Raw genomic sequence first — 262,406 nt, 5'->3', positions numbered from 1 at the left:
GGGACCGCGGGGCTCGGCTCTGGATGAGCCTCCTGTATGACCAACACAGACAGAGAACAGCAGCCTCGAGTTTGTGCAGCTGGTGGGAAGCAAGAACACTCAGCTCAGTGCAGCTGGTGCTGCTGCGCCCTCGGGCATCCTTCGCAACCCCAGCCTAGGGTGGGACCCTGGTTAGGTCCAGCTCTGAGGCTGGAGAGGAGGGGGCTGGCGGTGTTCTCCCACCGTGCGGCCCGAGGTAGTGCAGGCGATGTGTTCGCCTTTACGAAGATGCTCCTCCGCTTCAGGCTGGGGCTCCGTCCGCGCTGCCCGCGTCCTCCCTGCCCAAACGAAATAAAGTCGCTGATGATACTTGCCTAACTTCAAAGTTCTTCTTGGCATACGCCTTGAAAATACTTACTCCAAATGCTGTTTATTTAGCATATCATGTATCACCTGTGATGCTATCAGCTAGGAAGATCAAGTCCCACGTACATGATGGGTTTTTGCTGTTAAACGCAGCTAGCCAGTCTGTTACGTATTTCAATATTAGCATGCAGACTGCCCAGAAAAGACAAAGAACGCAGAGTTCATGCTGATACACTATTTTTGACTCCTGCCTTGAGACCAAAGAACTGCTGTACGGTGCAGATGGACTGTAAAGTCACTACACGGCTTGGAACATCCTCTCAGGAGACCATATGTGTTACAGCATTTAATGCGAGTTTGTTTTTCTCTCCATATGCTTATGTAACTGCCGCTAAGGTCACGAGAAACTTTGCATATGTGCAGGCAGCCAGAATACCTGATCATCTCACTTGAGAATTCTCTACCCTTTTGTTTTTGGTCATTTAAAACCACTTTTTCATGGTCGACCGTGGTAAGCGCCTTGGAAAGCACATGATCTAGCCGCTGCCCCTGAAAACTTTGCTTGCCATGCAAAAAACAAGTGTGCAGTTACGCAGTCCTATATTCCTGTAAAAGCAACCAATGTAAATGCATCTTCCTCTTCATCCCTGATAGTGCATTATTCCTGTGGTGAACACTGGCTGTTGTCTCAGCATTTGTGAGGGGTTTTAACCACTGTTCATTAACGTTGCAGCAATACTTCACATACAAAGAACAGATCACAGTAACCAAACATACTCTGTGATAATGAGATTTATCTTATAGCCTCTTGATTTGCTACTGCCGATTAGTGTGGCGTCCATGCAATATTTCAGAAACGAAAGGAAAATTAAATGCTGTGCATATTTAGCAGCGAGTTGTAGAGCAAGAGCTGCAGATTTGATGACTGCGAAGCGGCATAGAATACCTTTGGGAAGCCCTCTGTGTGCATTTACGATACGTCCCCACGCCAGGACGCCCGGCGTTTTGTTCATTCAGGCAGGGAAATTTTTGGTTGCCCCTCAGCCTGGGGACTGCACAGCAGCAATTAACAGGCAAGGCACAACTGAAACAGAGACCGTAGCTGCCTCGGCCTCAATAACGAGCTAGTTCCGTCGAGGATGCTTTATTTTACGCCTTGTCGTGAGCTGTATTTTGAGGCTTCCCAGGCCACAGGTAGGAGCTCATGGGCTGTGTTTGAGGGATCTATGTTGTGGTGGATAGGAGCACAAAGCTCCAGCTTTGCTTCCCAGCCCTGCCTGGAGACTTGCTGTGTGATGATTCCCCAGTCCCCATCTTTCTGCCTGGATTCTTCCATTTGTAAAATGAGGACAGTCCATGCTCCCTCACCCCGTGGCAATCTTCAGGGTATAGTCTGTTGATATTTTTAATCACTGTTTTTCATTCTGTATGAGTTCTCTGCCGAGCCACTGCTGGAGACTAAGCTCGGGAGGTGAGCTGCTGCCCTTGACCTGAAATGCTAAATTTGAAGTTGCCCTTGTCGCTACCTGAGGGCTAAAACACAGATCTGTGGAGCAATTATAGAGCGGGGATAGGGTTTGATTTCAGCAGTATTCACCATGATCATGTGGTAGTCTGAGAACTAGCCACTCAGGAGGTTTTGTATTAAAATGGCTGATTTTTAATTTGGATAATTTGAACACTTGTCTTCGTGCTTAAAGACCTGAATCAGTCAATTGAATAGTTTGTGCTGTATAGGTTATTGAAAACATGTTTTTTGGTTTGTTTGGGGGTATTTTTTGATTAAGATATCGGATTTGTCCTATTCCCACTGAAGTCCAGAGGAGTTTTACCAGTTGACTTCAATTAATTCTCAAAATCAGCATTTGTACTGATGGATGAAACTGAAGAAGCCAGCAGTATTTGCTTGCACACAACCGAACATTCAGGCATAAAAAGCCCATATTTCTAAAACGTGAACTGGTTTGGGGTACCAAACCTGAAATCCTTAAGACAATTAAAGCAACTGATATTTTAGCTACTCTGCAGCTCAAAAAGACAGTTTTATATCTCTCAAGCTGAGCTCCTTGAATGTGCAACATCCAGATTTTTTCACGCTTGCTGCATATGTTAGAATTTGTTAGCATTCATGAGACAGAGAGAATGTGGGCACATTGCTTAGAAATGTAATCAAATCGCATTTGATCAAATGACCAACATTTGACCCAGTGTCTGGAACTCCATCCTCGAGTGCAATTTGGGTCAACAGCGGGGCGTTTAATGCTCTAGGCTTTAACAGCCAAAGGATGTACTGCTCCTACCCAAGCCAACTGTGAACACCATCCCTAAAAACATAACAGTCAGGAATTAAATACAGAGCTATAACTCTTCGTAGAGGAAATTACGCTTTGCTTCTCTTTATGCATCTGATTGTGAAACCCTTCTGTTCCTCATTTGTCTTCCAAGTGTTTTAGTTTCCTTACTGGTGAAGATACAGAGAGCAGATTATTGTTATTATGAGAACAAAAGAAAGATGTGTGTGTGCATGTACACAGCACGTACACACAAACCCACAGATGAGAGCAAGGTAACGCCTGCCTTCCAGTGAACAGAATCCGCGCTGGGCAGTGTGGAGGCGACCTGCTGGCGTGGAGACCGCTCATTCGCACAGCTTTTACTATCATACATGGACAATAGAAAACAACATTTCGAGCTTTTGGAAAGATGCAAGAAGGACAGTTTTACACCACAGTCGAAACCGAAGGGGCATCTTCTCATTTAAGGTGATTTGTCACAGAGCACCGGGAGGTGCTGAGCAGCAGCTGGAGTCGCGCCGGCTGCGACAGGCCTACCCACGCATTTTGATGTTAAGGAAGCGTTTAATGCAAGAAACCCGAGGAGCCAGCCCCGTGCAGGCGATATCACGTGCTGTACTGAGAATACCGTCAGAGGATTCGATAAGCGGAAATCCTGCCGCCTCCAGACATGCTGGGGTGGCTTAGATGTGGAATGAAATGTACCGCTGTGGCACTGAGGCCCGCATTTCTCCTGGTGATGGAACTATGCGAGTCCCTCATATCCTTTAATCCTGTTGTGATGAAGCACCTCCTCTTGCTTCAGCAGCACCCTCCGGTGCGCATTCCTGGGCTCTGTGTCTTATGTCACAGCAAAGGTTTGTAGAAAATACCGGGGCAGCCCCGCAGATGGTGTAAATCAGCAGAGCTCAGCCGCAGCATACAAAATCCTGGATTCCCATACAGGTGGCAAGCTGCTAAATGCTGTTCCTGTCCTTCTTACGCTTGTTTTATACACAGGCAGGATGTAAATGTCACAGTTTTACAGGAGTCAGGTAACTCCCTCTCTTCTTTGGCTTTACTACTTGCTACCATAGAAATTCTAATGCAAGAGACCCGAAGAGACCATATGGACAGTAAACATTCCTTATGTGTTGCACACACAGAAAGAACGTATTTTCTTACCAGCTCACACAACAGCAGATCATGCAGAAATGATTTTTAAAAATTACTACTATTTTCCCTGCAGTAACAGCAATAGAACAATAAGTAACCACCCTCGAATGGGTTCTGTCTATTTTACAGCACATAGATCTTTTCCCCTTTTTGGTCACAAGCAAAATAATAAAGGCATTAAAATGTATGTTTCTTTTCAGAAAGCGTTGTATTGATTTTACGTAACATCTGAATGCTTTGTGTTGTAAATTACACAGAACCGTGTAATTTGTCAGTAACAAGAAACAGACCAAAAGACTTGCTCAGTGAATTGTACAAATGAGCCTTTTCTCATCAGTGATCCAAGGCATAATAAAATACCTCGCTTTTTTAGTTTCCTCTGAGAAGTGAAAAAGCTCACTTACCGAAGCAAGTATATTCCACTGAAAGAAAAGGTGATTAATTGTTGCTTGAGCCCATACTGATAAGGAAAAATCCAGTTTGGATCCGTGCCTTTGTCCCAGGATCATCCAGTCCCATCTCTAGTTTGGAGAGAATAATTTTTTTTTTATTAACAACCACAGAAATGTTACTTTTATGGAACAAAGCAAGCAGCAGCCAGTGCTGCCATTACTCCACCCGTATTGGTGGACAAGGAGCTAATAAACAGGTTGTTCAGATGTTTTCTAATAGCTGAAAATACAAGTCATAGCCAATAAAAGCGAGCTGTAACTTGAAAAATTCTTCCCCAATGTAATCAGGACTTGCAGCAAAAGAGAATAGATGCTGGCCTAGAAACAGAGAGATTGTAAATTTAGTATTTCTGAAACCTTTCTGACTGAGCAACGAGGTGCATAACATTGGCAGCTCTACCAAGCCCTCAGACGTGTGTTTCATCAAAGGCGTGTCTGGGGACCAAACAACATCTCAGGAAGGATGAAAGAGGAAGGAAAAAAGAAGTTACGTGAGTCCATGTGGATAACATGGCAAGCTCTCTTCTGGTGGGACAGGGACCATGGAAGTGCAGACCATGCATAGGGTAGGACACCTGGAGAATCCTGACCCAGTTGGCAGCTCTTGGGTAGTTATATCCCTCGCTTAACTGCCCCAGTACTAGCAGGGAGCTGGTAACCACACTGCTACTAGTTTCCAATCAAATTCAGTGTCTTCATGAAATATGCAAGGAACTACATTTTCTGCTAGGGAATAAGCAAATTTTCGGTTTATTTAGCAAAGTATGGCGTCTAAAGAAGGCCAAGGAGATCATGCTTCTCCCGCCACTGGTTTGGTGTTCTCTGGGCAAAGTTGAGAAGAAACCCGTGGGTCCCTTCCATTGGTGTCCACGCAAGCTCAGTGTCTGATGTGCTTCGGCCTCTTTGGCACTCCCACTGTCCGTATGTGCCTCTAGACCTTTGCAAATCCAGCTCTCAACAATTATTGACTTAATTCGTAGTATTAAACTCTTAAGTCTTAAAAGAAGGGCATTTTCAGACACTTAGAGTTATTTTGCCATAATCCAAAAGTCTCATATTCTGTATATCAGTTATGATTTATGGGTGAACCTGACACAGCTCAAGATGCTAAAACAGATGTGGCACTCGCTTACAAAGCAATGCAGCCACTTAGTAGTGAAAGCCAAGAAGTCACGGCGGCATTGGCAGTCCAAGGCTCAGGTGCAAACTCTAGGTGTTATACAGAATTTTTATTTTTGCAGAGTTTTCTAAGATCTTTTGGAAATTACCATAAACTGAGAGCTATATTTATTTGATATTTAATTCATGAGTGATAGTATCTGTTGCTGTAGGAGTTTGTGTGTTGAAAGTTGTTTCTAGCCCTGGGTCTACCCTGGCCTCCCCCTTGGCAGCTGCATTTTCAGTGGGGCCTGATGGGTGCCAGGGGTCGGCAGACTTGGCTGTTGCAGGAAGGAAGGAGCAAAGCTCCGGAGCAAAGGGAGTTTCCCCGGCAGTGACCCGCCAGAAGCCCTGAACAGGTCGTACCTGTGAAGTCACGGTCCGATCACCTCCCTCAGCCCCAATGACCAAGCAAGAGAGAGGTCAGATAAGGAGGTCTTGAACTAACTACAGCTAATACATGTCAAAATTAACAGCCTGAATTACACACAGAGATAACTGGGAGGTCACTGGAGATCACACAGCATTGCTATTTTTGGATGCCCTTGGGGCGTGCTACAGCAACCCAAGCTAAGCTGATCAGAGCCTGGTTCAGTGTACCAACATCTGGGTCAGGAGCAGAAGGAAATTCCCTCTGAGCAAGCATCAGCACTGAAAAAAACATCGCTGCTCCTGGTGCTTTCACTGTTTATCAGCTGCGGAGGATCCGGTGATGTTTCTAAACGCTGACCCTGTTTTATGCAACCCAGGCAATGGTCCGTGAAAGAGCCGTCATTTATCCCTTGACTGAGAATGGCTTCTCAGGGGCCCTCAGTTCTTTACTACTCCTAAATGCCTTGTTTGAAGAGCGAAGAAGGTGGCCTTGCAGGGTCACTCCAAGCCCAAGGCAGGCCTTGAGGTGCTCCAGGATGGGTTGTCTCCAGACCCCACTGGAGGTGATGGTTGACCTGTTGGGATAATGCAAATCTGGTAGCCATGCTGAGCTTTCATGCGTGAAGCTCTGCCAGGGTACAACTTCTGTCAGCAGATTCTCAGCCAGGTTGTGGAGATGCCCAGCAACACATTGCCTGTGACCGTACGGGTATTTTCTCTGTCTGATGTGGCAGAGCTAAAGGGGTGGATCTGGATCCAGTATTAGTGCCTTTTTTTCTGTTCTTTGTGCAACATGTGTACAGTGTTTTGGTCTCTGGTGGATCTAAATCCAGGTTTCACCTCAGAGTCTTTGCCTCAAATCTATTTTGGTAACACCTAAGAGCTGTTACCATACAAACAGCTACCATATAAGCTGTACCAAATGGTTTTTAGCTTGCTGCAGATGGGAAACTGGCTTGTCCACAGCCTTGTCCTCACAAGAGAGTGCTCACATTTAGTTTTGCCCCCCTCCATGCCTCTTCATCAAAGCATACAGCATTGCCAGCTTTCTGCTCTGGAAGATCTGAGGGAAGATTTCCTGAATATCTCAACTGAAGGTGCTGTCTAGGAGGCAAAGATGCATGTTGTCTGCATCTCTACTTCATGTTGCATGACTCCATCTCCTGGCAACCAGGGGTAAATAAAGCCAGCTGCTATTTGGGAGTCTCAGGGTAATTTTTTATGCTTTTCCTGTTACATGGAGCACGTGTGTCCCCTGGCTGTGCCGGTGACATCTTGGGGACATAAATGGGAGCTTACCATGGGGCTTGGATGCCTCCAGCATGAGACCCTCCCGTGGTCAGGCTAGCCTGACACGGCCAAACCTCTCTCTTTTACAACCAATGCACACAAATTAGGGGTGTTTACTCCATACCTGCATGGATCTCACTTTTGTTGCTTTAAGGAAGGTTGAGTCCAGCCAGTGGTGAAGGGGTAGCCTGAACACTGAAGATTTGGATTCAATTCCCTCGTAATGAGACCATCAGGTATGAAAGGCGCTTGTGACTTGCAAAGCAGGAGCTTGGGGTATGTAGTCTAATTTCAGCATTTAGTCTCTCCTTGCCCCTGTTTCCATCAGTAAAAAGGGGAGACAGTCCTTCCCTACTTCACAGCACTCTAATATTGTACCAATGCAAGCCACAAAAACACCCAGATGTTCTCTTTCCATCTTCTCAAATAAAGATTTTATTCATTTTGGACAAGAACATCTTATAAGGCTTTAAAATGCAAGTAATAGAAACAAATATTGATAATAATGAAAAGAGAGAAGCTGTAGAGAAGTGGTAACTTATGCAGCAGCTCACCGCAATGATGTGAAAGGCTTCTAGAAATGGAAAAATTCCTCCTTCACTGTGATGACTCTTGCCCTTTAAAAAACAGCCAGATGAGACTCTTTCTGCCCACAGGGCTCTCCTGCAGTGACAGCTACATTAACCTTTGCTGACAAGCACTTCTCTTTGCTTGTAAAATCAGCTTAGTGAGTGCAAAATTCTTCCAGACTTCAGAACGGTTACTATCAAATGGAGATACGCTCCATGCAAAACAAAACAACCTCGTGCCTTACAATTACTTGTGTGTTGTTAGTGCTGCTCTGAGATCACTGGATGGGCTGACACAGGACGATGTCTGGGCATCTGTCTGCTTTGGCTAATACTGCAGAATAGACGTGAACGCAGGAAAGGACACTGGGGTTTTTGCTGCATTTCTCTCCCTGGGCATTTTCCTGTGCTCATCACCACGTTGTCTGTGCAATGAGCAACACAGCAGAGGAGCAGTAATATATGCTTGGATTATTTGTCTGTTGCTATTAGAACAATGCTTCAAAACTGTAGATAAAGCCAGTATGCTCCCTCCTGCGTGCAGGCACGCATGCACATGAACTCATGCTCCCCTCCTGTCATCCTATTTCCCCCTATTAATTTCACATCCTTCTTGCTTATCTGTCCGAGCTGTCCTTTACATGCAAGAAACTCCTCCTGTGCAAAGGGAATTCTGCTGGGCTTGGGCGAAAGGAGGCTCCGCCAGTCTCCTCCCGCCCTGTCACAGCATCAAGCCTTTGAAACTGGGTCACACGAGCTCTGCCACCGTGGCAGAGTCAAGCTTTTAGATCACCTAGGGCCATTTCAAAGACTTCATAGCCCCGTGGATTGAATGTAAACCAAGCAGCGGATAAAATTTTGATGCAGTCAGTAATTCCGTAATATTTCTACGACATTTATAGTTGCTGACCAGAAATCTCCCGGCCTAGGACCTTGGCATACAATGCAAGTCAGGCTCCCGATTTGTTCCACCCCAGTCAAAAATCTGTCATATGTAGAAGATTAGATCTCAGCAAGGTACCTGATTCCTGTCCATCGCTGAAAAGATAAAAAATGCTTAGGGTATAGAAAAAAATAAAAAATGCATTAAAAATGCTGGAAATTACCTTTTTGGGTAGTTGGCTAATTTTGCAATGTAAACACAATACATTCTTATACTGTCTTTCTTTTAAGGCTCCACTGCCGATCCATGACATTTATTACAAAACTCCTACTGAGCTCGAAGATGCAAGCCTGGCTCTCCAACCTGCCTTTTCTCTGTATTTGGTGGGACTGGAATTGCCTGAGTCAAATAATTGACTGTTAAAACCTTAAAGTAAAATACTAAATTGAGTGTGAGAAGGGAGCAACCTTCTGCTGCAAAAGCAATGGGAAATGACTTTGCTGCAAGCACAGGTTCAAATCAATGGAAGTTACTTTGCTAATAGCTTCCAAATTAATTTGTTCTTATTATTTGCATTAGTCTAAGATGCCGGACTCGTAGTCATCTTTGTAGAGATGCGAGGTTAACTGGCAAATCAGGAAAAGAATGCTGAATTTCTGAGAAGCTCATTGTGTGTGCTTAGCATTATCAGGCGAAATTTTGGAACTGACCTTGTCTTCTACGTGATAAAACTTAATTGCATAGCACAATTCATTAGGGAAGAGGTGCATGAACTCTTGCTGAAACTGAATTGAGTGCCTTACGAAATATATTTATGAAAATTTGTTTCAGGGCACTTAGAGGAAAAATGGTTTTCTGTCTCTTATACACCTACATGAAGGACTGCCAACATCTTGTTTAATACAGATGTAATTCCATTATTTTGACACAGAACAAGAAAAGAAATCCAAAATAAATACAACTGTGAGAATTCAGACCTGTTTTCTATTGATCACAGAGGCACAGTCTTCACCCATGGAAGTCAATGGCAACACAGCCCCTGACTCCTTTAGGGCCAGGATCTCAGCCAGGATATTTTGTCCTCTGAGCTTGCAGGTGAGAAAATTTGAAATAACCCACTAAGAAAGGAAAAGACCATGGGTAGTGCAGACAGGGTGCATCACTCAAATGGAGTTCACAGCTATACACTACAGACAATTAGTAAGCCAAAGCTCATATCTCCAAAACACAGTGCAGTCGTTTGGGTGGTGAGCCCCTTGGGACAGAAAGCAATTTGTCAGGTGCTTGTTCAGCACCCAGCACAACTGGCCCCAGTGCTCAGGGATGGATCCCAGGGGCTATTGCAATGCCTCCAAAAATTCAACCTAACTGTTGTGTATGGGAAGAAGGTTATGAAAGAGAAGATTAAACGAAGTATAAACTATGGTTTAGGAAAAGTTTTTACAATGTATGTGCAGTGATGAGCAGCACACAAAGTGAATGACAGGGCTGAGGTACCCCTAGAAGGCATTACAGCAACACCAGCCGTTCCCACAGGTGGCGGGCCCATAGGCTGAGAAGGAAATGCGGGAGGTGCTGCGGGCTGGTGGTGCAAGCCAGCCCAGAGCTGCCTCCCCAGCCTGACCGGCACCTCTGCTGATTAAGCTGTCAGAGATGGGATTCAGAAGCAACCTTGCTTGTCCCTGGGTCAGCAGACACTAGGAGGAGCAGCAAATAAGCCTTCCCAGAGTTTTCAAGGTGGAATTTGCAGCAGGGAGCACTGAGCAAGATAAAGGTGTTTTAAAAGTAATCAGTAGGAACAGAGAAAAAATTTGACAAACCGGGTCAAGATGCAGGTACTGCTTAACTGCATGACACATCACTCCTCAGCTGCCACCGTGCAGCCTCTCCGGCTGCCATCAGCCCGTGGGTGACGAAGGGGCAGCGGGCTCAGCCTGCAGCCCCAGGCTCCTCCACGCACTGGTTCTGCCAGCTGGGGTGCAGGTGGGCCCTTGCACCTTGCCGGGACAGTGGTGTTGCAGACTTTGGGTGTCTTGGTACAACCCAGCTCAGGCCTGGCTAGCATTAGAACCATAGAATCATTAAGGTTGGAAAGACCTCTAAGTTCATCTAGTCCAACCGTCAACCCAACACCACCATGTCTGCTAAACCATGTACTGAAGTGCCACATCTACACACACCTCCAGGGATGGTGACTCCACCATTTCCCTGGGCAGCCTGTTTCAATACTTCACAACTCTTTCAGTAAAGAAATCTTTCCTAATATCCAATCTAAATGATCACTGATGCAACTTGCGGCCATTTCTTCTCATCCTGTCTGGGGTATTGCCAGCTCCAGCTGGCCATTAGTCAGGCCAGAGCCAGGCTTGCTCCAACAGAGACTCACGGATCTCCACTGTGCTCGGCAGCTCTGTGTTAACCATCTTTTTCCCTTTCCTGTGGTATTCCATCCCCACACGAGCCCAAACACTGACAATGTGGCTGCAGAGGACATGGAGCAAAGCACTGATGTGCTGCTGGTGCCAGCAGACACCTTGACCTCTCCTTCATGAATTTGCAGACCAAAGATGCTGGAAGGGACAATGTCACTGACAAGATCATAGACCCCCAGTTTGGGACACTGAGATGCTTCTTTCGTTAACGGACTATTTACGGATGGGAATCCAAATGATTCCAGTTAATGGAGTTAATGAGACCTTTAACTTGCGCAAGTCTTTTTTTTCCTGGTATCCCTGCCCATTTAGCAACCTAGCGTTAAAAACATGGCTAGTGGCGATCAGCCACAGGCTCTAAGACTTCTCCCTAAACAGTACATCCCTTTACTAGGAAAAGAGATCATTTAAAAGGCATATACCACTCATGTTCCTCCTGGATACCTGTCCGCTCCCCTCAACCTTAAGGTAAATATCAGTTATTCTACTGCCAGAGGTTCCCAAGCCTCTCGGTTGCTCTGTGCCCTTCTTGCTCAGACTCAAACACCTTCTGGCTGCAGCCTGGTTTTATTTCATACCTTTCAAATTCTGAGCTGTTGTTTTTGTTCAGCACCAATAAGTAAATCTGATAATTGGCTCAGACAGCAATTACTTTGGGATGTTTTTTATTTGATTTTGGTTGGTTTGCACCTAGGTTGCTATGAATAATGAAACACTGGTTCAATTTCTCAGCGTTAACAGATGCATCTGGCTGCTGAGTTTACTTCACAGTTTCAGCTATGAATAAAACTAATCAAAGCATGTAAAGAAACTGTCATGTCAGAACAGTTCAGAAAAGGGTCACTAATAATCTAAAACTGTGGTCAGATGTGTCTGGATTTTAAAGCCTGAAAGAGCCACGGAACAGGGAGACTATTCTTTTCTACACTTAAACAATTAAATGCACTTGTAGGAATGTTCCCAGTTTAATTTCTGCAACTCTTGTGACTTAGACTATGCACAGTTTCTGGAAACAAACTAACAAAACCTCAGATGGGTATTTGGGAGGCAGTGTGATTATTATTCCAATCTGATCCAAGATCTAAAAGAATTTCTAATTTATCATATCAAGGTTTTCTGATGGGTAGTCATGAGGGAGATTTCAAAGGTCAGGAGAAATGGAATGCAGATTTAAATTCAGATTAATCAGAGGCAAACTCTAGACTGGCTTACTCTTACACGGGTAAATATTCACCGTGGGCTATATATCACTCTAAAACATGGAAGTATAGCCTCGAACTGAATTTCACAGCAGCCAGCCAAATGCCAAAACATAGAAAAAAAAGCTGTTATGGAAGGTGAAAACCAGACAGCGGCTACTGGGGAGCAATAGAGCAGGGAAAACGGGCAGACGTGAACTCTGGGTGTACCTGGCCACTCCGTCTTACACACTGGGGCAATATGCAAGCTGCTCTAATTGCCGCCATCGTTCGCCTCAAGACAGGTTTCCACCGTCTGACCTCTGACTCGCTCCTTTTCTGAGATTTGTCCCTCTTGCAGGGTGGGAAGGGATTCCTAAGGTCCTGTTGCCACAACTTTAGGGATGGCTGTGCCACAGAGACCATACTGCAGCCCAGGCCTGAGGCTTAGGGATGTTATATGTGAGCTGTATAAAGTTTGGAAAGTTGAAAGTTTGTCCAGTATATATAAAATCTGGTAGATATGTTTGCTTTATTTAATCCATATGTTTGCCCATTAAATAATTCAGAAGATGTAATATTAAACAGACTTCAGAGAAAACTGATGGAAGTGCATTTGCTGAAGCAAAAGCTCGTGTAATGAGACATTCCATAAAAGAAGCTGGACTTTTAAAGTCAGAATGGATTAAGGGCATGAATTCATGTGTCCCATGAGAACTTATTACTTGAAAACTGGAAGGACATTCAGAGACCTTCAGAAAGGAGCAGCTCTCATGCTTGAGTTTAATTTTAATTTCAATTTCATTGCAGTTGTAAATAAATTGTTTTGATAGTTGTTTCTGTGTAACTGAGTAAGAATTTTATCTCATCACGCAATTAGCAGTATGGGTTTGTTGTAAAGAATGAGGAATTTATTAGGGATTATTTGACACATTACAGAAGACAAAAAAACCCTGTAGCTATAAAAATCATGCCTTTCCTTTAAGACTACAAAAAAGAGAATTTAAATAATACCAAGTAAATCACTTTGAAAAAAGCCAAATATATTTTTCCCTACATGTGCAGTTGTTATAACATAATCAGCTAGGACACTGATAACAGCCTCATCAGATTCATGGCTGATTTCATGCTCTCATAGAGTAATAATCGTATTACGATCACTCTAACTACAGTGCTGCCAAGGCTGCAGGAACATGGTAATCTGCCTCAAAGTAATTCCTTCAGTAGTGCGTAAAAGAAAGAAACCCAAACGGGAAACTTTCTCATTAGTTCCCAGTTGCAGTGAAGGTCTCGTTCACCAAACCTGGCTGCAGGTGCAGCCAGGGTGGGGGGGACGAGGATGAGGATGAGGAGGGCAGTGATACAGGGGCCTCGTGCTGCCAGCACCGCATCCTGGCTGTCCTTCAGGATTGTTTTTTTCAGAGCCTGTTTTGCGAAGTGAGCTGAAGTGTGCCCCGTCTCCTGATGCCTCGGATGCCCAGGGAGGTTGTGGAGTCTCTTTCTCTGGAGATATTCAAGACCTGCCTGGACAAGGTCCTCTGCAGCCTGCTGTAGGTGACCCTGCTTTGGCAGGAGGGTTGGACTAGATGACCCACAGAAGTCCCTTCCAAATCCTAAAGTTCTGTGATTCTGTAACATGCACCGGATCCTCTCGTCCTGCTCTAGTTCCCTTCCCCTCCCTCATTTTCACAGAGAATTCAGCTTTCCCTTGGCCATCCCGGTTACGGGGAATTTGCCCTCCTAAGTGGCAATTAACCATAGTCAGCGACTTAAATCCAAGAGTCCTGCTCTCAGTTCCTGCTAACGGGACAAAAAAATAAGGGCTGTATAAATGGTGTATAAATGATCACTCTACTTTCGCTCCTCTGTAGCAGAAACCATAGGTCATCCCTGGATTTCTAGAAGAAATTTATTTGAAAAGTGCTTTGGAGCAGTTCAACATTACTCCTGCGCTGGACATCAGCCACCTCGATACAGGTGTGTGCGAAATGTGATGGACGTCCCTGTGTCATGGACTGCCTTTGCCCAGCTCAGGGCCAGCAGGCTTTTGAAGATCACCCATCAACCACGCCTGCTGCCGGGTCCCTGCAGCTCTTCAGCAAGGTGCGACCACTCGTACGTAGTAGGTGAAAGTTCATGACTGATCCGAGGCTTGGGTCTCATTTATGAATTCTGCTAATGAAGTAGCGTGTGGACAGGCAACAGCTTTCATTAGTTGTCCATTTTTTCCTGCACTAACTGCTATGTGATAGGTTCACAGCCAAAATCACGCAAGATTGTAAGACAGGGTCTGAGAAGAAAAATATTAAGCTCTCTGAGGCATGAAGTTGCCATAATTTTAGTATTAAATAATGATGTAATCAGTTAATGTAATGTTTTTCATTAAAAAGGTCTGATCTAATTTTTCAACTGCAAACTAATTTCACCTTTTCCCACATATACATTTAAGCTTTATTTAAGACTGACCATGCTGTGAGTAAAAGCAAGCCCTCTTCTTACTTAGCCAAAGGAATGTTTGCAGTGCGCTTAAGCCTAAGCTGCATTTCTTGCTGTACCAAGCCTTTTGCATTTCAGTTGTCAAACATAAATGTAGAAAAGTTGCAGTTCTGAGATTTTTAAGCCTCTAGGTTTTTTTGTAATAAAACTATTAGCCTAATATTTAAAGCACTTTCATGATGCTGTGGGTAGCCACATTGTGATTAAAAAAATTCTCCCTAATTTGTGTTCTCTTTGCCTAGCAGCTGTAGACACAGATCTGCCAACTCTTGCCTTATACAGAGGACTGTCAGTGGGCAGGGACAACTCCTCTAGAATTAAAGCAGTAGACCCAGAGTATTTTAGCACTATCACATTAAAGAATGGAAGCAATAAGGAGTGTGTGAAGTTGTTGAAAACCGTAGGCTTGTTACCTCCAAAGGCTTAACCCTTCTGTTTATCCCAGGGGTAGTGAAGGGGAAGCTTAACACAAAACATTTTTCCTCCATCAGCAGTACCCCACTGCTGGTGTGGCCCATGCTTCCAAGCCCATCCTGGCAACTAAGTAATTTATCTCTCCTCTTATCTACTAAATCACTGTCAGGGATGAGGCTGATAATTGGGTTCTCTTTGTGGTGTTGAGATGCGGACACCTGTTAATGAGAAAGTTGACCAAGGCCACCGACCCAATCGACACCACCTATTTAGCAGCTGTCAGGCGGTAATGACTCCCCAGCACTGCCTATCTCGCCTGGGTTTGAACAAGTAACTTGGAGACAAAGGGCTCGTATCTCATTATTGCCGGTCCCTCGAGCCACCCTGTTCCCTCACAGCAGATGTCCCTTGCATTAGTGGCAAAAAGAGGTAACTGTGTGTCTAAAAACCTGCACTGGAAGAAGTTTGTAGAGGCACAACTGTCCAGCACCTAAAAGCACCATCCTGCACCCAAAAAGTGCTGGGGCAGGCTGCTGGGTGATGAGGACGTGCTGCAGGCTGTATCCCCTGTGTGGGCTCCGACAGTCCCGCATCCCTTTGCATCCCAGTGCCCAGTGTACTTCCAAATGGGAAAGGGGCTTCAAGTCTTTATTATACTCTTTTCAAGACCACTATGTGTGGCCTTTTAACATAGCGGGGGGACAGAGGTAGGGGCACCAAATTATAGACAGGTACAAAATCCACTCCAGTTAGCGGAACTGCTCCCACTTACCCCAAGAGAGGACTCAGCTCATCCAGTGAAACTAAAATGACTAGGCTTACCTGTCTAACAATTCTGATAAGTACAAGGGCTGCAAAATAATCTGCCTCGAAGATGATACACAAAAATATCAGCAGCCAAATGCACCTTTGTTTTGGCTTCAGTTTATCGGGAGGCTGATCCAGCTAGTGCTCAGCAGCGAGCACGAGCCAGGCTGTGTTTACAAGCCCTGAAACAGCCTGCTCCTGGTGTAGAAATGGCAAAGAACCATTACTTGAAGAAACTACATGTAAAAATAGCCCTTGCAGCTTCCTCTCTCCCTTCCCTCAGCTTTCAACCTGGCGATGCTGAGCTCTTCCCGTGGAAAGGAACGGCTCCTGCCCGGGCAGGGATGCTGCTTCCAGCGGGGCTGATGCTTGTGATGGGCAGGGTCCCCTCCCAGGCCACCGCGGCTCTTCCAGCCTGCCAGGTAAGGGGGGCGAAGAACCAGAGCGGGACTGCGTGTGGGAAGGGGAAGGGGTGGCAGCAGTGACGTGCGGCTCCCACAGCCCACCTTGCCTTTGCCCCCCAACAGCAAGGACAGACCTTTCCTCAGGGGACAAAGGCAAGGAAATGCCACCAATGTCAGTGATGAGGTGTAAGCCAGGAGCTGTCATGTCTCTCAGAGCTTCTCTATACTATCACTATTATTATTAATAGTAATAACAACAGCAACAACAATGTTTGTCTGACAGTCGCTCCTGTGCTCCCCAGCTGCAGACTCCAGCCCACGCAGGGTGACAGTGCTGGCTGCAGAAAGGCTTCCTCCCCTGATCGGCGAGTCTCTCAAGGACACCAGACTTGCATCTAGGAACTATTTGCTCTTGATTATCTGTGCAAGAGCAGCAACAGCAACCCTTCCAGACAGTAAACTGTGCAAGACATGGATGTGCTCGGCCACTGAGGGGGTAGGAAAGGGATTTGCAGCTCTTGTGCCGCCACAGATATCGCACAGACAGGGTTCGAGGAGCGGCCGGCAGCAGACAGGCTCCAGGGGATGAGCAAACACCAAGTGCTCGAAGGGGCTGTCCCATGCACAGGAGGGTCAGGAGAGGCTCTGATCGCTGGTCTCTGCTCCCCAGGCACCGGGCTGGCTCCTAGGGGATATTTTCCTGGCTCCCTGTGATGGAGTTGGACCTAACCTAGACCCCTGCCCTTGACCGCCTTCTGCGGGAACTTCAGCCTCTCTTTTTTTCACCCCTCTGTCTCTTTTCCTTACTTACACAGGGTTTGCAGGTAGATGTGCCTTCCAGTTCAGGCAGTCTGAGAACCCCTTTCCCACAGGCTCCCTCCTGCACTGTCCTCTGCAGGTCTCCCAGCTGCAGACAAAGCAGAAGTGCCGTGTACAGCAGTAACTACTGTTTTTCTTGACACAGAGAAATTCAATGCTTGGGACTGTTTCTGCAATCAAATATCCAAAGCCAGACTTGTTAAAATCAGCACTGTTAAGATAAAGCTTTGGAAACTTAACGGACAGGCTGGATCGACTCTTTGATGGTAGCAATGCGTGCTACTCCTTCATAGGTGCTACACTATTTGGCACCACCCCATGGTATTTTCTACTCTTGAGCCATGGGCTGAAGGCCAGCCTGGGTCAGCAGCAGACCAGTTACACCAGTCAGCAGAGAGCAGAAGTCCACAGGGACCAGATGGAAGCACCAGGAGGGCTGTTCAAGCCACCGCACATTTCAACGGGCAGGTTACCAGACCAGAGAGCAACATCACCCGTAGGGCTGGTCCTCATGGTGATCCCAACAATAAGGTCAACCTAAAGGCCATGGGGTTAAGCTGCAGGGAGCATACGGGCATAGAAAATCTGCTTTGATTCGCTCTGTTCAGCCGGAACTTTGGTTTCCGGAGTTGTCAATTCTGGAAACTTTCCTGAGCGTTACATTCACTTCTAATGAAGGCAAAGCAGGGAGTATAGCAAATAAGCTCAAATTTGTGAGCAGGACTGATCAATTAAGCCTAGTATATCCTGCATGCTATCAAAACCAATGTACATCATGGTTTAAAGTAGTATTTGCAGAGCAGAACTAAAGTTGTACCCAAAATGTGAAGCCTCAACTTTACCTGCTCTGGAAACAAAGGGGAGAGACTAAAAATAAGCTCAAAAAGATGGGGAACTTTGCTGCTCTGACTGCTCGGCACTATCATGGTTCCTGGGTCTGACAGATTATCTCCGCACCATTAAAAATGATCAGAGCCCTAAGGCAATTAATTCCTCACTTTCAGAGTTTCACTTCTGTGGCAACGAGGATTGCCAGGGACAATAATGTGGGTCGGCAAGAGGGGAGGTTTCAGAGCAGTAAACAACTGCCTGGCAGAGAATGAGCGGGGAATACAAAGGCATGGCAACCTGCTAGCTGGAGGGAAGAACCCAAGCCAGAGCGGCGCTGCCGCAACCCCTCGAGCTGGGGGGGGAAGGCAGTGCCAAGCGGCATCGCGCTGGTGACAGGGGTGCGGGAGATTTGATGATGGGGAAGGTGCCAAGCCTGGCCGTGGCAGTCCGATTGCCCCACCAACACCAGGGCTTCCCCCGGGCTCGGTGGGACAGCGTGGCGTCTGCCTCTGCTTTGTACTCCGATGGTGTCCCCGTGGGTGATGGTGTCCCTGTCCGGCGGTGGACGTGGGCAGGATGCAGAGGCAGCAGAATCACTTGCCAACAGGACCCAACCATGAAGGGGATCTTGGCCGAGCCAGCCGGTGTGTTGACCGGGAGAAGCGTTGGTTAGGAGGTCTAAAATGGCACCGCCTTCCCGCTCGGTTCACGTCTGCAGAGGCACACCACGCCGTCCCCACCCCGCACCAGGCAGCTGGCAAGGTGTCAGCGTTCGTCAGGCGTCCCCTCCCCAGCACCCAGCCTGAAACGTCAGAGCCAGGAAGGGTCACGGGTCCAAACTAACGGGCGTGAAGCGTTGAGCAGAAAACAAATCTGAAAACTCCAGGAGATTTATTTTCACATGCGCAAGCAGAGACGAGCTGGAAGCGCTACATTTCTATCCGAAGGGCAAGCGTGATTTCCCGAAGGGCTTTCCCTCATTCAGTTTGGTGTGATGAGCAGGGCCCTTTGGAAAAACGTTAGTCTGGTTTCAATCCAAAACATCCTCAGAATTCAGGGGTCTCTGACTTGCCGACGCCATGAACAGCTTATCTCCAGCCTTTGCTTTGCACTTCATTGTTCTAAAAGGCAGTTGTTATCAGGAACAGAAAGTGAGCCATAGCCCGAAGACCTGCGACAGCAGCCCGGGGTCTTCTGCAATGTTTGTGCGTCAGAATGAGCATGGAGGAAGGACACTTTGTCCCTTTTTCCAATCTGGGTCCAATTTTACTTCATTTCAAATACCACACAAAGCAAAGGTAAAGGGTCATGTGTCTGATTGCAGGGAAATCCCTGTCTGGTGTATCACCTTACATCTTGTAACACCGTTGTAGTTCTTCCTTGGAAAGACTGATGGTGGTTTTTATGTAAGAAAGAAATTGTGGAGTTTTTATTTTTGGGTAGGATGTACTAAAACTGGATGTTGCCACTTGTGACACTGTTCCTTTAACTTGTGCTGCTTGACACTATGAATTATTCAGATATCTCTATGATAAATAGGAGTGGTGTCAGCATTTTACAGCATGACTCTCCTTTCTCATCTACTACAAAATCCCACTGGCTTCAGTGAGGTGTAAAAGGCAAAATTAGGTCCTCAGCAGCGTTGTTGTCTTGCAAGCAGAAAATACACTTTACCACTAAGCGAAGGGTACCAACAGGGATAGCTTATAATATAAAATTGGGTATTTGTAAGTCCCTGGTCTGCCAATATACCTAAGAGGTCATTTATTCATTCAGAAATAAGAAAGAAGAGTGTAAAGAAGACAGGGGATAGTGTAACATCGTCTGTTTTCTCTATGGCAGAAGGGCTCAGGTTTCACCGACCTCCTGCCGCTGATACCGATGGCCTCATCTGCTTGAATAGCGCGGTGCCTGTTCTGTAGCCACCAGTGCCAAGCTCTGCGCCTGGCCCAAGCACGGAGCCATGCCAGGGAAAAGAAGGATGCACGGTGACAGCGGGGGAGCCCAGCGGAGCCCGGGGGGCTGCTGCATCCCCCAGGACACGGGCTGCTGGGGGGCTGCCTGCCAAGCGCAGAGGCTGATCCGGCTACAGCCACCTGCCATGAAACCGAGCGCTCCCAGGGAACGGCGCTGATATTGCTCCAGCCTTCTGTTGGTTTGTCTCCTGTTTTTACATCAACGATGACAAAGATCGTTCACTTGAAACTGGTCTAAATCCATTGCCACACATGGAACAGCACTCTGCCTCACCCAGAACATCTGCAAATGGTTGCTGGAGCTGTAAGGAAAGTACGGTGACAGCGAGAGAGGAAAAAAAAAACGTGTCATATGAATATACTCTCGGCCAAGCCAGTGTTTAAATCACCAGTGGCTTAAATGACGCAAGTCTAAATCCCAGGAGCTTCCTGGGCCTTGTGCAGCGGGTGGGTGCTTCGCATTGGGGAAAGACATCACTGAAACCTGGGAGTGGTGCTTTGTCTTACAAGCACCTCCAGGCTGCAGGGACCAAGCTGTGCCCCCGGATACAGAGAGCCCCCTCCTCTGAGCTCTGCACGTAGCTCAGGGCTGAATGTGGCGCTCACCACGTCCCCTGATGCCACGGTAGCTGAGGGGTGCAGTTTAGTGACACCGAGATGGATGTAAAACCTTACCTTCCGTTTCTCCCACCTCTGTGTTGCATCATCTGTGTTTATAAAGGAGTATTTACAAAAGGCAGAGAGGTATCAAGCTATCTCTGGCCTTCTTCCCGTGTTAGATAGGATGGTAAATATTTTTGGAAGGGATGTAAACCTTAGCGCTTCTGGGAAGAAGCCAAGTGGTACCAGATGGTGGAGAGGAGGAAACTCACCCTATGGGCAGGTTTTTCACAGTATTCTCATAAGCATCTGGTATTTGCCACTGGCAGAGACAATACGGGAGCCAGTGCTCTCTGATCCTGTCTGCCTGCCTCCCTGTTCCCACTACCGGCTGATATCTTGCCTATTCAGGAGATGTTTAGTCAAATATTTATCTCGACGCACGCTTGGATTCAAGGTCTCAGTGGCACTCCTCCTTGGGCAGCAGAGGTGACTCAGCTCACCAGCACATGGCCTCAGCTCACAGGCACGTGGCCATCCTGGTGATCCAAAAGTTTTAAGAGGAGTTTGGGGATTTTTCTTAACACTTGGCAAAAATCGCTTTGCTACTGTACGCAGTCTTCTGACTGCACAATGAAGTTGGATCCCCACCACACGCTTAACTAGCAGTGAAATTTTTGCTTTAGCTATTATGTACAAGTTTGGGAAGCGTCAATCACCTGCAGCTCCCAGCTAGGAGCAGCATATGCCTATTGCTTCTCAGGATTTAGCTTCCAGTCCTTTACCAACATACAGATTAGGGGCGAGGGAAAAAAAAAACTCCATTGCGTTGCAAGAAATGGTTAGAAACTTCAGTGGAAATGAAATTTCAGTGAACGCTTTGGATGAGGGGATTTTTCTGGGATTTTTGTGCTTTACTCAAACATACCACATGTGCCTACTCCGTAGCTGCCAGTCGGCAAAAGATCTGACTTGGTATTGTTCTGACAGCCCCGCAAGTGTGCCTGCATGGAGCAGATCTCAAGCCAACACTTGAATGAGGACCTCTTGGGTGAACGCAGGACACTTTGCAATGGGACTGGCAAATAGCTACAGTTTCAGGCACACCTTCAGCACACAGCCCTCCCGTGCCTTGCTTCAAGGACCAGCTCTCCACCTCCCCTGGGCTCCAGTTTGGATGCTGTTCTTTGCAGCAGTGTTTAGAGGCTACTGTTTATGTCTTTTGGAGGACCTGTTTTTCCAGCATGGCGAAGAGTTTGCTGGCCACAACCATAATTCTTCTCTGAATATCCCGAAGGCTTTCAAACAAGTTGGTGCATTTTAGAATTTTACTAGCAGTTTCAGTGCACAAAATAAAAAGGCTTTGTGGACAGAAGATGAAACCTTCCACTAATACATACTACTTTCATGAGAAGAGTGAATGAACTGGACGGCCCAGTTATACTGCCAGAAGCCAGCATTGTGGGGTGCTGCATAATCTTCTGAGAGACTCCTTTTTCCTCATGGCTCACCCAAATGGGCAAAGGGAGGGATGAAGGCTTTTCACAGGAAGGTTCTGGGAAAAGAAGGAAGAACGGTGCACGACAGTTCTTCAGGCAGCTGCTGCTTGGCAAAATGCTCTAGCTGAAAACAGTGCTTCATCAGGCCAGAAGTGAAGCACCTATCATAACAGCACAGATCATGAGCGTTGCACATTTTCCGTTATCGCACAGCTTTGTTGCACAAAACCGAGCTCCTGCTGTCGCAATCTGGATGGTGTGTTTCAAAACATGAATCAAGGATTAGTCCTTGGCGCTGATTTATGAGAAAATACCAACGCCACAGAGGACTCATAACCCGTGTAAATGATCCATGGAGCACGTGTTTTACGAGACGGGTCCTCAGCGCGTGTAAACTGGAGCATGGCCTTGATGCACACGCTGCGGTGAGGGCTTCCTGGGCTGCCTTGGAAGGTCCTGGGAGAGTCCCACGGGGCTTGCTCCTGCCCCTGCGCCCACTCCCACACCTGATGAGTGGGCTTTGGGAGAGCCACCCCCCTCGGGGGGGGGAAGCGGTAGCACAGACCGGAGCTGTGGTGCTGTCTGCGGTAATACTGATGGAGCCCTGTAGAGGGAACGCTTCGGTAAGACTTCAGCAGGGCTGCGTATCGCCGTGATGCATCAGGGACCAAACCCGTCCTTTGTGTCACCTGCTGAGCTCAGGAGTTAACATCAAGAGCAATTTTACCCAGTAGGTTGCTTTTTTTTTTTCTAAAATTCTTATCACACTATAATTCTCTTTCAAATTTCATCCCTGACTGAAGAGGGTGGAAGTGTCCGTTTGATTCAGAGCAAGGGACAGGCTTTGATGCTGTCTTACATGGGCATCAAAAGCCGGAGATGACACGCATGTTAAGAGTGCTTTTCGCTGGCAGCTTGCAGAAGGCCCCGTGGCCAGATGCAACAATTGTGAATCCGTAGCGTGCTGTTTACCAAGGTCTCCTACGCTTCATCTCAAACCGGCACAGGGAAATCGTGATGCCTTCTGAACAACACCGAGAAATTGGGTTTGTTCACTAAAGCTAAAAACCACAAACCCACCAAAAACACCCTGATACTATGGATCGCGCTGATCAAAAATCTGCCTGCAACACCGGGTTTGCTATTGGTCATAAAACTGCACGCTGACCTAGCCTTGCCCTCTAAGGTATCACAGAACTTCAAACACCTGCCTCATCCCAGCCCTTGGATCCACTGTGTCCACAGATCACCTGGGCCACAGACACCTTCTGATACCACCCAGCTTCACGCCTCTGCTCTGGCACTGCTGCCTTGCCTTTCCAAGCTAAACGGATTTCCCTCTCCTGCAACGCAACGACCGCCTTGAAAGGAAGAAGAGGGAGCAAAACAGGCAACGACACATGGTGTCCACCCGATTTGGGTCTCACTCGCTCCAACCTGCTGACCCCATCCCTCTCTCTTCATTGCTAACGGAGGAGTGTTCCCCCGGGTGTTCGCCAGGACCAGACGCCATCTGGGCACTCGGCAGCTTCACTGCCACCTCCAGAGCATACAGGACTCTGGACGCCCAAGCACACCAGGTCACCATGCTTCAATGGCCACCTGGGCACCAGTACCACAGCAAACCTCTTGTGGCTGGCGGCAGGGTGGATCTGCACCTAACTTTTCCGAGAGCACAGACGTACCCACCGAGTGCTGAGAGCAAGTCTTAATCATCACGCTGACTTCCTCTGTGGATGTTAATAAGCTCCTCGCTTCCTCTGAGGAGCCCCCCTGTCTGCTGGGCTCAGTTTCTGCACAGGCATCAATAAACCGCAAACTTCACCAGGTTTCATTTAGAAAAAAACCAGCCTTTCTTGGAAAAAAGATGAAGCAAGTATCAGGCAGGCCGGGCAATACACTGCCTGGGCCAGGCACCACCACCACGGTGTAGCTGCGCCTCCGCCTGCAGTGCAGCCACCGGAGGCTTCTCCTCTGCTATTGACTTCGGCCAGCGAGGAACATCCGCTCTGCAGGGTCCCCCCACTCTGCTCCTCCTTCCTCAGCCACCAGCCGGGGATCTGCTAGTCAGATCACCGCTTGGGAGGGTCTGGGAGAAGCACTTTCCGCTTCCTGTGGGGAAGGATGTGATTAGAGCCTTGTAAATAAAAGGCTTGGCTCGGCAGACGCCTGGGTGCCTTCGAGACACGACGCAGCCATGAGCAGCGGCAGCGTGCCCCATTGCAGAAGGTCCTACCTTCTGGTGGCCTGGCTCAGGGTGGTGAGAAGCAGGAGATGAGGCATAGCCTGGCTATGTGCTGTGCTGGCCGTGACCCGTCTGGGACATCTCAGAGGGGTCCCAGCCCCCGGGAGCAGTGGCCCCCCGGCACAGGCACCTGCTGGTTTTGGAAACATCCCAAGGGTTGACTCAGGAGGGGCTGACCGGCCACGGCCAGGACTGCACCTTCTGGAGAGCTGCCACCAAGGTGGGCACCCAGGTCAGAGCATAGCTCTGGTGCTGCTCCTGGTCCCTGGTGGCCGCTGCTTGGCCTGCTTGGAGCGATCCCCCTGGAAGGGAGCTAGGGGAGAATCGTCCTCTTCACATCTCCGCATCTGGGCGGCGTGTCACCAGGGATCCACCACCCACACATCCCGCGTCAGGGAACTCGCGTCCACGCTCTGTCTTCAGCTCCTCTGACCCTTTTGATAACAAAGAGGTAAAAGCTGCTCTGGGAGAGGAGCAGGACCAGCAGCGGCCATGGAGGGGTTGAGGAACCGCAGGGAAGTCCTGCGGTTCTGCTCCAGCAGGGAACAGGCGGTTGTCTCAGTTTGCCAGGGTACGTCTGGGCTCAGGAACCAAGAAGCACAGAGCCGTGCAGAAAAACATCCGAGAAACTGCAGCTTTACTGAGACTCGGCAAGACAACACCAAAAGGCAGAAGTTGCAATCCTCCATCCTTCTCCATTCTGATGTTCCCTCCACGCGCGGGCCATCTGCTCCGCATCCCACGCTCTGGCATCGGATTTGATGTTTCCGTATAGCGAGAGGCCCCGGCCACCTTCCCAGCACGGTCAGCAATCTGAGGTTGCACCGGGCTAACCCTGGTGACAAACCATTCGCCGAGGTTCCCCAGAACACGAAGCTGGCAGCTCCCTGGGGCTTTTTCAGGACACCAGTGCAGGAAATAGCTGGCAGCACCGCTCCGTCCGGGTGCACCTTCCATTTTTACAACGTGGCCACCGGCCAAAAGCAGCCCAGAGAGCGATGGCCAGGCCCAAGGAAACGTGCGGTAGCCGAAATGTGAGGGAAGGTGGTGCGGGGACGTAGGAAATCTGCCTGGGAAATCCGCTTCACCGACTTTCTGCGCCCCTTGCCGGGCCCTGCCCGCTGACGCCGGCACCCCCGCCCCCGGCCCCCGGGACCGGGGCGGATTTCACCGAGGATTGCGCGGTGCCTGCGGCTCCTCCCGCACGGCCGAGCCCCGCGGGGCTGCACCGGCCCCGGGAGCGGCGAGGGGCGGCGGGGGGCGGCTGCCCCCACCCGCAGGCTCTGCCCGAGGCGGGGAGGCCCGGGGGGGGGCGGGCGGCGCCGGGCCCGGTCCGGTCCGGGGACACAGCCCGCGGCGGGGGGGGTGGGGGGCCGCTCCGCTGCCGGCGGCTCCGGTCCCTCCCCGCGCCTGGCAGAGCGGGGCCGGGGCCGCTCCGGCGCCGCTTCCCCGGGCCGCCCGGCGGGCGCGTTTTCCTGCCGGCCCGACCCCGCCCTTCCCCGGGCCGCTGCTCCCTCCGGGAGCTTCTCGTTAAGAAAAAAAAACCCGGAAAAACCAACAACACAAAAAAAAAAGGCAAGAAGGGGGTGGCAGCCCCGGGGGGGGCGGCGGTGAGCCGGGCACGGCGGCGCAGGGCGGGCGTGAGCGGCCCCGTCCCTTTGTACCTGCCGTTTGAAGGCGCCAGGCGGCCCCGCATTGGCTGCGGCGGCCGCGGCTCCGGTAACCCGAGCCGGCGGCGGGGCGCGGCGCACCGGGGCCCGGCCAGCGCCCAGCCCGGCAGCCAACGGCGCGGCGGGGGCGGGAGGCGCTCGGCCCGGCTCGGCCCGGCTCGGCTCGGCTCGGCTCGGCCCGGCCCGGCCGCGCCCCCCTGCCCGGCAGGAGGTGGGACCAGCCCCGGTGCTGCCGCCCGCCCCCTCCGTCCCTCCCTGCCGAGGGCTGAGCCGTTCCGGGAAGGCGCCGGCTCCCCCGCCGCTCCTAGCAGCGCCGCACCGGCATCGGCCGCCGCGCCTGGCTCGGCCCCGCGTCGCCGGCGGGCTGCGGGCGAGCCGCGGCGGAGCGGGGCAGCGGCCGCGGGGTGCCCGGTGTGCCGCGGCGGGGAGCGAGGAGCGGCGGGGCCGGGAGGACGAGCGGGCGGAGCGCCCGGGAGCCGGGGCGGGGGGGACCGGCCGGCCGCCGCGTAGTTGTGTTGCCCGGGGTAAGTTGGCCGATCCCCGGCGGAGGCTTCGCTTGAGGGGGGGGGGGGGGGCATCGCTCGGCTCCCGGCTCCCGCCGCCCCCAGCCCCCTTCGGGGGGGCGCCTTATTTTTCCTTTTTTTTTTTTTTTTTAATTTTATTATGGGGTCTGCGGGGGAGCAGAGCTTCCAGTCCGGCGTTGCTCGTCTTCCTCGTCCCACGCTTCGCGGAGAGCGGTAATATTTCTTCCCCGAGATGCTGCACTGAATTCCGGTCCCAGGAAACCAGGCGAGCGGAATCCCCCGAGTCACCCGCACCGTTGGTTACCGCACACGCTGCCCGGGCGCAGACGATGGCAAAGAATCCCCTGGAAGGGTCTAAGGAGGACCTGAGCAAAATTTCGGAAGAGGAGATGCTGCGGTGGAGCAAGGAGGAGCTGGTGAAGAGGCTGAGGAAAGTGGAGAACGAGAAGATGAACTTAATGGTGGAACACGGCAACTTGATGAAGGACGTGAACCGGCGGCTGCAGCTCCACCTGCATGAGATCCGCGGGCTGAAGGAGGTGAACCAGAAGTTGCAGGACGACAACCAGGAGCTGAGGGAGCTCTGCTGCTTCTTGGACGACGACCGGCAGAAAGGCAAGAAGCTGTCGAGGGAATGGCAGCGCTTCGGGAGGCACACGGCCAGCGTGATGTGGAAGGAGGTGGGCATGTACCAGCAGAAGCTGAAGGACCTGGAGGCGAGGCAGGAGACCCTCCTGCGGGAGAACGTGGAGCTGAAGGAGATGGTGCTGATGCTGGACGAGGAGCGGAGTGGGGCCGGCTCGCGGAGCTCCATCGACAGCCAGGCCAGCCTGACCAACCTCAACGGCGGCTCGGCCACCAGGGACGTGGGGGACGGGAGCAGCACCTCCAGCACGGGCAGCGCGGGCAGCCCCGACCACCACCACCACCACCACCTCCACCACCACAAGGCCGGCGACAGCAAGGCCGGGGCCATGCGGAGGTCCATGGATGACCTGTCCGCGCCCCTCCACCACCGGAGCATCCCCAACGGCCTCAACGGTGAGCCCCCGCCCCGCCCCGCCGCATCCCACTCTCCAGAGCCCGGCTGGCCCCTCGGCGGGTCCGGACCGCTCGGCAGGGGGGGAGCGATGCCAGGGAGGGGGGATCCTCGCCATCGCCACCCCCTGCCCGCCCTTGGTGACCTCTGGAAGAGCGGCCCCGGGGAGGGGGACCCGTCTGCGGGACGGGGTGTTTGGGGGGGGGGTGCTCTCCCTGACTGCGTTACCGATGTCTGGGGCTGCGGGTTGGAGCCTCTTTTATCTGGAGGGTTGGTGGTTTGTTTCGTTTGTTTGTTTTGGGGTTTGGTGTTGACAACAAACAGCCAGAGTTTTCAGGGTTAAACAAACACTGATTTTTTTTTTCCCATCTCTTCCTCCTCTCTCTCCACCTTTACATATTTTGGTTGGCGTTTGGCTTGTTTGTTTGCTGGTTTGGTAAGATTGACAAAGAGCCTGGGTGAGATGTGGGAAGCGTCTGACGAAGGGGCAGCTCTGCCCCACAGAGCGTCCTCACCTGCCAGCTCCGCGGGTGCTCGGGCCGGCGGGCTCCGGCGGGCTCAGCGGGTTAGGAGAGGCGCAGCTCGGCTGCCCCCCGTTCGCCTGCTCTGCTTCAGGCACAGGAGGTTTGTCTGGAGAGGGGAGATTGCTCTCCAAGGGATGCTGTGCTTGCAGTTTTGTTCAGCCTAGTCGTTAAAGTTAGAACCGAGCTCCACTGTGGAATTGTGCCAAGCCTCCTCTGACAGTTTGTATTCGAGCAAAGTTTCTCCTGTTGTGGTGATCAGGCATTAAAATAACAATATTGGAATGTCTTTAAAATGAAGATTTGATTTTTTCTCTTTTGAAACCAGTAAGGCTGAATACTTGACTTCTAGAAGGAGCAGTTTGGCCAAGAGGGTTCAACAGGAATCGAGCCAGGCACCAATCTAATTGATTGTTGTGTATAAGGCTCCTTTTAATGTTCTTCATCCTCTTTTACAGCCAGAGACATCGGTTTTCTGGCTGGGGTACGCTTTGCCCTCCTCCGAGCACAGGGATGGGGCTGGAGCCCCAGAGCTTGGCTCCGACTGGTGCCAGCAGTGGATGTGTTTACCGGATAACCATGCCTTCAGCTCCCAGAGCTCCCAGAGGTGGTCCTGGTGGGACCGGGGAGTGCTGGTCCTCTTTTTTGGTGATTTATGGTGAGTCCTTGTGCCCCGAGAGATCTGAAGGCATGCAGCACCGATCAACCCAGTTCTCAAATACTGTGTTCATCCATGAATTTGCCACGTGCGGTCCTGTTGTCGCAGCTGTGTGGCTCCGCTCACAGCTGGAGGTGTTCCGGCCACCTCACCCAGTAGACAGGAATTGCTGGTTTCAAGGGTGATCCAGTCACCAGATGTTGCAGGGTACAGCAAGCATCTTTGAACTTTTGTTGCTTTTTCTCTCTCTCTCTCCTAGTGCTGTGTAAATCAGGAGTATCTGGTTTGTAAATCTGCAGATAGTTTGTGCTTCTGATGTGACTTGACTTTATTTTCAGAAAACATTGCTTGCTGTGCGCAGAGACCCAGAGAGCACTTGGCAGATAATGAATGTGCCGTTACTGTTTTGGGACTGAAGGGCTTCGCAGGCCTGGTTTGTGAACCTTAGACCCCATCCCTTTTTAGGTGTTGACTGCTGACTAGGACAAAGCCAGTTAAATTAATTCCTGTTAATCCAGGGCTCTTGTGCGCGTGGGACACCACCACGGCCTCATCACGTCCCTTAAACCCAGTGCGAGGCACCGTGGGATGCTTCGCCTGGGATTCCAGGCATCCCCACCTGCACAAAGAGGAAAGTCTCTGCTTGCAGAGCTCCATCCTCACTGCCATCCTCAAATGCTGTGTGCAGGACGGTGCCCAGCAGCATCTTTCCAAGGAGTCTCATGTCCTACCCTACGTGGGATAAGCATAGCGGTGGTAATCTGCACACGTATATGCTTCCATGCGTGCCTTTGCATCCTTTCTCGTGCTCCTGGGTGGAAGGGAGGAGTGTGGCCTCAAGCGTTTCAGACGTGACCGCAGGTTTTAGTGACTTCTGATTTTGGGATGCCTGTGGAAGGTATTCGCTGTGGGAAGCACTGAAGCTCACTCTTTGCTGCCAACCTGTAGCTTCATTTCTGAGGATGGGACAGATACGATTATCACTTTTAAAGCTAACAGTCCCTGTAAAGATGCAAACCAGCCTGATCTCTCCACTTAGGTAGTGAAGCTGTAAAATGACTCGAATAGTTGTCATTCTCAGATAGCATCGGCATTCAGCAAGGCCATTTCCCTGACTGTGCCTTTGGAAATGCCTCCCAATACATATGCAAATGCAAACTTATCAGGCCTCTTTTTTGACTGACAGCAAGAAGTTTGGGGGGCGGGGAGCTTGCCTGGGACCAAGTGGCAGTGCTGTTAAGCCTGTGACAATGTGGAAGAGCCGGGCAGGTGAGGGTGAAGAACCATCCCGGTGAGTCAGGTGGGTAGTGGAGCTGTCAAGGAGCAGCCCCTCAGCGAGCATCCTTCCAGGTCTCCTGGTGCCGTCTCTGCCTTCCCTGCACGCAGCTTAGATCTCAGCCTTTTAATACTCTTTTCCTGAGGATTTCCTACTCCCTGCTCCCTCCCCCAAGGATAAAATGGAAGGGAAGAAAAGGAAAAAGTATGGTCTTTCATGCTTAGGTTGCAAACTTCAGTCTGGTTTGCTGTTGTCTCATCTTTAAAACACTGGATAAAGCAGAAACTGCCCGGTCAACTCAATTAATGCAGCAATGAACAGCCCTCATGTACTCTCTTGTAGAGGGTGGAGGGCATCTCGGATGGATGCAGGGCAGAATTTAACATCTGTAGTAAGAACACAGCAGAAACCTTGGACAGCTGGTGGGGGCAAGGCATGGTGAGCTGTTTGCTAGAGCACTTTTGCATATGGAAAAGCTGAAAAGTCCTGAAATGTGCTGCCTCTGGTAGCAGCATCAGTGGGGCTTGGTGTGGTGCTCTGCTTTTCTAGGTAATGAGCAGGACTACTTCACTTGGTTAGTGCTTTTCTGAAGGAATCAAGAGTATGGTGGTTCTTAAACGCTCCTAGGGAGGTAACTTTTCAGTTAAATCTTAGCCAGGAAAGGTACATGAAGTGTTTCTCATTTTCTCTTCAGCAATCCTTTGGAAGTGAGTTGGTAAACCAGGGCTTGATTTATTGGCCCCAGTGACCCACCCCAATGTGAGGTGATGAACTCTAGTTTTGTAACATGAATTCAGTATAAATGGTACAAGTTTAAAAAATAAAAAACCGAACCAACCTGCGATCCACGTTCCCTTCACTTGTCTGAAGTCTGTTTACTTTTATAAACTGCCTTTTGGAAGCTGATACCTGGAACATGATGATTAATTATCCGCTCATGGAAGATAAGGTAGTAAGCATAACTGATAGTGTGAAAACGGCTAATGTTAGATCACACGTGTAATCTTACTCAGTTCTGGATGTTCAGCTGAGAGGCAAGAGGAAGTCTTCTCGGTCTGAAAGTAAATGGTGTTTCCATTCTCTGTGTGTAAGCTGGGACCTGGGCTGTGGGACAGGGGCATCTCCAAACTACGTCATGGCAACCGGCCAGTTGCATCCGTGTTGAGTGATGTGCCACAGTTCCCATAAATCTGCTCACAGATCCGGGAGAGAAATCGAGGCACAGTTGCTGTGCTGTGCTTCTGAGTGCTTTGGCTTTCCTTTGCATGCATGGTGGGAGTCTCTCTGTGCATAAGTAGTCTTTTTTGCCTGTCCACCTTCGGGCAGCTCCGTTGGAGTGATGGCCGTTGCGACTGCCTAGTTCCTGCCAGAATAAGGTTTCTGAAAAAAAACTGAAAGAAAAAAGGAAAGAAAGAGCCACATTGGGTGATATTATTAACATGACCTGGGGGAAGGAAAAATCCTTCAGGTACCATAGGATATGTCCCTGGACTGTGAGGTATGTGGGAACGTTGGGAGGAGTGACCTGAAGCTCCCTGGGGCCAGGGCAACAGCTTCCACTGGTTTTAGCCTTATCTAGATCTGACTGGGACAACTGTTGATCCATCTGCAAGCCTGGAGGCATACAGACTGGCTAGCTGGTGATGCGCCTGGGACAAAATCCTATGCACGCAGGCAAAACTTTTGGGCTTTATTCTTTTTTTCTGTCCATCAATTGAATGTTGTGGTTAGAACTTCTTCACCTTCCACTGAAGGAAGTGGAAGCTTTTGCTCTGGGTTCCCAAAATGGACACTTGCTTTATTCCAGTTGGGTAAAATGTTAATGCATTTCTTTGTCAATGTGAACAGGTGGGTTGTGGTTTTTTTTAATTATTAAAAGCATCAACACTTAAAAAGTGGTCAGAGGGGCCCAGAAGAAAGCCATGGATATGGCAAGTAGCTTGTAGTAGCAGACACATTTATCTGTGGCCTCCTGCTGTTGTCTCCTCCAACGGAAGAAGAATGGTCTCTCCGGGTGAGGGGGTGGGAAAATCTCTGCTTGTATTGATTCCCACTTGTAAATGCCCACATATTTACCTAAAGGGTAAGATATATTACAGTTAAAATGGTGGCAAAGAGAAATGGCTGTTCCCTGTGGGTTGGTATTGATTGGACGTGCAGCTACCCTGTGCTTATTCCTCCTCTTCTTCACACGGCCTTTAGGCCAAAGTCCTTTGTTTTTATTAGCGTATTTTATGATCAATATACATATTATTTACTATGACGTATTAATGAGGCCTTTGAGATGAGGCGGTGCAGGGGCAGAAGCAACGGGTGAGGTTCATCCCATTTAATTTGAGATCTCTCCAATATAGACTTTAGCATCTATGTCCCCTTGGGCTTCCTTTGTCGGCCACGTAGAGAAAGGCACTTTAGTGTCATGATTTATGTCAGCTATGTCTTCTTTAGAGGGAGAAGAGCTGCACGCTCACTGTGCTCTTTCTCTCTGCTGATGGGAAGGCAGCCTGGGTGGCTACTTCCTATGCAACCATCTCAAGTCAGGTGAGGTCAGTCTGGTTCGAGGTAGTGTGGTGACCATTGCCCATTCTTCCAGTGCAGCTGTGCTAGCCCCGGTGAAAGAGAGGAAACCGCCTTTCTCGGTGGCAGTCAGATGTCAGCCCTGGCAGTCCCCAAGCCCCTGGGCACAGCCGCCCAGCTCAGAGAAAGCCCCGTTCTCTGTGATGGAGACCTCTCGGAGCTCAGTGGCCCCTGCCGTGCTTAAGCAGAGGTCTGGCTATCTGAACAATTTAATATCTTGCTTATATCAAGAACACTCTTCATCCTCTCAACATTGCTTTAACTTTTTGTTTTTTTGATACTGCCTTATTTAGCCTGTTGGTATTTTTGGTGTTGAAGGCTGCTGCGTACAGGTTCCTTGTGATTAAGCCAGGAAATGTGCCCTGGGCTGGTACACTAGATGCAAGACCTTTGTAGAAACACCTGTTTCCATCTCTGCTGTAAGTTCATTGAGTCCCCCTGATGGATTTGTCGATGTTGAGGTCTCGAACACTGAGGGTACAGCTGGAGTTTCTTATAGCCAGCAGTCATAGGTCACTCATCCAAGGGGCTGCGGTGGAGGGCTCCACTTGGAAGCATCTTTGTCATTGCCTGCGTCTGCCTCCTTGCTGGGATGCTGCCTGTGTGCCAGCCCGCTTGGCTCCCAAGCTGCAGGGTAGCTGCTGTCCCTGAAAACAAGGCTCAGGACACTTAAACTAGTTACTAAAGGTGGGTCATATCTGGAAATATGTTCTCCACAGTAGTGCGTTCAAATTTGTTTTCTTCTTTCGAATTTCTATAGAGATATCTTGTTCTCAGCTGTCCTATTGAAGGAAAAGACTTGTACTGGTTAAAATGCAATTTTCTATGGGCCTTTGATGGAATTATCCTCTTAGACTTGTCAAAAGCAATCAGAATATGGGGAATAAACTGTGTAGGTTACGTGTAAATGATGTGGTCCTCTGGAGGCATTTCATCAAATAAAGCTGAGGTTCGAATTAAATGGTGATCTAATTAAGTGGCAGGCATGGGAACCCAAAATGCAGCCTTGGCAGGTGTTACACTCAGTGTGTGTGCGAAGATGAGGGACATGAACATTGACAGTAACAGAAGCATTGTATCTGAAAGCTCAGGGGTTAAAGCTTTTGTGCGGACAAGGCTGACTCCATCCATGCAACCTGGGTGATACTGGAGTCCTACCCTGGGAGGCGTTGGGCTTTTTATCTGCCCCAGCATGGCTGTGGCCTTGCTTGCATCTCACACAGACATATCCATGGCAGGGTCTGCTGATGTTGTCCCCTCAGTGTGGCCCTGCTGCATCCTGCTGTGTTGGGGCTGCCCTTTGGAGATGCTCTGGGAGCAGAAGGATGGAGAGTGGCTGATCTCACTGGTGGGTGAGGTGGAGATGAGGTGCTTAAACATTCAAAAATGTCTGGTATGCATCACAAGGTGTGGAGTGAGGCAAATGAAAAAATTATAAGCCCATTAAAATACACTTAAAACACTTGAACCCAGGAAGGCTGAAGTCCTCTCCACACTTGCAATCAGGCCTTAATGCATCCCGCTGCAGAACACACAACACTGCTCGCATGGAAGAGGGAAGGTTTGGGGGCTGTGCATCCAGTTTTCCTGTGAATTAGCAGTGACTGGATGGGTTTGCTTCTGCATTCTGTATTTTTAACCTGACTTTTTGTCTGCCAGCCAGATTTCATCCTGCCCTGTCGCCAAATGTCATCATCCCCTTGTGGTTAACTTGCTGCAATTCATGAAGCACTTGGCTGCCATAAATAGTTATGTGCAGAGGTTCCTCCACGCGCGGAGCAGGCAGGAATTCGCAGGCAGCGCTGCTAGGCACTCGCACACTAACATGTCCACCAAGAGAAAGTTGACCCACTTCTGCAAATAGATAACTCCTGGCAGAAAAAGTAACACTGTCTCAGAGAATCTGTCTTTCCCTTGCCTACTGAATTGTGAAGTAAAAAGCAAGCCAGCTCCATCTTCTGAATTAACAGCGGTGTGAGCACAGTACTCTCCATTGAAATGAGAGCGTAAATCAGCCCTTGATCTGAGGAGGGCTTAAAATGGCCACAATACGTGTTTGATTTTTTTTTTTTTTAATATAATGAGCGCTTTTGTTAGTGAATGAGGTGTGTGGAGTTCAGGACTCAGCTGCTCTTAGACATTAGGAAACATTTATCACCATGGCAATTGAAGGCTGCTATACAGGTTATTTTCAACACTTTTTCTAGTGACTCGTGTCTGGGCCGAGACCGTTTATGCTAGGTTACTTCAGTCCCCATGCATACAGGTATATGTATGCTCTTCCTTCTCTTAAATTGCCTCTTGCCTTGGTATTTGCCCCTCTCGAGAAGCTCATTGTTTGTGCTGACTTCTTATGTCTCTGAGCAGTGGTGGTGGAAAATGTTCACCTTGCTCCGGGGGCCTCCTGCAAAGGGTCTTAATGACAGACAGTCTTTATGAAGTAGATTACAGGTTATTTATTGGTTAGATTTGAGACTGGGGCACTCCAAAGCACCATGCTAAGTGCTGTCAGTATTGCAGCCGTGTTGCCTGGCTTAGAAAGTGGCTGTAGACCCTCCACTTCAGGGATCTTGCGGCGAGATGGAAGCGATCCTAAATCTGGTGTGAGTTATCTCATCATCTGCATGGGTTTCTCCTACAGGCTTGTAGGACGGGATGTCTCCTGTGTGCCTGGGGCGGCCGTGATGAAGAGGGCTGGGGTGGCCATAGCAGAGGGAGCACTGGCGACTAGTGCCAGGCTAAGAGCATCAGGGCTCTGGCCAGCTGTAAACTCCAGTCACAGGGGTGACCCACTAGCTGTCTTGTGTGGTTGTGTCAACCCCAGCTTGCTGGCAGAATTAGTTCAATCAAAGCTGGAGTGCTCTGAAAAGCTCTTCAGATGTGGTTCCGTCCCCTAGCTCTGTGCAATGATGTTCAGGACTACGTGCTGCTACCTTTCCCCCATTTCATCCTCAAACTCCTCTGCTGCTGGGGTTTTGTTTGTGTGCAGGAGAGCCAGTGGCATTTGAATGTTGGTGGGAGACGGAGGATGTAGGATGTATTATGGAATCATAGAATAGTCTGGGTTGGAAGGGACCTTTAAAGGTCACCTAGTCCAACACGCCTGCAACGAGCAGGGGCATCTTCAACTCGATCAGGTTGCTTAGAGTCCCATCCAGCCTTACCTTGAATGTTGCCAGGGATGGGGCATCTACCACCTCTCTGGGCAACTTGTTCATGTTTCACCACCCTCATTGTAAAAAATTTCTTCCTTATATTCAGTCTGAATCTACCCTCTTTTAGTTTGAAGCCATTACCCCTTGTCCTATTGCTACAGGCCCTGCTAACAAGTTGGTCCCCATCTTTCTTCCAAGTCCCCTTTAAGTACTGAAAGGCTGCTATAAGGTCTCCCCGCAGCCTTCTCTTCTCCAGGCTGAACAGCCCCAACTCTCTCAGCCTTTCCTCATAGGAGAGGGGTTTCATCCCTTGGGTCATCTTTGTGGCCTCCTCTGGCCCCGCTCCAACAGGCCCATGTCTTTGCTGTGCTGAGGGCTCCAGAACTGGACGTAGTACTTTAAGTGGTGTCTCAGCAGAGTGGAGCAGAGGGACAGAATCCCTTCACTTGTCCTGCTGGCCACGCTGCTTGTGATGCAGCCCAGGATATGATTGGCTTTCTTGTCTGCGGACACGCATTGCTGGCTCATGTCCAGCTTTTCATATGCCAGTACCCCCAAGTCCTACTTGCCAGGGCTGCTCTCAAGCCCTTCATCCCCCAGCCTCTACTGATAGTGGGGGTTGCCCCAATGTAGATGCAGGACACTGCACTTGGCCTTGTTGAACTTCAGGAGGTTCACACGGGCCAATTCTTGAGCTTGTCCAGGTCCCTCTGGGTGACATCCCATCCTTCTGGTGTGTCAACTACACCACTCAGCTTGGTGACATCTGCAAACTTGCTGAGGGTGCACTCGATCCCGCTGTCGGTGTCATTGATGAAGATATTAAACAGAGTGTAGAGCAAATGGATGGAGCAGGGGCTCAGGCTGGGATGCAAGCGGAGATACTTTGCTGCTGGTTCAAACCATCCCCAGGGCAGTAGGATGCTCCAGGGCTGCCTGTTTTTGGGGGTTGGCAGCCCTGTCTGACCTGCCCCTGCCTTTCCGGGACAACGAAGCGAGGTGACGTGGTGCTGAGAGCCCCGCTGCGGTGCGGTGGGGAGAGGTGCGGGGCGGGCGCTGCTCCGTCCTCTCGCTGCAGAGACCTGTGGTGCGGAGAGGAAAAGAGGAGGCAAAAAGGACCACTCGAAGCAGAACAGTAAAACCAAACGATTATTTCAGAAAAGAAGAAAAAGTAAGCCTTACAGCATTTCCAGTCCCCAAAGCTTAATATTTCTATGGAAACCAATGCAGCGGGAGGCTTGCTGTCAGTCTCTGATCTAGTGGTGTTGACTGGATTTAAAAAATGTTTGTCCTTCCCCACATCTTCCGTCCTGGATCATCTGAAGATGGGTTGCTGTGTGTCACAAATGCAAGGTTAAAACCTGCATTCCTGGCTTCCCACTCTCCATTAAGTGCTAAGCAGCCTCTGGAGGGTTGACACTCATCTTTCATCGTTTTTTACTTGCTAAGGTACATTTTATTCACTCTGTGACACTTATTGATAATGCCTTGTCCTGTAAATGCCACTCCTGTGACACTGTGCTCCTGGAAGGATGGCTGTGACTTTGTATCAGGCCATGGACTGTTTAGTGGTGTCGTACGTCTCGGCGCCCAGTGAAGTTACTGCGGGGACACTGTTCGGCTTGAATGGAGTTAAGACTTGGGCTCTTTACACTTGCTGTTGTCTTTTATTTAAAGGAGATCCATAATGTCTTCAATCTCCAACAAAGGACATAATGTGGGATATTTAGGGAATAGTCCGCTTGATTTTTGTGTAGCCAGAGGACTACCCCTCGTTTCACATGTGAAGCTGTTTACCGTTATCATGTTGGTGTTTTCACTGGATTCCCCCCATTTTTGTTTTCAGTAGGATCTACTAGAAATGGCTCCAGGACAACCTACAAAAAGTCCACTATTTTATGCTGGAGTAGCATCATCAGATGCTAGCAGAGTATCAGTAGTAAAAAATAACTCATTTTGGTTGATGCTGAATCTTTTTCAGCTCCTAACAAAGCTGTTAAGAAAATCTTATTTTTATGTACAATCTTAAAGCACTTTTGTGATGCACAGCATTCTTTTGTCTTCCTGATTTCCTTTTCTTATCTCCCTTACTGGGGTTTGCAGTCTCATATTTATATATTTCCTAGCAGCTGAATATAACTTTGATCTATGCTTTGGATCTGCGGAGCTTTTAATCCCTTTCCACTGAGTTAAAAGCTTGTTTGCTGTTGAATGTGATACATGGTTATAGGTTATATGATCTTCACCAGTGGCTCACGCATCGCACAAAGATGGCATATTGTGAAAAACTCTGATAAAATGTCCCCTTGTTCGTTTTCCTGATGGCAACGCAGACCCAGCACAGGAGTGAGTCAATTCTGTGCAGACTGCTGATACACCTGTCCTTTGCTGTCACATATACCTATGTACTCACTTGCTTTATTAATTATTCATTCATTTCTTTGTGATGCTTATTTTTGAGGCTACAAACCAGTTGAGTATTTCAGCCAGTGCAGCAGGCTTTCTGTCTTCCGATTCTGATAACGTTTGCGGTGTTTTCCCTTTTCATGCTCTTAACCGTTTGTTACACCTCTTACAAGATGGGGATCAGTTTTTAAAGCCTTCACATTTATTCCTCTTTGATGTCTTGAAACACGATAATGTATGCCTTGTTTGTGGAGATCTTCTCTTCTGGAGTGGCTGCAGGTTCCACCTCAGGAAAAATAATGATTTCTGCAGCTCGCAGTCCTCCAGGCCATGTGGATGTAGCTGCATGTGTGTGACTGCACTCAACAGTCTGCTGAAAGTTGTTCTTTTTCAGCTTTTGGTGTAGCTGTTTGCTTTCTGGATTCTGAGCAGTTTATTTGGACACCTCCCATGGTCATCTCTTGGCCTCTTGTAAAAAAATGCGGTCCTCTTTTTACGAGGTCGGTTAAGACTGTATGGTCTCAGGTGTAAGCTTTAAAATAACAAAAGGATGGATGGTTTTGCACTTTACAGCGTGGAATTGGGACTCAGATTTGGTGTGCTTTCTCATTGTAATGTGGCTTTCTGATGTAGTCTTAGGTAAATGACGTCATGTGTGGTTCTCCTTTTATACAAGCAGTATAATATTTTTCCTTTGTCTTCTCCAAGTTTCATGGGGTTCATTGGGTCATTTATAACATGCTCATACAGTGTTCAACAGAATTAGCCCCTTACCTCAAATGGGGCCTCTAACCATTGCTATGATACCAGTGATAACAAATAACTCAGGTTTTGAGTTGTAATGAGCTAGCAAGGAAGTAGCAGCCTTTATTGTAACTGAAACTCCAGACATTTCTAATTCCCAGCTTTGGAGTTGCTTCAACTTTTCTGGGAGAACAGCACTTTGTGTGTTAGGATGCTTCTTTCTGTGTTGTGTATACTTCTTGGGACTGCAGGATGATCAAGTGTGGACAATCTCCAGCCAACTGTCAAAAGTAGAAACTTGACAAACAATAATTCTTCTCCCATGAGAAGACAAGGAGCAAAGCAAGACCAAGAGCAGTGTTTGCCTCTCCACAGCCAGAGACAAGTGCAGAAAGATACTGCTGCTGTCACAGCAACAGGTTACCTCGATATCTTTCAGAGACTGGGGACAGCATTTGTTGCTCCTTCAGCTCATCCCATCTGCGTTGCCCAGTGGAGTATCATATTATATATGTGTATTTAAAATGCTGGTTATCTGGCAGCCTTGTGCAATTTTGGCTGAGGTAAAGGACCACAACTGTGAAGCAGACGGGTCCTTGTTGTCATGTTGCTCCCTGTGTCACTGCAAAGCAGCGGTGTCTTTGCCGTAATTGCTGAAGACACCTTTCCTCTTTCTAGTTAAATTCTTATTGGATCCCTGAAGACACCTTTCCTCTTTCCAGTTAAATTCTTACCGGATCCCTTTATTGCTCTATTTCTGACGGTGGTAATTTGGTAACTCCTAACAAGCCCTGACTACAAAGTCATCAAAGTCACTCTTGGGTGTGAACCCAATGTTTCTTAACCACCTTGGGCTTTTATTCCCGTTTGCGTAGTAGAATTTGTAGGGAGGATCTATTTGTCAGCGTATCACCGAAGCATTAGGAGGGTGACAAGACTGCAGTAACTCTTCCTAGGCAATTATGTATGAAAGGTTGTCAGTATGAGTAGTATGGGAAGTTAAAAGCCTTAATTTTCATTTGGAATTGAAACCCTAATGACTTTCCACTCCCACAGCTCATAAAGACCTTGTTTCAGTCTCAAGTTGACCAAGAAAAAGGGGGGAGCTCTTTTATTGCAGCCTTTTTTGTGCAGGATTTTTATGAAAAAGCAGATTTATGAGTCACTGTTCTTTGTAGAAAAGATAATTACTGGAGTACGAACCTCAGAAAAGTGACATTTTATGGCTTCGCCGCTAGCCACACAGTGCGAGCTTTTGCTTTCTCTCTTTTCAATTAGTTAAGTTAAACAACATCTCGATTCGAAAGGACTAATTATATTCCCGTTTGTTGTTTGCCTTGTACACTAAATGTTTTCTATATGTAAAGCTAAGCAGTGGGAAGGGGAAGAGAAAGGATCACCCCAAATGAATGCTGTTTAGTTATTTAAAATGATGGGTGTAGATGCTGTGGGGTTAAGTGGGTTGTTGTATTCGGTCACATCCATCACTGGAAGTGTTGTAAGGAAAAGAAACGGGATCATGCAAATCCTTTTGTTAACCCTAGGAGCATAATTATGTTCCTCTGGAAATTTGTTCTTTAAAAGAACATTCCTCCAAACAGCAATGTTGTTTGATCCGTGCTTAGATGCAAAGCTATGTGTTTATCTGCTTCTGTGTGTTTTGTTGTGCGTTTTTTTCCAAGTGAAGGGAGCATTTTGTAACGCAGTGGCAGCAGCATCTGGTGCCTAACACAAGTGAGAGCTGAGGGTGGGTGCATAGGCAGAGGTGGCACGGACAGGTCACAGCCCTGCTCGGGCTCGGCAGCAGCAGGGCGAGAGTTTGCATGGCGGTGAGCGATCTGGAGCAGCTCCGGTTTTGTTTCTGGGGATCTACCTGGGACACCCGAAGGGCATCTTCTGTTCAAAGGACAGGTGCTCAGCGTTTTTGGAGTATTAGGTATTCCGAACATGGTTCAGACTTTGCTCTTGGAAGTAGCTGCGGTGACCAGCTAATTTTTTTGGCCATGGGGCTGTGTACTTGAGAAAGTGTCACTGCAGAGCTGTAAATGCCCTCCATCTGTGACAGCTTAGTTCCAACGAGCTTCTGGTCTCACAGCTGTTGAGACAAGTTTGCTCGGAGTCCTGCGAGATGAGGAGTGGACCACGTAAACAGCAGCTGATGCAGTTGTTGGAGAGGTCTCTATTTTTCCTTTGAGCCTGTTATAGCATCTTGGCCAGGTTGGCCAGGGGCAGTTTCTGATGGAAAATCTGCTGTCATGTCCTTTCATTCTGCCTTATTTGGATAAAAATTAGAGGGCTATCTTTTTTTTATTTTTTTATTTGGCAAAGTGAAGCAAATACAATATTTTTGGGAAAGGCTTGGAATTGGCCCTGTAAAAGGAATATTATCTAAAGGATGAAACTCCCTGACTGTGTTATGTTTAAGGATGGCGATATTTGAATTTGACCTTTTCTTTTTAAATGAGAGATTTCATATCTGGATTTAAACCAAAACCGTATCAAACGCAGAGGGACAGGGTTGTTCTGTCAAAAACAGCATCTGTAGAGCTGGAGTGAAGGGCTGAGCAGCATGGAGTGCATGGCCTTGCATGGGGAGTGATGGAGGTGCCGACCACCTGGACCTGCTGCTGGAGGGTAGAGAGCAAGAGGGCAGTTGAGGGGAGAACTTCTGTCAAGCTCAGATGAAGCTCTCAGGCAGCCCTTGTGCTGAGCCGGGGGGGAGATGTGCTCATGATGAGTGAGGAGTGGGCAGCAAGAGTTGCCTGCCTGCCTCAGGGTCGAGCTGGAGACCACTGCAAAGGAGTGCAGCAGCAGCCCAAAGTGGGAGATGGAGTAAATGAGTCCAAAAATGTAGTTTGTGAGCTAGCTGTTATTTTTAACAGCCAATTTCATTGAACTGGATTGAACTCCCTCCAGCACAGCATTGACGATGGTGCCTGGAGCTATAAAGATTGTGTTTTGATCAGCAAGTCAAAAGCAAGTCTACCGCTAGTTATGAATACATTTTCAGAATTGCAAGCAAAGGAGATCCCAGAATAACGATGGGCAGAAAAAGTTGCCCGAAGGAACCAGTTTCCTCAGTAAATGCCGGAGGAGGTGTAGACCTGAACTTTGCGATCCTTCCCATCTCATCAGCTTTTTAAAAATGTGCAAACAGATCTAGTACCTGAGTTTTGAACCTGTTGAAATCCTGAGTAGACGTAATACAAGATGGCAGGACAACCAATAATGATGGAGCTTTGAAAATACAAATGGTTCAATTGTGGATGTGGGGGATCAATCAGGGGAAAAAAGTGCATGTGTGTCCTGTGCTGTGTATCGTTGACCCAGTTGGTTATTCAATGATGAAGTCTGATCCGTGTGTTTCGAATGACAGATCTGGGTTCTGAAGTGCTTATGATTAGATTAAGACAGTGTAGTAAACCTTAATGGTGCATGCAAAGCTACTGCTGGATTTGCAGTAATACATACTTTTCTGCCTTGGAACAGCATGAATAATACTTTATGGTTGTATAACTCCTTCCAGACAATGAGTCTAGGAGTGCTTTGTAAACGCTAATGAGTTTGGCCTCATAGCATATTTATAAGCCTGAGAAGTAGCATTATTCCCCTTTTTTATGGTTTGTGTGTTGACTAACCTAAGTATGAAAAGAGCAGGCAACAGAGCTTTCATCTTCCCACCATCCGTCCTGGGCCTTATCTGCAAGACTTGGTAGACTTTCTAACTGTGTCTGAGGACGCTCAGAAATTTACTGCAGATTCAATCCAGCAAAAGGGTTGTTTTTGTAAACCTCTGGGCATCCTTTGTAAAGCGAAAAGCATTGTAATTATTTGACGGCAATTTCTTGCTCGCCTTTTCGTTCTACAGCAACAGAGATTGAAGCTAATCCTCTGCTGGAATGAAATCAGTTTGGGCATTACGAATATCGTTTCCTTGCCCAGAACAAAGAGGCTAAGCTAATGTGAATGAAACTCCTGTTATCTTTATATGGGAGTTGCAGGTGGGTAAGGAATGTGAGGTCAGCCGGGATTGGGAGCAGATAATTGCCTGTGTCAAAGGGCAGTGAGAGTGATGCCTGTGAAAAACGTCTGGCAAAGTAGGTGGGATCAGGCACTGCGATGAGCACACTCAGATTTTTCTCTAGCAGCTTCTTCAGATGTTCATCCCAGAATGTCTTCATTATTTGTACAGATTTATGTAGTGGGATGTTCTGCAACGTGAACATTGTGTGGATTGTAGATAAATTTTATAAATATTTTGTGTGTGAATTCAATGTTTGGTAACAACTGCCAGAAAGACAGTTCTAGAGGGAGAAGTCCCTCTTTAGCTGTAGGAAAAGCATGTGCAAGCAGACATTTCACATACTGCTTTCACACTCCTAACCTGAAAAGCTGCTTCCAGATCTCAGTGCTTTTTCATGAACTGGAGACCAGTGAGGATCCCAGCAAGGAGTCTGTAGAGTTCTAGATGTGGAGGTGGTGATCTTCATGATGTGGCCATGCATCTGATAGCAGAGTTGATTGTTAGAATGAGCAGCATTTGTGGTCTCAGGTCACAGAATAGTTTGTGTCCTGACCCCCCTGCAGTGAGCAGGGGCATCTTCAACATCTTTCTTGTAATCCCCCTTTAAGTACTGAAAGGCTGCAATAAGGTCTCCCTGCCGCCTTCTCTTCTCCAGGCTGAACAGCCCCAACTCTCTCAGCCTTTCCTCACAGGAGAGGTGCTCCAGCCCCCTGGACATTTTTGTGGCCTCCTCTGGCCCCGCTCCAACAGGTCCATGTCTTTGCTGTGCTGAGGGCTCCAGAACTGGATGCAGTGCTTTAAGTGGGGTCTCAGCAGAGCGGAGCAGAGGGGCAGAATCCCTTCACTTGTCCTGCTGGCCACGCTGCTTGTGTTGCAGCCCAGGATACGATTGGCTTTCTCATCTGCAAGCGCACATTGCTGGCTCATGTCCAGTTTTTCATCCACTAATACTCGTTTTTGGTCCAAGGTGGTCAAGCCAGGAGACTGAGGGGCTCCTGAAGCTGTTTTTCGCACTGCAAGTTGGGTGGGATGGTGACTGTAGTGGAAGTTCAGTGGTGAGGGTTGGAAACAGAACATACCTGTATTTTCTATGGTAGTTTTATTAGAAAAGACTTGGGGAGTTTCCTAGGAAGATTTACATGTGGTTGATTATTATTTTGTTGGCACGATGGAAACTGCAATAATAAGCTAGCTGGCGCTTGAAAAAAGGCTCAGAATTTTTTTTTTTTCAGGGGCAACTGCTTTGTTTACTCTCTGTCTTTCCACAAGTAGATCAGACTCGTCTCAGATTTTGAGGTGTTACTGCACCAGACAAGGCCATTTTTTGAGGCTTTTCACATCCAGGTAACTGAGTTATACCAAGGGTGAATTTGGCTTGCGGTCTTCTGCTGTGCGGGTTATGACCATGTGAACATGAACATTGATGCTAAACATATGAATGACAGCTGGGGTCATAAGCAGAAGGAAGGAAAGATTTGAAGTGTGCAGTAATGTACGTCATGCGAATGATTTTGGGAAAGCAGTCTCTGGGACATCGGTATTTGCTTCTACCGTGACGTCCACAGACCCTGAGGTATGAGAGCTGTACGGCACCGTGTGTTCTGGCACTGAAATAGTGTTCAGTGCATTGCTGCACGTCAGAGGTGTGTCTCACTGAATTAAATGGCATTAAAGCAGTTGGCTACTTCATATGATTGGCCTGTGGTTTTAGTCCGATTCTGGTATATTAAATGCTGTGTTGACATATGACCTTTTCCTTATCTGGCTACTTCTGGAATGCAACCTGTACTGAGCTCTTCAGCACAGAACAAAAGCTTTTCCGGAATGCTGTTTGCTCATGGCTACAAATAACAAACTTCAGGTGATTAGCAAGAGTTTTGGCACGTCCTGCAGATGCGCAGGGCATTTCAGTGTGTGACATGGCATCCTTGCAGAGCCAGGAGCTGGAGCATCCTGTAGAGATGCTCTTAGTTGACTGTGCAGTGCTTAATCTATCTGATACAGCCCATAACATGAAGTGAAAGGTCTAGATAATGCAAGAAAACAGTTATTTATCTGGGATTAGCCTACAAAAAAAATTCACACTGAGCAGAAACTAGGCCAGAATGTCATTCTTTTGTAAATGGTTATGATGCATTGTGACCCGATCCAAAGTCTTTTGAAGTCCAAAGAGTCTTTGTAGTTCCTTCAGTGAATGGTCTTTGGACCCCTGGACTTTGGCCAAGTACTACAGTCTATGCCAATCAGTGTTCTTGTTGCAAAGAGGAAAGTTTCAGTGTTGGTTTTTTGTTTTTTTTTAATCAATTTCAGCCACCCAAGTGCCCAAGCAAGCATACCAAATAAGCAGAGTGCAATTAATATCATATTTGTAACAAACTCTCAGGTTGGCTAGTTATCCCTGCCTCCTTGTGAAGAATAACCTGCCTGCTTTTCTGAATTCCTGCTCTGTTAGCGGTTCACAAGGCATTTTCCTGATGATTTATTATGGTAGGAGCTACAGAGTAATCCTTGGTAAATAGATTTATACATGTGACACTCTGCTGAATGGGAGATTTATACTTGGCTATTCCGTTGCTGCTTATTACCATATGATGTTTCATTGAATGCAATTATATGTCTGCCTCTACTCTTTAAAGTCTAGAAAGGTTTCACAAGATTACTATCTTCTTCTACTCAGCAGAGCCTCACAAAGAGGCACTTTCCAACGTGATGGATGGGGTCTGCAGGTGGCTTTGTCCCTGGTATGCCTCGTTGTGTGAAGGAAGCTGGAGTTTGGCCGTTAGCAAGACTCGTAGTACTGTTATGCTGAAGGTGTTTTAGCAGTGGAGCTTAACTTTGCCAGCTGCCTGAGCTCTCACAAAGTCTGTCACTGCAGAACTGACCCGGTCTTATAGGCTGTTAGTTGGGAAGATCCTTGTAACCCCTACAAGTCTTGGAGGACGTGTAGGTCTTTCCTGTTGATGAATTTAGTGTAACGTATTGATTACACCAGCTGAAGATCAGAACAGAGTTTTTTCACTGACATTAGGAGAATGATTTAGATTATTATTAGCTGGTATTTGTGACCTAGTTTCTTGGGCACAGATTCTACTATTTACTGCCACTATCTGCTACATTTTTAAACAGAAAACATTCTCATTAAACTAAAATATTTTCTTTCCCCCTCTGGAAATCAGTACGATGTAGAATCTTTACAAAAGTGTGGCTTAAAGCAATGGGATCTGCTAGGTATTTTACTTAGTATACATATTTTAGGAGGCACCCTGGCTGCACTGAGGCCTGTGGCAAAACTTCCCTTGGCTTTGGAAGGACTAGGATTTCACTGCTTATTTTCTCTTTGCCCGTAACTTTTCGTTCCCGGCGAGTGCATATTACATCTTCAATGATTTCATTTCGACACGGCTTTTAGAAACCGTGACCTGCTTTTGTCCACGGTCAAGCCCTGTGTTGCTGCACCCCTGTGCTCTGAGACCTCATTCATAAACATCTCTCCGAGCACGGCTCTTTATCCCGTGTCCAGGGATGCGAGAGAATCCCAAACAATAGCGCGGCTGCGACAAAAGCAGCCATTGTGGAGGGGGCTCCGGGGCGGGGGCATGGAGGGGCCCAGGAGCCTCTGTCGGATGGGACCATTGTGCCCGTAATTGGATTTCTGCTGGCGGTGGCCAGGCGGTGGGAGCGGGAGTGGGACCTGCCGGGGCAGGCATGCCCGCCGCAGTAAACGTGGCAGTGATTGGAGGAAGCAAATGACTTTTAAAGCCCGTGTTGTTGAACGAGACCTAATACAGTCCAAATGCACCAGGTTGCAACTTTATTAGTGATTAGACACAGAGATAAGCCTCAGCACATTGCCTAATCTGCAGAGCCTAATTCCAGGCATTAAAGGCAGCGATGCTGGTGCAGACCAAGTGCCCGTTCGGTCTGAGTGAGCCAGGGCGACTGCGGACAATATGATAGGGAGTGTTTGGATATCCTGGGTCTAGGGCAGATCCTGATCGGCCTCTGCTGTGGGGGTGCTGGGACAGGGAGGCAGGCCCTGCAAGTGTGGAACTGGGGAGAGAGTCATGCAATTGTTGTCTTCAAACCCAGCATAACTTGTGTGATGGCAGATCAGAAGAGTATTCGCAGTGAGCAAGGATTGGTCCTTCTTGATGAAAATAAGGTGAAGGCTACAGCCCAAAGCAACTTGTCAAGTGGAATATTTAAGGGGGAAACAAACTCTTCCATATTTCCATTTTTCAATTAGAGGCTGTTCTTGGGTGCTCTGGTGGTATTGAGTTCTTCTTGTCTTCTTGCGGACAGGGTTCCCTTTCCTGCGGCCAAGGGTAAAGGCCCATGGTGATTGATCCATGCTGGATGTTTTAGACTGTGACTGAATCCTTCTAATGTGTCTGCATGAATGGTGGCGGAAAATGTTAGAGGTTGCAAGCAAAGATGAATCACCGTAGGCCAAGGGTTAAGACAGCACAGCAAGTAGGATGCTGTGGTATGCTCTGTTATTGGATTTCCTCCAAGGATTGCTCTTTGAGGAGCTTTGGCCTCACGGCGTGCTGCAGAGACGTGCTGCTTAGTGCCATCCTTTAAACATGATGTGGGACCCTCCAGCTGGTTTGCATACAGATCTTGGTCTGTTACAAATATATGCATTGAAATGTTTGGCAGATTCACTCTGCAAATCCAGACAAGCCCATGCAACCCTAACTTTTAAATCCATGGCTTGGAAATCTGCCTTCGAGAGCCACTGCAAAATTCCTTATCCTGGACTCTCTTGGGTGACGTCTGACTTGTCTTCAAACCCACCTAGACAGCTACACAAATACAATCTAAGAAACCAGCTTGCTAGTAGCCGTACCCTCTTAACTCTGTCGATCAGAGGAGCTCTTTTTGACCTTTGTTTGGGCAATCTCTGTAGTGACAGGGTGACCTTTTTTTTTTCCTTTGATCTTGTACAAAGATTTTGTTAAAGTTACTGCACCTCACTGTCTTTGCCCCTTGCCTCCAGGCAAAACCCATTTGGGATTCCCGCTTCTCTGGTTCTCTCTTAGCCCTTCCTAACTGAGTTTTGACTTGTATTTTGGAACACCTGGCTCTGTATTTAGGGGTGAAAAGGGGTGAGAAGCTTCATTTGCTGTAAGAGAAGAAGTATCACTGGGATAACATTTACCCTGAAGAGGTGGCAGGCCACAGGTATTTCCTAGGAGAAACCAAAACCTTGTCCTCGTGGTGTTAAATTCTCCAGTTTGTTAAGAGGGAATTTGGAGTTGTTACATTCTCCGATGGTCCATTCAGAACTGGGGAGTGACCTGGTGAAGGCCAAGCTATAGGTGAGACCTCGGTAGGTCCCAGGTCAGGGCCCCCGTCCCTGGGAGAGCCCCTTGCTGGGCTTCTCTATCAACTTCCCTGCAGCTTTGCTTTGTTTTCCCTTTTATCACCCAGCCAGGGCTTGTTGTCTGTCTGTCTTTTGCCTCCAGAGTTTTGGAGAGGAGCCACTGGATTCTCTGTCTGTTCTTTCTTTGCATTAACTAGTCCTCTCCTCTGGCTAAAGAGGTGTGAATCTGAAGAGGAAGTTTCTGTTGCTTTGAGCAAATCTGGGACTGGGCCTGATTTTGTGATGCCAAACTCTGTGAACGGCAAACAAAAACGCAAACTGTGTGTCTGGTGCCAGGTGGCATGTCCAGCGCCGTCTGGGCATCTTCCCTGCAGGAGTAACATCAGTATTATTCCGCCAACCTTGTGTTTCGTGCATCACCTTCCCTCAGGGCAGGATTAAACTTGGCTCTGGGGTTGTTTGGAGGAGGCGAAGCAGGAGCTGCGAGTGGGAAGAGGTTGTTCTGCCCACACCTCCGCTGCTTGTCTGCGGTGGGCAGTACGAGTGGAGGTTTCCAGGGCTGACCCAAGTTTTGGCTTTGCACATCTGCTGGTTTCATTTTCCGCTTGCACCTGGTGCAGCTGGAGCATGCTTTGCTCCACAGCAATGTTACTGCTGAAGAAGATGCCTCCTATGGCATACACTTCTGCGGGAGCTGGTTAGAGTAGGATTGGACCTAAAGCCTTAAGATAAGCCTAAAGCCTTCTGCAGCAGAAGAGGAGAACTCCTTGTTTGCTCTGTTGTCTTGGAAGGCGGTGGTGTGACTTCTTGCCACCTGCTTGCTTGGTGGTAGGACAGCACAAACAATAGGTCCGTGAGGTAACTTGTATTCGCCTTGTGAGAGAGCGTGCGTGTCTCGGGAGGAGGCTTACCGAGCAGCGTGCTCTTCGCCGTCTGCTGGCATCCCCTTCCTCGGAGTGGGCAGCGTTGCCGTCCTCTGCTGTGCAGCCCCGTACCCACCCGCGGCGGTGGGGGCTCCCGGGGCACGCTGAGGGGCCGGGGGGAAACTTTGTTCGTTAATCTCTAGACAGCGTGGCCTTAGTTAAATAAATCCATGCCTATAGGCAGCTTTCTGGGGCTCATTATAATACTAATTCAGTTGAATTCCTAATTAGAGACCAGTGGTTTTGTGTGGGTATTAGAAGTTGGTGTAACTTTCTTAGGGCGGAGGAATTGTCCACTGAAAGCTGCTTTGGGGACAGAGGCTGAAATGAGATCAGAATCTAAAAAAAGATGCTTGTAAAACAAAACAACTATTTTAAATGTGCATATAAAGCTGGTGTATTATTTCAGATCAGTCAGGGTGTGGAATTATTCTGTTTTTTTTTAGCTGACATTTTTGTGCACCATCAGCAAGAGAACTGTGTAGACACGTTCATAGATGAAGAGAGGTTTCCGCCTTGAAGTACAAGGAAGGATCATTTTCAAGCCCAAGTCCGGTGTTATTTCTTTGGGTTAGGTGAGAGGGCTGCTTCAGATAATTTGAATTAAGAGATAAATAAAGACAGTTTTCAAGAGAGAGACAGAATCCAAAGCAAGCCCCGCCTGATCCCTTGATATCTGTGAGGAAATCCCAGCAATATCCCTCTGTGACCATTCAAGGTTAGATGTATCCAGAAGAAGCAGAACCATGATTACAGCCTATGTATTTTAATTTTGTAAACTGGAAGGTGTAGGCTCTCCACACTCTGCACCACGTCCTGGTTTGGGCTGGTGATCTCTTCTGTTTATATTGCCTCTTCCGTTCAAAAGGGCTACGTTGCAAGGGTTTAGCTCAGGGAGTGTTTGTGCGTGTGTTATTGTGTCGATGTTGCACTCTGTCATTGCTCTAACGGACCTCTGGAGGAACGTGATACAACAGTTAATGCCGGCTATGCTGTTAAATAATAGCTCTTGCTGGAAGGAAGTGAAGAATAATTTATGTACAGGAAAACAGAGCAGGTATATGGAGAACAATCAAGACAGATGAGCTGTGATTTCATTAAAACAGTTGAGACAGCTCCTATAGCAAAAGGTTGCTTGGGCTCTGAGATGCCTGCCGGTGCCCTCCAGCATGCCACCGGCAGTGACGGCTCCGTCAGGATGGGTGGCCAGGGCCTGGGAGCTTGGCCACTTAGGAGGACACGATGGGGAACCAGCCAGACCCCGGGGGCTGTTCAGCCAGCGCTGAGCACCGGCAGACGCACGCGTCCGGCAGGCCAAATGCGATGGCCTTGCAGAGGCACTGCAAAAGTCCCACACTTGTCAGGGTTTCTCGAGGGAGAGGCTGTTCTCCCCTAAGTACGATTTTGGCGTGAGGGGCACTGCTGGAGCTTGTTTATCCCGGGAACGGACAATAGACTGTCACCCCCCTTTTGATTGTACTGATACACTCGTTCTCGTCTAAATAGATTTCTGCATTAGCGTACTTAATTACCTGCGGGACACTCTCAACTTCTGTTTGCATAGCCTTGCTTTCCTATCTAAATGTAAATAAATACTGATCGAGTAGATCAGGCTCCATCTGTGTTATGGGGCTGAGCAGGAGGCTGTGCCGTGGCTGTCCTCCTGTGAGCTCCTCAAATAAACAGAAACCTTCTCAACGGCTACCGGGAGAACTCCCCCACCGCTAATTCTGAAAGTAACCCATAAATCAAAGCCAAAATGTCAGCTTCTGGTTAATCCTTGCCTTTAGTCATAGACATGTGTTATTTAAGTGTAAATACGTTCACATGAGAAGTGGTATCCTATGTCTAAGCTGTTAGGAAGCGATCACTGTTTATCTTGTCAAAGAAACTTCTTGCACCTTCTGAGGGCTTCACCTGAAAATCCCCTGAGCCCCAGCCCCTGTCTCTGCATTTCATGCCTGCGGTGGGACCCCCCCAAAGCCTCTCGAGCAAGGACGACATGAAAGCAAAGAAATCCCAGTCGCATTCTTGTAGAGAAGCAGACCACCTGCGTGATGGGGCACCTGGGCACGTAGGTCAGCGGTGTATTTTGAGAAGGTGGATTACCTGTGGTGGGGCCGCAGTTTGTGTTCCCGTGCAGTGGGGGACCAGGTAATGCTATATCTGGTACCTCTGGCTATGGCCCCGCTATCGCTTTTCTACTAAAGTTCACATGGTATTTTTAAACCATGGGAAAACATTTTTTTCCCTTTGAAGAGCGTTGTTACTCACTTAAAGTCTCTCTCCTCCCTTGTTCCTTCGCTGAGTTCATCAGCCCTGGATCAGACTGTGGGGAGCCCACGGTTCCCCGGGCGGCATGGGCAGGGGTTGCCCACGGCCGGGGTGGGTGCGTGGGGCAGGGGGGGCTGGCATCGTGTCTCTGCTGGGTTGGACTCACATGGGTGTGCTGCTGGTCTATGTTTCTGGGGGCAGGGATGCGACAGACACATCTGAACTATTCTCAGATCAAATTAACCGACATTTTAGAAGAGGATTTTTGCAAATTCACAAATTACAGTTATGTCAAGAAAATACTAATTGCCTGCAATTTTCCCTCTACCCCTTCTCACCTCCCAACCTATCTGTGTTCCCTCACTGCATAATATTCCACCTCTCTGGAAATGTAGTCAGATGCCTGCATGTGTTTCAATGGAAATGTCATTACAGTAAAAATGCTTAGTTTCTTATGTACTGCCAGGTGTTATTGGCACAGGGGGGAAATCTGCACTTTAACAGATCCTTGGCTTAATAAAGAAGTGAAAATGATGCCTGGTATCTTAGAGTGTTGTTTTTTTTTAAAAAAAAAAAGCTATCCCTGCTCTCCTAGGAACAATGCAAATTCACTCTAAAGTACTTGCATTTCAATAGCACTGTCTTTTTTTTCTCAATACTGGGATGAGGGAGATCTGATAATGCAGTCCAGGGTGGAAAACCTTGAAAACTTGAGCTGTTAATATAAAACAACATACTGTGTTGCATTAAAAGACACACAAAGGTGTGGTGCTTTTCTTGGTTGGTTTTTCTTTCCTTGAGGCAAGAGCTATGTTTGGTCACGACAGAGTCGGAGTGAGGGGCAGGGGGGCAAATTCGTTGCTGGTGGAATTGCACCCACAATGAATGCATACTACCTGGCCACAGATTCTGTTATAGATGCTATAAATATAAGGTCTCCCCTAGAAGGTGATAAGTGATGGTAGGAAGCAACTTTTGAGAATAATGTAATATCTTTTTGAAGCTTTCTGCCTTTTTTCTGATGTCCTGGAAACAGTTTCTGCCAAACACCTCTCTAGTCCCAGGGAGGGTAAGGAAATCCCTGCCAGCAGCCTGGTGTGTGGCAGGCGTGCTGCCTGCCCTTATGCTAAAAACACACCCAAAAAACCCCAACAAAACTAGAGCTTGTGCCGCTTCAAACGAACAGCAGGGCCGCAGGGAAGGGTATGTCGAGAATCTGACCCCGGGAGAGCAAAGCCAAAAGGGCAGTGGCGGGAGCGGGGTTACGGCCATCCTGGCGCGGCAGCTTCCGAGCTGTTTATTCAGTTGGCTTTTAATTAAAAGCTGGGGCAGTTGCAGGCACATCGTTATTTATTTATTTGTGCCGGTAGAAGCTCTTTTCTTTAGGAAGGTTTATGTTTCTAAAAGGGTTATGGCTTGGGTGCTGGAGAGGCGTGGTTGGCTTTCTGAAGAAGAACTTGTGACATTGCTTGCTCTCTGAGGACCTCAGTTCCCTTGTGTTTCATGGGTTTGCTCCGGTAATAATCTCACAAGAATTAATTATCATAGAATCATTTAGGTTGGAAAAGACCTTTAAGATCATTGAGTCCAACTGTATATTAACACTGTCAAGTCCACCACTAAAGCATGTCCCTAAGCACCACATCTATACTCTTGAGTAGTGCCTCAACCAATTCTTTGGGCAGCCTGCTCCAGTGCTTGACAAGCCTTTTGGTGGAGACATTTTTCCTAATATCCAATCTAAACCTCCCCTGGTGCAACTTGAGGCCATTTCCTCACATCCTAATTAAGAGCATCTCGTTCTAATGGCAAGTAGATACCCAGAAAATGCTCTTGCCTGGTGAAGGAGTATTGGGTCATTTAGGTTGCTTGCGCTGGTGCAGACACCGGGTTGAAGCGCACCCTCTGCCATTTGTTCCCCAGCCTTGTTACTGCTGTTTCTGCTCCAGGCAGGTCAAAGGATCAATCCAGATATCTGCGTGATCCGGTTAGATTGGGGCTTAAATGTACAGGCACTCCCAAAAATGTGATAAGCTGATACGTTTTTTTCAAAGCGATAGAGCACTGTTGATCCATTGATCCCAGAGGATTTGTAGATGTATTTTGCTTCTGTGCACCAAGGTCTGCCGTCTTGATGACATTCGAGACTTGATATTTCCATGAGGTTTTCAGCAAGAATGTTGAATTAAAATTCAACGGCATTCTGCTGTCTTTAATGATACCCAGGTGGAAAGTACAGGCAGGTAATTACATATAAATTTCATGGGTTTGTTTTTCTGAAAGAGACAACACTCTTCATATATACTAGGATGAATGGCATGGAACAATCTTGCATTGAGTATGCCTTAATTAATACAAATGTTAACTACTCTTACAAAGAAGTCACGTTTAAATGTCATACACTTGTTATTCATTGCCTGTGAGTAATTTTTCTTGCTTGCATATGTGTGAATGAAGTGTATGTTTTGAAGTTGTGAAGTATCCAAGGTCATAACTAAAAATAGTCAGTGTGCGTTGTTTGTTTGCCATCAAGAGTTAGAAGAAACTCTTGATCGCAGACGGATTCTTGCTGTGTGGTGTTCCAAGGAGAGAGAAGTGCTCTGAAGTTTTCGCGTGATGCTATGGGACCTTCCTGATTGCTGGAGTTTGTAGGTTAGGGCAGAATTTTTACTTTTCATTCCAAATTTCCTTGTTCATACAGTCTGCAGGGAAACCATCACTGCACGGGTGTCCTTCCCAGGTGAAGAGCCCTGAATATGCCAGTTTAAAAAGGGTGGAAGACAAGCGGGGTCCTTCTGTTTTCTTTCCCTTTGTATCCGCCAGTGTATTTATCCCACTGCAAAATGGTCAGCAGAGAAATGGTTGCCAGCCTTTGCATTTAAATAGCCCTCATATGGAATAAGCAGTAGCAGTTTGCACCCTGCCAGGGCTGTGTTCGCTTGAACTTTTGTTTCCTGGTAGTGTTGCTCATTGTAGGCAGCACCAGTGTCACCGCAGCCGGAGGAGCCTGCTCCGCTGCAGGCTGACGGGCCTTCAGCTGCTGCCTTGGTGGAGCTCGCCAAGGGCAGAGCAGGCAGGGCAGCCTGCCTGAAGGCCCAGATTGCTCCAGCCCGTCACCGCTGGTGGGGACACTTGGAAAGAGCCTTTGTTGGGGATGCTTGGAAGAGCTTTTGTTGGGGATGCTTGGGAAAGTCCTGGGTGGGGATGCTCAAGAAAGTCCTCGTGCAATCAATCCTTGAAGCTGCTTGTTTGGAATGGGTGTTGATTTTTCTTCATTCAGGTATACCTCAGTCACAGATTTTGCTATTCTAGGAGGTGGAAAATGAGGTTTTCCTGCAGTGGAGGAGGTGGAAAGGGAAGCTTTTGTAGGAAATCACAAGTGCCAAGATGCTGCTTTCCAGTTGTGCTTTAAAGGCTTAATGCTGCTGCTGAGACGACTGGTTCATGGAAACGCTCCTGGGGCTATAATTCTCTTAGAGCAGCCATCTCCTAGGCTTTCTCATGGGACTGTGTAAGCACCTGCAGGAAAAGGAAGCTCACTCTGCTACAGAGCTCATCCAGCACAGAAAGGGAGTCCGGTCTGCAGTGGTTGGACCTACAAAGCCCCTCATTGCTGCAAGCTGAGCTGAGTTGACTCTTATCTGAGCTGCGTTTCCATGTCCTCCGTGGCCTGGCCATTGAAGCTGTGCTGGAGGAGCTCGGGGTGTGGGGACTGAATAAGCTCTGTCAGAGTTGGAAGCTGGAAGTGATGCTCTGCATCCAGGCATGCTACAGAGAAAAAGTGTCAGATCTTGGCATCTCCTTTAAAACTTTTTGTATCCATTTACACCTCTTCACCACAGTGGAGCCCTTTCTGATTTTATTCTCTTTGTGGAAGAAACTGGGACAGGGTGAGGGAGAACGGGTGAGGAATGGCGGCGTGTGGAGGACTTTGCCTGGGGTTTAAAGTATGCCCAGCTCATGCACCATTCAACAACCGAAGCCCTGACCGGCTTCGTGGCATTGGAGGAAGGCTGCCAGTAACAAATGGACCCAGGGCCTTGTTTGGGAGCAGAACTGCTCCCCAAAACAGCCTGGGCTGGGGGCAGACTGCCACAGGGACCTGGCTAGTGTCCTTCCCCTTGCCTGGCCCTCTGTGTCCTCTGATGCTTGGTGCTGGGACCTGGAAAGAGGACTCTGATTATTTTATTGCTGGATTTAGGGCTGCTTCTGGAGCTGTCTTGAGGAATGTGGCTTTGGGGAGAGTTAGCCTGTGCTTTTATTAGGCAATCTCTGCTTTGAGCAATAAAAAGCTTTAATTCTGCTGCACTGAGGGTCTTGCAAGGCAGACATCAGAGCTGGGAAAACAGATACTTGCGTCAAAGGATCCATCCTGGGCTGCTCCATTTCTTGGCGCTAGGTAGGAAAGAAGAATTTTTGGCTGGTGTTTCTTATCCCTTCCCATAACATGGTCCTGGGTGACAACAGAAGGAAAAATATTCAAGACTTTTCTCCCCTGTAATGAAAGACATGAAGGGTGATCCCCCAGACTGTCCATAAACTCCAAGCTTGTCAGAGATGCTTTGGCAGATTCCCTTGCCAGCCTTGGCTCCTGCTCTGGAACACCTCTGCCTTTTATCTAGTCTCTGCTAAAGCCTCCTAAGTGAGAAGGGATGTTTTTGTTTTCTCCATTCCTCCTCATGCTTTCCGGGAGGCTGTAAGTATTTAATAAAAGCACAGAGCTCCCATTTTAGGCAGCAGTACACTTGTTAGCTGCTTGAGTTGGGTTCCCTGTCTTCCTCCAGGTTTTGTGCAGGACTGATCCCGCTGGCAGCAATAAATGATAGCAGGTCCCCATTTTGCAGATGAAAGCATTTAAATGGTCCCTGCTTGGAGGGAGCAAGGCAGCCCTGGGGGTTATCCGCAGGATTTCCAGTGGCTGCATTGAAGTCTTTAGTAGCAGGGTCCTGTCTGCAGAGGTCAATGTATATCAGGGATGGCCGTCAAGCTCTGAATTTCCATCCCATGGGCTGGGATCATGAGCCAATCACCCCTTAAAGCTGCCAAAATGTGCCCATGACCTGGTCTGGGATGGACGGATGGATGGGCTTTAGCACTTGCAGGACTCCAAAGTTGTGTTTGCGGGGCCAAACTGGAGCTGCTCCCGCCGCCTGAGCCTTCCCCCTGAGCCAAGCTGGCAAAACGGGTTCAAACAGGCTGCTGCTGCTAATCTGCTTAATGTCTCCGCACGTCATGATGGCGCATCGTCTGCTGCTGCTGGTGGGAAACGGGGCTTTGTCAGCGCTGGTTTCAAGTGCCTGGTCCCCCTGCTGAAATGGATACAATTTAAGTCACAGCGCTAACCGGGTTCATTAAAAATTGGGTGCATTTATTTAGTTTTGATGGTTTTTTAACTAAAAGTAAGTCATTATGCCCTCAGAAAGGTTGAACTGGAACAAAAGCCCCCACTCCTCAGCCTTTAGCTTTGGCTCATTTGATGCCTTTGGGTTTCTTGTTGCGGTGCGTGCCTGCGGCGCGTTACAAGGGTTCGTCTCTGAAAGGAGAGCCGGGAGCGAGTGCAACGCTGGGAAGGAGGAGGAGCGCTTGGTGCTAGACCTGCTGTGTTCTCACATGTGTGCCAGGGCTGGGGGGTGGAGAAATAGGAGCCTCCCAGGGTGTGTCCGGGTGTGCTGCCACGGCACCATGTTCCCGGCTCTGTGGGCTTGGTGCCTGCCTCTTGTGTTTGTTTGCAGTAACCCATGTAGTTACTCCTGGCTCAGGCGTAGTTTTAGCGGCAGGGACATGCCGTGCATCACTGCAGCTTGTTCTCGGTGGGAAGAGAGTGGCGGTGAACGCACGCGTGTGCTGGCGTGACTGCATCAGAGCAGGGAGGGAGGGGGCTGTTTCTTCCTCGGTTGCACCGGCGTTGTTGTGGTGATGCAGCTTATGGGTGTACAGGCAAGACTTTGGGCAGAACGGTGACGTTTTTGGAGCTGGCTGGCCCAGTGGAAGAAGTTGTGTTCTCTGCAGGGTGGGACCAGTGGTTGCTGGTTAGTGGCTCCCCTGATCTGCCAGTGGAGTGGGTCCCTAATAAAGCGGAATCAGCCGTGCTTACAGGTTGCCTGGATGATTAATTCTTTGGCTAACTCGACCGGAGCCAAGCAATCAAACTGCAGGGGCAAATGAGGCTGTATTTTGATGTGAAGGGAAGAACAACTATATTGTGATTTTGCTTGTTTAAGTAAGTATGTTTGAACTGAAAGTAAAGCATAAAACAGCAGCAAAAGAAGGCAGAGAAGCAGCAAGCAGTGAAGATGTGGAGGAGGAGGAACATCAGCAAATGAATTTAGAAGATAGGAAAGTGTGGACAGGATCAAAGAAAATAAATGCAAGGCAAAGGCATGGTCAGACGTAGCTGCCGTTGAGCACAGGGTGTGCAGACCCTCTCGCAGCCCTGCCTGCGGGTGCGCTGCGGGATCCGGCTGCCTTGGAGGGAGCGGATGGCCTCCCGGGTCAGGGTCAGGGCTCCGAACTCCCCGTGCATCAGCAGGGATTTTGTCTGAGCAAGGACTGCTTGCTGGGTACTAAGAAAGAGAGCAGCGATACAGTTGCCATCTCTTTTGCGAAAGAGTAGAGACTTCAGTGGATTTTGCTTTTTTTGCCTGCATTTGAAAAAAATGGTGATGAGAAGCCTTTTCTGAAGCTTCTTGGTCTTTTCAAAGCCTACGGAAGATTTCTTTTTGCATGTTCCACCTATGTGAAAAGATGTGGGAAGGTAGGGAGTCATCCGCAGCACTCATCAGTATGTACGAGCTCCTCATACAATAGCTGATGAGATTGCTCTCAGTCAGTGATTTATATGAGGGTGGCTGCTAGCATCAGGCTTATGAATTGCTCTGGGAATTGAATGAAGTTTACATTTTTTAGGAAACGGCTCTCCAAGCCTTACTAAGCAGTATTTTATTGTTCAGAACCAAAGAATGTCCAACACCCTTTTCCGAGGGCAGTGTTTCAGCGTATCGCATCCTTATTTGTCGATGATGTTCTGCTTTGATGCAGCTGTCCCACCATGGGGCGAGAATCTCCAGTGTGAAAGCCCTGGGGCCTTAAAAGAGAAATCTGTTGTAATAAAACTATATTGCTTTCACTCAAATGTGGAACCCAAAGCAAACTTTTACTTCTTAACAGCCATTTAGAACAAGGTTTACTATGATCTGGGAAAAATTTTTTTCTTTTTTTCTTTTTCTTTTCTTTTCTTTTCTTTTCTTTTCTTTTCTTTTCTTTTCTTTTCTTTTCTTTTCTTTTCTTTTCTTTTCTTTTCTTTTCTTTTCTTTTCTTTCTTTTCTTTCCTTTCCTTTCCTTTCCTTTCCTTTCCTTTCCTTTCCTTTCCTTTCCTTTCCTTTCCTTTCCTTTCCTTTCCTTTCCTTTCCTTTCCTTTCCTTTCCTTTCCTTTCCTTTCCTTTCCTTTCCTTTCCTTTCCTTTCCTTTCCTTTCCTTTCCTTTCCTTTCCTTTCCTTTCCTTTCCTTTCCTTTCCTTTCCTTTCCTTTCCTTTCCTTTCCTTTCCTTTCCTTTCCTCTTCTCTTCTCTTCTCTTCTCTTCTCTTCTCCTTTCCTTTCCTTTCCTTTCCTTTCCTTTCCTTTCCTTTCCTTTTCCTTTCCTTTCCTTTCCTTTCCTTTCCTTTCCTTTCCTTTTCCTTTCCTTTCCTTTTCCTTTCCTTTCCTTCTCCTTTCCTTTCCTTTTTCCTTTCTTCCTTTCCTTTCCTCCTTTTCCTTTTCCTTTCCTTTCTCTTTCCTTTTCCTCTTTCCTTTCCTTCCTTTCCCTTCCCTTCCCTTCCCTTCCCTTCCCTTCCTTCCCTTCCCTTCCCTTCCCTCTTCCCTTCCCTTCCCTTCCCTTCCCTTTCCTCCTTCCTTTCCTTCTCTCTCTTTTCTTTTCTCTTTTCTCTCTTTTCTTTTCTCTTTTCTCTTTTCTTTCTCCTCCTCTTTTTTTTTAAGAAATGATTTTATTTTTGCTTCAGCAGAAGCCGATCTCTCTCTTCTTCAGTTGTGCGGGGTGTGAGTTGTCAGCCACTGTGCTCAGAGCTGAGTTAAAGATTTGCTGGGACCACCTGGGTTTTTGGAGACCACCATGGTTAATATATGCAATCCCACCTGTCTCTGTGGGTGGGAACTGACCCTGGGCTGGCTGCTTTTACAGTCCCTGGCGTAATGGGGCTGTAAACCCTTTAGGAGTCCTTAGGCACTTCCAGGGGAGAAATAACAATTGGGTGTTATGCGCAAATCGAGGAGAACACAGGCAGATCCGCTGGTGTGTACATGGGGAAGGTGGGATGGTTAATCACAGCCTGAGGTGGGGATGCCCTGCCACGGTGGGTGTCATGCCCTTGGTGCAATTAGTCTCGGTGCAGAAATGGGGAGGCAGCCCTTGCAAGGCTCCCGCAGTTCCTGGTGTGTCCCTGCTTTAGCTGTGATGTCTCCAGTCACTTGTCTTTATTTTTGTGTCTCAACAGCAGCTCAGACAAGGCTTGTCGTCTGTAACTAGGCTTGTAATGCAAATAACAAATACGTAATAACATTTTAGCAAAAGATTGGTAGCAGGATTAGGATTGCAGTCTTTTTTTTATTTTAAATATTTCCTGGGTTTTTGTTGTAAAGCAAGTGCTCATCAGCTCTACCTGACGGCTTGTCACGCAGCATTTATGGAGAGAGATTCTTGTGCATTAGTAGTATATTTTTATAGACGTTTGTGAGATGAAGCTGTGCAGCTGTTTCACTTCAGAAAGGCCCTGTTCTGACCCCAGAGAAGGCTCTGGGGTGACCTTACAGCAGCCTTCCAGTGCCTGAAGGGGGCCTACAGGAAGGATGGAGATGGGCTTTTCACAAGGGTGTGTAGTGATAGGACAAGGGGGAATGGCTGTAAACTAAAAGGGGGCAGATTTAGATTAGATATTAGGAAGAAATTCTTCACCATGAGGGTAGTGAAACACTGGAACAGGTTGCCCAGAGAAGCTGTGGATGCCCCCTCCCTGGCAGTGTTCCTGGCCAGGTTGGGTGGAGCTCTGAGCAACCTGGTCTAGTGGAAGGTGTATCCTGCTCATGGCAGGGGGGTTGGAACTAGAGGATCTTTAAGGTCCCTTCCAACCCAAACCATTCTATGATTCTATGTTCAGTACTTCTGGGGGTTTTGTTTCCCACCATTGTTCTGTCTGTAAGACAGGCATTTAATGTGATTTGGAGCTTTAAAACAGGCCAAAAGCTGGCCCTTGCTTATGACCATTCAGGTAATTTCCTACACTTTAGGGTGGAAAGAGGGAGAGTGAACCTTTTAAATTCAACAGATCTATGCATTTATTTTGCTGAAGTCTGGCTGCTTGCCCCCCTCTAGAAGCAAGGTGCCAGATCTGGAGCTGGGTTTGGGGAGGGAGCCAGGAAGGAGCCTGAGAACCAGGTGATGTTCCCAGCTCCCGGCCACATCCTCCCGCCACAGGCGGTGGGTCCCTGTGGGATGAGGTTTGTCCCTCACGTCCGCTTCTTCTGCCAAAGAGGGTGCCCAAGGGGAGCTGATGCTAATGGTTTTGTCCAGGCCAGGCAGAGGTGTGTGTTTCCTGCTTGGGGAGAGGAGTGGGGAGGCTGGTGACTCATGTCGATGCAGTTTTAGTCTTTTTGAGCAGAAGCGGAAAAGCAACCGTTGCAGGACTACGGTTGTGTCCCTGATGTAGCCGCAGTGGCCCTTTGCCCTGCTGCTGTGTGGTGGTTTCTTACCGCTTCTTGTGCAAACGTGGAAATAAGCTGTTTTTTGGAGACTAGGTCCATAGCCAATTCTCAGTGATGACTAAGTGCCTCATACCCATTGAAGGAAAATTGAATTGGGTACCTAAATGCTCTTCGAGAATGAGGGCCATTGCTGTGGTGAATTTTCATGAATTATTTGCTATATTAATCGAGTAATGTCCAGAGTCTCAGACATAAAGCAGGGACTGACCATTGTGGCGGCAAAAACATTGTGCCTGCTCCAGAGTGTTTCCATTTAGAGACTGGAGACAACTGGCACCTGCTGGGACACATCGTCACTACATATATCTCCTGGCCCTTACCAGTGTTTCTGTAATACCACTTTAGGGAGTGCAACCAGTAATTCTGCACTTGCATTTTTTTTTTTTTGCAATCGTTTTTTCCCTAGCGGTTCCCTGAAGGAAGGGATGCAGGAAACTGCAGATCTGGCAGTCCCAATCCTGGATCCTCTTGACCCTTTCAAAAATGGCGCAAACACGGTCTGATGCTTTAAAGCCTTCCTCCTGCAGGGCACTGTGGATGGGAAGCTGAGCATGTTTAGTTCTTGCAGAGCTGAGCTCTTAAACTGATAGTGCCTGTAGTTACATGTAGCTCTTGTGAAGGAAAATAAGAGAAACATCTTAAATCTTTAAACCTCTCAAGGCCATCCTTTCCCTGCCATGCTGTGAGAAGTGTGTAAGTCTGTAATATCAGAAGAAATCCTACATGAATGTAGCCATGCTAAGATGTGTTTACAGATAAGAAGCCCTCTCGTACAGGGCATGAAGCAGTGCCTGCCAGGGTCGCTCGTGGGGGTCTTTCAAGGCTACTGTGGGCTGCTGTTAATTTACCTGGCTTTTGAAAGCATTGCACATGTTTCAGAAGGCCGCAGAGTGATGCTGTAGTTGCTCCGTTCACACCACGTAGATCTCAAGAATTATTAGTTTCCGTGCTGAAATGTTTTTTCTAATATAACAGTAGATGGCATGTATGTCTGACCAGATCTGCTGTGAGTTCTGGAGTGAATAGAGATTGTGCTTTCATTTTATTTGGGTTTGCTTTAACTAATGAGAAGCACAAGTAAATGTTGTTTGTTGCCTAGAGGGAGATCTTGAATGTGGATCATTAAGAAATGGGGTCAGATGAAGAAGAGAAAATACTACTGTCCCCAAACTGGAACTTGCAAACCCATGCATTGTGCAATGCCCCGTGGAGCTGGAAATTTTCTGTCAATGCTCATACGATTGCGATGGTCTGCAGTGCCGATAGCAGTGCCTGGCTTCAGGGTCCGTGCTATCCCTACATGTCACAACCACTGTGTTTCAGAAGGCTGGACTGCATTTCCTCCTGGGGAGTTTGTCTGATTGCTCACAGCACATAACGATTTGAAAACGAGTTTGTTTTTAGTAACAAACCTTTATGGCTCTTGCAAGGTGGGTCTCTCTGGGCTGGTTGGGCCAGAGGAACAGCTCCACCTGACCTCTGGTTTGGGAAGACTGCCAGTCCACACGGAGGTAAGATGAAGTTGTCAGGAGAAAAGGGGAAATAGAAGGTTTTTCTTCCACTTACTCTGAAAACCCCCAGCTTGGCAAAAGATACATTTTTCCAAAATTCTGAAAAAATATTGAATTAATGTAGCTGTAAGTTATGTGAAATGAAATCCAAAGGCATTAATTAGAATTCTGAACCATATGGTCACATGAATCCGGAGACCCACACAACTACATTTTCATATCTGATGTTGACACATTAAAATTCATCAGTTTGCAGCCAGAGCTGTCTTAGTTAATTTAACTAATACGATAACATTGCTGAGATGCATCATTACACCTCATCATGTAAATATAAACCAGGATGATTAGGGGAGAACCACTCGCTTCAAAGAATTAATATAGCTGAAAAACGGCTTACAATTTAGAAGAATTAAAATAAGATGCTAAATATGTCTCCTTGTGCCCCCTTGTTAAAGCCAGACCTTTATTATTTTACACTGTACCTGATTTCTGACGGTGTAATTTAGCCAGTGGCTTGTTTACGCTAGTTTCTTTGCCGCTGGGATGGCTGTGTGTTTGGGGCTGTGACGCAGGTTCTGAATGGGAGCTTTCAGGAGGTGGTCGTTCAGCTTGGTGGTCTGAACTGGCACCTTAGCTCCAGAGAGGTGTGTTCTCCAATATGAGCTGGCCGTTGCCATGCCTTGGAAGGAAGAAGGTGATGCCCTCAGGGAGACGGAGCTGGAAGGGAAGCCAACGTTTCAGCTGAAATGCTGACCAGGGGCTCGCCTGCGCTGTGGTGGGACGTGAAGCCTGGCCCACCTCTGTTGATTTGATGGGGAGCCTGGCTGGACCTTCTTACTTACAAATATCTGAAGGGTGGGTGTCAGGAGGACGGGGCCAAGCTCTTTTCAGTGGTGCCCAGCGACAGGACAAGGGGCAATGGGCACAAACTGAAGCAGAGGAAGTTCCGTCTGAAGATGAGGAAGAAATTCTTCCCTCTGAGGGTGACAGAGCCCTGGAACAGGGTGCCCAGGGAGGTTGTGGAGTCTCCTTCTCTGGAGATATTCAAGACCCGCCTGGACAAGGTCCTGTGCACCCTGCTGTAGGTGACCCTGCTTTAGCAGGAGGGTTGGACTAGATGACCTACAGAGGTCCCTTCCAACCCCTACCATTCTGTGATTCTGTGTTTGTTTCTGGTCTTTGGCATGGGGAGGTGGGAGAGGCTTGAGTCTCCTCTCATGCATCAACTGGAAACTGTCTGCTCTGAGGTGAATCTATGGCAGATGCATGTTGCAGGAGAATTGGGTTCAAAAGGTTGATATGTTCTTCATGTCTGCTTAGATGCTGGTTTTTTCCCCCCAATGGTTAACTGTCATGTTTTGTGTCTTAGATATCTGTGCAGTGTATGCGTGTACAAGGAGACAGAATACACCCCTTGTGATTACAGCAGTCAGCTTGCAGACTTTGGTGGCTGGCAACAAAAGCGTTCATGGAGATTTTCCCTCCGTTTGCGTGTATAAAGTTGTGGCTGTGTTGGTGACAGGCTGACCAAGGGACACCAGTTCAGGAGAGCAACGGCTGCACGCCAGAATTTTGCGTGATTCTCTGCCGTCTCTGCCATCATTTGGAAATCTTGTCCTTGTGAGCAAGACCAGCTGCTCTGGACCTTCTCCACTGCATGGAAGCCAACATGCAAAGCAGATATGCTCTTGTGGTCTCCTGTTTTGTTGGTAGGAATTTGGGACCTGCCTCCTACAGGGCAGTAGTCCTGGGAGGACTGGGTTTAGCATGAAACTGTGAATGTCAGCAACGGGCCTCAGAACAACCGATTCATTGGGAGATTGTGATATTGACTTGTGAACCACTGTTACTAATTGAGTAAGTGGCAATAGGACATGAACGACTCTTTCAGGGGTCATCTAGCCCAGCTCTCTGCCCTAAGGCAAGACCAGCTGATATCTAAATAGATGTTTCTATAACCTGGTCTTGAAAATCACTGCGGATGGCAATTCTGTAACCTCACCAGGCAATGACATCCAGTGTGTGGCACTGTCATTCCCCACTGGAAGGCTTTTCCTAACCTCTAACCTAAATCTTCATCATTGCAATTTAGGTCTGGTTTTGCCTTGTCCAATCTGCCGTGGGAAAGCAGAACAGGTTATTCACTTCTTTCCAGCTACTTGTCATGTATTTTAGAGATAGTTATCGTGTCTATCCTCAGTCTTCGCTAGACTAAACAACCTAGTTCCTTCAGTCATTCTTTGTAGGTCATGTTTTCTAGGCTGCAGAGAAGTCTTGCTCCCCAGTGGACTGTCAAATCAATCTGCTCCTTTTTTTTGAAGCATTATGCCCCAAACCAGCTGTGTGAGCGCAATGCTGAGCAAAGAGGGAGGAGTTGGTACAGGCCGTCTGCTGGTCACCAGAAGCTCAGTGTGTCAGCCTCTATGGGGAGTAACAAGCTTCTTGAGCAAGGCATCGTAACCCGTGCACGTGCTTCATGGCCTGGCCTCAGAGATGGAGAAACCTTCTCGGTGCATAGGCTGGTGCTTCTGAGGTTCCCTGATGTCCAAGCGGGTTGCTGGAGCTCCAGTGGAGTTTGCAGCCTGGGCTGGGTTTTTTGGCAGAGCTGCAGGGTCCCTGAAGTATCTGCGAGCAAGTCCTTGCTTTTGTGGTCCTGACTTCCATTTTTATTGTTACTATCTTTTTTATCAAGCAGAAATACATGAGAAAGAGGAGGCTGAGGGAAGGGAGTGGAGTACTTCATTTCTCCCCTTGGCTCGTGCAGCGAGTTACCTGAGTTTCCAAGAAAGCGTCTCAAGCTTTGCCTCTTTAAAAACGTGGCAGGTTGGCATTGCGTTAGGGATTAATTTTTTTTTCTTTACTCCTAGTGTTTCAGCTGATTTCATAAGAAACTACTGGAGTGTGGTGTGTGAGGGGACCTTGTGCAGTGAAACCAAACCAAGGGACCATCCTTATCGTCTTAGTGTGACAGAGGTTGGGGTACCTTCTCTGCCTTGAAATTGCAGTTTGTGCTTGGACTCAAAACAGACCTCACAGAAAGTGGTTGCATGGGAAGGGCCGGCTACCCAGCATGTTTTATTCAGTGGCAAAACTGCTTGCTCACCAGCCTCTCCTTCCTCACTTCCAATCTGCCGTAAGTTACCTTGTCCTCCTCTGCAATGACCAGTAATTCCAGCATCAAAGTCAAGCCGCCTCCTGCAGTCACACGTACGGCAAAGGCGCTTCAGCAAAGCAAGCTCCCAAAACATGGCCAACAGGTACCGGCAGCCAAGCCGCTTGCCCAAAGCCAGGCATCAAGCCCGTGTCCCGACTGGCATTACCTGTGGCGAAGGAATGACTAAAGGAGCCCTCCAGGCTTTTTCCCAGAGCTCAGGATCACACCCCCGTGCATTTTTCTCTCTGCTCGTTGAAGGAAGGGTGCCTCTTCCGTGCTTCCCCCCCACCCCCACCCCGAACACGTGGGCCACGTGCCAGCCCTGGGAGTTGTGCAAGCGCTCATCAGCCTTGCGAGGCTGCCAGGCGCGGGGATGTTGCAAGAGGACACAGGGCTGTTCTTGCAGCGTTTCGAGGCGATAATCCGAATTTCCCATTTCTTCAGTGCTGGCAGCAGTTTTAAAGTACGGAAGATAATTACCCTGTGAAACAGATTTGATTTCCTACCAGGTCTTTTGTCTCTGCTGGATAGTCTTAAAACTTGAGGGTTTTGGAGGGAGAATTTCATAACACATGACCGATCACTCAACAGCCACGTGTGGATTTGACCTTGGAGTGTTTGTACAGACTCGGTGGAGCTGTTGAATACAAACGGTTTTTTTACTTCCTCAGTAGCTGCTAAACATTGGGGTCTCGATCATCTGCTGACTTGCAGTTTCAAGCTGCACGTGCCAATGAGCAAACTCTGCCGTTTGCAACGCTCCCTTCACCCTGCTGTGCCGTGGGTTAAACAAGAACCGAGTCGGGACATTCATTGCTTGGGTGAAGCATCTCTTGGAGCTTCAAACCAGGGCTTCGCTCCAGTACACAGCAAGATTTATAGCCTGGTGGATAAATTTGATTTAGCAGAGCTGAAGCTGTAATAAAATGATTGTAACAGATAGCAGTGTGTAGATGGGGGGCTGTCAGGTGGGGCTCAGATACCTCCAGAAAATACTGACTTTTCTGTCTTCCCTCTCCTTTAAAACTTTGCTAAAGCAGTGAGGAAAAACAAAGCAGATAGGTTTGGAAGGGATCACTTCTGGCTGGCTGACTTCAGAAGGATGGGTAGTACTAAAACAACAGCATTATTTATTTGAGGTTGAACTGAGGCAGAACATTTCTTCTCCCCTTTTTCCCACCCCAAGGGATAGATTTTAAGTTGTTGCAAGTACAGGTCCAGCCTGAGGGGAAAAAAAAATAAAATTGTTTTTTCTTATTAAATGTTTTTGGGGGGAGTCCTTATGGGGAATTCAGCCTGTGTATTAAAATCTTTGAGAAATGGATTGTACCTTAGTAGCATCTTTCTTTCTCTGCTCCGTCACTGTCCCACCTTGAAACACCTGGTATCTAAAGCAGGGAAAAGGCAGTAAGAGACTGCTGGCAGTAGAAGGAGAGGAGGATGGAAGATCAACATGATCTGTCCACTCTTTCCAGCACCCCACTGGGTTGAATGCTTTGTCCTGTGATTGTTTGTTTGTTGGTTTTGGACAGAAGACGGGATGTTGTTGATGCAGTGCTGGATGGAGGTGGATCAAAACTGTGGAGCAAGCCCGGCCAACAGTGCAGGCACAACCATTGTGCATCTGGAAGGGACAGGCCTGTACGTGGCTTCAAAACTTGCATTCAGGTTGTTGCTGCACCTTTCTGAGTAGGTCTGTCACTGGCTAGGGTGGCTTTTGATATGTATTTTGGGTTTAACCACCCATTATCAGCATGCTCTCCCTGGCTGAGAAGGGTAGTCCTTCAGACTCAGCACCAAGTCTGTATGATGTCGGGAAGCTGGTCCTGTTTATTCCTGCGCCTCCTCAATGCGGAAGAGTTGTAGAAGGCTTCTTGGACATGGTTGTATGTTCCAGAGCTCCCTGGGAGGGGATGAGAGCCAGCCATGTGCTGTAACATCCTCGGGATTAAGTGATCTCTTCCTGGGAAATAAGGAAAAAGGGAGAAGAATGTATCAGGGCCTCATGGAGAGGTGACTCTTCCCCTTGGGAGCAAAGCAGCTCTCCTTTGCCGTGCTTCAGAGGTCCACATTGCCTCCAGGAGTCTCCAGCCATGCAGACTAACATGAATTACATTAACGTAGTCAATTCAAATCTTAATTTTATAAAGTGAGCTGGACTGGGGAGGCGGGTCAACTTTCTCCCTACGACTAGTTTTCATTAAAATGATTTGGAGGGTGTGCCTGTACCTTGACATGGAGTGGAACCCACAGATGGACGGATGCCTGTGGGAATGAAGGCTGTAGTGGTGGATCCGGGCATAGCGTAACCTCCTCCGGGGAAAGTTGTGCGTCAGGACTTGTTCGCTTGGCCGCAGCGCTATCCTGCCCTACTCGCTTGAGATCTGCCCGGCATTGCTCTTGGTTCTCCCTGCCACACCTTCTGCAGGGAGCAGATAAGCACTTTTGGGGGAGTGATGTAAGTTTTTCCATATTCGAATGTTACAGTGCTGATTTTAGGGCAACAAAGCGAAATTACATCCTACCTAATAACAGAGAGTGCTGCTCGGATAGATTCGACCTCTTTGTTTCAGATCTTGTGCAATCTGGAGAAACAGTTCATGTTCATGGAAAACAGGCCATCCCAGTGCAAATGCAATACTGAGTGAGGGTGGCTGTTGGTTAGGGTGCACAGGAGATTTATTTACCTTACAACTATAGATTTACAGTGGTAATAGTGCTAGAAAATCAAGTAGTGACAGTAGTGGTTGCAGTCTGTGAGAAGCATATCTGGACATTTAGTGGATGCAGACATTTTCTGGCTTTGAGGACTATAGTCAGTAGAAACGCTGCTTGTTCCATTAAAAATAATGTTCATAATTGGTCGGTTCAAAATTCACCAGTACAGATCATTGCTTTCCAGAAGCAGCATTTTATGCTTTTCATTGGACATTGCTTACAGCATCAGTGGACAGTGCAAGGAGAAAATGTGCTCATTAGATATGAACTTAATTGAGAGTGACATGGCTGGGTATTAATATTAGTCTTGCCGCAGGCTTTTCCTTTCCTTTTTTGTGTTTATAGTCATGCTAGTAGATACTGAGCATGTTATCCATTTACCAAATTCCACAACAGCACCGTCAATAAAAGGGATAAGTTTCCCAGTTTCTTTCTAAATGGAGATGCAGCATCAGATGTCCACCTTCTCCGGATGCGGGAGCAGGAGCAGCAAAGCAGGAGGGCAGGGCTCTGCCTGGCTCCCAGCACCGGGTCACCCCTGCTACCAGTGTGACCTTTTTGTGACGGTGTTTCTTTTCCCAGGAATCTTTGTTTATGGTGGTTACAGTGGCTTGTGGAATTTAACTTGGCATTTGTTTTTCTGGGGAACAGTCTGGTGGCAAGAAGCTGACGCAGATTTCTTTGGGGTCCTGTCCCTGGGCACTCCCACCTCTTTCCCCTCCCCCCTGAATGTGCTTGGGAGAAGAAATAAATTAAATAGATGAAATGGAGGGGTCGGTTTTCACTGGCAACACGAGCAGCACGCTGGGAAACGCGGGTGAGCGCGGGGCTGTGATTGGCGTGGAGGGAGGTGGTGGTTTGTGTAAATGGCGGGATGCGCTCCTTTGTGCTGGAGAGGTTTCCCGTGCAATGCAGAGCAAAGATGCCGAGTGCGTTGCTGTCACGACTAATTCAGGTCTTTTTGGTTCAGAACCCTTTTTTTTCCTGTAGGACGCGCTTCTTTTTTCCCGAGGCTTCCCTGGCCCCTGCACACTCTGTACGCAGACCTGCGAGGCAGGGGAAGGCGTGGATGCCCGTCGCAGGGTGATGTGCGGCTGCACGGTCTCCCGCTGCTCACGGCCAGGGCGGACAATTATCGGAGCGGTTGGTCTCGCAAATCGGTGCCATCTGTGCAGGGCGCCTTGTCTGCCGAACAAAGGGATTTGGAGGGGCTGAGGGGCTTTAAAAACCCCCAGCTGTATGGAAGAAAGGCTGCTGTCAGCCGCTTCCAACCGCACGCGGGAGCATTGTTCCCTCCCAAAACGTTCAGCGTCACTTTTATTACCTGCAGCCGTGCCAGCGCTTGGCAGCGCGGCGATTACTTGGGGTCAGGGTAATAGATTCAGCCATTCTGCCTGCTGCTGATGCGCTTTGTTTTGTTTATATGTATTTTACAGGGTTCGGTCTGACAGTTTTGTCTCTTGGGTAATTAAGCTGAATTATTGAAGGCCCTGAAATTAACACTGTCGTTTTTAATAATTAAAGTAAATCTCAGCCTGTTTCACAGGTTAGGTTATTTCCTGATTCTGGAGGTGCGTGTGAACTTGCCTGGAAGAATGCAGGCACTCAGGTTTTAAAATTTTGTTTAACAAAAATATGGGGGAAAACCCTAAATCTTCTGTAAAGTCTCTAAAAACACCCAAGCATTAAAAGAAAAGAGAGCGGTAGGTGAGGGAAGTCAGCGTATGGGAGGCACTGCTGGTTGGAGTCTCTCTTGCCCGCCACTCTAGACAAATGCATAGGAGTGTGTTGGAGGGTGTCCTAGAGCGGGGAAGGAGCTTTACAGATAGATTATTTTAATTTTTTTCTTTCAGTTTCAACACTGCCCTCAGAATTTTTACTGATTATATCATGTGTTTAGATCTTTTAAAAATCTCTTCTTCAAACATTTGAATTCCATTTCTCAACTCAATATTAGGATTTCCTATTAGCTGTGGATTTGGTAATCGTCCTTATTTGCTCTTTGGGAATTGTAGGATGGTGGATTTCAGAGAGCGTGGTTTGGTCAACTCCAGTGCAAAGACTGGGGTTCTGGCCTTCAGGCCCTAACTCTAGGCCAGTTGCACCCAGGTCCATGTCTATGATTGACTCAGGCTTATTTCTCTTGACAAGGGTTTACCAAATCTGGCTCATACCTTTCTACACTGGGTTTTACTGTTTCTTGCAGAGTCAAGGGCTGTAAACACGTGCGTGGAGCTGCAGTGAGGGAAACGGGTGCTCCCCGTGAGGGTGGTCAAATGGGGAATGAGATGCTCAAGTCCCACCAGTGCTGCTGCCTTCTGGGGGCAAGCATTTCATGGCAGTGAGGGAGCAATGGGAGGCAAAGCAACAACCAAGAGGGGTCAGAGGGTGATTCAGTCTGGAAGAGACCTCAGCAGATCTCTAGTCCAATGCGCTGCTCAAAGCAGGTTTGCCAAGAGATCAGAGGAGGTTCCTCAGAGCATTATTCTGTTGGTCTGGAAAACCTCGAAGGCTGGAGACCGCACAACCTCTCTGGGCAGCCTGTTGCAATGCTGGCCTGCAGGAATGAGGAAGCTCCACAGGCCAATAAATCTGCCGGTGTCTCTGCTTGTGCATGCCGTTAACGTCTAAAGCCGCAGAGGAGAAGGTCGCAGGTGGGTTAGGAGAGCTGGAGAACGGGAGTGGCTCCAGCCCCAGCAAATTTAACTGGTTAGTCTGTGCACACTCAACACTTTATTGATAAACATATTGTTGTATTTCCTCGGCAACACACTCTGTTATGGCAACAGCTGGCTCTGAGTTTGCAGCCTGCAGGTATGGGAGAGGAGGTGGTGGAGAGCTCAGCGTTGGCCAGGGCAAGGGCTGGGGCCGAGGGGCTGGTTTTTCTAGGGGGGTGAGTTATGGGCCATGAGCTCCGGTCACTGCGTGAGACTTCATCGCTGCTCTCGAAGTTGCTGGCTGCTGCGGGGCACTTGCCAAGGAAGGGCTCGAGGATGTGGCTTTGCCGTGAGAAACATCAGCAGCTCTTAAGCTTCAGACTGGTCACCACATGAAAGAGAGGAGCCAGTGTGTGGTTAAGGCACTGTATTGGGCCTCGTGGGACTGGGATTGGCCACAGACTTCTTGGGTGACCTTAGGCAAGTCGCTTAGCTTCTCTGTATCTCGGTTCTGATCTGTGAAATGGGAATAGCAAAGTTTCTTCCATTCATTGTGTCTCTTTGGACAGTGGTGGCTTTCCTGGGCATTGCAAAATGGGGCTTCAGACTCTGCTGTGGGTTCTCTGGGTGCTGGTGTCACCCGCATCTCCAAGGCCAACGTGGTCGGGTAGACCACTGCTTTAAAAATACGGAAGATTGCCTTAGGAGCTGTGAGGACACATTTCCTAAAGTTTGCCACCCGCCGGTGAGTTTGGTTGGGCTGAGGTGACGAGCGTCTGGTCCCTTGGACTTGGCATGGTATGGGGGACATCTCTCCTTCCCACCATGCTGGTCCTGCTGTAGGAGACCCTGCTCACTTATCTCTCTGCAGCTTTGCTGTTTGCATTTTGGGTTTGCAGAGCCTCTTCCACCTGCTTATCCCATTTAGGGTCCTGCGTGGCAACGGATAGCTCAGACTTGCCTGGAGAGGTTTCAGCACCTCGCTTGGAGGACCTCTTTGGGCTGAGTTTGCTGAGCTCAGGGGGAAAAGGGGCTGGTAGGAGGCACTGGAGGTGCCTGCAGCATGGTCCCCATCTCCGAGGGGTTTGCAGGTTTCTGTGTGCTTGCTCCGTCTTGCACCTATTTATCGCTGCTGAGCATTTGCAGGAAAATAAGAGGCATTCTCAAATATTGCAGTTGTTAAAGCATGTATTTTAAAGATTTTTAACTTTGTCTACCCTCTGGCCCGCGTTCTCCCGCAGAGGAACGGGCGAAGTGTGAGGGAATCACTCGGGACGTACATGTTCCTGGGGAATATTCACCGGGGCATCTCCCAGATCACTTGCAAAGAAACATTTCAGCATTCAGATGCCAAGGTGGTACTGCAGAAAGCTCTTTCAGATGAAATACTTGGCACATCCATTTTCATATCTCTGAAACTGTGGGAAGATTTTTTTAATTGGAAGATCTGGTTCAGTCCCTTCCTAATTTTGAGGAAAGACTGATGGAAGGATTATGACCAACCTTAATTTTTGCAAATGAGGTAAGGAAGCAAAGTCAGTATAATAAAACCACAGGGTAATGTGCCCTTTCTTCACTGACTAGGCACATACGGTGTAGTTGTAACGATGTGTGTGCTTTTCTCCAAGTAAATCTTCTGGAATGGGTTTTGCCGAAGGAAAGAAATCTCAGTAATACCAGATCTCATGATATCTCCCTGCTGTTTGGGGCATGCAAATTATGGGCGAGTTTCTAATGTGTTGAGTTCCCACAAGCCTAAACCAAATCCTTAAGGAGAAGCCAGTGGGAAAGACATTTCCCAAGACAGCAGGACTTTTTTTTTAATCCTGGCCTTGCAAAGAGGGTTTTTTTTTTTTGTTTTTTTTGGATTTGGTGTTTTTTTTGATGAGCATCAGTATTAGCTAGGATTCCTCCTCTTAGGAACATAAAGCATGAACTTTTCCATTGCCGCATGGGCGTGTTGCCTGGGCAAGGACGGGTGGATTTATCCTGTTGGGGCTTGGCGCTCCCAGCATTTTCCTATCGAAGTTTTTGAGCTGACTTTGTGATGCCGAGCAGATGAAAGCCTGGGTGACCACGCAGGAGGGTGTGAGGAGCTGCCCCGGGGGCGAGCGGAGGGCGGCGGGGCTGGGAGGTGCAGGGCACGGTGCTGATGTGCACTGGGTGCTGCGAGGACAGGTTTGGTGTCTCTCAGGGGATGCAGCAGCACAGGAGAAACCTTGCTGTGGGATCCCACCTACCAGTGGTGGATGAGCCCAACTGGCTCGTCCAGCCTATCTCCCTGGCACGCAGCTTGAACTGGCCCTCCGATGTGTGTAGTCTTCCTAGGTGGCTGCTGCTCCACACTGTGATCCCCAACTCTGGCCGATACCCTGCTGTTGTTTTCTTGGTTTCCAAGTGCTGCATCCCATTGCAGTCTGGGAACCAGGCACGAAGCATTTCCCGGTATCTTTTTCCTAGGTAAACATTGCTTTAGATGCTGCAGCTGGGTTATACAATGCAGATAGGTGGGGACGGCCTTTTTTGTGCCAGTGGTAGAAAGAGAAAGTTGTTTTGCTAAGATAAAAGTGGGATTTTCTCTGATAGCTTGGTGCACAGTATAGCATCCCTTTCTCAGCTGTGTTATCCGTGGCAGCTGGGGGTGGCTGGAGCTCTGCTCTTGTGGGGAGAGGCAGGGGGTGAATCAGACAAGGTTTTGGGAGTACATCGTTTTTGGCCAGGGTTTTGAGCAGTTCCCTGTTGTCCAGCGGAAAGGGAGGCAAGGGTTGGGCTCTGCGTGCTCCTGGGGTGGCACACGAGGATGTCCTGGGCGCGGGCTGCGAGCAGGCCTGCGCTTCTGGGCCGGCATTGCTTTCCTCTTGGCATTGCTCTCCACGTGCCCGCCAGCTGCCATGCAGCTCCCAGCCGTGTCCTCGTGCTGTTGCCTTCTGCGGATGTCACCAGGGGTTTGCTGTCGCTGGGGCTCTGCCGCTGGCTGCCGGCTGCCTGCGTCTGCCTGGCAGGCGTCTTCCCCAGATGCCAGCAAGGCTGTTAGCGCTAAAATTAGAGCGTCGGGCTGTGGGTCCCCGCATGCCGACGGCGGCACGTGCCTTGCCGTGAGGCTGCCGGGTCCCTGCGGCGGCAGTGCCGCGGGCAGGGCTGCCGGCAGCCCGGGAGAGCCGCTCTGCGGGCAGAGAGCAGCCGGGCAGCTGCCTTGCCCCGCACCGCTGGCTCTGCTGCCGCCGCGGCACCCGGCACGCCGGTGGGCTGAATGGCACAAACCCGTCTGTGCTCCTGTGCGATGTATATTGACTATATATCGACTATACTGACCGGCTGTTTGGGGGCCAAGCGGGAAGAGGACGGAGAGTTGCGTTTTCTGGCTTACATCTGTGCTTTCGTGCCCTTGGTGGTGTCCTTCATGGGCAAAACCACAGACAAGTATAATATGTGTGCAGCGTTTTAGTATCATTAATTATATTTCACAAAAGGTTTTAAAAAGTCAAGGATGACCCAGTAACTGTGGTAAACTCTTTGTGATAAACTTTCCAAGGGCTTTGTGTAGTGAAAACCCTATGGCTCTTCTGGTGATTGAAGATCCACTGGGTAAGCATATAGTACCTTAACAAGCTGCCAGTTGTTACATGGAAACATGAGAACATTTGTAAAATATTTTGTTACCATGTTTTTTTATGTTATTGTCACTGAACTTGCGGTTCTGATATCTGAATATATGAGATTCTCTTGAAAAATGAAGGCAATGCCAGTAAAAGCAAAAAAAAGCCCAGAGTGAATCTTTAGCCCTTTTCCACTGTCTAAATTAAAAGTAATTACCAAGAGCAAAAGTATTTGCACTTCATTATATGGGGACTGACGTTTCTGATTTTGGGATCGTGAGATTGTGAACAAAATTCAGCTCAAGGCTGAGCCCAACTTGGAGTCTGTTAAGTAGTATCTGTCATCTTCCCTTCTTCAGTCAAGCTGTATTAATCTGTCTGAAAGCTCACATTCCCAAGGGCCACCCTGCGCTTGCTATACGGTGGCAGTGACCTGAAGCAAAGTGTGTTACTTGTGTTAGTTTGTTGAAAAGCTGAAACTAAATTTTTTACCTAACCAAAAACGTCAGTGAAACCAGCAGTTGCAGTGCTAGAGTATCCTAAGCCGAGAGGCACTTTTATCCATTGCCTCCATCCTGGACGTGCCCATCCTTGCATGTGATCGCGTTTGTCCAAGAGAGCCATTACCCCTGTGTAGCGCACAGCTCATCTGGTAGTAATGAGAGATGGGTATTCAGGTTGGCCAAATTCATCCCTGAGGTCGTTTCAGTGACTTCAGTAGAATTAAACCAGAACTGAATTTGCTCCTGAATCTTTATGTTTGCAAATTAATTTGGGTGGAATCTACTTTTAATTGTGCCTTACCTAGTTATACCAGATTTACTATCAGGAGAGAGCAATGCTGTAATATCCGAAACAAGCACAGTGAGTATGACCATCCCCTTAGATTAATGTTCCATTGATGCTGTGTGTGACATGGTGATGGGGTGTGTGTATCTATGTGTATGTATATGCAAAATGCACCAGTATTAAAGGACGTATGAGATCAGAAGCGACCTTTGGGGTTGGTGAAGGCGGTCTTGTGCCATAGTGAGCACTCCCACTTGATGCTGCCTGCCTTCTGAAATTTTTGTCCCTACTGTTTGTATTGCAAGGCTGTTCCTGAATCTCATACCTCCTGTTCCTATTTTCTAGCCTAAACGTCTTCAAATCTAGTCTATGTTCATTTTTTCATCCCTGTCAGCTGCTGAATGTTTTGCTTTCCCTGCCATCTTGTTGCCCAAGGTGAATGCTGCTGAGACCTGAAGGAACATAAATGTGTGGGGTGAGTGTGAATCTTGAGCTTTGGTATCAGTATGTCCCTTTCATCCTTATACCAGATCTAACCTCATGATACCTGCTACCAGGCAGCCCTGCAAAATTACTCTTAACCCTTCAGCTCCCACGTGGGAACCTGGACTAGTGCAGTATGCTGGAAGAAGACCTACAGGAGCATCCTCAAGGGCACCTTAAAATTCCCAGTTGGTTGTTATGTTTACAGAGAAACGTATTTGAGGCAGTCTTGGCTCACAAAAAGGACAGTGTACCTCCTCGGGTGTGCACCACGCCGCTGTGCCTCGCAGCTCTCTGCTCAGCAGTTTTACCAGGGGTGCGCTCCTGGGCTGGTTGGAGCGAAGATGAGCGTCAGTGCTGAGGAGCACAGGGGGTCTGCACGTCCTCCACCTTGTCCATGCTAGCGAGCAGGATGTGTCCCTGTCCCGCTGGCTGTGCCAGGCGTGTGGAGAATGGCGGGGAGAAGACAACCTCCTGCCTGAAGTGCAGGGCTTGGGAGTAGGCGAGGAAGACTCTGCTCGTGGCTGTGCTGAAGGCTTGTGATGCACGGCTCTGATCCAGCAAAGCATATGGATGTATGAGTGACTCTAGGCGCTGGCTTTTTATCATTCCTCAGGTTGCTGAGCTGTTCAGCCAGGGTGTAAAACTTCCTTATCTCTGCGGGAAGCTTTGATTAGTTTTATTCATATGTCATTTATTCACATTTTTCCTCTCGACGGGGAGGCCTAGGGCAGAGCTCAGGAGGGAGCTGGGGGTTTGTATAGCACCACTGGAGCCCAGCAGTGCCAGCCTGGTACCCAGAACTTCATCAAGTTGTGGGGGAAGTGCAGTAAGTACTGTGTAGTGTATTGGCAGTACCAGATTTGTTAATGCTGCAGAGACAACAGGTTTGCTGCCCAGCGTGGTTGGGATGCTGCCTGGACTGAACTAGCGCTGTATAACAACACGTTGCGCTTTTCATTCCGCGTAGCTCAATATCCTGCGCTACGGAGGGGAAGAACCAGCGGGGAGCTATTAGCTCCGGTCCGGAGATGAAGCTCTAGGCATGTGGCTTCACGAGCGGCTTTGACCGACCTCGCGCTGGGTGTCTGCCAAGGGCCGGTGCCGGCTCCCCGTGCCTGGCTGCACGTCCCCTCCTGCCTTGTGCCGGCACCGGCTGGAGATGCTGTGCGTCACCGGCTTGTTGCGGGGTGCCATGGGGTAGCATCACCCCCCTAGGCAGCTGCCTGCAGTTGGGCGGGCACAAAAGCTTAGGTCTTGCCCATTGTTAGTGGCCAGCTTTTTGTAGAATGCTTTAATGTAGAATTTTTAGCTGCCGGGCTTGGGCTCCCTGCCTCCCCAATACTCCAGTCCTTGCCCTCCTGCCTTCCCTTGTTCAGGATTTCCCAGATCCGTAATCCCTAGCCAGCTCTGGTATCTTCTGTGTCTGGAAACAGCACTTTAATGCATTAAGGGAGTAAGTAGGAGCGAGAAACCCTTTCATTTTTGTGGTACCTCTTTAATGCATTTTACTTGAGGAAGCGTTTGTTAAAAGGGTTGAACAGGGTTAGAGAAGATAAATTTGGGCCTCTGGGCATGCTATAGCTTGTTGGGCACGAAGCTCTTTCTGTCTCTGCCTCTGTCAGAGACTTGCAGAGCCGTCATATCAAAGGCTGGCACCAGCTACCGCAGCACCGTCGGCACTCGCTTTTCTCCTCCTTCTGGCAAGAAAATTGCTGGGAGACCATTTGTATTATTTGACTAATGATGACTGATACTTGAGAGTGGATATCGGTGCAATGTAGGATTGTTCTTGTCTGTGGTCTCAGCACTTGCCCTCTGTTTTCTGTGCCCAAGAGCACAGCCTTCCCTAAAAAGATCAAAATGAAAAATACTTTGCTGGAGTCTGTTTCATTCTCTCTTTTTGGGAGTGAATCATTCTGAAAATGAGTTCTCTAAAAATGCCCATCTCGGCATTTGTTGAGGCAAAACTGGGTGATAAGTAGCTTTGGGGGAGAAACAGAGAAGCCCTGGAGGCCCTCGTCTCTTCTGGGACATGCACTTTGGTGTGCTTGTGGGGGGTTTCTGTCCCAGCGCTGGGTGACGTCTGGATCTCCAGCATCTTCCTCAGTCGCTCCCTTGGGTGTAGAAGCAGGAGGGTTACACTCTGTCCCCTCACACAGGGTCTATCATAGGAACAAAGGATCTCCATGATTTGGGGGCTGTCAAAGGCCGGTCTTGGCTCCTGGTGGCAGCCGAGGGTGGCTGGAGGATCCCTGGGCTCCGAGGGTGAAGGGCAGCTGGGCTTTTGCAAATGTACCCCTGTGCAGTCCCATCCTGGTTGCTGCAAGGGAAGCAGCAACCCACAGCACGGGCAGCCTGTGCTGGGCACAGTCCGAATATCTCCTTGGAAGGTCCCAGGCAGCTCAGTGTGATGGAGCAGCCTGACGGAGCACCCCAAAATGAATCCACTCTGTGGCATGTGTGGCTGGTTGGGCTGAGCTCACTAGGAATTATTTGCCCCATGTGTGCCATTTTCAAGCACCACGTTATGACTTGTGTGTTGCTCTGCTTTGGCCAGAGTGTCCTGCTGCTGAGTACTCACGAAGCCTCCAAGGTCTGAGAGGTCTCTGTTTAATTTAGGTTTGGTTTTTCGGGGGGGGGGGGGGGAGGGGGAGGGATTATTTACCTAGTTGTAATCTTGATCTTTTCTCCCCTTCGCCTTTCAGGGCAGCGCCTGCTTCCTTCCTAAAGAAGCCGTTAGCTTGCATGCTCCAAACCAAAATGTTAGCTCAGCTGTAACAGATGGATGGGTATGGGTATCATGTGGCAACTTAATGAATAATATCTATCACCTAATTTCCCGAAAGTTGGCATGTAATGAGGCTGGTGCCATGATTATTACCTCTGTAAATCATGACTTTAAGACGATGACAATCCCTCCTGCCCCAAGGATACAGGGCAGCCAGACAATGATGTACATTTAATTGCTGTGTGAGCGAGGCAATGTGTTCGGGAGCATGCCGTTGCCTCTAAATTATCTTCTGCAGCACAGACGTGAAAGGAGATTAGTGGAGATTGGCGAGGAGGGAGGGCCCTGCCATGCCACAAGCTGCTGTGTACGCATGCGTTTGTTCACCTCAGCCAGGCTGTGGTGGTGGTGTGAGCTGGCTGGGCTGGGACGGAGCTGTGACTCCCAGACTCGCCTTCTCCGTCCGTCCCCAGCACTGAAGAAGCAGGGGATGGAGAGGGCATCGCTCACAACTGCGTAGAGACGCTTCCTTTGCTTTTCTGATGAGTGTTTGTGGTGAATAACTCTGTGGACAGAGGACCACGGCCTTGGCTTGGAGGGTGAAAGCTGTCAAACCTCTGCCCAAACCTCCTCCCACTACAGGAAATCTCTCTCCCTGTCTTCTTCCTCCCACAAACCACAGCTGGCCATAAAGCAAAGCCCATGCCCACACTGCAGGCTCTCAGCTTGCTCACGCGGCTGCATCCTACTCGCGGGAGGCATCATTGCTTGCAGGACCCTCCCAGACCATCTCGTTCTTCATCAGCTGATTGACTAACCACTGCTAGTAAAATTATTACTCTGCTGGGCTTTTAAGCTGTCTTTCGTTAGGTGCTGTGCTAAGACAGTTGACAAGGATGTGGCTGGATTGCTGGATGAATCAGATATTGCAGCTGACCCTTGGAGAGCAGGTACTGCCAGTCCACGTGTACTGCTGGCTCTTTTTGCTGTGGTGCCCCCCTTGCTTGAGTATTTCGTGTTTGTTTGATTTTTATTTTCCTTTTAATTCTGCCCTCATCTCCCTGATGCGCTGGTCAGCGTGGTTACAAGCCAGCTGGATATGGGGCAGAGCAATGGACATGCTGCTGCTCTGGTCTTCTCCACGTTGGTGCTTCCAAGCCGTGTGGTGAGTACAGGTGTCAATAGCCTTACAATTGTGACAGCAGCTGCTTTGGGTGGGACCGAAGATCTCCCTGGCTTGATGTCCTGTCTCCAGCAGTGCCCAAGGCAATTAAAACTAGGGCAATGTGATGACCACATACGGTGGTGTATTTCCTAACAATACTTGTCCAGCCACCAGCGACTTGCAGCTTGAGGACTTCCTAAGCCAGGAGTGGTACCTTCAGGTTTGGTGGCCTCCTGTGCAGCCACCATTGGCAGCATCATGGCTGCTTGCAGTTCCTGCAACTCAGCCCTAAAACCCAGATGCTCACCTGGTTTGTAGGGAGATGGCTGTAAAACCAGCAGTACTGTAACTGCCTGGATAACGTGAGCAACAGGCTGCTTGCAAAGCCACCCAGTGCTCCGAACCGTGTGGGATGGGACCACTGGGCTGCATGCTGCAGGGCAGCACCAAGGTGCTGGAAGAGGAGCCCCACGGCACCGGTGGATCCCCACGTGTGCAGGGAGGCCTGCATTACCCTCTGCCCCTCCCTCACATTGGATCCCACAGCGGTGACCAGGGTCACCCTCCTCTGGTCCTGGGCTGCAGGGCTCCCAGCTGGAAACGCGGGCAGGTTCTGCAGAAGGAAGGTGGGGGTGCGAGCAGCCTGCGCGAGCGCAGAGCAGAGAGGGCGCGTGCAAATACCTTGATAAGCTGCTGCCGCAGCTCTGTGGGCATCCACCCTTGGAAACACCCTCGGGTTTGCCGTTCCCTGAGGGTTTTTGCAGCCGAAAGGTGGCCTGCAGCATTTCTTCGCTTTCCTTCCCTCGAGTAAGCAAACACCATCCTGCCAATGCTCTGCAATGTCAGAAGATGTTCCCATACCTACTGGAAAGATGCTATCTGCTGAAGCAGCGGTGGCCATGCCGACTGATTTCCCAAAGTAAGATGGGTTTCTTCCCTTTAATTCTCCGCGGTGAATTGGCTGCTGTTGGTCTGAGCCTGCGCTGAGCCTTTTTGTCGCTAAAGACATTGTCGTGCTTATGGCATTAGCGATTACGTAAGTTGGCTGTCTCTGAGGGGACTTTGCCCTGGCGTGATGCTCCTTTAGGGTTAGGTAAGAGCCAGCCACAGAGCAGGGGGACGTGGAAAAAAAATACACATCTGTAGTCAAGAGACTTATTTGAACTCAAAACACCCCACAGGAAAACCTGGATTTCGGAGTTTTCACGTATTCTTTCTGGCTCCGCAGATTACAGGGGGACCGTGGGAAAGCTGCCAGGGCTTGGAGATCAATCCAGCCTTTGTAAATCCTTTCATCTGACTGGCGGCTTCATACAATTGAGTATTACCCGGTTTATTATTGTTGGATGATTAAATTCCTGTTGGTCAACACAAATAGCGCTGCGCGGGCTGTGCATTCGTGGGATGGAAATTGGCATTGCAAAGCACTTCCTAGAGAAAGGCAGGGGCGACCTGTCATTTAAAACCTCATTCAGGGGCGTCTGGGGGGGAGAAAGGACAAATCCCTCCATGCAAGCGACTTCCCAGGCATTTCTCACGTGCCTTCGGAGGCTGAGCCTGCGGCGAGCGAGTGTGAGGGTCGGGTCCCTGATTTCTGGCAGCGAGGGCAGGTGGCCTTGGCGGGGATGGGCTCCCCGTGTCTGCAGGGTGGGGGAGGCGTGGTGCCGGGTGGGCCCAGCGTGTATAACCAGGATTAACGGGATGAAATTAGGCGAAGGAGAAAGTCATCGGGAAATGTTTCCTCAAGGTGAAAGCTATTAGGCTGCGGCACAGTTTCTCAAGGGATACAATGGGCTCTTACTTACTCGGGTCAGGGCAAAATGAGAACATGAGGAAAACCTGGCTTTAGGGAGGAGATGGGTGGTGTCAGTGCCTTCAGGGGGCTCCAGGGAGACATGTTCCCCCCGGGAACAGTGCATTTCTGGGAGGGATGCAGGGGCTGCAAGTGGGGCTTTGCATGTCTGCAGGGCAGGGTCTTCAGCTGAGGTTTGAACTCAGGGGAGCTGAGGGCTGCTGGCTGCCAAAGCAGGCGGCAGCAGGGACCTGTGAGGCAGGGCTCTGGGAGGCCCTGAAACAGCACTCCTCAAGTTTGTTGGTCCTTCAAAATACTTTTTCTAAATACCGCCTGGCTTGTAAGAAGGAGGGCATAGGACATCTCTCTCAGGAGTGGGAGTAACAGGCAAATGAAATAGTTTGGGAACCTCTGTGCTAGATAACCTGAAACGTCTTTATGCTTTTATGAATGGCGTTACCTTGAACGTCCGTGTGTTTTCCTTCCCCGTCCTTGTGCCTGAACCAAAGCAACTCCCTTCATCTTTGGGTGTAATGGTTTGTTTCCCATCTCTGTGCGATGTGCACCCCTAGAAAATGAGACCACCTGGTTATTTGGGAGGGAGATGGGGTATATCAGCAGCTTTAGGGGGCCTGTGCTTAGTAGTCTTTTTTTTCTTTTGTGCATGTAACAAAGAGCTGTCCTGGGGAAAGAAGAAGATCGTCTTCTCTCCCTCTGCTAGTTCTCAGATAGTCCTGAGGGGAAGATGCAGAGGAGCCGCAGGTGACCCTCTGCATGGAGCAGATGGGAGATGCCTGGGGTGAGATGTGCTTGGGAAGGAAGACGTTCATGTCAGGGTCCCTTTCTGCATCCCTTCCTGTTGCCCCAGCTCTGCCATGATGTGTGTAGCCAGAACCGGCTCATGAATGCGACACTACAGAGCAAGCAGGGGTCCACGCTGCCGAGAGCCCGCTCTTCAAGGCTGAGATGCGTGATATGGATGTGAAGGCCAGCATGCAGAGGTGGGTTCTGCGGGTGCCCGCATGCCGCTGGAGCCAGGCGTGGAGGCCGCTTTGGAGACCCGGAGAAGCACGTGTCAACCTGCCTTGTGGGGAGCGGTCAGCCACCAGTCCAAAGGGCTTGAGCGAGAGGTAATCAGCCTGTTAATAAATAACAGGGAAAGCTGGCTGCATTGCCTGGTTTTAATTTCTGGATGTAACCTCATGGCAACATGAGAAAGGTTTGCACAGTCCTTTTGCAAAGCCGCAGCGAGTGCTTGTTCGGCTTGTGGGATCAGAAAGTCTCATCCGACGGCTCGCTCTCTGAACCGCTGTGGGATTGATGGTGCCGTCCCTGGTGGCCACATGCCTGCGGTCTCTCTCCTTGGCTGCCCCAGGCGAGGTGCCGGCGCAGTTCCCTGCTTTGCTCGAGTCTCCTGGGGACTCGTACTGTGGGACGCTGGCAGCCGCCTCCCCTCGCCATGAGGGCTGCTCGGCATCCCATGGAAGGGGTCCGTGCTGGCAAGGACCAGCTTTGTAGAGCAATTCCTAAAGCTCCTGGCTGAGGGAGGCAGCGGGGGCGGGTTGTGTTTATCAGGGAGATTTATCTGAGGATTGACTTGCCATTGCTAAATGATTTGTCCTATTTTAGTTGTAGTAGTCTTGTACTATTAACTTATTTTAAAACAGGTTTTGTTTCCTGTTGTCTCATTATTTCAGTCCAGCCCAGTGATACATTGTAATCTGCTCCTCCGTCTTGTTTCTACTCCCTTTAGACATTGTGCAGTTAGGAAATGCTTAGGTATTGTCTAGCCTTTCTTTCCAGGCATTAATTATATGTTTACTGTATTCAGATTCTTAAGCCGTACCACGTGTCACTCGCTCAGGTATCTGGAGTCCCTGTTCTGCTCAGGTTTGGGTTATAGCCTATTTTTGGCTGGCCTACTGCTGTGCCCAGCTGGCCCTGACAAAGCCCGTGCCAGTTGGGCATAGCCAACACGTTACAGTCGACAGCCCTTCTCCTGTGTAATTTCCTTTCGCTACCTCCCACGGCAGGGCAGCGGGTGCTGGCAGCAGAGGGCTGCAGGTAGGAGGTGGGACATCGCTGCTTTCCAAAGCATTTCTCCACCCTCGTGTAAGAATATAGCAACATCTCTGCTCCGTTTGTGTAATTTGATGGCACGAAGGGGCTCTGTGACCCAGCTGTATTTTTTTTGGTTGATTTTTACCTCAGGTGAAAGCTGGCAGGGATTGGATTCATGCCATGGTCCAGTTTGACACTGAAGTACGGCGAATTAACTGGATATACTTTATCATTTTTATGTGTGGCTGTTTTTCCTGTCGGTACCGAGTCCTTAAAGGTGTTTGGGAAGAAACACACCTTGCTCCCACAGTCACACTGTGGCTGGAATGTGTTTATCGAAAGTGAGTTAAATTGCTAGGCAATTGCAGCGTGTAATGTTTAACTCCGGTCTGCAGTGGGAGAGCGTGAGGCTGAGTGGTTTTCTGCTGCTGGGTGGAAGGGAGGATCTGGGCGAGGGAAGAGAAGAACCGCCTCAGAAAATATCCCAGATCGGAGGGGACCGGGTGGAGGGGAACGGGGTCCCCTCGGTGCTCTGGACTGCAGCAGAGCTTCGCTTCCCGAAACTCTGTCTCGCTGGGAGAGACCAGCACATCAGACCAGCTAACTGCAAAATATGCACAGATCCAAAACTGAACTGCGGGTGAACTCTGGGAGCTGTGCAGGTGCCCATCCTAGCTGGTAGGAGCCACTGCCTCCACAGCTGCAGTTACTTTTGGCAAATAGGACCGGGTGCCGGGTTTCTGCCTGCAGTTTAGCAAGGCTCCGTGTCCTCAGCTGTAGGAATTTGTGTGTCTGTGACACAGACGCACACAATCCCCAGCTCCAGAAGAGCTTAGAGCGCAGGGATTTGGACGTTCCCTGGCGATTGCCTTAAGCCATGGGCTCGCGGCTGTTTTAGGCTTTCTCCCTTCCTCTCTCTGAGGGTCTGACCAGAAATTTCATCCTAAGCTAAAAATTGCATGAAATTGGATGTCTGTGTTAAAAATGCTCGCTTGATAAATCAGCATTTTCCTATGAAAAACTGCTTTACCTAAAAATTCCCAACCAGCCCTCATACTGAGTAGCGTGGCCAGAGTGGGTGACACCGTGAAATCACGCGTCTTGCTCGTCGCTTCAGCAAGAGCCCTCCCCTGCCAGCGCCACGTGTGGGAACGTGGTTTGTTACCACCCTGCCCAGTACGTAAACACCAGCCATAACCGGGTAAATGCTTTTCGCTGGAAAAAGACCAGGAATTTTTAACACCTTTGCTACTTAGTGCTTGTTTAGGCTCAGGGGGAGAGATGGGGGCAGCCAGCGCTGGGGCTAAGGACGGGGTGCGGGGCGGTCTGGATCGGGGCTAACGAGGGGGATAACAAATTCCTGGGCGCACGGAGGCCTCTTGGCGAGCGCTGGGCTCCAGCAGGCCCCTGGATGGAAGGACTTTGATCTGACTCCAGCCTTTTCCCACCGAGGCACTGCTTTTGAATGTGTTCCTGCTCTCAGCCTTGCCGTGCGCGGCAGACAAAGGCGAGGGGAGCAGGGAAGGAGAGGGGGGCTGTTTACTCTCATCAGGAATGGTCGAGTGGCCTGAATCAATAGAGCCTATTTTTCATTAACCTGATCATTAGTTTTTTCTCGCTGCCAATTAAAATTTTCCTGTCAGTACTCAGAAGGGCTTCGTTTGCATCCGTGAGATTCTTTTTTTAATAGGGGGCTCTCTGAACGTGGTGGGGGTATTTGAGGAGTGGAATTTAAAGTTTAATTTCTCTCTGGACGTGGCGGAAGAGGATTTTTGAGGTTTAATTATCACGCAGCTTGGATTCCTGACAGTTGAGGACGACATTGGAAAGGCTGGTTTCCATTGTGTGGAGTGGATAATTATGCAGCCCTCTCCCGGCCTCGCTGCGTTTATTGTCCAGAAGAATCTTCCCAAGCAAAAGGAGGGAGCAGATTTACAACCCAAAATGCATTTTCAGAGCCTGCAGAAGTTTCAGCTTGATGTTTGCAAAGAATGGCTTTTGCAAATATTTAAGATCATCTTATTTACCCTTTTGACAAAAAAACCCCTATCAATTAATCTGGTAATCTGCCTTTCCCCACGCAGGTTGCTTAGGAAGTAGTTTTGTAAACTGAAGAGAGCCCTTCTGCAGCTGGACTGCTTTGTGCTATCAGTTTCTAACCAGGATTCCTGCAAAGGCAGTGGGAATTTCTGCATAAAACCTACCAGCCCATTTGTGTGTACAATGTCAAATAGAAGATTTACAGCCGTCTGAAACTTGGCAGTGCTTCTTACCTAGGAGGTAATGTTAATCTAGCTGGGAGAAAATGTTGAAGGATTCAAACAAACCTAAAAATTTCAAAGCAAAACTCGTTCACAACTGTTCTGTTTCACAAGGCTTTGGATTAACCTGTTGTCTTTCCCATAGGCTTTTGAACCATTGATGGTTAGAAGTTTGCCATAAAAATGTAGAAACTTCAGCAAAGGTCTTGTTAAATATGGTGAAGCTTTTGCAACTGCAACAACCCCACCAAATCTTTTGAGGGGGGGATCAAAGCTGCATGTGTTTGGCTGGGTTCAGATCTGGGGGCAAATGTCTTGCGCAGCTTTGGTCAGTGTGATGTGTTCAAAGACAAAAATACCAGTTGTGGGTGCTTGCTGGTTCTCCTTGCTGAGAGGTGGAGCGCCAGTAGTGCACAGTGGAGAGCAGGGAGCAGATTCTGGGACACACTTGCACTCATTTCAGTGGATTTGCAAGAGGTAACTAACAGGGCAGCTGGGCATGCCCTGATGTTTCAGGTCAGCCTGTTTCCCAGAGCTTTCTGACTGTGACAGAGTGACAAAGGGCTCTGAACCCAACTTGAGTTGAATTTACAACTCTCTTTGGTTTCACTAGTGCAAACTCAAGAGTCTTTGGGCTTCTGACAGCTACCTTCCTATCTTGAAAGACCATGTGGTTGTTTTGGGGAAGATAGCAGCTTATTACGGGGGTTTCTGGACCAATAAAATAGCTTAGGACAACCTGGTCTCCGTTCCCCACATGCTCAGTTTTCAAATTAGCACATTTGTACTTTCTCTTGTGCTGCCCTAAGACTCGTAGACAGGGACACGGCTGTGTCTGTAGCCTTCTCTCGCGGCTTCCCCTGTCACAGTGCTTACGAGCCTTGACTGCGGTTGGCCTGTCAGTGCTGCTGAGGCTGTTTCCGAACCCACAAGGTTTCCTGGAATTCCCCAGCTTGTCTGCAGTCACTGAGCTCCTCTTTTTTGAGCTAGAGACCATATGTTTTTACTATAGTCGTACCAAGCCTCGTGCATGTTGGCCTTCTGTGATTTAGGACTGTGAATTTCTGTGGAAAAGCTGGAAACGATAACTCTTGAAGATAAGAACTCTCGTTTTTAGGGGGCTACTAACTCTTGAAATCCCTAACTGTATTTTAGGACAGCCAACTGTTTCCAATATAACCTTTTTATTGCAAACCTCCCATTAGTATCAGAGGGCCCTACACCAGCACTTGTTCTCCACACGCTCTTGCTAGCCCTGCTTTCTTTGCCAGTCACCATGCTGGCAAAGCACCAGTTAGATGAGGCTTTCTGCAGGTGATGGGAACCCAAAATGCATGGATGGTTTCAGAGTACTGAATCTGACATGCCAATCAAAGGCTGTTTAGTGATTTCATTTTTGCCTTCAAATAATTGTGGTGCTTGCTTTGTGAAACTGAAGTGAAATAGCCACAGATTTTCTCATGTGTTATTTGTACAGGGTAGGCATGGGAAACAGAACTCGAAGGGCTCTCGGGGTCACCTAACCCATCCCTTTGCCCCGAGGCAGACTCAGCTCTACCTAAACTACTGCTGACAGATGTTTGTCCAACCTGCTCGTGAAAGCCGTCATCAGTGGCAATTCCACCACCTCTCAAGGCAATCTCTTCTAGCCCTTAAATATCTCTGTTATTAGAGAGCTTGCTTTTCCTGGGTGGACATGGAGAACAAGTTATTCACTTCATCTTTTTTTTGACAATCACTTACGTCTTTGAATCCATTACTACATCTATGTTTGGTCTTTTCTTCTCCAGGCTAAGCAATCTGGGTTTCTTCAAGCTCTCCTGTTAGATTATGCTTTCCACACTCTGATCCTCCTTATTTCTTTCCTGAATTCCTTCCAGCTAGTCCGCATGAGTCTTGAAGCGTGATGCCTAAAACTGGACACAGATCCTGTTCAAGATCTTTAATAGCACCGTTGAAGAAGGATTATTTCCCCTGTTACCATACAGGGCTCTTGTTTCTGCATCACGATACGATCCCACATACTGCTTTTGCCCCAGCGTGACACCAATTCGTGCCCAGTTTCTGAATTGCAGTAGCCCTGAAAATCCTTTTTCATGGAACTGCTGTGTATGAGGAATCAAAGGATGCTGACGCAAAAGTTTAGGTCGACCTCGGCAGAGGCTTTGAGCGTAGCACTCTGGCAATGGGGTGGGCTTAGGCTTTGCTTACTGCTGTAGAGACAAGCATAGTGCCTTCCATAGCAGTAGGCAAAGTCGGGTGGGAAGGGTTGGGTTTTGGAGGTGGGAGGGGGGAAATATGTAACAGGATTGATACAGGTGGAAATGCGTACAGCCTGTCCCCTTGGTTTCGGGGATCTTCCCCTGGGGCTGTACCATCTTGGCGACTTGTAAAGGTGGCGGCCTTCATCGAGGCAAAGCAGGCTGCTCATTCTGGAGCATCTACACTGTCCCAAATGTTTTGAGTCGTTTGTAGCCGGTGGAAAGCCACTAATCGGCTTCAGGGCTTTTTTTGGCCGAGTCACGTGACTGTGCTACCAAGATTAAAGCAGCACGAGGAAGGAAAAGAGGCTTAAATGGCTGAGGGTGCCTGGCAGGTCATTTTAACCTTTTCGTAATCATTAAAGCTGCAGAATCCCATTAGCGGTGAGTGACTTGCAGCTCCGCTCCCCGAACGACCGCTGGTGACACAACTTGCCATTTACCTCCGCCTTCCCCCGAGGGAAAGTCCAGCAAAACTGGCTGGTGGGACCCAAACTTCAAGTAGAGTCTGGCCGTTCCTTCCTATGCATCAAGGAGTCCATCGCACCAACGAGAAGCTGTCCATGGGTCGGTCAAAAGCACAGGATTTATCTCTCTGTATCTAAAATTAGACTCTCATGGAAGGTCCTGCTTAGACCATACTGTGGTAGATCAGCCCTTGCCCATCTGCGGCAAGAGTAGAGAGGTACAGGATAAGGAAGATTATGATGATCTCCTAATTCACTGCTTTGGCACTGGTCAAGGGGCTATGGCTTTGCTCTGCTGGGATTGGTGACAGCAGAAGATCCTGCACTGCTTCAGTGCAGCTCTGACATGGGAAGCAATGTTTTTTGGATAGAGCTACCTTGACTAAGGCACAAGGCAGTCAAAGAGCCTCCAGTTTGTTGGTGTTACTCATCTTTTGCTATCTTGCAAGTTTTCGTGAGTGCAGCATCACATCCAGCAGCCAGTCTGATCTTCCTCTGTCCTTCCTGCAGTTTCTGCATCTTTTGCTGTCTCCCTTCATATGAACTAGTAAGCACTGATAGAGAAATGCTGGTAGCACGGTCTCTGGGAGGATTGCTGTGATCCACCTGCAATTTGAACGTTGTCGTACTTTCTCTAGAATTGTCCTTTCTGCATTCAGGCAATCCTTCACTGAGTATGTCTGCATGGTTGCACAGCAAATGGCTTCTTTAAGAAGCCAAGGAAAACCTGAGTTCTGCCTGGTGTTGCTGAGCTGTGATGGGTGTTGCAGGTATTGCAGCACCTGGAATTGCTCCGGAGAGCACCTGCTCCCTCGGACAGTGCAGGCTTCCGTGTGCAGGGAGCCCGAGCGCTGCAGCAGATGTGAATCGGCTTTCCTCTGCTACACGTACACCGCTCCAGTCTGCCTGACTGTGTGTGTCTTGGACGTTAATATTCCTATCATTGTGTTTGCTTATTGCATCTAATTACGGTCTGTCTGTCTGCTCTTGCTTGAAAGCTCAGTCTGAGGCTGGACCTCAAAAAACTCACTCTGATTGTTCTCGGAGCAATGCCCACAGTCAGGTGTTAAAATACAAATTGTAAAACAAACGCAGTCTTTTCCTTGTTTGTTTACCTTCCAGATCTCTGGGGGACAGAAGGAAAGATTTCCCCAGGAAACCTGGACAAACAGTAGTGACTGATGATGAGGGCTGAGCCGGTCTGCCGTGCAGGCAGCATGTCACGTGGGGGAGCGCGTCTGAGAAGCCTGGCGAGGGTTGAAGGTGCCGTGCCCTGCAAGCAGGCTCACAAGGAGAGCCCTGGAGAGCCCCGAAGAGCCGCAGCAGCACCGTCTGTCCCTGCCCACTCCCGGCAGCGGTTGAGGGGGGTTGGAACTAGGTGATCTTTAAGGTCCCTTCCAACCCTCACCATTCTCTGATTCTATTCTATGGTTCTGTGATTCCATAAGCCTGGTGTCAGGCTGTGAGACTGGGAGGTGTTTTACCACCTTCGCCTTAAGCAGGTTTTACGGGTTGAGTGGGTTAGACAACCTCAGAGGCAAGCGATCTCCAGCGGTTCCTGCTGTGCTATGCCGTGACAGAAGAAGGGCCCCGGTGAATATTGTAATGTAAAGGTCACCCAGCAAGGCAGGAGAAACCGGTGGCCACCTTCTGATGGGATGAGACAGCTCTCGCCTGGCTGCGCTGCAGTCCGTGGGCACTCATACACACAGGCTGCTCCTTCCTGAAGAGCCACTCCGCTTCCTAATGCAGTCCCGGTAAGATCTCGGGAGCTCTTGAGCTGCTGTCGACAGTCGTCGCGGGCAGATGTTTTGCTGTGTGCGGAGATGATGTCACGGCTGGAAGTTGCAGCAGTGAGCTGTAAAAGCCGAAGTCAGGAGAGACCTTATCAGGCTGTTACAGACCGACTTGAGGCTGCTAAGCGCCCAGACAGGCCTAATGAACTGGAACTGAGTCGGGAACGTGCGGTCCTGAGAAAACTTCAGCGCTCGCAGCTGCAGTTAAATAGCTGCGGTGGCGTGTGTCCCATCCTGCCGGAGCAGACACAGCCGTGTTGCCAGTGCGTAACCACCGGCTTGTGGGAAAAACACGTGTGTTAGTCTGAGACCAGATTTCTTTGTTGTTTGTGACTGGACTGACAACACACTTCTCTTGTTTTGACTAGTGTTTGAGTACCTATTCTATACCTGAGCTATCACCTGCACCTTGAAAATGACGCTTGATCCTACCATTCTTATTCAGACAGATGTTGTTGTGGGTGGCTTTGGATACTACATATGGGCCCTTTATTTATTTAGTGTAGTCTTAAGGCAGTGTCTATTGAGTGAAAGTGTGCTGCAGCACCTCAGCTATGGACATAATCAAGATTTGGCCTTAGTTCTGTTTCTGTAAATGCCCTCCTGCCACCTCTTTAACGCTGCTTGGGCGAGTGCAGAGGAAACTGCTCCCTGCACAACCCACGGTGAATGGGGTGGTGGGACAAGAGGTGGAGTAGGTTGGTGTGGTTTGCTTGCAAAAGATCTTGCAAAGCTCCAAAAGCCTGGGAGCTTCTGTCTGCCATAGACCTTGTCATTGCATATTCTCTTCCTGCATCCCAAGGGAGACCCTACATTGTGCCCAGGCTGCTACTGGAAAGGCGTGGGCACCGAGTGTGGTATTTTGAACCTGAGAGAAGAGGAGGACGGTTTAGGTCAGTGAGCTGCTTCATCTCACTGCTGGAGTACTTCGTTTGGCTTTTACCTGCCTTTTGTCTGCAGACCTGCCTCCCCATCCACTCACACTCTTACAGCTGCATTTAGTGACACTTTCAGCAGGGACTAGCTGGTTTGGGGCCTGGGTGCCAGGCTGGAGGGCTGCCTTTGCTCAGTGGGACAAGGTCTAACGCAGGGACAGAGGACAAGTCCCTCAGACACACCGGCAGCACCCTCCAGGTGCTGGAAGAATTGGTTTCTCCCTGGGTTGGGGTGGGAGTCACTGCGGAGCTGAGCGTGCCAGGGCGGATGGAGGAGCACACCCCGAAAGCCCCGGGGGTGCCGTAGCAGAGGGCAGCACCTGCAAAGCTGAAGTCACTCGGCAGTGGCTTTGCGGTGTCCCTGCTCACATTTGAGCCATCCGCCGAGTTACGCCCGACGTGAAAATGTGCCTACTGTACCAGTCCAAAACAGGACATTGGGAAAGGGGTTTGCTGGTAAGAGCAGAAAGATGGGAGCTGCCTAGGAAAAGAGTGGTGCGTTTGTCCGCCTCTCTCAATAATTTCCTTTAATGATGATATATAAAGAGATGTGAGTTTCATCTGCTTCCCAGCTGCTCTGAAAGAGCACTGTTGCCTTCATAAATCAACTTCTTTACAAGATGTAACCGCTGGCCCATTTTTAAGCCTGCTTGTCTGTGTCAAGAAGCAAAGCCAGCAGAGCAATACGAATCTGAAATATGGTGCTGAAGAGCAGAGGTGTGATAACGAAACTGCCGAGAAGCAGCGAGATGTTTTATTGAGCAGAGGTGAAGGCCTTTTTATGAGATGATCTTTGATGGAAAGTGAGGAAGCAAAAATGTCAGCTTCCCATCAGGCAAAGGAGATGACGGCTGCTGTCTGCGAGGTGCAAACCTGTCAGAGCTCACTCATTCCTGCGTCCTTCCTCCTTGGGTTCGGGTTTGGGAGAATCCTTTTAGGGATACTGCTTTTTATGAGGAGAGGAGGAGCATTGTTTGCAGGATATTGATAAAATGTAGCTGTGCTTTACCGTCTTAAATCATGCTTAGTAAAAGTAGCTGCAGGGGAGAGAATGCAGCGGGAGGGCACGGGTGGCCCGGGCTGCGGGGCACCTCTGTGGTGCACGCAGGGACAGGGCTGGAGCCAGGCACCACGGTCCCGACCTGGCAGCCCGCACCCCAGCCGGACACTGCCTAACCCCCTCTTTGCAGCAGACGTTGAGAAGACAAATCAAACGCCAGTGGGATGCCGTGGAAGAGGACTAAGGCACCCCTGTTGGCTCAAGCCTGCTTGTGCTGGGTTGTTTCGAATTGTCCCACTGTGAGTGAGTCCCGCCAGAGGGCTCAGGGCAGCTTCCTCATCTCACGGACACCTACATTAACCTTTTCTTGCATCTCTGCTGTGAAAGGCCCTAAGTAAAGGCACTGCGTTTTTTTTCTTATGTTTTTAAGTGGTAAGGCCTTACTATGAAAAGATTTTAAATAAACGTGTCTCGATCCCAACCATGTAGCTACCATGCAAACCTCTGCTCTGTGCGTTCGAGGTTTGGAGAAGTGACGTACAAGGAAATAAAAACATTTCTTTTGCTACTGTCGGATAAATTTATAATTCATCATATTTACCCCTCTGACAGATTCCTCTGATATCTCAGATGAGAATCGGAAAGGCTCCAGTGTCTCCAAGTATCTTTTAAAATGACACTGTTCTGTGCTCTGCAGGCTGAAAGATTGTTTTGATTGTTAAAACAGTTTCTAATTTATGTTTTCAAAAAGCTTCAGGAGCCAGGCGGTTCCTTGCTCTTTCAGAGGCCATTGAGTTAAAACAAGGTAGAGTGATTTGTCTTGCCTCAATTTAGCTGTAATGAGTATTAAGTGGTTTATCTATGTGGAGAAAAGTTACTCAACTAGATTACATCCAAGTTGAATTACACCCTGTTCCAGATGGAGTATTTTTTTAAGGCAGTAAATCTTGAGGGGGATGGATAATAACAGTAATGCTCCTTCCCAGGCTGGAATGTGACTCTTCTACCTCTCGTGGAGATAATGTGCGGAGCTACATCCAATTAGTTTTTCAGAGGCTTTGTAAAGAAACAGGACTTCAGGTTTTGCGGCTCTGCAAACAGTTTAGCTTGACGCATTTACATTGTACAAGTGACTGATGGCTGATGGTGGTTATGGTTTTCATCTGTTTTGCTGCTGCGGGTGGCAGCCTGGCAGGGCAGGATCCCGGCTCTCTCCCCGACCTCCTCTTCTGCACCAAGTGTGGTGGCTGCGACAGGGTGAGTATTGGGTGGGAGGTGAGATGTTCCAATGGGAAGTTCCTTCCCGCTGGTGCCATCTGGTCCACTAAGGCACCCACTGCTCATGCAGCTGGTGCTGGCGGCCCCAGGGAGTAACTGGAGGAGGACGGTGGCCCCACTGGCATCCCAGGTGGCACCAAGTGTCAGAGCATCCTCCCAAAAAGCTTATGCTTGACCACGTGTCCTTGACCTCCACCCTTGTCTGCTTCCCTGATATTGCACCTCCCTTCCCTGTGCCACACTTCTGCAGAGCCAGCCGGCGTGGTTGTCCAGCCAGGGTGTGAAGGTGTCAGGCCACCGGCCAGGCTCCAGCAGGCATGGGGGGACTCAAAGTCAGTGCCATGAGGTGGTGGGCGGGCGGGTGTGCTGGGGATACACCCCGCACCCAGGTCTGGGGGCTGCTCGTGCCACCGAGGAGAGTGCCTTAGTGCTGGTGAAGGTGGAGCATTCCTCACAGCGGGCAGCAGGCTTTGATGAGGCAATGAGGACCATTCGTTTAATTTCCAGTGAAGGGGATGAGGGGGTCTGAGCCATGATCCAGCTCCGCTGCCTCTCCTGGGTGGTTCGGTGGGGCCGTCCTTGCCCCATGGCTCTGGGGGAGGCAGAAGGGGAGGGAAACTCGCTGATAAGGGGAAGGTCAGAGGCAGAAAAATGCTGGGAATGTGTTTCTTGATCTGATGTGGGAGGGACCCAGCCTGAAGTTTCGCCGCTCAGCCCGGCAGTGTTACTGCCTGCTGTCATGAGAGGAGATATTTTTAAACCTGACATCAAGATGCAAATGGCTCATCTGGCAACTACCTCAACACAGGCAGGTCCAGAAGATGGAGGTGATTCATCTCTGAGGGCACAGCGAGGGTGGTGATGGCTCTGAGCACTGTTTCTCAGCCTTTGCCTGAGATGGAGCATCTTCTGCTGACAGAACAGCTCATTTGCTTTTTTGCTTTTTTTCTCCATATATTTTATATTGCCATGGGGTGTTTTATGGCAAGTCAGACATTGGACATGGTTTGGGGTTGAACAGTGGTGTTTGAATAGTTCTAGCAAATCTCAGAGCAGGATGCTTGTCTGACCAGATTTACTGATGGAGGCTGTTGTATCCAGCACACGAGTGGAAACGGTGGAGTCTCTGGTAGTCTTCAGACAGAGCTGGAGACTGTTCTGGGAACTGTTCAGCCAAACGGGTGTTACTGGATTGAATTTAGGGGTAAACTAATAAAGTGTGGTGGCCTGGGGCACAGAGGAGGTCAGACCAAAGGGTCCATGGTCCTCCTGGCTTCGTATTTCAGAATCTCAGCCTCCCCTCTCACCCCGCTGGAGGAGAGTTTCATTACTAATTCAGCAAGCTGTTCAAGCTGATGCTGAAATCTTGCTGACCTTAGCATCAATCTTCTGCAGCAGTATACTCGCCACCTTTTGATATGCATGACTAAATTCACGTACTGTTGGCAGGAGGCCTTCACAGGGAAGGTGCTGGGGATTGATCCTATAACCTACTTGGTTTGCCCTCTGCTTCTCTGACTGGACACTCTTCCCACTTGTGGCTTTTGTTGGGCAGAGAGAGTTTGTGGTCCCTGCCGCTGAAGGTGATATTGCTGTGAACCTTACCACCACTTAAACTGTTCACTGAAATTATATAGCTTCCTACGGTGTCGTCTTAATCTTTTTCCTGGGTGCTTGTTTGGATTTCCTGGGTTTGGACAAAGCACCGTCCAAACAAGAAAGTGAGCATGTTTCCTCTGAGAGTGTTTGTGCTGTAGATGGGCACTTGACTCTGATCCGTCCTGCTGTTCCTTTATATGCGGCTTGGCACTTGTCTATGGCAGCACTTTTTCAAGCATATTCCAATTTTTCTCTTGAATGGTCAAAGCACTCCCAGTGATTAGCTGTAACTGGCGTGCTGGCTCTTCTGCTAAACTGCCCCTGGAGTGGCGAAGAAGCAGCATTCAGGCTTGTGCCCAGCGCGTTCGGCAGCGCTGGCGAAGGCGAGGATAAGCTGTTTAGCGCAGAGCCAGCCTCAACCTTGCGCGTGTGCACGGGCGAGTGTTCGCGTGTGCAGAGGGGTGGCCGGTGGTGCTGGCTCGCCGTGGTGGGGCTGGTCCTGAGAGGTGCTGGCCATCGGAGCCACGCACCGACCAGCATCCGCACGGTTGCGTTAATGCCCGGTTCCTCACCAATTCATGCTTGGCGAGAGCTCTCGTGGTTGAATAGTGGCTTTTGCAGTCATCCCATAATAAATGAAATGAGATAAAATAGAATTTCATTTTGCAGAGCCCTTTTAGCAGTGTGGAAAATGTTTGGGTTTTTTTCTCATGCTTAAGCTGCACAACTCTTTTCCTCCTGCTGTAACTCACAGCCTCTGCTACTGAAATTACAGGTGGAGGAGAGATTTTGCAAACATCCAGGTGGGTGGAAGGAACTATTGCAAGCTGCTAAGCTGTAATGAAAATGGAGAAGAGGTTTTCCCAGACTCCTTTATTTTCTTCCCTGTGAAATTTGCGAATGTGTTTCTTCAAAGCATGTTCCAAAACAAACCCCAGATGTTTTGGAGAGCGGGAAGCCACCCACAGAGCTCTCCTGCAAGTTATCTTCTACTCCAGGTCAGCCTATCTGGTGTGGCTGTCTTACTGCAATGCTAAACTGGCCATTACATTCCTTCAGGTTGAATATTACCATTTTGTGTGAGGGTATTCTGTGGTTTATTGTCCTGGTATTTTTCTGTTTCGTGTCACGTGCTGCCACTAGCAAGCCAGATGCCCCGGGCAGGCACGTGTGGTGTCCGTCAGGCTGTGGGCACGCTGCGGCTCCGTGGCCTCGCTGTGCACACTTCTGCCCCTTCCACAGCACTGGGAGTGGTGGCAGTGACCTCCTTGCAGAGCTGTGCCAGCAGCTTGTTTTTGTGAGTTGTTTTTGAAAGAAAAGAAGAAAAAGGCACGTGTGTGGAGGGGTTGTTTATTCAAGCCTAAAAGGAAACATCTTGTTCTGGTGTAGAGTGTTTTGGTGCATTTTAGATGAATGAAAATGGCTCTCAAAGCTAGGAAATTACTTTTATAGAATTACAAAACACAATATTTCAACTTCACTTTCCTTCTGTACACAGCCCTTACCCTCCACCCCCCGGCAGCACTGATACGGATTCACAGAAGATACTGCTGTTGCTGAATCTCAGCTTTGTAGTGAAAAAATCTTTTGGCAGAATCCTGTCCTCAGCCTATGCACTTGGGGTTTTATTCATGAAGTCTTTCCCAAATTTGCCTCCCATGGAGTGGGAAAACGTATCGCTGTCTGACAGTACTTGCCTGTAACACAAGAAGCTGAAACTTATTTTTTCTCTTTTCCTAAAGATTCGTCTTCCAACTATATCAGGCAACTTGAAACAAAAGTGAAACTGCTGGAGGATGACAACAAGCTTCTTTCCCAGGTAGGTTTTTTGTTGCCTAAGAGATGTTAATGTGGCTTGGTTCTCCTGCTCCCGTATACTTGTGTCTGACTCCCTACTTGAATGCACAAGGGCTTTCACTGGACATCCTACCTGGGGGGAGCATAACAGTCTTTTAATATCAACTCCCCACTGACAGAATTTGGTGTCCTTTTGCTAAAGGAAAAAAAAAGAGAAAAAAAATAGTAAACCCTCTGTTACTGTCTGTGTGTGTTTCGGAGACGCATCAACGCCTCCCTGCAGAACACCTTGATCCACCGCTGCTCTCAAGGACGTCGCAAGGGTCCGGCGCTGCCTGTGCCCTTGCTGCAGGATTTTGTCTTGCTTGCCCATTTACATTGACTTTTATCTTGTTGAAAGAGGAGGCTGTAGTCAGAGGACAGCCTTGGGAATAGTTTTGTGCAGTGCTGGCTCCCAGCTTTTATTTGAGATCTTGGCTGAAACCAAACAGACCTCTCCAAAGTGGCACTTTTTGCTTGCTTCTGCCCTTCAAAGCCTACTCCACGTGCCACAGGGCTTTTGATCACTCCTGATGCCTACCTATCTGGATAGAGCAATGTCAAGCAGCGGGAAGAAAACAGTCATTCTGTCTGGTATGTCCCCTGAATTCCCCGTAAAACACAGCACTTGGTATAAACAGGGGCAGCTTTGCTGAGTTCACTGGAGCACTGTCTGTTTAAACCATCAGAAGAATTACCCTTTTTCTCTTGTTCTTTGTATCTGTTCACTGTTGTGTGTTCATTTTAAAAGATTTTTCTATACTTTGCTTCGGACTTCAAGCACCGAGTTTCACAGGCATTTTGTTCCAGATTCTTTCCAATTGTAAGGACTGGAAATAAAAAAAAACCCTCCTAATTTTTTTTTTTCTAAAAAATATCTTTTTGCCAGGTTATGTTGTGCTGTTGTTTGCATTTCACTAAGTCTGAAAATAGTCTGCTTCAGGATCACATGTTTCTAAAACATCCCTGTCTTTTTAGGAAAAAAGAAAAGGTTCTATGCTTACTGAAATTTCAATAAAATAATTTTGTCAAACCTTCTTTTTACTGAAATACACAATTCGACCTGACTGTGAGCTTTTTTTAAAGATTACCCCGAATTTCCAGTGTACTCATTGACATTGCTGTCCATGAAACAAAACTCACAGGGCACCAAAGAATTAAAACCCCAAAAGGGTGCTCAGCTCAACTGCTACCGAGTGGCTTCATGTACTAATCAATTGCTAATTTAATTTTAACTCCCTCTGTCTTTCTCCCAACCCGTGAGCGAGCTGGTGGCGGTTGAAACCCCGAGGCTCTTTAATTGGAGCTATTGATAAGCAGATGGGCTGTGCGTGGGCAGTTGGGATGCACATGGATTCGGGGACAGGCTCGATGTGCCCTTGGCCCAGCTTCGTCCTGCCACAGCTGAGCACATTACTCTGTCGGATCCACTTTTTGAGGTCAAAAAAAAGTGGTTGGTAATTAATGGCTGGTAAATTAACAGAGGCTGAATAGCTGCCTGGGCTTATTGCGTGGGGAGGATGAAGCCCGGTCAGTGTCGGGGCGTGTGAGCCTGAAGCAGCCCCACGTGTCAGCCCATCACCTTCATGCTGTCCTGGGTGGGAAGGACGCACACAACTGTCCTCAGGTGTCCTCACCTTTCAGGCTGTGTCACTACAGAAGTTTGAGTCCAGGAGGGAAGGAAATGATCTTAAAATAGCGCTGTGCTCTGGAGAAGGTACCAGCAGCAGGCAGCAGTGCCAGCCTGGCTGTGATGTCCTCTGTAGCCCCTGTGCGATGTCTTAAAGGCCCTCCAAAAAGACCAGAATCCGACCTATTTTAGATCATGCTTGGGAAATACCTCTTTTTATCCTAAGTAGGGAGACAGCTCTCCTCAGGGCAACAAGAGAGATGTTGAAGCTGTCGTGGTCTGGGTGATCTCCCTGGGGATACTGAGCTGCATCACCTCCAGATCTGTCATGCTACAAACCGAGGTTTGGTTTTTTTCTCTTTCAGTGAGAAAGATAAGGAAAATCTGTATAGGCACAAACTCACAGGTGTATGTACATGTTGCTCCCAGCACTTTCCTAGAAAAGTATAATCCACTTACTGTGTTCTTACTTGCTTCATCTGATTGGACAGTGTTTAGCTGTTGCCATGCAGATCTTGGGATAAGACTCTAGTCAAAAAGGATCCTGGCAAACTTTCTTCTGTTTTTGAAGTTGCCAGGTGATCCTGGCCGTTTGAAGTCTGCAATGCCGAACTGGCTTGTCAACACCTAGGTCACATTTTAACTCAGCTTGGCTTTCTCCCTGGGAGTACTGACATTGCAATAATATTTGCAGTCTGGTGTCAAGCAGTTCTATCACCAGCATGCTGAGGAGCGATGAAACCTGACGTCCTAAGTAACAAACAGTACCTATGCATTCAGGGATTAACAAATCAGTGCTGGTTATGGAAGTCTTCCTGGCTTCTCTCCAAGTGCTAAGCATAGAGCTCAAATAGTGCTTCATCCAGAGAAACCCAAGAAGGCCAGTGCTGCAAATGATGTTGCAAGCTTTACGGGAGGATTTATATTACGGTGGCTGGTAACAGAATGCCCCTTTGCTAGCTGGAGCATCCTGAGCGAGCTTTGTGGCTTTGTCGTCTTCAGTATCTGAGGTGTGAAGCTGTGCTGAGGGGAGGTGTCTTTGTACCATCTTTAGGCATGGAATTCAGTTGGTGCAGGGGTCCCCAGCCTGCATTTTTTTCTCCTGCTTCGCGACATCTCCTTTCTCTGTAAGCACTGTGGAAGAAAAATTTCAGTGGGAGAGGCCAGACCTCTCCAGCCTGGGTCAAGGTGGCCGCTCTGCACTGTACATGTTATCTCCAGTGCAGGCGTGCTGGGATTCACACTTCTCTTTTTCTGGTGACTCATTTGAACAGATTAATGGCGAGAACTTTTCCTCCCCTTGGGAGATCAAGAAGTACCATCTCATGAGCCACGTTTTGCAGTGGGAGGAAAGAAAATGGAGAAGTGGATGTTATTTATGATAACCATATATGGATTTTTTTTGGTTTTGACTTCTTTTGCTTTCTAGGGAAGGAGATGTGTATTTCCAGTTGGGAGATGAGCTGCTTCTGACATTGCTAACCCATCAGTAATCATCGCACTTCCCATTCTCCTTTCTCTGAGGAGAAATGACTCCAGTTTTATGCCTGTCTTTGACTCAGATTTACACTGTAATATTTTGCTGGCATGGCCATGCTAACTAGAAAGTCATGCTCTTGGATGGCAGCGTTGTGCTGGCAAAACCCCTGACAGTGATTCTGACAACACACAGCTTTTGTTTCCCTGGTTTATATTGGCTGGGGAGATGCTGTAGTGAACGCCACTACCAGAAAAGGCCACTTGATGCCTGTTCGCCGGTGCTGGTGGGTGTCTGTGGTGTAACCGCAGTGGCAAAGACCCCGCAGAGCTGGTGGGGACCTCGGTGTCCTGGGGTTGACTGTGTCAGCCTTCCTCACAAGTGTAGCTGGTTTCTGGAAGTTTTAGTTGAGGTGTAAAGAAGGTGAACGTAAGCTCAGAGGAATGTTGGGTGTTGGCTTTGGAGAGCTTCGCAGTCATCACTTTTATAGTCTCAGATTCTCTAGGGAAGAAGTGCTCTAGGTTCTGCTGTGTGCATGCAATCAATCTATGCAACATCATGTGGGAGAAGTTCTGTTTTTCCTCCGTGTCATTATGGGGAGTGCCCAGGAGAGCTGGTGTTAACCTCTCTTTCACAGTGTCTGGTTGGGTAGATGAGGGCACCTTCTATTTTACTAAGATACAGCCCCTGAGATGGGACACAACATTTGCTTTCCATTCTTCTGAGTTGGAAGTGTCCAAGTAGAAAATAGATCCCTTAAGCCACCTCACACTGCGCTTAAACGAAAAACGAATTTGTAATTATAGCTTTTCCCCTCAGGATTAGAAAAACCCATGTTTATGAGCTTTGGGAGCTCCAAAAGACAATGCTGATTAGTTTTATGAAGAATGCATACATTTTAAATATCATAAGAGTGACAAATTTCTGGCCATTCTTTCACATTATTTTATATTTTCAGCTCATTCTGTACAATGGCAAGGACTGGGCACTTCTGACTAAAACTGAAGCTCATGGGCTTTGTGGACTCATCACTCCGTTCTCTCTCCTCGTAACTAAATCCTGTGCACCATGGGCTGGCTGTTGGATCTTCTCTTGGTTTGTAGTCTCTGCTGAGCTGTGTCTGGCTTTTCCCTTCATAACAGGAATGCCAGAGGCATTCTTCTACTCAAAGATGTCCAGGGCACACTGCACATTGTTGTTTCAAAAAGCCCAGCTTTAAACGGAGCAGGTGTATTGGCCAGGCAAGACTCTGAGTAACTGGACAGTTGACAATGAGTTCTTGGTGCATCTTTCAGGGAATATTTCAGGTCCTCTGGTGCAGAGCAGAACTACAGAGAATTCTTCTCTAGGGAGCAGACAGCCCTTGAGATTTATGAGGAACATCAGAGTATTTAATTAAAATGTCCAAATAGACTTCAGTATTACCAGCACTTCACAGCATTTCAGTATCTGCCCGCTAGTGGACTGGGATTTAGAGTATCCATGGAAGATCTTTAGAGCATCCCTGGAACGGCTTGAAAACTGTGCTAAGTCTTATTTTTAAGAAGCTCTGTGCTTAGCCTGAATTAGAAGAAGACTGCAGCTGTACAGATAGTAAAATGATAGTCAACAATGCCTGTAAACACCGCTATTAAAACAGAGCTGAGGTTTTTGAGCTAGGAGCTTCCATGTTAAGGACGTCTACAGGCTGCCTCAGTTCTTCTTAGGCAAATGTGAACTTGGCACAAACATGCACTCAGCAGGCAGTTTCTGGCATATTGTTCTGAAAAGGAGGGGGAAAACGCTGGAGCCCAGAATGGAAGAGAGCCTGAGAATCATTAGTACTGCAAAGAACGAAGTTGTAAATGCAGTTCAGCGGAGAGCTTGATCTCTTCCTGAAGAGCAGAGGACAGAGGAGAAAAAGAAATGGCCCACAGTGTGCTGGCTGGCTCCAGGAGAGTCAGAGCGCAGTTTCCTCTGTTGTATTATTATCAGTCACCTTTGTGCCAAGTCTGCCATTAACAAAGAGTTCCTGCTTGTGGAGTTGCCTCTCTGCTCTCAGAGTTGCTGTAGGGTCTTAAAGTTTGGGCCTCTCCTTGAACTGCGGCTCCAGAGTTGTGTTGTGAGGCCATGGCTTGTGTGTGCACATGCTCACCATGAGTGGAACAAAATTACAAACCTGTATTATTTCCTCAGAGTCTACCTACTGTTTGTGTGTGAGAAGGATAAGTATAATTGCTTTAATTTAAGGTCTCATGAGGGAAATTGGATTTTTTTGTAATAGAGAGCAACTCAGACATGAAAGCTTTCCAGTGCATTTGGTCTCCATTTAAATTCAGAATGCTGGGACATGCCCTAGGTTACTGTATTACCATTCTTATGCACCATTTAAATGTTTAGCTGCATATTAATTTTAACTAATCAAAAAGGAGATGCATATATGGGGCCTCATCCAAATATTTCTTTCAACGGTGAGACTTTCTACAGGCCTCCATGCATTTTGGGGTACATCTCACGCAGAATCAGATTTTCCTGAGACCTTCTCTTACGATACCTTCTCTCATGAGACCTTTCGTGAGACCACTCTCCAAACTTTGATTTAGGTCTCCAATGGCATTGCATTGCTTACATGCCTAAATGCAAAAAATGTTAACAGAATCCCCCAAATGTAGCTGCCTTAGCTGCGGCAGCAGGAGCTTCAAGAAAACATAGCGTGCAAAACCAATTTATGTCCAAGTGTTTTCATTTCACCTCCTTCTTTTATGAATTAAAGTGACAAGACGGGTATGGCCAATTTGCTGTGAAATAAGTGAACCTGAGATGTAAGTAAACAATATGCATTTACTGAATACAATTCCACCCCCCCCCCAAAAAAAAAAAAAAAAGACACACAAGTTTTAATAAGTAGTGCAAAGATGTCTCAGACTTGTATCCAAAATACTTTCAAGCCCTTTAAGACAATGGAGACTTTGAACATAAGGGTCTTGGGCTGCTACCTACCAAAGTAAATATTCTCTTGGCATTCACCTCACATTCATGGGTAGGAGCACGTCTAAAAAGCAGGGTCAATGACAGAAATGAGCCTTTGCAACTTGTAATGAAAGCTGGATGGTGTACTGTGTGTTCTGGGGATTGTCACCTGTGGAATAAAGGGATTTTGCAAGAATGTCACCTGGCACACACAGAGTTCCCCCCCAACCCAGGAAATATAATTCAAGAAGTTCTGAATCCAGAAGTTGAATAACAGATAGACAGAAACATACAGTGTTTATTGAATCTTAGGAATATGAGACAATCATATAATTTCTTGCAATTTCACATTTTTGAAGGGCTAGAGCTGAATTTCTGTGTGAGAGTGTGAGTGTGAGGGAGACGCACACACACAGAGCTCTGCCATGCTCCGTCTGTTTCTGTTGTGGGTAAGCAAGAACATTGGGTTTAATGAGGCTCAGTTTAACCTCCAGCTGTGAAATGTGGGTTTAGTCATATCCTGTGCTTAACCAGCTTTGTAATAATTTCACTAGATTCCACTTTTTTCTGTATATGAGGACAGGGTCAGGGAAGAAGCTTGCAACTGCAGTTAGATTGAGCTATGAAGAAGCAGCATTTTGTGTCTTTGTAACATGTGGAGAGTTTCAAAGTACACAGGTTCTCCGTGGTCAGCCCACCTGAGAAGGACTGAAAAGTGTTTCGAGGGGAAGCTAAGCTATAGCTGCACAGGCTTAAAGCCAGATTTTTGCAATAAGTTCAATGCCAAATTCAAGACCAGGTCAAGAAAAATTCAGTGTCTGAATATCTGAAAACAACTTGGGAAAGTACGGGAAGGAGGTTAATCATTCATTGCTTTTGGAAAAAAATGAGGCTTTACCCAAAACTGTAAGTTTGTGACAAAAACGTTCATTTTGTTTTGCTTTTCATGAAGCCAAAAATGCAAATGTAAATATTTGTAGGAGACTTTTAAAGAATATGCAAACTATCTCATAAAAATTAAGACTGGCTGTAACAGATTCTTCCTGACGATTCAAGTCCTGGTTCAGCAGAGAGCTTTGAACATTCGAGGGATCCTCCAGAAGAGAGGGGCTTGAGTGTCCATCCTGTCCTGAGCACTGTTCGGAAGAAGGAAGAGGAGGCCAGCAGAGCCCTTGGCCAGCTTGGCCCCGGAGTTAGTTAAAGCCTGCAAGGGACATTTTCTGATTGATGGGAAGGGGATTGAGGTCTTTGCCTTCCTCACTCCCAGCTCCCTCGCTTTGCGGGATATGGGGAGTGCCATGAGCTTCTGGGAGGAGGTGTGGTGGCTCCCTTTGGCCTCATTGCCTGGAGCGCAGTTGACAGAAGAAAATGAAAGATGACTCCAGGGGATGGTCCGGTGACTTTAAGTCTACTTGCCTGGTGGAACTGGGGCAGCATTCCTTAGCTTCTCCATTGACATCCCTAATGAAGAGACTGATTTTGGTGCTAATGAGCCACAGGTGGGCTTCATTAGTCTGAGATTCCTAAACTCATTGCATACAAGCCACAGACCAGTCAAGGGCTACACCAAATGTCAATGGTTATGGCTCCATTTGGCTTTGTTAACTATTGAGCTGTGTTTCTGTTTGGGTTGTAGGCCATGATGCTTGAATCCTACCTGCACCAGTCTGTATTCTCTCTCGAGCAAAACCTGCCAGTTATCTGATTGTAATTATATACTGCGATTTGGTTTGAGCTGATTATCCGAGTCTCGTGTGAGTTATGGGGTTGATCTTTCTCTGCTGATCTAAAACAACTGGAAAAAAATACAGTCACTCTTGAATATTAACAGTGTACTAAAGTTCCCCACCTCAGTTGCTACAGGGAATAGAGAGGTTTGAAACTTGCACTGTTTTTATTGCCTGTACCCCACTGAGATACTAATAAAAATATTTTTCCAAGAGTGGTTTTACATGGCAAAATCTGCTAAGCTTCTTACTGACTGTCTCCTGCTATTTATTAAGCCTTTCCCAAAGTGTTAGCTCCCCTGACAATAGAGAATTCCAGTTGTCACCATTGCAACCAGATCAAATCTGCTGCTTTGCCCCTCCAGCTTGTATGAATGCAGTTCATGATGTGAGGGTCGGGTCGGAGCGTAGGCAGAAGTGGGGGTGCTCGTTCCTGCATTGTGTTTGTGAATGGCTGAGATCCAGCCATGGCACAGCGTCCTAGAGTGTCCTTACAGCTCCTGTGCTGCTGCTGGACGAGGGCTGTGCACCTCATTCAGAAGGTGGTACCGTTTCCAGTTCCACCTGAACAACTGAAGATGGCTTTGCTGATGAAACTGGCTGAGGTTGTGCCTGTGACCTGCTGGCTGAATACTGGAGGGGGAATTGGGAGAGTGGCTGTCTTGGCAGACCATAGTCCTCTAAAGGACTATGCTTCAACAAGGGCAAGTGCAGGGTCCTGCACCTGGGGAGGAACAACCCCATGCACCAGTACAGGCTTGGGGTGGACCTGCTGGAGAGCAGCTCTGCGGAGAGGGACCTGGGTGTCCTGGTGGACGACAGGTTAACCATGAGCCAGCAGTGTGCCCTGGCTGCCAAGAAAGCCAATGGGATCCTGGGGTGCATCAAGAAGAGTGTGGCCAGCAGGACGAGGGAGGTTCTCCTTCCCCTCTACACTGCCCTGGTGAGGCCTCATCTGGAGTACTGTGTCCAGTTCTGGGCTCCCCAGTTCAAGACAGATGAAGAGCTACTGGAGAGAGTCCAGCAGAGGGCTACAAGGATGGTGAGAGGACTGGAGCATCTCCCCTACGAGGAGAGGTTGAGGGAACTGGGCTTGTTCAGCCTGAAGAAGAGAAGGCTGCGAGGGGACCTTATAAATGCCTACAAATATCTGAAGGGTGGGTGTCAGGAGGATGGGGCCAAGCTCTTTTCAATGGTGCCCAGTGACAGGACAAGGGGCAATGGGCACAAACTGAGGCACAGGAAGTTCCGTCTGAACATGAGGAAGAACTTCTTCCCTCTGAGGGTGACGGAGCACTGGAACAGGCTGCCCAGGGAGGTGGTGGAGTCTCCTTCTCTGGAGATATTCAAGACCCGCCTGGACAAGATCCTGTGCAGCCTACTGTAGGTGACCCTGCTTCGGCAGGAGGGTTGGACTAGATGACCCACAGAGGTCCCTTCCAACCCCTACTATTCTGTGATTCTGTGATTCTGTAAAGCCTTTGTCACCAGTCTAAGGAATGATCCCTGGATGTGCTGCAAGTACAACAGGGATATGAACCAGTGTAAAGGAATTTAATCTCTCCTGTTACAGAACACTCACATTATTACATGACATGGAGTATGTTAAATAGTTTTAATCTCATCCCTTGATTTTTTTTCTTATTTGCAGAGCTCTTTCAAAATCAAATACGTTGATTTTTTACTGCACTCTCGTGCATGTAATTTCCAGCTTGCCTGATAAATGCTATTGAAGCTAATGGGACTCTTCACATATACTTAAAGTCAGATATGTGCTTTGCTGAGCTTATTTTTGCTTGAATATGTCTAGTAGTGATAACTGCAATTACTGAACCTTAATTCAATTATTTGCTAGCTTCACACAGTGAAATTGCCCATCCCGCAACTTCCTGGTGCATGAGACCCTAAAAGGCGGATCAATGAGATAAGGAGGAAATCTTTGTGCAAGGTCGTTTGAGAGGGGGTGTTCGCCGGGGCGCAGGGCCGCAGGGCCGCCGGGACGGGCCACTCGCGGGTGGTGCTGAGGTCAGGAGAAACCGGAGCTGTTCCCCGGTGCCCGTGTGAGAGCTGCGCGGGGCAGGCGCTTGGCAGCATCTCCCTCGCGTTATTTGAGTCGTGCCTCTGCTTTGCCTTACCTCAGCAAAATATTGCTGCTCTGCTGGACTTACTAAGGATACCTTGGGCCAGGTCGTTCTTACACAGTGGTGTGTTTTGATACTGCCGTTGAACTCTGTGGGTACGGTAAAATATCCGTAGTTGTGAATAACAGTAAGGTGATCAAGCTTTAATCAGCTGTGTGTGGGGTCACCATGCTCTGAATGGGGATGGCAAGATGTTAATGTTCGTGCAGATAATCATGGGTTTCACAAGACTTCATTCATTAATACGGGAAAAGAGTTTGAAGTTCAAACAGTAATATTATCTTGTCAAGTGCTGCAGGTAAGACCAACTTATTTTGGTCATCTGTGGTAAAGGTAGAGGTTTTTTCCAAGACAGTAAAATAACTTTTTTTTCTGTTAAGTTTCCAAATGTGTAATGTTCTCTGTTCCCTTGTAGCTGGCTGACTGCAACAGCTTGCCACGAAATTTCAGTAAGGTAGAGAGAGTTAATGCATCCACAAACAGCTTTTTGGGTCTGGGGGCTGCCTTTTAGTATTGCTGCTGGTTGTTTGGGGCTCTGTTTCCTTGTTTTATCACATGGTAATGTTAGCAATTTCCATTTTTTAATTGTCTGAATGTAGTGAATATGCCCGTAATTATTTTTTATTTCCCTTCTGTACTTGTGCAAAAGACATTGGTTAGTAACATCTGAGTTTTGACCAACTTCGAATCAAAGCCATTTACCCACCTGAAGAGAAGTTGGTCCTTTTAGCTAAATTGCTGCAGGAAATAACAGGAAATTATTTTGAGCTAAACCTCCCATTTAATTACCCAGTTGCAAACAATGGGTTGTTGAGTGTCAAAATTGAGGCAGTTTCAATTACTGGGACAATTATGGTTTAGAAAATTGTTGCTGGTAGGTTTAAGAATTTATATTACAGTGACAGGCAAATAATTGAGGTAATGGGCAGTACAAGAGTCCATAAAGATGAGCGTAGCCTGACCCAGTGGACTGAAATAAAACCTTCCTCCTTTTTCTCTTCACAAATGTATATAATCAAAAGCCAAGGTCTCAGCAGAGTTTTCCATCGAACATCTAAGATTTGTGGGGTAAAACTAGAATATGAAGTAAGAATGACATTTTTTTCGTTTAGACTTTTTCTCACATAGAGAGTTACCCAAATCATAAGCCCAAATCCTTGTGAGCTCACATGGTCAAGATGGGATGCCCTTGCCCTGTTGCTAAGGATCAGATTCACCCTGATATTTGAATGACAACTAAAGGAAATCCTGTATTTTGTAAAAGGGTGGAGTAGCCACTAAAAAAAGGAAATTGCTTGTCTTTCTGAGGGCTGGGTGATGATGTGGCATATACATTTGTCCAAAGAAAGTCTTCTGAACTGGTGTCAAGAAGGGTGTCTTCTATTGCCAATACGGAGTTTGTCACAGTATTCCTTTCCATCTAGTTGCATTTCATGTTAAGATACAGAATTTCTTCAAATGTTATGTTGAATAGCAGATATAATATTAATAAATTGAAATGGTGTGGTGTGTAGTCTGCTGTCTGTTGAGCTTAGCCTGTGTTGTAGGAAAATGAAGCTGATTATTATAAAGCCTCTGAACTGACAGTCCTCTGGGAAGCCTGCTGTTGGTGACTCACGTATGCTTGATTCTCTTCATTCCGGACACATTTTTCCATCCCTTCATGAAGGGACCCCCCAGAGGTAAACAAAAAGGACTCCCGGCCTTCAAATTGGTGCCTTTTTTTTTTTTTTTTTTAAAACAGCACATGGCCGAGGAAGCTTTCACAATGCAGGAGGTTACAAATGAAGTCACAAAGAAGTGACAAGAGCAGCATCTCAGGTGCTCAGATGTGGTCCTCTGCTACCTGGCAGGGCCATCCCTCCTGGCTCCTACCAGGTACCAGAGGGATGTGGGTCTCTAGAAGCTCTTCATCACATCTGCCAAGCCTCCATGTGTGCCTTGGGTACCCTCAGGCACGGGATGTCCGTGTGTAGACACCCGAATTGCTCCAGGGTGACCCCGGAGCCCACGGGGAGGAGGGAAGTGGTGACACTTTGTAAAAGCTTTAATATTTCTGCAGGGCACAGGGTCAAACTGATCATTTATGATTTTTTTTTTTTTAACCTCTGTTCCACCTTCAGCTGTTACAACTTATGTGAAAGGAGAAATTAGTGTTTTCAATTAAAGGCTACTTATGTAACAACCTTGCTTAAAATGCTAATTCATGAATTACTGGAAGCCGACAGTGTCGCTTTTTACTTTTCCTCGGTCACTTCAGTGCATAGTTCTGACTGAAATTGTTCTGGGTTTTTTGCTAATCTCCTTCATAAATGCTGAGAAACATCTGTCAAGTAGGTTTCTGTCTTTCTGTATTTAATTTCTGTTAAGAATGGTCCATTTTCTTACATCAGAGTGCCTTGGAATTAAAGCCTTGTCTTCTTTTTTCTCTCAGCAGAAGTAACACTGAAGGGTAACAGAAAAAATAATTTGTCTAACTTGTCTGTAAGTTTTCAGCACTTTATCTTCACAGTTGGTTCAACATGGCCACTGCACTGATCTGACTTTACTGGACAAAAACGGAAAGGAGAATAAATGTTTCTTCTTAGTACTTTGACCTTAAAATACTACAAACACCATCCATCTTCTTGTGTTATTTGTGTTATTTTCAAATTGAATCACTCAGCACATCAGGTCAAAAAGTCAGAGGCCACCATTTCTTCTCCCTGCTAGAAGGATAGAAAGCTTGGATAGGAACAAGTGTTTGCTGATTTTTTTTAAAAATGTAATCTTAGGCTTTGGGAAGCACCAAGGCTTTCATTTCTATCTAAAGAATTTAAAATGATACATTATTTTTCATGGAAAATACTTACCACTTGCGATCCATGTTAATAATTAAATTGCTTCTGTTTCCTAGACAAAGTTGAGTTTGCAGACCATTTTTACTGGAAACTTGATTTGTTGGTCCTGTTCTTTTCTCACGGATATGAGTAGGCAAAACTCCCTTCACTGCCAGGAGGGGCATCTCTAGGTCCATTTCGCTCGTACCAGGGCTGATAAAGATCTCGGGCTTTGGTCCAAGAGCATTATCTTCTGGGGTCGCTTCAAGTTCTGTCTCGGTGAAAAATTTAGCAATAAATGTCGTGTCATTATTTCCAGATAATGAAGAGTTATGGTGTCTGAGGAGCTAGCTGCTGCCCACAGCTGTTGTGACTGTGGAGCTGTCGGCACTGACAGGCTGTAGCACAGGTTCGCGCTGAAGGCGAAGGTGTTGGCTCTGCAGGCTCGTCCCCAGACTCGTCGGCCAGTGAAGGGAGGCAACACCATGTGGAGTGGTGCTGAGTTAGACCTAGGGGAGGTCTTGCACTTTTGTACCAGTGTGAAAGTCAGGAGGGGCTTTCTTTTTTCTCGATTTCCTCCCCCCCCCCCCCCCCCCCCCCCCGCCTTTTTTGTTTTTTTACATTTGGATGAAACTAGTGTTTGAAAAAATTCACGGTAAAAAAGCAAGAGCTACTCCAGAGTAGTCAATGGCCAGTTGTTGGCGTTTGCTGGGGACACATGCGTTTCAGCTTATGCAAATTGTAAATTTGATCAGGTTGAGTAAAGACTGACTGAGTCTCCTCAGCTCTCTCTCCGTCTCCTTTTCTGCATCCCTCCCTCTCTCTCTGCTCCTCAGCTTAGAAAACATTCCCGATAAAAGTTCAATGGAAACAGCACTCTCCCATGGAGTTTTAGTCCAGATGAAAATGATTTTGCTGCTAAATTCCTTGAAACTCCAGAAAAGTGCAGTGGTTTTACCTGAAGGGTAATTTATTATAGACATGTTGCTCATTAATTGAGATAATCTCCAACAATGATGACGAATAGAGATGGTTGGGGATTGTACTTTTAAAATGCCATTCTGACTAGAAAAGCAATTTGGGATCCAGTTACATCTCAGTAATGAAAATTGGGTAAGGTAGTAAGAGATTTTATTTTGTGAGTGAATTGACAATGCAAATACCAGGATTTTTAATTTAGGTTTAAGTGGTGTAATGGCTACTCATTCTGATGCATCATTAGTCATATTGCCTTTTAATGAGGGATTCACTTTCTTTTCCTGGTTAGCTCTAACACTGATAGGAAAGCCCGATGAATGCATAAATGTTTAGGGTGGTCTGGTCTGATGAATACGTGTCACTGCACTGTTTCAATTTAAAAAAGGAAGAAAAAAGCAGTTTTCCTTCTATGGTGAAGAAATGCACGTTTGCATTTACTGCAAGGAAAATAAATAGTGCAGAAATGTGATTGGTAGGCTGCTGTAAAAATAATTAGAGGAAGATACATTCTGAAATAAATTCTAGAAAATATAGAAGGAAAATTTCATCGAGTGAGTGCTTGTGACATGGACTGGCTTTACGGCTGACAGCGGTAGGAAAAAGTCAGGCTTTGGCCATCTCCAACACAGTAGCGTTATAAATAATGGCAGATGAAGATTCTTCTTGCTCTACCAACCCCTGCCGTGCCCCAAACACCTCATTCCTCTTCTGGATAGATCTCTGTTCAGCATTTTTGTTTCTTAGTTGTCCTTTCGTCCCTTCCCCTTTCCCTTTCCCTTTCCCTTTCCCTTTCCCTTTCCCTTTCCCTTTTACCTTTTACCTTTTCCCTTTTTCCTTTTTCCTTTCTTTAATCAAGAACTAGTTTTGATGTTCATTGAACTCAGTGGGAATCTTTCCATCAAATTGAATGCGTTAGGTCAGATTCATAATCAGCAGTCACTGAAACAACCTAACAATAGTTTTGTCACACACAAGTGCGCTGTCTTAAATGGGATTTGCTTAAGAAAAGCCATAGAACTAATCCATTATAAACACTTGTTAAAGCAGAGTTTTGACTGTATCTGTGTATTTACCAACACAGTTTCAACCAATTTAAGCCAAATTGAAACTATTGCAGACTCTTGCTCCAGGCGGGAGCATAGGGCAGTTCAATTAAATCAATTTAAACTAGCATATTTTTAGCCACAGCAGTGTGATGTTGTATGTTGACTAGACTTAGGTCTGGTTGCCTTGCTTCCTTTGGTGGGCGAAGGGTTTTGACTTTCTATGAGGACAAACTGTAGTCTGATGAAACACGTGCCATGTCTAGTGTAGACCAGCCAATTCAGATCTGGGGGCAAGAGTAGAAGTTTCTGGGAGGCAGTGTCCACCAAATGTCTCTTTCTTGTGCCTGTTTCTACACTCGTGGTGCCCCATAGGCATGTGGCATCTTGCAGGTGTCAGTGTGGTTTCCAAAAGTCTGAAACATCCAGGGCCTCTAAAGACTGGCAAGGCAGTGCATGTCCTTGTGGAGCAGGGCCTTTGAGGAGATCTGTGGCCTCTGGGGTCTCCAGCACAAAGCTATAACCCCACATTTTCACTCTGCTGTTTTATTCTGCGTTTCCCTTGCCTGTGACAAGTTCCCATTTGTCACAGATGTCAGGGAAGGGTTCATGAGCTCCTGAGCTGACAAACTAAAGGACTGGGTAGCAGAGTGTTGAGACCTCTCCAGGAGGCTGCTGTCACCCTGTGCACATACAGCAGTGAAGAAGAGATTGCACACAGCAGGACGGTTGAAAGCGTAACCATCTAGGGTAAAATCCTTTCAGGCTAACCACCAAGAGATCCCTACACATCCCATGCCTGCGGCAATGCCAGTAAACCAAGAGTCTTCTCATCATCTTGCTTTGTGACCTGCTAACCTTCCTTGGAAAGTACATACCTCCCAGACGTGGTGGAGGAAACTCAGTTCTGCAGCTGTCACTTTTTAGATCCTTCAGATCTTTCTGTCTCTGACTCTGTATTGTGAAATGCGAAAGAAATATAGGCCATGGTCTTCTCTGATGCCACCTTGTAAATTCAAGGGAATCCCGGACATCCAATGTGCTGCAGTCATTCTGTATCACTTGACTCCATGTGAGCCACAACAGTTCCCAGCAGATTGGGTGATACAGGACTAGCATCCATTTCTCATGATGGCTTTCTTGAAAACTGCCCCTCTCTTCGCAGCTTGTAAAAAGAAAGTTGATAGGGTGAGTGTGCCAGTATGGTTGTGAAAGCACTGGGTCACACTAGATGCTTTAACCTAAGAAAACAACATTTTGAAATAAAACCAAAGCTGAACATGTCCTAAAACAGGCCATATAGCTACGAGAAAATGTTTCTGACACTGACAGAAAGCGACGTATCCGCTCTGATTCTTCTCTGCTAAATGGGAGCAAGAAATGGAAAAGAACTTTCTGTATTTCCAGAGATCTGTGCACGGCCACAGTCCCCAAAGTCTTGATTATGGTCAGGCCTTCGGGGTTGCTGAGGGGTTTTTATATACAATTGAGCTGATTTATGTGATTTCCTGTTAAATTTTATTGCACCAGTGGCTTTTCTTTGGTTCTTTTGAAGTAGAAAACATCATTTCTGCAGCAAATGCAAGTCAGAAGTCTTAATGGAGCATAAAAATCTAAAAGGTCATGATTTTATAGCTTTAAAATAGAGGACAGTGTACTGCTTGATGCTTTTAAAAATATGAAAAGTTAATGAGGATGTTTATTGGTAATAAAAAGATACAATCTTCTCCCAGACTTTTGATTTTGGCTACTTGCATATTAGCTTTTTATGGGTGTGCTGTTATAAATGAGAAACTGTCCTTATTCCTGGACCATCCTGTTTCAGAATCACAGAGAGAGAGAACTAATAACATGGAATCATAGAATGGGTTTGGGTTGGAAGGGACCTGAAAGATCATCCAGTTCCAACCCCCCCTGCCATGGGCAGGGACACCTTGCACTAGACCAGGTTGCTCAAAGCCCCATCCAAGCTGGCCTTGAACACTTCCAGGGATGGGCATCCACAGATTCTCTGGGCAACCTCTTCCGGTGCCTCACCACCCACATAGTGAAGAATTTCTTCCTTATATCCAGTCTGAATCTACCCTCTTTCACTTTAAAACCATTACCCCTTGTCCTATTGCAACAGGCCCTGCTAAAAAGTCTGTCTCCATCTTTTTTGTAAGCCCCCTTTAGTGGGGAAAGGCTGCAGTAAGGTCTCCCCACAGCCTTCTCTTCTCCAGGCTGAACAGCCCCAACTCTCTCAGCCTTTCCTCGCAGGAGAGGTGCTCCAAGCCCTCGGATCATTTTTGTGGCCTCCTCTGGCTCCGCTCCAACAGCTCCATGTCTGCCCTGTGCTGGGGGCTCCAGAGCTGGACACAGGACTCCAGGTGGGAGGCAGGAGGATTATTCAATACTCTCGACACCCCGTGCTGCTTCTCCCTTTGAGCACAGACTGTTGATTGCAGTTATCTGGTTTCTAGGGTCATACAGACTACCTTTATTTATTTGACTTTGTTTAAGACTTGTGGGTGCATGCAAATTTATAACCAAATAAGAAACTGTTCCTGTCACGCGCATCTTGCAAGCTCTAGGTGAATCACAGTAGCACTGTTTACAAACTCTCTTTGCTTTCCACATGCAGGTGATTGGAATAGCCTATGCTGCTTTAAAAAGAGAAGTCCTGGAAATGTGTCCTGGTGGATTTCTTTTGCTGATTTTGTTTTAATCCGAAGTCTTAAAAATACTTTTTTCATTTGCATCTTAATAATGTTTTTAATGAGCATGTAGGAACTTAGGTAAAATAAAAATGCCTTTTTGCCGTACCACTTAATGGGGCAGGCCTTGAGTGGTTCACCTCCACCTGCTTGCAAATGTTTTCTGCAGGTGTGGGCATGGAAAAAAGCATTTTGTTGCAATGTTCATTGTCACTGCTGTTGCAGGGAGAAGTAATGGGAAGAGGTCGTGGGACAGAAGCAGTCATGGGAAAAGCCACTGCAGCAGGAGGGGCACAGCTTTCCTTCTTGTCATTAATACGGACTGTCCTGTTTTCTGTCACTGTCTTTGCAGCAGTCCAGCACGGGGGACCTGAGGACCCTGAGGAAGGGGTTGTCCCCGTACCATTCCGAGTCACAGCTCTCGTCACTGCCGCAGTATCAAGACGCCCTGCAAAACGTAAGAGACGTTTCCTTACCTATACAGACAGAGCCGTGGGTTTCCCGAAAGTGGGCATGGCTGGAGGGGGGCACACGAAGGTTACGGGGGAGCTCTCCCAGCTGAGAAATCACCCTGAAACCGTTGGTGCAAGCGTGCAGATGAAACCTGCAGCTGTTGGGAGTATGGGGAGCCCCTGGAAACATTGATCTTTCCCTGAGTTTGGATCATCAACTTCCCAGCATAGGTTTTTCAGTTAACTGGTGGTCGCTGTTGTTCATCTTTTAAAGCAAGGGTGACTCGTTACACCTGCAGCTCCTTCTTTGTAACTGCCCTGTATGCCTGCTGTCAAAAAGCTGGTCATGGCTGAGGCGAAAGATGGTTTGCCAAGCGTCTGGCAGTGCATGGTGGCAATTGCTTTAGCGATTGAATTCTTAGGACATTAGCTGCAGGTTTTTCTGTATCACAAGTGAGGTTTATGTTTCATAAGATTTGCCCGCGTTGCTTCTTCTCAAACATCAGAAGAATCTCCATTAAAGCCTCTTGAGGAAGATGGATGCTGTGCTGCTGTGCCAGGGCTCCTCCTGCCCTGGTGTGCCAGGCATGGCTGAGGAGGCCAAGCCCTGCCAGATAATTGTCTGCCAGATGTTTGCCTCGCTGCCTGAGACGCTACATTTGCTTGGTGACATCGTTTTCCAGATTGCAGGAAAAGCGTAGATGCCGTCAGGGAGTCCTGCTGTCAGTGGGCTGCAGATGTTGTGAACGTGAGCAAAAGCCTGATGGCAGCACGGCTGGGGACCTCCCTGCCACCCCACATCTTCTGCTCTGTGTCCAGGGCACTGGTCAGCAGAGCTGCGGGCACTGTAGGACCAGTTGCACACTGGCTGCCTGCTTGGGTAAAAGTCATTCTGTAGGCTTAGTGTGCCTCTCAGAGCTGTAAAAAAGGGGCTAATAATAATTTAAGAAAGTTTTCATAAATAAAACTCCAGTGTAAAACAGAGCCCCTCTCTACCCCTGCTGACCTGCAGGATGAATGGAGACCGTTCAGCTAAAAAAAAAAGGAACAAAACCATGCAAATGAAATGGAAGGCTGTGGCTGAATGTCCACTTTTCTAACTTTGTGCCCCATATATAAAGTCAGGAGACATTGTAAGGAGAGCAGAGAGATACGGGCCTGGAGATGTTGTCTGGCAGTGCCGGTGCCTTACGATTTTGGGGGTTTTTCTTTGCTTCCCTTGTGTGCAGGCTTTTAATCCCCAGCTCGGTTCCAGGTGAGGGACGCTCATTCGGTCTGTGCTGGTTGCCCCGAGGAGCACCGCTACACACAGTTTCACACGATACAGCCGGCAGCTTTCTGCAGAGGAGCTGGGCCTGGGCTGGGAGCTGGCAGGAGACTTCTCTGCCTGAGCATCGGCCCCGCAGCTCACCGGGGCTGCGTGAGGGCTGGCGGCAGACGGTGCTGCCTGCCGGAGCCCTTCCCGGCCACTTGTGCCTGCCTTCCCTCCTTCCTCAAGGAAGAGGTGGCACCTGGCCTTTATGAGGGCCCCGGGTGCTGCGTGGCACTCACCTTCCTCTGTCACCCTGGCTCTGTTCTGGATGCTTTGCGGGAAGATGATAGAGAAAAAACAAAACCAGCTCTGGCTCCGAATCCACATTGTCTGGAATATTTATGTAGCCATTTATCTGCTTATTCCTACCTAAATCCCTTTGGTTTGTACCTTGACATGATATATTGTTTTTGTGACGAAAGGTAACGATCACAAATTGATGCAGATATCTTTGAATGTCTTGGGCACCTCCCAGAAAGTGGACAGTTAGACATACCTGACTTTCTCTGCAGCCTTTCTTTTTGACAGCAGGCATGAGTTTGTGAGAAATCATTCCTCCTTGTGCCCGCACAGGCTCCACGCGGGTGAGTGATGGACAACTGGTGTCAGCTCCAAAGCTGTCACATCCGTTCAGGGTTTCATCGTCGTTGCCTGTGCAGCTCTTTGGGGAAGTTCCTCAGCGCATCCCTCCCTGTCACACAGTTTGCACGTAGGCATCGCTCCAGCTCTCCGTGGCCCTGACGTACCTCCATAAATGAGGCAGTTTGGCGTTTCTAGTGCATCCTGGACACCAGTGCATGGTCAAGACACAGAATCAAAAGACACTTGTAATTTCAGTCTGTGCACCGTTTAGTCAGTGGTGCGTCATGCAGATGGTGAATTACAGATTTGCTCTGTGGTCTGCAGTGTTTTACCCAATATCCAGGAAACACAGTCCCAGGCGGTTAGTTCTGATCTACAAGGCCCTGGCCATTGCAAGGGAAGGTGTGACATGTATGTTGGCTTGAAGTGGTAGCAGGCTGGTCAAACTCCCCAGCCCTGGGAACTGCAAAGCAGAGTCATCTCATGATGTAGCAGAGGTTCCCCACGTCCTTTGGGAGGTGAGGGCAATTCCTTCAAGCTTGGACTCCGAGTGATGCATGAGAGGAGATGACAACAAGCAGGTCCCTGTGGTACCTGCCATTCCCCTGGGATGAGAGGGGCAGGCTCCAGGGCAGGGTGGTTGGGCTGGCTCGATCTTCCCCATCACCGGCAACCTCCAGTCCTGCTCAGCCTTGAGTCAGATGATGTCCCAGACATGGGAGCTGACTTTGAGGTACCTGTAAGCGGTGTGCTACTGAGGAGTCAGTGGCTGGCCTGATGTCTGAGTGTCAGCAATGGAAATGATCATCCATGAGCATCCTTGGAGGGCTTGTGCTTGCATTTGCTAACCTGGGCTGTTGCAATGTCCTCAGTACTTTGGTTCTCTGTGGTAGCTACAACAGATTTTTTCACCCATGTTGCATTCATGTCTTACCTGCGTGTGTTCCCTTCGTGGCTTCTCCATGTGGATGCAGCAGCACTTGGGATGGGTTGTTGCACTCAGATTAGCAGCCCTCTGATTTGTTGGGGGAGTAACGTTGGAGAGTGTGAGATGTGGGGCTGGAGTGCATAGAGAAGGTGATGCTAGGTCTGTCCTGGAAACGTCTCCAGCTCAGAGATTTTCTGGAGTTTAGCAGTACCAGGTGGTACAGTCACTGACTTTCAGTTCTGTTTGCTGGCATTGTCCAAGGAGTCCGGATTGCCCAGTCGTATGGTCTCACCTCTGGTTAGTGAGATAGATGGAAACTGCATTTGAGTAACACTGAGAGTTTTAGGAGAATAACAGCAGTTTTGGGTAATTGCTGTCACAGGGGGAGGAGGAGCCCTGTAGGAGCAGTGCTGTGAATTGGGACTGGGAGCTGTGCCTGCCACCGTGGAGGGGCTCTTCTCCTACAAACATATGTACCTTCTTTTCACCTTTCCATGCCTCAGTATGTCCCTTGAAGGAACTGGGTGGGAAATCACCCATTCCATAGCATGGTTTTCAGTCAGTTCTTTATCATGAAGCTAAATAGCAGTAAGTGCTGCAGCATCCTCCAGAGGTGGACACTAAGAGATGGTGGTGTTTAGTTTTTGGAACAGTATAGCATTGCTGGAATTCACTTGTTTCTCTCGTGGGCTTTCTCCAGCGTTAATCAAATGAGTGAAGACTGGGAGGTGGAGTTGTCCACACTCGGTGTCAGCTTTCAGGTCTCTCATTCTCCGTAAAGCCACCCTACCTTTGGTCACATCTGGTGGTTGCTGAGTTACGTTTCGGACATGGGGAAGATGTATGGTGGAAAAGGAAATTCCCCATTCACAGCAGTAAGGCTCCTGTTTTGTTACTAATAGTCATGTTTCAGTAATTCATTTTCTAAGAAGTGGAATTGCAGCTGCTGAGTTCTGGAGCATTCGAGGCCTCTAGCACAGCCGAGGATGAATGCAGTGGTTGAGGCACAGCCCAGAGCTTGCACCTCTGTCTCTTCTCCGCTCCTTTTCGCCTCCTGGGTGCTCTGACTGCCCACGTAGACACACACGGTCCTTGCAGACCTTCACATTCCTGCCAGCTGTGCCTCAGACGTGTCTCAGTGCTCAGTCATGAAAGTGGCCTGAGCACTGCTCATGTTCCTATGGCTGGAGGTACCTTCACCTTGAGACGCTCATAAGCCAGCTTCCTGGAGAAGCCATTTATCCACATCAGCATAAAACAGCATTAAATCTGAACCAGCCTGTTACTAGCAGTTGGAGTTAGCCTGGCTGGCTTAGGCTTAAAATGTACTAGCAGTGTTCATGTGAATAATAGGAATACTGCCTTTGGTGGAAGCAACTGTAGAGGTTTGTCACGGAAGTATTAAGGTTAGTGTGGATGGAGTGTGAATGGAAAAGTGTGTGTGAAAACACCAGCAGGAAGGCTAGAGCAAGGGATACAGGGATGGCTTGTGCTGATGACCAAAGATACAACCAACAGCAAACAAATGGGTAAACACCGCAGGATGTGTAGTTTGTGTCAGGACCGGGAGCTCTGTGCTGTGATAAGGCCGCAGCACAGATGGCTCATCACCAGAAGACCTGTGCCCTGATAACAGGAGCAAGCTCACACCATGATGTGCCATTGCGCTTCCTGTGGTTCCAAGAGGAAGGCTGAGATAAGGTGTCCAGAATGAGGGAAAGGAGACAACAGGCAGCAGCTTTCCTAGGGTTTATAGGGGGTGAGTAAGCAAGATGCGGAGATAAAGATCAGCCTGTAACAACCATTGACTCCTAAAGCATGTGAAAAATGTGTCCAAAACCCAGGTCTTTGCTGTCAATGAGGAGGGATGCCAGAGCCCTCATTAGGACTTGCTAGCGGGTGTCCCTTGTCCTGTGTGTTGCACGCAGTGACTTGTCGGCGCCACATGGACATCCACCTTTTGATGAATGTATGAATATGAGTTTGTAGGTGTGTGGGTGTGAGTGACATGTTAGAGAAATCAGTTTTAGGTTAAAATAAATATCAGCTTCCCCTGCTTTAAGTTCTTTTACTGTGTTTGTGCTGTGGTAGTTTTCTGTGTGACCCCTTGCTGAGGAGCAGGAGCTCCCCACGATGCCCGGCCAGGTGCAGGAGGACAAGTCTGTGGGTGCTGGAGGTGTTGGCCTCTCCTAAAAAAAGTGAGGTTTCCGTTAAGGTATGCAAAGCTGCCTCTCTCACGAGTCTGGTTTAGACTACAGGCCGGGCTGGGAAGAGACAATTCCATTTTGCACCGTAAATCTACTCCAAAAACCGATGAGGTCCATAGGAAAATGTGAACAAGTAGGACAAGTGTGGTTATGTAGTGGAGAGCACTTGACTGAGAGGACTGCCGAGCCCCTGGCTTCCCGGCACTGCCTCTCGTTGCATTTTTCTCCAGTGCCTGGTTCATGCAGGTTGCAAAGCCAGGGAGGTGGCTCTGGCTGCCGGGCTACAGCACCAGCTCCTTCAGCTCCTCTCCTTGATTGCCACCACGCTGTCACAACCAGCTGTTTCATAGCTCTGCCTTGTAGAGATACTTGTGAGAAGTGTATTTCATTCTGCCAGATGGCACGCGTGTTACTATAAAAACAAACCCAAATGTTTGTGGTCTGTAGGTGTAAAGAGAAGCCGTTAGATGGAGTGGGAAGGGATGATAAGAGAGTCCTTGGCTGACGCACTGGCTGTCTCCTGAGCCTGTGAAAGCAGTGGCGAGGGGAAGTGATGTGAGGGTGCATAGTAGCTAAATCCCAGCCTCAGTGACAGTCCTTTCTCTTCCTTCTCACTGGAAAGATGGTGATCTCCATCCTCTTTGATACAAGGGCTAAGGCAGAAGAAAGCGAGAAGGTGACTCGGTGTCCCTCCCTTGGCTCCCTGCAGAGGAAGGACCAAGCTGGTCCCTGTGCCAGCCTGGCGTAGGCAGGGAGATGTGGCTGTGGCCCAAGCCTGATCTCAGGTCTCAAGTCTGCAAGTCCCTTCCTCAGCCTGCGTGGGAATAAATCTGTTCCTCTCAGGGAGGAGAACTGGATCAGCTTCTTAAAGCCAACCTGACTTTTAAAATCAAGTTTGAAATGGCCGGAGACCACTGTCCCCATTGTGATGCCTGGGAGACGCACCCAGAAGAGCCAGGGGAGCCCTCCGGGCATTGGTGCCCCTGCAGAGTCACCTGGAGCCCCAGGGACCTTCGCATGGCCCCGAGGTGTCCCTGCACAGCACAGCAGCCTTGCCACCTCCAGCACGGAGCCCCTAGCCCCTCGCTGTGCTGCGCAGAGCCCCGGGGCACAGGGATCCCTGGGCTGCCCGCTGCCTCTGGCATCCCCGGGACTGCTCTTTGCAGCTTCAGCATCGCGTCGCAGCCTCTCCAGATGCCTTTGGCCCATTCTGTCGCTCCACCAAGCCCATCCTGTGCAGTGGCAGGATGGTCCCCTGCCTTCTCCCATCCATGCGCCCCGTCTCCACGGCTGTCAGCTGAGCTGAGTGCTGCTGGCGTGTGTCGGAGGACAACCGCAGGCCTGTTTCTTGGCAGCGGTGACAGCCATGGTCCCTTTTTAGGCAGGAGGAAACAGTGATCGAGGAGCGCGGCAGAAGGCAATTCCTTCCCGTCGGCAGCACCGATACCACCAGGATGCTGTTGAGCAGACAAAGAGAGAAATTCAAGGCAGCCGTTTTGCTGCTGCGGCAACAGCGGCTGCGGAAGGGAAAGTAAAATGAAAGGTTTGTTGGGATTTGCAGCCTGGGGAGTGCTATTGTGAAGCTTCAGAGTGTATTACCAGCAGCTGAGAATAAGCCAATCCATTTTGGAAGGCAGCTGCCCTTCATCAGCAGTTATTGCAGCGGCTCTGAGCGGTGGGTGGCTTTTTTCCCTACGGCAGCCAACAGGCGCAAAGTTTGGCCATGACAAAGTTTGGGGATTTGATGAGCAGAAGAGGCATTGACAGGCTGTATCCATAATCTGCCCTCACAGATAACTGCGGGAGGTGAGAACAATTCATCTGCTTTGAGGGTCTGCTGTAGGTTCTCATATTCGTCGCATGCGTTTGTGTGGGGCTGGCAACGGGTCGGGGGAGACACAGGGGCACGGCAGCCCCTCGCTCTGCCCCAGGCCTGGGAGGAAGGAGGCTGCTGCACCAGCGACGGCCAGGGCAGCTGGGCTGAAATGGAGACCTGGAGGGGCAATACAGATGTGTGCGGGCATTCTCCCACATCTGCCTGCATCCTCCACCCACCCAGAGGCTTTCACCTGCGCCACCCCCAGATCAGATTTGCTTCAAAAATCAGGAAAGTCTTAAAAATACCCACTGTTCCCTTCTGAAATCATATGTGCTTGATGTTGCTTTATTAAAAGAGCTAGCACCTCTGAAAATACTTACGCTGATAGTGCCCCTGTGAGTCGGTCGGAGTTAGTGCACTTTGTCCGCAGCTACAGCGTGGGCTGGCTCTGGATGTAGCAGTCACGCTGCTGCTTGTTTGCTTCTATCAGGTAGTTACAGGCTGAAACTGCTCTGAAGATGTCGTGTCAGTACTAATTTCACAGTGCGAGGGGGCAGCTGAAGCTGTTGGCGGGGCTTTCTAACGGCGGGCGCCCATTGCAGCAGCTCGGCAGCGCTGTGAGCAGCCGAACAGCCAGCCCTCTGCTCTCCCCTGCCGCGGCCGGAGGGAGCTGGCTCGCCCGCAGGAGCGTCCCAGGGCTGGACGTGGGTTCCGCCGTCAGCGCGGTGCTGAGAAAAGGCACCCTTCTTGTTTGTAGGGGAGATCCAGTTGCAAACAATATGCTGATCTTGTTTATTCTGTCTGGGGCACTCCCTTTGCTTTGGTGCCTCAGCACAGCCCGTGCAGCCAGCGCTGTGTTGTGCCTGCCGGCGAGAAGAGCTATGCTTTTGTCCTTGATGTTAATGATCAGAAAGGAATGAAAGAGTTAAATTGGTTTTTTTTATTGAACAAAAGGGCCCTGTAAGCTCTTTTTGTTACTTAAGTAGATATCTGTGAGTGCTGAGGAGGCCATGAAGATGCAGGAGGTGGTGGCTGAGCCGTACAGACAGGCTCTGCCTGGCTCCTGTGTGAGCCGGGTGCTCGCCCTCGGTGCTGCCTATGCTCCTGTGTGGACCCAGCAGTTAATTCGTTGGATTTGAATGTTTACACGACCAGCTGCTCTCTATGATTAAAGACAACAAATTAAGTAATGCCAAAGGAGATTAGCATCTGCAATAAAGTCCCTTGATTTGATAGAGAAGATGCTAATACGGAGTACTGATGGCTCCTGCACTCACTCTCGCTGGTGGCCGGGCCCTGTGTCGTGCTGGGGAACTGGTGTTGGTCACAGAATCACAAAATCACAGAATGGTAGGGCTTGGAAGGGACCTCTGTGGGTCATCTAGTCCAACCCCCCTGCCAAAGAAGGTCTGCAGGATCTCCCATGTGTTCCTTCTCCTGTGCCTGGTGGCAGGGTGTCAAGCGCTCGCAGCTGTGAGGCAGCCCGCTGCGGCTTCGGGACCATTGGGCCCTGCAGCCATTCAAGTGCACAAGGCGGGAGCGGTGGTTTGTTCTGAGCTGGATGCTGGCAGGCTCTCTGCACAGTAGGCATGGAATAACAGTAACCAAGTGTCATCATTGCTTTGGATCATCTGCCAGGCAGACTGGGCGCAGAAGGGGACCTGGGTGCTCCCTGGCTCTGGTGAGGGTGTCCGCGGGCTCAGGCACAGGAGGTCTGGCATCGCCCGCCGAAGGGAGGCAAAAAGGCTGTGCTTTGCACAGTGCGGTTTGCAGAGGAGCCAGCGCCGGTCGCTTCTTCGTGCCTCTGGGAAATCTTGCAGCCAGCGAGGAACCCTGGGGCTGCTGCCAGGGTGCCCCCAGGTAGCCTTGTCCCTGCGGGCCGTGAGGTCCCTTCAGGAGCACCTCGCGTGGTGGCAGTGGCAGAGCTGTAGGGAGGTAGGGGCTTTGAAGGAAAGGGAGGCGAAATGTCAGCCTGGAGTCATGTCACGCTTCAGCGCCGCGCCACGCCGCACCGTCCCTTTGTTTCAGCCGTCAGCCCCCCTGCAGCTGCAAGGCAGCAGAGGACGGGAAGCGTGACCCAGGCTGCGAATCAATGAGGGGGTGTGATCTGCCTTTGTGGGGCCCAGGGAACTTCTTGGGCTGGTGGTAACGGGAGAATTTTTTGTCTGCTGTGATCTCCCGGGATGCTGCCCATCTCTGTGTGGAGGGAGATTTCTCCTGCTGAATGGACCGGCTGCCTGTGTGAGCCGGGTGCTCGCCCTCGGTGCTGCCTATGCTGCATTTCTGATGGGGACTCCATGCTTCGAGGTGTTCCCTGCGAGGGTCTGGGGATGCTTCTCCCATACCAGCACGGCCCCGTGCTCTCGGTGCTTGGTTCTGCCACTGGTTTTCCCCATCTGCCCCCCAGCACTGTCTCTGGCTGGAGCTACTCCGGGCGCTTTCTAAGCTTGGTAGCCATAAGCACCATTCACAAAACCAAAGTAAGCTGGGCCCCTCGTTCTGCCAGCGCGCTGGGGCTGGGGTTTGCAGTCGGACACAGCACCTTTCCATGTTACTGCCTGGCTCTGCCACCCGCTTTCCACGTGGCTGTGGGCATGTTACTGGCTCCTGCTTGCCCCTTAACAGTTCCTGATTTATAGAGCGGTGTCAGCGCCTGTGTTTATGTAAAACACCTTCATGGTGATGGGTGCTAAGGAAGGGCCCAAGTATAATGCAAACCTGGGTGAGCAGGCTGCAAACAAAACCACTGTGAGATAAACAGACGTGCCTGGGAATTTTATTGTGAGTTGTCTGGCAGTACCTGCCTATAATGTAATTTTCCTTGTTCTGTCTTGGCAATAAAAACTTCACAGTGTCGGATATGAATCCATTTAGCTTCAGTGTTGTTTGAGGTATGCCATTAGAAAAATGTGGTTTATTTAATCGAGTTTGAATCCTAACTGTCTGCTTGTTTTTTGAAATGGTAGACAAAAATTAATACAAGGCAAGGAGAAGATGCGAGGTTCAGAAACATCAATGCTTGCTCGCACGCTCCACATTGGTCTGAAGCATCCTCAGTGCCTGGGCTGTGACTGCAAGGTGAAGGAAAATCAGCATGACATTCTCCTCGGGGTTCTGAAACTTAGTCTTTTGCACTCTTTCTGCAGATCAGGAATAGCTCTCTTGGAGCTGAGATAGGAAAGGATGTCATTAAAAGACAGAATATAATTGAGCAGAAAGAGATTGAAAACTGATGGCAGGAGCAAGGTCTCCTGTCTTTTCAGATCCCTGGAGGTATCAAGGAGAAATTGTTTATTGCAATTTCTTTGTTCCTTTTTGAGATTTCCAACCCAAAACCTCTAAAAGAGCAGACACCTGTCATCCCCAGTTAGGCTCTTTTCTTCATGGGTTCCAAAGCATTCCCACTGTTATTAAGAAATGTTCATGTTTTAAGCCTTCTTTTGTCTCTGTGGAGGTGTGTCATTATCAGGAGTTCCCAGCGTGTCCTGTTGCAGAGTCCTATTAATTTTGTTCCTCCTAACACGTAGGAATGGAGTATTGAAGGCGATGCTTGTCAGCATCTGTGCTGGACCACAACCCATGCAGCCAGGTAGAGCCAGCAAGGACTCATTAGGCAGCTTGGTCTTAGACACTGGCAATGCCATCGTGGCTTGATACAGAGGAGCAGATGTTCTCCAGTGGCTGCAAGTTGAGGCCTCTGCTCTTCATTTTTTGGTGTCAAATTATAAAGGATCATTGGCAGTATTTGTGGTCTTTGGATGTTCTTTCTCACATCAGCGCTGTTGCTTTGCTGGTTGTCTTTGGGTTCTGAGCCAGGGCAGTGAATGGGGCTAGTTTGATTTGGTTTGTCTTCTGCTTTGGGTTTGAGGCTGTCACTGGGTCAAGCGTCATTGTTAGCAACAGAGAACTGGGGGATTTATTCCCTGTGTGTAGAATATTGCTTCAAGGATGCTCTAGCATGAGAGACTGCAGAGTTCCTCTCTCTTTTCTTAGTCTATTAATGACACAGATGGACTGTGAATCTCCTTACAGACTTGGAGATTGAACCACAAGCCCTGCGGGCTCCAGTGAGAGGTTTTTGGAAGAGTCTTGAACAGAATTGGGCTTCTCTGGTGGTTTTGTGGTTTGGGCATGCACGATGAGGGGCTGGCAGGATGGGGAGGGAGCTGATGCTACGTGGGAACAGTAAGCTCTGAGAAGTGCGTTGGTCCCATCACAGACATCAGCAAATATCCAGCACTGATCTGCTTGAAATGAAGGAGCAGGCGAGAGCTGGAAGGGAAACGTGTTCAGTGGTGCTTCAGTACTGCTGTCTGCACAGAGGCGGCAGAGGAACAGCTCTTGTCGTGGTTTCCCCACTGGGAGAGGGGCTGGATACGTGGGTACTCGCACTTGGCTGCCATGAGGGATGCAGAAGGGCCTAGCCAGGAGCATTCTGGGATGCTGCAGTCCCAGAGTCATCCCAGCAGCAGAGATAGGGCTGTTCTTTCCAGGGCTGAACTCATCAGAGATCCACACCACAGCAGTCTCACAGAATCACAGAATAGTAGGGGTTGGAAGGGACCTCTGTGGGTCAACTAGTCCAACCCTCCTGCCGAAGCAGGGTCATCTACAGCAGGCTGCACAGGACCTTGTCCAGGCGGGTCTTGAATATCTCCAGAGAAGGAGACTCCACAACCTCCCTGGGCAGCCTGTTCCAGTGCTCCGTCACCCTCAGAGGGAAGAAGTTCTTCCTCATGTTCAGATGGAACTTCCTGTGCCTCAGCTTGTGCCCATTGCCCCTTGTCCTGTCACTGGGCACCACTGAAAAGAGCTTGGCCCCATCCTCCTGACACCCACCCTTCAGATATTTGTAAGCATTTATAAGGTCCTCTCTCAGCCTTCTCTTCTTCAGGCTGAACAAGCCCAGTTCCCTCAACCTCTCCTCGTAGGGGAGATGTTCCAGTCCCCTCATCATCCTCGTAGCCCTCCGCTGGACTCTCTCCAGTAGCTCTTCATCTGTCTTGAACTGGGGAGCCCAGAACTGGACACAGTACTCTAGATGAGGCCTCACTAGGGCAGTGTAGAGGGGAAGGAGAACCTCCCTCGTCCTGCTGGCCACACTCTTCTTGATGCACCCCAGGATCCCATTGGCTTTCTTGGCAGCCAGGGCACACTGCTGGCTCATGGTTAACCTGTCGTCCACCAGGACGCCCAGGTCCCTCTTCGCAGAGCTGCTCTCCAGCAGGTCCACTCCAAGCCTGTACTGGTGCATGAGGTTGTTCCTCCCCAGGTGCAGGACCCTGCATTTGGCTTTGTTGAACCTCATCAGGTTCCTCTCTGCCTCGAATGCTCTGAACTGCCACAGTGGTTTGCAGAGCAGCAAAAGCACCAGCTTACCTAGGAGGCATCGGATGGGTCACGCACGGCTCCGCAGCCTTTGATTCCTTGGGATTTTTGCTTCTTAAAGGCATATCTTGGAGAAGAGTTTCTGGGTCTCAGAGGTGAATGAACAAACTCTGTGCATAGGGGGGATAAGGTGCTTCCTCCGAGTGCTCAGAACTCCAACGCATCAGATCCGTAACTCAGAGCCCCCCACTCTTAGTTAGGTTGGTAATCTCACTGCTGAGCAGCTCGTTCTTTTGGCAGTGTAACTGTGGCTGTGGATGAAACAGAACGTGGTGTGTGATGTAATGCTGCCCAGGTGACCATTTTACACCACAACATAGATGTACAGTTGTTTTCTTTTTGAATTACAAATTCCTTGTATAAGCGATGTGTTAAACAAGCTAACTCCCAGTCTCATCTCTGCTGCTGCAGACCTGGAGCAACTCCAAAGCTAGCTGGGGTCAAAGAGAATATGGAATTTTGCATTTTGAAGTGACTCAGCTTCTCATTCTGCTGAGGTTCAGCCTCAGCAGAAGTAGACTAGAAAACCAATCAAGACGGTATTTCTCAACAGCTTTATTATAAATATAATGGCATCCTTTTTGGTGACTTCTGAACTGTCTTTTTGGACCATTCATTTGTATAATTATGTGACACCTCAGCCACGTGTCTGAAGCTGAAGAGTGAACCATCTCTGAGCCACCAAACGTTATGAAAACCTAGCAAGTGGAAAAGCCAGATGTCCATCTAATACAGAGAGTGCAGGTTTGAAAAAACCAGACAGGGAGAGGAAATTTAGAGTGATGCATGCCCCAAAAGACACCATATTGCTTTTTGCCGATATGGACAATTTCTGCTTCTTAGGGTGTAACCAGATTAACCTTGCTATTATTGTCTGTCGGGGTGCTGAGTCAGTTGTGTTCCCATGGCTGTGCAAATGTCAGCTACGGGGATGGAAAGGGCATGGATTTCTACAGTGGTGGAGGTCCTCACAGTAACTGAGTTAGAATGCTGGGGTGCAGCTGTGGTAATTCTTACCCACAGTTTTCAAATGCATGTATTTTAGGCATAAGGAATCTCCTCTATCCATGTGATTTCAGCTACTACCTTAACGCTGGCTTCCTGAGATTTCCCCCTTCCTCCTGCCCTCGTGCCCTCCTGCCCTGCTTCCAATCTCCAGTCTCCTATCTCTGGTCCCCCCTCCCCGGCATTTCATCTCAGCTGGTTTCCTGCTGGGTAAAATGCACATCCTCCTCTTTCTTCCCATTCTCTCCCTTCTCTCCCACTGTTGGCAGTTTTCCAGTCCAGCAACCTTGACCTTATCTGCAATTCTTTCCACTTCCTCCCCTGCAGCTAACACTATCGGTGAACTCTGTCCGTTTTCCTCTCCTCCGTCCTCCGAAGGCTGGCCACGCATCCTGCTGGATGTGTTGTCATTGCTTTCCTTGCTGACTACAGTCCCCTCTTCTCTGGCCTTCCTTGTGTATGCCTCCGTGCAGGAAGCTGGTCGGAGTTTGGCTGAAGTTTTTTTTTTGTGAACCGCACTGAAATCAGTGGGAATGAGACACTACCCCCCGTGTAATAAATCTCTGACTCTTTCTGTGTCTGGGAAGAGCCTCTTCTAAGGGTGCAACTGCACAAAATCACGAAGTGTAATGTTAAATATTAAGCCACCCTTAGCAGTGTGGGTATTTTTACTTGTTGCACCCTGCAGTTGCAAAGAGCGGGGGTGGTGGTGACATCCTTGCTTGCTCCCCCACTTTCTTGATGTGCGTGTTTGGCCTTTTGTAGTAGCAGTCTCACACGGTGGGGAGGTCTCTGTGGCCTGGGGCATAGCGGGCCAGCGGTGTGGCCGCTTGGTGCGCTCGCCGTTGCTGACGACTGCACTCAGCAATTTGGACATCTGCTTCAGTTGGCTGGCGGTTTTGGCTTCCAAGCTAAGGATCAAGGACCATGCCCATTTTAGAAACGAAGTAATCTGTTACTGAGACTCTGATAGCAAGTTTTGGGCCTACCTCCTTTGCTGCATCCTTCATCCTTTAACATTATTTTTCTCCAGTCAAATTCTCTACCTGTGTTCAGGTGGAGTGCAGCTGGTTGCCCTTGCTGAATTTCAGCCACTCGTCCGAGAAGGAAGGTGACCCTTTGAATGCTTTCAGTGTGCCGCGATATATCCAGTGCATCACTGTGCTTGCAGGATTACTTTTATCTTGGCAGTATGGTGGTTGGTTAAGTATGGTCAAGCTCTTCAGAAAATATTTCTCTCTAATCGTTCCAGTTTCATTTGTATTCTGTAATAATTTTGAGAATGATTACAATCATGGGAATGCTTTGTAGCTCATTAGTGACTTTAGTTCAGTGAGGAGAAGGTGCTGCCACCTGTCATACAGGAGACCTCATGATCTACTCTAGTTTGGTCAGAAAACTTTGTTTAAAATGTTGCCAGCAGCAGGATCCAGCAGAATTCTTTTTACTTTGTCAGATTACTCTCAACACAGAAGCAATATTGGATGTTAGACCGTTGCTTGGTATTTCCTGGGGGGGAAGATTCATATCAAGTATGGTTCATGGCAACAAGCTCCTGAATATTCTGCTTTCAGTTGTCATGATCTGGGTCATTTATGGAAGGAAGGCAGCTTTCGTGCTGAAGCCAGGGGAATTATGCATATGTTGATGTCTGTGACCTCTGTGGGAGGCTGATTCTGGAAGGACTCCGTTGCATTTACCAACCCTATGAGAAATTTGTAACCCATTTTAAAGTCTTAAGTCTCAGCTGTAGGCTGGCTGGACCCAGTCCCTGGTGCTCCTTCCCCAGCCTCTGCCTTTTCTGTGTGACATAGTGGACGAGATGGCTGAGGACATGTCCCCAGGTGGCCACAGCTCCAGCAAGCTGTAACTCTCTGCCAGCAGGTCCAGAACAGTGCCCAGCCTGGTAGTGTCTCTTTGTCTCTGGCAGTCTGTTAAAGCTCCTTGGAGAATTATTATGGAGTTATTAAGTCTAATTTTCCTCTTTCTGAGATGCCTGCTTCTCAGAAGGAAGTTTTTCTATCACCAGCAAGTCAGTTCATTAAGGTCGCTGTTATGAGTAAATGGCTGTTGGTCATGACATGGGTCAAGTATAGATCAGTGGCTTCGGCATGAAAGGCTCTGTGCCTTCCAAGCTATCTTTGTCTGTAGCCTAATGGGTTGGCCTACCTTTTTCTTTAATGTACGCACATAACACTTTTATTAGTAAAAAAGCCCCCACAACTTAAAACATTTGGAAGAACGAGACGTAGAGAAGTGCCCCTCCGTTGGTCCTCCCTTCTGGCATGACTAGCTCGCTGGCCTTGGCTTAGAAGGCAAAGCGATCAGATGAAGCATAAACCATGCTGTGTTTTTAAACGTGGAAAAGATGAGAACGGAGTGCCTTGTGTGTTGTGTGTGAAAGCATTCCTGTGATGGTGCTACATGCCGCTCTACCATCCTCATTTGCTTGCAGAGGCCCCAGTATAATCATTCTTTGTGTTTCCTAAAGGATGTGAAGACTAAATACAAGTTTGGTCAATGGTTTCATTGTTGATTTCTCGCACTGCTGCAAAGCAATGCAAAAATACTAGGGAGAAGCAGGGTGCATCTCACTGAATAAAGATATTGTGTCTCTCATAATCCAACTTGGATGCTTTTAAAAAAGGAGAGCCCTATGAAAAGTGCTTACAAGGCTGTTTGGACAGTACAAATCTTTTGTAAAACATGATTTCGGCATCTTTCCCAATGGGATCCTTCGTGTAGGAGGACTAGACAGCATTTTGGAAACAAACCCAGCCAACATTAGGTTTGGACATCTGCTTGTTTTAAGGTTGCCTTCACAATTTTCTCCGTAGCTGAAGATTGGTACTTGATGTCTATGTGAAAATGTAGCCAGAAAACCGATGAAGTTATGCCAAGTGTATCTTTCATGAATGCGACTTCTTAGAAATGACCGCTTTATGCTGGAAAATCTTCTTGTTTGCATTGCTCCCTTGGCTAGAAGGATGAGAACTGTTTGATCTTGTCCTTGTACAAAGTTATCCTAAGTAAGCAAAAAATCTTTCTTGAATCAATTTAACTTTAAACCAGCGTGGTCTCCGGCCTGAGTACACCTAGACAGAGTGATGATAGGCTTAAATGGCATTAAATCAAGTGACTTGTGAGGAGGGGGTAGTGGTGTCTTTTGTTTTTGCAGATGACTGAAGGGGATTGAATTTGAGAGAAGCTAGTGCTTGAATTTTCTGGGTATGTTCTTCCTCCTCGCTTAAATCACTCAAAGGGAATTAAAGCATATCTGCTCTTATTTCAACAGGGACCAGCTCGCATGACATCTGATCTTGCGTCTTCTCCTGCAGCAGGATACGTCCCTGTTGGTCAGAAACCAGAGGCTGTTGTGCACGCTATGAAGGTAAGGATGCCGCAGATCCCCACGCGGCTGTACAGCACGGTGCGGTGTGGTGCAACCAAAGTGGCAGAACTGGACGTTTGCTCGTCTCATGGAAACACAAAAACTGGAAATAAGAAAGTTAGTACTCAGGCGAATTATCGGTAACCAGTACCTGGATCATGATGGATAATCATTGCTTCAAGTAGTCGTGGACTTAAGCAAGATCATACATGACTGTTTTTTTGGGTGGGAAACCTGCAACAAATGCTGCTGATGCTGAAGGTGTTGGTTACCCTTCCTGTTCAATAGTCCTGCGTAAACTAGGTCTCTGGGTGACAGCGGTGACTGAAATGCTGTGTTTAAAGGGGACACAAAAAGTACAGTGCCTACATATGTTTCATTATTGAAAATCCTGCAGTCTTCAAAGGAGGAAGACTATATTTTATGTAAATACGCAGCAAATCATGGCATCATACCCATGTAGAGAAGTGCATCAGCAGTGGGGATTAAAGTCAGGGCCATCGGCAATAAAATCCCTGGGACACTGCTGGCTGAGTTAAAAGAGAAAACTTGCACTGGGATTTCACAGCAGTTCTCAAGTCCTAGTGACCGTCCATTAGCAGGAAAAATGTAATAGCCTGGTGTTACATGTTTGTCTGGTTAAGCAAGTTACTTTTGAGTATCTAAGGGACACAGAATCACAAATCTTTTCCAAGGTGCCATAGGGATGGCTGGAAAGTCTGTAACTAAATTAGGCTCTGGTTGGAATATACTAATTTATAGATTTGGATTTGTTGAAGCTGAAAAAATTTGTACAGGGTTAAAAAGCTTTCATCAAATCCAAGGAGGAATCCTGGATGGCTACTTTGGAGCTGAGATCTGCATGGTCATAATTGGAAAAAAGGTCCAGCAGTGGCATCAGCACTAGCTTAGACTGTCCTATGCGTGGAAACCAGTGCTTACAAGGTTCTTTGCTTTGTACCTTTCCACATCTGACAGCTAAACAAATGGCACAGATGTTGCTCATAGCTTTGATCTACAAGTTCCCTAAATTTTCCAGTTTTTAGTGTTTTCAGCTTACATTTTTATGCCTGTCCAGGGTCTCTTGGCTCCAGGACAGATGTGGCAGGGGGTGGTGGTAGAACCAACAAGTATCAGGAGAAGCAGTAGTGCGGCTGGCAAGGATGTTGGTTCCACTGGGCAGCTGCAAGATCCCGGGAGGGTGTTGAGTGTCACTGTTGCTCAAACAGTTCCTCTTCTAAGCATTTATGGCATGTGAGGAATTATGAAAAGAAAGAGAAGTTCGGTTTGGTTTGGATCAAATTTGAATTTAATTTATAAAAGATCTTTCAAGCTGAAAATCTTGATTTTTCAGCTTACTTGAGACTTTATCCACCCACATTGTATAACTCTCATTGGATCTTAAGAGAATGGTGTCCAGCACTATCAAAGATTAAAAATACCTTTAGTATAGGGAGCCCTGACCACTGCCTACATATGTTTGTCCTGTGTTTTCCAGACAGGTTTCTGCTTTGCTTGTTGTGAATGGTTCTGTGCTATCAGAAAGCTGTTGCTCTCCATCCTGTACTGTGCTGCATTGCACTTGTGGGTGACATTTCTCCTGTATTTATATGCATATAGATCTGCTGAACTGGTGCCTTGGAGAACGTTGCAGACTCACATGATACCTTGCTTTTTCTGACACTTTGTACTAATCCAGTTTCGCTTGCATTTAATCATCCAAGCCCTCATGCAGTCCAGACCACCGCGTTGGCTTTTTCTTCCCAACCTGTGGGGTTCGTACCTTTCTGCTCCTGCTCTTCTTCGCATTCGGTGAGGTGGTGGTGAGGGACAATATGAAACAGAGCTGATAATGTTTTTAAGATACAAGATCGAATAGGTATAAATTGATTATGAACACATTCTGGGGGGAAATTAGGTTCCTATTTGTGTTAGGCGTTATGGGACTGAATTTTTTAGTAAGGGCAAGAAACATCAATGGGTTTAAGAGGTGGTTTGATAAGCTTGTGGAGAGGACTAGAAAATCAATGAGGAAGATTCTTGGAAACTGGAAATTAAGTTTGAGAGGTCTGGCTCAGTGATGCATAAAAAGAAGTTGAAAGGAAGTTGGATGACTGGTTGTTTGCGCATATTATTATTATTATTATTAATCCTCTACTTCAGAGCTTTGCTGATCACTAGGAAGGGCTGGAAGAAATTCTTCTCTGCAATTTCATAATTTGGCTGGTGGGGTATGTTTGTCTGTCTTCAAAACCCTGGGAAGTGCCACAGCTGGGGTCAGGAAGCAGGTGGCATAGTGGTCACATCTTACGGGGCATAGATGATCTCGCGTGATGTGTCCTTCTCACACACTTAAGGTTAAAAATATTCTCTCATTTGAAGGGAGGAGGAAATTCACCTGTAGTGTGGCAGGGCGAGGTGAGAAAGTGTTTGTTTTTCCATCCTGTGGCCGGTTTCCAAGGACCAGCTGGAAGCTGAAAAGGCTGAGGAAACTGGTCATGGTCTCAATCTCTCCTCCTCCCTTCTTGCGGCACAGTGAAATTGTGGCTGTTGGTCTCCAGCCGTGGATCTTAAACTGGGTGGAAGCTAACGTTTTTTGGCCTCGACATGCTGTAGCATATGGAGTAGGTCTTAGCTGCACCCTGCAGGACTGGGCAGCTTTTCCAGTGCCAGCCCCTGCGTGTGGGAAACTGGATGCAGCTACCAGCTTCGACTCTTGCTGCCTGTGATATAGCTCATGACCTTCCCTTGAGGAGGAGAAGAGAGGAGCCTACAAACAAGACTTTGTGCTTTGGCTTTACCACATCAGATGCTAGAAAAAGCCCTTCTTGGCTGTGTAAAGAAGTTCCTGTGGCTGTAGCAGACTAGCTGCTTACCACGAGGAGAGGCAAGGGCAGTTGGAAGCTGGCTTCGTTTGTCTTGCGGGCTGCTTGAATGCAAGTCTGTCCAGAAGCGGTGTGGCTGCAAGGACATGGCTCTGTGCCCATGCGAAGGTCACTGAGGGCCTGTGGGCCCTGCGTGGATCCGCAGGGCTGCTGGATTACCTCCATCTGCACCCATCTACGTAACGTCCCCTAGGCTTTTTCCTCAGCTTTTTCTGGCAGCTGAACGCTAGCTATGTGGCTGAAAGCGTTGCCTGCCAGTTAGCGTAAGTCAGTCCTTCCTTTCGCACATTTAGGGGTTTTCTTTCTTTTTGCTTCAGAAATAGTTTATGTTTATTTGCACCTACTAAATAAGGAGGAAGATGACAGGTTGGCACTCCTAACAGCTGTTTTTGCTAACAAGAATAAAAGGTACATATGCTACAGCTCTGTATCTTGCTGAACATCAAAGCACTTTTCTTAGGAATTGAGCAAACCTGTTAAAGACGTGGGAAGGTGAGGAGGAGATAAATGTATGAGAACGGCATTTAACCTGTAACTCAACTGCCCCTGCAGCAGCTGCCTGGACCTCTCCCAGGTGTGCAGAGCCAGAGCCAGTGATCCATCAGTCCCACTGATGTTGGGTAAGGCAGGAGCTGGCCCTGCCAAAACCAGAGAAAAGTCCTAGCAGGGCATATAGACTGTTCCTTTGCTGAAGCAGAAGCCGTGTACCCCAGTGCTTTGTCCAGTTGACTTGTAAGTCAATAAAATCAGTGAGGCTTGCACCCTTCAGAAAGCATCCCTCAATCTCAGGGTGCTTCCTGGTACAGAAACGCATACCTCAACTTTCAGCACCCCTTCTAAACCTTTACTGCAGTCATCCCGACTCTTTGGTGGGGCTTTCTGTTTGTTTTTTTAAATCTGCATTGCATGGTCATGCAGGACCAGTACAGCAAGTCAACAGGGAGGTGGATGTGGTGGACCAGGTGACTCTGAGGTGACACTGCCTTGGTCAGAGACGTCAGTGCAGTGACGAAGGAGAACTAAATATACCGGAGGTGCTCCTCACAGTCTAGGTATCAGCAGGGAGAAAGCCAGACGAGCCGGTGTGCTCACTGGGAGCGAGGTGCAGGTTGTCTTCAGGAGAGGGCACCCCAGGCAGAAGAGCAGAAGAGCCAAAAGGAGGGGACGGCTGTCACGAATGAGTCATTGTCGTTATTGCCTGCATCATAGTCATCAGGATCACCCCAAATATCACTGTCCCGGTCCTCTGGGGACACTGTTTCCTGATTTGCGTGGGGTTAGGGGGATATGGAGTGCGCAAGATCTTTTCTTCCAACTTTCGTGTTTTTTCCTTTTCTTGCTGTAACTTCTTTTGTAGCTGTTCAGTTTGCAGAGACAGTAATAATTCAGCTGCCTTCCTGCCTTCTGTTTCTTCTCTTGGATCTTATCTGTCTTCATTATGTTTTTCCCTATCCTGACAGGCAGGTGCCTAGCATTTTGCAAATAATTCCTTTTCCTTTTCCGTCCTTTACATGGCCCCTGGCCACCTGTAGCTATTTTTCCACAGCATCCCAGTTATGCCAATTGTCATGAGCCCAATTGTCTGAGAATTTGGGAATCAGATTTATTCCATGCTTTTGTAAGTCATCAGTGATGCTACTTGCCATTCTGTCAACTGTGCCAATTTGTCGTGAATGGGTAGTTAGGTCACTGAAAGAATCACTGTTAAAGGTATTTGGCAAGAAGTGATTTTAGTAGGAATTTCTAAAAACGTGATTTAACAAAGTTTGATGGCAACGTCCACTCACTTATTAAATGAATGGAATGCATAAAAGGTAAATCAAGATATGATTGAGGTAGAATGGTCTATACAGAGACTGAAGAGAGAGGTAAGGGGTAAGGGAGGCCCTGCTGTTGAGTCACAAGGTTCAGAACGGACCCCCTTGCTTTCTAAGTTCCTTCTCAGAGAGGAGCCTGGGTGCTCCCAGATCCAGACTGGATCCAGACTTAGCTTCTGACTACAACGGTTTGTGTCTGAAGAAAGTCTAGCAGCAGTTTAAGGTTTGTTCACAGTTAAAGAGAATCACAAGAATTTAGCAGCAATTATTAATTGGTTAATTTAGTATTTACAAAGTGATTAAAAAGGATTCACTACATCACAGTACTGGAGTATTGTGATCTGAATCGGTTCACACACAGAGGCACACAGACAACGTGCATATATAAAGTACCTGTTAAAAATTCTCCTCGCGTTAAGTGCTCACTTCAGATGGTTTTCTCAGCGGGCAAAGGTTGAGCCTGAAGGAGTGAGGGACCTTTGTAGTTCAGCCCAGGTTCTGTCAGCGACGGTGACTTCAAATGTCAGAGCTGGCAGGCTCGGAGAGGCGTCCCACTCAGCGGGAGATGCTGGACACAGCCCGCTGAGGTCCAGGAGAGCTCCAAGGGCCTCGTGTGGGACCGCTGTTTGTGGGGTTGTGAGGTGATTGACTTTGCTCATCAGTAAAAGTCCATCTCATGGGGTTGCGAGATGATTGACTTTGGTCATCAGTAAAAGTCCATCCTCGCCACAGTCCGCAGGAGGTGATTCTGGTACCTTTCCAAGAAGCACACAACTCCAGTGCTTCCCAGAGTGTGTGGTTCTGACATGTACCAGGCAGGTACGATCCAGGCAGCCGGAGTTCCAGGGGCGGGCAGGGAGTGCCCAGCTCACCGCTCTTCTACAAAGACAAGAGAAGTGCCAGTTCGTCCCAGCTCACTGCTCTTGCAGAACAGGCAAGAACACAGTGTCGGCTGGTTCTGAGATTGCCGGTGGCCCAGTGAGGGAGCGACCGTACCACCACAGCGGCGTGAGCTGCTTTGAGCCTGGGGCATGCTTTGTTTTCTGTAGGCTCTGGGTTGGGATGTGGCAGAAATTGTGGGAGGACATACCCTGGTTTTTTAGATCCGCACTGAAATCCATAGTCCTTGAGCTTTAGCCGAGCCGTAGGCAATTCATGTGAGGGCACATCCATAGTCCCCAGCGGTGTGATCGGAAGAACATTAACCTGGTCCTTCTGAGCAACTGAGGCAGCACCTAGCAGGGTCTGAGAGTGACTGGGGCTGGGTCAGAACTGAGAGGCCTTCCTGGCTTTCTTCAGGAGGTAATTTCACTCTTCCGAGTGTATTTTTTTCCAGCATGCCTTTCCAGGACAGGCTGCTGAGTTTTATCCCCCTGAATCCCATTTTCCCATACCCAAGAAGCTAACACATCTTTACCAAGTGCCTACCCAGGGCAGGGGTGGGCCTGGGGAGCAGGATGGCTTCCAGGCTAAATGAGTCCCAAGTCATTCAGAAATGAAATACAACCATAACTTCCATCTGATCAGCTTTCAGCTCCACCTCTTCCTGATTTACACCATTAGAATACATTGCCACTGAAAGAAAAGGGCTGCACCACCCTTCCACGCCTCCTGGACTAGGGAGTGTGGTTTTAGTTTAAAAGCAAGTGGTAGAAAAACAGTGTATTTTTGTCTGCTGGGACTCTTGTGCATGCAAGATTGATGGCTGGTGGAGGCAGCGGCTGGAGCTGATGTGATCTTTAACTAATCTAAACCACGGTTGTCCTTGACGCTTGCCCTGCCAGCCAGGCAGCCCTGGCTCTCCGCGTGGGGATGGGATCGTGCTGCCTTTGCAGCCGAGCATCGGAGGCACACTGACTCCAGACGAGTGAGTTTGATGTGCAAGTCCAGCTGGATCAATAATTAATTCCCTCCTCTTTAGCAAAAAATAGATGCTCTCTTTGTCAGCACGTACATGCTTTTTGCATCCCTCTTGCCCTTCCTCTCCTCTTAGAAAGGATGTGGATAATTCTTATTTGTGCAAAGATTGGTCCCAGCTATGTTGGTGAAACTAGCTGGTGCGTTTTAGAAGTAGGTTAAGGGCCCTAGGAGAATGACCTATTTTTGTTCGTAGCGCAGTTGGAGTGCAGCAGGATTGCTGTGCTGAGGCAGACCGGGGGATAATCTGCCCTGGTATCCCGTTTCGTGGAGCAGCCGGTGCTGTACACGTCAGCAGAGGGTGAAACCCATCCTTGGACTGGGTCTAGCTCTGTGCTTCCCGAGGAGGTGTAGGAATATTTACACACACAAACACAGCTGCTGTACAGCTTTACATGCGTGTGGGTGTAGCCTGGTGAAGGAGACCACGCGCTGTTTGGTGGCGTTGGGTGATTCCGGGAGCTTTGATCCTGCACACAGAGCTGACCACCTTGCTCGTGGGTGACGAAGCCCTGGCTGGGGGATGCAGGTCAGCACAGATGCAGCAATAAAATCTGGAGCAGTCGTGTGCTGCGATGTGCCCGTCCGGAGGAGCTCTCTGAACGCACGCGGCTGCAGCGGAGGGGATGCACGGTGGGTCGGTGTGCTTCCAGTGGGAAGCGAAGGCTGCCTATAGCCCCAGGCAGGCTTGTCTCTGTGATGGAGGGATCACCCAGCCCTGCCCGCCTGGAGGTGCTCTGGGGGGTGGCCAGGGTGCGGGGGGCCGGGGCTGGCTCCTGGCGGCTGCGGCGGTGCGGGCTGGGGGCAGCACGGTGGGGCACACGGCGACCACACAGACCTGCTGCCTCTGAGCAGCCGCGCATGGCCTGGGGTCAGCGCTTGGGGAACGTGTCTCCAAGTGTCAGTTAAAAGAAAGAGGTTAAAAATCAGGGGTTTTTCCATTTCCAAATATTGTCAACATGAAATGTAAGAAAATAAGTCACAGGCAGGATGTATCCACTATTTTTTGCAGTGTCCCAAGCTGCTTTCACAGCAGATTGCCTTGTCTTCCCGAGGCAAATCTGCAGGAGGCCCAGCCACCAGGCTGGGTGGTGTCCAGGGGGCCCACAAACACGAGCTGGACCCAAAAGCTGCTGGCCTGGGCTGATCACAGTTGCCCCATGAATTGGATTAGTAAAAGGAAGCGGAGAAGCTCTGCTCCTGTGCGAGAGGGGAAAGGAGGGAGCCCGAGTTTTTGGGGGCTGCCTTGGGGGGGTGCCTGGAAGGTGGGGCCACCAGCAGCCTTCCTGGAAGAGATGCACTTGTGGGTGCCAGCAGCTTGCTGCCCATTATCTCATGGCCCCCCAGGGCTGTGGTGGCAGCCACACCATGTAGGTGGTGGGACAGAGGCACACCATCGTTGGCGAGGGGGAGGGAGGATGGAGGCACCCAGCTTGGTGTCACGCAATGGCCTCAAGTTGCATCAGGGGAGGTTTAGATCGGATATTAGAAAAAATTTCTTTACTGAAAGAGTGGCCAGGCATTGGAACAGGCTGCCCAGGAAAGTGGTTGCGTCACCATCCCTGGATGTGCTCAAAAAATGTGTGGATATAGCACTTTGGGACATGGTTTACTAGGTATGGCGGTCTTGGGGTGATGATTCGACTTGATGATCTTTGAGGTCTTTTCCAACCTGTGATTCTATGATTCTATGCTCGTCTTTGCTTGTCTCGAGGCTTTGTGAATCCTGCCAATTTAAATACTGGTTCATGATGTTGTTAGGGACACTTGATTATTTGAGGAGCATAATGCTTTTGTAATATTGTTTTTTGTAGGTCCTTGAAGTCCATGAAAATTTGGACAGGCAAATGCAAGACAACTATGAAGAAGACCTGAGTGAAAAGGAGAAGGCGATTGTTCGAGAAATGTGCAATGTAATAACTCCTCTCTGCAGCTCTAGGGGTTTCTTTCGTGGTCTTTTGTTAGAAGCGTGGGGGAGCAGGGGTCTGCTGCGTACAAGCCCTGTTTGATGCGAGATCCACTCACACAAGGGAGGAGCGGAGGCTCTGCTGCCCGCTGCTTTGGGTGTCAGTAACCCGAGTGCCTTGTTCGCTGCACAGAGCAGCCTTTGCTCAGCAGTTGCCTGCCTTGAAGGGTGCAGAGTAGCTAGTCTAGCTGACCGAGAGCTGTGCAAAGGGCTCTCCTTGGCTTGCACAATCCTGTTAGCAGTAGACTCCAACGGTGTCCGTAGGGACTCGGTTTGGGCTGAGCAGCAGTTGGTTGCTATCTCTAAAGCTGTACAGCTTGAATGGGTTTGAGCCTAAACCATAAGACAACGTCAGAGGGAGAATCTCCTTGTCTGAAGCTGTTGAACAGCATCATGATGTGTGGGGTGCTATGAGCACTGCCAGCATGTTGGGCAACCACACTGGTAACCGAGCTTGCCACATCCTGTCCGGTGAGCGTCCATACCGAACCCAAACCTCTGCCCTGCGGTGGCACTGCCTCCAGCTGCAGAGCACCTTGGCCACGCTTTGGCTTTGAACACAGAGCCTGGGATTTCTGGTAGAGCACGGCTCCAGCCGCATGTCGCCTGCAGTCAGGGCTGTGCTGGTTGGCAGCACCAGCAGTGCCCGCAGCAGGGATGAGGATGCGTTTGGAGCCTGCTCTTTTAGAAGTCCCCATTGGAGGTCAGCCCAAGTGGCATCGTCTAGTGCCTCACAGCAGCAGAGAGGAGCCTAAGGCTCCATTTAAATTCTGAAAACCACCTCAACCCTGAAAAGAGGGTGTAAAGAACACAGGTGCATCTTGCAGAGCTGAATCACTGCAAGCATCCTTGGCATGGCTGAGGCACTTCCCTTTGGTTGATCAATCCCTATAAGCAAAGCCAAGACCAGGCTGAAGGAGGGCCTGCTTTTTAGGGTATTTTGTCTGCCTAATGCCACGTTCCCTCGTATCCATGCAGGGGAAAGGTAAAATGCCCTAACTTCATTCTCCCAAATGGACTCTGTTGTGTATCATCAGCTGGTTTTTTTCTTTAAATATTCATTTCATGTAGACTCAAGGCAGCTATGAAGTGCTTTGCAGTTTATTTTTAAAAAAAATAGCCTTCCTTACCCCAGTGCCACTAAAGTGATAAAATGTATGGGTTTAGAAATTCATATGTGTGTGTATATATATATATATAAAATTTTAATCGTTATCTTTTTCATTATCTTTTCTGTTCACGGTAACATCATTTCTGTAAGCATGGCAGGACTGACCTACCGTTGAACTTCACTTCTGAACCTAGTGTATTTGTTTTGTACTATTACCCCAGGCAAAAATGGTTATAATTTCAAGAGAGACTAATTAGAAAAATGCATCCATGTTTTTTTCCCTTGGAAATTGGTGCACAGATGCCATCCAGTGGCTCTGCTGAGAAATACAGCCCACCTCTAGGAAACAGCTCATTTTGACTTTCAGCCTGCAATTATGAAAATACCACAACTTATCAGCGGCTTTGTTTTTTTTTTTTTTAATCCTGGTCTTTTTCTCCCCTGCCCCCCCCCCCCCCCCCCCTTTACTTTCTCTTACAGGTTGTCTGGCGAAAGCTGGGGGATGCTGCGAGCTCCAAACCCTCCATCAGGCAACATCTGTCAGGAAACCAGTTCAAGGGTCCCTTGTAGGAACTCCGTCCCAGAGGCTGGAAGTGATTGATTCTGTGAAGACTGAAGATGCAGAGCTCAGCATTTCTGGCTGCCTGTTCTGTGGGAGTTGGGGTTGAGTTTTTTTCAGGGTTTCCTTTTTTGCTTTCCTTTTTTTTTTTGGCTTTTTTTTGTAACAATAGTGTAAATATGGCAGCTAAAGGCCTGATTTCCAGGCCGTGGTGCTCTGGTTCAATGGGTAACCATCCAATAACGCCAGACTCGCATCATTTGTATTGTAGTTCAAACCTGCTTTGTTGTAACGGTCTGTTTGTAGAATTAACTAACTCGGGAGAATTTCTAAGAGGAACAAGAAGAACCTTTAACCTGCGGAGAAGTCACGGTTTGTATCACTCCGGGTCACCCGCTTGTCAGTGATTCGTAGGCTGGGTTAGTGGCTCCAGGCACCATCTTCCAAGGAAAGAGCAACCTGAATTTGTTGTCTTACTGCCTGCCAAGCTCCCCAGCTGCTAACGCTTTCTTTGGAGGGCCTTATTTTGAAGAGCGACATGCCCCTGTTTTCACAAGGCGGTGTACAATAAGGAGTGGCGAGCGGAGACCAGCGGTGCCACGCGGTCTGTCGTGCGGTGGTGCTCATCACACAAGCGTACAGAAAGGCTGGAGACTCTGCAGCTGCTGTTAACAAACTATTTTTCGTGAACAAATGACACAAGATTTCTGCAGTTGTAATGTGAATGAACTGAAGTCACTTAGACACACACCAGTATTCCCTACAAATATGGCAACACTTTTCCTGTAAAGCTTTTACTACAGAATAATTCAGCAGAAACTGCGGTCCTAACAGGGCTTGAGGCTTTCACAGGATCTTCAAAAGCAGCTCATCTTTCACAGAACGAAGAATTGGGTTTGGTGGTTTTTTTTATGTTCCTGCTGGATCCCTCACCTATACTGGTTCCTGCGTAAGGTAACCAAACAACCACCTTGCAGAGCTGAATAAAAACTCCGTGAATATGGACTGTCGGGTGAGACTACTTCCTGCCATTCAAGCTTTATTTTTGTTAATGAACCAAAACAATGGGGGTTTTCCTTCTTCTAATGGTTGTATGTAAAACAATGGGACTTATATTTTGCTATTGTGGAGTAGCTGCTTGTATAGTCGTAAGAAATTGACCTCCTTCTTTTCCAAGTTGTCACAGCAGCTGCCCCTGTATTTTATTAGATGTTCTTTCCCAGTAGTCCAAGGAAGCAGGGCTTGTTTATTAAAATAATTGGTGTAAAATAATTTTAAAGACAGGCATGTGAAAAGATCAAAGCTTCCTCTTCAAAAGTTGCATTTATTTTAGTGATTAGTTCAAAGATTTAATGCCCTCAAACACCATCACTTTCTTTTTGTTCTTCATAATCAATCAGTCACAGCTACAGACAGATGAATTAACTGGATGAGTTCTTCCTCTTAAATTAATTTGTTCTACCAGTTGAGTTTTTGACTTGTAGTATTGTATTAACGTGGGGCACCGATACAATACCAAGGAGTCCATCCTGCAAGTTATGAAAGGTATTTGGTGCCATGGTATACAATAATCTAGCTGCCTGGGTGAAGAATTTGGAGTGTCAGAGCTGAGACCAGTAAAAAAACAGAGAGGGAATACAACCAAACTACATAGTAACCAGTAAGAGTAACCACCATGTCATTCTTCATTGCAGAATAAAACTGTAACAGCCAAGATGAGTAGGTTATTTGGGGGGAAAAAAAAAAAACAAACCACAAACCAAGAAGCACCTCCAAAACACACACGCATGCTCTCACTCACACACTCACCAGTAGTTTCTTTCTTACTCGGGCTCAGTCAGCGAACACTGAGCTAGGTAACTCTAAATCTAGTAATATTTACACCCAGTGTATCTGGAAAAATCCATTCTAGAGTCTGTCTCCTTTAAAATATAGCATCTTTAGAGGATTCTGGATTTCCTCCTCTTAGCTTTTTGTTTTGACCTCCAGTTTCTACTGACCACTGATCACTTGTCTTCCTCCTGTACAATTTATACCGTGAGATTTTTGTACCAGGAAAGGTGATGTAAAGCAGAGGCATCGTTCTTCCTTAACACCTAATGCCGTACAGAGGGTTACTTTAATTTATCTGCTTGAGAGCCCATTTAAGATTTGGTGTCATCTAATCGCTGGATAAAGCAGGGAATTTAAGCATATTGGGAACAAGGTGAATTTATATCAGTGAATTTTAACTAAAACAATGCAAATGTTGGCAGCACTTGTAGAGAGTTAACTGTGTTGATGACATGCTTGCTGTTTTAGGAATGCATTAGACTAGCAAGTCCTCTCAACAAGAGCTGTACTAGTCGGATTACTCGTCTCACCAGCTATTTAATTCTTGTTCAGATATTCCCTGCTATCAAATCTCTCCCAAAAATCTATTTAATGACTTCAAGCAAAGCTTGTTTTCTTCCACCTGCAGATCTCACCTACAAGGGAAATGGTGCTGCAGCTGAAGTCCGTTAGTGCTGCAAATCCTGAAGAGCCCGTTCACAGGGTAGCCAGTAGTTCAGCTCAACAATCTGGTACTCTTAGGGTCTGTCCTGATTTTCTAAGATTCCATTTGACAGCATAAATCTTCAGTGCAGGATGTGCATCACTGATTTTGCAGAACACATCAGTGCTGTACATTGGGATGTTACTGTCTGGGGGTTTTTAGGCTTGCTACTCTTCACACTTAGCTCTGTTTGAGCTATAAAGTGTCTTCCTGGGGTAAAATGATGCTCAGTGACTTTACAGGACGACTTGGGTGCTGAATTTGCAGTTGTCTAAAAAGATGTTTTATACACACATTTAAACTTACTTCCCTATGCGCTAAGTCTTCAGCAAAAAGTACCTGAGGAGCTTTGAAAATGAGGTTGGAGGGGAGCATCCCTTGAAACAGCAGCCACTAAATTTATGTATTGGGGCAGCAGTCCAAGTTAATTTCCTCAAGATTGAAGCCCTGGGTTCTGCAATCCTCTGGCAAAGAAAGCATCCACTGTTTACAAATGGACTTTGCTTGCTTAAGGAAAGTAAAATCACATCCTTGACTTTTGGTGGAGTGACTGAAGTAAGCGGCATTTCCATGGAAGTTTCTGAAGTGCTGCGGTGTAACCAGCTTCAGTTGGGTCTTTGCAACTTGGTAAGACTGCTCAGCACAACCTTGTTTGAGAATGGCACATTTTTGTCCAAATATTAGATACTAAAAGAAATCAGTGTTAAAGTGACCTTTTACCTTTTTAGAAACGGTGGGGGAAGAGTACTACTGATCTTTTTCAAAGTGCATGACTGTAAAGTGATAAAACTGTATATTTTTCATAATGTGGGGAAAGTCTATTTGTGCTGCTTTAGAAATCAGTTTAAAGTTTGATTTCTGTTAAACCTGTGATCTTACAGCCCTGCTATATTTTCTGTATATGACTTACAAAGAACTGGAAAAGTTAGCACCTGCTGTTGTGTATATAGCAAAATTCTTTAGACCTTAGCACGCGTTTTTACCTATTATTGAACCACTCTGGCTTTTTTGGGGAGGGAAAGTAATAGTACAGATTTTTTTGATAATGTGTGTAAAACATTCATTTGAAATATTTTAGTAAAAATGAAGTAAGAGATTGATTGTGATAGTGTATACTTCTAGTTGAATAAAATAAAATACCTTCTTTTTAAATAAACTGATGAATAACATTTGGGAGACCACTGCTGAAATATCTTGCAGTAAGTACCATAGTTATGAATTCTGAACTAGTATGAAAACCCTGGAAATCCACTGAATTCAGAACCAATTTTATTTGGGTAGATGTCAGCAAAGTAGTCCCATTTATAACCAGGATGTACATCACAGCAGGTTGTTACATTCAGACTTTCACACTTAGAAAATATATATATTATGTACAGGAATTTGCAAATAGGTGTAAACATACAATACTTTAAGATACCAGTACATTCCAAAACAAAAATATCAGCAAGGCAAACACCTCAAAATGATTCCAGTCAGCTAGCATTCAGAATCTCTCTTAAATAAAGTAGCTTTTATGCTTGACATCGTGTTGTTTTAATTATTACTAAAAATGAAGTTTCTTACTGTAGATGAAATTTCATGGTATCTGGCTATTTCTATACTCAAAAATAGGCACTGATTTCTAGAAGGAAATTGTCTTCTTACTGATATAATTGAGCCAATATGGCTGGGTTTCGCTAGTACAAAGTAGTCCAGTGCTGGAATAACTCAAGACAATTTAAACTTAAGTCAAATGTATAAAGTTAGAATAGATACTGCAAAGCTGATTAAAATCTAGAAGCCTATATAACTCACCATAAACAATACTGCAAACAGATCAGCTAAATTTTCATTTCATCACCTCATTTCTTCATCTAAGTTATACAAATTACCCTCCTCTTCATCTTTACAATGTAGGTTTTGGCTAGCTACTCCTGCCTACTCAACATAAAGGGCTATCGTGCAAATGACCTCATGCTATCTCATCCACGTAGCACGCCCAAGTCCTGCTACAGGTGGCATACCCGGCGGTGGGATTGGAGGTGGTACAGGTGGCTGCCCACCTGGGGGAACAGTGGGCGGGGGGTAGCTAGCTGGTGGCATTCCCAGCCCGGGAGGTGGATGAGGTGGTACTGCATGAGTTGGAGGCAGTCTTGGAGGTGGGAAATTAGGGTTGTATGTAGGTGGAGGAGGATATCCAGGAGTAGGAGGTGGAATATTGGGTGGGGGGAATGAAGTAGGGGGTGGAGGTGGAACTGGTGGTGGAGGGTTGGGAGGATAGACATGAGGATGATATGGTAGGTGAGTTGGTGGTCCGTAGGCCGGCGGTAAAGCTCCGTAAGTTGGTCCTTCTGTTTTCATCATTGACTGAAGACTTTGATAACCCTCCCCTGACATATAAGAATTTGTAGTAGACATCCCTGTAATATAACTGGTGGGGGGTGGGGGTGGGGGACGATGCGGCAGAGGTGGAGGTTGATGTACTGGGGCAGGATGAGCAGGGGGAGGAATCTGGACCTTTGGCATATCTACTGAGTCCACGGTAGTAGATTGCTCTGCTTCCCCCAGTGAAACTGCAGTTGTCAAAGGAGGCTTGCGCTCTAGAAAAGAAAATATTATTTTTTTGAAGGACAGTGGCTATAACAGCTTCTGAATACTTTATATTTTTCTTCCAGTTGACATATCAAAAGAGGACTCCATTCTCCAAGTCTCCGAATGCCATATGGCATCCAGTCAGACCTTCTTCCATCACTAGAAAATAACTTAGCTGCGTAACAAAACTCCAAGTTCAACTTTTCCCATTCTAAAAGTTAAATACATCTTCCATTTTTGTTACTATGTTCTTATAATTTAAATATTGTTCTACAATCAGCAGAAATTAGCAGACTGGATGGACAGAATCACAACTAGCAGATTTTAAAAGTCATGGGACCCAAGATGCCAAAAATCTTTTGATCAGTGTTTCCATCTTCTTTACTCCAGGCCTCCCTTCTACCTCTTTTATACTCCAGGAGGTGGCCTGGGATTACCCTCTGCACTTCACTTGCCACCCCATCTTGCAAAATACTATTTGAGAAAACAGGCCAAAATCTCAGGTCTGCAACACTCAGTTCTAAACCTCTTTACCAAAAAAGAGAAAAAAAAAGAAAAAAAATGAAAACTGGAGGGTAAGTAAGAAAGTGCGATAGATTGCTTGGGACACGAAATCTGATTAGCTTTGTTCCACTGACTGGTTTCAAGGAACTTGGTACCTGACAGTCAGGGGAAGTTCACAAAAAGGTCAGAATTCTACCATATTATACTTGGCCATTTCTGGGAAAAACATGCTTTAAACCGTCTTTTTTCTGTCTATTTGTTTTTTTCCTCTCAATGCAGACATTATAAAGCAAGGAATACGACAATAAGACAACTGACCTAATGGCAACATCTCTGTACAGCCATACAGCCCGTATTAAAGTACCCAACAAAAAAGAGTTTGGGGCAATTTGACATCCATCTTGCTTGTATATATGAATATCTAAAACGTTGTTCAGTAAGAAAAGTTATTACAAGCAGATATAGGGCAGTCATTTCCAGTGACATGCAGGAACTAAACTGACAACGCTAAATGGACTTTGAGATAAATCTACCTTCTAGTACTTCTGTTCATTTGGCCACTAAATATTCTTAGTTTTCACCTGATTCTTCCTCAGAGCCCCAAAATACAAGAGATGGCCTCTAAAGACCGTTCTTAAAATGTTTCAGTGTTTATACAATGATTTGCTTGTATAAAGAAACTCTAATGCGAAAAATTTGGATAACAAGGGAAGCAAATTCATTACCTGCCTAAATAGGATTTACCTCATCTACGCAGTCATAATTTTAACAGCAAAATTGTCCCCTAGGACCGCTACGCGATTAGATCATGCAAGGTGGGTATGCTGGCTGTGTACCTATGATTTCAATGACTTCCAGCTCCTAAATTATAGCAGGCAGTAATTTCCCCATTTGCTCATTTTTAGAATCATTGATGCAAGATGGGCATTCATGATTTAACAACTGAAGGAATAATGAACATGGTATTTGGAAGAACCCCTTCATTCTTAATTAGATTTTAACAAATGGGAAAAAATGGTCCTACTATATTTCAGAGCACTGTTCTTCTCTCTTGTAATTCCCTGTAAGAAGCTGTCATCTTAGAGTTACATTATGGACCTTGCTCTATAAAATATTTATGTCATATTTAAGGGTCACTGGAAGGACAGCTAATGCATCAAGGTGCTGGAAGCACATTTTTACAATGGTACAGTTTATTTTGCAAACGTAAGGCATGTGTGCAGTATTAAAAGTTCTCTGGCAGATGAAAGTCCTCTTCAGGACACAGCAAAGAAAGCATCCTGCTTATGTAGAAGTTACACACCTGCAGAATTTCTATACTAAAGATGTAACATGGAGGACTTCTATACAACAGTTGGAAGCTATGCTAGTAATATAATGTTCTCAAAAGGATGGCAGATGCCATTAAGTCCCTTTTTGCCAGCTAGTGACAATTAGTTTTAGTTTTCTAGGCCTTTAACAGTCACAGCCTTGTTTTGCCTTTGCCCACCTAGTATAGTCTTGTTTCCATCATAACTTGTTTGCATCTGTCTAGAAAAAGCTGTGCTACTAAGATGAAATGCCCTCTAGAGCTTATCTACCTAATGCTTTTACTTGCCAAGCTGATTAACCAAGGCCACAACCCCTGCCCCTACATCGTTACCACCATCTGAATGAAAAGCAACACAATTAACAGCAAGAGTAAATATATTTAAGAAAATAAAAGCTTACCTGGAGGTGGATGTGCAGGAGGTATTGGTGGATGTGAAGTTTCAATTTTAGGAATTTTAGATGGTGGTGGTGGTTCTAAAAAACATTTGAAAGTTCTTACTGGCTATTGCTTTGCAGTATTTTCCAAATTCCAGCTCTGGTCTTATGCTAATGATTATCATATTATATTACATTATGCAACAGTGGAAATCCTATATACTAGGGATGTTTAATAAACAAAACTAAAATCAACACCTTTGTATAAGTGGCATCAAGTATCACATACAAGTCTTCCAAAAGAACACATGCAAACTACAAGTTCAAGCTATGTATTTTGTAACTAGGAACAAAGTGTCCCAATAACAGTATGTAAGTGAAGATGAGCACATGTACATTTTCTAGCCCCAAACTGTAACTTGTAAATAGAATCACAGAATGGTAAGGGTTGGAAGGGACCTTGAAGATCATCTGGTTCAGACCACCCTGCCATGAGCAAGGACATCTTCCACCAGACCAGGTTGCTCAGAGCTCCATCCAACCTGGCCCTGAACACTGCCAGGACAATCTCAGAAGTTGTTGAACTATGCTCTGCTAGGGGAACGTGTGTCTAGACATCAAACAAAATGGCAATTGCACAGGAGAGAGGAGGAAGAAGAGACAGCTCTCTGGAACCTATCCGCAGAGCCAGAGAGGGAGAAGTGCCAGACTGACTTTGGAAAGGTTACAGAATCACATCCTAGCTATCCTGAAATACATTGTTCCAAAAGAGCAAAATGAAGAAAAAACCCCAAACAAACAAACAAAAAGAACTAGATGTGATCACTGCCATGAAGCATTTCTTTAGCTCGACTATAGATTGATACAAAATGCCTTTTACTGGCAGCCATGCCAACAACTGATTACAAACCCCACTGATTACCACCAGACTTATTATTAGTGCAGCTATTTAATGACATGGTACCTTCAGTCACTTCAAGGTCCCACAGGTTGCTGAAGAACTACTCCAAATGATGCATGGAGTTCTAAATTGAGAGTTGAGTAGTGTAGCAAGACTTCGACTGAAAGGACTGTACTAAGGGACTCTTGGGGCACAGTTATACTTTGTTTTTTCAAGTTTTGCAGTTAGAAACATTTTAAAAACAGTTACAGTATATATTTAAAGATACATTATTAGGATCAAAATAGCTTAGAACTGCCAAACCTGTAAGCAAACAAACTAAGCGCACATCAGCAAATGACTTATTCTGGTTAAAGCAGTAAAATGAAAGTAATATAAATAGAATATTAACATTTACCTGATGTCTTTGTTTCTTCTTTTGGAGATACAGCCTGTTTACAAAATACAAAGCATTTTAAAACGGTAACGAGCATGCAAAGTAGGAAACAACTTACAGCCTGCTGAGGAGCTTTTGTACAGATCTAACTAAACCAGAACCAGTTTCCAACTCAGAACCAGTTTCCTCCTCCCTCCCCTAAAAGGAGGCAGGATAAGCCCTTTATTCAGTCCTATATTTTTATTAGGAAGCTAATAATGTCAAATCTCTTTAGTCAGGTGCAACACGAACACTGAACAAAGTCAAATCACACTGGGAAAGCTCAGCTCAACTGGCAGAATGAAGAGACTGTAAAAATAGCTATTTTAGATACAGCATTTCCTGCTGTTCTCACTGTTCAGTATTACATCTCATTTAATTTATTTATCATCCACTGCACATATGTCATGGTCCGGTACCCTGCTCACCGAGCTGAAAGCAAAAGACTTGGCCGCTGTTCCCAATTCTGCTTTGACCTGTCTTTCAGCCTTTGCCAAAATCACTTCAGGCCTTTATGCTTTATTTATCAGGACAGGAGGGCAGTGGATGTGTTGCTCACTGTAAAACATTTCAGAAGCCTTCAGATGGAAAGCACTGTATAAAAGCCAAACGTTATGCCAGGGGAAAAAAAAAAAAAAAACAAACAAAAAAACACCACCAAAAAAAAAAAAAAAACATGCACACTAAGCAAAACCCACAAAACCTCACATCATCCTTCCAATCACAAGTTCCTGGTTGGCTGGGTTTTTATGTTCATAGAATCATAGGTTGGAAAAGACCTCTAAGATCATCAAGTCCAACCATCCACCCAACACCACCATGCCTACTAAACCATACCCTGAAGTGCCACACCTACACGTTTTTTAAACACCTCCAGGGATGGTGACTCCACCACCTCCCTAGGCAGCCTGTTCCAATGCCTGACCACTCTTTCAGTAAAGAAATTTTTCCTAATATCCAATCTAAACCTCCCCTGATGCAGCTTGAGGCCATTGCCTCCTGTCCTATCGCTAGTTACCTGGGAGAAGACATCAATACCTGCCTCACTACAACCGCCCTTCAGGTAGCTGTAGAGAGCAAGAAGGTCTCCCCTCAGCCTCCTCTTCTCCAGACGAAACAGCTCCAGCTTCCTCAATCGCTCCTCATAAGACTTGTTCTCTAGACCCCTCACCAGCTTCGTTGCCCTTCTCTGGACACCTGATGTTTTGTTGTGGTTTTTTTTAAAGAATCACTGACAAGGGAGCAAGAAAAATCTGTCCAGCTTGCTTAGTCCAACTCAGATGGCTAGTTGATGGTCTTCGAGAAAAGCAGAAAACCTAACTGAAATTTTAAGTACAATAAGCTTAGTTACAAACATCTTTGAAATCGATTATAAAAGTCAGAGGGCTATGGCACACAGCTTCTCTGTCTTTTAAATCGAAGGGGGATTTTAAGGGACAATTTACCTCTAGTGTCTTTAATCACAAACTGTTGCTCAGTTCCCATCACTTTACTTTCCACAGCAAGAATGGACATATATTTCACTCAAACTTGAACAATGAATTTTCCTTAATTCTGATGGGTATTCTCAAAATTTTTTGCTGTCTATTACAAAGGTACGCAAGGCCTGCTCGAGGCTACATAGTTCTTATATTCCTTTGATAGTCATTTCAATTCATCTCTTCCCAGCTGCTCTCCTGCTTTTTAAGGACAATCTTTACCTTCCCATTCTAAACATACATATTTTCCTGAGTGACTCTCACAGACATAGCTGCTGTCTTTATTTTACTTGGGTGGTCATTTGTTGATTTTCTAGCTCTAAATTCCTTCCCTGTAAAACTGCATGCAAACATCAGATCTATTTCAAATAGAAGTAAGTCCCTACTACTTATTGCAACACTTCCAAAAATCACTCATTCTGTGAAGTCACTTGATCACTTCAAGTGGCAAGCAATTCAATTTTTGTGCATTTGTCAACATGGAGCAATGTTCAGAAAATAATTTCATTGAGGTACACCATTAGACTGGAACAAGCAACTGGAGCCAAACAGTGACAGAAAAACAAACATCAGATTAAACTGTATTTATGCTAAAGGAAAAAGGAAAGAAAAAAAGAATCAAGAAGCAACAAAACCAAAGCCTATAAAAATTTAAATCACTTCTCTAATAATGGCAGCTGCTAAAATAGACAAGCTTTTTTTTTGTCCTTCTACTGCACTGTAGTTTGTACTGCTCCAGCCATGACATCCCAGGGTCAACATTATTTATTAGCACGCTGACTGTTATTTAGTACTTTCATAATAAGCTCAAAATCCATACCACAATGGAATTGTTCTTTTAGTGCTGTTTCTACATGCATTAAAATTGTTCCCACTAATAATCTCTAGTTCAATCAAACTAAATATACTAGTTCTATCTAATGATTCACCAGTATATTTTTAGTGAAGTCAACTGAACATTCAAGTGCTCTTCACCACTAGAGATGCAGAGGACATGCAGATGCTTTAGACATCTGTTATGGGTTTGTAAGTCATGGGCCAATGCCTCAGCTGCTTGAAAGTATCTTGGCTCAGCAGAAGGTAATGGAGTTATAAGAGTTCATGTAAATGGAAAATCTGGCCTCCAGGAACAAAGTGTATTTACGTTCCGTACAAACTAACTGAGAAGTCATGCAAAGCCCCATTTATAGAAGGAGGCAAACACTCTACATAAGGCTTATGGTACATCTAACTCAAGAACATTTTAGAAGCACCAAGGAAATCTTTCAAACGCTACACATCTTGTTCTCCCGGACTGCTTTCTGGAGAAAGAATGATTTCAGATCATCACATTTGCTTTTCTCAAATTCAAGCTGTTTGTGCTGTTCTCCTACAAAACTCCTACTGAGTCGCCCTTTGCTTTACATTTGCTCTGGATGCCTACAGTGTACCAAGACTCATCTTTTTATCTGTACTACTCACTTTCTCAATTATTATGTGATGGACCTCAAACTTGATTTCAAGAAAAGGTAAGTTGCTTTGATGGCTTCACCAGAGGCGATTGTTAAAGAACAACAGATACTATTCATGCAAAAGGCATCACTTTTTTCCACGAGGTAGTTCATTAACACGAGGGATACGGTGAAATCAGCAGAGCTGTAGAGGTAAAGCCTTTAGGTGAATTAACAAGCATTCATAACAACTTGTAACCAGATGGACACACAGAGAAAAATCCAAACTGTTGTTTATAGTTTCTGATGTGCCAAGCTGTCCCAGACATTTTTGTTGAAGTAAGAAAAGAGTTCCCTGCCCTACAGATCTGACAACCCAAGCAGAATTCGTGCTGATGGTAGAAAAAGTATGAAAAGAAATATATAGTACCTATAAAGAGCTCTCGCAATTTTCAAGCTAATTAATACATTTTATCAGCCTTCTGTCCTGAACAACTTGAAGTTCAGTGCAAGAACTATATATTTCAGTGCACATTTTATGCCTTTAGTAGTAGGCTGTATCTTGCAATTCCAAGACCAAGGTTTTACACAGTTACATTTTTTGATTTTTGGGAGGCTTCTATCATGAAGACGCTGCACTCTTCCAATTCCATCATTTGTTGTTTCTCCCTGGCATTTTGGTTTTGTTTGTTGGTTGTGTTTTCTTTTCCCTTGATGTCTGTTCTCTAGTTTGGGCACGCATTAACTACAAGCTAGAGCAAAAGCTGTAAAAGGTATAGAAAATTTACTTCCTAAATGGACTTGTTCCAAACATTTTACTTCTGAAAACACTTTTCTTACTAAGTACATGCAAGAAGATTTGGGTAACACTTTAACAATTTTTTTTTAATAACTTACAAGTGAAAAAAAAAAAAAACAACACCACAGAAAGTGTAGATGAAAGTCTGAAAGCTTCATTTGAACTTTATGACTGTGGAAAAGCATTCACAGTACTTGTCATATTATCCAACTGCCAGTGTACCCTCTTATTTTCAGTGATGAGGTGATAATACAGACAAAGTCAGACTTTAATGTATAATGCATTTATAGGCTTCTACTGTTACCAGATTATTTTGAAAGACTTCTTAAAGAATTTTGACATACTTTTAGAAGTCACCATTCTCTTACATTTGTAATCAAAGACCAGAGAGTCAAATAACATCTTCATCAGCATTGTGCACATCTCTACATTCAGGTATGGCACAAGAGACCTTCCCTAAATCAAGCCTGCTTAATAGTGAAAACAAGAAAATTTGACAGCACAGAACCACAAACAGCTGAAACCTTAACAGCTCATGCTAACTTAAATGCCTCTCCATTGGCTTTGCCTCAACTGGAATGAGAATGTGGCATGCCAAAACTATCAAGGCTGTTCTACACTAACATACTTGCCATATAACTGATGGAAGTCTACCATACAAAATTAATTACCAGGCTCATTCTTGAAGCAAACAAGGCTTTAAAGGCTGCACGCTGCAGCCTTTAAATCAAATGGACATCAGATCAGCTTGAAAATAAAAATGCAAGTTAAAGTTCAAAGTTAAACTTACTGCTGGTCTTTTGATCTGTCTAGGAGGACTTGACTGGGGAGAAGGCTTTTTAGACTGCTGTGGTTGTGTTTGCTGCTGCTGCTGCTGTTGTGCTGACTGTTGTGACTCTTTTTGCTGCTGAGTCTGTGATTGCTCTGAACTCTGGGATTGCTGCGATTGCTGTACAGTAGGTGCCTGGGGTGTAGATTGAAGAGATGGTGGCTGCTGCAACTGGTGAGGAGTATGATGAGGCATCTGCTGTTTTCCCTGTGAGTACAGATCCAGGATCTGATGACAGATGTCTTAAAAAAAAAAAAAAATTAAATTTTACACCCATAACGTACAAGTGTACATTTAATACACAACAAACAACCAAGTTTTTTACCGGACATTAACTTCAGAGAAATTCATTGCAAATATTACTCACTGTTACAATGACCACAGATTTGACTTTTTTAAAAGCACACTATTTTCCAATTTTTACTTGCATTTATGACTTTCTTCTGCCTATGCTGAACTATACGTAGATGTATACACGCATCCTCCAGAAGAACAACAACAAGGTGACTCAGAACTAATACACCTTACATCATTATTGTGTGCTTGGAAAGAAAGGTAACAGCGTAAGAACACGATAGTAACACAGTAAAAAAGTGAATGAAGGAATATTATATGTTAAAACATAGGTGTCTAGTCAGATCAGTCAAAAACGTTTCAGGAAGATAAATAAAGGACTAGTACTAAATTCTTCTTCCAGCATGTTAGGAGCTAAAGGTCTGTCAGAAAACATGTAGGACCAACTGATAACCAGGTGCAAGAGCAGCATTCAGGGAAAGGAAAACCCTTCTAAAAAGCTAAGTGAGTTCTTCCCATGAGCATTCACTGATGCAGCAGCAGAAACTGGAGAGATTCCCATTCTATAACCCTGTTTGGCATGGATTTGGCAGAGGACCTATCCAAAACTGAAGCAGCTCTGAAAAAAGCAATGATACAGAGCAAGTAACCATTTTAGAAATCACCAGAACTGTATGGTATTCACTTAAAAGTTATAAGAACAGCAAAGGCTAAACCACCTGAACAGCTACACATACTGCTTCACTTAAAAATTCCTTAGAACCAAATGCCAGATTGTGACAAGCATCAATCTTTAAGGAAGGTTTCTAAAGCAATTTATGGAACTAGAAGTATGCTTTTGTCTGACGTTTGTACCATGTAAGTTAGCAAAAACTTTGGCAAAGACAAATTAGAGGCCACATAACCATAGTTTACTTCAGAGTCAAGAGAGGTCCTGCTGCATTTTACAAACTTCCTAAGGTTCTCTCAAGAGTACAGGCAACAGGTAAATACAAGCAATACATACAAAGGAAATAGTATTAAGATGTCTGTATGGATGAAAAAAACGATAATTCAACCCCTATCAGCATTCACACACACAACCTGTCCCAGAATTCATCCCCCATAATCTGTTCCTCAATTGTGGTACACCATAAAATGTGATTGCAAACCTAGTATAATTTGGTTAGAAGTCAATCATCAACCAGAAAGCCACTGGAAACCAGGCTCCACGAGTTCCAGTGCTTGCAGAGCTGCTTATTTAAAATCGGGAGAAGGGAATCATTAAGAAAAGAAAACAACACGCACACCATGACAATTTCACAGCTAATTAGCTGTGTTATTATTGAAACAAGTAGTAAAGCAAATATTGACCAGAAGACGAATCATGATAACTGAAGACGCTTCCAAACTAAGCCAGTCTAGTGAGTTTAATTAAACACCTGGTTAAAGCATAGCACATATGACCTGTGTTACATACTCTACACATTATTATTTTGACTAAAATGCAGATAGAAAGAAATTTGCATTTATTTATGACTTAGATCACACTGTTAAAGAAAACACTCCTCTGTTTGTGGCAAATGCTTTCATACCTTCCAGAACATCAACAGGAACATCTTGGACAAATTGCTCCCACCATCGTCTGTACATTGGTTTTGATGTCCATTCCTGTATTTCAAACTTACACAAACGGCCTGCTAAGTACATAACTGCAACAGCTATGATCTCAGGTTCCCACTGCAGTGACAGGGTAGTGCACAGACTGGAACATAAAACAAAACAAACCCAAAAAACACAACCCTGAAGATAATTCTGATTGTTGAGGTATAGAATTTTAATGTACGACAGCTATAACTAACAGGGTATAAAATCCCACCACACTTTAACATCCCAGACAATTTTAACAGAGAAACCCAGAAATAGCCTTGTTAAACAAAAGTTTACAAGACTAAACTTTTCTGCACTACTGCTATCATGAAACAAGGCAATTTTATACAGATAATACAGAGGGCATATGTCTGCAGAAATAATACACCACATATAAACATCAATTTGGAGTTCAAAAACAGAAAACCTAACACTACACGGGTGTGGAAGAAGAGGGAAAAAGACAGCCTTATACTCCAAGTACGGGCAGCTACATTCCACTCTAGTGTCACCTGTAGTGTTAACTAAATACAGTGTTCATGTTCCTTGCTACACAAGTGTGCTCTCACTGCATTACGTCGGTTAGCAAATGATGTACACATTTGGATTTTAGAGTCTCCAAATGTTTTTCAACAAAATGTAAACAAGTACTGAAAAAAAACCACAGAACAGCCAACATGAACTTGTAAAGCAACTTGTCAAGCATGATACAAGTTTTAGATCAAGCTGTAAAATCTGGAAAAGGTTATTTCTTGAATAGCCTTTGTTAAAGCTAATGTTATAATCACTGATATTATGGGAATTATTGATATTAACTGAGTAAGTTCCTGTCATAATCAAAAGTTACTGTTTCATGATATTAACTTTATATTTACAACATTTTCCCTTTTTTCTTTTTCCTCTACAGATTCTGTAACATAGGATCTGCTTAAATAATTTTACATCCAGCTAGCCACCTAAGTTTCTGACAATTCACTGCTGAATTCACTATGTCCTTAAGTGCACCAACATAGTAGCCAAGGCAGCGGTTTACACCCGTTTTCTCTCCAGTGGGCTACATGTAACAGAAGGCCAATGGGATACTTAAATACTGTCAGAATCAGGCAAACAGCAGTGAACAGTAAAAGACACAAGAACTACCTCTTAAAACACTGATTTCTTACTACTTTCATGACATTTACCTGGCGGATGTACTGCGGCTGCATAAGAACAGAACTCCCTATTCTAAAGGCCTGTAGTGCAAAGTATAGAACTATTTTCCCAGGAACCTAGAAAACAAGTGCACTTCTAATATGCCGCTTATTAAGTAAACACAAAGACAGCCTCTCAAGAACAGAGATAAGTATTATTTGAAATAACCACTCCAACTGCATACTAATGTTTTCCTGAAGGGCATTTTCTTAAATTATTAAATTTCTTGAATTATTAAACACCATCTAATTCCAAATACAGTAGCGTCCAAAGTTTGATCGACACATAGCAGAAGTTTTCCCTGACAAACTTCACAGTGACAATCAAGCTGTATTTTTGTTCCACCTATGAGATCATTACCTGCAAGACTGGTAGCAGTTGAAGTAAATATCTCTTGACATCCAAATACACTAAGCAACATTTTGCGAAAATTAATTTGCAGAGTTTAGTTGATATCTGTAGAATTTGGACCCACACTGGGCTACTTCAAATTAGGCAACAGAATAAAAATGCACCTCTTTTTTTAATGGTGCTCTACTACTATAGGTATGACTGAGAGCAATGCACTCAGCATTTCTGAATAGTCAGGCCACTTACATATTTTCCTAAGGGTTTGCTATAGAAATTAAAAACTACATTTAACGGTCCTTGGTGAATTAACTTGCCCAGCTCTCTAGAATCCTCCTCAAAAAGACTAAAGTTTATCGAGTTGTTGGTCTGGTTTTGTTCCAGTACCACACCACACATGAAAAGTGCTTCTACACACACCCCTGTTAATTGATTTGATCCTTGTATTGCAAATCCATTATTCAAGAAATTGTAAATCTAGCACTGAAAACTCTACTCTTCACCAAATTTAATGGCTAGTTTACTATTGCCAAAAAATCGCTTAAAAATAAAAAAAAAAAATGTTGACCAACGCAATGAAATTTGGGAAGTGATTTCTTTTCTCACAATGTGCCACATATCTCAGATTGGCCAAGATGGCTTCTGTCCCAGAGATCTGTAATTTGGTTTGGTCCTCTCAAACAGTAACTTTTTTTTAAAGCAGCATTAAATCACTACCACAAAATTGCAAAGGTCTTAATGGTCTACTTCTATACTCCTCCTAGATTCCTTGCTCAATGGAACTATCATAGAAATAATGGAAAGAAAAATTGACTAATACCATCAAGAAAACATATAACAAGCAGAAAACATGCAACAAGCATTTGTCAGAGAAATATCTAATCTCAGAATAAAGTAAGCAACAGTAACTATGTCATTTTCAAAAGGTTTCCTAGAAGTATCTTACCTGTCATTGACAAATGTCCAGGCCATTTGAACCAGTTTTTGAATTTTATTTTTGTCTCCTGAAAAACAATCAGAAAAGTTCTAAGAAATAGAATTATTAGGAAGGACAAATAGTTTGGAATAGAATACTCATGCACTGCTCATGTAAATTTAGTTCTGAAAATTAACCACAGACATTACTTGCTCACCCTGTAATATTTTACCTTTGAGTTGTTTAGCATACTTGAGAAGAAATTGGTATGGATGTTCCACTTGCAAATCAAACTTTATTGTTTGCAGTAAGATTCTTTCAAGGACCATCACTTCTTCCTAGAGAAGGTAACAAGATAGCCACAATATTGCTCATTCTTCTATTCACAAATGTTTTATGCTGGTATAAAGCATGACTACAAAGCATCTCCAGGCAAACATGTTGGTCTGCTTTTGCTTAATTAGGGTTTGTCTCCAAGCAGAACAGAAATGTCTCCAACTTAAACACTATTTTAAACCCAGATACTTTTTCTTCACATTTATTTGGGGCAGGAGAGGGAATGCAGTGTTTAAAACTCCTTTTCTTTCATGTAGGAAAGAACTGAACCAGACACAGCATGAAAGTGTCAAATATACAAAAATCACAACAAAAAGGGAAGCTCTCACCACACTTCTCTCCCAAGTTTCAGATCCTTCTGCTATTTTTAATACACAAATTTTGAGAAGCATAGTTTTGCTAAGTCCAATACTGTAAACAGGAAACGTTTCAATACTTTGAGATGTAGTTCTCTCAAGTTTTGCCATAAATTGCTTCCTAAAACGCCATTAAGACTGTCAAATATGATTTATGTCTTGATGACATTTCTAGCTCTGACTGGAATTACTCGAATTCACTTTAATTTGGAAAATAACATCAGAATTTACATAAAATCAAATGTAAACTTTTTATACAATTATCCCAGTACGCTCCCAAAGCTACTTCTATTAACACGAATTCTTTTCATTATTACCTACCATACTACCCAGAAGAGCTATAAATGCATGCTGAACATATAATTCAGAACAACTGAGAATCAGCCAGTGCTCCAATAAATGTATGTCACTTTGCTGGAGTACAATAGGATGAAATCAATTTCAACATGAATATTTTTACCTTTGGATCATCTCCAAATTGTCCAAACTGTACATCATTTAGCAAGCTACGAGCTGTTTTAATTATATCTTTACATTTCTTAGGTGTTTCTTCAACTTTTCCTGCCAGAAAGAGACAGCAGGCTCCTGTCACCTAAAAAAAGAAAGTGCTTTCAAAATGTTGTCTTCATGTAGATGTGCGATATAGTACAGTGTTGTATAAAAGCACTGTGAGCTTCCATTAACAGTTCTGTAAAAGTTTCACAGGAAAGATTTAACAAGCATATTAAGTTCTAATTTTACTATAGTGTTAATTTAAACTTTCACTTTCTCAAAGGAAAAATAGAGAATTTGGAGGACTGTCCATTTTGCACAGCTTTACTTCAAGGTCAGAAACCCAAAGCAGAATTTGACCTGGTTCAGTATTGTCTGTCAGGCAGCTGTAAGATGGTATTACATTTTTTTCTTTTCTTTTAGCCAACACAGGAGTGCCAGATCTACAGCTTTTGCTCTTTCTAGAGAATGGTATCAGCATGACATAACTGCAATGTCAATATAAACACGTTTCTAAGTATAAATAGAAATATGTAAACAAGCAAGAACAGTGTATTTTAAGCTGAAATGATTAAAAGATAAAATGCTTATTTTTCATCATTCAGAGCAGTGGACAGCAGTAGTACCAAAGTGACTTTTCACCATTTCAAACAGTCCATGCCTAGTGCAATCACTGTATCAAGTCATCAATACTGCAAATACTTACATATCTTGGGAATTGTTTGAAGGAATGAAACATATAAAATCGATGGAAATAAATTATTCCGGTTGCTAGAGTATCATAATGTCTGTGGTGCAGAATAAGGACTTTCAAACAGACCATTAAACAAATTTAAAACCAAACATGCACAAAGGAAAAGGTACATTCTGCTGTATCAAGTACCTCAAGTGACTGTCTGTTCAGTGACCAGTCAGAAAACACTGCAAGTAAAACAGGAGCTTTAGGAGAAAAAAAGCCACAAATCCCCTTAAGGCTATGTAAATACTGTGATTCAGCCCAGATGCAAGTTGATAACTAGAGCATTCATTGAAGTGTCCAAAGTCATGATCATATTTATAGAAGGACCCATGCAAGGTCATCCTCATGTTAAAACATACCTGCTTCATGGAAGGTCAAAACCAGCAGTAGGTGCATGAAGGAACAGAACAAATATCACTTCACATTAAAGTGCTGGTGTGGATGGAAGTTATTAACATTCACAACTACAAATGCAAATAAAATCTGAACATGCTCCCTATTCTTCTCTTGAAGGAGAAGAGTAAAATTTCATCTTCACTAGGTTTTATTAAGCATAGAACTGAGGACATTAAAAGAAGCACAGCAGTACAGAAAGCCAAAAGTTTAAGCAGCAGTCTATGAGACAGTAGGACAGCAGAGAGAAATTACTAATGTATACAAAGTTGTGAATCCCAACCTAAACAAACAAAAAAAACAACAAAACAAAACAAAAAAAAAACCCACAAAGACTGGGGAGGCAGAGGTTAGAAGCCTCAGAGGCAAAATATGTAGAAAAATGAATGTAAAACTCAAAATTTGAGAAGTTATGTAGATTCATGCAGTAAAAGACCAAGTCCGACAACTGCCAAGTTATCCTTAATTGGCAAGTCTATATCACCTTATTTCTCTACTGCCAAAGGGGTTCAGCTGAAATCTTGTTTACCCAAGGAATGGATAAAAAAGGTGTAGGAACACATTAAACCAAAAGGCAAGAAAGCTCAAAAAGATTTTTGATTCATGATCAAGAAACCTTTGCACAGCTAACTAAGCACATAACGTCATTTGTTGTACATTTTATTCTGAAAATCCCCACTCAAAGACATTTCATACCAATAAGAGTTCAAAGGATACAGCCCTAAACGTGTTCCCACATCGAATATGAATCTGGCCCCCTCCCTGCGGTATCGTGCCTCAGTAGCTGGATCAAGCCCTTCTAGCTGCGACGGTGTATGTGCCAAGTCTTTCTTATCCCAGTACCAACATGGCTTTGTATGGTCCAGGTTTACCAAGTTTACAGAAGGGCTGGAATTTTCTTTATTCTCCTTCATTTATTAAAACAGAATTGTTCTTGCTTTTTAAGTTTTCAAAAAATAAGTCTTCAGGTAGTCGCTTCAGAACCTTCAAGAAAAGAAAAAGGGATTTCTTTATAAATGGAGGGAACTTTTTTTCCACCCCCATGCTCAAAGATGAGTAAAGAGGAGTAGTATTTAACCTTGCCCATTGGAAGGGACTTTTTCCATGCTCACAGAGAAGCAATGTTTAACCTTGCCCTTACCTTCCCCACATACTGCAAATGCAATTCAAAGAAATAGGCATAGGTTATCTTTGCTATTAGCTGTTTAATAAAGAAACTTCAAGAATGTATTACCAACGATATCTGTTACCTCTTAGTAGAACTACTTTCACCTACTTTGACCACAAAATAAGGGAAAACAATTCAGTGACAGCAGCAACAAGATTTGAGAAGCTGGAAGGGGAAATCAACTCACTATTCATAACTAGGACACACATAAGTTAGGTCAGTCTGAACGGCAATGTAAACACTCAGCTGGTCTCCCAAACATCCCTGAGTGGTAAGACAGCAGCAACCACTTGGCAAAAAGCTTTGTGAAGTGGTCTGTACTTGTATTACTTGAAGCAAAAAATAAGATAACAAAAGTAGCGCTCTTTCACATACTAAGATTAAGACAACAGATGTGAGTCTGTAGGATAAGGTGCCATCTAAAGTTGTCCCCAAAACAAGGCAGTTGATTACACTCAAAGAGTGTGCTGCTTTCCTGTGCTGACCAGCCCTTTGCACGTGTATATTTACAGCGCAAAGCTCTGCAGATAACTTTCCAGTGTTTGAGTTATGACGTATGAGTTATGATGTTCAGTCACGCCTCAATTCAAAGACAGAATGAAGAACGTCTCGTTGCCTTTACTTCTTTCAGGCACAAAACTACTCTTAGTGTAATCCAATAAACTACAGATGCTATGCACAAAGTATGGCAGTCACCTGCAAAGGTCTGCGTAACAAACGGCGATTAACATATGATGCAATACGTTTGCTCTAAGCAAAAGAGTTCGAGGAAGACCTAAACTTCAAACTCTTAAAGTTAAGCTGTTAATTTTCCAGATGTTTCCCTTTTGAAAACAGAGGAAAGATCACACGAACTGCCAGAAAAACTCCGCCTGCAATCAGCACCTCGCGCATCCTCACTAAGTTTCTCTTTTGTGAGATAAAGGAAACTCTTTGTTCCACGCCGGTTTTGGAAGAACCTTCAGAACTAATAGCACCAGTGACAGACCAACCCAAACTCTGCCACGAATAACCGAACGGCTACTTAAAACTATTTCTAGGGCCAACAAAACAGCTCTGTGCCACGACCACACGCTCCCACCGCTTTTACCAAGAAGGCGTTATTTTTGCAACTGTTACGGTTGTTCTTCACAGGTGTCTTTGCTTCCTAACGCTCTGAACAGTTTAGAACCCCACTAACGCTAAAATGGCCCGAAGCGACGAGACCTGCTTCTATCGGCGGCGAAAGCATTCCCGAACACGAAACCGGGAACAGAAGCCATCAGCCCGAACATGCCCCGAAAGAACCGCCTCAAGCATCCCAATCCAAACCGCGGCGACCGAAACGAACAACAGCAGTTTTTCTCCTGCCTGTCTGCGCACCCCGTTAGCACGGAGCAGACCGCAGCAGCTCGACCCCGGGTTTTTTACACCCCGCCACACACGGGCCAGCGGCCCAGAGCCCAGCGCCGTCCCCTGCAGCCCCAAAACCGTCCGCGAGTGCTCAGCTCCTCCCCGGCCCGGCCCGCCCGCTGCAGACCAGGCTGCCGGTGCCCGGGGAGGCGCTCGCTCCCCGGCCTCGGCCTCCCCACTCCCTTCCCCAGGCCCCGGCTCTCGCCAGCGGGTGGCCCAGGAGGGCGGACGGCCCCGGCCCAGACCCCGGCACTCACAGGACACGCGCGGAAGAGGGAACCCCACCGGAGCGCGGAGCCGCTAACGACAGCCCAGCCTCCGCGCCCTGCGCGCCGCCATCTTGGGAGCCAGGCCCGGCCGCTCGTGCGTCATCACGTCGGCGTCCCAAGGGCGTAGCGCACGAGGACGGCGACCCTGTCGCCCAGCAGCCAATGAGAAGCGGCTACCCTCACGCCCCTCCAGCCAATCCCATCTCCTTCAGCGGCGGCTAAGCGCGAGAAGCAGGCGAGGCGACGTGCTGCCGTAGCCTTGGATCAGGCCAATCAGAAAGCGGCAGGGGGACGATTGCAAGCTGTGGGAGCCAGTAGAAAGCCGAAGGCATGGGTTAAATCTCAGCCAATGGGGGGGCGGCCATGCCCTCTTTTAAGGCCGGTAGCGAATGCGAAGGGGTGGTCGCTGGGGATTGGCCGCCACGGGTCCTGGAGGGGGCGGGGCCTTCCAGTTGGAGGCGGCTGGGCCAATGGAGGCGGCGGAGCGAGGGAGTGGGCGGGGCCAGTCCGGGAGTGCGGGGCTGGGGCGAGCTCGGCCACCGCCTCCCCACCCGCGGGCAGCGGTGTCCGGCGCGAGGGGCCGGGGCTGCGCGCGCTCCAAGCAGGCGAGGCAGGAGCCGCCGCCGCGCGGGAGGTAAGGCGGGCCCCGCCCCCTCCCGGGCCCCTCTCCCCCTGCTCCCGTCGCGCCTCGGCCAGGCCCCCTCTGCCCCCGCCCCGGCGGTGCCCGGCCCGTTCTCCTCGGCCTTCCCGGGGGCCTCGCCCCGCCGCCGGCCGGCCCTGCCGCCTCCCTTCCCGCGGGAGGCGCCGCCCTTTCCGGACACCCCCTCCTCTGCCGCCCCGGGGCGCGCGCCGCGGGCCCAGGCCTCGCCGCCCTCCCTTCCCCCCGCCCCGGCGGCCGTTAGCCCACGCGCGGGGCGCCCACACACCCCCACCCCGCGCCGAGAGGCCGGTCAGAAAGCGGGGCGAAACGAGCGGCTCAGCCCGCTTTCCCTGGTGTCCGGGCCCGGTCTGTGCGTGACGCGTTCGGAGCGCTCCCCCCTCCGCCGAGGGTCCCCGGCGCTCGGGGTCGGAGCCGTCCTGCCCCGGTTCCTCTCCTTTCCTCACCCGGTCCGCAGCCCGCCCCCGTGAGGGGGTTACACCCCCGGTGGAAAACAGGTGGGGTTCCAAGTTAGAAGACAGCACTCAAACTCTTCGCCTGCAGGGTCGTTTCGCCTGGGTGTTTCAGCCTCCCCCGGCTGCTCCTGCAGCTGCGGAGACGGAACTTCTCGTGAGCCCTTCCTCATCGTCCTTCGCACCCAGCAGGGCTTGCCTGGGGTTGCTTAAGCTGAGGCTCTGCTTTGCGATTGTCTTTAATTCTTAGCAACTCCCTAAATTGTGAATGTAAGCGGCGAGTGGGTGTTTACCCAAAGGCAGTATTTAGCTATCGGGACAAGCTCAATTCTTCCTTTTGGAGTTGTCCCTCGCAGCTTCGTTCAAGGTTGGTCTTCTCCCAGGCTTGATATCTGCTCTTTTGGATGGACTTGCCCTTGGCACCTGAGCTTGCTCATGAGACAAAGTTGAAAGCAAATTGCCTTTCTCCCTCTGAAAGCATGTAAGGTGAGCGCCTGTCTGTTCAGGTGACAGCTTTGTTCTGTGAATATTGCTACCCGTGTTAGCTTAACTTCTCACAAGTGTTTTCTTCTTTCACTTGTTGGAACTTTGAGTAAGCAGCTGTAGCATTCTGCATGTCCAGTGTCTGGTTCCTGGTGTAAAATAGTAAGCCAGTGTGTACAAGCTGTAAGAGCAAATGACGTGAAGGGCGCAACGTCAGGGGTGTTTCCAGATGTTTTTGCCCAGTGAAGTAATTTAATATGGTAGAGGTTTAAGCATGCCAGCTTCTGCTTCAACAGAGCTTTCAGTTATGTTTAGCAAGCTGGGATGAAGTATATGTTGAAGTATAGATGAAATTGTTTCCATGGTGTGTCTAGAAATAGACTTAGGGTCTTGGGGGAAGAAATACCACAAATGCTGAAATCGTTTGTAGTCTGTATGTTACTGTTCCTGGTTAGAGATTGGCTGGTCTGTACACTGAAGTCAGAGCTGAGTCTTGAACCAAACTTCTAATTTCAATATTGTATGTAATTTAAAAATAGATCACATAATGTCTCTCTGCAGACAAAGGTGTACATCTTAATGATTTTTTTAATTGTAATAAATATAATGAGCTTAGGTATATTACTGTATCCAAAGTATTACATGCTTTACCGTAGTGGTGCTGATTATACAGTTAAACTGACATATTGGGCAGTTCTCAGCAACTGAGTGCTTTAGTGGTTGCCCTTTGAAAGGAAGTGGCAGTTTGAGAGTGGTGGAGATCTCGGGAGATCTGTATCTTCACTGCCAGAATGTCGTGGTGTTGGGTGCTTGTTGAAGGACATACCACGATGCCCGTGGCTTAAGCGTCAAGGGGTTTTGGAGGTAAGGTTAGTGAGGTTAATATTTTCTAAAGGAAGAACAGATTAAGAAACATGTGGATAAAACCAGTACATTAGGTTTTGTCATTCTGCTCAAAAGGAATTTGTGGAAAAAAAAAGCTGGTGAGAGTCTTCAGGAGGAACTGAAAACTCAAGCAAAGAAATGAAATGACAAAAGTAGGTTGGCAAAGTGGCAGAGTTTAACAGTCCATTTGTTGTTTCTTTTCTGCAAAGAGTAATTATTTTCCTTTATGGCTAAATAGTTGTCTGAGGAGTTGGTTCAAAAGAGAGGCAAGGAGGTTATTAATCATTGAGAAAGGCTGGTTTCCTGCGGGGCAGCTATTAAGCTATCGTCCCTCAAAGATCAGTGAGGTGTTTATAGTAAGAAGCACTCCTCCTGCCTATGAAAGCTGTAATGGAAGGTGGGGGGCGTGGGGACAATCCTGTAGTTAGTAATATAATAGTTCAGAATCGGCAAGCTTATAAAAGTGATAGTAGTTATGAAATATATACCTTTCTTTGGGATGTTGTCTTGGATGTAGACCTTTTTCTTTGCCCTTTAGAATTTTGTTCCCTTCAGATTAATAATTTCTTACCAGTAGTTTATATTTAATTTATGAGGCAGTCTTGTATTTAGTATCTAACTAGGTTTAACTGGGTGGAGTGGGGGAGGGGGGAATAGATGTCAAACTTACTTTTTTATTTTTGCGGTAGATCTAGGAGTATCTTGATCATCCCAAGTCAGAATATTGTCAAGACGTGTTCTCTTTGATTCTAATTATATGACTAAATGCCTTTGGAAGTTGCTTCCCAACAATTAGCTAAATTTGTTGGAGTTGGTGCTTTTTGTAAGTGCATCAAATAAACATTTAGCTGATTTTAGTAACTTCTTTTGAAATTATTCTGCAGAGTGGCTTCTTCCCAGTATCACAGTAATATTTATGCACCATCATTCTTTCCTTAACCTAAAACCAAAATGCGGTTAAGAAAGTTTGTTCTCTGCAGCGTAGATGCATGCAGTGTATACAGCAGTGCTTCGGTCTTCCCTCTTGTCCAGATGCTTTAGGCTTGTGCTAATGTTGGCAAACCTGTAATGGTACTGCTTTTTATAGCAATTGGAGGGATTATTAATTTAATTCTGACCATCCTTTGCCAGCTAGCTTGTTAGAGACACTTCAGCTTCCTAGGCCTGGTTTTAGATGTTTAATAATGTTTTAATCAGGACTACTAAGTGCGAAATATGAGAAAGGACATCTCAAATCTAAATAAAGTACACTAGTTCTTCATCGTACCATAAAAATGCCCTTTTAGTGTTGTCTGGCTTTAGTCTTGTGTATTTGGAGCTAGACTTTGAAGAATCTTGTGTTGTAGTAACTAAAAGGCAACTTCAGTGCCCAAGAGTGTTTTGACATTGCTTTGCATTTTTGCTCTTGCCCTTCCTCTGCTGTAACCTTCTTTGCTCCCTTTTTCTGTTTTTAGCTGCTCTGCCCTACATTGGCTCTTGCCTGCATCTCTTCCACCAAAGGATTATTCCAGTTGCTCTGTCTATCCCTGTCTGTCCTATACCACTTCCCATACTGTTCAGCAAGTCTGCTAATGCTTTTTCTTTCGTTGAAGTAAGGAAGAATTAGCACCAACGTCTTGCATTTCAGTTCCGGGATCTGTTACCAGGCTAGAGCAGCAGGCCTGTCAGCTGCAGGGAGGATTCCACTTGTCTTTCTAGCCTGGGCTGAAGCATGCTGAGATGGAAGTGACTGTGCTCGAGATCAGTTTTATCTCCAGTGAGTACATGCAAACAGGTGTTTACAGGCTCTGAAGCTGGCAACATCTAAGTAATACAGAAGGCAGACATAAAGCAAAAGGCGTGTTTCTGAGACTGTAGCTGCTAATATCTGTGAAGAATCAAAACAGAATATGACTTCTAATTTGAGATATTTCTTTTAGTTTTAAGAAGGGTTTTCTGAGCCTAAAGTTAAAGGCTGTTAAATATTAGGGGATGACAGAGTAGTATCTACTCCCTGTTTTGCTTTATTCTTGGGTATCTTCCCAATATCTCTGAAGGAATTGGCTGACCTGTCCTGGAAGTGCCTGAGTAGCAGTGCTTGAACCACGATGGTATTCAGCCAGGGTGTTATTGTAGGTGAAAGTTGTCTTTGTAGATGAAGATGGACTGTAAACTGTATCAGTTCTAATAAATTGCTTTTCAATTGCTTCTGTTAAGAGTGTGATCTGCCTGCACTGAAAGGAGGGGAGTCTGTCTCTGGGGCTCTTGTGTTAGTAGTCTGATTTTTCTAGCCTTTTGCACGTGGATCAGTTTTTAGGTTTTGCTTTTTATGTGTTTGTTTTAGGATATGATATGTAGCGATGGAATTATGCAACTGTCCATAAAACTAAGTTTCTTACATTGCAAATGCTGCCTGTATTTCTTAGCAAGTCGTTAATAGAAATAGCAGAATCTTCCTTTGTCTTTAATGCTTTATAGCACTAGCATCCAAGGTTTTCACATGTTATTGTTTTGGTGGAGTCGGAAGAGGATGTAATGTGTGGGTTTGCACTTCCATGGAACCTGTGTTGATGGTCCAGTACCTCCCATATGCTGGGTCTTGCTTGGTGTGCCCATACTGGTGATAATGTAAAGGAATATGAGTTACTTTGCAGGGAGGGGATGGTGGCAACCAAGCGTGAGGTGCAGGCTGTTTTGTGCCCCTGCCAGGCCTACTGTGGGGCTGTTGTCGTTGTGGCCACTCTTGAAGTCATTTGGTTATCTTACTGTGATGACAGAATTTATAGATGTAGCTGCATAACTTCAAGTACTGAGAGAAGTAGCTTTTGGGTTTAAGAACTTTTGTATTGAAATATTTCTGACAAGGACTTCTGAAAGATCTAATTTTGCAGATTTGCTTCAAGATAATACAGGTGAACAGTGTCTTAATGTCTGCAATTATGGAATTTGTCAATCTGTTTGTATACACTGTCCCACTGTCCAGGTCATCAGTGAAGATGGTAAACAGTGTTGGTCCCAGTATTAATCCCTGGAGTACACCAGTGTGACTGGCCTCCAGCTGGAATTTGTGCTGTTCACCACAACCTTTTGAACCCAGCAGTGCAGTTGGTTTTCAGTCCATCTCACTGTCTGCTTATTTAGTTCGTTCTTAATCATCTTGTTTGAGAATGTAATGGTAGATAGTGTCAGAAGCCTTACTGAAGTAGAGATGAACACAATCCACTGCTGTCCCATCAAGGTTACGAGGCTGGTCAGGCATGACTTCCCCTTCATAAATGCGTGCTGACTATTCCCAGTCACCTTGCACTTCATAGGTTTGTGAATGACTTCCAAGTTTGCTTCAGCAGCTTCCCTCCACAGCACTGGTGAGGCCACAGCTGGAGTGTTGCATCCAGTTCTGGGCTCCCCAGTACAAGAGATGAAGCTACTGGTGAGAGTCTGGTGGAGGGCCGCTAAGATGATTAAGGGACTTTCCTCATATGAAGAAAGGCTGAGAGAGCTGGGACTGTTCTACTGAGAGGAAAGAAGGCTCAGCAGGATCTCCTCAGTGTGCATAAATACCTGAAGGGAGGGTGCAAAGAAGGCAGAGCCGAGCTCTTCTTAGTGATGCCCAACGACAGGACAAGAAGCAGTGGGCACAAACTGAAACAGATGAGGTTCCCTCTGAACATCAGGAAACATTTTTTCACTGTGAAGGTGACTGAGCACTGGCTGGTGAGTGAGTCTTCATTCTTTGAGATATTCAAAAGCCATCTGGACATGGTCCTGGGCAGCTGCCTCTAGGTGGCCCTGCTTGAGCAGGGGGTTGGACAAGTTGACCTCCAGCAGTCCCTTCCAGTGTGAGATTTTTTTTTAAAGCTTATTTAAATATTTCTTTTTCTGATCCTCTTTCACTGAGGATAAGTCTTCCTTACACCAGATCTCAGGGCCTGGGATTCCTGGAGGCAGGTCTTATCAGTGAAGAAGGCACAGACTACCAAAGTGTTTTTTGTGTCTTTTGTCACCAGGTCCACTGCCCCATTCAGCAGCAGGTTCACACCTTGCCTAGTCTTATCTTCGTTTAGCTCCTGATGCACCTCTAGAAGCCATTCCTTCTGTCTGTCTTGTTGTACTTGTTGTCCCTTGCCAAATTCAACTCCAAGGGGGCTTCTGACTTTTCTCACCCCTTCCCTGTATGCACAGTGTTTTGCTTCCTCCTGGGTCACCTGGCCCTGCTTCTGTTTCTTTGTTTGAGTTTTGTCAGGAGCATCTTGTTCATTCACGCAGGCCTCCTGCCACCTTTGCTTAACATCCTGCGCATAGGGATGGACCATTCCTGAGCTTGGAGGAAGCAATCATTGAAAGTCTCACCTCTTCACAGGTCTTAACAATGATGGAGTAATAGCAGAATAGCTTTCTTTCCATCCTTTGGTTTTTCAACTGCATGCTCTTAGAAGAGGTGAAAGTAGTAGGCCACTAAAGCGTATTTTGTGAAACCAAGAACAGATGCCCAAATTAGCAAATACCGAGTTATCCTTTTGCATCAAATCTCCGGTTCCAGGAAGCTATATAGGATTTGTTGGAGCATTTGGTGCTACTTTTTGATAAATACAACAGGCTGATTTATTGCTTTGAAAACTTTCATCTAAAGGTAAAAGTGTTCTGTTTAGGCATATGGATGACTTTGTTACATTTTTAATACCTGTATAGGAAGCATTTCAGTGTTTGTCAAAATGATTCTGTTTTACTGCTTTGATAGACACTATACCTTACTCTGTTTTTAAATTACTTTTCCAGACTTTCACTGGGCTGTAATGAATTTTTGCCAATATGCTCTTCTGTTGACTATGGATAGAATGGAATAGAGGTTGATATCAGTGTTCACAAAGTTGGGCTTCTTAGTTCTTCAAAACCAGTGAGAAAGTGTTCAGATCTTGTAGTCTTTGCTACACTTATTTACAGGTTAATTTATTAGGTTCTACCAGTTGAATCCTTGATACAAAAGCATGTCTTTAATGCATCTGCATAGGTTGTTTTTTTGTTGAACATGTTACTAGGAAATAGTTACTGGTGAGTATCTAAAAGCCCGTGACCCATTTGTTGAGTTTTAGGGTTTTTTACATAAAGAAAACTGACTTCAAAATAGGCTCACAACCTTCTGAGGCGGTGCTCCATTGCCATGTACAGGCTGTGGCATCTGGTTGGTCTGTGAGCTTGCAGGTGGCATGGCTGGAGCTGCTAGGATTCAGTAACCTCATGAGACTTAATGCATTTCAGGAGTCTTTTTGTGCTACTCTATTGCTAACCTCTGTAAGCCAGCAGCCTTTTTATAACTACTGCTGCTCAGTGTGGAGGGTAACACTGCCTGGGTTTGGATATTCCTGGTATGTCTTCATGTCTGGAGGCTGTCGTATATGTGTCTATGATCTCGCAACTGGCTAATCTTTTCTTTGGAAGTTGCCTTCTCCAAATAAAGTTGGTCTTGGCAGGAAGCTGAGCTGTGTATGGATTAATTTACTTTCTTGAGGAACTTTGCATGCTGGAATAGTATTTTGGACTTGCAGAAAGTAGCAAGGGTTGGCTGGTGAAGAAGGAAAAATGATTGTCTACTTTGGATGACCAGCAACAACATTTAATCTTCCACTTTGCTAAGCAGAGTTGCATTGATAGCATATTACTCTATTAACTCCTTAAAATAGAGAAGCATCCATTCCCTCTGGAGTATGCTGCACCTGATTCTGTCAGTCAGAAGCAAGTAAAATGGGTGTTGTCAGACCAATTTGAGAGGCTTTGTGTGCTGATGCAGTGAAGAAGCTGATGTAACTGTAAAGCTTCGAGTTGCAGAAAATGACTGTTGGGTTTGCGTGCGGCTGTCACGTTCAGACTGTATCTGTTCTCTGCCCCTTTTTCTAAAAGTCAGGATTCAGGCAGCTATTTCTCACTTTGTTCCCAGCTGATGCTTGTGAATAACAGTGAGCTCTATAACAGTTCATGAATTACAATTTTTGCATTTCTCAATGCTCTATTATAAAATAGAATTCCTGCTTCCAAGACAATGACAGATAATGTTGTGATTTCCTTCTGTCACTGTGGGATGCCTGGCTTGTACAGCCTGTTTCTCTGGCTTTTTAAATCTTTGAATTGATGCCTGAATATAAAAAACTGTCCCATTGCACTTTGAGTTTGGGCATTTAGAAGACTAAAATGGAATGACAGCCTAATGCGATAACTGCTCGCTTTATTTTGCAGTATCTTGTAGTTGGTCTCTGCAAGTAGTTTGGAGATATAGTGCAGTTTCATATAATGATATGAACAGCCAAAAACTTTGAAGACGCTAGTAAATGGAGGCCATAGTCTTAAAGGTACAGTGTATGCCTACTTTGAAGGTAGGAAGTTAGTGTTGTGATGCAGCTATAATTTGTTTTACGGAGGTTTAACTCTTGTACTTCAAGAAAGTAATATTTTATGCAACTTTCAGGACATTTTACCTTCTGTAAGGATACAACTTTATCTTTTCTAGAAAACTCTCAGAAATGCGAGATGAGGTTAAAAACAAAAAGCTGGTTTGAGCACATTTCTGCAGACTGCTATGCTGACTGAACACGACACGTTGGCCTAAGGCACAGGACATGAGCAGTCTAGCTTTGGAAAGTACTGCTGCTCCCAGAATGCATTTTTCTTTGGTGGAGAGACGTGTACCAATATCACCTGAAGCAAGACGTCAGAAGCAGCTTTTCTATGGCAATAGTCACTGTGTTTGAATTCAGTTCTGTCCTTTGTGTTCTGTAGGGAAGAATTGGTCAGAGTGGAAGTCATCTCTCTCTATCAAGAAATATGCCAGACTAGTAGATAGTGGTTCTATTTGTGGAAGCAGGAAACTCAGCTGCAAGTACTAGGAAACAGAATATTAACAGTACCAGCCACTCTTGTCAAGAGTTGTTCTGCTGCTTTTATCTCTTTTCTTGAGATTATATTAGGTAGGAACAAATTTTCTTTCTGGGCTGATGGATTTAAATTTCATCTTGCAAGTGTTTCAGATGTGGCTTGCTGGTTAATGCAATATCCAGTTCATGGTCCTGTACTGGAGAAGAAGAAATGGCAGTGTTCCTGGGGAACGACACAGAGTTCTCACTGTGGCAGCAGGCCTTGAAGCTGCATCTCCTTGCTGTGGCATGGGAAGCCATGCAGGTCGAAGATGAGACTGAAAGGTGCTGAGTCTCCAGAGGCCTGGGACTGCCAAAAGTCCAAACGGCTGGAATCTGAGGCAAGTGGATTATCTGTGCTGGCTATACAGGAATGAGATACCTGCATTCCTGTTTTCCTGGGGCTATTAATAAAAAAATATGAATGTAGGGTCTGGTCAGCCCTACTCTTGGTTTTGATGTATGGCCTGCCTGGGGGTTAGATGGATATGTGGTTAGTGGTTTGCATGGAAATAAGGTGAGGTAGAAAAACTGATTTTCAGCAGGCATGTTAACAGTGCATTAGTATACTTGAGGCAGTTCTCCCGTGAAATGATGCTGTTCAATCTTTTTCCCTTAAAACAGAGAAGAGGGATTTGTTCAGAAAGTGGTGTGGTCATCCTGGATGTGTTCTGGGACTGGAGAGTGCAATGCATTTACTCTAATGGGTGTACTAAAATAAGTGTTCAAAGTATTTCTGATTTGGTCTGTCTTGTCACCTGCAAACATACAAAATAAATGTTCTACCAAGCAGTTCTACCATAGTTATTCTGAACTGTGAGGATTAAAATTTCTGAGAAGCTGATGGCAGTTTACAGTGCCTTGTGGTCTGTATACATTTTGCTTGCTATTTTATCAAACAGTTGAAAGCTCAAGGGTGAAGCCAAGTAATACTTTTTATTGCTGCATCTTTCTTGTACCTGACAGCGCAGTAAATGCCTGTGTTAAAAGCTTTCTTACTTCAAATCACTCCAGTGTCAGTAGTCTGAGTAAACATGGCGGAGACTCTAAGGGCTCAAGTCGCGAACTGTGAGTTCCAGAAGATAAAAAGGGGCTTGGAGGAGCCCGCTGCTTCACTTTCAGGGTCTAAAATAAAAAGATCAGAAAACTGCCAGTATTACACCTGAAACTTTTAGCTATACTTTCTGGAATAGTCACCATTTTAACCACTAAATGGGGAGTGGGCTTAAGACAAGTGGGTTTGGAATGCTTTGTGACTGTTAAGCCCTCAATTACATCACTTACCAGGCATTCATAGAAGCAGCTTCTTACATTATTTTTTTTAGAACACACACAGCACTGAAATGTTGTCAGAAGTTCCTTTCTGAACTGTCAAAATAGTATTCTTCTGAGATTTAGAAATGCTAAGTGCTTGGTCTGCTATGGGTGTTTTCAAGGACACTAATATTACATATCTTAAAGTATAATCAATCATAACTGAGCTTGAGGGATGTGATCTCTTCAGTGAGGGTTCCCCAGCAAAAAAGCCCCTAATCATTAGCACCTGCTGTAGGGCAGGTCTGTAATTTTGTTGGGAAACTGTTTGTTGTTTTTTGGTTGTTTTTTTTTTGCTTTAAGCCGTTAAGAAAAATGTGGAGGTGCTCTGTTTATAGCTTGCATTGCAGGAAATCTGGTACAACTTACATGTTGACAACCATTGCACTACCTTACCGTGTAATGAAGAGCTCAGTTTTCCTCAGACTGCACATGGGTACATATGGAATGAATGATAGTAATGCTGATTAATTATTCCCAAGAATGATCAGTTATATTTTTTATATACATCTCGCTGGTGTTGCTCCACACCCAGAGCAGGAATGCAAGTAGAGTTACTGTCTGGGCGTGAAAAAGTGCAGCGTGCTTTCACAGAGGTAGAGTGCCATTCCAAACTTCTTCTTTCCTCCCTACTACCATGAACTCAATCCTCTTTCAAAGTGAGCTGTTTGATGTCTTTTAGAATTGCACAAGACATATGATGTCATTTAACAGCAAGCATGTTACCTGACGTTAGGTATTCCCACATAGAATCACACAGAATCACAGAATGTTTGGGGTTGGAAGGGACCTCTGTGGGTCATCTAGTCCAACCCCCCTGCCGAAGCAGGGTCACCTACAGTAGGCTGCACAGGACCTTGTTCAGGCGGGTCTCGAATATCTCCAGAGAAGGAGACTCCACAACCTCCCTGGGCACCCTGTTCCAGTGCTCTGTCACCCTCAAAGTGAAGTTCTTCCTCATGTTCAGATGGAACTTCCTATGCTTCAGTTTGTGCCCGTTGCCCCTTGTCCTGTCACTGGGCACCACTGAAAAGAGTTTGGCCCCATCTTCCTGACACCCACCCTTCAGATATTTATAAGCATTTATAAGGTCCCCTCGCAGCCTTCTCTTCTTCAGGCTGAATAAGCCCAGTTCCGTCAGCCTCTCCTCATAGGGGAGATGCTCCAGTCCCCTCACCATCCTCGTAGCCCTCTGCTGGACTCTCTCCAGTAGCTCTTCATCTTTCTTGAACTGGGGAGCCCAGAACTGGACAGAGTACTCCAGATGGGGCCTCACTAGGGCAGAGTAGAGGGGAAGGAGAACCTCCCTCAACCTACTGGCCACACTCCTCCTAATGCACCCCAGGATCCCATCAGCTTTCTTGGCAGCCAGGGCATACTGCTGGCTCATGGTCAACCTGTTGTCCACCAGCACTCCCAGGTCCCTCTCCACAGAGCTGCTCTCCAGCAGGTCCACCCCAAGCCTGTACTGATGCATGGGGTTGTTCTTCCCCAGGTGCAGGGCCCTGCACTTGCCCTTGTTGAGCCTCATCAGGTTCCTCTCCGCCCAGCTTTCCAGCCTGTCCAGGTCAAGCAAGTGACACAGCCTTCTGGTGTGTCTACCACTCCTCCCAGTTTGCTGTCATCAGCAAACTTGCTGAGGGTACATTCTAACTTTTCATCCAGGTCGTTGATGAATAAGTGGAACAAGACTGGGCCCTGTACTGACTCCTGAGGGACACCACTATTTACTGGCCTCCAACTAGACTCTGGTCTGCTGATGACAACCCTCTGAGTTCTGCCATTCAGCCAGTTCTCAATCCATCTCACTGACCACTCATCCAGCCCACACTTCCTGACCTTCCCTAGGAGGATATTATGGGAGACTGTGTCAAAAGCCTTGCTGAAGTCGAGGCAGACAACATCCACTGCTCTCCCCTCATCTACCCAGCTGGTCATGCTATCGTAGAAAGCTATCAGATTGGTCAGGCATGATTTCCCCTTGGTGAATCCATGCTGACTACTCCTGGTAACCTTCTTTTCCTCCACTTGCTTGATGATGACCTCCAGGATGAGCTGCTCCATCACCTTTCCTGGGATGGAGGTGAAGCTGACCGGCCTGTAGTTCCCTGGGTCCTCCTTCTTGCCCTTTTTGAAGATTGGAGTGACATTGGCCTTTCTCTAGCCCTAGAAGGGTTAAGAAAAGGTACAGAAATACCCACTGCAATTCTCCATGCTGTTATCTTTTCCTTGTTCACGCTAGTGTATGCTGCTGTTCATGGCTGCAGCCTGGAAGTCCTTGGCATTGACGATGCATTGAATAGACACTTCTGTACTGTTTGGGTGTGTTTTGTCCTTTGTGGTCTGATAGCAATTGTAAGCACTGCTGGTCGGGGTGAAGTGCCAGCAGTACCACCTCTGAGCACACTTTTAGAGAGTTAATCTGCTGCAGACAGAAGCTTGGTGGAACAGCTGTACTTCACTCTTAGCTAGAGAAAAATACAGGAGTTATTTTAAAACTGCTGAGATTCTCTTCTGTAAGGACAGGGTATTCCAGGAAACAACACAAAACTGTAGCTGAGTTCGGGTATTTACAACTTCAAGCACAATTTAATTGTGCACACTGGGTAGTGTCAGTTCAGTGTCCAAATATAGGTCCTCGGACAGTTTTTGGTTCCAGCAGTCATATTGAAACATTGAGCCAATTGAAGTTGTAACAAGATACAAATGTATAATGAAACTCATTTTGAGGGCAAGAATCACATATGTTGCTACATAGCATAGAACAGGTCTTAAAGCTTGTAGAGACTTGTTCTGTGCTGTAGATACTGTCTTTCCTTCCTCCTTTTCATTAGAGAGATTTGCAAGATGTTTTTTGCCACTTCATGTGAGTGTTGCAAGGACTGTGTGGGTAAGAAGTCCTTTTGAGTGAGAGGGACATGGCCTATCTCTATGGTTACATCTATATCACTAGCTGCTTGGAGGAGGAACTTCTACATGTGGATTGTTTACTTAGAAGGGCCCAGAAACTGTGGTGAGCATGTTTATAAGATCTGCTGCCTATGCCATGATTGGAGATGTGGGTTGTCAGTGTGATGGCCCTACATAATTACGTGATTGGAAATGAGCAGCCTAGCAGGCAGTAGTAAATCATATTGGAGTTGCAATACGTGTAGAAAGCAGAGGGTAGACAAAGGTGTTAAGACGAAAAATAAACAGAACTGGTAGGAGAATTTTTCAGTGCATAGAAATAATTGTGGGCCCAATTGCTGCTAGGCTGCTTGAGGGCATTCCACTTAGGTGGAATTATTGTTGCAATTAAACAGTAGTCCTTGGCATTAGCTATCTTCAGCTTTAAATCTCTTCCTTGGAGACAGTCCAGTTAATTGGAATATATGTTATTGCCTAGGTTTGTATTATTTATACCATTGAATATAATGCAATTAAAAAAGGACTTTTAACAACAACAACAAAAAAATCTATGCAATGATACCCAAGAAATTTTTTTTGCTGTTCAGCCAGGCTCAGTTTCTTCTCTAGCTGTTACAGGAAGCAGATACAGTAATATATCACAGCAGTAATATATCACAGTGATACTTATCTAGTCTTTCCTATGCATCATAGAGAATTTACATACAAAATATGTATCTGATATTACACACATGCTTTTTTTTAGTAACACGTGGAGGAATGGGTTAACTTCTTGTTAGAAGAAGTTTTTCCACTCCTTTAAAGAGGTGCTGCCTCTTTTTTGGGGGTTAAATTATTATGATTCTTAGTGACTGAGAAGCAGTTGCAGTGAAGGCTGACCCATGTGAAATGTACATTTTGGGTTAGAAAACCAATTCCCATTGAAACAATGCGTGCTTAGATACCATCATCATAAAGTTATTAATTGCCGTCTAAGGCTGTCAAAATTTCAAAGCACATCAGCTGTCTTGAATGGGGACTGAACTTCTGCTAGTAGTTGTTCGCTTTGCAACAGTGTTGCAAGTGCTGTGCTGTTTTGTTGCACCTCTGTTAACACAGTATTGCTGAATTTTACTCATGCCTTCATAGTCATCAGCAATGACTGATTTTCTTACTGTTGTCACTTTATCTTTAAGCAAAACGCTGGAAACAGTGATAAAAGTTCCTAGTTCTTGATCACGTAAGTCATTGTTGGTATTAAGGTTTGCATAAAGTAGTTTCAGCACTTATCCTGTATTTACCCTGTGAAGTAGACTGTGAGCATGCTAGCATGGCTCAAGAAGTCACTGTCTGAAATGATGCGCTGAAGTGATTTTGAGCGTTGTTGGCACGTTGCAATGGGAAGTAGAACAGGTTGTGTTAAGCCATCAAAGGAGCTATTTTGGACATTTATGGAATTTTTGGATCTTTACAAATCGGTTTAAGTACAGGCAAAGGTAGCACGTAGTTACTAGTTCATGTCTTAGCGTATGAACATTTGAAATTAAATATTGCATAGTATGTTATTTCCTGATGTATGTGTACAGGATAGGTAAAACCAGTGTAACTTTCTAACTGTCTTGTTAGAAACTGTCTTGTAACTTTCTAACTTGTCTATGTATCTTGCATAGCTGTGACATACTGGCTAATAAAGATTTGGGGCAGTATTAACAGTTCTGTATTTATGGTTTTACAGTTTGGGGCAATTTTCTTATGTGAGCATTGGGACAGTAACTCTTGTCAACAACTAATCTCACTCCTTTTGTGGACCAAACCTTTTTAAAGTTTCTTGCATATGTTGAGGGGGTTGCTTATGGCATTACACAGTCATAGCAAATGGCTCTTCCAGCACAAAACATGTAAGCAGTGTTCTCACAAATAATCAACGTGTATTTTACATCTGGGTTTACTGAAGCGCAAGTCAATCATGCAACTGTCTTATGCCTTAGTAAACAGTCCAGCTGTAGAATGAAGTGAAAAGTAGGATCTTGTTGAAAAACATGCTTTGCATGAACTTGGATTTCTCTGTATAAGTACAAAAGCAAAAATGTTACCTCACAATGTTTTTTATACTCAGTTGACATTAACTGTTCTTAAAGTAGTGACAAATGCATATACTGTAACTGTACTCAAACCCATCCTGTAGGAAGAGAAATAAAGCATTCATTTGGAAGTGTTAAGAATGTAGACGTGTATTTCTTATTATTGTTTTTGCCAGTATGTTCCTTTTACTAGTGAAAAATTGGGAAGCATTTTCAGTATCAGTTGTTGTGTGTCATCCCCCACCTCCCCGGTTGTTTTTGCTCATTCAGTGTTTAAGAATTTATTCTTAATCAGTTAATTTTAGGTGCTTGTACTTTTGATATGATACTGTGCTTACTTTAAGGAAGAGTGAATTTATAACCACCAGCCTGATAGATTTCTGGAAGAAAATAGATGTTGGGAGAAGCAAATAGCACAGAGAGTGGAGACAGAAGTAAAAGGTACCTACCTCCTGAATGGGATAAAATCCATCTGCTAACTGGTTGTGAAAGAAGAGAAAAGGTGTGGGGAGGAATACCTAAATCAAAAAATGAGGCTTGTGGAGAGGGTATCTCTGGAAGACTATTCTTGTTAAGAAGTGACAGGGACAATTGATGTCATTTGTTTTACCTGAGAGAGGAAATGTGTGGAATCCCATTACAAATGGGTCATGTGGCTAAATCAGGTCTTTGAAAGGAAAACTGAAATTCTATATGAAATAAGAGAAGCTGACCTGGGTAATTGCACAGCCTCATAAAGAAGGGCAGCTTGGACTGTAAGACACGAAGTGAACATCCTGGAGAATAATCCCTCTGTGCTTTTCCTGGAGCTCTCTAAGTACCTGCTCTTGGTTGCTATCACTGTTACTTTTCCTCTGGTGAAAGACTGGGGGGGAGGGGGAGAAGAGAAGTAAAAGACAACTAAGTTGAGGATGAAAACTGTAGACTTGAAAAAGAAACAGAGCGGGGCAACTTCTGTTCTCCCTCCAGGGGATGGCGGATGCTGCTCAGCGCTGTTCTTTCTAGAGACAGGAAGATAGCAGGGAATGTGGTGAGCCTTTTTTAATCAACAAGGCTGAGGAAGAAGCCCTGTGACTTTTTGGGGTCTTGAAGCTGGGGAGCAGACATTAGAAAAGAAGGGAGGAATGGTAAGCAGATCTCATACGATGGAACTGGAAGCAAACTGCTATGCATAACCAATATACGTGTGTGCCCGGATCTCCCCCTTCCTGCAGAATATGTGTTTCTGGGGCTGTGGGCTCCTGCTGGAGACTGCATTCTTGACTTGAGCATCAGATGAAAAAATTCTAAACATGGCTGTCCTTGTGTTGTAGTTTATATAGAAGAGAGTTTATAGTTTCTTAACTAGCAGGAAGGAACTGCTTTTGGGGGGGTGCAAGTTGTTTTGGGAGAGCAGAAGAACCCAGGGCACTCTGTATTAGTTGGGCTGTGTGTTGGGCTGGTTCAGACTACAGCATTTTGTCACAAGAAGCAACTGCAGCAAAGCTAGGTCTTAAAGCGGGAAATAGTGTAGGTTATGGCCAAGGGAGTTCTTGAGAAACATAAATTTACATTGTATTTTAAGTGGAATACTATCCTGAGTTGAAACAGCATGGGATTTTCTATCATTAAACTTATTAGTGTTTCCTGTAGGTTATTTTTGTCATCAGAGTTATGGCAATACTTCAGATCCTGTTTAATAAAATAAAAAGCTGCCTTGTTATAAGCGCTCTATAGTCACAGGAGGTCCCACTTCCGAAAGACCTTAGAACTTAGAAGAACTTAGAAGCATGCTGGAGAAGGAAGGTACACAAACACAGTGCACTGTAACGACATTGTATTTCATCGAGCTTTTGGGGCAAGAGGAAATGAAGAAATTGAAGAAAAAGGAAAGGGCAGTGATGGGAGAGGGGAATTAATAGCAAGAAGAGAAGGGGGAAAGGGCTTGAATCAGTAGTTAGTCATTTACCTAGTGGGGACATCTAGATTAATACTTTAGGAGTGATGAGAGTGTTAATGTGGTTTCCAAGTGACATGATGTAGGTGGCTTTCACAAGCAAACATAGTGTTCATTGTAAATGTATAAACTGAATTTTTCTTAAAGATCACAGATATCTTCCTCCACCCACACCGTTCTTACACTTCCTGATTTTTCATGCTTTCTATTTGCTATAAAATGTATTTATCCTTTTACCCGCAGTCATAAGATTCAAGTTTAGGAGAAAAACTTGCTCAATGGAAACAAAAGATCACATTCCCTGTAAACCTGGTCATATCAAGTGTAAAATTGGCTTCTCCTACATACAGATTGGAGAACTCCTGTCAATTGCCAATAAGCAATAAGTTTGTCCCTTAAGGCCCTGGCTGCTCAACATATGTTGATAGGAGATGATGATACACTTCCCTCCCTGAAGTCGAGGGGAAAATGACTTAGTCTAAGGCAATCAAACTAAGAAAAAAAATTACAAGCCTGGTTTATGTGCATCCTACTCATCTGTCCTCCCTCTTGATGCAGCCAAGGAACATAGCCCACAACCACCTGCTATACTCTCCTCTCCGTGCTCTTTGCATGGCTGGAGAATTCCCTCGTCTTCTCCTTGTCTGCCCTTGTTGACCTGTATCTGTCCCTCTGATACTGATTCTGGATCTGCTCCCCTCACCTTATGTGCTGGTATATGCCAAGAAGATGCGTGGGGTGGGAACTATTATGTAATGAGAACATAATGTAATTAGCATCTGCAAGGATCTGAATTAAAGAAGATACAATGTTAAGATACTGCATTAGAATATACTGAGTCCTTGAAGCAAAGTTAAACTTGAACAGGTAACTCTTGATGTGGGAATTCCTAACTTAGTTGTTATTGTGAAAGCTTAGCAAATTTTTGAGTAGCTGGTTTACTACTCTGTTAAGTAAAAAGTTACAGCTGAAGCAAAGAAGGCTTACGGGATCGTGTCGCTCCTGTCTGCTGGTCAGTTCTTCCTGCTTCACCCATCAACTTGGATGCTTTTAATCAAATATGACAGTGTAGGTTGGTCTGCTTCCTACAGGAAAACTGTGTTGAGAATAGTTTGTCTGCTTGGCCTGTTTGTTAGTCAACGTGTGTGCTGAGGGTTTTTCCCACAATGTGCAGTTACTTCGAAACCTGCAAAAGAAGATGCTGCCTGGCTAGTCAGGTCACATGGGGAGGGAACTGAAAGCAGCGTGGCGTCCCAGAAGAGGCGAGGAAGGTAACCGCGAGCACGGCGGGTGTTCACAGACCACTGGTAGAGGCATGTGTAGGAAAGGGAGGTGAGCGTCCAGAAGAAATCAGACTTCACATACTCTGTATCATGTAGGATAAATTCTTTAAAACTAACACATTTAAATACTTAAAAATTTTGGTGTTTGCTTAGTGCGATGATTATATTCACAGTGTTGCAATGAAGATTGGAAGCTTTTATTTTTACCCAGTGAGTGAGGAGTAGGTATCTTTGTAGTGCCTTATGGTGCATTTTTTTCTGTTGAACTTAACTGCAGCTCTGTGTAGTGCTGCAGTGGACTTCTTTGGGGCTATGTGAATGTGAAAAGTTGGAGGGGAGGGGTTAGTGATTAAACAGATTTTTGTCTTTCTGAAGTATTGTTTGGGAAAATCCATATTTTATTATCCAAGCTTGGCATTGCTTCCATATGGAAGTGTGGTCCTGTGAAGAGGGCAAATTCTCTAATACCATAAGTAATAGCTCTCTTAAATAAAATGTTGAAAGAGTCATGTTTTTTTCATTAAAAAACAAACGTGCACACTTGGTAGCAGTTCTTTAGTATTTCTTTCAGGATTTTTGTACAGACTTCTCATGGTTATCGTCTAAAGCTGTTAGGTGAGCATGCTTACTTTTTAAAGCTGTAAGTCAAGGTGAGGAATATTTTTCATCTCATTAAAATACTATTTGTGTGTGACGCTGAAACAAGTTCAAAGTCTGACACAACACAACTGCTCTTTGATAGCAGTATTAAAGAGGGGAGATGCATCGTTTACACCCCTCACTGCCAGTTTTGGCATGATTCCTTTTGCCAAGCCAGCTGATACACTGTATTTGGAAATGTGGCTGCGTTGTGTATTGCCAAGCTTATTCATCATTGCTGTCAGCGTAGTCTATTTGCAGAATGCTTTCAGGAATTTTCAACAATGTTCACTTGAAAGGAAACATGACACAGTACTTAAAAAATATTCACCAGTAGGCAACCAGAAAAGCAAACTTTTTTTTTTTTTTAAAGAAAAAAAAAAAGCCAAACCGCTTTTCCTCTGAAATGTGTATTGCTGCTTCTTCAGATATTTATGAAGTCTGTAGTTCAGCTCAGTCCTGAAGGACTTTTTGTTTTGTTTTTCTCTGCGTGTCGTGCAGCTATATTTTATATTACTGCTTCTGTTGTCATGCATGTACGGGTAAACAGCCTGTCTTTTCATTGCTATCTCGAGAAGGAGGCTAATACTTTATTTCCTTCTAAACCATAGTTTTCGTCACTTGCAAAAAAAAAAATGCTTTATATCTGAAATTTTATTTCAAATTTTAAAAATACTGTTTTTTCTGAAGTTACAAATCTTTTTGGAATTTGAGGGATTTTTGTAGAATTGAAATCTAACTCTAAAGTCTGTAATTTTATTAATTTAATTTAAATTACAAAAAGTAGTTTCACAAAGTTTTACTTTCTCCATATTGGGTCTTACGTTATCAGTGTAACTTATCATTTGCTGGTTAAATAAGGCAGAGGGCATTGCTCAACTAAACTTTTTTTGCGAAGTGTGAAATCGGATTATATTTTCAGAAATTTTGAAAAGACTTTCATAACCTATTTTTACATACTATATAAAACATATTACATGATTTTTTTTTTGTACTAGGCTGCTCCACTAAATTGGTATTTGGAATATGTTTTCTGGACAGCCATGTATAGCAGCAATTCCTTTCAAATTACAGCTTTTACTAAAGAGTACGTGTCAGGCACATTAGATTTTAAATAGTTATATCTGTTTCATGTAACTGAGCAGTAGATGGAAATAAGTAATGTAGGAAGTGGATACCTATTTTTCTGATTGGGAATTAGATAAGAAAGTACAGTTTTGATCAAGATAGATGATTACTTAAAAGGAAATGCTTCCATAACAAGGTATCTCAAGATACCAGTCTGCTGGTTTTGCTTTTTTGTGTGAGGTAGACTTGCTGATTTAATTATGCATGCAGAATATTTTCTTTATAGAAATTCTGATGACTAAGAAGCAGTAGTTTAGACAAGATACATGCATCAAAGGAGAGAATGAAGATACTTACAGAGCTTATTTCATGTTCATTTACTGGTGGCATCCTACTGAAAAAATACGTTTCTGATTACGGTGCCGTCAATCTAATGATTGGTTGTGTTCACCAAACTTTTTTTCCTGTGATATCTTTGCATGTTATCTGAGCAATAGGAGCTGAGACAGATCTTATATTAATCTTGAATTTCTTACTTGCATAGATTTCAGCTAGAGATTATTTTTTTTGCCTTTAGAACAATATTCACCTATGACAGTGATTCAAATACTTAGCGTTCTTCAAATTTTTCTTTTTGTCTTATTTGGGAAGCTAAAGTTCATGTAATCTAAAATCAGCGTTATCATTAGACGTAACTCTTGGCAATGCTTTCACTGCAAAAATAGGTTCTCACTACTAAAATGGCTCATATGAGGAAAAATTCAAAATGCAGTGCTGACCATGTGCCACATTCCTATAGCTTCATGTGTTGGTGTATCATTGTTCTGATTGCACTGTGGCACTTTTCATGTCTCTGTATAATATCTGCACGGTTGTCTTTGGGTTTTTTCTTCTCATAAAATCTACCAATGGTTGTTTATATTTCAAGCAGATCCTTCCTCTAAATACAACTTAAAAAAAAGAAATTAAAAAAAAAAGCCCATAGTGTTTTGGTAGCTGTATATAGAACACTTACTGAGACTGCTTTCCCTCAATTTATTGGTTGCTAAACATACTTTGTTCTCAGAATTGAGAAAACAAAATCCTTCAAAATAATTTCAGTTGATCAACTTATTAAATATTTACAAGCACCTATATTAATATAAAGTATATGTCATCAGGATTTATAACTTGTAGCCTGGAATACACTGTGTGAGTACTTTTCTGATGATTCGAAAGAGACAGGGGACTGTACTTAGAGTGAGTGTAGGAAAACATTTGTATGAACCAGCACAGAACTGCATTGTTCCTGCCCTGAAGATTTTGGACTCTGTCCCCAAACTGGCCATTGGATCCATTATAAACCCATCTGACTTGATTTCTCTTGAAGAGCAGAAGGGTCTAAAATAAAATTATTGGAATGGCCTGTGGGAGAGGGGAACACTCAAGTGAATAGGCACTCTGCAGATAAAGTCTTTGTGAAGGTGGCCTCCTGTACCAAGAACTCTGGTTATCTTTTTACAAGAATGAGAGCATTACGGGGGGGGGGGGGGGGGGGAGGAAGTGTGTAACAGGAAGACCGTGAAAATAAACTTTTCCAAGTTCTTTTTTTGTTGGTATTGTTCTTCTATGGCTTTGTCTTATGCTATATTATGGCATGTTGGCCATTTATATTGATCCTATTTCCAATTTGTACTATTATAAATTCAACATGCATCCTCTTAACGAGCATTACTCCCTGCTTCGTATGAGACGAAAAATGTTATAAAATCTTGTATCAAATGTAATTGCTTGTGGTAGAGCATTATACTTCAAGAGGATGTTCAGTGTTAATTTACAGCCTTTAAGGGGTGTGACCAGTCAGTGTGACTACACTGAATCTGTGGGGTCTCTCCTTACCAGCCTGCGTGTGAGGGCTTTTCATGGTAGAAGCTGTATTGGGAAAGTAAGTTATGCAATTCAAGGGGGGCTGATGAAATTAAGTGGCCAGAGGGGTTGTTGGAGCCTTTGGTATCTGTTAGAGAGCTGAAATCAGGGGTTTTTTATGCCCCAGGACTTCATAGTCTCCGTGTACTCAGGGATAGTCTGTCTCACTCTTGTTCCTTGCACTGTGTTTAGTGTCGGAAGAAGAATGAATTTGGTTCATTTGCCTTCCTTTTTGAACACACATTATAAGTTTTCCCTTAGACTTTTTTCCCTTTGGTTATGAGGTGTTCTTTTTTCAGTCAGTTTTGAGCTCCTTTAATTTTGAGTTAATAAGTTAACAGTATTAACCTTAATTTGCTTCCTGATCGTTCACAGTTAGCATTTAAAATAAGCCTTGGGCTTGGCAGTTTCTTATTCGCTCTCATCTTAATGGATAATGAAAGCAGCCAACCTTTCCCACTAAAATTCAAATGTGTAGCATTTGTATTTAGAAGATCTCCCCTACACAGTTACTTAACAAATAGATTGCAATTGTTTCAGCATTGGTCAGTGTGGAGAAGCAGCTTGTCTGCTGCCAGTCGATACATTCCAGTATTCATGCCAGCTGCCAAAGAACAAAACTTTTTGATAGAGTATGAGAGGAAACATTTTGTTTTGGGAAACCTAGCTACACTGACCAAGGAGAAGAGGATCCTTTTTACATATACAGAGTGCTCAGAACACCTGGAATCCAAAGTACTACTTCTATATAGTGATTTTTAGCATTTTTATGGATTTTACTGTGCAGAGTGTGATAATTTAAAGCTGCTGTGGCTGAGGTGGTCTTGATGACTCAGCCAGTTGAAATCTTTCAGATGTCCAAAGCTACCTGAATGTGTGAATGTGTGAATGACTCCCCTCTCACTGTGAAGTAACTGGACACAGAATCTTCTGTAGTGTACAGGAAGACATTATACACCGTGTAGACTATGTAGGCTCCCCATAGAGAGGTGAAAACATCACTTGCAGTGACATGTAGAATCATAGAAAAATGTAGATGGAAAGGGACTTCTGGAGATTGAGAGGCTCAGTTTTCTGGTTTAACTTCACTAAGTTAAATCAGTTTGCTTAAGGCCTTGCCTAGTCAAATTTTCAAATTCTCCAAGGTTTCTTGGAGATGCTGTTAAATTTCCATCCTGTTTCAGTGCTCAGCCACCCTCATGGTGAGGAGTTCCTTATATCTGTTTGGAATTTCCCTTGCAGCATCATGTGGCTGTTGCCTGTTGCTGTTTTGATGTGTCTGCCTGAGAAGAACCTGCCTCCATCCTTTGTATAACTCCTTGTTACAGCAGTGGGCTCCTTTTCTTCTCCAGACTGAACAAACCCAACTCCCTCATAATGCCTTTCATCTCCTGTGTCAGCCCTTTTGGTATTTTAATGGGCTTCCTCTGGACTTGATCCAGTTTGCCAGTATGTCCTGTGCTGCATGGCACAAAACTGTACTCCACATGTGGCCTCACCAGTGCCAAGCAGAAGGAAATAATTACTTCCCTCGACCTGCTGTTTGTGCTCTCACTTACGCAGCTCAAACTACAGTCAGTTCTCATCGCTTTAAGGGTACACTGCTGGCTGATGTTCAACTTGCTGTCTGATAGAGTCTCCAAGTCCTTTTCTGCAGAGCTGCTACCTGTCCATTCTGCAGCTGTAATGCTGTATAGGGTTTTTGCCTTCCCAAATGCAAGACACGTTACATTTGTCTTTGTTTAACTTTAGAAAGTTCCTGTTGGCTACTTCCTCCACTTTGTTGAGGTCTCTTTGAATGGTGGCCCTGCCCTCCAATGTTGCAGCTGCTTGCCCCATTTTATATCATCCGCAAATATGCTGAGGATGCTTTCTGTCCTAGCATCCAAATCTGATGAAGACATTGACCAGTATTGACCACTGAGGAATACTGCTTTTAACCAGCTGGCAGTTAGACTTACAGTTATTGACCATGACTCTTTGAACCTCATGGCCCAGGGAGTTTTTTTGTCCATCTTCTTGTCCACCCATTCAATGCCTCCTCAGTTTGAAAACCAGCATGCTGTGGAAGACGGTGTTAAAAGCCTTGCTTAAGTCAAAGCAACTGGCAAGCACTGATTCTCCCTGGTCCACAGAGCCACTTATTTCTTCAGAGGGCAGTCAGGTTGGTTGTACGTGGTTTGCCTTTAGCAGTCTCTGTTGATTGATCCCAGTCACATTCATGTCCATCGTGCCTGGAAACAGCTTCCCTTTAGGGCTTGTTCTAGGTTTGGTACAGCGAATGAGGTGAGACTGACCATTGTCTAGTTCCCTGATCCTTTATCCCCTCCTGCCCCCACCTTCTTTTTCTGTTGGGTTTTGTTTGTGAGTTACCTGTTCCCTGTCATAGGCAGTCACCATGACTTTTCAAAGATGATATCCAGCAGCCTTCCAGTGACATCAGCTAGCTTTCTCAGTACCTTGAGTGTTTCCTATCTGGTCCTCTGTACTTGTGTAGGTCTAAAGACTGAATAGTTTTTAACTTGATCGTCCCCTTCCTCAAACTTTGCAACTAGATGCAGAAACCTGGGAAGCCTGATACCACACCTTGCTGGTAAAGACCATGCCCAAGATTTTGGGTACCTCAACTTTTTCTGTACCTCTCATCACTAGGTAGCTTCCTGGTTTTGCAGCTGAATTACACTTTCTCCAATCTGCCTTTTGTTGATGGTGTACCTGTATGAGCATTTCTTCTTGCCTTTTACATGTGTCTTCAATTTCAACTCCAGACAAGCTTTGGCCTCCCTGTTGAAGTTTCTGCTTGCCCAATCAGTCCATCTATATTCTTCTCCGGTTGCCTGTCCCTGCTTTCCACTTTACTGTCTCGTTTGAGCTAAGTTAGTGAGGAGCCCCGTGCACAGTCAGCTGGCCTCCTGCTGTTCCTGCTGATTTTCTTGCATGTTGGGAGGTTGGTTTGTGCTCCTAGAAGAGAGTTCAGGAAGATGACTGGCTGTCACAGGCTACTTTGCAGCTTCCCAGGGCATTCTGCTTATCGTTCCCTGAGCAAGCTCTAACTCTACTGTTGTGAGTCCAGAGTCTTAGTCTGCTTCTTTCCTTCCTTTCTTACCTCAAGATCTTACACTACCATTTCAGAGTTACTGTATCCAAGGCTGTTGTTGGCTGTCATACGCGTGAGCGCTTCTTTGTTATTTGTGAGTACCAGGTTCTGCACAACCCCTCCCCTACAAGCCTGTTCAGCGCCAGCATCAGAAGTTGCTCCCAGTGCATGTTAGAAATTCTCAGGATATTTCACACCCTGCTACTCTGCCCTTCCAGTAGATGTTGTGTGATTTAAGTCGGCCACGAGAACAAGGGGCTCTGAATATTGGAAAACCAGCCTAGGAGGTTTTTCCATTTATTGTGGTAACTGAAAATAAGTTCTTCTTAACTAGTTTTCTTGAACCAAAAGGAGCTATTGCAAAGATATACATATGATATTTTGATTTGATTTTGAAATGGAATATTTACTTTATATTCATTTTGAATTACTGCTTTAGTGCAGTCACAAATACTTATTCAGCTGATGTCCGCAGTACAGCTGATGAGGTAAAATAACCTGGTTTTATATAGCATGGATGCTTTAATATCCGTAGTATTTGCTCACAACTAATGAATTTGCAAGTGATATGGATGATTATTTTTTTTCCTCTCTAGGATTTCTAGTTTTCGATTATTCTGAGGCAATTAATGTGCAACTACATGAAATATTGCTTCAGATTGCACTGTATGGTTGTCTTACATTCAGACCGTGCAAATAATACTTGCAGGTATATATGTGCCACAAACAATTCCTCATCTTCTTTTTTTTTAAATGACTAATAAGAGAAGTTATTGTCTATTCATCATTATTGTATTTTGTTTGTTAGTGATTGGTGACTACTTAATTTGTTTTAGTTTGAAGATGGGGAAGAAGAGCCGAGTGAAAACTCAGAAGTCAGGTACAGGAGCCACAGCGACAGTATCTCCAAAGGAAATGTTGAATCTAATTAGTGAGTTATTGCAAAGTAAGTTTTGTTTTTGTGCCCTTTGGGGAAAACGGATGGTGTGCGGACCGATCAAAAAACATTTTCTTGTTGAAGCCAGTGAATTCTATTTGTTTCCTTCAAGTGGCCAAGCTTGCTATTTCAGCCTGCATAAGATAGTATTGTATGTATTTTGTAGTATCTATCTCTATTGGTATATACCATTATTGGCTTTTTTATATGTGTATATATTGAATATACCATATTTCTGGCAGCTTTTGACTTTATATCTCAATACAAGCATAAATACTGGGTGAGATTAGATTAAAAAAAATTACTCGAGATAACTTGACATTGAAGCTTTGTAAAAATGTTTTTCTTGTAAGCCTCAAGAATTGCACTGTTCCTGTTTGATTTGAAGAGTACTTTGAACTGATATCAGTGGAGAAATTAACTGTGGAAAGCAGCAATACAACTCGGTTCAACTGCACTCATATTTTTGTTGCTTAAATAATTTTTTTTTTTAATTGTTGCTGTTTGGAATCTTTTCGTAGTGCTTAGTTCTTTTGTATAGACCAAAGGTTCTTTCACTTGTTGAGGAACTTGGAACTCATCCATTATTTCTAGTAAATATGAAGAGCAGAGCATAATTTCATATGATGATGCTAAAATGCTGTTCGCTCTTTTTACTGTCTTTAGTAACTGTGCTGAACTACAATTCTTGTTGAAATACAAGCCCAGATTTTCATATCCTGGACACATCTAAATGTTGCCTTAGAAAAATCAGAGTTTTTCTTTAGTGTTGCTCACAAAGAGGAGACAAGGAGTTGGCAAAGCAGTTTGATGCTTATGCTAGAATTGGCCTCTGCTTTGCTACCAAAAATGAAACATAGATCTAATTTTCTAAGCAAAGACAGGTATCAGCTGTTCTTTTTGTCAAGTTTCCGTATTTTATTCAACGCAAAGATTTTTTTCAAATCAGATGAGCAAGGTAATCTTCAGCTGTCCACCTGGATTTGTGCGGCTTAGATCAAGAAATCTGCACACTGGTATTTAGAGTATTGTCAGAGACACTGGATATAATCTGAAGCTAAAGCTTGGCTAAGTGTTCCTTTGCTTGTCCTTGCAGTACACATGCATCTATGAAAACAATATTGACTAGGCAGGTCAAACGTGTGTACCAGCAAATTTCTCAATTACTTAAGGTCAGCTCTGTGTTATTATCACAGGCTTTCATTACGGTAAGAGTGATGGCAAGCAGGCTAATATAAACAGAGTGGTTTGCTTGGATTATTGAAAACAGAGACTTTTTGTTTGTTTGTCTTCTCTGAGAGACTATTTACTTAATGGTCAGGTTGTTTACCTTTTTTTCTTCCTAGCTTTTAAAATCTTTAATATTTTTTATATCTGAATATTGAAGAAAATAACTTGAGGGAAGTTATACTCTGAAAACTTAAAAAGTATCTGTTAATTACGTGCCAAAGAATGGGCTATTTATAACAATGGAAATTATAGTGTTTACCATGTAAACATGTTTGAAGTACAAGTAGTGCAAAGGTTCAGTTAAAGTTGCTGTGAAACCATGACCTTTTCTCTGATGTTAATATATATACACACACACACACACACACTTTATTAAAGAAAACATTTTCATTTGGCACTTTTATTTCCAGAATGCAGCAGTCCTACCCCAGGTCCTGGTAAAGAATGGGAAGAATATGTACAGATTCGTTCTCTTGTTGAGAAAATTCGCAAAAAGCAAAAAGGTAAATCTGAAAGACTAAGATAAGTGTGACTCAGAGTCTCGATTTGCCTGGAGTTGTCTGTTGACAACTAAAAGGAGTATTTTGTTGTTGTTGTTGTTGTTGTTGTATAAATATTATGCAATCCCATTACTTTGGGATAAAAATCTTAATTCTCTGACATGCAGTTGCTTTTTACACTTGCAAGTGTTTCTGAAATGTTCTGGTGGGCATGACCACTGGCATTAACCATTTTAATACATATAATTCTGAGTAAATATCACAGACGGGTGATCCTGTGGTAATTCTGTTTGATAAGTAGAAAAAAGAGCTTGAGACTGTAGTGAGAGAGCAATCTGAAGGACTAGAAGTGAAAATCCTGTGAGAATAATAGGCCTTTTTGATTCCTGATTGCATAGTCTTCTCCTCTGCCTCTTTAAATCTGAACATTTTGAATTTAATTTTATGACTATTTTATTTTAACCTGAACAGTTTACTGAACACGGAAACAGTTTCAGTAATTCAACAACATTACATTAAATTATGACCAAAAAAAAAAAAAAACCCCGAACGAAAGAAATATATTGCCTAATAAACCTATCTGCTATAAATCAAGCACATAATCAAAATAAAGAAATGCTTATGGTACCACAATTAATTTGTTGGAGTTTTATTGCCAGTTTTCTGAAGTTTGTTACGCTTATTTTTCAGATTAGAACAGGTTTTTTTCCCGGTATGTTCTACAACAAGTCACTATTATTGATACTTTATTTTCATATTAGTTTTGTTTTTATTTGGAGGTATGCTCTAAAAAATGCTCTTTATGTAATTTTAGTAAAATTAAGCTTTTTTTTATAACTATTGTATTTTAACGGCAGAGAAAGAACAGTTCTCTGATATTTATCTGGTCGCAGCAAAAAAGCTGGGCTGTGTTTAAAATGAAGTTTGAGTGGTTCATGTACTTGCTTGAAAAAGGAGAAGACTGTACTCAGAGGCTTGAAATGTCTTTTTCACACCCGTTTTTAGTAATTTTGACTAATGCATAGAATCTTACTTCAGGAAGGGACTTTTAAACCTCTGAATGTCAGTTATTGTCAGAAGGCGTATGGAAGAATAAATGATACTGTTTGCCTGCATTCTGTAGCTCTTGAGGTGAATGAATGAAGGTGAACTTCATTCATTACTTTGCTGTCCCATGACTTCTGTGAATGTATGGTACATGTCCTGGTATTTATGATGTAATAATATGTTACTGTAAAATATTATTCAGGTTAACAAGAGCAGAGTTAGCATTGGGATTGCGCTGTTCACTGTTACCTTTCTTCTGCACCAGAAAGATCGAAACATTCATGGGGAAAATGGCTGCTGGCAGGAGAGGTAGAATTAGTATAGCAGTATTATGTTAATAGGACATTTTTTTTTTCCTCGAAAGATGCAAAACCCACTAACCACAGCACTGTTGACATGCAAATAGCTTTTAATGTAACGTTCTTACATACATAGTGAGTCTGAATAGTATGGTGTCTTTCAGAACCATTTTTTAGTGGAACATAATAATTTCTATGACGCAGTTTTCTAGCTTAATAAAGGCTGTAAACAATTAGCAAAGAAAGTATAAATTGCTGTTGGGAACTCTAAGATGTACAAATTAATATATATTGCCTAAAGTGTCACACTTTATGCTTTTCTTGAATAGAACACCAGGTTGCAGAACATGAACTAAAATGCTCGATTATAAAAAACCCTTAACTTGAAAACTGAGTATTTATACTCTCAATTTTTCCTAATATGATTTTTCAATATAGATTTTCCTCAGTATAATTATATTTTATTCAGTATAGAAATAAATTGTTCCCCAGTAGTGCTTGTAGTTGAAAGGACCCGCTCTTCTTTTTAATTCTGAGAAATGTGGGAAGTATTGGACCACCTTCATATGAGGAACAGAGGTAGAATTTCAGAGATGCTTACAGAGTGGTTCCAAACGCAAGCTGGATGTTAAAAGCTTCCAGTAGCCTTATACAGTAGTCAGTGTTGGAAATCAAAAGAGCAAAGTCCTGAACCAGTATAAACACCTATCAAGTTCTGTAGAAGCTAAGTACCTAGTCTTACTAGGTTTGTGAGGCCTTAGCTCTGAAAATATTCCACAGAAAATAGCATACTGAAGGGAGTATGAAATAAAGGAGAAATGCCAGCTTTAAAAAAAAAAAAAAAAAAAATCACACAGCACATTCTCATTGCATTAAAAAAAAAACTACTTAACACAGAGTTTTTATACTGCGTCATCAAAGACTTTAGACACTACTTGCACTTTTATGTTAACTGCATTTGATTGGTTCTGGGGCTTGAAATGCATGATTTGGAGAGGGGGAAATATTTCAAATTCGCTAATGCTACTTTTCTAAAATCCTTTTAATCTAAAGATGTATTTATCAGCCGTGCGTAACCAAAATATTTTTGGATATATGCGACTTGCCGATGACAGGTTGTCACTCATACAGTGGCCTGGGCATTTCTGGGGGGTTTGGACACTTTTAATGTGATCTGACATGGGAGGTTGGCTTGAAGAGAACGTGGAGGCACAGCGATGCAGAAGGAGCTGGCTGAGTGTAGCTGGGAACTGTAACGCATCGGTTTGATTTAGACAAAGATTAAGGGCAAAGCTGAGGAGAATTAATGACACTTGTGATTTCACTAGTGGACCATGTGGCTGTTGGAGAAGCAAAGTGCAAAAAATTTGGAACAGCTCTGTGATGTCAGGAGGATGATCAGTCCTTAGTTACTTTAGTAGTTCTGTATGCTACAGGAAAAAGCTGGCTGCCTCGTATGTGAGAGAAGGAGCTGGAGATCTGCTTGTTATCATTTCCAGTGCTGAATTAATGAAATCTGAGATTGCCTTTCAAACTCCTCCTTGTGTCTGTATTATCGTGTTGTGGTGATTGCATTTATCATCAGTATTAAGCTGGGAAATACTTTTGCTCGGCTTATTTAAATGGGAAAGAGGAGGGGAGCTTCGTATTTCGTCACAGCTCAGTTTAGAAGGTTGTGTTTTTAAGATGACTGTAAGACAATTTGGCAGAATATTTAAGCTGATGAAAATTGGTTATGACATTTGTATACTATTGAGTAACACTTAATAAAGACCAGTTCTGACTCAGCTACTTCAAAGTAGAACTGCTGTGGGATAGGAGATAACTTTTTACATGTGCTTTTATATTAAACTTCTTTATCTTTCTAGACCCTCTTATTTCTGCATTTGCTTTTTAATAAATTGTGTATATAGGTTTGTCTGTTGTCTTTGATGGAAAAAGAGACGACTATTTCCCTGAACTGATAAAGTGGGCAACTGAAAATGGAGCATCCACAGAGGGTTTTGAAATAGCTAACTTTGAAGAGGAGGGCTTCGGTTTGAAAGCAACACGAGAGATAAAGGTGAGCATGTAAACGTTTGCCTTGGATTAGAAGATCGTGTTTGGAATGTAGCTGCGGAGCTCTGAAACTCTCACCGCCTTCCCTTTCCCCTTCTGACTGCTTATGAAACTGCTGTTCTGACATGTTCTCAACTCTGCGTACCTGAGAAATAAAATTATTGATATAACTGAGTATTATTTTTGAGTATTGGATAGTACTGTAAATTTTTATTCAGTCTTCTTTTTTTTCTCTGCCTATACTGTTTACCTAATCACCAGAGTACTCTACTCCATTGATGTATCCCTCTCTTCTGTGTTTTCTGACTCCTTAGTTTCTTATCCCCTTCTTTCATGTCCCTTCTTTTAAAGCACTGGTCTTTTTGCCTCGGAAAGAGATACTTGCAATACTTTTTGCAGTGAAAATGAAAAAAAACACAAAATTACCTGACAATTGTAAAGAATATCTTTTGAACGTCGGGTAAGGAGTATAGACACATGCAGTTAGCCAGCTGTTAAAAGGTAAGCATTTAGGATTGCCTCTTTCCATTCCCATTTTGCAGATGGGAAACAGCTCTGGAGAACAATCAGCTGTTGTAGAAAGAATAGTAGAGAATGAGCATACTATATTCATTTTAGGGCTTTAGTTGCACATAGTTAATAAGGCTATCAATACTGGTTGGTAAAAATTCGGAACAGTTCACTGTTCTAAAATAAGAATAGGCAAAGTGGAAAGAAAACTCTACTGGGAGAAAGTACTTGATCATGTAATTAATAGCAATATAATGTATCTGGTAGCTTTGAGTTTGTGTGGGCAGTTTACATGTTAGCAGTTCCAAACTGAAGCACTTCATTTTGTAATCTAAGTACACAAATCTTAAAACAAAGCTAATGCAGATTGGAACATTTGGTGACCACAGTATGAAACACAGCATGTTTGTTTAATTTGCAGTGGAAGGGAAGGAAGAATTTTCATTTAGAATAATTTTGATTTTTAAAAAAAGTGAGAACAGTCTGTAGTTTAAAGACAATGTACATTTGAGACACTGGGCATGTCCTATAAATGCTAACTGATCCTCTATGCATTTTTTCTTTTCTGTAGGCTGAAGAGTTGTTTCTGTGGGTTCCTAGAAAACTGCTGATGACAGTTGAGTCAGCTAAAAATTCAGTATTGGGTAAGAGACTAAGGAAGTTCTTAAGCAAGAAGTTGCTATGTACGGGATCATTCAATAGGACACTTTCTTTGTTTTTTAGCTGATCTCCTTTATGATAGCTCTTGCTTATCTTGCTGACCATCAGGTTTGGAATACCTAGAAGCTTGAAGTGTCAGTAGAAAGAACTTAATTTTCCACTTTGTTTCTGTCTGAGTGCACTAGATACCTTCCAGCAGTGTGTATGTTATTTTGAACACATATCATGTAGCTTATATAACACTTGGAGATAAAATGTTCTGAGGTACTGAGAGTATAGTTCTAGTTTCTTCATGTTTTCTATCATGCAATTGTACATGAGGTGTTTACTGAGAGTGAGAGCATAGATTTAAACTGGATATAAGGAAGAAATTTTTTACGATGAGGGTGGTGAAACACAAACGGGTTGCCCAGAGATATGGCCAATGCCCTATCCCTGGGAACATTCAACGTCAGGTTGGACAGGGCTCTGAGCAACCTGATGTAGTTGAAGATGTCCCTGCTCATTGCGGGGGGGTTGGACTAGGTGACCTTTAAAGGTCCCTTCCAACCCAAACTATTCTATGATTTTACTGTGTCAAATAACTTGCAGTGTAATTGAAAGTGGGCAGCTAAATACTTGAGAAACTTGACAAGCACTTTTTTTTTGTTGAAAATTCTTACATGTTTGTTTCATCATGTTCATTTGAAGTAAATCTAGGATTATATTTTCCATGGACAATTAATTTAGTGCCTCACCTTTCTGGGTTAATTCAGGATCCCTGTATTCTCAAGATCGAATTCTTCAAGCCATGGGCAATATAACATTGGCATTCCATCTTCTTTGTGAGCGAGCCAACCCCAACTCTTTCTGGCTGCCCTACATCCAGACACTCCCCAGTGAATATGACACTCCTCTCTATTTTGAAGAAGAAGAAGTGCAGTACCTTCAGTCAACTCAGGCCATACATGATGTTTTTAGCCAATATAAAAATACAGCTCGACAGTATGCCTATTTCTACAAAGTTATTCAGGTAAGCTTACTAAATGTAGTACATAGCGTATGTTGTTCTCGTGATGATTATTGAGGAAGGTGTGAAAACAGTGATGCTAAAGAGTAGAGCAAGTATATTGCTTTTAAACATTTGAATTATTAATTTCCTGCTGTTTTTGAACTGCTGTTAAAATCTCACAGTTCAATAGACTTATTAATATACAAGAATATATTTAGGTGTTTGAGAGGAGTGATTACTGCCCTTTGTTTGGCATTGGGTGAGGCTTCATCTGGAATACTGTGCAGTTTTGGGCCCACCAGTACAAAAGACATGTTGAGAAACTGGAATGAGATCGGAGGAGGGCTACTAAGATGTCCTTTGCTTCAGCCCTTTATCCATACAAGGAGAGACTAAGGGAGCTGGACTTGTTTATTCTGGGGAAAAGGGGATAAAGGATCAATCAGTTATTGTTCTCAACTTGTTACTGGTAGCCAGACTCCAGAAGTTTGCCTGTGGAAAGTTGGGCTAGGTGTCTCCCAGAGGTCTACAATCTATGCCTCTGACTCTGAAAAATGTGTATTTTTCAGTAAACAAAGTAAAAATTATGATTGTTAATTGACACAGAATAAAACTATTGCATATGTTGTATTTCCAGTGACTGTGGATTAGCTGTTGTTTTCTATTCTATTTAACATAATTATTTTGATTGATTTCAAATACAAAGATAAACCCATCTGGTAACAATTTGAGTATGGGGAGGCTTGAGATGGGTGAACTTTTCATCGTGTTCTCAAGTAATAACTTAAATGGAATTTCTAAGATAAAACTGTTACTCTGACTAATGTCTAGATATAACTGACGTTGTGACTGGTGATGTGTTGTTGTCAAGGCAGTGCTCAATGTCCAAACATCTAAACCTTTTTGTGGCACAATCTGTGTAAAAGGCGTATGACTCTATGCACTGAATTTCCACAAATGTGTGATCTAGAGACATTTTTTGGCCATAGGAGAGGTCAGCATAAAGCAATTCTGTTCTCGTTGAACGTTACCAGAGTTCCTAAACTTTTCTATTAACTGTCTGAAGTCAGCAAAAATTGTTACTTTGTTTAGCTGTTTGGTGTTTGAAAAAAACTTTATAAGGTTTCAAATTCAACATCAATTTACCAAGTATAAGGAGTGGAGGGATGCATTTTGAAAACTAAAGCCATTGAAAATAGTGAGTGAACACCAAGTAAGATGCACTTCATTTTGCGGCACGGAATATGGTAGGAACAGTGGCTTTAATATCAGGAAGGGATGATATTCTTCCAGATGTCACAATTAAGGAAAGGATACTGTAGCCAACTCTCTTCTCTTGCCATGTGCTATTCTAGGCTGCCAGTGCACACTTGACTTTTTAGCTTTTCACTTTTTTTTCTCCTCAAAGTATACTGCCTAAGCAAACAGAACTAAATTTTATTTCTTTAGAATATCTTTTTACCCCTAAATAGTTCTACTGTTTTTAAAGAGTTATTAGCAGAATGTTGTGTAACATTATCCAATTCTTCCAACTGGTATTCATGCTCTTGCAATATTTAATCAGATAGCTAAACTATCACTATGACTAGTTCCATCCGTTTCATTGACTAATCCTGCACTGGTAGTATTATGTGAGAGGTTATGTGGTCACAACATGACTTTAAAAAAAGCTGAAACACAGTTTTACAGAGAAATGAGATCTGGAATGACACCCTGAACTTTGACTGCCATGTTGTGTCCAGTATTTCAGAACCTCTTCTCAGTGATTGATGAATACATGTAGACTGATACCAAAGTGATGCAAGCACAACTGAAGAATGTATATCAAATGCAGTGATGTAACATCAGTTGAAGTATGAGATGTGTTGTGTGAAAAGCAGCTTAAATGTTTGACAAACATTTTTCGTTTATCAAAGTTTCATGTGGCACAAAAATCTGTTTAAGGATGGCAAATAGATGCTATTTTTCTTATTGCCTCTTAAAGCTAATCAAAGATCGTTTGTATGGAATTTATGCTAATGTGGTCAAAGTAATGGCTCAGTAAAAATTAATTTATATTCAACATCAGAGTCCATGCTGTTGACTAAGAGTAAGAAAAGCTATAGTATGAGCAAATAAAATAACATGAGATGACTTTAGGGGCAGACTGTCTTTAGAACCCTGAGGATGGTGATGTGCTGCACGTGGAAACAAGCCTTTAATATTCTGCACTGTTGTATTTTCTGTCTTACGTCTGCAATTCTATAGAAGTTGATACAGTACTCATGGAGGAAGACTTCTCAGCCTGATACTGTTGAGACTGATTCAGTTTGGTTTGATCTGCAGCAATGGGAAACCTCTGTGGAAATAGCGTTTAAATAAATAGCGGTGTTCTCTTTGAGCTTTATATTAGTGTAGCCAAGAAAGTGTTTAGTATTGTATTGTTGCCTTTTGTATGAATTGTTAAAATGTAGGTTCTGGTCACTTGTCAGAAATTTAGACCAGATGCTTTTTTAGTGTCCTGACAAATGCTTATATTGCTTGTTGTATGTTCTTGTATAATACAGCTGTTGTTTCATGTTGAACATGAGCATGAAGGTAGATCAGGTAGGAATCATTTGCTTTATTTACTTGTTCTTTGGAGAATAGTGGTAACAAATATTAGATAAATTTTAGGTGTGTTCTGGTTGTTTGGTGCCATGCTTCAGCACTGCCACGTAACCACAATTTCAGCTGAACATTTCTTTGCTGGCATTCAGTAAATGTCACATTAGGAAGGTAAGATATAATTTCAGTTGGCTCCAAGAGTGCCAAGTGAATGTACTGGGTACCTTTTATTAATGCTTTTGATGAAAACTTGTGGAAGAGTTTTTAAACTTTTTGATTTCTGTTTCTGCTCTCAAAAGCAAGAGCTTGTAAGTTATGAAATGGTGGAGAAAAAAATTCACAGGAAAAAAAAAATGCCTCTTTCTTCCCTTAAACAAAGTACCATTTTTCATTATTCAGAAAAGCTGGAATGAGTTTTATCATCATCTTGCATGCACTCATAATTTTATGAACAGAGTTGACCCACAAGATACTAGTGCTAAGGGTAGGTGTTTTTGGAGATTCATGAGCATATGGAGAAGGGAAGAAGAGGTGGGGAGAGAAAAGCAAAACCACTTTGCTACGAAAGGCAGTGTACTCTGCAAGTTTTATGAAAGTGAAAGTCCTATATTTTTTTTTTTCCCGTTCAGTTCTATGACTGCTTTAGCATAAGCACTTTAATGAAAGCTTGCCTATGTGACCAGGATTTTGATACTGCTTCAGGTATGCAGACTAATAGTTTTTTAAATTTACAAATACACTTTTTGAAAAAAAAACTTATATGCACTTTCTTGATAGCTATTCTACTGCAGAAAGTAAAACAAATAGCATCTTGAACTCGAAGATGTTTTGTTGATATCTGAAGACACTGAAAAAGGGAATATGTTGTGCAGGCAAAATATTAATTCCTTTGCAGCATTTTTAGTCTGCAAAAAGTTTCTAATGAACAGGGGAAGAAAAGGGTTAACAAAGCATTTGTTCAGTGCTTCATTTTCTTTCCAAATAGGATTGTTAGACTGTTAATAAAATACTGTGGCTTCAGATAGGTGTGCAGTTTTAAACAGTTTGACAAATGCTGGTCTGTTTTATTTCCCTAGCTGCTCCAGAAGGGTGACTTTCTCAGAATGCTGCAGTTCTGACTCTTTCTCCAAGTGCTTAGTCTGGATACACATGAAGAATGGGCAGATTTATGCATTTCACAGCTGTTGCAAGCTAAACTGTAGTCTGGTTTGATAAGCAGAAACAGGTGGGATGTTGAGCAGACAAAAATAAACCATTGAGCATGTTAGCCAGGCTCTATAAACCACACTGACACCTTTCTAAACACATGTAATTTGATAACTAAAAAATAGTTAAAAGTTCTTACAGATGTACTTTTGGTCTCTGCATTGCTATCAAAATACAGCAAATGGTCAAAAAAGTGCTTTCATCGCAGCAGACTTGTAGTTTGCAAGATGGTTTTGTAGTTTAGTTCCAGAGAGAAATTTTGTAAACTTCAGGGTTTTCCCTTCCCCTGGAATGTATGTGTGTGACTGCCATTAACATTTATGGGCATTGCATGCCTACTGAAGGGTGAGCAGAGCCCAAATATTTATAGCTTAATGTTAAAATTTTTTTTGTACACTGAAATGTGGTATAATAGGCACAAGAGGGAGCCATATAGTTTGCAGACATTCACAGTTGAGATGATATTCCTAAAGAAAATACAACCAAATCTGAACCTTTTTTAGAAGAATATGCAGTGGTCTTCTCGTTTGACTTTCAGTTGATTCTGCGTGCCTGTTTGTAGTCTACTACAGAGAAGTTTTTGTAAATCAAAACAAGACATCAAGACAAGGAGTATTCTTAGAGAAGGTGTAAGTGCCCAAACTCTCTTTTACATTTTGGACTCTATGGGTCTGAAGCAGTGTTGTGTCTTTTCCCCAGGCATAGGAAAGGCTGTTACTAGCTGCCTTACTAGAAGACAATGTCATGATAATTTTAGTGAACTTTTAAAATCTCTACAGTGGTAGGTCTGAAACTAGCAGAGCCGATCAGCTAGCCTTGGCTTTTGCCCTGGTAGCCAGCTGTACGCATTCAGTGGCACTCTAGGTGTAAGCAGTGTCTGTAAGTAGCTGCCTCTTATGCGCTGGACAAAGGGTCAGTTTTGCAGAACTGTCCAGGATAGCAGTTCGGCATTGATTTAGACCAGGTTTTTAGTCTGTGGTCTCTGGACCACTGGGGGACTGCAGATTTTTCTGAAGGGAACCAGCAAGCTGGTTGTCTCGGGGCTGGGGGGCAGTGGGAGGGCAGAACACCAGCCACCACCACCGCAACCCCACACCAGTATGGGTGACATTGTAGTGGGCATCTGCTATAGGCTTTCTGATCGGGAGGATGAGGCCTTCTACAGAGCACTAGAAATAGCCTCATGTTTGCAGGCCCTGGTTCTCATGGGGCACTTCAACCACCCTGATACCTCTTAAAGGGACAACACAGCAGGGTATAAGCAATCCAGGAGGTTTGTGGAGACCATCGATGACAACTTTCTAACCCAAGCAATAGAGGAGCCCACGAGGAGAGGTGCTACTCACATTTGTGGATCTCATACTTACGAACACGTGAGGGTTTGTTGGGAGTGCGAAGGTCAAAGACAGCCTTGGCTGCAGTGACCGTGAGATAGTGGAGTTCAGGATCCTGAGAGGAGGGAACAGAGCAAAAAGCAAGGTCACGGTGCTGGACTTCAGGAGAGCAGTAGTGGCCTCTTCACAGATCTGCTTGGAAGAGTCCCATGGGATAAGGCTCTGGAGGGAAGAGGGACCCAAGAAAGAAAACATGGTTAATACTCAAGGATCATCTCCTTGAAGTTCAAGAGCAGTCTATCCCAATGAGCAAGAAGTTAAGCAAAAATACCAGGAGGCCTGCATGGATGAACAAGTAGCTCCTGGCAAAAAAACCTCAAACATGAAAAGGAAGCATACTGAGGGTGGAACCAGGGACAGGTAACCTGGGAGGAATACAGCGATGTTGTCTGGTCATCCAAGGATGAGGTTAGGAAAGCTAAAGCCTGACAAGAATTGAACCTGGCAAGGGATGTCAAAGGCAACCAGAAGGGCTTCTGTATGTACATAGGTGATAAAAGGAAGGCTAGTGAATATGTGGGCCTGCGGCTGAATGAGGCAGGGGACATGGTGACAGAACATGGAAAAAGCTGAGGTACCAAATGCCTTATTTGCCTCAGTCTTCACTAGCAAGACTGGCCTTCAGGAATCCCAGGCATCAGGAGGAAATGCTGGAGCAAGGAAGATGTACCGTTGGTGGAAGAGGATCAGGTCAGGGAATACTTAAGCAAACTGGACATACAGATGTCCATGGACCATGATGGGATGCACCCACAAGTGCTGCGGGAGCTGGCTGATGTTACTGTGAGGTGATTCAGTGATCTTTGAACAACCATGATGACTGGGAGAAGTGCTTGAGGACTAGAGGAAAGCAAATGCCACCCCTGTCCTAAGGGTTGGCAGGAGGCAGGACCCAGGGAACTGCAAGCCTGTCAGCTTCACTTCAGTCCCTGGGAAGGTGCCATCCAGTGGGACCTTGAGAGGCTGGAGAAACGGGCTGACGGTTGATGAGGTTCCACAAGAAGTACAAAGTCCTGCACCTGGGGCGGAATAATCCTGTGAATATGTTGGGGGCCAAGTTGAATGTGAGCCCACAACGTGCCCTTGCAACAAAAAGGGCTAATGGCATCCTGGGCTGCATTAGGAGCAGTTTTGCCAGCAGGTCGAGGGAGGGGATCCTTCCCCTCAGCACTGGTGAGGCCATACCTGGAGTTCTCTGTCCAGTTCTGGGCTCACCAGTACAAGAGAGACCAGTAAGTAAGAATTTTAGAATTAAGCTGAATGGGGAAAGAAAAGTCACCTGTTTAAGTAACATTTTAGCAGGTAAATTTAATTTTCTTTGACTCAGTTTTATGTTTCTTTGCAAAGTTAATGAGCAAATACTTGCAAATACTTTCTTTGCCTTCTGTCAAGCTACTCTTCCTCAAGAAGGCAGAAGCTGCCTCATGAATCAAACTTTTTTTTTGGTAGAATCTATTTGGTAGAAGTCATTAACACTTTTAGGTAGTATCTGTAGTCTGGTTTATATCCAGTGTTCCACAGGACCACTCTTATACCAACTTTCTGACTAGTGTGTATTAACATCTGGACCGTGCTTGTGAAGGTGTTATTGTAATCCCATTGTGAATACAAACCTTGCAGTAATCTATTCAAAGATGTTTTGATCTGTTTGTTTGCACTATTGGACAGAGAACTTAATTTCCTGGAGGCTGTAATCCCTTTTGATCAGATACTAAATTTAATTTATTATTCATATAAAACTTGACTAATTGATTTAGTGTGAATGAAATTCTAAAATCCAATTATTAGCTGTTGGACACTGGAATATCAGTTAGGACGTTTTAACACCTTAAGTTCTAGACCTCAAAATAATATTATAGCATCTTTAAAATATGGTATCACATTTGACTTTTCAATATTGGGTATATTAGGTGAGATTTCACATCTCTAGCTTAATTTTGACACTAATTTTTGAAACTGTGATGATACTTTCAATATGACTTATGCCATTCTTACGTTATTTGTCTGTACTGTTTCTAATCTATCCTATTCCAATAAGCATATGATTTTCCAGGTCAGTGTGAAGTAGAACGTCTGGTCTCTCGCTGTACTTGGCTTTAAGATACCACAATTTAACTTTCACGTGCTGAATAATGTTGGAATTGAATGCAGACGAGCGTACTGCCTTTTAAAATAGTCTGAACTATTCACATGTTTGGAAGTTGTTTATTATTTCTAAGTTGATATAATAGAGAATATTTTAATGCTTCTAAGGAGTTCAACTTATATGCAGTCAAAAGCAAATGTATTTGGAAGCAAAATACAGTGTTGGTCATGTACCAGGTAGGTCCTTACGGTTCTCAGTTTTCCTTCCTGCTTGATTTATCCTCATTGGCATGCCAATCAAATAGCTTTTTTCAGAAGTGGTGTCAGTGACTTTGTAAAAAATGGGTGGAAGAAAGATGGCACAGTTGTAAACCTGTAAAATCTTTCCCTTTTGTTTACTTGTCTACTATACATGTCAGCTTAAGGAGAGACTTATAATTCCATTGAGTGGGCAGTTACAAAGGTAAAATGGTGTTGCTATTTAGATTTGCTTTGTCTGAATTTCAACGCCTGAGTTGTTCTGCTTGATCAATAATAAATCAATAGGCACCTAATAATGGGATATATTTTTGCTTTTCTGTGTTTTTCCTCTCTGAGGGCCAAAATATTGTATTAATCTGTTTTGCTGGCAGCAAACGGAAGATTGACTGTATGCTTGTATGTGCCACTTAGTGTATCTACCGTAAGGTGGTTTAGACTTTCCAAAGATGTGCCAGGTTGCTGATTTTTGTGTCGCTTCTGCTGTATCCCACCCTGGATATGATGACAGTAATGGCAGATCCTGGGGCTTCATTGGGCTGTTCCTGTGGCTGCCCCTCTCCGTCGCAGAAGCAGCTACAGGCTTCGCTGTGTTGCGTCTGTCCATCTCAGACAAATGAAGAGCTCGAGTCCTTGCGTGGGTGGGAGGTCTGCTGCCTTCTTCCCCGTTTCTTCCTTGCCTTCCACAGGAACACGGCGACAGCTCTGGGCTTGGAGCCAGCCGGACACATGAGGAGGTGTTTGGCTGCTCGGGCAGCGTTTGCTCCTCAAACAGCTGTTCCCTATCTCCTCCAAGGAAAAGGTGGCAGGCCATATGGAGGCATCCTGTGGTCCAGATTCAGCCGATGGGTGCCAGTTGGACCGTGCTGGCCTAGATTGAAATACAGCACATCCCACTTGGTGTCTGCTATTTCTTACAGTCGGAATATTTTAAAGTTGGAGGAGGACAGACAGGATAAAACGTACCTTTCATTTCAGATATAGATGTTATCTTTCTTTGGACATTCGTTGTTAAGATCTCCTAATCAGTAGGTTTTCATTTATTTTACATGCTGAATGGTTTGGATTCTGTTATGCTAGCCTAAATGCTCTCTTTCCTTTGGAGAAAGAGATGTATTTCAGAGCATGTATGCCAGTGCTAAAAAAAATTTGTTTCTGCACAGTTTGAACCACATTTGGGAGGAATAATATGTTCCCTTGTTAGTATTATGGGCTTTTAAAACATTTTTTGGAAGATATGGTTCTCAGCCACGTTCCTAGTTGAGAATGCAGATAAGCATCTGTTTTTACAGCCAATAGAGTGGAGAGGTTTTTTGTTTGCTTTTCTGTCTGTTGCTTTTATTTTTTAACTGAGTTGCACTTTCTGGGGCAGTTGAGTTTATCCCCAGAGATGTTGTCTGTGTCTTTTGTGGAAGTGAGTGCCTCAGCAGACTTCAGGAGATCATCATGCACTTACAAGTATACTTTCTCATATAAAGTTTGTACTTATTGTGCAGATTTAATATTTTTCCTGATATAACAGCAGTTACAAATGTTCCATAAATTTAAAATATGATAACAAGCTGATGTTTCTTAGAACGGAATACTCAAAGGATGTATTCTTTAAGCACTGCAAAATTATACAGGGGACTTATCTTTGTTAAAATTAGTAATTTAACTAAATTACAAAGTGGATTATCCTCTTCAGTCAGACTCAATGCTAATACTCCACACAGTAGGAGATTGATATGTTGCTAAGTAAACCAAAGTTTATTTTCTTGTAGTATGGTTTGAGTGCAAGTTGAAGAGTGTTTAGTTTTTAGTTTTGGATCTGTGTGTACTACAGTCCCTGCACATCTGGTTCTGGGACCCACCACACCCCATGTGCCATACCTTGGTTTTAAGATGATTGTGATCCAAGCTTCCACCTGAGTGGTTCCTGGTGTGGTTTATCTGTAAACTTGAGTAGTCGATTCACAGGTAACAAAACTTTGGCCATACTGCGTAACATTAATGCTTATTAAGAAACTCTTTGGATGTGGAGTGGAAATACTGTCCCTGTCCTTTTAAAGCAGTTCAGGCTTTGCATGACAGCATTTTATTTGTGGCTTGTCGTTCATTGAATTAATAGTAGAGTTCTGTGATGAATTTGTGCATGAACGTAGTGCACGTGTGTTGCACTAAACAAAATGAACAAAGTAAACATTATATCCAGGAGGAGCCTAAAGAGTAAATGATGGGTCCTAGTATGCAGGCATAGACCTTTTTGCAAGGAAACTCTTTACTGTATGTATCTTACTGTACGTATATGAAGGAAGTACTACGGACTGAACCTGTCAATCTAAGGCTGAACGTGAATACTTCACCCTTACTTTGTGAGAGTTACTACAGGACCTAAGGACAGGAGGGACTGGAGCGGCTGTCTTGCTGCAGAACGTGTCCAGTCTCAGCCCAGCTTGCTCTCTCACTTCATCCTGTCATCCCTTAGTGGGGCTGCATTCAGCTCTAACTGATTTTGTGAAAGGACAGGAAATGGTATAGAAAACTTGGTCACTGATTTAATGTCATATCCAAGTGTCGTCTTTTCTGGGAAAGATTAGTATTTCAGAATTCTGTATGTTAGGAAGCATTCTGTAAACGGAGTGATGAAGAAATGGATGTCAAATAGTCCATCACTGTCTTACCTTTCTTTAGTAAAGGAGATGCCACAGGATGGTAGGCAGGGTACTCATTAGCAGTCAGTTCAAAATTATTTCTGTATACTCTGTCAGCCAAATGTTAATGTCCACTTTGCACGTGAAATGGGTTGTCAGTCCTTCAGACCCTGGAGTTAGTAGCTGAGTTGTCTGTTATGCCACTGTTGTCTCATTAACTAAGAACAATTTTTGCAGGTAGAAGGTACAAAAAAAGGGACTGTGCAGTTAAATTCCATTACACCAGGAGGAGTCGTTCCACTATGCTTCCGCTGTGTGAATCCCCTAATAGTCTGGAACAGTGCTTTCTTGTATATATTGGCAGAAAGTAAATAAAAATTGCTGACATAAAGAATAAGCAAGAATGTTATTTAGATTTAATAAGTTTCGATCCTGTGGTACCTTTTTAATTTTAAGATTCGTTCTATTAGGTTTTGCAAAGAGTAGAATGATCTTTCTTCCATTAGAAAAGGCGTATAACAGCATAGGTTTGTGGATGTAATTCATAGTGCTTCATGAATTGGGCTGTTTGAAAATTCCAGAGCATGCCTGTGTAGTTGTAAACTGTTATTACAAAGTAAAATAATCTTTGGCTTTGTCTTTTGTCCTGTACAGTGAACTGGCTTTCCCTTGTTAGGTTAAGCAGCGTATGTCCAATGGAAAAAGCGAATTCATGTTTCCCTGTAGATCGCTAGAATCCTCCATTCTGAATTCTTTGTTTTACTTAGCTTTAGGGCAGTTAAAGCCTCAGCAGCTCCACGGAGAGGAGTTTCTCTTCAAGGCTGCTGCTTCAAAGGATTTCCAGAGCTGGGAAAGGGACAGTAACCAGCAAATGCTGACAGATCTTCCTGCTTCTGGCCCTGAAAGTGTGTGTGTGGTGTGCGTTTGTGGTTTGTACACCTACGCGTCGGCCTGAAACCATCAAGTAGCGTCCAGCAAGGCTCGTAATGAAATCTCTCCATGTTAATGAGTCCATTGTAAAGAGGGGAGAATCTGCAAAGAAAGGCAGGGAAAATAATGTTTGGTCAAAAAGAATGAACCCTTGGGCTTTATGTTCAAAGGAATGAAAGTTAACAAGGTGGAAGCTTAAACTGGTTTTGGCTATAACTGTTTCAAGTACCCTTAGTGTTTTGGGAGCTGCAGGGAGGGTGGTGTGATGGCCTCAATATGATCCCAACTCTTGGTATGATGCTTTCCTGAGAGAGAAATGGAGCTGTGTCTACTTCAACGGTACACAAGAGGCCTCTGAGAATGTTAAAAACTGATTTAGTAATATTGATCCAGTGATTTGCCACAACTTTGCCTTGGACTTGCGAGTGCTTGAAATATTCTTCACAGAAATCCAATGATGTCTGTGTCTACAAACTTAGGAAGTCATAATACCAAGGATTTTTTCGTTTTTTTAAGTTATGTATTACAGTGGGAGTAGTAGATGACTCTGGTCAGCTTATCTCAGCTGAAAAGTGGTGTCTTTAAAACAAAAAAATAAAAACCTCACGAACTCTGATCACATCCAGTGATTCAATTAATTTTTTCTTACTTGGAGTATACAAGGGCTAATGGTACAAAGGAATATACTGGCCAACATGACTTCACACAAAATATATAAATTCTTTTCAACACCTCTGGTAGCATAGGTGTGAACACAAATTTAACACTGTAAACTTTTGTGTTCTAATTTTAACTTTCACTCAGACATTTTATTGCATGTTACAGTAGTAGGACTTGTGCTACTTTGCGTCACTTGGTAAACAAGCAAATATTAATGGAAACTCCTTGTCAAGCTTAGGAGCTCTGCTAGATGAGCTTTGGCATTTTGTGATTGAATGGGGTAAGGGGTTACTGCCTCTGACGGTCTGGCCGCACTCTCACAGGAGGTTAACGCCCATGCAGGCTGCATAGCAGAAGTGAAGGTTATGATGGCTTCTCAGCTGGAAGGGCACCCATCCTTTCTGCATTGGAGTCCTCATGGTGTCCAAATAAAAACAAGCTTTCTCAAATGTGGAGGACTCCTCTAGCATCTAGTTTATAAGACTTGAGAGTCATTATCTTGTGATGTCCCTCGAGGTAATTTGATGGAGAAATTGTTAGTGCAAAGGCCCCTACGCAGGCATCGGGAGTTGTGCTTTCTTGTGAGACACGGAACATGAGACACGAACCACTGGATATCGCTGCTTTCCAGAAAGAGAAAAATGTCTGAAAGCGCCTTTTTCCTTTTTCTTTTTTCTTTTCCCCTTCCCCCCTCCTTTTCTCTGGTTGCCATACTGAGTAACTGGCTTCTAGTCTGATAGTGTTTTAGGTGACTAGAATAACAGTCTGTCTCTTTCCGCAGTGGCTGCAGACAATCTGGCAGCAATCACTGTTACTTTTTAATATTTCTGGTTATTTTGAGATATCCTCCAAATGTCTCAAAGAAGGCTTGGAACGCTGAAGGGGAAGAAGCTTTTTTTTTTTTTAGGAATAGCAGCATCAGGAGGAAAACGAAATTCAGCATGCCACTATTTGTTTTTGCAGTGGTCATCACCCTGATTGCCAGCTCTGACAATATTTTCACAGAAAGGGTAACTAAATAGCTGGTATTTGTTCTTTATAGTAACTCTTTCAGTAGCATGTCAGGACCTGCATTTAAATGAATATATTCACATTTTCGTGTTCCCATTTTTTTGTTCGAAACTTCCCCTCCTAACTTTCTGCAACTACTTCATACAGACTTGGCAAGTTAAAATTAGGGTTTGCATAGTGGATAATGTCACATTTCAAAGCTAATCTCTAGAGACCTAGCTGCGTGAACCTATGAAAGCTGGATCAGATTTTTTTTACGTATTAAGTGTTTGTTTAGTTTAAATATGTCTGTATCTTTTTTGATCAGCCCGAGCGATTTGCATGCTATGCAGCAGTCATCTTCTATACTTTATTAAATATCTGTCAATTATAAATATCAAGGTTTTACATTAATGTCAGGATAGTACATCAAAAATTCATGGAATATGTGACTTTTTTCAAGGGTATTTAATACTTAATGCATTTATGTCATTTTTCTTTCTAGATATATTGACAGGTTTTATTAAGTGTTTGTTAGGGAGATTTCATTTTTACCAAGGGACTATAAAGAGAAGCTGCATACTAAATCAATTTTTTAATCAGAATGTTGTTCTTTTTTGTGTCTTCAGATTCTTTTACTCTATAGGGTTTTTAAGTTACGTAGTAAAATCAGAAATCTAACATGTTCAAATATGCTGACATCTTAACTTTAAAATAGCTACTAGAATAGCTACTACCACGGAATGTTATAAATATGGTAATTGTGTACGCCGGGATTTTATTCTGCCTTGTCTTTTTTAAGACCATGTATGTTGTCCTTTCTTGTAATTTACTGTTGATGTGAATTATGTCTGCATGGTCTCGGTATAGGGGCAGTCCCCAAGTTTCACAGACCTACAGATGGGGGGAGCGTTTGGGGGCATCCAGAATCTTTGCCCCTGGGTTGCGTGTTGGAGCTGACTCATTGCGGAGGGACCGCTCTTGTCAGACGAACAATTAACCTCACAGAAATCTGCTGAATTAATACAGATTTTTTGTTAGGGAGAGGACGATGGCAGCATGTATGCATCTTGCTTACTATAGGTATTTGCTCCAAGTTAGGATTGAGCATTAGCCTTGACTGTGTGTTGGGTGTTCAGTAAGTGATCTTGCTACTTGTTAGGCGTTGGATGTAAGCCAGTTTTGGGTTGTGTGAGAATTATTAACTTGTAGCGTTGTTCTTAATTTTAATAAATATCAAATCTCTCCAGTTTGTCTTACTTTTAATATCACCAGGATTTCAACATAGCAAGTCTAAAAATAGAAAGGAAGAAATAATGGCACAGTTCTGTAACACAGGTTGTTGTTGTTTGTTTTTAAGCCTAGTATTAACGTATACATTAAACCATCAAGCAGGACAGCACCTCCAAGCTAAGGCCACTCGTACTGGTTAGAACCACAGAGGGGTTCGGGCTCGGAGGGGCTCCGCAGCTCGTCTAGTTTCACCCCCTGCCATGGGGGGGGTGCGTAGAGGGCGAGCGGGAACCGTGCGCTCGGTGTCCGGTCGGTACGACTCCCTCCTGCGCCGTCAGGCCCGTTCTAGTCGCTGTAAGGCCTTTTCAGCGCGCTGTGACCGCAGTAACTCGTGCCGGCTGCGAAACGACCTGCGGGGCAGGGAGCGGGGCTTTACCTGTTGGTTCCCTGCCGGCGCACGGGGGGCCCTGCTCCGGCCGTGCCCCCGCCACGCCGGCGGCCCGAGGGGAGGCAGCGGCCGTCGCGCTGCCGGTGGGTCGGCCCGCACCGGGGGTTCGGAGCGCCGGACCGCGGCGCGCTTTCGTCTTCCCGGTGCGGTCCGCGGGTGCCGCGGCGGCGCCGGCAGGTGGCAGTGCCGGCCCGCGCGGGCGGCGATCCCCGCGCGCGGGGGGCGGAGGTGCGGGGTTTAACGGCCGCGGCCCGCGCTGGCGCCGCGGGCGCGGGCGGGATCCCGGCGGGGCTCGCCAGGCTGCCGAGCCGCGGGCTGGCAACGCGGGGGCGGGGGGGGGGGGGGGGGGGGGCGGCTCTTTTCAGGAGCTGCCGCGCCCGTTTCTGGCGGGAGTCCGGAGCGCCCCGCTGCCGGAGGCACCGGCCCCCAGGGCTGGCTGGTTTGGGTTTCGCGCCGAATGTCTGCGTGAGAGGAAATAAGTCTGTAAAACGCCTTGCTGCTGTGAAGCTCGAGGGAGCGGGTGCCGCACGGGTGCGGACGAAGTTCGTGTGGAAATGTAGATTGCTCACAAAAAGGAAGAAGCGAGGGAGGGGGGACGGCAGCCTCCGGGACCGCTGGGTGCCGCCGCGCTCCGGAGAAAGTCTGTCCCAAGGGTTAAGCGGGTGGGGGAGCGGGGACAGACCCCTGGGACCGAACACCCGGTGGGCGGTCTTTTGTGAGGTGTAATTTGCCTAAAATTGCACACTGAGCGCGAGCTTTTGTTTTCGAATTGATTTACGGTTTGAGCCACTTTTACCTCATCCCCTCCTGTCCTGCGCGGTGCCAGCAGGCGCGTTGCAGGGAGGAATGATGAATCACCGCGCCCGTGCGCTGCGAACGCAGCCAGAGCCAGAAACCGCTGCTACGCGGAGCGCCGTGCCTTGGGCGCCGCAGAGACAGCGCCAGGCAAAAAGTCGGCCGTGTCTTCTGAAATAACCGTTTGATCGCGTACTTCCCTTCGTCTCCGAGACCTAATTGAACCCGAAGATTAAAATTTGCGCCATTACGGCTTTCCATTTGTGAATCGGGTCAAAGTTCTAAAGGGAATGGGCACGTGCAGGCTTAAAGCTACTTGTATTTTTGAAACTTTAAGTAAGGTAATTGATCAGAAAAATAACAGGCATTAAATCTTTTTAGAGCCTTTTAAAAATCTAAATATTGTGCTTGTCAGTGACAACTACGATATGTGTTCTCAGATGGCATCGCTCCACTTTTAGATGGGAATATGTGTAGATATCTTCACGTAGGTGCTATCTTACCGATGTTTGTCCCTGAAACTATTTAAATATTTTCATCTGTTCTGTTTTGGAGATGTAGTGCACCTTCTACTGAATAAAAACTTTACAGGTATCAAGGAAGAACTGAAAATCCGGTATGTATAATTTTTACTTGCATTTGTGAAAGACATTACTGATACCCGAGAGAAAAGGAAAAACGTGGAAGTTGGTGAAACCTAACGTGTGCTTATTGTCTGATTCGTTTCCCCACCCTGCACCACGGGCTGGGTTTTGTTTTACCTTCACACACTCAGTCCACCTTAAATTTTTTATTTTTGCACAATGTCTGTGGGTTCCAGTCTTGAAATATGAAGAAACAGATTTATGGCGGCTGCTGGGCACAACAAATTAAGTTGACAGTGATGTATGAGAGCATAATAGCATGATGATCCCTCTGTAGCGCGGCTGGACGCCTCCTGCTTCATTTGGCTCTTGTTAGGATCTGTTAGGCAGCTAAATAATGAAATTCTGCTGACTGATTTCTGATTTCTCTTTTCCTTCTCTTTTCACCTTTTTCTGAAACTTGAATTTCCCAGACCCATCCTAATGCCAGCAAACTGCCCTTAAAGGATTCTTTTACTTATGACGACTACAGGTTGGTCTATCTTTCAGTTCCTTTTTTTTTTTTTTTTAAATATAGTGAACTGGAAATGCTTCACTGGTCAGAAAGCCCTATAGCCCTATTGTTAGTGAAATGTTAAATGTAAGATTTGACACTAATACACTTTCTTAATGAAGAAGAAAGTAACATAAATATGCAGATTTTAATTGTTACAAAGGAATAGTCATTATAAACAGTTAATTTAGCCAACTGGCACACATAGTCTGAGATTAGTAAGGTAATTCATTGTTTCTTAAGAAAATAATTCAGTTGACGTTGCAGGAGGTTAAGGTTTTGGGTTTGGGTATTTTTTATTTTATTTTTTTTTTAATAAAAGGCTTTACCAGCACAGAAGAGTAAAAACTAGTATTTACAGTGGCTGTTGAACAGGAGAGCTGGAGAACTTAAGCTGTACACGTGAAGCGTGAGTGTCGCTTGGAGGTGCTATACGGAGTGACATAATTAAGATAAAAATAATTAGGGTAACAAGAGCTTTAATTCTGTTAAGTGATTAAAATAGCATAAATAAAAGACATTCATGAGGTCTTACAGGGATTTTTTTTTTTGTAGGCTAGTTGTACTTCTGGGTAAGTCTATGAAAGTGGGATTTCCAAAGCCTGCCTCCTTCACTTGCAGGGTCACAGAGGAACATGCCAACTTATGTGTGAAGGAGTCTAAAATTTGGCAGATAAAATACAATTTAAAAGAAATATATTGTTATTATGTTTCGAACAGTGTTTGTATACCAGAATTATCCACAAACTTAACTTGCTTTTTTAGAAATGAAGTATATTTCAATTTGACAGTATGTTTCTAAGCAATCTGTAGTCCTTCTGAAAAAAATCCTTCTGAAAGTCTAAATCTGTATATTAAATACTTGTTACTAGTGGAGTCAGTGGGAGTTAACATTATTTTGACCGTCTTCTGGTTGTGTTCTTCCCCCCCCCCCAAAAAAAACCCACAATGAATATATGTATTGAGGCCAGAACATAGTGAAACTAAGATTATTTCTGGCATTTAATATTAATTTTTGTCTGAAATAAAGTAAAAATAAAATTTTAGAAAATACTGAAATGTTTTTTGAAGATTCTGAAGTTTGAATAGGTAGCTGGCATTTCCTTTGTTAACCTGAGTTAGAAGGGTTTTGAATGATGTGTGTGTGTGCTAAACTATGTTATATTTTCTAAATTCTTTTTACCTGGATATCTTTTTGGGGTTTTGGGGCTTTTTTTTCCTCTTTATTCTTGTTAAGCAGAAAATTTAGCAATCCTGATCTAAGCCAGAAGTTCACGAACTGAAGAGAAGCACTAACCAAAATACCATGCGTGTGTCAGGTGATGACACTGGTTTCCAGGTCGTGCAGTACATAATCTCTTCAGGGAGCAAGGGGAAAAATACCTCCTGGCTCCCACAGGAGTCTGCTTGTAAATAAGAGCTCCCGCTGCCAAGCAGTAGCTGCGAGCTACTCTGAAGCCTGCGGGAACAGCCAGCCCCAGGTTTGGGATGTGAGGCAAGAGGCACGTGTGCAGCGTAGCAGAAGGTGACTTGGGAGTGGGTCCTGGTCGAGGTAGTGGAAGGTGGGAAGGTTCTGTTGCAAAGAGCACAGAAGAGGGGTGGGATTGCAGTCCTGATTTGGGAATTGATTTATGTGCATGTCTTGGAAACCTAGGAGCTGCTGCTTCTCTTGCAAGTGATGTTGCCTTCTACTGTTATAGTCAGTGTGATCGTTAAGAAACCTAAGTTTGGGAACTCCTAGCCTGAATGATTGCTTCAGGTTGGACTATAGCCCGTCATATATTGATGTTCTGAACACTGACCATCTAATCTTTTTAATTTTTGTAGATGGGCGGTTTCCTCTGTTATGACACGGCAGAACCAGATTCCAACAGAAGATGGTTCCAGAGTTACATTGGCTCTAATACCTTTATGGGACATGTGTAATCATACTAATGGACTGGTAAGGATTTCTTCAGTGTTGCTGGAAGGCTTTAGGTCTTAAGTATTAAGCTTTTCAACTGCCGTAGAACAGTTTAATAACACTTTTCATTATGCTTCTTAACACAGGTATTTTATCTTCCCAAGTGACCCTAAAAAACTAATATCTGAAAGAAAGATTTGTCAGTTTCTTAAATGTCTTACCATAGCTTGTCAGGGAGAACGTTCTTCATCTAGAGAACTTTAGAAGTGATTGCATACTTGCATACAGTTATGTGTCATATACATATAATGTGCCTTTAGAAGTTTTCAGTTACATGATGCCTTTTTTGCAACCAAGTCTGAATATTCTTCTGACATGGAGTTTTGTTTCTGATGGGCTGGAAAAGATTCACAATGCTGGACAGATTGGTTTTGAGAATAGGAAAGCAGACCATGATGGAGGTTGCCTTGTGTAGCTACCACTAGGGAAAGTGGCTAGAAATTTGCAACTAAGAAATACTGCCTGCTCTCCTAACCATGCCCAAAGAGTCTTTTTATGGAGACAGCAACAAAAAGAACAAAGCCTAGTTCAATAAAAACCGTACATCTGTTACTACATCAAAGAAACAAAATGCAAAAATACTACTTTAGGGCATATTAAACATTTAAAAGGTGACATATGTATATAGAAAGTCAGACCTGCTGACATTTTGGCTTACATGAGCTAGTTCAGAAGATGAGGTCTTGATTTCATTAACAGGCTGGTCAATGTTGAAGTGAGGAAATGGCAACCCGTAAGAGGATGGCTTATCAATGTTGTTTACCCAGTCTCATGTATACTTCAAAATTCATACCCTCTAATTCTGTTTCCAGTAGATAATATTGTTTATTGTAAGCAGTAAATATGACCATACTGTTCAAGTAATCTGGTTCTTTTGTGGGAGAGTTGACCTGAGTGTTAGGACAGCAGCATGTATTAGTATTCTTGGTATAAGAAAAGCCTAGTTTAAATGAACAAGTTGTAAAGCAAGTTGTTTTTCGCTTGACATTTAACTAATTTATTGTTACTATGTCTGTACCAAATACAGCTCGGTAGGCTAGACTACAAAGTTGCGAGTGTTTGGTGTTTTTTATTTATTTATTTTTCCTTATTAAAAGGTGATTACATGTTGTTCTTTAACAGTTATGCCTTTCACTATTTGTTATGCAATCTCATAACTTTGATTTAGCAATAAAGCTGATATGAGAGTCTCCTATATAAAGAAAATTGCTTAAAATTCAGAAATGCATATTTTTGTAATACAAGTTTTAGCTGCAAGCATCAGTACTTCCTGTACCCTTTTCCTGCTGGGCATCTCTTTCAGATGCTTTTGCAGAGACTTGTCTTAATTCATTAGACAACTCTTAATGAATGCCTTCAAAGTTGGGTTTAGAGGGAAGAGGAAGAGAATTAAGGTTATGGGAGGGAAGAAAGTAAGTAGCCTGTGTTAAAAGAGCAGCTAGTTATGTTGTTTTAATCATTCAAATGTCTATTTAAATTGATAAAGTAATTTTTATTTTTATTATGCTCTTTAGCAACGGGTTTGATATGGAGCCAGGGTCTGGAGCCAAACCTGCTAGTGCAGTAGTATATCAGGGTTGGAAGCATTTTTTTGTGCTGAAGTGTAAGGGGGGGTGGGGGTGCAGTGCTGAACTTAAATATTTTGTTTGTATATACAGACTTCACTCATTTGTTTTGTATTTCTACAGAAACTAGTTTAAATGGTTATAGATTTAGGAAGGATAGACAACTAATATTGATAATCGGCTAATAAAAGCTACTAACCCTATTTTTGTTGTGTATTAGTTTCCTTTTACTATTAGAAATAGGGGGAAAAATGGCTAAGGTAACTGTAAGCTGTCTCTATTATAGTTTATACTATTGTAGTGTGAGGTGAGCGTGGGTTCTACTCTAATCATAGCACATTCCTTTAAAATACATGAAGGGAATTGCCCTTCATTGCAGGAAAGTAGGAAACAAAAGATGGCGTTGTGTGCGCCCCTGTCTAGTCTATTCCAAACGTTGTGCTGAAATACTGTTTGAGTCAATCAGCTACCAGAGCTCCCTGTTCTTGCTTTATTCCACAGGGTCCCCTTGCCATGAGCTAGATAATAAAATGCTCTTTGGGTTTTAGCTGGAGCTAGGTCCACCCAGCTTTTTCTTGCTTCTGACACTATTAATTAGATCAACCTGCCTCTAAGAACTATATCAAAATGGTTGTCTTCATGCATTTCTCATTGTTATTCTTTAGTGGGATTGTATTTTGACAGTCAGAGGTTGATTACCAGTTCTGCTAGAGCTTTAAATAAGCTACGTTCTGCCTGTTGGGCTGGGTCCATCCTTAATCACTGACCAAGCAGACTATTGCATGCTTTATACACAACTTAAAATTCATGTATCGGTCTGCTTCAGAAATAAAACTGAAGGGATGCAATTTGTCAGCTATCATGTGGGAAGAGAAGTAAACACCCTGTTAATTCTCTTACATGACTGCTATTAAAAGAAAGAGGAAATAAGAGTCTAGCACTCCATTATGCTTTATAGAAAAGCCTTTCAGAAGTGCTACTGGGTTGGTTGTCTTTTTTTAAAAAAAAAAAAAAAAGAGAGAGAAAAGGCAAAAATAAAAAACAATCCCAAAAAAGAGCAATACTCTAGTGAACATGCTTAAACTGACAGAATCCTTCTCTGAACATACTGGAATTTCCCCAGTCCTTGAAAGCCTCCTATTCCACAGGCACTTTAAGAGACCAGAATGGAGCTTTCACATTCAGAAATATTTCATTGAATTTGCACACTCAGAAAATCTCAGGACAGGTGTCAAGTGCTGTCAAGAGTTCCCTTTTTTGAATGGAATTTTTTTTCCCCAAGATGACTGCATCTGAACTTGGAAGGTACTTTTGTCGTAGCAAGGGTAAATCCTCTAGCACTTGTAAACTGCGGTTCAGGGTTCAGTGACCTCCTAAATGAGACATCTTAATTAACGATTGTTCAGTCCAGCATAATGAATATACAGGAGCTTCTCCATTCAAGTACCAGAGCCGGTGTTTTGCGGTGGGCCGAATTGCGTGACTCCAGTGTTGTCTTCCGATCTCAGCATACCACAAACCCATTAGTAGACTGAACTGGTGGCATCTGTGTGCAGAGCTGTTCCGCAAGCCTCCTCAGCACCGGGCTGCCCATGCTGGCGGCTCCCATTTTGGATTTGCTACATCGTAGGCAAGTTCCCTGTGCTCTCTTTGAAAGCACTGTTTTGGCTGACAAATGCGCACTTGATGATACAAGCAGTATAAAGCTATTAATATGTAAACCATCAGCCAAGCTTTCAAAATAACCCGTGGAGTTGTGTCTTTGGACAAACTGCATCCAAGATGGGAATCTGGGTATACCACACCTCAAATGTAAGTCAGCTTACAAACAAGTATGTTTTCACTTACAAAAGCTGAGAAAGAGTCTTTGGCGGCTTCTAGTTTTTTCCTCAGGCCCAGAGCATATTTTTCCATATGTTAGCTCTCTCAGTACCAAATTCAGAGTAGCTACCATAAAAGTTTCTTCCTGATTGTTCGGCAGCTTATGGTCCATCCTGTGGCTGCATCTGTGCCTATATCGCTGGTAATACTATTGAAGAACATGCAGTTTGTCACTTGAAAAAGTATTACATTTTTACGATAGCTTTACTTGTTAGTGTGACCGCTTTATGGCTTTGTATTTTTTTTTGGAGAAGCACAGGTTTGTTAAGAGAATTTATCCTCTTCCATTGCCTGCTACCATCAAAAAAATCCTTTTAGCATTTTAAGAATATTACTTAACTCTAGATAAAGGGATTATTTTCACGTAAATTATAATTCTCTGAAGATTGTATCCCCTAAAGACCCACAGTTATCTAATCCTTTTTCACTGAGAGATCAAAAATGTGCTGGCAGTTGAAGGATAAAGCACAGCATATAGAGCTGTCGGTGCCTTGCTCCCTTGGGCCTTGCGGGAGTGACTGAAAACTCCAGAACTTTATAACAAGCTGCCGGCTTTAGCACAGGACTGTCTGTGGTCTATGGAGGGTACTTCCCTCAGAGCCTTCCGTTCACTTCAGGTAAGGTATTTCTTCCCTTAGATTTCTTTAATTCAGAGAGTTTTTAAAAAGGGATTGCTCAGGAATTGTAAAACAGTTACTACCAGCTATATTGTACTATGCAGTAAAAGAAATGTATGCAATTACTATTGTTAGTATCTATTTCTAATAGGACAATGTTTTGTCAATGGTAGGGGAGATAAATATAAAATGCTAAAGGTGCTTCTGTTACTGTTTCCTTGGGTAGATCACTACAGGCTACAATTTAGAAGATGACCGGTGTGAATGTGTAGCACTTCAGGATTTCAAGGCTGGAGAACAGGTAGTGTGAACAGTTCCCTACGTAATTGTTCTTTAATTAAGTTTTGTGCCACTTGGTAACTCCCTGCAAAATTTTAATAGCAGGGTGGTGTGGATTAAGCCCTGCTACGTTTGAATTTTGTTATGTTGAGCTAATTTTGTGTGAAAATACTGCCGAACTAAAGAAGTGCAGATTTTTCAGAATAAAACATTTTCTATCACTTGATAGACCCAAACTTTAGGAGATTTTTGATTCCTCATATTTTAGAAAACTAGTTGAAATATTTAATCACTGGTAAATGCACATATACAGGCACTGAGTTTGGTATTCTGGATGAGATTAGTGAAAGGCCATATCCAAAGGACCGAAGATAAATATATTTTAGATTCGGGGCGTTGCTTTGTCTGCAACAGCAGATTGTAGAGTTTTTCTTAATGTTGTTGGTTTATGTTTCTTGTTAGTCTTTGTTTAACAAGAGGTTAAATGCAGTATAGTTGCCAGTCATTTTACCCATATTGCCATTCCCATGCTTAGTGAAAATGAGAAAGGCTGTAAAAATATACTCCCTCCCTTTTACACAGGCATTGCACATGTGTACACACCCCTTCATCCTGAGACAGAAAGTACCAAAGGGCGGGTCTTGCAAAGATGCATGGAGCAGTTCAGAATCCAGTATTTTGTTCAGAACTGCTAAGACAGGAAAAGGAGTGTTAAAACTAGAGATGCATTGAAGGCAGTGGTTCCTGGAGTGTAGGAAATCTCTGGTAGGAGGGTTCCCATGCTGCGTCGGCAGCCACCGTAAGCCCTCAAGTGTAGTAGCACTCCGTATTTCGTACTGCTTATGTGACTGCAGTCAGCATGGCCAGAAAAAGACTATGTCTGTGGAACATCCTGAAATGTTTTGTAACTCGGTCTCTGAGTTATTACTCTATGTATTATTTTGCCACTCTTACACTTAATAATATTTTGATTTTTTCAATTTTCTTATGTAGTGTTACCTTCTTTTTTAACAAAGATGTGTCTGAAAAATTTTTTAAAGTATGTCTTTCCAGAGGTATATTTATCCTCATTGCTATGCTGGGGTTTACAGTGACTGTATATTTTTTGTGTTGCGCTCAGAATTTGCTACGGTAGTCAAATATTTGCTGTTTTTTCCAATACTGGTATGATGAGTTGAAAGGGGTCCACAGTTTTTCCAGAATTGATCCAATTTATAATTTTCCACAGCTGGCAATGGATATGTCGTATAGCTGTTCTGGCTGCTCTCTCCATTTCAATTACAGAGGCTTCCTCTATTTCAATTTTATTTTAGTAGTTTCACTTTGTCTGCTATTTATCAGATTTTTAAAAAAATTTCTGTGCAAACTTATACTGTTATCGACATCATTAAAACACTTTAATTATACAATGCTTCAGTCTTTTAATATAGTGTGCAGATGTTACTTCTTACAGTTTCAGCAGTTCAAGCAGTGTATGCTCCTTGCTTTTACTGCTAAAAGATGTGAGGCAGCAGAAGTCCACAGCATCTATCAAACACACTGGCCTTGAATAAAGCAACTCTCTCATTCTGTTTAATTGGCCTTTTTGTAAAACAGAGTGTAAGAGCATACTGCATAATCTACGCATGATATGTGACTTTTAGTTGAATATAAGATGTATCACAATGGTTTTAAAACTTGAGGGGGGATTAGCAGCTCTCTCCTTAGCCATTGCCTTAACATACCTGAGCAGGTCGAGTGTGTTATGGTATAATGTTTACCATAATGTACTATCAGGCTTATGCATTTAGTGCTTTGGAAAAATAGTTCTAATCTAACATTGAAAACAAAGAAAGTAGATGGCATCAATAGTGTTGTTGAGGCTTTAAGAGAACACTGTGCCTTACTCTGACAGCTAAAGTGGGTTGGCAGCTTACAGGTATCCAGACCGTTGGCGTATCCTAAGGTTAACAAGGGAGTTCTGTAACTGTTGAAACTTTTTTCTGATTGACAATTCCATTATCAAATAAAAGGGGGAAATATCGTCTTGATGCAGAAGATGACAATTGCTGCTCTGACCTCTTGTCCCATGTACTTCACACAGCCTAGCCCCGAGTTAAACACTTTTTGCGGGTTATGTATAGGAACTTCTTTTTTCAATGTGAATTAAAGTAACCCATGTGCTTTAGATAAAGAGTTCAGAGTATAACACAAAAATAAATACTGGCTGAACATATCGGATCAGGTCTCTCTGTATGATATCCTTTGGTATATTCATGCCTTTAAGATAACATTAAAACAAAAGCAAAGTTGATCCATCAGTAGTGCAGGTTAATCTTTCTGGTGAACATATGGGGGGGGGGGGTGGAATGACCCCAGAATCATCATTTCTTTTAATGGGTCCTCTTGTCTCTTTTTTTTTTTTTTAGCCTTTAAAAGGCATAAGATCTTTGAAAGCTTACTTCCATATACTGGTGGTTTATGACAGCGTGAGAAAACAAAGCATTTTTATTTTAAAGTAGATAATAAGAACCTCTACTCTAGTTTCAAAGTCTCTCGGTTACATGGATATGTTTACATCTACCTCTAAAGTGTATTGCCACACTATATACAGCATTTGAATTGACACCAGAAAACAAAGTGTGTTTTTTATATAAACAAATATACCTTGTTCTCAGAATAGTAACTCGTTCAGGAAATAACTTTCAAATTATGTCAGTTTTGTGAGCTGATCTTAAGCTTTTTTTCCTGTCCCTTCACTTCTCTTTTCATCCTTCTAGATTTACATTTTTTATGGCACTCGGTCAAACGCTGAATTTGTGATCCACAGTGGTTTTTTCTTTGATAATAATTCACATGACAGAGTGAAAATAAAGCTTGGCGTGAGTAAAAGTGACAGGCTGTATGCTATGAAGGCAGAGGTCTTAGCTCGTGCTGGTATCCCAACGTAAGTAAAACACAATGCCATGGGTTTTTCAGAAACATTTCCAAAGTATATAGTGTCCAGTAGAGCATATATAATGCTGTTCTATGATAGCTTTCTTAGGTGTAATATTTCTCCTGTTTGTGTAGCAAATTAAAGTTATTGTAATAATATTTACAGAAGTTCTCTCAGCTATATTATCATCTCATTTGGACCATATATAAGGAAAAGGCCTTTGCTTTAATAACCATTTGAACAAAAACAGAATGAGGATTAATTTGAAGCAATCTGTGGGTTTTCTTTCTTTCCTATCCCTTGCAGACATACTACAATGCTCAGTATGTGAACCACAGCATTTCCTGTAGTCTTTTCGGTCCAGAGGGTACTGTTAGGAGCAGCAGACGTGAAACATTGCATTTTCATGAATTTATTATGAAAGCTATATAAAAATAATTGTGAGTGTAAAATTGTAGAGATAATTGTTCTTTTCAGATGCAGGTTAGGGAAGCTTTTCTTCAGTTTCAACTAGTATTACCTAATTTTTTAAAAGTTACTTTTGTAACAGTGCCTTTGTTGTATACTTTAAGGTCTCTTATGTTGAAAGAAGTTCAAAGGTATGACAATTGAACTTGCATTTACTGTTGTTGTTGTTTAATTGTTTCTTTTATTATTAGTTCTAGTGTTTTTGCCTTGCACTCCACTGAGCCTCCAATCTCTGCCCAGCTTTTGGCTTTCCTTCGAGTGTTTTGTATGAGTGAAGGTAAGATGCTTTATAAAGATAACCTAATTTACATTTGTTTGGGGTTTTTTTAATGCAGGAATGTGATAGGCATTTATATGAAACAGTAAGCTAGAAGATTGGGTAAATTGAGGAGCTGAGGTTAAAAGGGGATCTATAAAGTAGTGAGAAACCCGATCTTTGGTCATGTTGTCTGAGGGAATATTTCAGTAACGTAGGTGATTCTAGAACTCCTAAAGCATGAGGTGATGCCATTTTAAGTTTTTTTTAATCTCCCAGGCTGTGATGAATGAGTGAGCTTTGGAGCTTGATCTTTAGTTCTTACATTTAAAAATGGTTCACAGAACAAGATCATGTGAGACCTAGGGGTTCACATGCTTAAAATTATAGCGTATTAGCCATGACTGCTGGAATCATTTAGGTGTGGAAGTGGAATATTCTGTACTGCAGGAGAGATATGGAAGATACATTTCAAAATTGAGTATTTTCAATATTTTGGCAATTCATAATTTAAAGCAGACTTAGGTATTTGCAAACTGTCTTTATAGCATTTCTCTTATGTTTGGGTGTTTTATGGGGAAAATACATGCACAGTTAATAAATATTCACCTAATTTGTGCATGTGAAACTTCTGTTTAAATGTTTGTAGTAGCTGCTTTCTGGTTACATGCGGTTTTGGAGGTTATTGATGTGACAGTTTTTCATGACAGTGAGAGAATTCCCTTGCAGTTAGGAATGCTGTATGGATGATGTGGATCTTCATACCAGTAGGAATACTGAAGTAGTTAAGTTTTCATGTGTGCTCTTAGAATAGAATAGTTTGGTTAGAAGGGATGTACAACGAGCATCTAGTCCAACTGCCTGACCACTTTCACGTAAGGAAGGTTTTAGAATGCCGATGAGGGACTGAATTTTGTCTCGGAGAATAAAATATAGCTTGTAAACATTTTAATTGCATTACTCTGATATATGATTGTGCTCAGGTTATTTGTGTCTTAAATACTGTATAAGAAAACTGTTTATTGAGAAACTACATGCAAGTGTTTTGTGAAGTTTGTGGTAGCTGCTTTGCAGGAGTGAAATTTGCTAATTAGAAGATTAATGGAATTTGTGTAATGTCAAGGAGCTGATTAAACATTTTGTACTCTGTGTGAGGTTTGTCTGGTGGATGTCTTTTCTGACCAACCGTAGGGAGTTTCTGCTACTGGAAAAGACTGCCAAAACAATAGGAAAAATAATTCCTTTGCTATTGGCACATTCTCTAGCCTGTTCCTTTTATTATCAAAAGGTTCTCCAAACTCTTTAAAGAATTCCTTCCTTTTGTTTATTAAGTACTATGCAAAACATTCTGTCTCACTGTCACAGTTACGCTGAGTATGAGAGGCTATGATATATAAAGTATCTTTATTTCCCAGTGCAGCAGAAGGTCCATTTTCTGCTAACCTCAAGACTTCCCGTTGCCTCTTTGAGGAGAATCCCAGAATTAACCAGCATATCTGATAATTCTTATTTGAGGAGAGGTGGTTTTTTTTGTTAGCTGCTCAAAGCTATACTGTTGAAAATAAACCTTTCTGCAGTTTGTCAACTTGCAAAGTGAATGATGAGATTGCTTTTAACAGATCGGTTTTATACTTATTGCAGAAGAGCTGAAGGAACACTTGATAGGCGAGCATGCCATTGACAAAATCTTCACTCTGGGGAACTCTGAGTTTCCCATTAGCTGGGACAATGAAGTTAAACTTTGGACATTCCTAGAAGCCAGAGCATCCCTTCTTCTGAAAACCTATAAAACAACTGTGGAGGTAACATTAATGTTACGTGTAATTTAAATGTCTGAAATGTTTTGTGTTATGATTGTAGGAAAAGATATGTTGTCCCCTGTCTTGTCTTTACAAACTTTAATCTGAATGTTAATACATAATTCATTCTGTGCTTTTTAAAGTGTAGAAACAGATTTGCCTTATCTAAGGAAAATCAAGTAAGATTGCAAAAAAAGAAAATTTTGTTAATGTATTTTTATTTTGATTCACCAAATAGAGGCTCCCTGCTTTTTCTCTGCAAGTAAAATGGGGAATCAGTTTCAACTTGTCTGTTAGTTGCATTCTCCAGACTGCAAATAAATGTGCTACTATTGCGCCTGTATAAGTGACCCTGCATGTTTCATATATATGTGAATTCTCCTGACTTCGCTTGTTATCCAGGCTGGTCTATGTGGAGAAATTTCTGGCTTCTTTATGAATTCTTGCCAAATTTCCCTGGGACTCCATGCAGACCTCCTCATTCATGTATGTCCATTTGGCTCAGCCTGAAGAACCTAGTGTCACTTGTTGTTAATGCATAGAGAGAAACGTTGAGGGATTTTTTTTGTGTTGGTTGTTACTGACTTGCTTTTCCTTTTTTTAACAGGATGATAAATCCTTCTTGGAGACCCGTGACCTTACTTCACATGCGATAATGGCTATCAAATTGCGCTTAGGTGAAAAAGAGATCTTGGAGAAAGCAGTAAAGAGTGCAGCTGCTAGCCGAGAGTATTATACCAAACAAATGGCAGATGGAGCTCCGCTTCCTAAATATGAAGAGAGCAATATTGCCTTGTTGGAGAACACTGTGGCAGACTCTAGACTCCCTATTGTCTTGAGAAACCTAGAAGATGTGGAAGAGCAAGGGGACTTAAAGATTGATGAAGCTATTGATGCTGAAGTCACAGAGAATGGGTTTGTAAATGGTGAAAACTCTCTATTTAACGGGACCAAATCAGAAAGTGAAAATCTAAATAAAGAGAAAAGAAACAGAGAGACTGAAGATGCCAAAGAATCTTCTTCAGAAAGTACTGATGAGGTTAAAGAATAGTCCTAAAATTTTACTTTCTGGTGAAATTGAATTAGCTGAAGTTTATGAACAGTGCTTTTATGTTAGTGTGTTTCTTTGTTAACATTTCTCTTTCTGCAGAGAAAAATGTTTTTGCTGCTTTATATTTTAAAATGAAATTTTAAGTTATTTAAGAGATTTAGCATCCCTTTTCAATTAAGATTGCCATCTTGCTTTCAGGCAAAAACTGGGGAAAGAGGTGCCTTTGGAAGATTTTGCAGCCCTTTGTTGAACCAAATGTGTTTTCTTCCTGGGGAAGAATTAAGCTCTTCTATCTGCTGTGCTTTTGTTGTTCTGTCACTCTGACTACCGAAATTAAAAGCTTGCTCTGCCTCCTGCCAAGAAAAGCAGAAGGCAGGACTGACTCGGTATGCAGCAGGAAGGTGGGAGAGCAGTACAGCAGAAAACTGGATGAGAGGATCAGAAACGTGGGGACTGGAGGAAAACCTGTTTAAAATCAGGTATGCCAGTCCAGAAAAAGGTAAGGTGGCAACCTTATGATTGGTAGTTTTAAATGTTGATGAGAATCCAAATTGTATACACTTAAAGTGATCTCTGAAGATTTCAGTTTACTTTGTCTTTTGTTTACTGTATAGAAATATCTCATCTTTCTTCTTCAGTCGGAGTTAGGCTGCTACAATACAACATTCACCAACTTTTAAAGGCTGACTTCTTTATGTTTCCAGGCGGTACCTTTTATTTACAAAATTGGCAGTGCTGCTGGAGAGTTTGAAAGCAGATAGGCCAAGTCACAGCTTTAAACTGTACTGTTCAAAGAGAGGTCACTTCCCAGCTTCTTCAGGTTTTCACAACTAGCTAGAGGTTTTCAAAGCTACACTTTTGACTAAACCATTATTAAAAGGAAAATATGATTAATATTCCTGTCTGCTGCTACTTCATTTCTGCGTTGTTGGCTGTAACATTGAACGTGACATGGTTACCTGATCTTACTCAACTTCGTCTTTTGGTTAAGATACTAATTGATGCTGTTTTCTTGAAGGAAATGGCAGGCAGGCTAATTTATTTTTGGCCCAAGTCCAGACCACAGCCAAGTCTGCGGTACACTTTGCCATTTAGATTGTGTCTTTGTCTGATGCACATTTCTTGGGATACCTCCACAAGTTAAGCAGATCTACTGTCTCCAGCAGTTTTGGTCACGCTCATATTGTATGTTTGAACTTCTAGGTGGAAACAATACAATCCTAGCACAGTGCAATATCAGAAGAAGGGTAATTCCAAGGCTTGACTTTGAAATTACCCGAGTACTGGGAGGAGAGGAGGGCAGAGTATTTTTATTTTGTGGGTGAATGGAGAGGAGTGTAAAGTGGTTTAATTCTGTTCTCAATATTAAGGACTTTGTCTTTTGCCTTTGTATCCTTAAGTTCAAGATAATGGATAGAATGGGCAAGCTTGAGCAATTGTTTAAAGCTCAATAGATGTTGCAGCCTGCTCATCCAAGATCAGAGGTAGTAAAATGTCTTTTGGCATATTCATAGTTTTATTAGATTTTGCTTCTTTTATACTGCAGCTTGGAAAATGTGTTTTTGCATAAATCTTTGGTGCAATACACATGATAAGTAGTGACTTTCGGGTTGTCATAGCAGTTTTGGTGTTCAGCTAGTATCAGTGTGGGGAAAATAGAAGAAAATAGTTTTTTAAAAAATACTTCACAAAGAATGGCACATTGCCATTGCACCTTGGATATTGCTTCACCACTAACAAGATGCTGGACCAGTATTTTTGTAACTATATGCTGCCTTTGGTAAAATGTTATGAATTGTTGTCTTGACAGTTTAAATGTCATACAAAAGTCATTGCATTTCGGTTTTTATTAGGACCAATATTCCATTTCTGTTTCTGCCACTTACATTGCACAACATTGTACTAGATACTATGATGCAATTCTGAAACTAGCCTTCCCTGAAAATTATAACTGTAATTCAGAATTTAAATGCTTTGATGCAATCTGATACACTGTATTTTGTTCCAGTATTTGCTGATATCTATGGCTTAGCAAAGTCTGTGGTCACCACAGGACAGAATGTGTGGGTTTCTTGAATAAAATATAGTTCTACCACGTCTTCCCTAGTGAGTGTATTGTACACACAAAACTTCTACCTGCTACCAACTGCTGTATCTTTTGGGGTCTGTGGGGAGAGGAATAACTCTCCAGGTGTGCAGATAAAGGTTAAAGGAGAAATAGGTGGCAAAAAAAAAAAAAGAGGGATTCTAGTAAACAGAAAGGGGAAGTGGTCTATTAAGCGCACAGTTGAATTCTTACTCTTCATATGTTAGTGTTCTTTAGAAAAATATGTTACACACAATAAAAATAGTGAGTAATCTAATTTTGTAATTTGCAGTTTTCCTCTGTGTGTGTAATGGTTTCTCAGAAGCACTAACCTAAAACTTAAGCTTTTGAAAACTGAGGTGGAAGCGAAAAAATTGGCACTGATGAGCCCTTATTACCATCTGTCATGAAAACAGACCTTTCAAAGCATTTTAAAGTTAACTTTCTTCATAATGTTTGGTTAAGAGGCTGTTCGCACTAATCGGAGGCTAAATGCCAAATCTTGCTTCTGTTTCGCTAGCTAGCTGAAGTACTCCTGTAAGGAAGACATCACTTGGATTTCTCGGACTGTTCTCCAAAAACAAAATGGGGAAAAAAAAAAACCTTTTGAATTTTACATGAACCTACCTACTGATGAATCGTTTCCCTAACAACTTGTAACTAACTGCTTTGGCTCTATACTGCAAGGCGATGTCATGTAGCCCTGTTGATAAAGTCAGATACGCAAAACTGAGCAACAACCTCCACTCTGAAAAGATGGTTGTAAAGTATATAAATGTAACCTTAGCGCTTAAGTGCTGTCAGGAGTACGGGAGAGCTGAGAGCCTGCTAGCTGTGGAAGTAAGATGTTTTAGCATCTTGGCTAAGATGAGTATCCCTTCCTCTGGATGTTGTTGAAAAGCGGTATGTACAGAAAATCTGTATGACAGTAGCTGCGTTCTTGAGGCTAATTTGCCGTTAGAAGGGAGTGATCGTCGTGGAGTCATGAAACTTGCGTGTTTCAGAGGCACACTGGGAGGTTTAGCTTACACAAACTGTTCTCTAGTTCACGTGTTTAGAAACAGTATTTAATATCTGCTGCTGCCACTTCTGTCACCCTTTTTTTTCTTTTAGAAAGGCATGTGAAGTAATTATGAAACGTAATTTGAACAGTTGCAGTCTGACACACCAAAGATGCTCCCAAAATCCACTGCTCTTCTCTGATTTTATGCACTAAAAGTCCATCCTTGCTATTTCTTATGCTCTGTGCCAAACGGGTGTTTAGACAAAACATGGCTCTACCGAATATATCTGATGAAGCATCCTTTTTCATGGATCCTTATTGAAGTCAGATATGATCACACGGTTTTCACATAATTACTGTCTATATTTAATAGTTTCTAACACGATTCCTTCTTTGAGTGCGTTGCTTGCTGTACAAAGTACAGCATGTAAATTGGTGACTCATGGTTAGAAGAGCTTCCTTAGCATTTCTTGTTTTCTACATCTATTTCATAACGAATGCCACAAGTTTGGAAGCCATGTGGAGGATTTTTCAGTTAAAATAAAAAAAAAAAATCTCAATCCACACTTCAGGAAAAAGCCACAAATGGTTTTGGATTCTTTTGGGATTTGTGTCTCCTTAGGCTCACTGGTGTACTCAGTGTATTTTGAAACTAAATGAGTGACTGCTGTAGAGGTAGTGCAAATGACAAACTTGAGCTTTAGTAATACAAATGAAATCTATGACAATTTGTTTAGTGAAGAACACAAATGGAAATTTTGCCAAATGCCAAAGCGCCTATCCTAAGGTACTGAGCAGAAACCAAAACACTCATTTTTTTCCTTTTTTTTTTGTAGTCTTTTGCTGAATATGGAGAACTCTAGTACTTATACTCCTGGATTATCAGTAGCAGGCTTTGAAATATGCTTGAATAAGGTGGTTTGTGTAGAGGTGTACGTTGGGTGGTGTATGGTACTCATGTACTTCTAACAAAATGTGATTTTTGCCTTGTACACTGCCTTAGTCGTTAACAATTATTGTTATTTGGAGTGTACGTAGACATCAAACTTCACTTACAATTCAAATCTTAAATTTTTTTTTTTCTACATTGGTAGCAGCATGAACTGGACCTGACAGTTTACAAAAGCAATCAAGTTGGTCATCAGTGTTTGCGCTGCCTGATACAGGAGCGGGTGGAAACCAGAAACCATTTGACTTCTGCCTTTGTGTCTCATGCTAGGAAGCCTTAACAGCCAGAGCTGGTGCCATTTTTCGTCGTGAAGGATTAAGCTAGATAGGGGAGGAAAGCAAGGAGATGTCCTTTCTTAAGTGGGAAATAAAAGCTGGACAACTGAACACTAGCTAGCTTGTCTCGGAGGCAGCGGTTGCTATCCTGAATAGTAGTAGTAGTTTAGGAATTATTTCAGCGAGTGTTCAAAGAAACAGTATCTCCAATTAGTACTCTAATTACTGTGGATTTTTACGCAAGCCATACATTTCAGTTAGACAAGGGCTTCCCTTTCCCTCGGAACAGGTGAAAATGTCAAGAGTTAAACTGTTGTGATGTGTTAAACCGGCAGTGAGGAGCAGACGTAAGTGGCTGCTTGCCTCGGTGTCAGTGCCGAGGGCAACCCAACTGAAGTCGGGCTTGAAGCCACTCTTGTCCTTTAACTCGTTCCTCTGCTGTTGTGGGAGAACTACTCCGCACCAAGGGGATAAGGAAAGGCTTCATGGATCCAGCGTGGAAGGACTGGATGAAGCCACAGAGAGCAACATGAAAATAGATCATGTTGTGTTCAGGACACTCGCCTGAAACATACTGTGTCTAGGCTTGAGGACCTTTGTGCAAAAAGTGTTTTTTCTGTGTAGGACTATTTTAATGTGTAAAGTTGATCAAGCACAGAAGAGGCTTTTGAACCCAAGTGTTCCATCTTCCAGGTGATTCCTTCTGTTGCCTGTGCTCTGAAGTCCTTTTATTTCCGTTTTTCTGGTTTTTATTATTTAAAGATTTGGGGCTATGTCCACACAATTTGGAGAAACTAGATAATCCTTTTCCAGTTAATTCTAGTTCAGACATGGCAAAATAGGTAATACTGACCATCACAACTTGTGCTTTTGAGCAGCTTAACATGAGCTAGAGTGAAACAGATCTGCAGCCCTTTGAGGCTTGACTTTGCTTCTTCTGAAAGGTGTTTAAAATCTGCATGAGGAGAGGGAATAAAATTTTGCAAGTGAGGAATGTTGATTTCCCAACTGAATCACCATTACTTATGCATGGATTCAGATACCAGCAGAATTAGATAACTGAACTTAAACACTTAGTATTTTTTTTTTAGTATTAAGTATATATTGTTCTTGAAAACTGGGCCAGCTTGACAGCCCTGAACACACAACTCATTTGTCCTCCAAGTAGAATCACAGGGGCAAAACCCCAGTTACCCTATAGCATCCCACTGCTCTTCCTCTGCGTGGCAGGACCGACAGTAGCCTAATTCCAGCGTGGTGCCTTGTTTCACTTACAGATGTTACCAGCCAGGTAACCTCTTGCTTTGTGTCAGGCTGAGGCCACCTCCCTGCTCCCTAGATGCTCTCTGTAGGAGAAATACCGGCTGTCCTCCTGGTCAATTCATCCGTGTCTGACACGGTGGCCTATTGAAGTCGGTAGGGTCCGCACTGTGCTGCTGACTTGGTCCAGTGCAAAAGGAGTATTCTATTTTTTTTTTTTTTAACTTTGTGAATGCTGTTTGATGTAAATATTCTGCAGTTTGTTGTCATATTTACAGAAGTTGTCTGTTTCTCCTCTGTAAGGCTGAAATTTGGGAACTGTGTAGGTGCCCTGCATCCAGCAATTGCTTTATGGTATGGGTTAATGCAAATTCATTTCCCTTTGCTTTATTCCATGCTGGTTCACCACTTTCTGTGCTGTTAGCAGCTCAGCCAAGGCTCCTAATTTCAGCACTAATAAGTGGGGTTGTATACAGATTTGTGGTGCAAATGTATGAAATATTAAAACCGAATCTCTGTACTGAAACAGGCACGCACAAACAGCCTCCTATGAACTGCAAAGGAATTTTTATATTAACTTGAATATCTGTAAGAAAGTCCTGCTGCCTTGCAGCAATTAATTCAAGTGATTGGATGCTAGGAATGGTTTATTATAATTGCACACAGGTAGTAATTTATTAGGGTGGCTGTTTCTTTTGGCATATGTCAAGAAGGTCAGAGTTTAGACTTTTTTGGACATTAACCTAGTCTTCTGAAACTCTGAAGTTCCACTTTTTGGTCATTAATTTCATACATGCTGAGATTGTGACAATTAACCCACTTAATAAAGGTCAAGTTTCAATTTTTTCCAATTTCTGGAACACTTAACTTTATTCCTTCTTGAAAATGGGCAGATACAGAATGATAAATAGTTATTAAATGAGAACGAAGATGTAGTTCTGCTGTCAAGATACTAGTGAACGGCTAATAACGAAAGGACCAGAACTGCTATGGATTCGAAGTAAAAGGAATAGCATAGAACAAACTACAGGAAAAGTATAGATCACAGTAAGCTGTTTAAAATTATTTCTGCTAACATCCCTGTTAACTTACTCTACCTTAGCTACTAATTATGCAAATCCATAATTTGCCCCTTTGATTTTTTTTCACATATACATGTGATTTTTCCCACAGCTCAAAAGCGGTATCTAACCACAGCTGAAAGGCATAAACAAAGTTAATAAAGAAATGGCGATATTTTCGGATGACCAAAACCTAGGTATGCTGCATTTTAATAATACCTGGATTTCAATGAACCACAAGATCAGATAAAAATAAACCCTTGGTTCTGTGTAGGGGCATCAATTCCTAAAGGATACATTGGTATGTTGGGTCTCTTAAGCTGTCACTGAAAAATTAGAACTGAGGTATGTTGTCATTTTTGAAACCTCTGAAAAGTATCCATCAAAAAGCATATTTATTAATTTTAAATTGCATGATCTATTGGAGACAAGTTTGTAGATAAATCAGAAATATTAATTTCCCATGTTAATACAATCATTGCACCGTTAGTATTATGTCAGTGCTGAGTGATTTTGGGAAATCTGTTTCTCACGTACATTTTTGCATAGTTTTTACATATCAACTAAGATTGTGAGTCCTTCTGAAATATTATTGCAGCATTTTCATAGGTTGATGCTTAACACTTTAATGCAGCAATGACACACAAATCTTTCAAAGAATGAGGAGCTGTGTATTGAAAATAATAGTGTTTCCTGTATAATTTTTTCATGAAGTAGTAGAAGTACTATTACCCAAACCTTAGAAATAATGTGACAAATTCTCAGTCCTGTTTTGTGGAAGCTGGAGCTCTGGGCGTCTGAACAGGCTCATTTCAAGTACAGGGGTAGGAAGTATCTGGCACTATTAACATGTGCACTGATGGAATCGCGCAACATTCGTGGTCTAGTACCATCACTCAAGATTAGATGAAATTATTTCCCCCCTGGAAAAAAAGTGTGGCTTTTGAGTTTAAAATGCTGCAATAGAGTTTGGCACTGATGTGGCTTATTTTTCATGGGAGAGGTTTAGCTGTTGCTTTAAAAATTCTGGCATTGTCCCCACAGGTTTTTACACATACACACGCACTTGAGGTACTCTCTGCCCCTTCTCCCTTAGAGAGGAGTTCTTAGCCTGCACTAATGCTCTCTAAATGCTCACTAGTTAGTAGCAGTACTTGTGGGACAGATGATTTATAGCCACTTGATTCAAAAGATTTTCAGCTAAAGCTAAGTAATCATTTCAAATGATCAAATATCTTCTGCTGCGAGAAGCAAATACACAGCACAATGATAGTTATCAAGCTTACTCTCAACAAAGTATATTAATCTTTTCTTCAGATTTTACTTTTGGGAGTAGTAATATTCTCTGACAGAACAGTTCAGTCATCTTAAGCTGAGTTTTGAGAAGCAGCAGCATTTTTCCGCAGTGAAATGAGGTTCAACAGGTAGAACTTCAGCCTAAAAATGATGTGCAGTCTTCAGGTGGACCTCATGATCTTGTATCACAAGATATTAGCTAGCCTTTTCCTTTTCTTTCTCTGTATTAAGAAAGCTATTTGTTGTCCATATTGGGCAACTATATAAAAATAGGCAAGTTTTATATCTTGGCAGGATTAAATGAGAAGTATGTGTGTCTTTTTTCGTATCCTTGAATATCAAAACAAGACAAGCCTATTTAGGAACAAGGATTTTATTGCTTAACATATATTTGCATCACGCAGTGAAGACATTCACTTTCATGGCACGTTTTCTCCCAATGGTTTCCAAATGCCTCGCAGCTCTCACAAGGCTGAATTTTTGCAGTGCTTTTCTGAGATGAAGAAGGGGCTACAAGAGGGTGGCAAAGCCTGAATCTGTGATTCTGGTCACAAGAGATGCCTTTGTCTAATGTTTTCAGGGTCATGTGAAATAGTGCTTTGAACAAACTATGAGATTGTTTCTAGAAAAAGGAAAAAAAAGATGTGCCTGCTACTTGTTTAGAGCAAATGTTTGGTAAAGTGAGCACTTCCTCTTTAGGAAGAGAAGATCATTAAGCACTGGGGTTTTTGCTACCTAGCCATGGACTGGAGGAAGAAAGTAATGCTGTAACAGCAATGCTAAGCCTCCCCCAAGGGCAGGCTGGCATGCAGGGGTGTAATTGTACCTGTTCTGATTGAGACAACTTCTCTGGGTTCAGTGACAGCAAATGCAAATGAAGTGTTAGCTTGGAAAGCAGTGAAGAACACATAATGATACAGTCTGGTCATCCTATTTCCAAGAAGATATGAAAAGCCAAATATAGACAACACAGTCAAAGTGGAGCTTCTGTATGGGAGAGCCTCTAAAGGCTTTTTATGGTAAAGAGTAGTAGTGATACGGACACAGGCAGCAATGAGAGGCACTGTAGGAAAAGGCACAGCTGGTTGATTTAGTGACAAAATGTTCTCTCGGGAAGGTATTGGTCTAAACTGCACATGTCTGCAGGAAAGGGCATCATGTAGCATGTCTTTTTCATGTACGACACTTTTGAAAAGATTGGGTCTGTCAGAGCATCCCTGTTTTGAAGTTTCAAGGTTGATTTGATAAAGAAACAAAACCTGGGCAGTGACATCATCTCTTTGCATTTGTTGTTTGTTTCTTAAGTTACTGAAGTGTTAAGTATATGTTGCTCAGCTTCAGATTTCCCCAAAGGGTGGAAATCTCAGAGATGGCTGAGTCCCATGAAGATCACCAGCCAGGTAGTGCCCTGCTTTGGGGACAGACCCGCTTCATAAACTCCTGTGTTGTTAGCCTACAGAAAAACTATGTCGAGACTGTTCCCATCAACTGTGAGAGCCAGAAGAAAACCATACTTTGTTCACAAAAGCCACTTAAATTTAAAACCTCTGATATGGGTTTGGCATGGCCTTCTATTTAAGAGTGTAAGCTAGTATGATTTAAAGACTTGAACCCATTTCTTTGAAATGTTGAAGCAAAGATGCAAAGTGATCAATATCTTAATAACTTTCTGTCCTTTGCAAATGGTCAAGAATGAATTTTGCTGCAAACTGAAGAGCGAACTCTGATCTGGATTGGAAAGTTGCTTTTTGGTCCAGCCCCAGTCCCGTTCATCCTCTACGTAGGAGGACTGGGGCAGTCTGAAGGGCAGGGAACCTCAAACTGACCCAACAAAACATAGCTGACCACTGACACTTCATGGTGTAGCTAGCAAAACAAGAAACCCACTACTCGGGAGGAGTTTCAAAAGGCAAAGCCTTGGTCTTAATGCTTCAGATTTTTGTTAAAGGAAACAGACAAAATTAAGAAGATAATTAGCCCTCAGCCCTAAGATTAGAAGCAGATTCACATTGAGGGGGAGGGTAGACACTTATCGTATGGGCAGGTAACTACGCTGTTGTCTAAGGAGAAAGATTTTTGCATTGCTTTTGATGCTTTTTTCTATGCAGGACGGAATGGAAGTTCAGTGGTCAGAGCTGGATTTCCTACATTCCTTGAAAGACCAGTCAGACTGAGTCTTTGATAACAGACTCATCAGTCTGGCAATATGGAGCTTGAGGAAGTGTGCATAAGTTTCTATCCTATTTTATTTTATTTGACAATGGTTTTTTGAAGATCAGAGCATACTTACAATTTTTATAGAACTCCCAAATAATTAAACTTACCCCATATGCTTGTAAAGGGCTTTTGTAGTCTGCTTCAGTTTTTTCATATGCTGGGTTTATATCAGGTAAACTGATAGAACTGTTTAGCCTGGAGAAGGCTGAGGGGGGACCTTATAAATGCCTATAAATATCTCAAGGGTGGATGTCAGGAGGATGGGGCCAGACTCTTTTCAGTGGTGCCCAGCGACAGGACAAGGGGCAATGGGCACAAACTGAAGTATAGGAAGTTCCGTCTGAACATGAGGAAGAACTTCTTCCCTCTGAGGGTGACGGAGCACTGGAACAGGCTGCCCAGGGAGGTTGTGGAGTCTCCTTCTCTGGAGATATTCAAGACCCGCCTGGACAAGGTCCTGTGCAGCCTGCTGTAGGTGACCCTGCTTTGGCAGGGTGGTTGGACTAGATGACCCACAGAGGTCCCTTCCAACCCCTGCCATTCTGTGATTCTGTAATGAGTCAGTTTTAAACGTAACCTCAAACACCGAAGTGATAAGCCTAAGAAGCCTAAAAATCTGAAGTGTGTCAATTTTCCTGTTTGTTTAGGTTCATTGGGGATTTTTTTAACATCTTTCGTATTTGCAAGATTTCTAAAGACACCCGTGCCCTCTCTGGTAAACGGATAAATGCAGTACTTACTGGAATGAAATCTCGTTCTGTTCCATTTCAAACCAAGTAAGTGTGCTTTAGAGATCTGGGGAAGTCTGTAAAGGGATTTACCTCCAAAGCTAACAAACCAACCATAGAACAAAGGGAGAATAGCCCTTATTTGAACTCAGCAGTTACCAAAATGCAGTATGTTGGCACTCCGAGTGTCAGTTTTTTTGTTCTGTATAGCATGCTGCTGTATTCTGGAGCAAACACCTAATGCCATGGTGCAGGCTCTCTGCCTCTGCTGTCCCTCTTTCTCCTTTCATTGATATGCAGAGAAAAGTATAGCACGGACAGTCTTCATTGCATCATTCTCCATATCTGTAAGCAGAGCTTCAGATGTTGCACTACTTCTGTCTGGTTCAGATGGGTCACAGGAGAAGATTATTTCATCAGTAAATGTACGAAGTGTAGAAGGACTTGGTGCAAGCAGAACCTCAGACCAGAACCTCAGACAGGAGCTCCAGATTATCCACTCAGCCCACAGCAGGGAACAGCTGACTCTAAATGGGCGTCCAGAAGTTCCTAACTCCAGACATGACCCAGCTAAGCTCACAAGATAGGTGCATCCCCAATTTCAGCACAAGTAGCGTCACCCCTTTTTAAGAAAAGGACCTGACCCTCTGAAGGTCTGGAAAAAAAAAAAACTAATTCACATGCTGTTCTGTTGTGTTTCTGGCTGAGTCTCATCAGGCAGTGGCTGGTGCCATGTTCAGAGCACTATTTCTTAATTCTCTCTCCTTCACTTCATACTTATCTCACTTTAGAGAGTGTGAAATTTTTCAGTTCATTATGTTCTGAACTGTTATTTAATTGAAGCCCCTAATGTTCAGTCAGTACACACTGCACACAGTCATTTAAAATAGTCCAGCAGTGCACATTTTTTATAAGTGATTCAATTGGAAGTGATCAAGGTTTGAGACTTCCAGCCTATAAAGGCTTCTGCTGTGGAAATGTGACGTGCCACTCTCAATTTCAAACCGCTGCCTAAGCAGGCCCTCTGTTCTGTCTGTCTTAAGCTGCAGCATCATTTCTCAGCGCAGTGTATGCCCAGAGCCTCCATTCAGTGTCTGGCACAGTGAGGGGCAAGTTGCAGGGTTTGACAGAGCCCAGTAACTGTGGAGCGTGGTGGTGAGACCTCCTCTCTAAACAAAGAGGTTGGGTGGGAGATTTTTGTTTCCTTGCCCCGTCTTGTCCAGAAGTACAGGAACAGAGCGACTGCCCTGTCTTCTGCTTGGTGTGTGTCATGCATGCAGCTTTGTCCTCACTTCCATGAGAACTTGTGTGCAACTGGGATACGAGCAGAGAGTCTCTCTGCATGGATTTCTTCCAGCAGAGCACTCTGAAACTCCTGTGTTGTAAGGAGGATGGCACCCTGGAAGAAACCAGGAAGAACTGTGGCATCAGGAGCTCAGATCACAACTAACCGCAGTTTCACTGCCCCAGAGTGAAGCCGTGGTGAAGGCAAGGTGCTGCTCACAGATAAGGTGCAACAGTGCAGCTATTTAAAATTTACTCTGCCTGTATTTTGAACATGGCTGCAACCTGTGACAACACAGACTGCAAGCTTACTTTTCTTCCATTTTCCATAACCTGTGCATTGATGATAAAAGGAACAGTGTCAGGGGATGATTGTCTTCAAGCCTGATTCCACACAGCAAAGGAAAGACTCTACTTGTGAGGGGGGAAATTAAACTCACCACCTCCCCTCCCCTCCCCTGCTGCTCTGAGCAAAAGCTGCTGTAGGTGACCCTGCTTTGGCAGGGGGGTTGGACTAGATGATCCACAGAGGTCCCTTCCAATCCCCACCATTCTGTGGTTCTGTGAAAATGACACCGAGAGATGACCAGCTGCCTGTTGGGGTGGGGCAGGCTAGTGACAGTGGTAGACAACACTGTAGCGCACGGAGAAGAGTCTCCACGGCTTTTCAGTGTTCAAATTTAAAGCCGAAGATGAGTCAGAGATCCCAGTTTTATTGAAAATGCTCAGTAATCTCTAGTAATGACCCAGTCTAACTAAAGAACAAGCACTCGTTAAAGGTCATTTATCCGAGCAGAGATAAGTGTTCATTTTCCAAGTGCTGTCATCTTCTACTTTAATTAATATCAGCCATGTATGCTGTTGGCAGTGGCTTCAAATATTGTAGCATGGGAAGACCGGACTTCCAGTGACATTTTTAATGAAAAAATGTAAATCGTCTCTCATGAATGCTGTAATCGAGGTGTTCATTAGCTAACCCTGGACTGCAGAGGGTTTTACCTATAGAAACGAGCTAAGCTCAGTGAATCTTGGATAATTTTGTAGGAATCGGAAGTCTTGCAGACAGAAGCTAGTAAGTTGCTATCGGCGAGGGATGTGTCTGAAGAGGCATGGTCCACGTAGCCAAAAAGACCATGAAAAAGGCTGATGAAGCACAAGGAGACAGGATCTACGCTACTGACGCTTAATGGAAATGTAAGACAAGTAGCTCCGGAACCTGCAGATTTGGGAAACCACTTCCATGAAGATCTTATCCTGATCCTTTAAGGGGATTGGTGAAAGCCCTGAAGCACAAGCAGAAGCTATTATGTCCTTTCCAGAATGAACTAGGAGTAACCACTCCAAGTTTAGGTTTATACCTTGGGGCTGGAAGTGTCCACTAGATCACTGACCCTGACATCCTCAAGTGCATCCAGTTACCTGGTACATGTCAATAACGTGCATTTGGCTAAGACAAAGGCATCCAATGTTGATACAAAGATAGAAAAAGAAGGTGATTCCATTGCTATTCTTGGGAGCTTGTTTCAACGTTTGATCACGCTTGCTTTCAAAAAAAATATTTTCCTATTGCTTCAGGTGCTAGTGGCAGATTCTGTGCTGCTTTGTTTTGCTGGATGCAAAAGCTCTCTCTCTGGTCCCTGAAAATTTCCGTCTGTGAATAAAATTGTATGGAATAATCAAGTTTACCTCCCAGGCTTCTTCTTTTGATAAGATAGGCAAAGAAATCCTTCCATTGTCAGCTGTTTCCTCCAGCCTGAAAGTCATTTGGGGGTGTCCCCTCTGTGTTGCTCTAATTTTTCAGCATCTTCAAAGATACATCCACTGGAATATGTGCTCCTGCTTGTAACATCAAGACTGGTTTTGGTGGTATTCATGTTTTTAATTTCCATTTGCCTGGTCAAAATATTTCAGTAGTCCTCTTTGTCTTAGTGTTTCTTTGAAGCTGCCATTGAGTTCCTTGCTCATCATTTGAATCACTACTATCGATGAGATACAGTTTCCACAGTTCACAGGTGAAGCCTATATTCTGATATCTAGACATCTGCCTTTGAATTCAGGTGCATTAAAAGGTTCTCAGGTTTCAGGATCTCGTTTTAGCAATTGGACTAGAACGCAGGAGCTCCGTTATTATCTTCACTTATCATGCCTAAAATTGTTATGTCTGCTTCAATTCTTTTTTCAGAAGAATTTTCTAATTTCTATAAGTCCAGTGTTGCATTTTTTCAATCTTCCTAAGTTCGCATGCTGCATGCCATGTTCTGACAAGAAGCTCTATAGCCAAGTTTAATGTTTTCTGGAATATTTTTACTTACGTAGATAAAAATAGGGATATGTTCTCCAGTACGTTTTTTTGGAACAGAGATTGCTAAACTCCACACTTTCCACATTTAGTCATAATTTTAGAAAAACAACAGTACAGAACTGCTTGCAAAGTTTGTGAAGTTCAGCTCCAAATTCAATCTTCCTAATGCTGGGTTGAATCAAAATTTGTCTCTCCAGGTACCTTCACTTTTTACTGCAGATGAGAACTGTACATCATGGGTGTTTATGGCTCTTGTTAAATATGCTCATGCTCAGCAGTTAGTTTGTACAGTCATTCAGTAAGGAAGAACACAGATCATCTGGACTGGGCAATTCTTGAGGCAGGCATCTCCTAGAAATGGTCTGAACGAAATGCCTCTGCTGAGTCAGGCTGTGTCAGGGCAAAGACGTTCACAAGCTGTGCCAGAGCTGTATGGTTTCTTACCAAGGACTGCACGAGCCTTCAAGACGAAGAAGAGCAGTTGGACTCTCAAAGGCAAATTGCACCTTCAAACTGACTTACAAATCTCAAAATGTGTGTGGGTTTTTAACATGCTTATATGAAGGACTGATGGGTGGCAGGCCTTTGGTGGCAGGGGAAGGCTGAGTCAGATCTCATTTTAACAGCTGGGACCTTCTGGAAAGGCAGTAGGAGCTGCTCACCTGACGTGGTCTCTGGAGTGAAGGACTGAAGTTCCACTGCAGAAGTGCTCCCTAGGGAGTGGGAAGCGGGTAGAGACCAGGCAAAGGAGAATGGGAAAGCTCTGATGAGGGAGGAAAGTATTTCCATTCCTTGTTTTCTATCAGTGTTACAGAATATTTAGATTCATTTTGAACAAATGTTTTCTTGTATGTGTTTGCTGAAAGTTGCTTGGCCTGGGTTGTTATCTACTTTCCCTCAGCTGTCAACCTCCAGTGCTTCCTAACACATCGTGAAGTGACACAAAAAGTGGGACTAGGCCGTGTTCACCCCCCACTGAAGGTGAGGGTTAAGCTCAGCCCATCCACATTTAGTTCCTCTTTAACTCCGGTAGACAACCCCTGTGTTATTGCCTGAGTTGCTGTATTGAAGCTCACCTGCAGAAAAGACCATGGCCTGAAGTCGTGCAAGTAAGAGATCTGATCTGAGGGGGATACTGTCAAACCACACATGCGTGGAGCAGAGCCGGGGCCCTGCCACCCTACTCCATCCTGAGCCATGATTTTCATGACCTCTGTTGTTCAGACAAATTTTTTCTGAGTTCCTCACGCATTTTCTTCCAGCCACCCAATGGTGTACCTGTTGTCACAGGTGCTGTAGTCTTTGTCCTTCACATATGTCCTCCATACACGTCCCCAGAAACCAAACACAAGACACAGAACCTCAGTGATTTAAAATGTGAAGTATTTCCTGGTTTTTACAGCCGTGTGATTTACATTTGGTTTGCACACATAGATGTCAGCTTGTAGCAGCTTCTTGTGATGTCGAAAATCCTTACTAGTTAGTTTTGCAAACAGCCAGGAAAAAGAAAACATAACACTAATTATTTGTATTACTTCTCTAGCACTAGCAACACTCCACCTAGGGGATGCAAACAAAAGTGGTTCTTCTAATCTCAACACTTGCATTTATCTGAAAATAATTAGCTGAAGGGAAAATAGAACACCTTCTATCCTTGCAAAGCTGAGAGGAAAGGGAAGTGCATCTAAAATTGCTTCAAATGAAACAGCGAGGCTCAGAGGAACCAGAGAACTCTGCTTGCGTGCTGCGTTCCTTACTCCCAAGACAAGTTTATGAAGGATTTGAGTGTCTTTAATCATTTAATTTGGTTAATTTAAAACTACATATGCATAATTTATTTAGAGAGAGGTAAAAACCTCTAATTCCTGCATTTGTTATTGTAATGCACAGTATTAGAGTGGGGTCTTTTTTACTATGGCAATCTGCACACTGTCTGAGAGTGTTAGTGTTCTACACATCATGCTTGAGCAACTGTGTTTGAGGGGGGTTCAGACTCCAATGCACATATACTATCCTCCATAAATTATATACATAACTTCCATTTATATACAAGGGTGTTGCAGAAATTATAATACAAATTAATTTACAGGACTTGCATTCTCAGCCATTGTTTTATCCTCTTGTCTTGAAGAAAAAAAAGGTCTTCTATTCCCCACCCGACCCTGTAAGGGCGGTTTGGTTTTGGTGATACTGCAATAGTGCCTTGTGTTGAAGGAGCAGTTAGCTCATTCACAGCAAAATCCAGGGAACCCGTCTTGTTGAAACTGTCTCCACATACAATTTATGCAATCTCTTCATTTAAGTGGGACACCTTTTCTAATTCCTGCTCATGAGAATTTAATTGCCAAGTTTGAGCCTTTGTCAGGATATCTATCACTTTTCAAGGACTTCATGGATGGCTAAAGAATTCAGTGAGGTCCAGATCTTTTACAAGGCTGGACAACTAACTCTGATGTTCTTGATGTGTAAAGCGTGAGCCCTAGAAGACCTGGCTGAGGCAAAGAGAGAGAATTGATTCCAGAGCTGCCTCATTCCCAGGTAGCTTTAAATTATGTTGCAGTCTGACCCAGAAGGTTTCTCCAATGTAAGTACCAGCCCACTCACCTTTAGATAGCTGCATTTTCCCTCATTCGTCTTCTGACCTGGGCTATATTTTGAGCAGCCAGCTTCACCAAAGGCATTGTGTGTCCACCATAAATGCCTCTCATCACTAATTCACAGTCCCTTGGCATGTATGAAAGCTTAAATTATTTCCTGCAGTGTGCATTAGCTTGCACATGTCTGCACTGAATTTCATCTTCCATCATGCTGTCGGGTCAGGTCTTTGTGGAACATGTCGTAGCTCCCCATAGTCTTGAGTAACCTAAAAATTTCTGTGTCATCTGGACATTTTGCTAATTCACTATTTACATACCTACTCCCAGGTCACTAAGCAACATCTCTTACTGCAAACTTTGGGCTGGCAGGCATAAATTCTTAATGTACACTGAAGCCATCAGCCAATCTGGGGCTATTTTTTAGCTGGATTTGTTGAAGTCGCTTTTAATGGCTTATCAGTAACTGTTGAAAGCAACAAAATCTGCGGTAGGTTTACAGGTTTTGCCTTCTTGAGCTGGGGTGGCCACTGGAGATAGTGTGGCTCACATTCTACTCCCCTGGACTAGAAGATAGCTCTTTCCTAAACCCGTGTGGGACATGAGCCTCTTCCCTTCACTGTATTTTTCCTGTGCAGGGAGGATAACAGCTCCCAGAGGCGGCAGCAGGTAGTCATGGTGCAGAAGAAGTGTATATCTCTATTCTAGGAAACTGGGTTGACCTATTCCCCTGCCTGCTCAGAGGTGGTTGGCACAAGAGGAGGAAACGGAGGCTGGCAGAAGCAGCCAAGAGCGCGCACAGGGACAGAACGAAGGGATGTGGGCCAGTTCTGGCTGTTGTTGAGGCTCCCACCAAGGTTATCTCTGCTATCTCTGCTTGTGTGGGGAGGCAGTTACTGACTTGCCCCTCAGAGTGGCTCCCTGCCAGCTCTCCCTGGAAATGCTGAAGGCAATACGGTGATACAGCTCTTTTTCCCAGAGATTAAATCCTTAGGACTGATGTGCCCTGTTGAGCATAGCAGGTGCAGTGTCTAACAGTGTCCCTTGGGAAGAAAGCGTGGCATGGCCTTTTCCTTCAGTGTGGGATGCACCTCAAGAGATTCATTTAACCTACCTGGTTCCTCACTTGCCATTGTAGAAACTTTATATTTTACTTTGTACATACTCTGTTTCTCCTAAGCTGTACTATCGATACTCGTAGCGACAAAACGGGATGCACTGTGGGCTATGGGTTGCTTTGAATGGCGTGGAAGGCATCTGGGCAATGCAGGTGGTGTAGGAGGTAATGTCAGATTTTGAAATTTGGAGAAGCAGAATTTACAGGAAGGAAGAATGTCCTTTTGCTCTGTCCCTCACACATGACCTCACATAATCTAAAACCTTTGAGGGTCATGAGCTCTCCTGGCAAAGCCACCACCGTACTGAAAAGGCTACCACCAGTGTTTGCCATGATGTCCAGCAGCAGCAAAGAAAAAGCATGAGCTGAACACTTAAACAGTGGATTGTTGCCGCTAGCAATAGTGCTTTGTAGACAGCAATAGGATGGTATATATTTCTCAGAGGTATTTGTTGTTCCAGAATATACACAGGCGTAAGTATGAGACTGATTTGGATTACAGTCGGCACACTTAGAAGGTTATCTCTGCAATCAGAAGAACAGAGACTTTTAATTACAAGCACAGTAACACTATCAAGCTGGGGCAAATCCTGTGCTTAATCCTGTGCTACTGATGCAGGGTTTTACCTGGTTCAGATTCTCATCTTTGGCTGTTTCCTCATGAAATGCATCCTGGGCTGGGTGTTTTTGGTAGAATCATTTTGCAATAAAATGATGGAGGGCAGAGAAATATTTGACTCTCAGGCTGAGCACGCTTGGGAAAATACTGTTTTGCCCACAGCCCCTACCTGAACAGGGGAAGAAAGCCACAGAGCTGCACAGGTGCCTTTGCCAACCACCGCTCGTTCACACCGTGGCAAGGGACCAGCATCCCCCTCCCCACCAGCTCAGGCCTCCGGTCCTGCTGGGGACACCAGCAGCATAAACGTCCCCCGCTCCATCCCAGCATCACACCAGCTGAGGAAGCGGAGAAAGCCTCTGATTCCAGCCTGTCAACGCCACCGTTTGGAGCAATGCTTGTGCCAGCTTCTTCCTTTGGTGTTCAGCCTTTCACATGCAGGTTGCATTCATTCGGAGCACCTTGGCAGCGAGGTAATGAGCTCTGTTACCTCTGGGTGGGGGCTGCACCGCGGGTGCTGTGAAGACATCTGCTTCCCCCAGAAGATGTTCAGTCACCTGGTTCCCAGCCTGGAGGCTCAGGACAGCTCTGCCTTAGATTACATCTCCCACGTCGTCCTGCGCTTCATCGCCCTCTCCACCCTCCTCCCTGTCCTCCAGCCTTTCCTGTCTCCTCCTGCCTTCGGCCACACTCCCGCTGCCTCGCTGCCCCTCCAGCCATCCCCTCTCCTCTGTCTGCATTCCCCTCCGTCTGCCCTGTTTGTCTCCGAGTGCAGCGTCCAACAGACCTTGCGTTTCTCTGGACGGACTGGGGTGGTCACCTATGGCTTTCCGTGGGGCGCAGGTCCCCGGCGGGCAGCCAGGGCCATTTCCCTCCTGCTGTATTGGCGGTGGTTTGGAGCTCTGTGAGCACTGGGGCAGTCTCAGGGAGCGGGATTTCAGCAGCCCAAACCCCCGGCAGGGTTTTCTTTGTGGGTTGAGGAGGCAGGGAAGGCAGGTTGGGGGTTGTCTTGTTAAAAAGGGGGAGACTTCAGGGTCTGTGACTGAGTGGCTGAGGTGGTGGGAAGGGGAGCGAGGGGCAGGAACGCCAAGGAGCAGGGCGTGCTCGAGGCTCGAGGCAGTTTGGGAGCTGTGGTTTCAGGTGCGAGCTCAACCATAAACTAAATTGCCTCCAGCACTGCCCCATCGGGACATGGAAATGTGGCCAGCCCCTGCTCAGGGGCACCATAAAGTCCCTCTTCTTCCCATGGTGGCCAGGCCAGGCCTGCCCCTTCTTGCTTTGCAGTGGGCGGTGAGCCCTGGAGCAAGCACAGCCGCCGGGATGCGGGGTCCTGGCAGCAGGAGCTCTGCCCCGCAGAGCCGGCCGGACCCGGCTGGCCGGCCACCTCCGGGCCCCTCCGTGCCGCACGGTGGGTGTCTGCTGGGAAGCGGGGCTTTCACAGCACCGGGGTGCTCTTAGAGGAGGAGGAGGAGGAGTTTCTCCCTTGACATTTTCACAGCTCTGGAAGGAACAGGAGGGATTGATGACTCTGAGCACAGCAAAGACAAAGAGGTGATCCTGCCCTACTGGGCTTTGATAAACCCAGGCAACCAGCCACCACTTGTTCTTACAATCCCTCACTCCCACATATGCACAAGAAACACTATTATGGGGCTTTTCAACATTTATGCATGCTTATTAACTGACGTGCCTTTGTTTTCTATTAAAAATCTTGTTTCTAAACCTCTCCTTAAAACTCACTGTATAGACACACGCACGTACTTATTTTTCTGTCAAAGAAATCAGATCTGTAACATGTGAAGCGGAAAGAAAAGGACAGTTTTAAACTAAATTTATTTTTTCTTTTCACCATTTGCTTTTACCAAATTACTCTTCAGCTATTAATTTCACAGACATTGTGCTCAGTTTCAGTAGCCCGCGGAGGTCTGTTGAGGTGGGATTGGGCAAGCCTTTTGCCAGCAAAACCTTCTTCATTTTTTTCTCAGAAGCACAGCGTTTGCACCTTGCAAACCTGACACAGGTTTGTAAAGGTATTTTGGCATCTTTCTCCCAGCAACTCAGACTCCAAGATTTGACTTTTCCAGTACAATAGGTTGCTCTTTTATTGGTTGAATTTTCCTCCTGTTGGAGGAACGGCAAATCTGAATTGACTTCTCTGGGTGTGAAATCACAGGAGCACAAGGCAAAATCCTTACAAATATCAGCTGGTTAACTCTTGCGGATGCCCATCAGGAAAAATGGGCACTTTAACCCATTTTCTCACCAGAAACTCCAAGGTAAAGTGACTGGCTTAGAATCTGAGAGCCTGCATCTAATTCATGGTGGTGGCTACCTGGTCGGCTGCAGCAACGTGCAGTTCATTTGAAGCAAATATGGCGCAGCGGCTTGCCAGCAGCACTTTATGGATCTCAACACCCAAGTACTTTTTCAGCACGAACTCAGTAATTACGCATCATGGACAGGCCTATTTTTTCACCATCATTTCTGCTTTTCACTGTAACTTTGCAAAATGATCAGATGATCGAGATCTAGGAAGTTCACGTTCTCTGCCCTGTATTCAGACTATTGCACGACACAGTTGTGCAGTTTAGACCCTTAGTGAAACTAACAGTGTTTGCTGCTGTCCTGCCTAGAGGACCACAGAGAACATGACCCCGTTGTGCTAATTTCTCAATAAGCACGTAATGAGAGTCCTCTTACTAACAAATCCATTATATAAATGGAAAAAGAGACCTAGAGAGAGCAGGGACACTGAGGGAAGTGAGCAACACGGGAGCCGCGAATATGGGGTCAGTGGGGATCTCGGCTTCAGGGTGTCCTGCTCCCACTTGAGGCCAATCATCTGACCAGCGTTCACAGGGGTGGGAGTCTTTTGGATGCCCAAACCACAGTGGAGACTGGAGCTCAGCATCTATGTGGATTCCAAGGGAATGTGGGCCCAAGAGGCTCTGCTCGCTGTGTTCTGCAGGATGCTGCATCTGAACAGCATAATTTCTGCCAAGAACCTCTGGGAGAGAACCTGAGACATTATACTTCCCAGACACCCACCAAATCCCAGCAAACTGCTAAAATGCAGTTGAAATGGCAGAATTCTGATGTGGTCAATTAACCCCCTGCTACCTCAAACCCTGATATCTGAGTATAAATAACATAAAAGGTAACTGTGCGAGATGGTTGGCATAGCTGGGGAGGAAAGCAGTGATACCATGGGATGGTTTCTTATGAATTATTTATTGGGCGCAGTGATCAGAGCTAGGTTTAGCCTCTGCCCTGCTCTAGGTCATCACAAGCATATACCCTAGGCCCTCACTCAAAGCATTAAGCAGCCATGCCAAAGACAGGATCTTTGCATGACTGCCTCTAGATCCCAACAGATACCCATGTAGCCCCTATAATGGACAAGCACATGTATTATTAAGAAGCAGAAAGCACTTGTACAAGGCTGACGGCACACATGACTTATTTACACTGACCTAAAATAGCAGCACTTTAAGTGATACAAACACAGAAGACTTTAAAGTGCTCCATGGAGATTTGTGAATGCAGGAGAACCCTTTGGCTAATCCTGAAACATTGTTCTCTTGAAAAGTCGGCTCGTTCTCTTTCATGCACCTGCCATTACTTTCCTTACCTGAAAGTGACTTCCTTGTTTTTTTCCCCATATATTGGATTATTAGCAGCTCAGTTAATAACAACCCTCCCACTTTCGTTGGCAGATGCAGCCTTTCAGAGCTGACGGTTCCTAAAGGCTTAGGAATACTCTCCCACAGGCTCACAGGGTGGAGAATTCATGGGATTTTCCCTTCTTTTAGCTGGGTTTCCTGATGGAAAGTGGCTTTAAATGGCCCTGCTTCAGCTATGCCTACTGGCCAGGCTCAACACAGGTCACTCGGTATCTGTTCAGGCTGGATGGCCGGTGTCCCCTGGGAGGTGTGTGCCCAGATGAGGTGGGAGGTCACTGCTGGGGCGGCGGGGGGAGGCTCCTGGGAGTACGCCGGGAGCTTGGGGTGAGAGGTGAGAACCGGTAAAACATTAAAATGTATGAGTGTGCGTGCAGGGGGGAGACCTCAGAGATTATTTAACCAAAAAAAAATTCTCAAAGCCTGACTTATATGAAATTTAATTTAATTTATTTTTACACCAGCAGCTGTCAGTTCAAAGAACAAAAACAAAGTAGCCATCTGTGCTTAATTTCATAAATCTACTGTAGATTGTCACATGATAGTGGAACTTGGACAAAAACGTGTCATGTGATTGGGTCCGGTCCCTTTAAAGTCGTGCTTTCATATATAGTCTGATTTAGCTGCAGCTATAGGCATCAGGCTTGACTAAGCAGGCAGCAACCTGTCACGAACTGAGCGGGGTCAGTCTGATAGAAATCCTGATCTCCAGGGCTTGTAACACCTTCCCCTCTTTTTGTGGCAAAAGTGAAGTGTTTTGATGGGGTTTTTTTAAGTTATGCTTTCAACATTCCACAAAAACTATGAGCCTATCTTATAACAGCAATGCCTGCAACATGAAATAGATCCCCTTCCATGAGGGCTGCAGTGACACGGAAAAAGCAGGGTGCCAGGGAGCTGCAGAGGTCCAAGGGTGGTTGCAGAGCCAAGCAGTCTCATCCCTCGTCGGAAGCCCTTCCCTGGCCCTTCAGCTGGGAGGAAAAGAGTTCACTTTAAACCTCCGCAGGTCACAGGTGAATCAGAGAAATGTAAAGAAATGAGATTTTTTTTTAGCCATTCAAGAGGTAGGGCTAATAGGGAAAGTCAGAGTGTATTTACTCTCCAAATTCATGTTACTAAGAAAGTGCAAGGGAGAGAGATCAGAGGGGGTGTAATTAAAATACAGATCAAAAAGTCGCATTTTTCAATTTGCCATGTGAAAAAAAAAATAACAATCAGCTTGTCATATTCTCATTAAATACCAGATGGTTGAGCATGAGTAATAGATCTCTGGCTGACAGAAATCTGCAAACTCTTTTCTTCGGAGAGTTTTTAACTTCAGCAATCCTACCATATCGAATAGTTAATAATGCTCTCAAGGTGAATGTATTTGTTTAGTATTTGCGTGCATGTATTTGTCTCTGCGTGCTGGAACGTACGTGCGTGTGGGGTGGAAACAAGAGCAGAGCCCCAGAGAAAGTAAACTTAATTCTTAGCAGGTAATTTTATCTGCCTAACACTTTTACTCTCACACAGATGCAACAGTTTCCTGAGATTTTAATGCTTTCCATCTTCTCGGGGATAATTAAGTGGTGACCACACCTATGCTGAAAGGAAAAGGCCATTGCTCCCTTATCTAATGCAGCTACATAACCATAAATCAGGTTGTCGCTCTCCTGCTGACCCCCGCGGATCAATCGCCTTCTCGCCGAGCTGCTAGCCCCCTTCGGCGAGGCCAGCAGGCTGCTGCCTGCAGCCCTGCCCCGCTGCCTTCGCCGGGGCCAGCTCGCCCCCGGAATAACGACAGCAAAAATTTTGCCGTCATCGCATTATTTCTCTGGTTTGCTGTCACTAGTGCTGTATGACAGGAACACCGATAGCATCCGGCCATAGACCACCATGGAGATGGTACAAACACAGAGTTAACAAGATGCTGCTTTTCTTCCCCACATCATTTACTCTCTCGGTGTGCAACCTGAGATAGCGCAGGGGCGTGGGCCGGTGGGGAAGCTCAGACCTAACCGAATCAGCGGGTGTTGGTGGAGACAGCACCAGCGGCATCAGCGCTGCTCATCTTCTGGAGCCAGAGCTCTGCGTAGCCAGGCGCCTGTCTTGATCCCAAGTACAAAGACGCATCCGATTGCCACCTTACTGGACTTCAGCCATTTGCAAGGCTTGATAGCAGCGCAGCCAAATGACTGGGAGCCCTGAAAGGCCAATGTAATAAAGGAAGCATTTAAGCCTGCCAGCAACACGTGGAATTTCAAAGACATTCTGCATTTGTACAGAGGCAGCAGCCATTTTCCTCTTGCCTGCTCCAGCCTGTGGCGGAAGCGAACGCACACTGATCTCTCTTGGAGACTATGCATTTTATTTTAATTCCCACTCCCCCTTCTCACCGCTGTTTTCCCTTAATCTATAAGAAGTAATTTTGAATGAAAGTAGATGTTCTGGTCCTTGTGTATGGTAAAACAGCAATTACTGGCAAAGAACAACAGTCTTTGTGGTAAGAGTGTGGTAGCTTTATTCTCCTACAAGTTTGGGCTGGACTGCTACTTAGAGTAACAGACGTTCATGCCAGAAAAGAGCTTGTGAGGTTTTTTGGCCTACTCTTTTTGCCAGCAAGGGATTTTTCCCTACAGGATATTGTAACCGAGCTTTAATTAAAAAAATTAGAAGGCATTAAAGCAGCACAAAGTAATAGCCTCCTTCGGTGTACCTCACATTACCAACCAACCTGTTAGTCTCAGACCTTCCTCGTTCAACCTACTGACACAGCTGTGCTCTTGGCAGATCCGGATCTCACAACACTGTGTTGTTCAGGGATACTGAGAAGTGGTATAGCTACATTAGCACAATAAATTAACATGGGTAGAGCACCATGCTAATAAATCTGGATTGCTTCTCATCCTCAAGCTAGTTCTTTTAGAGCTACCTCACTTAGCACTATAATGTGCAGTGTAGATGTACCCACGTGCTGTACTGATCTTTGGGAATGACACCGGTGTTAGGGCAGCTCAGAAAATCCATGGGCGGTGGGAACAGTGGAAATACTGAAAAGCTCAGGCTCTCCCCACTCAAGACTTTCAGTTGGTCAAAATAGTGGTGTTTTATTTTCCTACGATAAGGCTCCTGGGACGAAGTTTTGGCGCCACTGACATCTGTAGAAGTTTTGCCACCAGCTACGGAAGTTGTAAATCTTTATCCCCTGCTTATTTTTCCAGAGTATGTGTTTTTCCACTGATAATAGGCTAATCTCTCAAAACTGTTGATTTCTTCTTAAATTCCACAAGATTTTTCCAGTTTCACAACATTTTCCTCTTGTGCTTTTCATGTTTTTAGCTAATACCGGCACATATTACTGCCTGAGTCACCTGTTTTGGGAATTGCCATCTTATCACACCAGCCTCACTTTTCAGCTGTTACTTTTTCAAGAGTTCAACCCCCACCTCCTCTTTTTCTCTTGGCTTGGCAAGGCTGTCAGAGGCACATGTAAGCACTTGCTTTCTTGATCCTGAGCTTTAACGATTAGCTTAAGGAGTCTGGTATGCTCCTGTCCTGCCTATTGCTACCTCTGTCAACTTTCTTCTCAACACAGCAGACTTTGATGGCGCCTAGAGACAAGGTCTACAGCACCTGCTCTCAAAGGGAGTGGAGAGAAAGATCTTCTGCTCATGAAGGTTGACTAAATAATGGAGCCACACCAATGAATTCATCCGGAGTTTTCATATGGCTCTTGAGTCTGTGCTTCTCTAATCTGGTAGGATTTACTGAGGGTAAGGTAACAGGATCCTCAACTGCCAATGTTGGCAGTGATTTCTGGCAGCTTCCAGACTGTTTGGCTACTCTTTGAGACCTGTGCACTTTACTGTGCAGACCATGTCCTTCCTACTTTCTGTCTACAGGTAAGTTGGTTTTGGAGAACTGTTGATGAGCCTCTTTCAGCAGTTTGCCTACACTGCCTTCATTAGGATGACGTGTCCAGCCACTGATGCTCCAACAGACACCTACCACGGCACAAACTGAGGTGTGTAGTTCCATGTGGATTTAGCCCATCCAACAGCTATTTTGTCTCTCAGGACCTCACAGCCAAGGTCAGAGGCTTGGGCAGAGTTGCTATTTGCAGCGCCTGTCACCAGAACAAAGGAAGTCTTTAAGCTGGTTTTACCACCTTATCAAACCTCTGTAGGCGAGGCAGGAGAGAACAAACTAGTTTTCAGGACCACAGAGGTATACAAATCTGAGGGTAAGCAGATATACATATAGCTGTCTGATGACTCATCTGATATACCTGATTAGTGAGAAAGGACGCTTTTGAGGTTAAGACACTGGATAGGATTCAGGAAATCTGGATTCGGTTCCCAGCCCCACCATAGATTGCCGGTGGCGTCTTGAGTAAGTCTCTTTGCTCCTACATCAGTTCTCTATGTGTAAAAAGGGGGCACAGGTCTTTCTAGCTCGTAGCTTTTCTTTCAGAGAGAGCCAGTGCACCAGTGCCCCCAACCCACGTGGGCACTCATCTTGCTGGGGATCTCTCAATACCATCAGCGTGTGAGTCACAACGCTCAAGGGAAGAGAACAACGTATACTTAACACAGGTATGTAGAAATGATGAACAGAAGTATCAGTGAAGTACCAGAAATTGGCCATTTTGGGGAACAATAATAGTCTTAACGGGATCTGTCTCTGGCAATCTCAAACTGTTAAACAAAATTTGAGTCAAATCAGGACTAAGTATTTTATTTTACAGTTCATCGGGCAAACTAAGTATTTAAACACCTCCATTTTCCTTCCTTTGTGCCAATGCATATCCAGGTCCTGGCTCAAGGAGAACAGAATTGAAACAAAACCAGAGCAAGACAGAACTACCTGGACAACATGTAGGTAGTGGGCAGCAGCACTATTTCTCTTTGTTCAATGGTCATATCAATCATATTTATTACATGAGTCGTGGTCATATCAGCCATATGAGTCACTTAGCATTCATTGTTAGATGGGCCTGAGGAGACGGCACTGCACACCAAAGAAGTTTGGTGTGGTAACTGGTCCATCGTGCTCTTAGATTCAAATTCTCTCCTTCTTTGTGGAATTCCAAATACAACCAGCCCCAGTCACTCGAGCTTCCAAACTCCACAATAGCTGAAAATAAACAGTATTACTATTTGCAATAGCAGTAACATTATGAGTTAGAATCTTCAGAGCTGCCCCGTGATGTGCCTTTTTGTTTGATTCAGTGGTCTTTCTATCCTTTTAATCCTTTCTAGGTTACTAGTCAGAGAGCCTGCTTTGAGGTTCTAGCTTGCGATGACTTGCTTTAAGGCTGTTGTAAGGCACTCTCTTGAGAGTGTCTTTTCTTGGCAAACTCTTGTAGCAGCAGGCTTTGTAGGCAGACTTCTTTCATTACGTAACCTTTTCCTCTTGATAGGGCATCTGTAGTACCAGAGGGAGGAGGATGCCTGATGCAGACAGGTTTCATCCTCCCACCCTATTTTCATGTCCATGCATTTTCTCCTCTGTAAAAGGACTTTAATACTTCCCGTTGCTACTGAAAGTAGGTGGAGGAACAGCCAGTCTTTCCTATCGTTGGCAAAATGTTTCTCCTGCGCTGTTACTTATTGTGGAGCAATAAGCACAAGCACTCTCACAGTTGCAGTGATGCAGGAGGGGGAGTAATGCTCCAGCTACATCTCCTGGGCAGCTATGTCACCCATCAGACATCCACCTACAGTAACAATAGGTAACAGCCACCTCTGAAAATACGGTACCTTGGATTGAGCCAGGAGTTAGTTGTACAAAGGGTATTTATGCCCAGTGTTCAGGTGTCACTGAGACTGCCTTCCTCAAAGCTGCCCTAAGGGGAGCGCTGGGGTGGATTGCTTGGGGAGGCCATGGAATCTGTATCCCCAGAGATTTTAAGAACTAGCAATGTGAGTTCCTGTGAGGGATGCTCCATATATAGCTGATACTATGGTGTTGCAGGAAAGCGCAGTGGATCACCTCCTGGCACACCTTCAACACGCTTTGTGGAGTGGGAAATGCCTTAAAATCTTCAAGAAACCAGTCCTTTCAAAACTCAGAGCCATCTGAGCCCATCTCCTCGGGAACAGTGATTTAACTTTGGGTTTCTCACATCCTGGGGGAATATCCTTATGCTTTGGCCTTACAGAGAAAGGTGGGAGTGTCAGGTTTGGTTTGTAATTAAATGCAGGTATTTAATTAGCTATGGCAAAGTAGATCAGATTCAGCAGGGGGTATTAAGAAAGTCCTGTTCCCAAATACTTGACAGGGCAGTGGTGAGGCCGCTCTCCTCACTAGGAGACCAAGGTTTGAACCTCTTCTTTCTAATCAAGTGTGTGGGCGAGGAGAGAGGGGGAAGACTTGAAAGCAGATTTCCCACCTCTTCTTATGTGGCTGAGGGAAAAATATGGGGGAGATGACTGTTACTTGTTTTTCAGTTTTTTTCTTATCTCCAGGAAGGGAGGACAGCCAGGACTCCCAGAGGAGACAGGTGCCACCTTCCCTCCCAGCGGCAGCTGTGTAACTGCCTCTGCTTGATCGCCTCACCACTAAATACTTCACACCACAAGGCCTCTTGTAGACATTTCTTACCTGTCAGCTTGGGCAGCTTCTTTTTCTCCTCTCCAGCTTCTCTAATCCCATCCTGAGGTATCAGTTTTACTCTCTCCCCTACGCCAGACCTGGCACCGTGGGATGCCTGTGTCTCTAACCCAGGGCTGAGGATTCCAGTATGAATCAGGGTAGGTAGAACTTAGGTATTACAACAGCGTGGTTTTGCTCTTTTGGTGTGAAATCTCCTTTTACCTCAACTATTCGCACGATGAACAGTGAGGAAAGCAGTACTGCTGGCTGAAGCATGCACACAATTAATCAAGCCTTGTGATCCCATGACACAGAGCTCTTTGTCTCAGATCTTCTGTAAGAAGTTCCATTTGGCTAAAATTATATTCTTAAGGTCTTTGTGCTGTTAAACTCAACCTACTTCATACTTTCTGCCATGTGTATGGGACTTGAAGCAAGCTGGTGAGACACAATGCTTGTACTCCTGCTGGAACATGACTGGTTTTATAGATCAAAAAGTTTTTCAGTTATCAGCCAGGGAAAGATATATATATTTCTTCAAGTCTTTTTTCTTCTTAATGAACAAGCTGGTTTTGTATGGGATGCTTCTCAAATTCTTTGCTTTGCCATGGAAATTTATATTGCCCCTTCTTACACTTAAATTACATTCACTTCAGTGGAAAATACCCCTATTCCCACATATTTTAACCTCCACCATCTTTCCTATGAGAAAAAGTAGAAGCAAGAAGGAGTAAAGCAGTGAAAAATAACAGGGTTGGCTTGATTTTTAGACCTGCAGCTCTCGGACACCTGAGCCTACTTGACAAGTAGAATTAGTCACATTTTGTAACATTTTATTTTGCTGCTTTCACCACTCTGGTCACTATTCCTCTAGCCCTGGCAGTTCAGAAAGAAGAAAGAGGAGGAGGAAAGTGTTAGCCTTTGTTTCAGGGCAGAGTCCCCCTTTTCCCTCAGCAAAGTCAAAGGTTATAGCAGCATGCTCCTGCCACAGGTTCCCCAAAAATACTCAAGGCCCATCCTTGCTGGCCCTATGGAGGCCTCAAAAATCTCTTCCTCAGAAGGAGGGAGAGTAGTTTTTAACTGACAATGTGACACATCTTCAGATTCGAAGTTCACAGTGGCGCTCCCCACATGCTGATGACCCAGGACCTGGCACACGTAGCATCGCATCTGTGCATTTCCCGTTTTTACTGGCATCACAACATCAGGTTTTCCACCTTTTGCCAAAGGCAGCCCACAAGTCCTGTCACCTTCCGATTGGCGTGGCACCATTTTCTGGGCTGCTGAGCTATGGCTGTGTATCACCTGCCAACTAACCTTTTAAGTGACATATTTATGCACTCTTTCCTGGATCCAGTAGCTGGTATTAGGAAGCTCACCAGAGCTTCACTTCTTGGGTTCCTGTTCTGCAGGTCTTCAGGTTAACCTTCCTAGCTTTAATCAAAAAAGATGATGTCAACAGGAATCATATTGTAGGCTTTCCCGGTGCTGACTGTAACCTTTATTGTTGGTTAATTGACAAAAGTGCTAAAAGTCTGTTTCAGAATTTCTATTTCATAAAAATGTCTCCTTTATTGAAGTATCAATTAGCAGTCTTGGTTCAAAGTTTATTTCTCTTGCATGCAGCCATTTATTCTGTAATAATTATCTGGATTCTGACATTAAATACTGTAATTTCTCCTGCTATGTTTAAAACCACTTCCAAAGGCTTCTAAGTTTTATTTCCTTCCCATTTTCTACAGAAATAGCTGGAGTTTGTTCATGCTTGGGAAAATTAATAAAACTATAGAGTAGATTGTGAAATTCACCCCAAACCAAAATACAATGAGCTCCACTCCAAGACCTCCTGCAGGCTCCATTTCTTTAATTAAATATATGCCAAGGTTCCTCTCCATGAAGTAAATATATAAAACTGCATATTTGAGGGCAATTATAAGCTAGTGTATTTTGACATTTCTTCACTGCAAATCTTTTAACCTTTATTAAGGGAATTCTGGTTGAACGGATTTGTACTTGAGATATATATAGCAAAGAAAGCTTAATGCCTACATGAAATTATGGACAAACTAAAGAGAAATCCTAGCAAGTGTGAGTAAGTGAAGCCCTGATTTTGGTCCTATCAAAGGCTGTGGCCAGCAAAGGCTCATCATCAGCAAGAGCCACATGCTTGTACTGAAGCCAGGGGAAGGTGTTTGCCCTGGGGAAATGTCACCTTTCTCCATTCACGGTCTGGCTTTGCTGGTGCAGAGAACCAACCCTTGTTGCAGAGGTGCCATAGGAAAAGTAAAGAGATAGGGCTGGTTGCCAATGGTGCAAGTGCTGAGTGTATGATTCCAGTTAGCCAGGACAAAAGCCCTCTGCTCCTGCACTCTGTTTTGTTTTGAGTGGGAAAAAGACATTAGTTGGCTCTTTGTCTTTGGTTAATTTTCTCTATGTCAGTAGTTTCTTCTGACAGGGGGTAGATGAGAGTGTGAGAATGGGGTGTGAGGGTGGTCCTCCCTCAGACAGATGAGCAGGGCGGGCTGGGCTGGAAATGGGAGCTCTGAATGGTGAAACAATGCTCTGAGGAAGGGACATTTACAGGTGGGAAGCCACTAAAGGGGAGGACCAGAGGAAAATCTGGGATGTGTGGTCCCTCCGACTGCAGGGACAGGGGCTGATGTGCCTCTGAGGTCGCATGGTTAGTGGGGTGGCCGAGGAAGAAATGAGCGGTGAGTGCTGCAGGAGAGGCACCTGTCCAGGGAGGGTAGTGGTTCCCACTCCTGGAGGAGGCCAGAGCCATGCTGACACTTGCATCTTTATCTCAGACCATCACGCCTGCTTGGTCTTTTCCCAAAACTGCTCTGGATGTCAGGGAAAAGGGACAGGAAACCTTTCTGGGAAGGATGCAAGAGGAGTTAAAGCAGAGGGCAGAGGTGGGGTTCTGATTCAGATGTGGCCTGGGGCAGCAGGAGCTCCTGCAGCCACCCCTGCAAATGCTGGCGTGTAGGTACATTAATGTGGGAAACCCCTGTGATATGGGAAACATCCTGGCAAAGAAGCCGCAGCTCCTGCTGGAGGCAGGAGACAGCAGTATGCCTGGAGTTTGGCTATTATTTTGAGCAAACCCAGCAGTTTTTGGAAGCTGCTGGAGGCTAGTGGTTCTTTGCAAACTATCCACATGGTTCTGCCTTGGGTATAACCTTGAACTTTACTTAAACTGGGGTTCTGTCCTAGAAACACAGACTGACACATGCTGCACTTCAGGTACTAATAAACCCAAGCGTGTTCAAACCCGCTTACTTGACAGCAGGATACTAGATGAAAGCAGGGTTGGTTCACTTATCATCCAGAAATAGAGAGCTCCAGAAGATTTTTCTCACACAGCATAGAAGTTTCCAACTTTTTTTTTTTTAATGGTAATCTTCCTACTATGGGAAAAGACAGCAGGATAAAACTTGAACTTGCCGTTCTTAGCTGGTCAAAACAGAAGTTCTGGCTCCATAACTCCAACTTTCCCTGCAAATACATGTGTTGAAACTTTGCCATGGATATTTTCCTGCCTTCTAAGAAAAAACTTTAGCAGATCCATCTATAAGAGGATCTCTGACATCAATTGGTAATGGATACTGCACACAAAAAAAGGCTCATTCTGAACAGCTCCTGCCCTGCACATACCCTAAGCCTGTTTGGCTTGACCTTCTGTGGCTTTTCTTGCCTGTAGAATAACTTATGAAATTTTTAGCATTCCTGCAATTGTAACATCTGGGCCTCATTGTTTGATACCTTGGAAAAAAGGAGGCCAATGACAAACACACTTTGCATTCACATCCTCTTTCACCTGCGTTTCTACATGTTTTGAATCAAGATGCTCAAGCGTAAATTTCTGCTGGTCACTTCTAGATGCCCTCCTGAGGCGCAGCCCTCAGAGCGAAGGAGGGAGACAACCCAGCAGAGTGATTTTGTGCGTGCAGCACAGGCGTCCCGCTTTGTGTTGGGCAGGTAAACAGAAGAGTCACTTACTCAAAATATGCTGGAATATTTTTGGCACTCTATTAGAAGTACCAAATTAATCCGAGTTGTTTTTTCTTTAGTCCCTTTCACAGATCTACAAGAATTTCTCTCTTACACATCACTGAACAGTAAGTTATGTTCATTAAGAGGCCTTGGGTGATTTGAAGAAATCTTCCTGTGCTTGTTGCAAAGAGAATTTCCGTAGTTAAAAAAAATAATTAAGATCCTTAGTACTTTCCTCTTCTCCAGTCATTTGCTTTTGCATCAGTTGCTGACTTTATTGTGTTACACAGTGTGTATGAAATGCCATCAATAACTTGTAAAGTTTCAGAGGTCAGGGGTCATGATATCAATTCTGATGGACAAAAGCATTAGAGGAGCGGTGCGTGTGTCTTGGGGCTGGAAAGGGTAAGACTGAAAGGTGCAGTCATAGACTCATTAACTTAAGGAGTACAGTGAGGCTTTGTTGTTATAATTTGATAGAGTGCTTGGAAACAAGCAAAAGATCAGTTTGTGTTTGGGAAGGAATAATTCAGCCTCATGTGGATGCCTTTTATTTTGAGAGAAATGTGTCTCCCTTAGACCCTTGTAAAAATAAGTTGTGTGGAGCAGAGGGACATTGCCTGCATGCGGAATCAACTATTTGCCAAATGTTTTCTTTGTTTAAAATATGCACTTGCTAGACTGAAGCCCAAACCGCAAAGTTCAAACCAACACTCAAATTCTAAACAGCGCAGAATTTAAAGTCACTGAAGTCTAACTGGGAATCATGGCACCACAAGCAGTCCTGGAGTTAAATTTCTACACCAGCCTTTGCTTACAAAATATCAGAAGAAGTGCAAGTGCTACCACCTGTTTCCTTCCTCACCACTCCCAGTTTTCGCAACAGCTCAGCGGTTAGTGTGCTCCGCCGGGATGGGGATGGCCCAAGTTCAGCTTCCGGAGAGATGGAAAAGCATTTGAACCCGCAGACTCTCAGGGTATCCTCAGGAAGGACTCCTTCAGTCAGTCCTGTTACAGGTGTTTATGTTGTTTTGTAGAATAATCATCAGATGCTAGATTTAAAAAAAGAAAAAAAAAGGGGGGGGGGGGTAAATCTAAGCATGATTTTTTTTTCCCAATCAAGATTACCTGGAAAAAGGAGACATGGGTACCAAGCCATGCTCCAGGAAAAACTTCCTTGGGGCAAAACACTCAAGCAGGGATTGGAGCTAAGAGCTGGAACCAACGTTTGTTTTTTCCTAGGTGAACACCTACATCCTTGCTAAGTTAGTGTCAAGGACATGCTTTGTGTCCCTGTCTGGCTCCCTCAGGGTACAGGATTACTGCAGGCAGGGCAGGGCAGGGCAGTCACTGATAGCCTGGAGCTGGGAGGGAATGATGGGCAGAGGAGCAGAGAAGGGACGTCTCCATCAGTGCGGGAGGGGCCACTCTTTCACATCCTGGGTGAGGCACGTTAAGCCACCAGATAGAAAAGGACAACTAATGCCCTGATGTTCTTGACCCACTGCAGTTTAGTAGGAATATTTGAGGCCACTTACTAGATCAGGGGCCGTAATCAATGACAGCCTTTGGGGGAACTTTGGGTGGCCAGACAAACATTATTAGTTTACCAATCTATGAAAATCTTTGCAGACAAGGAATTATTTGATGAAGTGGAGGGTATTGTGAATGAAACATAACCCAGGACAACAGCTAGTGATAATAGTTCCAGTATTTGAAAACAAGAGCTTTATCATTTAACATCTCACAGGTC

At 45.0% G+C, this 262,406-nt stretch overlaps 3 protein-coding genes across 5 annotated transcripts; 2 read left to right on the top strand and 1 right to left on the bottom strand.

The window, feature by feature from the left end:
* Positions 1-26,323: 26,323 nt before the first annotated feature.
* On the top strand, positions 26,324-145,797 carry CCDC85C (coiled-coil domain containing 85C). 2 transcript variants are annotated; one of them, XM_075426428.1, is made up of 7 exons: positions 26,324-26,413; positions 26,574-27,454; positions 97,086-97,162; positions 114,992-115,096; positions 131,628-131,723; positions 140,157-140,255; positions 141,900-145,797. In XM_075426428.1, exons 2-7 carry the CDS (start codon positions 26,743-26,745, stop codon positions 141,987-141,989), a joined length of 1,179 nt encoding a protein of 392 aa, XP_075282543.1. In that variant the 5' UTR covers positions 26,324-26,413; positions 26,574-26,742; the 3' UTR covers positions 141,990-145,797. The 2 variants fall into 2 exon arrangements, with proteins under 2 accessions (XP_075282543.1, XP_075282544.1); XM_075426429.1 differs by lacking the exons at positions 114,992-115,096; positions 131,628-131,723; positions 140,157-140,255; positions 141,900-145,797 and adding an exon at positions 101,245-101,980.
* On the bottom strand, positions 145,762-164,758 carry CCNK (cyclin K). 2 transcript variants are annotated; one of them, XM_075426426.1, is made up of 11 exons: positions 164,642-164,758; positions 162,542-162,808; positions 161,399-161,480; positions 160,661-160,792; positions 159,741-159,846; positions 159,539-159,596; positions 156,999-157,168; positions 155,092-155,372; positions 150,577-150,610; positions 149,303-149,377; positions 145,762-147,096 (listed from the first exon to the last, which is right to left on the bottom strand). In XM_075426426.1, the coding sequence occupies exons 2-11, from the start codon at positions 162,736-162,738 to the stop codon at positions 146,474-146,476; spliced, it is 1,758 nt and encodes a 585-aa protein (XP_075282541.1). In that variant the 5' UTR covers positions 162,739-162,808; positions 164,642-164,758; the 3' UTR covers positions 145,762-146,473. The 2 variants fall into 2 exon arrangements, with proteins under 2 accessions (XP_075282541.1, XP_075282542.1); XM_075426427.1 differs by having other exon boundaries at positions 164,670-164,752.
* Positions 164,759-165,176: 418 nt separating this feature from the next.
* Positions 165,177-229,706, top strand: SETD3 (SET domain containing 3, actin N3(tau)-histidine methyltransferase). Its single transcript, XM_075426424.1, has 13 exons — positions 165,177-165,287; positions 191,061-191,170; positions 192,802-192,894; positions 196,151-196,299; positions 197,377-197,449; positions 198,221-198,477; positions 214,732-214,790; positions 216,639-216,753; positions 221,064-221,138; positions 223,876-224,042; positions 224,693-224,778; positions 226,399-226,559; positions 227,164-229,706. Exons 2-13 carry the CDS (start codon positions 191,068-191,070, stop codon positions 227,605-227,607), a joined length of 1,782 nt encoding a protein of 593 aa, XP_075282539.1. The 5' UTR covers positions 165,177-165,287; positions 191,061-191,067; the 3' UTR covers positions 227,608-229,706.
* Positions 229,707-262,406: the final 32,700 nt, after the last annotated feature.

This window comes from Opisthocomus hoazin, chromosome 7 (genome assembly GCF_030867145.1).
Source record: "Opisthocomus hoazin isolate bOpiHoa1 chromosome 7, bOpiHoa1.hap1, whole genome shotgun sequence".
Lineage (NCBI taxonomy): Eukaryota > Metazoa > Chordata > Aves > Opisthocomiformes > Opisthocomidae > Opisthocomus > Opisthocomus hoazin.
Note: the sequence above shows the minus strand (reverse complement) of the source record. Positions and strands in the feature narration are given on the sequence as shown.

Excerpts from the sequence above, each read along its gene's own strand:
- CCDC85C (XM_075426428.1), top strand. The coding sequence starts at position 26,743 with ATGGCAAAGAATCCCCTGGAAGGGTCTAAGGAGGACCTGAGCAAAATT. Across the intron at positions 115,097-131,627 it reads ATCAAGACGCCCTGCAAAAC|GGACCAGCTCGCATGACATC; the intron begins GTAAGAGACGTT and ends TTATTTCAACAG. Across the intron at positions 131,724-140,156 it reads CTGTTGTGCACGCTATGAAG|GTCCTTGAAGTCCATGAAAA; the intron begins GTAAGGATGCCG and ends TGTTTTTTGTAG.
- CCNK (XM_075426426.1), bottom strand. The coding sequence starts at position 162,738 with ATGAAGGAGAATAAAGAAAATTCCAGCCCTTCTGTAAACTTGGTAAAC. Across the intron at positions 155,373-156,998 it reads TCCTGTTGATGTTCTGGAAG|ACATCTGTCATCAGATCCTG; the intron begins GTATGAAAGCAT and ends TTTTTTTTTAAG. Across the intron at positions 149,378-150,576 it reads AGAAGAAACAAAGACATCAG|AACCACCACCACCATCTAAA; the intron begins GTAAATGTTAAT and ends AATGTTTTTTAG.
- SETD3 (XM_075426424.1), top strand. The coding sequence starts at position 191,068 with ATGGGGAAGAAGAGCCGAGTGAAAACTCAGAAGTCAGGTACAGGAGCC. Across the intron at positions 191,171-192,801 it reads AATTAGTGAGTTATTGCAAA|AATGCAGCAGTCCTACCCCA; the intron begins GTAAGTTTTGTT and ends TTTTATTTCCAG. Across the intron at positions 221,139-223,875 it reads ATTTCAAGGCTGGAGAACAG|ATTTACATTTTTTATGGCAC; the intron begins GTAGTGTGAACA and ends TCATCCTTCTAG.